General features: G+C 45.2%; 7 protein-coding genes and 2 long non-coding RNA genes across 19 annotated transcripts; 6 read left to right on the top strand and 3 right to left on the bottom strand.

Annotated features, from left to right (window-relative positions):
• Positions 1–2009: 2009 nt before the first annotated feature.
• ZCCHC8 (zinc finger CCHC-type containing 8) lies at positions 2010–21544 on the top strand. The gene is made up of 14 exons (XM_080650079.1): positions 2010–2351; positions 3607–3649; positions 5835–5909; positions 7541–7646; positions 8966–9043; positions 12146–12249; positions 12366–12431; positions 12998–13058; positions 13514–13656; positions 14071–14213; positions 16225–16346; positions 17309–17395; positions 17657–17768; positions 18982–21544. The coding sequence occupies exons 1-14, from the start codon at positions 2153–2155 to the stop codon at positions 19761–19763; spliced, it is 2121 nt and encodes a 706-aa protein (XP_080506205.1). The 5' UTR covers positions 2010–2152; the 3' UTR covers positions 19764–21544.
• Positions 21545–34877: 13333 nt separating this feature from the next.
• Positions 34878–134277, top strand: CLIP1 (CAP-Gly domain containing linker protein 1). 10 transcript variants are annotated; one of them, XM_080650674.1, is made up of 25 exons: positions 34878–34997; positions 59346–59540; positions 61484–62055; positions 65436–65560; positions 66066–66288; positions 70087–70284; positions 70892–70995; positions 72498–72558; positions 76887–76991; positions 80973–81917; positions 83465–83581; positions 85890–85947; positions 86923–87006; positions 87907–88063; positions 89163–89328; positions 89427–89642; positions 96224–96340; positions 98830–98936; positions 103234–103354; positions 114169–114221; positions 120705–120822; positions 120899–121049; positions 121604–121653; positions 124199–124323; positions 132651–134277. In XM_080650674.1, the coding sequence occupies exons 2-25, from the start codon at positions 59456–59458 to the stop codon at positions 132874–132876; spliced, it is 4284 nt and encodes a 1427-aa protein (XP_080506800.1). In that variant the 5' UTR covers positions 34878–34997; positions 59346–59455; the 3' UTR covers positions 132877–134277. The 10 variants fall into 10 exon arrangements, with proteins under 10 accessions (XP_080506800.1, XP_080506802.1, XP_080506803.1 ...); XM_080650675.1 differs by lacking the exon at positions 34878–34997 and adding an exon at positions 49386–49642; XM_080650672.1 differs by lacking the exons at positions 34878–34997; positions 76887–76991 and adding exons at positions 49386–49642; positions 92653–94905 and having other exon boundaries at positions 132651–134263.
• A 2308-nt stretch (positions 134278–136585) lies between these two features.
• Positions 136586–156524, top strand: VPS33A (VPS33A core subunit of CORVET and HOPS complexes). The gene is made up of 13 exons (XM_080650223.1): positions 136586–136779; positions 138785–138850; positions 139570–139697; positions 140583–140769; positions 144168–144284; positions 145666–145840; positions 146588–146781; positions 147875–148001; positions 148821–148888; positions 149785–149922; positions 150475–150612; positions 153914–154082; positions 154695–156524. The coding sequence occupies exons 1-13, from the start codon at positions 136678–136680 to the stop codon at positions 154874–154876; spliced, it is 1791 nt and encodes a 596-aa protein (XP_080506349.1). The 5' UTR covers positions 136586–136677; the 3' UTR covers positions 154877–156524.
• Positions 156525–159368: 2844 nt separating this feature from the next.
• Positions 159369–159503, top strand: LOC308238403 (uncharacterized protein; the record flags this gene model as incomplete). Its single annotated transcript, XM_080650222.1, has 1 exon — positions 159369–159503. One exon carries the CDS (start codon positions 159369–159371, stop codon positions 159501–159503), a length of 135 nt encoding a protein of 44 aa, XP_080506348.1.
• On the top strand, positions 159472–171506 carry DIABLO (diablo IAP-binding mitochondrial protein). The gene is made up of 6 exons (XM_080650221.1): positions 159472–159898; positions 160802–160928; positions 166137–166268; positions 166901–167011; positions 167164–167260; positions 170741–171506. Exons 1-6 carry the CDS (start codon positions 159849–159851, stop codon positions 170932–170934), a joined length of 711 nt encoding a protein of 236 aa, XP_080506347.1. The 5' UTR covers positions 159472–159848; the 3' UTR covers positions 170935–171506.
• Positions 165405–169425, bottom strand: LOC308238404. The gene is made up of 3 exons (XR_013959556.1): positions 168015–169425; positions 167205–167304; positions 165405–165546 (listed from the first exon to the last, which is right to left on the bottom strand). It is a non-coding gene; the product is annotated as an uncharacterized lncRNA (long non-coding RNA).
• Positions 171507–171745: 239 nt separating the features above from the next.
• On the bottom strand, positions 171746–174935 carry B3GNT4 (UDP-GlcNAc:betaGal beta-1,3-N-acetylglucosaminyltransferase 4). Its single transcript, XM_080650220.1, has 2 exons — positions 174838–174935; positions 171746–174266 (listed from the first exon to the last, which is right to left on the bottom strand). The coding sequence occupies exon 2, from the start codon at positions 172951–172953 to the stop codon at positions 171892–171894; it is 1062 nt and encodes a 353-aa protein (XP_080506346.1). The 5' UTR covers positions 172954–174266; positions 174838–174935; the 3' UTR covers positions 171746–171891.
• Positions 174936–175281: 346 nt separating this feature from the next.
• LRRC43 (leucine rich repeat containing 43) lies at positions 175282–189492 on the bottom strand. Of its 2 annotated transcripts, XM_080650311.1 has the most exons (13): positions 189388–189492; positions 188064–188324; positions 186920–187030; positions 183599–183738; positions 181544–181782; positions 180817–181004; positions 180321–180562; positions 178230–178371; positions 177915–178073; positions 177644–177832; positions 177237–177264; positions 177063–177107; positions 175282–175505 (listed from the first exon to the last, which is right to left on the bottom strand). In XM_080650311.1, exons 1-13 carry the CDS (start codon positions 189478–189480, stop codon positions 175402–175404), a joined length of 1941 nt encoding a protein of 646 aa, XP_080506437.1. In that variant the 5' UTR covers positions 189481–189492; the 3' UTR covers positions 175282–175401. The 2 variants fall into 2 exon arrangements, with proteins under 2 accessions (XP_080506437.1, XP_080506438.1); XM_080650312.1 differs by lacking the exons at positions 186920–187030; positions 188064–188324; positions 189388–189492 and adding an exon at positions 184118–184184.
• LOC308238443 lies at positions 182654–184661 on the top strand. The gene is made up of 3 exons (XR_013959559.1): positions 182654–182825; positions 182953–183085; positions 183580–184661. It is a non-coding gene; the product is annotated as an uncharacterized lncRNA (long non-coding RNA).
• Positions 189493–209245: the final 19753 nt, after the last annotated feature.

Here is a 209245-nt window from a genome sequence, read left to right as displayed (position 1 = left end):
TCTACAGTTTTAGGAGCTTGCCCTTTAATGAATGACATGGTCCATCTTGCACTCATCTAGTGCAACGTTTTAAAAATTGGTAGCCAAGTTTAAACAAATGAAATTATTATATCTAAACCAGTAGGTAATATTTTTAGTTTTTACCTATTTTCATACTTAAGTGTTTTAAATCCAGTGTGTATTTTCTTAACATCCTAATTGGGACCAGCCATATTCAACTACAGATCTAGAGGGAGGTAGATTGGTAATTATAAGTTGTATAATTAAATATTAAGAAGCAATTATTGGAGTCCAGGGTTGGGAGACCAGTTAACTGCTTCACACAGTTGGAAATAAGTTTATATCGGAGGCATACTCCATAGATTTGATTTTATTAAACCTTTTACTACCCCTTTTTTTCTGTGTTACTGAGCTTTTACATTTCAAGGCCTGTGCTCCATGATGGCTTTACCCTTGTAAGCAACAGGATATGGTTGCTGTCCAGGAGATACTTGATAGGGAACCAGAGCAGTAAAACAACCACACTGAGGCTCAATATATGATGAGCAGTGTGAGAGCAATTGGGTATGAGGCTAACTTGGAAGGTAGGGTAGGATTTCATAGCTGTGTATAGGTCTTGAGGAAAACAGCAAATTCAAATGAGGTTTTATTGGGTGAATTTTAAGTTTAGAAAACTTAAATACCATTTAAGAAGTAGTTGGTGGGAGGAAATGGAAATAAGTTGTTTTCTATATCATCCACGGTTAAGTGTTTCATAGGCCAAAAGATTTAGTTATATATTTAAGTGTAATTTTAAAAGTTTTATTTTAGAGGAAGAGGGATAGAGAAAGATGGATGGGAGGAACAGTGATTGGCTGCCCCCTACTGGGATGGAGCCAGAAACCCAGCATGTGCCCTGACCCATGTTCTAATTGGGAATCCAACCTGTGATCTCTTGGTTCATGGGTTGATGCTCAACTGCTGAGCCACACCTGCTGCGAAAACACTTCTTACTGATTTTTAGAGAGCAAAAAGAGAAACATTGATTTGTTGTCCCATTTATTTATGCATTCATTGGTTGCTGCTTATATATGCCTTGACTATAGGTCTTGAATTGAGACATCTTTTACTTTTAAGTGGGTATAATTAACAATAACAATGAGGGGTTCTGTGGTCTCCTGGGAGATGGTGCCCTGAGGGATTTGGAAAAAATAAATTACCCTGACATTCCAAAGGTACATTATCCAAAAAGACAAGACAGGCTCTGTTAAAGATTGACCTTTGTCAAGAAATGATACCAGCCCAGGACATGACTACCTGCCATGAATTCCCTTTGGGAAGTTTTAATTTCAGCCCTGGCTGGTTTGGCTCAGTGGAAGGTTCTTTAATTTCAGATCATTCTATGTAGTTTAGGTCTCACAAGCCTCCCCTGAGCTTATCAGGTTTAGTATGTGATCCCCTTTTTGAGTACAACACATCTAAAATAGTTTAGCTAGTTTATTTTATCCTCACCTGAGGATATGTTTGATTTTAGAGAGGAAGGTAGACAGAAAGACATCGATGTGAGAAATACTGATCAGTTGCTTCCCATCGACACCCTGACCAGGGATAGACCCCACAACTTAGGTATGTGCCCTGAACCAGGCTCCAACCAACTTAACCATCTGGCCAGGACTATCTAGCTAGTTTTTCATGAAAAAGTAAAACAAGCCCAATAAGTTGAAGTAACTATCCAAGATTACAAAGGTAGTCCGTGGCAAAACGAGTTTCATAGTTGTTTGGCATGCACACCAGAATGTGTTCCGACTTTTCAGCCTTAGATGCGTAACAAGGACAACCCATATTGTTTCAACACATTCTGATTTACTCTAGCTTTGTTAACGTTTAATAAGGAGCAATCCCAGTATGCAATGCAAACAATGAGTTAACAGTTAGAAACTACGTGTCCCAGCATGCCATGCTCTCCAGCAACCTCGGAAGTGGGTATGAGGGACGCCATTGCATTTTGGTAGTTGCAGTCTCTTGGGACTGGCCCGCCCCTTGTGCAGCTTCCGGGGCCTACGTTTAAAGAAAACCCTACTGGGTGGCTTAGCGCCCTAGAGAGAGGTGCCGCCCTACGACCTTTGCCCCCGGCCCGGGTGTCCAGCTCCTCGAATCTTTTCCACAGCCCAAAATGGCGGCAGAGGTGGATTTTGGGGATTTAGAGCTTTTCGAGGCGTTTGACCACCCAGAGGAGTCGCTCCCAAAGCCCGTTCATACGCGCTTCAAGGACGGCGACGGCGACGAGGAGGACGAGAACGGGGTTGGCGACGCGGGGCCGCGGGAACGGCTCCGGCAGTGCGAGGAAACCATCGAGCAGCTCCGCGCCGAGAATATCCTTCCCGCCCGCTGGGCCCCGCCCGGGCGCGTGGTGGGTACCGTGCCCCCCTGGGCGCGGGCAGAAATTCCGCGGGGGCCGGAACTCGGGTAAATTTGTCTCGCCCCCCACGGCGGGCTGAGAAGCGGGGGTTCGGGTTGCGTAAGCTGCCCCGGGGGCCTCGGCGCCGACCTCTCGGCGACCCGCATCCGGACTCGTTTCTCCAGTCACCCAGGCTGGGGCCGGTTTTTAGGATCATTTCAGATTCGTGCAACTGTTCGTTTGTAGACTTTTTGGAGTCATCCGCTTTCGGTTTTTTTGCAGCCCAGTTAAAGTTACTGCGGTCCTGTTACAGTTGTGTATTGGGAGATATCGGGTAATTAGACTTTGGCGTAGACCTGATTTATTTTTCATTAATTTATTTGTGTGTGTGTGTGCCTGTGCAGAGCTAGTGGTCCCAAGATGTAGAGTTTGGGGGCCTTGAGGAGTCGAGGGGTGCAAAGCGACATGGTTAATGGCTTGAGTAAGATTGGGGACTCGTTTTAAAGTTCCACTTTGAAATAGCTTCCGAAGTGAAGGTGCATTGCAAACCTTTAGGGAAAACGCGCCAAATGTTTTCATTTGGCTTTATTTACCATGATGACAGCCTTTCTAGCAAGATTTGTTAGTATGTTTATTTACAACCTTAGGGGTTTTTTTTAAGAAACTATATATATATATAGATAATTTTGGTTCGGTTGCTTTTTTTTTTTTCCTTTTAGAATTTTAAAGATCCCTAAAAGCGGTTGATAAATTACCTGTTAAGGTTTCAAAGTCTGATTTTTTTTTCATGATGCCTTTTCCTTAAATATGTTACTATGAAAAATTTCAAAATACACAAGTCGTTAACAGTTTGTTACGCCGCATTTACTTTTTCGCATATCAGGATGCTTTTGCCTTGGAACATTTTCTTGTGTGACTGTTTAGCTTTGGAGGGGACACTTGTTTGAATAACGTTTTTGGTCCAGCCAGTTAGTCTCTTCTGAACCACGGGGCCTGGTGTCTTTGAAATGTCTATGTTGGAAGGAATGAAAACTGTATTTGAATTTTTAGGTCCAAATGCCTAACCCTGCAACAAAACAGAAGCTCAGTGAGTGTGTCTGTCATCTTCAAAATAGTTGCGTGTCTTTTAACCGTATAACATTCTGTTTCCAAAAGTGAGAGTTAGTTGTTGGATTTTATGACCTTTATGAATGTTTAATGAGGGCTTATACTCCTTAACACGTAATAACATCAAGAACTTAAAAGAAAATTGAACATTCTGACTCGACCAAGGTATGAGATTTTGAAATTACACCATAGTAGTCTTTTTTATCCTGATGTTAATATCTAATCATAGTTTCTCTATAAAAAGGGTATTTAGGATTTTTGTATCATTTTTATTTGTTCAGCCTACTTAAAAGAAATCAGAGTAATGATCTTTTTTTTTTTTTTTTTAACTTACGGGGTAACACTTTGAAATTCTCATAACTGCATTAAACTGACTTACTGGGTGAAAATATTTGTGAAACAATTCAGAAAATTTTGACTTAACGTTCAGAACAGGCACATTGTCAACCCAGCTGTCTATTCAACAAATATTTCTGGGAAATTAGAATTAAAATTACAGTATTAATCTAAAATATTAGTGAAAGTACAAATATTTTCAAGCTTTCAGAATTTTGGGCTGGCTGATGCGTGGTACCTGCTGGAGTAACTAACTGGCTTCCCTGGTGACTAGAAGTTTAAAATTTTAGAATTTAGATGCCTTTCAGAATAACTTCCCCGTGCCCTACCTTTATTTGTCTATGCAAGCACACTTTATGGATTTAAACTAATTTTTGGTTATTAACTATTGACTGTAACTACGATTCCTCAAAAATCATAAATTTTTATATATTAAAATATACTTTAGATAAGCACATTTTCCAATAGAGTTGATTATTTAAACATTAAGCATTTTAAAGTGGATTATAATCAGCCGTGTTCAAATGACTATGTTGTCGTGGGTTATGCCAATTTATAAAAAGCATTAAAATAATGAAAAAGGAATTTATTTTTAGAATTAGTGCCCTCCATAGTGTCTGATAAAGCATTCTACAGAAAACCAAGGAAGAAAAAGAAATAAAATTATTTAGGGAAAATTTGTACCCCAAGTCTCTTGGTTTGGAACCATTGTGATCAGAAGTTTCTCTGTTTACCCAATTAACATTGCATTTGTTTGTTTTTTACTTTATATTATGAGAAATTTAAAGATCGTGAAAAGAATAATTAATACCCATTTTTGATCACTTACATTCCCAGTGACTATTTTGCCATATTTTTTTCTAATCCCATGTATCTTTTTTTAAAAAAATACTTTTTCGTGCATTACCACACCACCATCATCATACCTCATAGTTGTCATGACGTCCTTGATAACATTCCCATCCCAGTACCTACTCACATTTCCCCAACTGAATGTCTTTATAGCTGATTGTTCAAGCTGGCCTCCAACCCAAGACAGTTACATGGGGTTTTGAAAACAGGATGTATCTTTTATAAACTGAAGTTTGCTCAAGTTGCAACAACTTTATATTTTAAATTTATTTCTCTACTTGATGAGAACAATTCCAAATACAGACGGATGTATTTCATACACTGTCCAGGTAGAGAAATATGAGGCAGGTGAGGAGGAATCGGAGATTCAGCTGGTCCCAGGTTCCCGACGGGATATATTGCAGTTTTCCAGGTTGCTTTTTTTGTTGTTTTGTTTTCCAGTATTTGAAAGTGAAATCCAGAACAGTATGCTTTTTACATCTCAACTTTAGAATCTTGGACTTGAGATGTTTAGTGCAATGTGCTTTGCCCTCCAAAAATAACCTATCCATTTATTTATAAAGTGTGTATTTTTCCTATATAGTTCTAAGGCAGTGGTCGGCAAACTGCAGTTCTGTTGACTAATGAGTTTGCCTACCACTGACCTAGACTCTGGATTCCAATAATTACAGGCTGTTGTTGTTCCTTGTGATTAAGCCCCTATCCAGTGGTCGGCAAACTCATTAGTCATCAGAGCGGAAAACTGCAGCTCACGAGCCACAGTTTGCCGACCACTGTTCTAAGGCAAATTCACTCTGATTCTTTTAGAAATACATTCTTGTAACCTGCTGGTTTACCCATTCTTTCCCTCCCCTCCGCCCCTCCCCAATTTACAAAGAAACAGCCATCAGGTAAAGAAACTTTTACTTTGAAAACTGAAAGGTTAACTGTGGTTTTTAATTTTTTGTGATATATTTTAAAGACATGTTATGTAAGGGATACCTCTGTGTGAAATTGTTAAAGTAGGTAAAGTGGTAAAACAGATTTTTCCTGAGAAAACTGTGTTCCTGGTCTTATACGTATTATCTTTGGTACTTGAGAATTATATAGGTCATGTGTTTATATGTATGTATGCAAGTTTTGCTTTAACTCCTCTAAGAATATGTTTTAACTTCTGTTTTAGTGGAATATTGGTGAACAACACTAAGTTAGATGGACCTTTATTACAGATTCTATTTATGAACAATGTTATTTCAAAGTAAGTCATTTTCCCTTTTCTAAATATAATGAATTCATGTGCTTATGAAACAATGTCTTCTATAAGAATGCTGTTTTCATTTGTACTTCCTTATTCTTTTACTTAAAATTTATGGAATCCTGATGAAGAGCAAGAACATTAGAGTCATGTAAACTTGAATTTGAATCTGGTTTCTTTCTTTCTACATATCTGAACCTGGGCAGATCACTGGCCCTCTCTGCATACCAGTTTCCTCACTGGAAAACAGGATATTAATAGTGATATCCTAGGTAGCTAAGTGAGCACCTGTAAGAATCCAGTAGCCTCTAATTAAAAAAAAACACACTACCACCGCTACAATAATGTTAGCCATTTATCTTCCCACGTCAGGTAACAGTCTTCCCTGTTGGCTATCTTCAAAGCTTCCCCACATTATATATATATTTATTTAATATATTTTTATTGATTTCAGAAGGGAAGGGAGAGAGAAAAGAAACATCAATGATGAGAATCACTGATCGGCTGGTTCATAGATCGATGCTCAGCTACTGAACCACACCGACCAGGCATGATATATTTTTTAATATCAAAACTAGCCCTTGGCAGAAGGTCTTTCAGCATGCTTGAGTCTAGTATGACTGCATTCCTGTAGTGCTTGCTGGTGCACTGAATGGTTTGAGGCCCTTCCTCAAAGATTGGTTCTAGACATTTCAGACAGTTGCGTGCCCCCTCCCATGTCACTTAATCACATTCTCTTATGTGCTGGGTAAAGTGAAGAAGGTCAAGAGAACCATACATCAAGTGGTGCCTGTGGGGCAGGTCTGTTACCTTCTTTGTCTCAGCAGAAGAGGAACCTGAGGGTCTGAGGGGAGGGGAAGCTGGATGGTGAGTGTAGCAGCAGCCAGATGTCGGCACAGTTGGGCTCTAACACCGTTGTCACCTTCAGATTAGAATCAGCATCTACTCTAGCTTGCGGCAGTCTAACTTACGCACCACCCACCTGCAAAAATCTTAGAATGTCAGAGCCAGAGAGGCTTGACAGATCCTCGAATCTGAAGAGGAAGTTGGCTGCCCAACCGCAGCCTAAGCTGGGCTCCTTCGGGACCTCCTGCATGAGACTGAAGAAGTTTGATAAATGTGGTTCTTGAACTGGAATGCAGAGAAAGTAGACCTCAGTAGTTTTTCTGGCATTGCATTTTTGTTTTGTTTTTCAAGTTTAATATTTATGCATTGTATTTCCTTATGTGTGCATAGAGAATCTCTGGGAGGAGGATGTGGAAGAACCGAATGCATAGGTTGACTGTGGCAGAAATAGATGGCTGACAGGGTGGGAAGGAGGCTTTTCATTGTGTAACCCTTTTACTTCTTTTGGATATGGAACTACTTGCATGTATTATGTATGTAGAAGTTAAATACATGAAACTTATTTCAAAGTCCATTTATTCTTAGCACAGATAAGCCAAGCACTGTGTTGGGTTATCATAATTGTTTTGTTAATTTGGCACCAACTATAGATCCTGAGTGTTACCGAGTCAATGATTTGATAAACCTGAAACACAAAGTAACAAAAATGACACATGGCATAATCTTGACTTCAGTCTGTTCCTTGTTTTACTCTGTCTGAGTTCTGACCATTTTGTGCTCTTATGCAGGCAATATCATCAAGAAATAGAGGAATTTGTATCAAATTTAGTAAAAAGATTTGAGGAACAGCAGAAAAATGATGTGGAAAAGACTTCCTTTAATCTTTTGCCCCAGGTATTTCAAACTTAAGAGACTTTAAGATTAGTAGGTTATGCTTTTCACTGCTAATTATTCTGCCACCAGGATCCTCTTAAATCAAAACCAAAATGGTTAAGATTGTTCCCCTCCGGTCTTCCACCTGGCTTCTTTCTCTGTGGGCCGCCCGGCAGCCAGGGGCTTTCTTTTGGATCCTGGATCCTTTTCTTTTGGGAGTCAGATTCAGACCTGACTGTATGAAAAGTTGAAGGCTTCTCTTTCGTTTTCTAACTTGGACATGGGGATTTGTGTAGAAAACTAAGTTTAGGCTCCTCCAAAATCTGTATTTCTTATGTTTATAAAATGCAGATTCTTTTTCCCTAAAGCCAACATGTGTTGTCCTTTCTCCCCCCCCCACACACACCTGTTAAAATAAATAGCATGCCCAAATAAATTTGAGACATTTTACTATGTGTGAATATTAGAGCATGAATTTATGTTTAAAAGATCAGAATTATGTTTACTGGGACTTTTTAAAATTAGAAATTAAGATAAATAGTCTCTCAAATAAGGATCTTTAGCTGTCTATCCTGTGAAGTTAGAGAACAGAGTGTTCTGATTAATTAAATTTTAAAATCACCTTTAGTTTTCACCTATATACAATTTTTTAAATATATATTTTTATTGTTTCAGAGAAGAAGGGAGAGGGAGAGCGAGATAGAAACATCAATGATAGGAGAATCATTGATCAGCTGCCTCCTTCACCCCCGCTACTGGGGATCGAGCCCACAATCCAGGCGTGTGCCCTGACCGGGAATTGAACCGTGAGCTCCTAGTTCACTCAACCACTGAGCCACACCAACCGGGCTATATACAGTTTTTGAAGATTCAAGAAATGGGAAATACAGTTAACAATAAGAAAACACTAAATTAATGTTTTGATTCAAGGTACACTTTAGAATTTTTTGGTGGCTTGCGGTCAGTGAAGGTGATAGTAGTATTGACTAGTAATATAAAATATTTTAATCTTTCTGGTTATCTGATTTCAGGATAAACGAAAATCTGCCTTATCAGTTCAAATGTTGAAAGTTCCATAATATTTAAGTCATAGTGTATGTTAATGCTTCAGAAGACAGTTTGTATAATTTTTTAAATTTTCCTACTTGTGAAATTTTTCATGAGCATTCCTACCTAGCTTTACTTAACTCACCCTAATTATGACAACAGTGAATTCAAATTTTTATATACTACAACGGTATGTATTAGAAAATAAAGTGGGTGTGTCCAAATTGCTAATATTTGAGTTTTGAAGTTGAAACTTGGTTACCGTTTGTAATGTGTGTTTTTCTTTGTGTCAGCCATCCAGTGTTATGCTAGAAGAGGACCATAAAGTAGAAGAATCCTGTACCATTAAAAACAACAAGGAAGCTTTTAGTGTAAGTTTGGACATTTTAGCTTTAAAATTCTGCAGATACATGTTTTCTATCCTCTGTCAGGTGGGCAGCATTTAAATGATAACGTGGATAGTCGCATGTCATCAAATGATCACGCATTCTTTCATTAAATGTTATAAACAACCATGTGGACTTCAACCTTTAAATACTATAGTTTGCTTTTTAATGACTATTTTATTGTGACCTGGGGGCACAGTAAACATTGCCTGGAGGACTTGATTCATCCTTTCCAACCTCTGTTTATTTTCAAGAACTTGGAGGAAGGTATAGAAAACATGCTGTTGAACTTACAAATGGTTGAAGCTGAGAAGGGTACATAGTTAATATCATAGGCCTTTTTAGTACCTGTGCAGAATTGAACAATGTCAATGCGATGCACTGGTGTGATTTTTTTTTTTTTTTTTTGCAACTTACAATTTTTTTAAGATGATGATGTAATCCTGGGTTCTCTGAGAGTAAGACTAGTTTTCATGTTTATGAAGTACTGTGCCCCATTGATCAACCACAGCTTTAAAAACATGGGGCTGCTGGGATGATGAAGAGCCCACACATCTCATTGAAAAGATTTACAAGGGAGGTCACATCTCTGCAAATGCAGTGAAGGCTGTTATTTGCAAAGGTGTCATTTTAGATCATCCTATGCAGTGCCAAGTGGCAGAACTCGGCCCAGTGATTGGATTGAGAACAAAGGCACATTTCAACTCAGCGTTTAGTACGTAGGAATTTCTACCAGGCCTGTGAAAAACAAAGTGGTTTGTCTCGTTTTTTAAAAAAGCAAATTCCATGGTACTGGAGTCAAAGACTGAGATGCTGTCGGGCACTTCAAAGAAAGATTTCTGAATTTGAACCAGATTACTTTTCATTTCTCTTCTAAACTGAGATTTTGGGATTTAGTGGCACCTGCCTGAAAAATGGGAATTGTACACATTTGTTAATTTGATTCTTTATTTTATTTTTAATATATTTTTGTTGATTTCAGAGAGAAAGAGAGAGGGAGAGAGAGATAGAAACATCAATGATGACAATCATTGATGGTCTGCCTCTTGCACGCCCCCTACTAGGGATCTAGCCCACAATCTGGATATGTGCCCTGACTGGGAATTGAACCATGACCTCCTGGTTCACAGGTTGACGCTCAACCACTGAGCCATGCCGGCTGTGCTAATTTTGTTCTTTAATAAATACTAATAAATATTTACTAAATGCTCCTTTGAACTATGGACTGTTGTAGGTTTCAGGGACATAGTAATAAGATTTTTAAAAAGGCAAAGTCCTTGCCCTCCTTGAATTATATTATAGTGGGGAAAGCAGTGCTCTGAAGGAAAATAAAGCAGGCTAAGGAGTTAGTATCTGAGGGGTATTTGGTTTATATCGTGAGTACTTAGTGACAACCTCTCTGAACCAAGATGTGAGTAATTTGAGGGAGTGAGCCTTACTGCAGTTTGAGAGAGGAGAGTTCCAGGCAGGAGAAGGAAGTGGAAAGCCCCAGGGCAGAAGCAAGCATACATTGCCCTCTATACATAGCCAGTCCTGTCTATTCTAAGCTCATATAGATGGTCCTCCTAAGGATGCTGTCATTCATCTCATTTTACAGATGAGGAAACAGATATGGGAACTAAGTAACTTGCCAGTAGCCCCTTAGCTAGGAAGTGGTGAAGTCAGGCTTCTAACCCATGCCTCTGGCTCCACAGCAGATGATCTGGATCCTTACATTGCCTTCCAGGCCACGGTGAGGACTTCAAATTTTACTCTGAGTGAGATGAGAAGCCGTTGGAGGGTTTTAAGTAGAAATGGGATGTGATATAACTTGAATTTTTAAAAGAACTGGCTCTTAGTGGAAAAGTCTGTAGCTGGTTGCATATGGAAGCTGGAAACCAGTTAGGATGTTAATGCACTCATCACAGGTGAGATGAAATGACAGCTTAGACCAAGATGATGATGGTGGCGATAAGAAGTGGTTTCTAACCTGGAGATGCTTTGAAAGTAGAACTGATCAAATATTTTGATGAACTGGATGTAGAATATGAGAAAGATGGTAGTCGTAATGACTCCAGCTTTTGTCCTCAGCAACTGGAAGAACGTTGCTGCCTTTTCTGTGATGGGAAAGGCTGGAGGGAGGAGCAGGTATAGAGAGGATAGGGTTCTAGTGCGGTTTTAAGTAGGTGAGTTTGAGAAGCCTCTTACATGTCCAGTAAGAGCTGTCAAGTTGGCACTGGCATATACAAGGTTGGAGTCTAGGAGCAGTCAGACGACATTGGGGGTTACCAGCATTTAAATTATATTTCATACCACGGGTCTGGAATCACATAGAGGGGGACTAAGGGCTGAGCCTTACAGAATGTGGAGAGATGGTTTATAGGAGAATGTTCTTATTCTTAGAAGGCCCATACTAAATTATGTAGGGGTGAAGTATGAAAATTGGAAACTAGGAAGTTATTGTACTCATCTGAGGCGAGATAAAATAATGGCTTACACTGTGATGATAGAGGTGGTGTCTTATTTTGTTTAAACAGCTCAATGAAAAGTAAATCTGAAAAAAAAAGTGTGTGTGTGTGTCTGTGTGTGTGTATGAGAGAGAGAGAGAAGATGTGCATACTAAAATGTCAATTAACAATTGTTAAATCTAGATGGAGGGTACATGGGTGTTCATTATACTGTTTCTTCAACTTTTCTGTATGAGATTTTTCCCAAAAAATGGAGGGAAAAGAAAAGACTGGGAGGAAAGGAAATGGAATCAATAAATATAGACAACTTTTCTGAGGGTCTTGTTGTAAGGGAAACAGAGAAATGGGGAATTGGAAGGAAAAGTGAGAGTTGTGGGCAAGTTTTTATTTTTTAAGTCTGGAGAGGGTACAGCTGATAGTAATGACCCAAAGAGGAAATGCTCAATAATCGTGGAGGCATAGGGAAATATAATCATGTAGCTTTCACTTACACATCAAAAGCTGGCTCCTTTAACTAGGGAGTTGATTATTTCTAATAACTTCTTCCAAAATTGTTAAAACAATTAATCATAGTTTTACATTATTCAATGTCTTCTTTTTCCTGCTTCAATAGCAATATTTTTTGACTTGTTTTCTGCAGGTTGTAGGAAGTGTCCTGTATTTTACTAATTTTTGCCTTGATAAATTGGGGCAACCGCTACTAAATGAAAACCCTCAGCTTACCGAAGGATGGGAAATACCCAAGTATCCTACATAGTGAATGAAGATCTTTTATTCATCTTGCCATTAAGTTCACCTTTTAAAAGTTTTACCAAATTTTGCAGACAATGATAACCATTCCTTAATAGAATTCACTAAAGGTACCAGCAAGTCTTCAGCCACATTGTTTCTCTAGAAGGGCAAGAAATACAAGTAAAGGCCAAAAGGTTTGTGTGGGGAGTTGTTTTTGTTTTGTTTTCTGCTTTTTAAAAAAAAAAAAATCATAAGCTCCTTTAACTTGAAAAGTTAATATTCTTTATTGCTGGCTTACTGTAAATAAATTACAGATTAAACTATAATTTTAATATAGAGACCTGTATTAAATGTTTAAATTGACCTTCTGTTGATTGGAATTCATTGGTTCATGCCTAGTGTGTCTGGGTGGGTGGAAAGGTTTAAATTGTTGCTGTCGCTGTGATTGCTGCCTTAAAACCATCTGCCCCTTTCCATGTGGCCTAAAGGAATGTGATCTGTTTGCCTCGGTGCTTTTGGTACGAACCATTGGCAAAACTCAGAGGTAACAGATCAATGGGGAGCATCCAGTTGTTGGTTAAAGTGCTGTTGTTTAAATCACCAAGTACGGGAGCTGAAAGTGTACCCATTGCAGATTTTAGTAATCTGTGATCAGTGCACTTTCTAATCTCTGGTACACTTGGCTGTCATCTAGGATTTTATTGATTTGCTTGTATAGTTTCACTTACATTGTGGAAATCTTTGTTTTTTGACCAAATAGGCCAAGGCCTCACTGTTTCAATTGTGGTTCCGAAGAACATCAAATGAAAGATTGCTCAATGGTAAAGTTTTTACCCATAAAAAAAAATATCTTTGAACCAGAGCTTTCTAGTGTTTTCAACATATTTATGGCATTGTGTGATATGAAGAAACTTCCTCTGTTAATTTCCTGTGGTCTTTGAATTTGAAAAACTTAACTTCTAAGGCATTAGATTGTTTTAAAACTTGATTACAGTGCTCTGTATTGAAATGAATGGAAGGTTATGAGTTAATTTTTAGACTATATTTTTAAAACTTGATTTTATGTTTTGGTAATACTGAAGTAATAAAACATTAAAGTGACTGCTTCTCTTTCTGGCTTATTTTTCTAAAATATCCAGCCTCTTTTATATTTGTTCCTTATACATTAAAAACTGAAATAATCTGCTTGACCTAAGCAAAGTGCTCATATTTATTTAATTTCTGAAATATTTCTCAAGTGCTTGATACCATTCTTTTCAAATGCGTTACAATTCAGCCTCGCAATGCTGCTCGAATAAGCGAAAAGAGAAAAGAGTACTTGGATGCCTGTGGTGAAGCAAACAATCAGAACTTTCAGCAGCGGTACCATGCAGATGAAGTCGAAGAAAGGTTTGGAAGATTCAAGCCAGGAGTTATTAGGTACCTGTTGTCAGTTTCCCATAGAATGCCATTTCTATTTCCCCAGTATTTGAGACATTGTGTATTTAGGGTAATTATCATGATGTAAGTTTTCTGTAGCAAGGCTCTAGATAATATACATCAAGTCATCTGATAATGTTCATTGAAATCTTAACTACAGGGTGTCTCCCCAAAATGTATACATACACTTTGAATAATTACAAAGGTGGTGTTTATTAAAATACATTTCATTTTCAAAATATAATAGAATCTACAGACGTTATGTGTATACATATTTTGGGGACACCTTGTATATATTTGATAGGCACCATGCCACATCCTGTGTAATGTAAGAATTATTTTAAAACATTGGAATAGTGTGTGTTTTCATCCAAACAAGAAAGTATTTCGTCTTCCTTTTTTCTTTATACTTAGTGAGGAACTTCAGGATGCACTTGGTGTGACAGATAAGAGCCTGCCACCTTTTATATATCGAATGCGCCAGCTAGGATACCCACCAGGATGGCTCAAAGAGGCTGAACTGGAGAATTCAGGGCTTGCACTCTATGATGGAAAAGGTAATATCAGGTTAGATAAGTCAACTTCGGTGTCATCTATTTTTTTTTAATTAAGGGATCAATAAAATGTGATAGGAATGGCTGTCTTCTTTAGTGTGTGCTGAGTTAACAACAACAAAAAATAACATGATGGCATTTTCTTTGTTTTGCAAAGAAGGAACTAAAACCTCACTGAGAATTATCAGATGGTTATCTAGACCTGTTCAATGACTGTCTAGGCCAGAGTACCAACTCTCCAGCTAGTGCCCCTAAGTTCTTGCCTTTCTCAGAATGGTAACAGATATACCCACCAATGCCAGGAGATCTATAAAAGTTAGAATATATAGGGCCTCTTATAATCTAGAATTCCTCTCTTAGATATCTACTCTAAAAATATTCACACTTGTGCATAGGGGACATGGGTGTGTATATATTTTTGCATTGAACATGATAGTAAAAAATTAAAAACAACATGAAGGCCCTACAGGAGAATGGCCAAATAAACCCTGGTAGATCTGGGCTGTGGAATCCCTACAATATTTAGAGTGGAATAAACCTGTATGAGCTGACATGGCAAAATCTCTGTGCAATGCCAAAGTGGAAAGCAAGTTTCTAGATTACTTACACGCTGCGACGTCATTGATTTCATGTTGTGAAAAGAAAGAAATCCACGTGGAAGAAACAACTCTATGTTTTCTCTAAGGATTTATTTATGTAAAATATTTTTAAAAGATCTTGACCAAGAACCATCTAGATTTTAGGGTTTAGCCCCATAGATGCCTTCCCCGACCACCTCATTCAGCACTGTCCTCCAGTTTTTCTCACCGTGCCCTGTGTGTGTTCTTCAGACCCTGTCACTGTTTATATTTATTTCTGTTTTACTTGAGTGGTATATATTTTCCCAACTAGATGGTAAGGCTTACAATTGCTAGAACCATATCCATTGTATTCAGTATATCCCCAACATGTGGCACAGTGCCTGCCTGGCACATGGTAGCTAGTAAATAAATCTTTTTTTTATAAAATGAGAATGTCTGAACCGATATACAGCAAACATAACAGTGCTTATCCATAACTGAGACAGGAAAAAGGATGGGATACAGATTTCAGTTTTATCTCTAATGCTCTAAATATTTTTAAATGAAAATGTTTCTATATATTAGGCAATTAAAAATAAAAATATTTTTAGAAAATTTACCACGCCTCCCCCTTCTCAAATAATACCAAAGAGGTATTTAGCACAGTCCTTTTAATAAATCTTCAGGTCATGCTAATATTCAAACTCTTTTCTTTTTTAGCTTATTTGTTTGGATAGGGATTCTTTGGACAAAAGGTTGTGGATAATTCAGTCTGTTAAATCTCTTTATTTTTATTTTTTTAAATATATATTATTGACTTTTAGAAAGAGAGGAAGGGAGAGAGATAGAGAAATAGAAACATCAATGACTGAGAAACATCATCGATCAGCTGCCTCCTGCATGCCCCACACAGGGGATCAAGCCCGCATCCTGGCATGTGGCCAGACCAGGAATCGAACCAGTGGCCTCTTGGTTCGACGCTCAGCCTCTGAGCTACACCAGGCTATTTTTTATTTTTTAAAATCCTCACCTGAGGATATTTTTTTATTGATATTAGAGAGAGAGAGGAAAGGAAATGGAGGGGAAAACAGAAACATCAAGAGGCCAGACCAGACCAGGGATCAACCCTGAAACCCAGGCCTGTGCCCTGACGAGGGAAATTGAACCAGCAACCTCTTGGTACACAGGACAACTGAGCCACTCCAGCCAGGTGCAACGTATACTTTTAAGCAACCCATAGAAGAACCAGATTTGCCAAGATATTAAATATTTTATCAAAGTAACGTGCACGTTGTTGAACAGTTCTGACCTAGTTGTTCAGACATACAGTGATTAAAGTCCTTCTCAGAATAATGCTCTTGCCATGAAGGTAAGCACCCTCCAGGTCTGCTTTTGGTCTGGAGAGAGATTTACATTGGCATCTAGCAATATTAACCCTTTTGATGGTCTAATAGATGCTGCTGATGGGGAAACAGAATCTGGAGAAGTACAACACAATCAAAATGTCACTTATGATCTCTCAAAATTGGTAAACTATCCAGGTTTTAATATATCTACTCCCAAAGGAATTCCAGATGTAAGTATATTGTTTCTTTATTCTTGTGAGCTGTGTAATTGTTCAAAATGTTAGCTTTATTTAGCAATTACTGTTACATAAAGAAGTAAATGTGTTTAACTTTTTAATTTTCTTTATGTTGACCAGAATCTTAAGTGAAATCTTACATACCTTAAAAAAAACAGATGTGTGGGTTTTTTTCAAAGTAAAATTTTTCATCTTATATGAGAATGATTTCTACACTTACTCTTTTCCAACTCTTATGTTTCAAAATTCAACAATTAACTCTTGTGATGGTGATGGTAGCAGCAGTACTTTAATTTAAAAAATGCATGGGCTAGATTAAGGGCTGAATTGCCTGGCACAAGCCATCAGAGCCTCTGAAAGTAGATCCAAGACCCGGCCCACATGGGAATCCCCTTGGGGTCTCGTAGGAAATGCACATTCTGAGTCCCTCCGCTAGACCTAATGGACTCAGTCCCTGGAATCTACAGGTTTGACTAGAGCCCAGAGTGATTCTTAGTAACAGTCACTGTTGAATGTGCTATTGGTGAGGAGAGAGAAACGTGGGACCTTAAAGATGAGTAATCAGTTTTGAAAGGGAAAGAACAGAATATAGGAAATAGCACAAGTAAATGTGTCAGGAGGAATGAGCAGTCGGGAGAGGGTGGAGCCTGCCAGGCCGGATAAGAGCCCTTGTTGGTACTGCTTATAACTTCTACCTGTAGTAAGCAGGACATTTTGGGGCCAATTGGTTTTGTCAAGTAGCTCTTAGTATTTAGTCCTGACTGTTCTGTAGGCAGAGTTGAGGTTTTTTTCCTTCATTGCACCATTATTTTCAGTAATTCCCCAAAAAAGGAAAAGTCACATATGAAGCAGAAATGTAATTGGATACCTCCACTTTACCTCCTTTGAACAAAAATCTCAAAGCATGGCGTTTTTCTAGGTACACGCTTATTTCTTCCTTCTCTTCTCATCGTTAGGAATGGAGGATGTTTGGTTCTATACCAATGCAGGCCTGTCAGCAGAAGGACGTGTTTGCCAGTTACCTTACTTCAAACTTCCAGGCGGTAAAGAGACTTTCAGAGTCTTCTATAAAAACGTATTGCATGTGTCTGTGGGATTCTGTAATGCATTAGCATCTTATTGCCTTGCTTGCTTTGATTAAGAGCTCTTGCTGTTTTCTGGTGAATCAAAAGGAAAAGGTAGCTGCATTCGCCAGTTACATGGACTTGGTACCAGACTGGTTTTCTGCATCATGTTTAAGTGAAGGGATGGGTGGAGTTTCATTCTTTGTCTGCCCGCTGTAACTGGTTTGGTTCCTTCGTTAGCCGAGTGTGAGGTCTGGCTCCAAAAGGTCTTCGTCTCGGTCCAGCCCTTGTAGTCCAAAGAAGCAGAAGGGGAGCAGCTCAGGCTCCCCCGCGGACATGGAGCTCGATTCGGGTAGGTTTCACCTCATCTTGTGATTTTATTGAGAAGGTAGAACAAATTCGTATGCTCCTGAGTTCCATAAGAAAGAAGAAGCTCTTTATGAGCACCAACTAAATAGTAAATCTTCTATTTTGTTCTTGGAGATCCGAGCATCACCACTGTCAGTAGTAAAAGCAGGGTTGGAAGACATACTTGGTCTGAGGGATGCATGGGCCAGCATGCTGGGCTCCTGCATTAGGCAGACCTAGGTCTCTCATCACCCCACCCCAGCAGTCCTGCATCTGGCCTGGCCCCTTGGATGGAGCAGTGCTCGGAGACCAGCGGCGGTAACTTGGTCCAAGGAAGTAGGCAGAGCCGAGCCAAGCTTCCCCAGTTATTCTTCCCAACTGTGTTGTGTGGTTTTTTTGTTTTGTTTCTGATTTTTATTGAATTAATTGAAGTGACGAACAGAACGGCCTGAAATAACGTAGTGACTATGACAGTCTGCGGGAAAGGGTGGACCCCGGAGAGCCAAGGACCTGGGTGCGGCAGAAGGAAAGGAGGACTCTCAGATGACCAGCAGGGTTCAGTTTTGGAGTCTTTAACCAGATACTACTTGTGCTGCCATTAGCGAGAATAGCCAATAGGAGAAGAGTCCAGATTTTAGAAAAAGATCCTTTGTTTTGCACCGGTTGGATCTGCTGTGTGTGGGGAACAGCCAGCTGGTGATGACCAGCGACCAGTTAGCTATATGAACCCACCAGTCAGGCAAATAGAGACACAGAATTAGGAATAAGCTCGAGGGTGGTCCTGCCTTGTCTGCCCACCTTTGTCTCCCCTGCCTTCCACACACTCAGCAGTCCAGCCAGCCTACATTTCCAGCCAAGTGTTCTGCATTCTCCCGCGAATTCCATCTTCAGCTGCAGGAGACAACCTAGAAATTACTCTGTATCTCCATGCTGTTGTTCATAGTGTCTAGCTCTAAAACGATGTAACAGCATGAAAACATTTGCAAGGGGTTGGTTAACGTTTCTGGCTGGAACGTCCCGTAGCTTCTCCTGCAGGTGTCCCTGTTTCAGGTGGCTTGAGGATGGGGTAAAGGTCATGTATGAGTAGCCACAGGGTTTTCCCCTCAAGCCAGTTATTTTTGGCCATTGAATCTCTGACTATCCCTGAGTTCAAGTAATACATGTTACTACAGCCCAGTGCTCTGACAACTGAAAGTTTCTTACCTTTCTCATTGCAGATGCGGAGGCCCTGCATGGATCTCCGAGTGGGAATGCTACTCAGTTTCAGCCACCATTGCCCCCTGACACTCCTCCACTACCACGGGGAACTTCGCCCACCTTCATTCCTCCGCTCCCCAAGGGCACCCCACCACTGACTCCCAGTGACTCACCACAGACCAGGACAGCACCTGCGCCTACGGAGGAGGACACACTGACTCTGGAAGAACTCGAAGAGCAGCAGAGGCGGATATGGGCGGCCCTGGAGCAGGCTGAGAGCATAAACAGCGATTCTGACATTCCCGTTGACACACCTTTAACTGGAAATTCGGTTGCCTCTTCCCCTTGTCCAAATGAGCTAGAGCCTCCTGTCCCAGAGGGAAAACCATCTGAAAAGCAGGTGCCAGATGAGCCTGAGCCTGAGCAGCAGGACACGTGTGCAAAGAAATCGGAAGTTGAACATCCAGAGAGTCCAGAGTCCGAGGCGACATTGCTTTGTCGGCAGGACAAGGAAGGGTCTGCCCAGGGAGGCTCCGAAGGTGCGCCTCTCGATAGCGGCAGTGTGGTATCGAACTGTGACATCAGGAACGGAGGCAGCCAGAAGCTCCTGTCCCTGGACACCAGTCCTTCAACAGCCACTAAAACTCACAGTCCTATCCCTGACATGAGCAAGTTCGCGACTGGAATAACGCCATTCGAATTTGAGAATATGGCAGAATCGACTGGAATGTACCTCAGGATAAGAAACTTGTTAAAGAACTCACCCCGAAACCAGCAGAAAAACAAGAAGAGTTCTGAGTAACTGCTTGACACAGCACCAAGACCTAGTTCATGATGTACACCTTTGTGTCCTGTCACTAGTACTAAGTGGACAGATGAGCCGTCTTCCTATTTGTCACTCCCATGTTTAAAAATCTGTCTGAGGCTTATTTGTGGCTTAAAGTCAAGCCTGTTTTAATGAATGGAAAGATCGGGCTCACTGGTTTACTGTATTTTATTCTCGCTACTAAAAACATGGGGGGAAATGTAAGTATAGAGGTTTAGAGGTAGTTTGTTAAGGTTTATACTATTTTTGGGTTGTGAGTGTCTGTCCAGAGTGATGGTTTTTATCGTCTTTTTGTACATTGTTTTCCCTTTCTACATTTTGCTAATTATCTTGTATATAAGTTTAATAGATCACTTTTTTAAAGAAAAAATTCTAACCATTTTAAATTCACATTTCAACTTCGACAACCAAATGAGAAAAATCAGGGATGAGCAGCTTTATCCCACTTGGGGTATTTTTGTAAGTGATTTACATACATCAATTTTAATGACCCTTTTATTTTTTTGTAACTTCATTCTTCATATAAGCTTGCGATACAGGTCTGATTGATCATCTTTGTGTACAAAGGTTTAATAAATTAGTTTTCATATACATAATCTAAGACTTTGAATACAAAAAAGTGATTCACAGTTAAATTAGTAAGTAAAACCCTGTAAATTTGGAAGTAAATTATGTGGTTGCAAAAATTAGTAGAACTATAAATGGAAGAAAAAGCAAAGGATACAAGAAATCGGCAAATTTGGGTGTTTTCAGTGGATTTTATCCTTAAATATAGAGGCAGCAGAATCTTAATCATTTTGAAAATAATGGAGGGCAGCTAGCCTTTGTACCAAAAAAAAAAATTCTGGACTTGAACCCCAGGATAATTAATAGTTAAAAATAGAAAGTAGAGCCCTAGTCGGTTTGGCTAAGTGGATAGATTGTCAGCCTGCGGACTGAAGGGTCCCGGGTTCGATTCCGGTCAAGGGTACATGCCCAGGTTGCGGGCTCGATCCCCAGTGGGGGCGTGCAGGAGGCAGCCAATCAGTGATTCATCATTGATGTTTCTATCTCTCCTCCCTTCTTCTCTGAAATCAATAAAGAAATATATATATTTTTTAAATCGAAACTAGACATAAAAAATTGCTTTTAATTAGGTCTATAAGAGCTGAAACAATGGGTGTCCCCCCCCCCTTTTTTTAATTTATTGATTTTAGAGAGAGAAATATCAAATTGTTGTTTCAGTTATTTACACAGTCATTGATTGCTTCTTGTATGTCCCCTAACCGGGGTCCAAGCTTGCAACCTTGGCATATAGAGACAACACTCTAATCAACTGAGCTACCCCGCCAGGGTCTGAATCTTTTTCTTAGGAGGTTTTTGTCTTTATGTGCAATGCTATTACATCTTTATAGTCAAATTCATGAAAATAAACATTTAAGTGATCTTGAACGATTAGTCTCAGGTAGTACAGGGTGGAGCAAAAGTAGATTTAGAGTTGTTTATATGAAAAATAATCCAATAATTAATAAATAATAATACAAGAATAAACTCACATGTAATGTAAACCTACTTATACCTCACCTGGTATTATCCTGCTCTTAGGCCAGCAGAGGGAGCAAAATAGAACCATTCTGGATTTAGTTTTCATTTTAAGAACTTCAGTCATCCAGTTGTTCTATAAACAGTAAATGAAGGGAAATTATATATGAAAGGGGAAAATTTATTTTCAAGGCCCTCACAGAACATGCTAGAAATTGAATAAAATGTTAAATACTTCGGGCTTTTTTCTCTGAGTTGAAGTACATAAAAGTAACCTCTTTTATGATCTTTCTTAGTATTTCTATCGGATAAGTATATTGTCACCACATTGTGTATGTAACATAAGGGAACTTCAGGGGCATAGAGGTAAAGGACTCGTCAACATCCAAGCAGCGGTGATTGAGAGGCCAGTCTTCAACCAGAGATTTGCCTGTTCCCTAAAGCAGCAGTCGCCAACCTTTCGGACCTCACGGACCAGCAGTGGTCCATGGACCACCGGTTGGTGACCACTGCCCTAAATCACAGAAGTGGTTGTTTAAATGTCCCTTTAAAAAAAAAAAAGTTTTGCCCGGCCGTCATGGCTCTGCTTGAGCGTCAACCTGTGAACCAGGAGGTCATGGTTTGATTCCCAGTCAGGGCATATGCCCAGGTTGTGGGCTCTGTCCCCAGTAGGGGGCGTGCAGGAGGCAGCCAATCAATGATTCTCATCACTGATGTTTCTAGCTCTCCTGCTCTCTTTCTCTATGAAATCAATAAAAATATATTTTTTTAAAAGTTTTGATTTTAGCACTAACCCGTTTGGTTCAGTGGATAGAGTGTCGACCTGCAGACTGAAGGGTCCCAGGTTCAATTCCAGTCAAGGGCATGTACCTTGGTTGCAGGCACACCTCCAGTGGGGGGTTGGCAGGAGGCGGCTGATAGATGTTTCCCTCTCATCGATGTTTCTAACTCTCTTCCCTCTCCCTTCCTCTCTGTAAAAAATCAATAAAATATATATATTTTTTAAAAAGTTTTGATTTTAGAAGGAAGGGAGAGAGAAACATCGATCAGCTGCCTCCCGCACCCCCCCACCAAGGATCAAGCCAGGGCATATGTCCTGACTGGCAACTGAGCTACACCAACCAGAGCTGAATGTCCCTTTAAGTATTGTATTAGCAGAATCTTCTTTGAACACCAGAGATATCTAACAGTTATCTTCTTAGCATATGCCACAGATGAAATGTTAAGGTATGTTTGTGATTTACACCATTTACGCAATCACCGTATTAGGTATGTTTTGTTAACTTCATTTTTTTACAGGAAATGCCTAAGACACACAGCTGGTAAATAACCTAGTGAATCTAAGTCTAGATCGCTCTGATCCCCACATCCATGCTCTTACAACCATTGTCCTGCCTCCTTGTTAAAAGCCCTGGTTTCTCCAAAAACGGCCTCTAATTCTTGATTTACTCAATTACGTATTGAAGCAGTGATAGAATCTGCTTTTTTTTTTTCAAAATACTTCTCTTGATTTCAGAGAAGAAGGGAGAGGGTGAGAGAGAAACAACGATGAAAGAGAATCATTGCCTCCTGCATGCCCCCTACTGAGGATCGAGCCCAAAACCCAGGCACCTGCCCTTGGCTAGAATTGAACCTGGGACCCTTCAGTCCGAAGGCCGACACTCTTATCCACTGAGCCAAACCAGCCAGGGCTAGAATCTGCTTTAAGGAGTTTATACACTAGAGGGAGAAAATGATGAATGGTTCCTTCTTAGTTCTGAGATTAAGTGGCCATGTGAGGAGGTAAGGTACCGGGTTATTTGGGGTGGTGGGAGAAGCCCCTAGGGAGGACTGGCTTCAAATTCACAGGGCCATGGGTTTAAGTTCATCTGGGAGGTATTTGAAGACTCCTGGAAAGGGAGAGCCTTTGAGCTAATCCGTAAAGGGTACGTAAGAGGATTCCCTTAGACAATGAGCATCAAAATGTACAGGAAATCACCTGATTAAAACAAGCAGATACTTGCTGGGCCTGGAGTGGGTTGGTTGAGTGTCATACTGTGCACGGAAAGGTTGCTGGTTCGACTCCTGGTCAGGCCATATACCTGGGTTTCGAGTTTAGTCGCATATGGAAATGTTTCTCTCACATAGATGTTTCTTCCCCTCTCCCTTTCTCTCTGTAAAATCAATTTTTAAAAATCATTAAAAACAAAAACGAGCAGACACTCAAGAATTGTAGGATGGTAGAAAAAAAGACTTTAAAAGGTTGTTTATTCATTGATGTAAGAACTCTTGATGCTTTACTATGGGGTTTGAATTTTATTAGGGAAAATGATCTAAAGATTTATCAGTGCAGTGACCTAGTTGAAAACATCCAAGAGACGTTTTAGGAAGAGAAATCCTGAAGCACAATTCAGAATAAATGGGAGAGAGGAGACATTTTACAGAAGGGAGCCCAGAAAAATGGGAAGTAGTTGCCTTCCGAAGATGCCCCATTTTTAAAACTTACTCTCTTGGCTGTATTTGAGTAAATGAAGAATGTTGGCTGGAGGAACAAGGTATTGTTTGGACTTGTCCATGCTGTGACAGGGCTCCAGGTGTGGTAGGTGAGGTCATAACCAAACACTTGTACTTCAGGATGGACTTGGCTGAGGGGTGCGGACCAGTTTCTAATCTTTGCCTTGGGGTGAAAGGAATGTGAGTTGTAACACAGGTTGCTAAAACAAAGCCAGCTCTTTGTCACCTCCTTGCACAGGTAAGTAGAAAGCCTTGCTAAAATACCAAATGACGAATTTCTTTTTTCAAAAGATTGCATTTAAGTGGTCAAAGATTCAGTCTACTTTCTACCAACAAGAAGTTTCCTCCTAGTTGGTTCTGTTCTTCAGGTTCTCTGCTGGAATCATTTTTCCCTTCTGTCTCCTACTGTGTAGATTATCATTACAAGGCAAAACAAACAAGGGTGTTGTAACAATTGTGAATACCCAAGTAGCTAGTAAGGCATGACTCTGTTCCCAAGAACCCATGTCCACACAAGCTGTGTTTAGAATTCTTTTTTCCTTCAGTATTTGTTTGAAATGGTATAAATTCACTTTTAAATGTTTAGGATTAAATTATTTTGTTAAAGTATTTATCGTTTTCAATTACAGAACCATGACTATATTCTTAATAAATCAGAAGTCTATGAACAAGCATGCTTTGTAAGTCTCCAGCAATCTAGCTAGAATATTGGGATATCAAAAGTGACAGCTGTCCAAAAAACAGGATTTGTTTTGTTTTTTTTTGTCTTCAAAAGAAATAATTGCATTGGGGTAGGGGCAGAGAATGAGGCTATAAGATTAAATTAGAGTGAAAGTCCTTCCTTACAGTGTTGCAGAGCGAGTCTTTGTGATTCACACTTGGATTTGAATCTGTGGGTTTTATAATTTATAAAACAGCCTTTCTGTAAAATTCACATCCCATACCCTTCCATTAGCTGGTGTTAAATGTCTAGGCTTTAGGTCCCACTTTTAGTGCATTTTCCTTTGCAATTAAGTTATACCCTTTTATAAACATTTAAAGAGTAAATTAAGATGCTTTATTTTTCTTTGTTTAAGATGCTTACTTTTTAATTATAAACGGAAGGAGTAACAAAGCCATGCATTTGAAGGAGAATAATCCATAGAGAGGACACCCAAATTGTTACCAGTCAAATTTATTTTCTCAGCAGGCCCTTTTCTAAACCCAAAATGTTTATTTCTTCCTTAAAATGGAAATTCTTGATGTTGCTGAATATAAATGTAATATATATTTGTTTCATAAATGTAAACAAACTTAAGTAAAAGTCCTTTATATATATAATCACAAGTTTCAGTTCCATTGCTCGTTGTTCACAGTTTGGTATAACTTTTTCTGAGCAAATACTAAGAATTTTTTTTAGTATTTTGTATATATAAGTCTTATAAGTATGTGTTTTAATAAAAGTGAGATTATGCTACACTTTCCTTGTCAGTATTTGAAACCTATTATTCTTTTTTTAATATATTTTTTATTAATTTTAGAGAGGAAGAGACAGAAACAGCAATGATAAGAGAGAATCATTTGCTCAGCTACCTCCTGCAGGCCCCCCACTGGGGATTGAGCCTGCAACCTGGACATGTGCCCTAACTGGGAATCAAACCATAACCTGCTGGTTCATAGGTTGATGCTCAACCACAGCCAGACTAGCCAGGCTGAAATCTTTTTTTTTTTTTTTTTTATTGATTTCAGAGAGGAAGGAAGAGAGAGAGAGATAGAAACATCAATGATGAGGGAGAATCATTGATCAGCCCCCACCGCCACTGGGGTTGGAGCCCACAACCTGGGCATGTGCCCTGACCAGGAATCAAACCATAACCTCCTAGGTCATAGATAGATGCTCACTCAACCACTGAGCCACGTTGGCTGGACGAATCTATTATTTTTAATGGCTGCATAGTAGCATACAATATTTTATTCAATACTAGAGGCCCAGTGCATGAAATTCATTCATGGGTAGGATCCCTAGGCCTGGCCGGCAATCAGGGCTGATCTGTGGGGCAACCGGTGGTGCGATCGGGGCACCCGCTCACACCCACCTTGGCCTGGCACCGCCCACTCACCTGCTCCACTATCCCACCGCAGTCCTGTTCTCATCGGGGCCCATTGGGCCGGCAGCACCTCCACTGCTGCCCACTGCCAGCACAACGTCACCCATGGCCGCCATGTTCTGTACCACCTCCTGGTGGTCAGTGTATATGTAACTCCTGGTTGGTCAAACTGAAGCCCGTGGGTGCAATTTGCATATTAGCCTTTTATTATATAGGATTATTTACAATATTTTGTTAACAATGCTGCAGTGAACATTTTATTTTACTTATTTTTAAATACATTTTTATTGATTTCAGAGAGGACGGGAGAGGGAGAGAGAGAAACATCAATGATTGCTGCATCGAACATTTTAAAAGGTAAATGTTTGAATATTTGTGCAAATGTATATAGGATGCATTACTATATTATCAGATTGAATATGTGTTTATTGGCAATTGTTATTTCTTCTGTGACTTAAGTACACTGTAAAATTATGTTTTTGATTTGTCATGTATATTTTTACTTATTTATGATGCTTTTTGAGGTACAGATGTGTCAAATTGTTAGGAGTCAAATCTTTTAATCTTTTCCTTTATCATTGGCCATTTTAGTGTGATGATCTATTTTGCAAAATCATTTTTGTTTTGCAAATTCACCATCTGATTATCCAATAATGTGGTTATTGATTAAAGCTGGTATTGAAAAATTATTTCTGTGCTCGCTTGAGCAGCACATATACTAAAATTGGAACAATACAGAGAAGATTAGCATGGCCCCTGCGCAAGGATGACACGCAAATTGGTGAAGCATTATAAAAAAAAGAAAGAAAAATTACTTCCCTCCCCATGATTTAAATGTACTTAGTAAGACTATCCCCTTACAACTAAGTTTCTTTTCATGTAGATGATTTTACTAATTCCCGTCCAAATTTGCTTCACTATGCCCCAATTTCACTATATCTTAGGTTTTCTTTCTGAATCTTTTATTAGATTTTTTAAAGTATGGAATAATTTTTTTAAACTGTAGAAAGAATGACTAGGACAAAAATGCCAAAAATATTTTATAACCTAAGCAAAAGAAAGAACAGGTCATGTAGAAAAAAAAAGTTATGCCCACTCGGTGTGGCTCAGTGGTTGAGCATCAACATATGAACCAGTAGATCATGGTTCAATTCCTAGTCAGGGCACATGCTCAGGTAGCACATTTGAGCCCTAGTAGGGGGTGTGCAGGAGGCAGCCAATCAATGATTCTCTCTCATCATTGATGTTTCCAACTATCTCTCCCTCTCCCTCCTCTCTGGAATCAATAAATATTTTTTTAAAAGTTATAGTACTAATCTTTTTATTATACCTGTTGTAATTGGAAAGTCTGACATATCACAAATTCTAGAAGTACATTTTCTTTTTCTTTTTTAAAAATACTTTATTGATTTTTTTACAGAGAGGAAGGGAGAGGGATAGAGAGTTGGAAACATCGATGAGAGAGAAACATTGATCAGCTGTCTCCTGCACACCCCCCACTGAGGATGTGCCTGCAACCAAGGTACATGCCCTTGACTTGAACCAAACCTGGGACCCTTCAGTTTGCAGGCCGACGCTCTATCCACTGAGCCAAACCAGCCAGGGCATAGAAGTGCATTTTCTAAGCAAAATTAACTATTAATCTGACTACATGTGGAATTTTTGTAATACAAGGACTCACTGAAAATGCAACTGGTAGATCCTGACTCAGCTTCCTATGGTTCTAGACAGGCAAGATTGCTTTTCTGGAGGGGTGCCATCATACCAGGGTGAATTGTTCATGTTTTTAGTCGTGGAGGCCAGTTCGTTAGTCATAATTGGCGAATGAAACTGGACTAGGATAGGTTGTGGGATTGGACCCAGGGCAAATTTCTCACGGGCTTCAAACAAATGTCCTTCTGTTCTTACCATACTCTCTCCATGCCTATCCTGACTTTTGACTCTCTGAACCAATCACAGGTCTGCTTTTTGTATTGGTCCAATTTAAAGTTTTTATAGACTAGTATACAGAAGAATATAGCGGCCCTTCTCTATGAAGGTGGTTGAGAGCTAATATGGTTGCATGATTCAGGAAATCAAAGATCAGGACAGGACCTGTCAGCGTAGTTCAGTGGTTGAGCATTGACCTATGAACCAGGAGGTTCAGGGCACATGCCTGGGTTGTGGGCTCGATCCCCAGTGTGTGGGGTGTGCAGGAGGCATCCAATCAATGACTCTGTCATCACTGATGTTTCTCTCTCTCTCTTCATCTCTAAAATCAATAAAAATATATATTTTTTAAAAAGATCAGGACAGACATAGCAGGCATGTAGTAGGAACAGAATGTATTGCCTACATTTATATTTAAAAGAAATGGTTGTTTTTCTAAATTCTGCCCCAAAGGTCTATGGACTCATAGTTAAGAATCTCACATTACAAAAAAACAAAACAAAACAAAACAAAAACAAAAAAACACACAACACGAAAATGAAAAAAAAAAAAAAAAAGAATCTCACATTACAGGTTCCTCTGACAGTCCTCTGATTAGAGCACCAGAGCAGAGATATCTCAGGCCTGCCTTGGGGCATTTGCTCTGTTTTCTTGCTTGAACCACTTTCCCCTAGAAATCCATTTACCCTTACCTCCCGCAGGTCTGTGCTTAAATTTCAACTTCTTAGTGACACTACCTTGACCACCTGATTTAAAAGTCTGCACACACACACACACATGCCATCCAATCACTCCCAATCTCCCTTGATCTACACTTTACCATAGTACTTTCTACTATCACATAATTACTTTGTTTATTGTTTATTGTCTGCCTTCCCCCACTAGAATTTAAGTTCCACAAGAGCAGCGATCACTATCCACCGATAATATTGCAAGTCAGGAAGACCAGCTCAGATTCAGCGGTGGGGAAAGAAATTCCTCCTCTTTGGATGAACTACAACATATTGTGGCTTTTTTTCTTTTAAGTTTATTATGTATGTTTCGAGCGATGTATTGTTAAGTCTCCGGTTCTTTACCTGAGCATTTTCATGCATCAATCACTTACTGCAATCTGTGTAGTCTAGCAAGTATGATTTAAAATTGGTTTGAAACTCACCTATTTTGGAAATATTTGAGATAAAAAATAGGCAACTTCCAGAATAGGAAAAAAAAAATAAGTGGAATAAAAGAGTGTTTAAAATCAGAAACTGCTGGGATAACTATGTCAAACAGTAATATTAACAAACCAACCTAATTTTAGTGCACTAAATTTTTAAAACACTCTACTCTTATCCATCTGGCCTATAATAACAGATTGCTATTCCAAGGAATTGTTTGTCTTATGATTGGCCCAAAGTACCACATTCAAGTTCAAAGTCGTATATGTTTTTGTCTCACATGATTGTTGATAACTAATAGACATCAGTTTGATAAAACTCAAAGTTGAGCCCTGGCCAGTTTTGCTCAGTGGATGGCGTGTCGGCCCTCGGACTGAAAGATCCAGGGTTCAATTCCAGTCAAGGGCATGTACCTCAGTTGCAGGCTCAGTCCCCAGCCCTGGTCAGGGCACCTACGGGAGGCAATCAATGATGTGTCTCTCTCACATTGATGCTTCTCTCTCTCTGTTTTTCCCTCTTCCTCCCATTCTCTCTCTCTTAAAAAAAAAAAAAAATCAATGGAAAAAAAGCCTCAGGTGAGGATTAACACAAAAAAAATTAAAAGTTGACACAAATCGAATCTTATCCATATGAATAAAGCAATAGACACAGTTGACCTCCTCTACCTTGGAGCAGGACTCAGAACTATGTGGTATCTCCCAAAAGCAAATTCAAGTTCACAAAGAGCATTAACCAGTAAGGTACATTTTCTGAAGAATCTGGAGTAAAACACAGGCAACATATAGTAAAATAATACAAATGCTCAGTAACCGTTTCTATTTTATTTTTTAATATATTTTTATTGATTTCATAGAGGAAGGGAGAAGGAGAGAGAGATGGAAACATCAATGATGAGAAAGAATCATTGATTGGCTACCTTCTGTACGCCCCATACTGGGGATCAAGCCCGCAACCCTGGCATGTGCCCTTGACCGGAATCGAACCTGGGACTCCTCAGTCCGCAGGCTGACACTATCCACTGAGCCAAACCAGCTAGGGCCGTTTCTATTTTCTTCATAAAGTTCCTTTTTTAACCAGTCTGTTAGCCCTCAAATATTTATTTTATTGTTCTAAGTAGTTCTATTTTGCTTCTTATCAAATATTTGCCCCCAGATAAATAGCTCTCTTCCTTGGAGAGGAATCCTGTTCCTTTAATTGTTCCGTTCTGCCACCTTGGCCGGTTGTCTTTTGTCTTTATGCTCATTGTCTCTAACCTCAGGTTAACAACATGGCTGCTTCAACTCCAGCCCTCATATCTGTGTCTGTGTCCATTTAGCAGGGAAGGAAAAGCCTTCCCAGAGTGCCTCTAAGCCACCTTTCCTAGGTAAGGTCTGAGTAAGTGAGCAGAAGTTATTGGCACATTGCTATGTCAGGTATAATTTGGGTTTAAGTAAAAGGGGGGCAAGGATCTTGAGTAGACAATCAGCAGTGTCAGACACAGCAGAGCTTTCTGTGGTTCCGTGGCCCAGTGATTGTTTGCTTGGCGTCTGCTCCTAACATACGCTCTTTCTTGGTTCATTCAGGACTCAGTGCTTCCTCCTGCTGACTCAGCCTTTCCTCTACTCACTGGCACAGCAGGCACCCCTGAGTCTCTACCACATGCTGCTACTGTAGGTCCCAGAGCAGCCACACCAAGCTCTCAACTGCTTTCATGACACCCAGTGTCCAAGGCCTAGAAACGCAAACTGGATCTTCCTTATGATAACCTCTCCCCACCCCTCACTCACCCCTGTCGTCTTCTTAACACTGTTGGCGTGGAGCCGTCGTCCTGCCTAAGGGATGTCTTCCAGACTCTTGAATGTGGAAAGGCTCTTGTTCTGGGAACCACCCTCTTCCCTGCCCCAGATCCCAACCGGTGGCTCTGCCTTCCTTACTTGCCTCTCTTCCTTTTACCCCATCAACGCCCAGGCCTGGAAGTATAACACCTCTTATTTCTTTTATGCCGTATCCTCTTTTTTCCCATCTCTAATCTCCTGGTTAAGTCCTTTATATTTCTATCTATCTATCTATCTATCTATCTATCTATCTATCTATCTATCTTATTGATTTCCGAGAAAGGAAGGGAGAAGGAGAGAGAGATAGAAACATTAGTGATGACAGAATCATCAATAGGCTGCCTCCTGCATGCCCCACACTGGGGATCAAGCCCACAACCTGGGCATGTGCCCTGACCAGGAATTGAACTGTGACCTCCTGGTTCATAGGTCAACCCTCAACCACTGAGCCAGGCCAGTCGGGTGAGTTTTCATGTTAGACAGGAGACTATTCTGTACATCATAGCAGAAACTACGGCCTTCCAGGCCCTTGGTAGGACACATGGGAACTAAAGGAACTTCCTTTTTTTAAGGTATAATTTTTTTATTCATTCACACTGGACAGCTATTGCTGTGTTGGTGGTTGTCATTTTTTAAAAAATATATTTTTATTGATTTCAAAGAGGAAGGGAGAGAAAGAGAGAGAATTAGAAACATCAATGAATGAGAGAGAATCATTGATCGGCTGCCTCCTACATGCCCTCCTACTGGGAATTGAGCCTGCAACCTGGGCATGTGCCCTTGACCAGAATCGAACCCAGGACCCTTCAGTCCGCAGGCCAATGCCTTATCCACTGAGCCAAACTGGCCAGAGGTAAAGGAACTTTTAATAACCCTTTCTCTCTTGACAATGCTGGAATACAAAGCCCTTTTTTTTCTCTGCAGAATTGTTTTGGGTTGCACAACATTGAAAAAGCAACTCATGTATGCATAAAAATGGTTAAAATGGCACATTGTATGTTATGTATTTTTTACCACAATTTAGAAACATTAATAATGTAACATACCCCAAATCATTGAATTGTACACTTTAATGGGTACATTATAGGGTATGTGAATTACATCTCAATAAAGCTGTTACAAAGATCCTGTTTTGAATGTCAAAACCTGAATTCCTTCTTTTTCTTTGTTGATCTTGGGTAACAACTCAACTTCACTTTCGCTCCCATCTTCCAGTCACAGCAAATGGATTGTTTAGGGCAGTTGTCGGCAAACCACGGCTCGCAAGCCACATGCGGCTCTTTGGCCCCTTGAGTGTGGCTCTTCCACAAAATACCACATGCGGGTGCGCATGTACAGTGCGATTGAAACTTCGTGGCCCATGCGCAGAAGTCGGTTTTCGGCCTGGGCGAGTCTATTTTGAAGAAGTGGCATTAGAAGAAGTGGGGGTGTCAGTCGCATGTGGCTCGTGAGACGCGGTTTGCCGGCCACTGGTTTAGGGTCAAAGTCAGGTATGGAAAGACAAGAGAAGAAAAGAGCACTAATTTTGGCTTAAAATAAATACTTCCATTAAATATATCTATATATATAAAAGCCTAAGCGAATGAATGAGTTGACTGGTTGCAATGATGTGCACTGACCACCAGGGGGCAGGCACTCAATATAAGAGTTGCCCCCTGGTGGTCAATGTGCTCCCACAGCAGGGGTGCAGCTCAGCTGACCCAAGGGTGCCAGAAGTGGGGCTCATGGCTGGCGAGCACAGCTGTGGCCGCAAGAGCTTCTCCCGCCTCCGGGGCAGCGTCACTGAGCGGAGGCAGGAGCAAGGCCGGGATGAGCGGGAGCAGCGCAGCGTGGGCTCCTCCCTGGCTGCCTGCCGCTGTGAGCACTACTGCATCCCTTGGGGGATGTCAGACTGCGGGTTTCAGATTTGCAAGAGAGAGCAGACCAGGCTGAGGGACCCCACTGGTGCACGAATCCGTGCACCGGGCCTCTAGTACAGCAGTCGCCAACCTTTCGGACCTCAGGGACAACCAGTGGTCCATGGACCACCAGTTGGCAACTGCTGCTCCAAAAGTTTCCTTAAACCAGAGGTTGCCAACCTTTTGGACCTCACAGACCACTACCAGTGGTCCGTGGACCACCGATTGGCAACTGCTGCTCTATATATACTATGTGTGTGTATATATATTGGGGATGACCAGGCCGGCAGAGGAGGGCAGGCCGGCATATGCTCTGGGGAAGGAACAGGGCCCCATTTATTAAAATATATATATATATATATATTCTCCTTTGCTTATTAAAAAAATAACCAGCATTTTATATATTATGCACATTGTATGACTCCTTGCTTTAAAAATATATGTATATTTTGTTGTTAATATATTTTTATGATTTCAGAGAGGAAGGGAGAGGGAGAGAGAGAGAAACATCAATAATGAGAGAATCTTTGATTGGCTGCCTCCTGCACGCCCCACACTGGAGATCAAGCCTGCAACCTGGGCATGTGCCCTGATGGAAATTGAACTGTGACCTCCTGGTTCATAAGTCAACGTTCAACCACTGAGCCATGCTGGCTGGGCCCATCTGCCTCTCTTACCCTCAGAACCCCCCTTCCCCTGGCCTGGCCTGGGCTGCCTCTGGAAGATGGTTATTCAGGGGTGTGTGTGTCTGGGGGGAGGTGTGTTGGTCTGTGGGTGCTGTCCAGTGGGTGACTAGTCACCCACTCCTTCAGGTTCTGAGGCTCAGATTTCATCTGCCCACCGCCCTCTTTCCCGGTCCAGCTCTGCAGGCACCTGTTTAGCAGAATGAGCAGAGCAGAAGAGAAATAAACAGAAGTGGTTATAGCTGCACCCGCCATTAGTTAGCAGTGGTCCTTGCCTCAGTGGCATCTATGATTATTACACGGGTTGCCTATTAGAGCTGAAAAGTGTTTAGATGGGCGGGGGTGGGGGGAGGTGTGCCTTTCAGATGAGGAATATGGATACTGGATTTCAGGGGTTGCCACCACCACTTGGACCTCGGAGCTTGCAAACCAGGGTGGTGTTGAATCAGGAAATAGCGGTTTGGGGGATTTAAAAGGTGAATGGAGGGGAGGGGCCCCAGATCAATTTACTAGGTTCAGAATTTCGTGCCTTTCCTCTGTAGTTCCCTCCCCCTGCTCTGTGCAGCAGCACCGTGCTTTGAATAAAGGTCAGCAAAGGGGTCACCCTCCTGATTATTCTCTTCCATGCAGCAGGAGGAGGAAGTCGGGCTCCCTTATCCGCCACTAAGTCGCCGCACAATCCTGACAGCTGCAATTCCCTCCCAGGGGCTGCAAAGCTCCTGGGGTTGCCATGGTCCATGGGAGTGAAATGCTGGCCGCCCTCTGCTGCACCAGCCCGGAGCGGGCTGTCGCTGTCACCCCTCCAGTCTCTCTCAAAAGCTTTTCAAAGAGATCCCTGGGAGGAGGAGGGTTGGGAGGAGGGGACAGGACATTAACCAGGGCTTCAGTCCAAGCGGCAGGGGCGAATCAAAGAGGCCTTTCTCAAACTAACGGAGGACGTGCTGGGCTCGTTTCAAGGGATTTTCAGCCCTCGGTCTTTTCTGGCGCTTCGCGGGCTTCCCTTGTAGCGGGCAGCGCCTTTCAGCCTTTCCCCCGGGAGTCCTCACCCTGATCTTTCCCCGGAGGGAGATAGGATGCTCCCTACTCGGAGCAGGCTGCGCGCACCTTCTCGATTCTTTCAAGGAATTTCTCGCCCTGGGGGTGGGGGGTCGGGGGGAGGAAGATGGAGGGGAGGCCGAGCCGCAAATTAACCGGCTGGGGTCCAGGCTGGATGGGGCGTGGGGTGTGACTCGCACATTCTGGGACTGAAATGCGGAACTGAAATGCCGAGTAGCCCGAGCGCAGGCCCCTCGGGGTCTTCGCGCCTTCCTCCTGACCCGGGGCCGCGGGCGCGGGGTCCGGGTTCGGGTCCCCGGGTCGCGGCGGGTGCAGACAAAGCGGCGGGGTACGCGGGGCCGGGGCGCGGGGCGGCCGAGGGCGGGGCGCGCGGGGGAGGAGCCGCCCCGGCGTCTTGTGCAGGCGGCGCGCGCCCGCCCGGCCCCGCGGCGGCGCGTCACGCTCTCCCCGCCCCGCCCCGCCCCGCGCCGACAAGCCGGGAGGCGGGAGGCGGTGGCGGCGGCTGCTGCTGCTGCGGCGGCTGCTGAGGTGCAGGTGGCGGCGACTGGCGGCGAGAGAGGCGGCGGCCGGCGGTGAGTGGGGCCCTGTTCGTCCCCCGCCCCTCCTTCCCTCGCCCCGCCGGCGGTGCGGGGCCCGGGCCGGGCCGTCCCGCGTTTGTGAGGGGCCCAGGTCCGCGCGCCGAGCCGCCCCCGGGGGGCCCGGGAGCTCCGAGGGTGGGGATGGCCCTGGAGGCCCGCGGTCCCTGGGGTGCTTCCCGGGAGAGCCGGGACCGAGGCCGGCCCTGTGGCGCCTAGTCCGCCTTCCTTCCTCCGCCGCCTCAAGATGGAGCTGGGACTCCGTGCCCTGCGCCGCCCCGGGCGACCCTCTCTCCTGCGCTCGGCCCTGGGGGGTCAGGGCCAGGCCGGACCTGTTGCCCCCGGGCGCCGCCGCCGGGTCGCCCGAGCCTTCCTCAGCCCTTGGCCCAGGTGCCCGCGAGCCGGGTCGGAGGGCACCGTGGCCCTGGCCTCCGGGGCGGGCGCCGGCCGGCGGGATAGCCCGGCCTGCCTGGCGGTGGCTTTTGCCCCCGTCACCCCGTCACACACCACCCCCAAGCGGGACTGTGATTCTTGGAGAAGGTGGACGAGAAGAGGGGGTACGGGTTTCTGAAATCGCACCGCTGCTCCGTCACCCGACCCTTCTGCCTGGGCAGCGGATTGGCCCGGAAGACAGATGACACTTGTTTAGAGGTTATTTTAAAAGCGGAGCCTTCCATTCCCCCTCCCGGGCTTCAGACATCGGATTTGAATTTGGGGATAAATCCTGAACTCGGCTGTTTCTCCACTTCGTGTGGCTTTTCCATCTGGCAGGGGGGGCCGAGCGCCACTCCCTCATCCCTTCACGGCCCCACCTCTGGGGCATGGAGAAATTACACGTTAAATCTGCAGTCCTTTGAGATGTCTGTTTTTAGCAAAACTTGGGCACCAATTACCATATTTAAAAAAGGAGGGTGGAAAAAATTATGCAATTTTATGTTTTTGGATTCAGCAGCCTTGCCTTCCCGTTTTAGGTTAGGACAGTGTCTGGACAGTGAGAGGTCAGTAAGGGGTCCTGTTGCTGCTGCTGTGACAGGTTATGATTCTGGTTGGTGGTACCCTTTTATTATAATTATTTCTGTTACTTATAGTGTCCACAAGTCCAGACACCAAAGTCTTTGACTTTGGCTTTTAAAATTTTTTTTCAATTACAGTTGACATTCAGGATCATAGTGTTTGACTTTGGCTTTAATGATAACCTATTGCAAGAATCCTCAGGTATATTGCTCCCAGCCTTGGGGCATTTTACCCTCTGAAAATAATAATTACGTTTATTGAGGGCTTGTTGGGGTTAGGCTCTGGGCAAGTCTTTTGTATGTTTTATCTCAATCAACCTAACCCAATGAGGGTGCTCTCTATCACCATCCCCATTTTAAAGAGGAGGCTTAGAAAGGTTAATTACCTTGACCGGGTGCACACAGCTAATAAGTAGCTAATAAGTGGTGGTGTCGGGATTTGAGCTCAGGTGTTCCGACTCAGGGTGCTTAATAATTAAATTAGTAGAGTGAATCTCTAGCAAGGAGCCAGTCTATCCTTAAGCAACTCAAAGAAGCGGGTGATTGCTTGGCTGAGGGCTGGTGCTGAATTTTTCAGGTTCAGAGAAAAAAGTGCATCTTAGGTTTCCCACTAGAACTGGTTCAAAGGAGTAAAAAAAAAACCCACAAGACTAAAACTGGGTGGAAACCTGCAGGTATTCCATCTGAAGATAAAGATCACAACCTTCTCCGCTTTTTTGACAATTGCTTAAGTTCCTACCTGTGCCTAAGCACAACATCAGCCGATCTGGTTTCTGTTCTTTATAAGTTTAGAATTTGGTGCCCTTATTTATAGTTAAAAATGTTTATTTTTTACCCAATGTCTGATATTGAGTCTGTTGCATCCCGTGTGACCCATAAGTGCATGTGAACTTAACTTCAGTCATGTTTGACTCTTGCTTTTTAAGTGTTGTCTCTGTTGGTATTCTAAGCTTAATGGATGGAGTGTAAGAGATGAATTGGTCCTCTTATACTCCATACAAAGATAGACATCTTTGAATTCATCACATGTTGGCTGCCTGAAGTTCTTCATTTGCAGATATAGTTCTGGTCTTGTGTGTGTGTGTGTGTGTGTGTGTGTGTGTATGTATGTATGTATGTATATGTGTGTGGTCCTTGCCCTGTATAAGGTCCTTGCCTCCATATATATTTCACTTCATAGTATCCTCTGCAGGATTCTGAGGAGTCCCATGCGTTCAGTAAATATTTGTTATTTAGTTAATTGAAAATATGAAATCTATAAGTTTCAGGACTGGTTTTATAGAAGTCAAAGCTAAAGAGAAGAAAACATTCCCAGAAGGTGGTATTGTAAAATCACAGAAAAATGGCTTAATATCTATTAATATTAAAAGAAAATCTTATCTGTGCAGTGTCAGCTAAAGTTCACTTCGTAACTTCACTGCATATAGTGTCCCATTTTATCCAAATTACCGGCTTCTTTAACCCTTCCTTGTACAAGAGAGATGGGAGGTAGAGTATCTTTTCTCTATGATGAAAGAATGGATAGTTGTAAGCCTGTTGTTCTCCTTGACAGAATTTTTGAAGTGTTGTGATATTCTCCCCAAAGGCAGCTAGAGGGGCTAAGGTTTACCTGTCTGTGTGCTGTAATTCATCTCTTCCTCAACAGATTTTTATTGAGCACATAATGTGTGCCAGATGCCATTCTGGGAACTGGTGATACAGCAGTGAATAAAACAGACAGAAATCCCTGTTCTCTTTGAACTCCCCCTTCAAGTAGGGGAGGCAGACAATAACCATATTAGTAAAATTTACAGTGGTGATACATGGTAAGAAAAAAAAACAGGGAGGGGGAATATTAAGTTTTGGGGAGAAAAATTAGGGTAACAGAAGTTTTAGATAGGGTGGTCTGAGGAGACCTTGTTGCGAATGTGACTTTTGAGTAGAAATCTGTAGGAAGTGAGGAATATAGATCCAAGAGGGAAGAGCATACTAAGAAGAGGGAACAGCAAGTGCAAAGGTTCTGAGGTGGAGGCTTGGGATGGGGCAGATAATGTATCATATTGGTTGTAGTTCTGAATATGTATTTATTAATATAGTGAAAGGTACAGAACCATGCCATGAGTTTGATGAAGAAAGAGTTAAAGATAGGAAAACTGAGGCTCAAAGAATTTTACTAATTTACTAAAAGGCCATATAACCAGTGAATACAGAGCTAGAAATCGAACTCGAGTTTATGTTATGCTAAGCAATGCACAGAATATGTTGGCAGTGGAATCCTCAGATCTTCAGTACTTGATGTTCAGACTTGCTTTGGGTGTATACTTTCTTCTATTTGTGTGCAGGATCTTTGTTCAACCCTGGGAGGCCTTGTCACTGATATTTGCACTTATAGCTTTTTCCTGGAATTGTGCTCCTGGCTACCAAGTCTTCCTTTTTCAGTCTCAAAAGTTTCTTGGTTAAAAATTTATGTTTAATATAAACCTTCATGTTGGTCTCCTAAATCTTTTTTTTTTTTTTAATATATTTTTATTGATTTCAGAGAGGAAGGGAGAGGGAGAGAGAGATAGAAACATCAGTGATGAGAGAGAATCATTGATTGGCTGCCTCCTGCACGCCCCACACTGGGGATCGAGCCTGCAACCTGGGCATGTGCCCTTGACCAGAAATGAACCAGGACCCTTCAGTCCACAGGCCAAACTGGCTAGGGAGGTCTCCTAAATTGGAAAGCAGTGACAGGATCACCCTGGATATGAATTTTTTTTAAAAAGATTTTTATTTAGGGAGGCTTTAAGTTATTATAGCATCTTATATATATTTTAATATGTGTAGTGTATGTTTCCCATGTAGATAGAACTCAAAGAATCCATATGCTTTAAATCAGCATTTGAGCTACAATGCACTTTTAAGGGAAACCATATTGACTGATGGTACTACACAAGAATTTCAAGAGTGACCTCTTCAGATTCCAATCAGGGCAACAGAAGAGGCCCTTCTTTTCTTTTGATAGGTTTGGCAGACTTAACCAACCTTGAATTTGGCTAGGACATCTGGGTTAATATCCTGGCCCTGGCACTAAGTACCAAGGAATCTTGGCCATAATTAGTAAAGAACTTTTTTTTTTTTTCAATCTCCATCTGGCAGTTCCAGAAGGACAGATTCCACTCACACTAACTCAATGGGTGGGTCCGTCTTTTGACTCTGTTATTGTGGTTCAGCAACAAAATCTTGCAAGTTTTCTTTGCAGAATATTAGGAAAGAGGAAGTAGTCCTGTTACAGGATCCCTGCTGGGAACCTTCTCTGGTATGTCTTTCCCTGGGGAAACAAACGCATTCTCATCCACCTCTTCTCAGGAATTTGAATGAGATTACAGAGAGACATTTTTCGGCCCTAATGTTTTATAGAAGCAGAAGGTCTAATCTACTTTTGACTTGAATTAAGGAGTTTTGATATTTGTATTCTCCTTCGCTTACTTACGTCTTAAGTATAGCTTGGATTAGATCCCAGTTTTAACTCTGCCCATTTTTTACACTTAAAATTGCCAAGCCCTTGATTTACTGTGCCTCCTCCGAAGTTAAGGGCCTAAGAACCAGATGTTCAGGGTGCATACCACCCGGAATCCGGGGTTTGGTGTATAAAGGACATATAAAAGGAAGACAACTTTAATGTTTGTTTTCTGATTCTACAAATCCTTAGTCAAGTAGTGCACTGAAATATTGGGCATATCTTTTTTCTCTCTCAGAAATAGGTATTAGGGATCTTTCCTAAGTATCTTGTAATCAAATCTTTTGACCTTCTGCATTCTCTCTAACTGATTTCCTCCATAGGATGAATGATTTCTTGTTTTGTTTTTGTTAATTCTTCCCCAAAGTTATTTTTCCCCATTGATTTCTATGAGAAAGGGGGAAGGGAGGGAGAGATGGGGGGTGGGGATTGGGGGGAGAGAGAGACAGAGAGATATCAGGGCTGGGAATTGAACCTGCAACTTACATATGTACCCTTGACCTGGAATCGAACTCTCAACCCTTTGATGCTTGGGCAGCCATTCTAACCACTTAGCAACACCGTCCAGGGCACCTCCACAGAATGATTTCTTATTAGAGATATTATGTTCTAATACCTAAGGCAGTAAGGAACCTATTTCGATTTTTTTCCAGACTATAGAATAAATAAACTTTGCAGGCAATGTAATTTTTTTTTTTTTTTACAGCCTCAGTGAAAGAAAACTTTTATCACCAAGTCTCATACATGGGTGTATCACATGAAGCCATATTGATAATTTTTGTTGTAAGGCACATGTGGCTTGCTTAGGTATTCCATTGAGAATCCAGTATCAGAGTCAAATTTAGATTTTAGTTTTCTAGTGAAGTTATTATTTTTCTTAGAGGTTCTCAGGTTTATTTTTTTCCTTATATTTTACAATTCAAGTGACCCTTACATTTTCATAACATATATAAGTTATAATATGTGGGTTCAATGCATAAGGCATAAACCACACCACAAAAAGCACAGAAAAAAGCAAATTATTCATAATTCTACTGTCTAGAGAAAATCATTATTTTTAAATATATTTTATTGATTTTTTTACAGATAGGAAGGGTGAGGGATAGAGAGTTAGAAACATCGATGAGAGAGAAACATCGATCTTCTGCCTCCTGCACACCTCCCACTGGGGATGTGCCCACAACCCAGGTACATGCCCCTGACCAGAATCAAACCTGGGACCCTTCAGTCTGTAGGCCGATGCTCTATCCACTGAGCCAAACCGGTTAGGGCAAGAGAATCATTTTAGTATTTTACAATATGTCCTCCCAAATGGTAAGATTTCGTTCTTTTTTATGACCTGGTAGTATTCCATTGCAGAATTTCCTTCCTTTTTAAGGCTGAATAATAATACTCCCTTGTGTGTATATACCATATTTTGCCAGTCCATTCATCTGTCAGTGCTTCCATGTTTTAGCTATTGTGAATAATGTTATTATGAACATGGGTGTACAAATATCACTTTGAGATACTGCTTTCAATTCTTTTGGGCATATACCCAGAAGTGGAATTATTGGATCATATGGTAATTCTTTTTAATTTTTTTGAGAAACTGCCATGCTGTTTTCCACAGTGACTGTATCATTTTATTTATTTTTATTTTTATTTTTTTAATATATATTTTATTGATTTGTTACAGAGAGGAAGGGAGAGAAATAGAGAGTTAGAAACATCCATGAGAGAGAAACATCGATCAGCTGCCTTCTGCACACCTCCTACTGGGGATGTGCCCGCAACCAAGGTACATGCCCTTGACCAGAATCGAACCTGGGACCCTTTAGTTCAAAGGCCGATGCTTTATCCACTGAGCCAAACCAGCTAGGGCTATCAGTTTTCTTTTAATTCATATATTCACCAGGCATATATTGAGTACCTACTGTAGGGAAGCACTAGCTCTGATGTTTGGGGATACAAAGTTGAGTAAAACAGGCACTCGTTCTGCTCTTGGGGAACCCAGGGCTATTAATGCAAGTGAGGTTAAGGGCAAGAATTCAGTCCTTTGCGCGACAGAAAGCCCAGCTCTGTTACTGGGTGGAAGACCCTGTGTAAACTCCTCAACCTTTTGGAGCTCAGTTTTCTGATCTATAAATTGGGGATGATGGCTACTTCCTATACTCTTGGTGATGATTAAATGAATTTATGTAAAACGGAGTACATGTTAGAACTCTTCTTTTTCCTTCCCTTTAATCCCTGTATTTTCCTGACTTCCCATTACTAAAGGAATGAACACTTTAATTTTTCTTCTTTTATTTAAGTTAGAATGGGGAGAAAACCCACTTCTACTACCATGGAAATGAAAACTATTCTTTCTGCCATGGTTTAGAAAGTTAATTTGAGTAGTAGTGCCTTGCCGCACTGAAGGGCATATTTTATTATTATTTTTTAATAATATTTTTTATTAATTTCAGAGAGGAAGGGAGAGGGAGAGAGAGAGAGAAACATCAATTATGAGAGGGGATCATTGACTGGCTGCCTCCTGCACGTCTCCTACTGGGGATCAAGCCCAAAATCTGGGCATGTGCTCTTGACCAGAATTGAAACCGGGACCCTTCAGTCCACAGGCTGACTCTCTATCCACTGAGCCAAACCGGCTAGGGCGAGGGCATATTTTAAACGAACAGTTGTCACTAAAGAACTTGTAATTTATGAGAAGTTAAATATTCAGCATGGAAAAACAACTCATGCTCCTCATGTCAGAACTTGTGCCTTGCCAGATTTCAGGCCCTTCAGTATGTTTGTCAATTTTATTTTCCACAGCTTAATGACAGAGGTGTGTATGTGGGGGGTGTCTTTCTAAGGTAGAACCTGCTGTGTGTCTGTGTAGATTACCAAACAGCTAAAAAATAACCAACAATGAAGTTGGGTGTTAAGATCCAAATGAAAACAATTTCTTTTTGTTGTTGTTTTTTTGTTAATCCTTACCTGAGGATATTTTTTCCATCGATTTTTAGAGAGAGTGGAAGGAAGGGGGAGAAAAGAGAAAGAGAAACATCGATCGATTGCCTTCTGCATGTGCCCCAAATCAAGTCTGCAACCAAGGTACCTGCCCTTGACCGGGATCGAACCCGGGACCCTTCAGTCCCAGGGCTGACACTCAGACTGGCTAGGGCCAAATGAAACCGATTTCTAGTTTCCATTTACAGTGTGTAGGGTGGTTGTGTAGAAAACTATCGTAGGGACTTGTGAGTAAATTTAGTAGAGTGTTATCTTCTCTTAAAATAGCCAAGTATCCTTCAGTAGGTATTGTGAAAATAGAAATGTGGGTATTTTTTTCTGTTGGCTCTAAAGGCCAATAATCCTCGGGTGCAGGGGCCTCAATAAACGTACATCACTCAGAGGGGAAAATAGTACATCCCTGAGGGAGGGGGTGGGGATGGGGCCAGTAGCAACTCTTAAATTTGCTCATTTGCAAAGTGAAAATAAAAATGTTTTATCAAGAGAAAAGAACCAACACGGAAGTAATTGGTTCTTGTGTGAGTTTTCTTTGTGCCCTTTCTTGCTCAGAACAAACAGTTGGTATGTGTTGCTTTTAGTGTGGGCAGATCAGAAACTTTTACTCATCAGCATACTTTATGTAGGTCAGGAGTCTTGCATTTGGAGGTTGGGGTTTAAGTCCTAGGCCGTTTCAAGTAACTGGGACCCTAACAAGTGATTGCACTGTACATCTATATCTATTTAATCGAACCTGCGACCCTTCAATACGTGGACTGGCTAGGGTATGATTTCACTTTTTAGAAGTGTTTTCCTCAGTGGTAAAATGAGGAAGTTGAACTAGATTGCCAAGGTCTCTTCTGAGTCTAAAATTCCATGATGCTATATTAAGCACATTTGCTCCTTTTTACACATTAGTATAATTGACTGCTAGCGACCTATTAAGTTCTTCTGGGAGATACTAACCAGGCTTAGTCACTTCAGTCCCTTTTAAGATCCATCTTAAGCTGGTGGTAGTAGAGTTACAAAGCCAACTAGGTTTTGTAGAAACTTGTGTAAATGAGCAAAATAGCTCCAATTATTCAGCTTTTTATGGCTCCTCCCTATCCCTTTTTCAGTTCTTTTGCAGATGGAAGAACTTTAGGGGGATGCTTATATATATATTTTTAATTCTTATTTTTTTAAAAATATATATTTCATTGATTTCAAAGAGGAAGGGAGAGGAAAGAGAGATAGAAATATCAATGATGAGAGAGAATCACTGATCGGCCACCTCCTGCACGCCCCCCACTGGGGATCGGGCCTGCAACTCGGGCACGTGCCCCTGACCAGGAATCGAACCTGGGACCCTTTAGTCTGTTCTATCCACTGAGCCAAACCAGCCAGGGCTGGTTTGCTTGTTTTTTGCATAGATCTAAGTAGCAGGAATAGAAAATAACTCTTCACTCAGACTGGGCTGTATGAAGATGTTCCTGGTTGCAGGCAGTTTGCACCATGGCACAGAGTTCCAAAAACTTGTTTAATGCTCCAGCTCGCTTTGCCTCGACGGGGTTTCTGCCCCCTCCTCCTCCTTTTTAAAAGTGCTGTGGACTTTGAAACTCTGGGTATAGCTTGCATTCTATACTATGTCATACACACTCTAAATTTTAAAAATGTAATTTTCAAGCACCAAAGTAATTTTTCAAAGGGTTAGGTCTTATCTATTTATACCCTGTTCTGACTTCATTCAGCAAACATCCTAAACTTGAGTCTTTATTTACTTACAATTTTTATTTCTGATCCTGGGCAGCATGGCTCAGTGGTTGAGTGTCAATCTATGAACCAGGAGGTCACTGTTCAATTCCTGGTCAGGGCACATGCCCTGGTTGTGGGCTCAATCCCCAGTGTGGGTGTGCAGGAGGCAGCCAATCAATGATTCTCTCTCATGATTGATGTTTCTCTCTCTCCCTCTCCCTTCCTCTCTGAAATAAAAAAAAATATATATATATATTTTAAAAATTTTAACTTCTGACTTTGATAGAAAGATGTGGTAAAGCTTTCTCAGTATCTTATTGTATGATATTCTCAAACCAGCCCTTAAGGTTGGTAGGCCGATTTCATAAATTGCTTTGTAAGTTAGAAATTGGAAATACCACTTCTTGTAAACACCATCTGAATTTAAGGAGCCAATTAATTTTCTGCCCTTACTGGCTTGTGTCAGTCCTTTCGTGTCTGAAATGGGCTTTTACACATTGTTCTTTGTGAACAGCGACTGCACTCTTTGCTTATCTTTCATCTTTTGTACTTTATCCTTGCTGGAGAACGCAGTTGGTGTTTTTTTTTTGTTGTTTTTTTAAAATATATTTTATTGATTTTTTACAGAGAGGAAGGGAAAGGGAGAGAGAGTTAGAAACATCAATGAGAGAGAAACATCGATCAGCTGCCTCCTGCACACCTCCTACTGGGGATGTGCCCGCAACCAAGTTACATGCCCTTGTCCGGAATCGAACCCGGGACCTTTCAGTCCGCAGGCTGACGCTCTATCCACTGAGCCAAACCGGTTTTGGCTGCAGTTGGTGTTTTTTAATTGTTCAGTTGATTTTAAAGCTGTTTGAGTGTGGCCTACTTAAGAACGTGTATCCTATATGGTGGAGGCAGTAAGTACTGACATATGTAGATAAATATTGGTGGAAATAGATCTTAGTGGTGCTTGAGAACAATGAGGTGATAGTAGGCTAAGGAAGAGCCAGGGTTCTGCTTCCTGGGGTCTCCCTGACATTTTCGGGAGGGCGTTTCAGTGAGTGCTTTTCTTAGGAGTCCAGAGTGATGACAGCAGTAGGGCCTGGATGGATGTGAGCGAACGCTTGGCAGGTTCCCAGGGGTGGAAACCTTTGAGGAAATATCGGTGTTTATGAATATTCTTGACAATGGAATTAAAAAAGGATAGTTTGCACGGCTTTAATATTCAATAAACCCTGGTTCAGTAATGCACCTTTTGAAAGGCACACAGATCTGAAATTAATAAGGGATGGCCCCTTGTAAGGGAGGACCGTGAGGGCCATGTTTTTGAAGAACAGACACATGGCTCTTTGGAGTTAGTGTAAGTTAATCCTGTAAAACAAGGGAATAAACTTGATGGAGAGATGTGGAACTGAATGCAAGTATTGACAAGTGGTACCATAGTTCAGTTGGTTTGGTATCTTTTTACATTTTACCTGTTTCTCTCAGGTCTTCTTTTCCCTTCCTTGAACTGATTTTATTATTTTGTGTCATGCTTTATAATGGCTGGTGAAATGTGTCCATTTAGCAGTACAACAATATAAGTTATTGCCAATCTTGTGGATTAGCTGTAAGTTTATCAAAGGCCGTGCAGAATAACTTGAAGGAACAATGAGGAAGGCCTCAGGCAACTTTCACTCCTCCGGAGGTTATGTTTCTTTAGCCAGGTGGTCCTTGGAGAATGGTGGGGCTTTTCAAGCTACACTAAAGATGCTGCCTTGCCCTAGCCGGTTTGGCTCAGTGGATAGAGCGTCGGCCTGCGGACTGAAGTGTCCGGGTTTGATTCCTTGTCAAGGGTACATGCCTGGGTGTGGGCTCGGTCAGACGTGCAGGAGGCAGCCAATCAATGATTCCCTCTCATCATTGATGTTTCTATCTCTCTCTCTCTCCTTTTCCCTTCCTCTCTGAAATCAATTAAAAAAAACCACCGCCAACAAAAAAAAAACCCCACCATTATTTCCAGATGCTCTGGCCTCCTGAGCATATTTGCTCCACCCTTTTAGGCATACCCCTTGGAAGGACAGTCAGCTCTCTGGAAGATGGACTCTCTTTCTGTCTCTTTCCACTCGGAAAATTGCTCTCGTTCACTTTCTGTGTACTAGTATGTTTATTTCTGTCGGGTTATACCTTTCCCCCCGGCTCATCTTTTCATTATTCCTCAGTCTTGGAATGCACTGCTGGAGATGGTGGGATAAAGACATTTGGAATTTGCCCTTCTATCGTCATAATCAGCAGCCTTACCTCCCATGTGTAAGATTTTTAAAATATATATATTTTTATTGATTTCAGAGAGGAAGGGAGAGGGAGAGAGAGATGAGTGAGAATCATTGATCAGCTGCCTCCTGCATGCTCCCCGCTGGGGATGGAGCCCACAACCAGGGCATGTGCCCTGAACCACCTTGTTCATAGTTGATGCTCAACCACCACTGAGCCATGCCGGCCAGGCCCATGTGTAAGATTTTAATGTTACCCTTTAAACCAGGGATGGGGAATGTCCGGCCCATGTGCTGTATAAGGCCCTCAAAATCATTCGGTCTGGCCCTGCCAAGGCATTAGGGGTGAGTTAACTATATGTTTGACCAAATATAGCAGGCTAATTTTTAAGTTGATAATTTTATATGCCCCTCGAAGGATGTTATAAATATCCAACTGGCTCTCGGCAAGAAAAAGGCTCCCCACTCCTGCTTTAAACCAACCACTTGCTGCTGAAAACAAATGGCTCCAGCCCCGTGCTCCCCCCTCCTCCGTCTTGCTCTTCTCTCTAGTTTATCTCCCTTGTTACAACACTCATTTGGAGCAATGGTCCTTCTGTGGCCCATGCCCTAACCTGTGCTTGGTGACATCACACACGTTTCCTCTATGTTCAGGGGCAAGCTTCTGAGGCCAGAACGATGATGCATGATGACCTTAGGTGGCTGCATGTCGCTCTTGTCACCTTGACCAACCACTCATGTGCTTGACAGATACTCTGTCCCGGAGGTGCTTCCCGCTCCATCCCCCATGGAGTGTTCTGTCTCTATTCAGACTGTTTTCCCGGATGTTAAAACGCTGGCACAGTGCTCTTTCTTCCCTGGTCTTGCATTTTATAGTCAAAGGCAATTCACCAAAGGTTTTGTTTTTGTTTTGTTTTGTTTTGTTTTGTTTTGTTTTGTTTTTGGGGGGGGGGCAGTATCTGATTAGTAAGAAACGAATAACTTTAAAAAAATCAAAACAAAAACACACGAATAGCTGATACCAAAGTCATATCCTTTACCTGTCTCTCCTGCAGTTTTCCCTCCAGTCCCCAAGCCTGTCTTTCCACATGCTCTTATCACGTGGATTGGTTTCCTGCAGTTGGAAAGACAGCAAAAGCTACGCTGCTTCAGTGGAACTGTGCTCTCCCTCCCTTCTTTGTGCTTGAAATGCTGCCACCTGCTCTGTTGTCCTTACGTCTGCCAGTCTCTCTCAGGTTCCTTTCTCGTATCTTGAGACACACTTATTAAATTTTCATCTGTAACTCCATCTCCGCACTTTGCTTTGAATTTTGTGTGGGCGTATTTTCAAACTCCTGGCATTGAGCTGTCAGTTTTCCTGGGCCTTGTGCTTCTTCAGACGTATCCCACCAAATAGCCCTCTTACTGTAAAAGCTGTCTTTCCCTTTTTTCTCTTTAGAGCAGTGAAATGACTCACCGTTTTATATGCAAGGCTTTTTGTGCTCTTTTCCTCACTTGTGTGTTGTAATGGTGTAGGGAAGACACATGTTGCCTACCCAGGGGGCTTAGGGGTATCTGATGGGTAAGTTTATCATCAATGCCAACCCGAGAGCTACTTTCTATGCTGCCTTAAACATGTATTCTAGACCTGCACTGCCCAGTGCAGTTAGCCACCAGCCAGCCACGTGTGGCTGTGGAGCATGTGAAAAGGTGAGATGTGCTCCAAGTATAAAGTACACAAGGGATTTCAATGACCTAGTATGAGAAAAAGAATGTGAAGGAGCTCATGAATAATTTTCATATTGATTACATTTTGAAGTGATATTTTGGATATATTGGATTAAATTAAATGTTATTCATTTCAGCTGTTTCTTTCTAATGTTGTAAAGCATGGTTAGTAGCAAATTCAAAATTACACATTTGCCTCGCGTTATATTTCCATTAGACCGCGCTCTTCTATGAGAGTATAAGTAGTGTCAGGAAAGGTAATGATATAATTTGAGACTCACAGCTCTTGCATACCACTCACTGGAGGTAGTAATTGAGCAGTTTGCCTATAGCTGCATTGGCCTACTTTCAAAAGGAGACTCCAGGGTTTGGAAATCCTCTTAATGCTGTCACGTTCATCAAATGCTTAGAGGGTGAGTTCCAGTTACTTGATGCTCTAGTTTGAAATAGCAGTGGTGCATCATTTGACAGGTTCTTGTTCTGATACTGAGTCAGTTCAGAACTTTTTAGAACTCTTGGTGTGTACCAGATACTTTCCTAGGTCCTTTGGATGCAAAGAGAAATCTCATCCCCGACCACGAGGGACTTAGTCACAGCATGGTATGCAAACAAGACGGGAGTGAGTATGATTCATTGTTCAATAATAGAAGACTGCACAGTGGCTAGGGGAGTCCAGAGGAGGAGATGGTGGGGCAGGAAGTGTGTCAGGAAAGACCCTGTGAGGAGATGCCGCTACTTGTATGTTCTTTTAGAGTCCATTCCTGAGGAAGTAAATAAAGGATATGGGCTTTGGGTGTAGAAAAGTCCATTCGCCGACCTGGCATAATGGTGCACTTCCCATCTCTGCACAGTAAGCTCAGTTCAGCTAGGATATGAGATGTGTTTAAATTGGTCCCCTTGCAGGCCTTTTAGCTATCAATTAGGTTTTGATAGTCTTCTGTGAAGTTAAAACCTTTCGTGTTGTACTTAGAAATCAATTGAAGAAAGCATGTAAATGCTCTTCAGGTTTGTTTCCTTCAGTCTTTTCTGTATATGCAGAAATATGCATGTGAATGAAACTGAAAGGAGGGAAAAATCGAATAACTTCGCCTTTTTCTGGTGGAAACGCAAGTCAGTTTGGAAAGCTCCCAGAATGTTTTGTAATGTTTTCAGTGGCTGAAGCAGACGCGCTCAGGTTTCATTGCTGCGTCTCCGTGTGTTGGGGGTGGGGGACAGCAAGTGACACAGCATACAACAGACACTTACATAACCATGACTTCAGGGGACAGGAGCAGGCTGTGAATGAGCCTCCCAAACTCAGGAATATGATATCAGAACACAGCCTTTGAATTTCTCTCTCGCTTGGCTTGAAAATCAGCTTCAGAAACCTCTTTCTCTCAAACTAGACTTCCGTTACTCTCAGAACTTCTTTCCCTTTCCCTCCGGCTATCAAGCTCATGGACATATAGCATGCTAGAATTAGAAGGGGGTTCAGACGCCTCAGAGTGCAGTTGTTTACAGGTAAGTCTCTTAGCCTGCCTGTTGGCAGGATTTCCTCGGGGTCCCTCCACTGTAGCAACAGCCCTGTTCCTGGAGGCCCAGTGTGAAACTCCTTCCTGGCAGATTAAGTTCATTGCCAATTCTTGGACTCTCCCTTGCCTCCCAACAGAATTTCCGGATGTAGTAAATAAAGGAGTCTGTTTGTTTTGCTGATGGGACAAAGTGGACTCTGAGGGGACTGAGTGGAGATGTGATTTGCCCCGGATCAAGCAGTGGAGAGTGCCAGGTGATGTGGAAGCTGATCTTATCAGATTCCGTTCGTTCTGCACGGATGGCAGAGGATTCTGCTTACCGGCTGCCGCATTTATCGCCTCCCTTTCACTTTTGAATCCTTGCCCTTCCACTTGAGTTTTGATTTGAAATCCAAAACAGTGGAACCACAAAAGGATGGAGCTGGAAATGGATCTTATCTGATCAATATCCTCAGGTTGTAGATGAGAATATCGAGGTCCGGGAAGGGGTTGTGTACTTGTTTGAGGTCATCCAGCTGGTACAGAATCCTGGTGTTCATTTCCTAGTCTAACTTTCTCTCTTATACATTTGTGTGTGTGTTTTTTTTTTTTTTTTTTAATATATTTTATTGATTTTTTACAGAGAGGAAGGGAGAGGGATAGAGAGTTAGAAACATCGATGAGAGAGGGACATCGATCAGCTGCCTCCTGCACACCTCCCACTGGGGATGTGCCCGCAACCAAGGTACATGCCCTTGACCGGAATCGAACCCGGGACCCTTCAGTCCGCAGGCCGACGCTCTATCCACTGAGCCAAACCAGTTAGGGCCATTTGTGTGTTTTTTAAGCGACACATTTTTTTAAACGGTTAGAGTAAAAAACAAATAAAAAACAAAACCTTAAGAATTATGGGGAATACCATTCCTTTTTTTTTTTGGACCATAATTTACATGATGCTTGTTTTGGGGAACTGCTTGTTTTGAAGAACCTCTTATTTCTGTAAATTGCTTAAGCGTTTTTTAGGTGATGAGGGGTTGAGAAGGCAGCGTGGTTTGGATTTTACTAAATTACCTTTTACAATAAAATTTTTGTGTGAAAGAGGTTAACATAGAAGTAGAAAGAACAGTGCCATCACCTAACTTGAATAGTGACCACTCATCACTAGGCTTCTTATGTAAGTTTAATTGGCTGGGTGCTTTTACTTATTACTCATGTAATTACGCTTTTTTTTTTTTTTGCTATGAAGCATTTCTAGCTTAGGTGCTTATCCCAAAAGTTTCTTGGAGCAATTTACTTAGCCGAGATGATTGCAAAACTCTGAGCAAAGTTTTTATTACCTTTTTTTGCCACCGTATTAGGTAAGATAAGCTAGCTGCTGTGACAAACCCCACTAATTTTAGTGACTTACAGGTGCAAGTTTATTTTCCGTTTCAGAAAAGTCCATTTTTCCTGATGCGGGAATGGGGAGATGGGATTCAGGGATTCAGGCTGCTTCCACGTTATGACCCCACCGTCTTCAGTCCACGCTTTTGACGTTGCCCAGCTCGTCTTCATCAGGCCAGCAGCGAAAGGGCCGAGAGCCCGGGGCACTGCACGCGGGAAGGTTTTGTGCTGGGCCTAGAAGTGACGCGCATTTCACACGCTCCTCTCGTTTTCATTGGCTAGAATTTAGTCACGTGGCCACACTGAGCCGCACAGTGAGCTGGGAAATGTGGCCTTTTACTCTAGGGAGGAACAGTGGCTTGGTGAACAGCTTACCTACTGCGCAGGGGTATCCACGCCTCATACTGGCCTTGTGCCGCATTTATGTTCCTACGTAGAAAGCGGCCCAGGAGAGCCCTGGCCGGTGTGGCTCAGTGGGTGGGGCATCTCCCTGCGCCCAGGTCAGGGCACATGCCCAGGTTGCGGGGTCGACCCCGGGTAAGGGGGGTGCAGGAGGCAGCCTATGGACGTTTCACTTTCACTGTGATGTTTGTCTCTTTCCCCTCTTTTCTCTTTAAAAATCAATAAAAATAAAAAAATAGAAAAATATTGAGAAAGAAAAAAAAGAAGAAAGAAAATAAAGAAAGCAGTCCAGTAGAGTCTGCTTCCTAAGTCCCTGGTTGAAGAAACCATTTTATTGTGGCTCAAAAATCATTACTTCTTTTTTTTTCTGCTTACGAAGTTATACCTATTTATTAGATAAAATTTGAGAAACCCCAAAAAAAAACACAAAGACGATATAAAAACTAACAGTAATCCCAGCACCTGGTGATAATTATTATTATTATTTATTTATTTATTTTTAAATAAATCTTTATTCAGATTATTACAACTGTTTCTCCTTTTCCCCCCCCATAGCTCCCCTCCACCCGGTTCCCACCCTACCTTCTGCCCTTACCTCCCCCCCACTGTCCTCATCCATGGGTGAATGATTTTTGTCCAGTCTCTTCCTGAACCCCCCCATACTCCTTTCCCCGTGAGAATTATCAGTCCACTCCCTTTCTATGCCCCTGATTCTATTATATTCACCAGATTATTCTGTTCCTCAGGTTTTTAATTCACTTGATTTTTAGGTTCACTTGTTGATAGATATGTATTTGTTATTCATAATTTTTATCTTTACTTTTTTCTTCTTCCTCTTCTTTAAGAATACCTTTCAGCATTTCATATAATACTGGTTTGGCGGTGATGAACTCCTTTAGCTTTTTCTTATCTGTGAAGCTCTTTATCTGACCTTTAATTCTGAATGATAGCTTTGCTGGGTAGAGTAATCTTGGTTGTAGGTTCTTGCTATTCATCACTTTGAAAATTTCTTGCCACTCCTGTCTGACCTGCATAGTTTCTGTTGAGAAATCAGCTGACAATCGTATGGGTGCTCCCTTGTAGGTAATTAACTGTTTTTCTCTTGTTGCTTTTAATATTCTCTTTGTCTTTTGCCCTTGGCATTTTAATTATGATGTGTCTTGGTGTGGTCCTCTTTGGATTCCTTTTGTTTGGGGTTCTGTGCGCTTCCTGGACTTGTAAGTCTATTTCTTTCACCAGGTGGGGGAAGTTTTCAGTCATTATTTCTTCAAATAGGTTTTCAGTATCTTGCTCTCTCTCTTCTTCTGGCACCCCCATAATTCTGATGTTGGTACACTTGAAGTTGTCCCAGAGTCTTCTTACACTATCTTCAACTTTTTGGATTTTTTTTTTTCTTTTTGCTTTTTCGGTTGAGTGTTTTTCGCTTCTTTGTATTTCAATTCTTTGACTTGATTCTTGTGTTCCTCTAGTCTGTTGTTGGGTCTCTGTATAATATTTTTTATTTCAGTCAGTGTATGTTTAATTTCTAGTTGGTCCTTTTTCATATCTTCGAGGGTCTCGTTATATTTATCGGCCTTTTCTAGGATATTCTTGAAAAGCCTTGTAACCGTGGTTTTGAATTCTATATCCAGTCGTTTGTTTTCCTCCATTTCTTTCGTTTGCCGCATTTCGTTTGCCGATCTGTTTCTTTGATGCCGCATTTTCACTGCTTCCCTGAGTTGGTAGGGTAGATTTGTGTGCTAGGTTTCCTATATGGCCCAGTGGGTCTGCCTCCCCATTTAACCTGAGGTGGACACTCTTGGTGCACCCCTTTGTGGACTGTGTGTAAATCCTTGTTGTAGTTAAGTCTTGATTGTTGTTGGTATCACTGGGAGGAATTGACCTCCAGGCCAGTTGGCTGTAAGGATCAGCTGTGTCTATGCTGGGAGAAGTTCGGTGCTGGAGACAGCCTTATAGGATTAGACTTGCCAAATTGCAATAGCCTCTGTGCTCAGCTTGGATGGGGTGGAGTCTCAGGGCGGAGCAGACAGTCTTGGCTTCCAGTCAGCCTTGCCCTTGCGCGCGTGCTTCCAGACCTCTGCCTTCCCTGGCTCCCGAGTCTCCGCCTGAGAGTCCAGATTCCCCCCCGTAAGAGCGTGGGTCCCCAGGGGCTCGCCTGGAACTGGGGTTCAGTGCAGTCAGAACTGGGGTTCAGTGCAGTCAGGAGCTTCCGACTCCCTTCTGCTAGGGAAAGCCTGTGGCAACCTCCGCAGCCTTTGTGCACACTGGCGCGCGCGCCTCCAGACCCCTGCCCGCCAGGGCTCCCCCGGGGCTCCGAGTCTCCGGGTGCCTTTCTCTCTACCTGACAGTCCAGACTCCCCCTGTATGAGCCTGGGTCCACAGGGTTTCTCCCGGGACTGGGGTTCAGTGCAGTCAGAACTGGGGTTCAGTGCGGTCGGGGGCTTCCTTCCCCCTTCTGCCAGAGAAAGTCAGCCAGGCTCTCAGCCTCCCTTCCTCTCTGGGCGCACAAAGACCCTTTGCCGTACCTCCAATTCTCTGTGAGCTTTTCTCTTTCCTTCTAGTTGTAGAATTTCCACTCAGCCAGCTTTCCTGTGGTTCTGGATGGTGTCCGTTCTGTCTTTTAGTTGTAGTTTTGAAATTGTTGTGCGAGGCAGCAGTTTAGGTGCTTACCTATGCCGCCATCTTGGTTTCTCCGATAATTATTATTCATCCTCTATTATATTTCCTTCTGATTTCAGAATTTTCATTACTTAGAAATATTAATAAAATTTCACCAATTCTTATTTTATGCTGGCTTGCAAATGCCACAACGAGGGAGGAGGGGAAAACAACAATAATAACATCTGGCGATTTTGCCTTTTCTCAGCAAAGATGGACTAGTGCAGAGCCATGGTGAGGTTTGCACTTTTGCATTTTTGAAATGAACTTCTTGCTTACACATCATAATCCTCACCCTTAGCAAACAGTAAACATTGAGGCTGGTAAAATTTGTGGTATATTAGAATGGCAAGGCAGGGATAATACTTTAACTTTCTGACTACTTCCTACTCAGTTTTCAGACGTCTTAAACATAGCTTAATTTTCAAGGAGAGAATGCTAAGAAAAGGTGTTTCAAACTGAACCCAAATGAAAACTTGCAAACATGAAAGATATAAAAACACATTCCTGGCAGCGAGCTGAGTTCTTAGGTGGATGCGCTTTTCTCTGCTTACCTGCATTGCTTTCCAGGCCAGCAGTGGGGAAAATGCTGCTGATCTGAGATGGGAGGACCATTTGTTGGGAGAGAAGGTACATTTCTTGAGTCATCAGCTCTAGATTCAGGGATACAGGGCCTTCTGGTTTTTCCTTAAAGTGCTGTGGTTGCAGCCTAGACCAGCATCAGAATTCCTGTTTGTGAGGTCAGCACCATGACCTCACAGCCAGGGTTGCTCAAAATGTTTGCCCAGCTTCTGGCAGGATATGAGCTGAGGCCTGGCCTGATTCTTCAGACACCATGAGGTACTGCTTTGTCCCATATTGCCGGATTTGTGTTGACTTTTCTGTGACTTCGTGTAGATAAAAAGCAAAGACATTGATATTAGGCCCTCCATAGTTTACTGAAAAAGATTGCATAATGAAAATCACTGTTTTAAAACATCCTCTGGCAGGACATTTAAAAACAGAAAACTCACCAGTAGCGCAGAGGTATTTTACTGTGTGAATGAGTATATGGTTAACCATTTGCTGTGGCAATGGCATTGCTATTGCCAATAATCATGGCTATATTTGCTATGAAACTTGCTATCAGTTTTCCTGTTCCCTGCAAATAAAAGTAACATTTTTTATTCAGTGCAAATACATCTATAGCACCAGGCAAGTAAACATTTGAAGTGATGAGACTTGGTTATCAGTGGTAACAATTATTTGTGACCCAGATACCTAAATTCACATGCATCACAATTGAGTTACCCCCTTTTGCTTTTAATATATATTGCTTTGCTCTTTGTACCAGTTTTAGTTGGAGTTGGAAGAAAAGGTGTTGGTTTATACAAATACCCAGAAACCTAGTCTCTGAGGATTAATACATATAATTTTCTTAAGGATTGTACAAACACTTGATAAATTATCTACTCCCACCCTTTAAGTAGATATTGGACCCCGGGGTGCTTGGATACTTCCAAATTTGATTCTGTGAGTTTAAGTTGGGAGATTATATGCCCCCCCCCCATTTTTTTGTTTTGTTACCTCTTTTTCTCCCTGCATGTCAATATAAAAGATACTCAACATCCCATTTTTTGAGCATCGTCCTGTCTTCCTATCCCGCCCCCCCTCTGTAACAGTCACATGTCCAAATTTTTTTAAACCTATAAGATCTATAGTCTTAAAGTATTTACTCTCTTTGAGACGAGGAGCCCTTTATGGATTCATTAGGTGTGTTCCCTTTCAAATGCATCTCTAACTGGGTTGTCTATAACAAAGCTCTTTAGAAATGAGCCATCCTGTCCACAGAGGTTGTAGAAACGAAATTGCTGGTTTAATAGTAACGCCTAGTTACGGGGACAGTATGTAACTGCTTCAGATCAGTTTTCATTATTAAAAGCAATTCTGTGCTTTTAGCATTTATTCTTATACAGGAAGAATGGAGCTGAATCTTTCACTTTTGAATTTCTATTCCCTTGGCAAGATCTCTTTCATGGAAGGGTATAATTTCATAAGCAGGAAAAAAAATTTAATGATTTTTTAAGCCACAATAAAATGGTTTCAACCAGGGTTATTGACGGTGTGTGAACGGTAGTGAGTGGTAGCAAAGGGGGCTGATCCCAGAGGCATCTTGAACGGACACCGTTCGTCTCCTGGGTCAGCTGGAACGGGGACCTCTCTGTGTGCTTTGCATCAAGTGTTAGGTGGCCCTGGCTTCACCTCCAAACTTGGGGTTCATTCCTCAAGTCACGGGGTTTCCCCCCTCCCCCTCCTTCAGGGTCCTGCTAACTAACCCATTGTGTTTTTGTTTTGTTTTCTTTTACTACAAGTGAATTTATTCCTTATCTGGATATTATTAATATTCTTACCTTTATGAGGCATATTTGAAGTGATTGCTTATTAAAAGGAATAAGTGCAGTAAGCATATGTATTATGTCTTGAGAAGGCTATGGTCTTGAACTATATCCCCAACCTCTGAAAATTTGTTTAGAACAGAAGACAGATTTTTTATGTGCTTTCCTGAAAGTTCAAATAATGTGTAGTGAGAGAGGTTGTATCTGAGAGGAAAGCAGGGTGCTTGGATTCTTGGAAACAATAATAGCTAACATTCGTAGTGTTTACTATGTTCTAGCATTGTTCTGATCACTTGAAATCTAACATGCTCACATGTGTACCAAACTTTGACTTCTAGAGGGTAGGACACTTTTTTTTGGGTGGGGGTGGGGGGGCATGGGAGAACAGTCCTGCTTTCTGGAATCTTAAGTTTGAGTAAAGTACATTCTTAAGATATATAAAAAGTATATTTCTTTTTTTGGAACTACCAAAGAGGATGGGTCTTCTAAGGTTATTTGCTTCCCTGAAATAAATTACCTTGCCCTTTTAAATTTGTTATTTAGATCAGATCTCAGAGTTAAATCACAAACTAGGATATTATATCTAGTTCAAGATTTTTGCTTATGTCAGGCCTGGCTTTTTTTGTCTCTTAAAATAAACCTGTACGTTACACAGAAATAAACAACACTGTTCGACTAGTGTTGATGTTTAGCAGCAAAGCTTCCCTGTTTTTAGGTGGAACTGTAAACCTTTTCATGAGAAGGAAGCGAGTCAGAGGGGCTGTGCAGCTGAGCCATCTGTGTCCTGGAACCCCTTTCCCTCACCGGTAGTCAGTGCTTGGGAGTAGATTGCTCTTCCTGTTTCTCCCTTTTGAGAATGTGCAAGCAAAATAGTTGCTATTTTTGACTGTTTAAAAGTGAGTCGAGTTCTAGAGATAAGCATTTTATAAGTGGTTCTTGGCTTGAAAAAATCTTAGAATTGTGGCATCAGTGGTGTAAATACAGGATTCTGGGGTGGTGTTTATATTATACTAGAGGCCCAGTGCAGATTTGTGCACCAGTGGGGTCCCTCGGCCTCGCCTGCGGGGATCGGGCCGAAACTGGTCTCTGGGTCCAGGGTGTGGGTGAAGCAAATTTGGGGCTGACAGTGCCCCAGCAGCAGCCTAACCCATGGCCGATTCTGCAAGGAATCGGGCTCCCTCATCTACTGGTCAGAGCATCTGCCCCCTGGTGGTCATTGCGTGTCATAGCTACCAGGTGAACAGTCGGTCGGATGGTCGCTTAGGTTTTTATATATATAGACTAGAGGCCCGGTGTATGGATTTGTGCACCGGTGGGGTCCCTCGGCCTGGCCTGTGCCCTCTCGCAATCCAGGACCCCTCAGGGGATGTCGGACTGCTGGTTTCAGCCCCATCCCCGCAGGCCATGGCAAGGGACCTCCGTGCACTGGGCCTCTAGTATGCATATAAGATCTTTGGTTAATCTCTTCCCGCCCTCTCCCTTCCCCCTTCCCTCTGAGATTCATTAGCTGTTCCATGTTTCCATGCCTGTGCGTTGAGTGTCTGCCCCTGGTGGTCAGTGTGCATCATAGCTACCAGTTGAACGGTCACTTAGGCCAGTGGTCGGCAAACCATGGCTCGCGAGCCACATGCGGCTCTTTGGCCCCTTGAGTGTGGCTCTTCCACAAAATACCACATGCGGGCATGCACGTTCAGTGTGATTGAAACTTCGTGGCCCATGTGCCGAAGTCGGTTTTCGGCCTGGGCGAGTCTATTGTGAAGAAATGGTTCTAACGCGAACTACACTCAAGGGGCCAAAGAGCCGCATGTGGCTCGCGAGCCGAGGTTTGCCGACCACTGGCTTAGGCCTTTATATATATAGATATTGCCATCTTATAGTTTGGAAAGCAAGATTATAATATAATGTGACTGACTTATATGTGTGCTTTGTGAATTCTTGGTGCTTTACACATGTAGGTTGTTTTAGTAATGCTGGTACTAGTATTTTTAATTGTGTATGGTCTCTTGTAAGGACTATAAAAATCACACTCAAGTTCACATCTGCTTCTTAGCCAAATGAAAGAAAAATAGTATGTGTTAATCTGAGGCGCACCTTCATTTAAGAAAGGATAAGAATAGTAGCTAATGCACAGTGTCATAAGGCTCAAATGGGATAATACACATAAAAATTATTTCTAAATTATAATATTCTATGTGTTATGGGATAATAATACACATAAAAATTATTTCTAAATTATAATGTTGTGTGTATTATGGTCCTCACATGTTGAGAAGGATGGGGAAGAAGGGTATTTGTCTTATTTTAGGTCCAAAACTCTTGATTCAGTGAGCATAGGCATAAAAAATTCAATTATGTTCAGTTTGTTAGTGGGGCGGGAACACTCCTTTTTTTTTTTTTAAATCCTCACCTAAGGATATTTTTCCATTGATTTTTTTTTTAGAGAGAGTGGAAGCAAGAGGGTAAGACAGAGAGAAATATCAATGTGAGTGAAACACATCAATTGGTTGCCTCCTGCATGAGCCCTGACCAGGGCCAAGGCCAGGGAGGAGCCTGCAACCGAGGTACGTGCCCTTCAGTCTGCAGGCCGACACTCTATCCACTGAGCCAAACTGGTTAGGGCACAACCACCTTTTTTCTTTTCCCTTTTGCATGTGTAATATATTGCTGCCGTTAGCTCCTTACCTTCAGAATAGTAAATTGCTTTAAATTCATCGCATTAGCATTTTGTGTTTTCAGTATCTAGAATTTTCTAGGTTCCTAGGTTCAGTGTAGTGATGGTTTATTATCATAGATAAGAAAAAGTTGAGGCTGTGATAGCTGCTTTAATAATAACTGTTGTAGCTGCCTTTTTTCTCCTATAGATTCTAAGCTCTTTTTGTGTTTTTCTCTTTGCAGATTTAACCCAGAGACCGACTTCCCTCTAGAAGCACCCACAGCTGTATCCATGGTCGGGGAAAGGTAGTGGCAGCAGGCACGGGAAGCGCCGCTCCGCCGCACTGAGGACAATGAGTGTGCTCAAACCAAGCGGGCTCAAGGTCCCCACCAAGATCCTTAAGCCTGGCAGCACAGCCTTGAAGACACCCACTGCTGGTAATGCCTTACGTTTTCCTCCAGAGCAAAGAAATTATAGCCCCACATGAAGGCTTCAGTGTGAAGATTTTAAAAAGGCAATCTTATAACACTTCACATTCTTGAAAAATATTTGAAAATGTTTTGATGAACAGAATAGCATCTTATGGCTAAAAGTCTGAATCAGTGAAGAGTTTCCCTTGTTGTAGGTTATCTTTACTTGATTTAGTGTCAGGTGATAAAAGAGTAGTCAAATGAAGTACCTTGGGTGTTAGATCCTTACAAATCGAAACTCTGCGGACTCCCTTAGTATAGTGTAAAGAGATATTCATCATCTGCTCTACGCCGGCCAGGCCCCGCCCGTCCCCATCTTTGCACAACTGACTCCTATTCATCAAGTCTTGGGCCAGATGTCACCTTCTCCAGGAGGCCCTCCCTGACTGCTCTGCCCAAAGGTGCTGTCTCCTCCACAGCACCTAAGCTCCCTGAAACGAGCTGTTGTGTATCTTTATTTACTGCCTGTCTCCTCATCTCTAGACTGAGCCCTATGAGGGCATGATTGTGTTGTCTTGCTCTGTCCCCCCGTGAAGAACCATGCCTAGGACTTGTCCCAGAGTGGCAGGAGCTCAAAAAAACCAGTTGCAGCATGAATAAATACATTTTCTCATTTAATCCTCAAGATAGATATTTAAAAAATCCTCAAGATAGATATTACTTCCCCCTTACCGACGAAGAAATTGAGCTCAGAGGGGTTGTGTGACATCTTAAGATCACAATGGGCCTAGGAAATGGTAGAGTGATGAAGAATGTGGGCTTTCTTTGCCAATTCACACTAAATACTGGTTAAATGCTTGCTGGGTGAGTGTATGAATGCGTTTTCAGTGTAAATATCACATTTCTGGCAAAATGTAACTTCTGTCTTTACCACAGAGTAGAGATTGCACAAGGTCGTCTTGCCTTAATGGGGCCAGATGCTGTCTCTCTTGCCTTGCTGTGACCGCCATCTCCGCCAGCAAAGAAATGGGTCACTCTGGTTGTCTTGGAGTAATGATGATAGGGACCACAGCAAAAAACCCCTCCTTCGCCCAAGCGAATGCCAGTTTCTAGTCAAATGGTCCTAGTCTTGTCAGCTGTCGTTGGCTACTCAATGTGGGAACGAAGCCCACCTCAGTGGCTCTGAGTGGGTATTTGTTCATGACGTTCAGGTTTGGGGGTGGAGGAAAGAATGAAATCAGACCTGCATTATGAACTTTGGAAAAGGACTACTTAAAAAAATTTTTTTTTGCCCTAGCTGGTTTGGCTCAATGGATAGAGCGTCGGCCTGCAGACTGAAGTGTTCTGGGTTCGATTCCGGTCAAGGGCACATGCCGGGGTTGCGGGCTCGATCCCCAGTGGCGGATGTGCAAGAGGCAGCCAATCAATGATTCCCTATCATCATTGATGTTTCTATCTCTCTCCCTCTCTCCCTTCCTCTCTGAAATCAATAAAAATATATATTTAAAAAAATTTTTTTTAAATTGACTTCAGAGAGGAAGGAAGAGGGAGAGAGAGATAGACATCAATGATGAGAGAGAACCATTAATCAGCTGCCTCTTGCACTCGCCCTACTGGGGATCGAGCCCGAAACCCAGGCATGTGCCTTGACCGGGAATCAAACCATGGCCTCCTTTTCATAGGTCGATGCTCAACTATTGCGCCACACCGGCTGGGCAAGGACTACATTTTTTTTTCTTTCTTGTTTTAACTTCATCCGATCTTAATTGCAAGTAAGGATTAAATCTCATCAGCTCACTGAGTTTCAACAGCATTGACCATGGTAGTGATGGAGCCAGTAATTTTTGCCTCCTTGCTAAAAAAGAAGGAAAGGAAGGAAAACAGGGCACTTTGACTTTCTCTAGTGTATTTCCCTTTAGGTCTGCTTGAATGTGAAACCGGTCTCTTCTGATCCTTTCATGTGTTTCCAGTTGCAGCTCCAGTAGAAAAAGCAATATCCAGTGAAAAAGCATCAGGCGCCCCTTCCTCTGAGACACAAGAGGAATTTGTGGACGACTTCCGAGTTGGGGAGCGAGTTTGGGTCAACGGAAATAAGCCTGGATTTATACAGTTTCTGGGTGAAACTCAGTTCGCACCAGGCCAGTGGGCCGGAATTGTTCTAGATGAACCCATAGGCAAGAATGATGGCTCGGTGGCAGGAGTCCGGTATTTCCAGTGTGAACCTTTAAAAGGCATATTCACCCGGCCTTCCAAGTTGACGAGGAAGGTGCAGGCTGAAGATGAAGCCAGTGGCCTGCAGACAGCTCAGGCTTCCAGAACGACCTCGCCTCTGTCCACTTCTGCAGCCAGCATGACAGCCTCCTCCCCAGCCACCCCCTCACATATTCCTCAGAAGTCGTCCCAGCCAACAGCAAAGGAACCTTCTGCTACACCTCCGATCAGCAACCTCACAAAAACTGCCAGTGAATCCATCTCCAACCTTTCAGAGGCTGGCTCGGTCAAGAAAGGAGAGAGAGAACTCAAAATTGGAGACAGAGTACTGGTGAGTCCAGAAACCTGCCAAAGTCGTCGTGTTGAACTGAGATGTAATCACTGATGAGTGGTTAGAAATACAGGCTCAGAGTCTGCTCTGGAGGAATGACCACTCACTAACAGAGAAATGAATCAGCTTTTCTAGTGGTTCAGTTTATGTGTAAACATGCTGCAAATTAGAACCTCGCCATGTAGTTTGAAAAGAGTTGTGAGTATAAATTTGCAGTAATCCTAGTTTTATCTCCCAGTTTAGCCAAAAGAATGAGTTTATAACTTATAAATAACTAGAGGCCCAGTGCACGAAATTTGTGCACAGGAGGGGGGCGTCCCTCAGCCTGGCCTGCACCCTCTCCAATCTGGAACCCCTCGGGGGATGTCTGACTGCCGGTTTAGGCTAACTGCCTCTGCCTGACAGCCTGATCGCCCCTACCTGGCCCCCCTGCTGGCCTGATGGCCCCTACCTTGCCCCCCTGCCGGCCTGATCGCCCTTAACTTGTCCCCCTGCCAGCTTGATCGCCCCTAACTTGCCCCCCTGCTGGCCTGATTGCCCCTACCTTGCCCCCCTGCCGGCCTGATCGCCCCTAACTTGTCCCCCTGCCGGCTTGATCACCCCTAACTTGCCCCCCTGCTGGCCTGATCACTCCTAACCGCCTCTGCCTCAGCCCCGGCCTAAGCTGCAGTCTGGCCTCCCTCTGCGGGAGGCGACCTGGCAGATCAGGGGAAGGTGCTGCCCCCATTACCTGCTGCTGTTGCCACTGCTGGCCTGAGCCTGGGCCCTTCGCAGCCATGCCTCGGCCCTTCACAGCTGTTGTGGCTTTGTCCGGAAGGACATCCGGAAGGTCATCCGGAAAACATCTGCTCTAATTAGCATGTTACCCTTTTATTAGTATAGATAAGGTAATTTTACTTGACAAAATAGGCTCAGAAGTGGACTTAGATGTCTTTATAAGTTTTAAAAACATTTTTTTTCTTGCTTTAATGATGCACAAGAAGTTCTATTTCTCCACCAACTAAAGTTAAAAAAAAAATTAATTCAAGTCCTAGTCAAATAGAGTTCATAAGAGAATATCTGCTATACATCATCTGCTCTTGTCACATTACCTTTTTAAGGGGGTTTACTTACCATCATATGTTATAGATGGGGAGGCTCAAAAAGATGTCATTAAGAAGCCACCTTACAAAATCTTGTTGCTCACAAAATTCCTGTGAAACAAGCCCTATTACCACTCATTGGACTTTTTATAGCTTTATAAACCCAAGCCAGTGAGATTAAATGGCTTGTTTGGGATTTGATAATGAATAGATTGGAGAGTTCAAGAAGGATTCACTGTTTCCTATTTCCTGTTTGCAGACCCACTCATTAGCCCTGCAGAATTGATCCCTGCTCTTCTCACAAGAGTTTACGAGAAGGGTGTTTGCTTCCCGGTCAAGGCACATGCCTGGGTTGTGGGTTTGATCCCCAGTAAGGGGTGTGCAGGAGACAGCTGGTCAATGATTCTCTCATCAGTGATATTTCTCTCTCTCTCTCCCTTCTCTCTGAAATCAATAAAACAACAACAACAACAACAACAACACACACACACACACACACACACATATATATATAAAAGGAATTTTAGGTTTGGTGGGGGAAAAAGTATAAGAAAACTGCCAATTCTAGGAAGTAAACAAACATGTTGGCATGGCATCCCCCCCAAGGTAAATGTATATGGTATTACTGCATCTAGAGAAGTGTTGCCAGTCTGTTTTGGGGTGATTTTTTTAATAAAGCTTCAGATTTGAATGAAGCCCATGGTTTGCTTGGAGATTTTATTGCCCACAGCCTGTTAGATGCCTCTTGGAAAAACAGTCATCATGACAGTGACTTAGACTCACCCCCAAAGAATTCAGCAGATTAGCTGAGGAGATTGCATCATCGTTAGCTAATGTGCTGAGTTCTTCTCGCATGATGTTGGTTCGCCCTGCTCTGGATGCTGTGGTGTAGGAGTGGGAAGGAAACTGAGGCCAGTTTTGCAGAGGTGATTGCTTGTAGATTCCCCGAATGCCATAAGAGTGTTAGAAGGTCAGATGTGCCAAATCTAGTGCTGGGGTCTCGTTGGCATGAGCAAGCTAGCTGCTAACATATGGTAGACTCCTACGCTATCTGTTAAAACAGTTTTTTAAATACATGTTTTTATTGATTTTTAAAAAATATATATTTTATTGATTTTTTACAAAGAGGAAGGGAGAGGGAGAGAGAGTTAGAAACATCGATGAGAGAGAAACATCAATCAGCTGCCTCCTGCACACCCCCTACAGGGGATGTGCCCGCAACCAAGCTACATGCCCTTGACCAGAATCAAACCTGGGACCCTTGAGTCCGCAGGCCAACCATCCACTGAGCCAAACCGGCCAGGACTGATTTTTTTTTTTTAGAGAGGATGAGAAAGGGATAGAGAGAAATGTCGATAAGAGAGAAACAACCATCAGCTGTCTCCTGCACACCCCCTACTGGGGATCAGGTCTGCAATCGGGCATGTGACTTGACCGGGAATTAAACTGTGGTCTCTTGGTTGTTCATATGTCAATGCTCAACCACTGAGCCACACCAGCCGGGCAAAATGTTTCTAAACTTTTATAAAAAAGGATTAAACAGAGTTGGAGGAAAATATGTGTCATCCCAAACTCATAAAAAAGTTATATTCAGAGAAAAAGGTAGAAATAAATGCCTTTAGTATTAAAAAGCAAAAAATAAACAGTATATGTCTTAAGAAATTAGGAAGGAGCCCTGTCCGTTGTTTCTCAGTGGTTAGAGCATCGGCCCGTGCACCGAAGGGTCAAGGATTTGATTCCTGGTTAAAGGCAGATGCCTGGGGTGCGTGCGGGAGGCAACCAATTGATGTGTCGCTCTCACATCCATGTTTCTCTCTCTCTCCTCTCTCCTTCCCTTTCACTCTCTTTAAAAATCAGTGGAAAGCCCTAACTGGTTTGGCTCAGTGGATAGAGCGTCGGTCGGCCTGTGGACTGAAAGGTCTCAGGTTCGATTCTGGTCAAAGGCATGTACCTTGGTTGCGGGCACATCCCCAGTGGGAGGTGTGCAGGAGGCATCTGATCGATGTTTCTCTCTCATTGATGTTTCTAACTCTCTATCCCTCTCCCTTCCTCTCTGTAGAAAATCAATAAAATAATTAAAAAAAATAAATGGATAAATATCCTTGGGTAAGAATTAACCAAAAAAAGAAGAAGAAGAAATTAGGAAGGAAAGAACAATAAACCAAAAGGAAGTGGAGAAGGGAAGGCAGCCTGCTGATAGAAATAAGGGTGCGCAGTGCGCCGTCATTGGTGGGAACTGGAGAAGATGAAGTGTTGGTATGATGCTCAGCTCCTCATTTTAACGCTCTCTTCTTCCAGGTCGGTGGCACTAAAGCTGGTGTAGTCCGGTTTCTCGGGGAGACGGATTTTGCCAAGGGGGAGTGGTGTGGTGTGGAGTTAGATGAGCCTCTCGGGAAGAATGACGGGGCTGTTGCTGGCACAAGGTTTGTTTGGAATTGGGCACCATCTTGTCTCACTCTTGCACGCAAAGGTGCCCGAGCAGATCTCGCCCGTTGTGTCTAATAACATGGGAATGGGTGTCTTGAAGAGCTGCCAGCGTTAGACACTGGTTGGGTTTCCTTCTCCCTTCGTCTGGCAAGGTTTTATGAAGCGGATCACTGTATTGCTGAACTCCTCTCTGTGTGTTTATCTGACGGTAGAAATATTCATTCCCTGTGTTACTTTAGTACCAATGAGCAATTCTGCCTCTCGCATCACATTATTATTTATGAGTGTGTTTTCTAAAACATTGCTGAGGTTATTTAGCAGCCTTCATCCGTGTGAACGCTGCCTGCTGTGCGCCCCCCCGCGCCCCCCCCCCCATCCACCTCAGCTGATCGGTAGAATTGACAGCAAACCAGTCACGACTTAGGAGTTAGGAGCGCTTTCTCGTTACAGTTTCTCTTAATGAAGTTTTTTGGTTACTGTCCTTATTATTGTTCTCTCAAGGTATTTTCAGTGTCAACCCAAATATGGCCTGTTTGCTCCCGTCCACAAAGTGACCAAGATCGGCTTCCCTTCCACCACGCCAGCCAAAGCCAAGGCCGCCGCGGTGAGGCGAGTGATGGCCACCACGCCTGCCAGCCTGAAGCGCAGCCCATCGGCGTCCTCTCTCAGCTCCCTGAGCTCGGTGGCCTCCTCCGTGAGCAGCAAGCCCAGTCGCACAGGATTAGTAAGCCTCCCCCTCCTCACTGCACGTGTCTGCCTCCCAGCGCTCGCAGCCAGTGCACCCGCTCTGCTTCTAGAAATACTAAGTCGCCCCTCGCCCTTGTGCTGAACGTTAGTCGTAGCTCGTGAATGTCCTTGCCAGAGTCACAGAATAAAACTCTAGCAAGAAAACACGTCTTAAAATAGTTTTTAACAACCCCTTTCCGATTCCTAAGGCTTCACGATGGAGCAGTTCTGGGTGAATCTAGCCACTACCCATCGATGAGATAGATGACTGCTTTTCTCAGAAATTACTTTGGGCACAAGAAAGACTGGATAACTGGGGTGGGAGGGGGGATCCTTTTCCTTAAGGACGTAGGTCTCTTTCTTATTTTAGACAGTTTTAGGAACTGAAGTATTTTGAGCAAAGCCATGTTCTTGGAATTTTGACATGAATACAGTCTAACCCTCTGAAAGCAGATAATGTGGGTAGTGTTCCCGACCTGGGCCAGAGGACACAGAAGGGAACTTGTAGAACTTGAAAGGATGCTCGGAAGAGCTATGTTTTGTTTAGTCTTCTCTCTCTATGTCCTCCTCCCACCTCCTCCCCTCTCCCCTCCCCCTTTCCCCATTTAGATCACTAAACACAGAGTCATCAGAATTAAAATAAAATAGCAGCGTCTCATTCTGGTTGATAACGCGCGCTTCATCAGGGTCAAAGCAATGCCTTTTTGGCGTCAACCCCTGCCATGACGCTTACCTACTTGAAGAGAGGCAAATGCCGTTGAAGTTTGCAACGGCAGTGCTGTCCTCTGGGCTGAGTTGGGATCTCTGCATAATGATGGTGAACTACGGACAGGATGCTAAGTGGTGTGATCTCGGTCTGCCTTCTTTCGGGTGATATCAGGCAGGGGAAGGCAAGGCAGAGGGATCTGCCCTGAGTGGGGTTGTGCTGCTCTGCCCGCCAGCCCAGGTGCACTTCTTCCTCATCAGTTCAGCAAAAACCCGCTTGGACTATTTCGTTTTGCATCTGAAGAGTTACAAATGGACTTTATGGAAAAGGTTGCCAGGAGCAACGAAGTGGAGGTGAAAAACCTCAGTGCCCACAACACCTTGTTCCAGGGGTCCGCAAACTCCAACGTGGATGTCTCGTCGGCTTTGTCAATCCTGGACGATTCCACAGAGGTGTCAGGTCTGGGTTAGGAATTCTTTCTTGAGTCATTTCTATGACGTTGTAATCATGAGTCCGTTTCCTTGGAAAATAGCCGAGCTCTCCTCGCTCCCCCCAGCCTCCCCTCTCAGACCAATTCTGACAGTTCATTCAGGGAAGGACGTCAACAAAAGAAAAAGGAGTCTTCTTGCCTTGCAAAACAGCTTACTTTAAAAAATACTTTTATACAGGGTAGCTATGGTTTCTAAGTCAAAAATCACGATAGAAGAATATGCCAAGAATATAGAAAATTTGAAATGTGACTTCCTAGAAATGTATCTCAGCAACATAATCCTACTCATATATATAAAAAAGTCCAAAGACTTTCCTGCAAAATGACCTGTTGTTGGGCACAGAGATTCCCAGGCTTCCTGGGTTCACAGTCGCTTTAGTGTCTCAGTTATTTTTTTCATGGTGGACCTAGGTCAAGAGAAGTAGCTGAAAGTTCTGTTTATTAAGTAATTAGGTTTAAATAACTTAATATTTATGTCTCAGGAGTTGGTAGCTGTTTAAAAAATGATACCTATTAACTAAAAGGACAACTATTTTAAATTCATTCTTGAATAACCATAACTCATCACTACCAGGTTGTATGCTACTGTTGGGCACCTATCAAATCTTGGAATCTCCCTGAGCACCATCGCCCTCGTTTTCGGTGCCACACAGACTTTTGTTGGCATAGTCCTTGCTTTCTGTCATGGCAGTAGCCCAAACCCAGCTTGGGAAAGACATGACGTCATCTAAAGGAATATGTATGACCACCTGAGGCGTGAAGAAATAAAATGATGTCACTGTGGTCAAGCGGCTAAATTACTAAAATCGCATCGGCTGAGGCATGAGGAAACAATTCATTCATTAGACTAGGAACTTAAACTTCTTAGGAAAGAATGTTCACGTGTCCAGACCACCTGATGCCCATTAGCCAGACCACGGAACGTCCGGAAGATGACCATCTCAGACCCATCCAGAGGCTAAGGATTCAGGACGGATCCTTCTCAAGAATGTGCACTAAGAACTCTTAGATTTTTATTTCTTCAGAGGGTATTTTCTACCTGTGTTTCCAGTTTGTAAACCCTAAAACCCTTGAATAAATCTTTAGTGTTTATTTCTAGCCACAGCCTGTTGAAACAGAATTGCCTCAAGCTGTAGTTTGCATGGTGTCCAACAGGTGTCGCTGTTTCCCTTGAAATTCACTGCCGTTTGCTGCAGTCCCCTGGGGCATCTCTGTGCAGGAACCTCAGATTTGGTGTCTCCAGGAAGAAATGTTGGTATGGGAGCGTATAATTTAGCCACACATGTAATGAAACGGGAAAGTCAAGGTCAAATGGTAAAAGAGAGAACAGGAATTCCCCCTTTCCCAGTATGTGTAATTCAAGCAATTTCACTAAATAGAAGCCACAAAGGACTACTCGGGTTTGATTGGATCCTTGCCTCTCCTAGTCATCAAATTGCCTCACTGGGAGGGGATGGCAGATCCCTGTCCTCAGACTGATTAAGAGAAGAGCATTCAAGCCACAGGTGAGGCCCCAACTGCAGAAGGTGAAGTCAGGGCTGCCGTGGCCCGCAACCTAGCGGTTGCTGAGGGAACAGCCCTGCACACACACTCGCCAAGCGCCCGGCAGTGAGTGAGGCCCTTTCTCGACCACCGGCCTCGAAAGCTGGGCTTGGAAGAATAGGACTCGACTTGCCCAATTATCTGTTAACATGTAGTAGGAGGTTCTTTGCTCTGTGCTTTTATGTGACGTTAGCCTCAGGATGGAGGATTCGGGCACGTGAAACAGGTAACCCTGCTGATCCACTCCTTTCCACGTCACTCCCCCCCCACTTCTCATTGTCCTCCCCTTCCCTCTCCATGCCCCCTTTTTCTCACCCTCTTTCCCTCCCCTACTTCTCTTGGTCCATAAATCTCTTTCTCCTTCTTTTCGTCTCATGTTTTTTTCTTTCTCCTCTTATGTGTGTCCTTGCACGCGCACTCACCCACTCCAGATCAGTGCTCCTCTTCATCTTGTCCTTGTAAATCTCTCTGGGGATGGGCATTCAGCTCCTCAAGGCTACATTGCTGGGCGAGGTCGCCTCTGCCTTTCACTCTGAAACAGATGAAGAAAGTCCTGGCACTGGTCCAACTATTTAATCAATTGAAGGAAGGTTCGTGATGCAGAAGGGGATCTATTGGTCTCAACTTCAAGTCTGACGATCAAAAGATTGCCCCAAATGCCGTAACAAGAAGACAGCTATAAGTGAAGCTTAGGTCGGAACGGAGTGGAGAGAAACGTGTTAAATGGGTTCTGTGGAATTTTTCTAGATTCCTGTAAGGCCCTGCCGGCTGAGCTCAGGGTACCTTTGACTTGAGCCACTCATTCTTCTAGACATCTTCCTGATTGGTCCACGGCCTCTTTGCGTTGATGTGTTCTTTGTGGAATTTACAGACAGGAGGCCTCGCATGCTGTCTTGCTTTCTTGATGAAGAGCCTTTCCGAGTCATTGGCAAGCCTGAGAGCTGGGGCAGCGCGTTCGCTTTGCTGAGGAGGCACCCGCCCTGCATGCATCGCTCCTGCCCGCGTCCCGCGTCCCTCGTGGCGTCATCACCCTTCACTTCTTTCACTTTCCTTTGCAGTTGACCGAAACCTCCTCCCGGTACGCCAGGAAGATCTCCGGCACCACCGCCCTCCAGGAGGCCCTGAAAGAGAAGCAGCAGCACATTGAGCAGCTGCTGGCCGAACGGGATCTAGAGAGGGCGGAGGTGGCCAAGGCCACGAGCCACGTGGGGGAAATAGAGCAGGAGCTAGCCCTGGCCCGGGACGGACACGACCAGGTGAAGTCTGGCGCTGGCCTTGTGGTGATGGTGACAGGTTCTAAGCTGATCGCGTTGCAGAGATGGTGGCCGGCTCTAAGTTGAGGGAGGAGGCCGAACTACCTTCCTGGTGCCGGGAGCTAGTCTTGGGTGTAGTCCTGGGAGCACTAGAAATGTCTTTGCTGGGCTTGTTTGAAAGCTGTGAACCGGAGTCCCAGTTTGCATCATCATAAAGACGGAGTTTTGTTCTTCTTGAGTGCACCTTAGCCTCTTGGTCTTTACGTCCAGGTCTTTTGGCCTGTGTGTGCTAGGTGAGCTGGCTTAATTGGACTTCACCTGTGATTGCAACTTGTGTTTTGTAGATGATCCTCTGCATGAGTTTTAGCTTCCATAAATGGGAATTATTGTAACATTGCCCTCTGCTGCCATCATGGTGTGGTTTCCATCCTCGTCCTCCGGGAATGCGGCTGACAATAACCTATTAAAAATCATAGAATGCGTTCTAACGTTAAAGGTTTTGGAGGAACGCCAGCCCACAATGGTGCCACTTAGCCGTAGCTCTTTGGAGGTGTCCCTGGGCCTGTCTGGGTCAGAGAGAGGCCGCTCACTGACATCTTTGCCTCCCCAGCACGTCCTGGAGCTGGAGGCCAAGATGGACCAGCTGCGAGCCATGGTGGAAGCTGCCGACAGGGAGAAAGTGGAACTGCTCAACCAACTCGAAGAGGAAAAAAGGTGAACCTAAACTGTCCCATGGGGCACGTGTGGCCTTTTCCTTTTAAACTTCCTTCCCATTAGCAACCATGTTGGTGTCAACCCGTAGAACCAAAGGAATGGCCGTGTTCAGTGGAAATAGAAGTCTTCATTCTGTGAGAGGAGGGTTTGCTTTGATTTGACTTCCTGTGAGTCGTTTGTAATCATCCAGACATGGCCTGATTAACTGAACAATCATTTGAGGAGCACCTACTGTGTGCCAAGCATCCTCTTGAGGGCAGCCTTAGTTGTGTGGTGGCGTTCACTGAGACCCAGCCCCCTGTGGAGTCATTCCTGGGGAGGGGTGCTGGGCCCAGCTCCCTAGAATTTATCCAGGTAGCTGATGAAATCCTATCATGTCTGATGGGTGATACAAGGTCCCTGTCCTCGAGAAACTCAGTACCTTATTAGGAAAAGAAGGCTCTCACGTGAGGAAGTTAGGGAATTTTCCAGGTCAGGACGAAATCAGGTGCTAAACTGAGAGAGAAAGCAACCTTGGGTGTGATAGAAGGGTTTTGAAGCCGTTAAAAAACAATCTCTCTACAAAAAACATCTTCCTGGAAACCATGTGAACATCTCTGGTTATGGGATGTTAGTCCTCGGCTGTCGCACTTAATGCCACCTTCTGCCGTTTCTGACAGCGACTTCCTAGTCGCTAGTGATCAGGATGGTCATAGACACTGCGTGGTGAGGGGACAATCAGGGGAGGTGGAACGCAGCCTCTGACCAGGGAAACCACTTTCTCACTGGACAGAGAAACACTGTACATAGGACATGCTCCTCGCCTCCTGAGTACGGGTGCAAGTAAAGGAGCGACGGTGACAGGTCCTTCTGGGCTGTTGGCTCCGTTGTGAAACCTGCCCTGGCTCTGCTGACTGCGGGGCAGGAGAACTGTCCTCCCAGCCCTGCAGTAGCTTGAGGGCATCCGACCTTTTCCCGAGAGGCAGACCTTGTCTTGATCACATCCATTCTGGTGCTTGTGACCAAGGGAACCGGTTGATTTTTCTCAGCTCTCACCCCTGCCTTCTGGAACGCATACCTGGATAAAACTCTGGAGCTTCCCGAGGAAGAGTAGAGCTCTCGGGTGCATACACCAGAGGCCTAAAGATGCATGGATTTTCTATGCTTCTGAGGCATTTCTTTCCACGGCCCTGTGCTAAGTTTACCAGGGTGTGAGTGTAGAGATGGAAGGGGACTATCCAGACAATTAGGTTCCCAGTGTTGTCATTTTTGTTGAGTGTAAGAGCGGAAGGAGGTGAAGATGACTTTGTTTTGTTTTTAATTTTGTGTTCACGGTTTAAGCATTCCATGGCGATTGATACCTGGTTTGCAAGCAAAGGGAGCTCTTGCATGCATTGGCCTCCCCGGAGTTCCACTGGAGGTAGTAACGACGTTTACGGTGTCAGACATCCCACCCTCTGTGAAGGCGCACACTTGTTCCTCGGTTATTTTCTTAAGTGCTTTGTTTCCGTCTCGTTCCACAGGAAGGTGGAGGATCTTCAGTTCCGGGTGGAGGAAGAATCAATTACTAAAGGCGACCTTGAGGTAAAACCCCTCCAGCTGTCTAAAGTGTTTATGGGTCCCCATGTTCAGAAATGTGGACGAAATCATTGTGCCAGCTGATGTGGCCAGAACAGGCAGCAGAGGGATGGCAGGAACCCCGCCTCTGGCCAGCTGGGCTGTGGGCGTGGCTGCCAGAGGTGATGGGGCAGCCTCTGAGCCTGGGACTGAGCCATCCCACCTCCTGTGGCCCAGTGAAGTTTTCACTACTCTTTCCTTGTGCTTTGAAATTAAAAACCTCGAATTGGAGTTAATCGAGTCATACATCTGGCAGTGTGTCCCAAGTGAGACTCTCCATGTCTCTCTGATGACCAGAAACGGCATTCCTTGGGAGAAGCATTTTTTGCTTCATCATAATAGTCCGAAACAGAGCCTTGCTTCTTCAACTGAGCAGGACAAACCTTTTATAACCCCGTAAAAGGGATAAATATATGTTTTAGTAGTTGAGCTTTTTACTAAAGTAATTACCAGAAAAAAACAAGAGCAATTTGTATTTTAGCTTCTTTTACTTCCATGGCATATTTTAAATTAATAGGGATTTTCCTTTACAATCAAGTTTCTCATCTCGTAACAATTATTCATATTAGTTTTTTCAAATTTAGACACCAGAGTTCAATGGTCTTGATGCTTTTCAAACCACTGCTAGATATATGACAAGTATAAATTATTAAAATTTTCAAATTCTGCAGATTTTTGGTACTTTAATCTGTAATATTTTAGTAAAAACGGCACGTTTCTGTGCAGCTCTCAAAATATACATTTATGCTACCATTACAATTTTAGAGTCTGTTGACTGCCCACACCATGTTTACATTTCAAGGGACTTCCAAATAGGATCTCTGATTTCCTTGGAAATAAATGTATCCTTATAGTTAACAAAAAGTAAGGAAAACATTTTCTGAGTTTTAGTTTTATAAAGCCCAGGATTTAATGGATTATTAGTAATAAGTCTTCATTCATTTCATATATTGTACAATTACATTTCTTTAGTTTACTTTTGTGTTATTCTCATCCACTTAAAAACACCTGAAGTTTCATTAGAAGTTTCATATCATCATCCAATTCATTTGAAATATAGCCTATGGTGTTTGGGAGAAGGACAAATGAAAATATTTACATCAGCACTAGGCTAGTATATAATCTGTCTGATAAACTTACTTGAAATTAATCAAAGTTATTTTGAAACCCTAACATTGAAACTTTAGTTGAATCTCTCTTTTGTTGTTGTTTAATTTTTTATTTTTTTACTGATAGCAAAAGAGCCAGATTTCTGAAGATCCTGAGAATGTAAGAGGGCCCTTAACTGTGTGGATATTTTCCTTGTTAACACAGATTGATTACAGATTAAAATGCTTATTGATATACTCAAATACTAACTGCATAATCTGACCTTGAGACATTGACCTTAATATTTCTGTGCATGTGGCTTTCAAAGCAGTTACATGTGTATCCTGAAGAAATTGTATGTAATCACTAAGTTCTATAAATCCATTTGTTTAATGCATAGGCGTGCATTTACTTTATAAGAAATTTTGTCAAAAACGGGCAAAATTAATTTTGTCTGGGGGCCTGGCCTTCACTTAATTCATAATGTCTTCTAATTTTAATAGAATTATTCCAAAAGAGATGAAGCATAAAACATATTAGGTGAAGGAGTTATAGAAATTCTGGGGGAAGTTTTCCCAAATTGTCTAATTTTATTCCCAGGAGAGGTAAAAGGGAATTGTGAATTCCAGACTGATTGCCTTGGGTGTGAGCTCCCCCTGCTGGCCAGCGCCTGTCCTTGCAGCTGACTAGAAATACAAACTTGGTGTTCGTCGCTGTATTTTCCCTAGTGTTTGAACCTAGAGGCCAGAATTCTGCAGTGAAGAGACTGAGAGTTTTTAAGTTATTATTTTTGAAGTGAGGTTTTTAGGGTAGCAGTGCTACTAGGCATGTAGGTGTTTTTCTTTTCCTTCCTCCTTCTGCTTAAGATTAAACACCCAATTCAAATCTTACCAAAGTGACCTCGAAAGCCTGGCTGCCTGGTGCCCCTTGCCAGCTCTAATGCCAACTGAAAGAAGCCTAAAAACTTCTCACGGTGATTTACCACCACAAGAGAACAAAATGAAGGCAAAGACTGCTTCCTCCCACCGCCTCCTGGCAGGTAGAATATACAACTCAAGACTGAAGCTTTACGACAGCCTCCGTTCTGAAGGTTCCCTTTTTGTGAAGCTACTTCAGTGATCTGGGTCTCCTCTCTCCTTCCCACACGGGCTCCCGCTGCGCCCAGTGTCCGTCTGCATGGGGTCTCCCTCCCGCCTCTCTGTGCGCTTCTTGCAGAGCCGCTGCTTGCCCTCTCCGCCTGTCCCAGGACTGCCCTCTGGGACACGTGTCTTCTTCTGAGAAAGGAGTCAGTTAACAAGGAGGGTTGTCCCGTTGGGTGTAACGTTTTGACTGCATACCATGGCGTGGATGTGGATCACTAGTCCCCATGCTGATGGCTGGTCAGAGACCGTGGTACAGTCCCAGGTCATTGGTGTGCACCCTGCCAGCAGGGAGGTCTCGCTGCAGTCACCCGGAAGGGGGAGAGGAGCACACTCAGTGGATAGGGGCTTTTTATCTTGAAGTGGTGACCTTTCACCCCCAGGACACTGAACTCAGTGTCCAGGGGAGAAAAAAGGTTTTGTTGCCTTTTGCTATTTGGATTTCAGTGCTTGAGGCTGTGACCACAGTTATGCAGTCCTGGATCAGATTCTTTTCTTGCCAGAAGCAGTAAATAGAACAACTTCTGTCTGAGGCACTCCAGAGGAAGGGGACTCTCCAGACAATTAGGTTCCCAGTGTTGTTATTTTTGTTGAGCGTAAGAGCGGAAGGAGGTGAAGATGACTTTGTTTTGTTTTTAATTTTGTGTTCACGGTTTAAGCATTCCGTGGTGATTGATACCTGGTTTGCAAGCAGCGGGAGCTCTTGCATGCATTGGCCTCCCAGAGTTCCACTGGAGGTAGTAACGACGTTTACAGTGTCAAACATCCCACCCTCCAGTAAGCTCTGCACCACTTTTTGCTTCTTTATTTGGCGTTTGTTGTCATTTTCTCATTTCCCATAATGGTTCAGACTGATAGATCTGACTGGTTGGGACCACAAAATAGTTAAGTTACTACGGTAACTAGAAGCTTCTGGGAACCGCTCTATCCGTGGGTTATGCTGGACCTCGTGGTAGAGAGGTGAGCGGGAAAGAGGTGCATTCAGACTGACATCAGGATTATTTGATGAAGATTCCGTTGTACTTAAACCTGCTAGAAAGAGGTCACCTCCGACTTCTCCATCGGTCCGTATGAGTGAGGGAGGCTGGAGAAGCTCAGCGGTTTTGAAACATGGTAGGATCTCACCAGCTCTTGCATGGAGTTCAAACTCACGCTTTTGTGTTGAGTCACCATTTCTTACCTCTGAGATAAGAACTACATCTAGGGATCAAGATAAAGAGTCCAGTTTTGGCCAAACTTTTCAACTTTTCTCCTGCTCTGAGCTTCAGGGATGGAAGCTATGGAGCATAACTGTTACTGGAATTTTCTTTTTGTAAATCTGATTTCTTTTTTTTTTTTTTTTTCTTTCCCCTGGTGACAGCCTTCAGAAAAGCCAGTGCTGGAAAGAAATTAGAGCTTTAATGGCTCTTTCCTGTCCGATATGAGAATGTTGCTGAGAATCTCACCAGAGGCCACTGGTGTGATTTCCTTAGCTCTCGTTTCTAGATTCCCTCTGTGAGGTGTCATGCTTGACCCTTGTTCATATCAAATTTGTGCCACAGTGCAAGGTTCTGCTCTAGGGATTTGCTGACCATTCATAAGGTTCGCTACATTACAAAATTCTCCGTATTTAGTCATAATGGTCATCGCAAGGGTCAATCTTTTTAAAGTCACCAAGTCAGTTACATATTCGTTAATGCCAAATAGCCGTCGTGGGGAGGAGGGACGAATGGTAGTTTAGAGGAATATTAACTGTTCTAATTTGTGCTGATAAACCTCACTTATCAATATAACTTGTATTTGGCTGCATGCATCTGACATTTTCATCCTGCCTCACGTGTTTTCCATTTTTCCTTTCTCAATAGCCTAGCCCATGTCCCCCGCCCACCTCATCCTTCCGTTGGTAGTTTTCATCCTCACCCCCAACCTCCTCATCTCACTTCCACCCTCTTCCCGCCTCCATCTCCCGTCTTGTTCATCCTCTGGCGGAAGGTACTGGTGGCTCAGCCTGCATGCCGCTGTCCCCTCTTGTGCTGGCATGTCATGGTGGCACTGTTGTGTTCTCTTCCTCTTCCTTTTTACTAACAGACGCAGACCAAACTGGAGCATGCCCGCATTAAGGAGCTTGAACAGAGCCTGCTCTTTGAAAAGACCAAAGCTGACAAGCTTCAGAGGGAGTTAGAAGACACTAGGGTAATGGTTTTCACTATTTAATGAAGCAGACCCGTGTATGTGGATGCTGGACACTCGGGTGACACGCCTTGCTGATGGCCTAAGCCTTGACCCAGTGGTTCGACCTGAGTTTGGTCTTGATACTGTTCGTGAGCTTGGACGGACGGGTAGGCACAGGAGTCTTATGTCAGATCTTTGGTCAGAGGTAAAAAGACTCATGCCTTCGTTTCACTCAGCCAAAACCAAGATCAGAAACTCCACAACTGTATGTATACATTTGTATACATGGCTGCATTTGCGGTTCTTTGTATTCCTACCCCGAAATTCATTCCTCCAGTTCGCCATAAGCAGTCAATTATCCTCTTATTGTCCTATTCCTAGTCACTGGGTTTTCTAAATACTTTTTTGTTATTGTTTTTTTTTTTTTTTTACTTTAGCTCTCTTTTCCTGCCTCCTTCCCTGGCCTCTTGGGGGAAGGGAACGGAAACATTGATTCTTTTAAGTGTGAGTTAAGGACTTTTACCCCACTTACCTTCTGTTTTTTGTTTTTTTCTTGATATTTGCTTTCTCTTTGCATTTCCCTCCTTTCTGTCACCTCGGTGGTTAAAATGCCAGCTGTCAGGAAGGAAAGGTGTGTTGGGAAACAGAATGGCTTCTTACCACTCAGAGCCCCCTTGGAGCCATTGCGTTTGTCATGTTTTTGCTTATATATTTATTTACACACCTACACGGTGCTTACTTCATGCCAGGCACTATGCTGAGTACTTTACAAGTATTAACTCAGTCTCACCACAACCCAGGTAATAATTGTCCCCATTTTACAGATGAGGACACTGAGGCACAGAGAGATTAAGTAATTTGCCTAAGGTCACACAGCTAATAGTAAGGTGGAGCCAAGATTTGTATCTAAGCCATTTGGCCCCAGAGTCTGTGCCCTTAACCACAGAGTCTGACTATTATGGGAATAGTTTTGTGATGAAACATTTAAGAAATAACATGAGTTATTTATATAGAAGAAAATGTGTGTCTGTGTGTGCGCGCGTATCATGAATTTGACTGTCAATGGCTAAATTGCCCAGATCTTTAATTTTAAAATTTCAAAAATTACTCTATCTCTGATCAACTATTGGTTATAAAACCTGATTTTTTTCTTTTGAATCATTAGTATTTTTAGAAATGTCCCTTGTTGACAAATCATCGACTGATCTAAAAATCTACATAATTGAGTGATTTTTCTTCTCTAAATCATGTTTTTACTTTTTTAAGAAGAAAGAAAATGTTCTCAGTCAGCCTCAACACTACAGCTACCTCCTGTGTATGGGGTGAGAGAAATACCCTGGTAGTTGATTTCTCCATTGCTCAAGAGCCAAAGACTTGGCCTGGGAAGTAGAAGAGACTGATGATAAGGCTGAGCTCCTTGGTGGGGCTGGCTGTCGAAGGAAGGATAGTTTTTTACTCCCAAACTCCTCTCCCAAACTGCTTTGTCAGCTAACACCGGCAAACACCTTTGATGCTTTTTTTTGTGGCTGTGGATAAGAAGACATCCATTCACCGCATGGATTATTCACACATTTCTGATGCAAGCTGTCATTTCTCTTTTTATCTAAGTTAAAAAATTTTTTTTAAATTGACTTAAGTGAAAGACAGAGACAGAGACAGCGACAGAGAGAGAGAGAGAGAGAGGAAGGAAGAAGAATGAGAAACATCAATTTGTTGTTCCACTTATTGATGCATTCATTGGTTGATTCTTTTATGTTCCCTGACCCGGAGATCGAACCCGCAACTTGGTGTATCGGGACGTTGCTCTAACCAACTGAGCTACTCGGTCAGGGCTCAAACTGTCATTTTTCTGTAACAAGTCGTGTCTTCTGTTGATCCTCACTTTCGGTTTGTCAAGTGTGAAATCAACCAGTGCCCCATATACGTTTCATATCACCTATGCTCCTTTTAGGAAGTGCTTTGGATTCCTAAAAGCCAACAAGCCCAGCTCGTAAACAGTGTGCTCAGGGCCATAGAGATCTTAGCAAGAATAAGAAATGACACCTGACTTTTCTGGCCTCAAATTAACAGGAGAGGCAGACCCATAGGTAGTTTTGCCTGAGGGCAGACTTTGGGGAATTAAAAAAAACCCACAATAGACGTGCTATGAAAATGCTACATAAAGTACAACCACACTATTTATTATTTTCACTTATTTTCTTTACTTGGCATTTCCTCAGTTTGACTGTTTTGTTCTGCCTACTTAAGAACTATTACCCTATTGGATTCATTTGTCATAGACCCTGTAGCCTTGTAGACAGTGGGGCCTGTCAATATTTTGTACCTCACTTTGTGATAGCAAACTCTGGAACTACCCTACTGCACTCCCCAGAAAAAAACGTTATTGAATTAACATCTTGACTCTGAATGGGCTGTGGCCCCAAAACACAGCAAGTATACATAGCTCTGAAGTATTTAATGACTCAATTATGCAGTTTTGGAGACCCGAGTACTTTCTTTTCCTATCTCTCCATGGGCATTTTAGTCTTTATTGACATCACAGCCTGTACGTGGGCAGGGGAGAGAGAGTCAGCGCAGCCATTCCTTTCTGTCCCGGTCCAGGCAGTGAGGGGGAGGAGTTTGATCCAGGAAGCTGGGGACTCGCTGGTGTGTTTGATCATTCACGCTCCCTCCTATCTCCCAGGTTAGCCAAATACCTTTTATTCGTGAGGCTACCGCTTCCCATACATTTTGTAGACTAATCTGACTGCCTAACAGGCGGCAGAGGGAAATAACGTCCTAAGAAAGAAAGGCCACAGGTTATGTAAGTGTTTTTCTTAGTCCTGGGATGTGTGTTTAAAAGAAGCAGGTTCCTGGGTCCCTCCCTGAGCCGAAATAGAATCAAAATATGTGGGAGTGACTGGGCACCTGCACTGTAGACACGTGTCCAGGTGGCTCACGTGCACACTGGGGTCTGAGAACCACTGGGTTAAGGGAACGAGGTATGCGCCTCAGAATGTGACAGAATTAAACAGTCCAAGAGGGGTGCTATGTAGGATTCTTTTATATGTTTGCAGGTAAGTCGTCATTCTTTCTTTACCATTTTTTTTAAAAAAGGTTAGTAAATTAATTCGTCATCCAGTTGAGGCTTTTATTCTACAGTTTCTGTGCTGTTCGTTGAAACATTGGATAGGTAATTTTACACCTCTGATACCCGTGCTGTTCAATAGGAGTATAATATGAGCCACATATGTGTGTGTCTATATATATATACTGAATCTTTCTGGTACTCACATTAACATACTTGTTAAAAAAGATAACAGGTGAAATTAATAATATATTTTATTTAAACTAATATTCAAAACATCATTTCATCGTGAAGTCAATATAAAATCATTAACAAGATATTTTATGTCTTTTTTCTCCAAGTCTTCAAAATCTGATGCATATTTTATGCTGACAGCCATGTCACCTCAGATGAGCCCATTTCAAGTGCTCTGTAGCCATAGGTGGCTCATGGCTCCTCACTGGACAGCACCATCCTTTAAAATCATCTCCTTCAGATCAATAAGCATTGATACATCCTGAGTGAAGTGGAGAGAAAAAACAGGCAAAATAAGGAGGATTTTTCCTACCAGCCTGCAGATATGTTTGAGAACTTTGAAAGTTACTGTTTCTGTTACCTTCTTATCAATTTCATACTGGTCATCGTGTACTTCCTCGCTTTAAGCTTCTTTGGAGGAAAAGGAAGTGTTTTTGGAGTTAAACTCAATATCAGCTTTAGATTCCTTTAGCGTGTCAAGATGGTGGAAGTTTGACAAAGATTATAGTTTTGAATTGGCGCTACCAGAACTGGGCTTAAACCACGATCATAGTTAGAGACAGACTATCATGTAGGCATTGGGCGGGGGTCGTTTGTTGCCTTGAGATGGGGTAGGTTTATTTAAGATCTTCCAAGTTAAAGAAAATCGTCAATGGTTTGTTATTTAAATGGTCTCTTTTTCTTTGGACTGCTGTTACTAGGTGGCTACAGTGTCAGAAAAGTCTCGTATAATGGAGCTAGAGAAAGACCTAGCGTTGAGAGTACAGGAAGTAGCCGAGCTGCGAAGAAGGCTCGAGTCCAATAAACCTGCCGGGGATGTTGACACGTCACTCTCCCTTTTGCAAGAGATAAGCTCTTTGCAGGAGAAGTTAGAAGCCGCCCATGCTGACCACCAAAGAGAAATCGCCTCCCTGAAGGAGCGTTTTGGAGCCCAGGAGGAAACGCATCAGAAGGAGGTGAAGGCTCTGCAGGCTGCCGCAGAGAAGCTCTCCAAGGAGAACGAGTCGCTGAAAAGCAAGCTTGACCACGCCAACAAGGAGAACTCGGACGTGATCGCCCTGTGGAAGTCCAAGCTGGAGACTGCCATCGCGTCCCACCAGCAGGCCATGGAGGAGCTGAAGGCTTCCTTCAGCAAGGGGGTGGGGACAGAGACGGCCGAGGTGGCCACGTTGAAAACGCAGATAGAGAAAATGAGGCTAGATTACCAGCACGAAATAGAAAGCTTGCAGAATCAACAAGACTCCGATCGGTCTGCTCACACTCAAGAGATAGAAGCCGTCAGGGCAAAGCTGATGGAGGTCATTAAGGAGAAAGAGAACAGCCTGGAAGCCATCCAGTCGAAACTGGACAAGGCCGAAGACCAGCATCTGGTAGAAATGGAAGACGCCCTGAACAAGCTGCAGGAAGCCGAGATAAAGGTAAAGGAGCTAGAGGTGCTGCAGGCCCAGTGCAGTGAGCAAACCAAGGTTATCGATAGTTTTACGTCACAGCTCACGGCTGCCGAGGAAAAGCTGCTGGATCTGGACGCCCTTCGGAAAGCCAGTTCCGAAGGTAAATTGGAGATCGAGAAACTTAGACAGCAGTTTGAGGCAGCTGAGCAACAGATTAAACACTTAGAGGTTGAAAGGAATGCTGCAAGTGACAAGGTTTGTATTGACATCCTTCATCTTTTTCTTTTCCATTTGCTTATTTTTTCATTGTATGGTTTTGTGTGTTTTGTTTTGTTTTTGCGTTGAAGTTAACCCGTCTTCCAAATTCTTGATTTAAGTAAGACACATTGCTTGGTGCTAACCAGTTTCCCATTTGAATGTAGTATGTTTTGATAGTGTTGAGTCTGGTTTCATCTGAGGAAATTGGAGAAGATAATGGCTCAGTTATGTGAATTTGTCCTGGTTTCCAGGGTGTTTCTTTACCTCCATGCTTTTCGGTGATCTCCCATTCAAGCTTAGTTTCAGTCTAGAATCTCTTTAAAATAGAGAACTCCCTAATTGGACGGCGCTAAGGTAAATGAATGAATGAATTCGATGGAGACTTACATGATCATCTCCTTTCCCAGCGCCATAGTTGCCTTGTCTGTGAGGTCATATATGAAAACAAAACGTGAGCTCCGAGCGGTACTTGGCTGTAACATATGAACATGCCATGATGAGTAACGCTCACGGCAGAATTTGGGTTGAGAGCCTGGAGCCCTTCGCAAGTGCCTCTTAGGTCTCATTGGAGAGTTTCTGTGCCACAAGCAGAACACTGTCTATTCCTCCTTTGGGGGGAAAGACTGGATGAGGGTGCCTTTGGTCAAAGCACAGGAAGTTAGGTGAAACATCTGCCAGCCTCATTTCCGACAGCGAGCCTGTTCAACGATGTCGTCTTCACTTGTTGGCTTGTTCCAGTAGCTAATGCCCTTCCCAGCCCTCCTGCCTCTCCGTGAGGCGCCGGCACTGATGCCGAGTGTCCTGAGCTTTTTGCAGGAGAAGCAGCTCTATCGGCAAAGAAGGAAGGGTTGTGAGGGTTAAGTGGGGAGGGGAGGACAAAAGGCAAAAATTGCTAAGTAACCTTCGTTGAAGACAATAAACTATTTCCAGGAAATTTTTCTCAAATCTCACTCGATTCCAAAATTCCAGTCAAAATACAAAAGTCAGTTAGTGGGGAATATGCAGCTAATGGTTGGTGCACTTTTTAAAAAAAAATCAGGATTTAATGAAAGCCCATTTCTGATGACTGTGGTCTAGTGCATTTTTATAATTCATTTTTTATGTTAGATGCTGGAATACTTTAGGTATATAAAAAATACAGAAAGTGATAACCCAGACCACATGTACCCATCTTTTCTGTCTTAAGGCTTTTAAAGTCCAGGAAATGAAATTGCTCAACTAACTCATTCAGAAAGTAAGCATCCGTACTTTCTGCTTTAAATCATGTTGATATTCCAAATATAGGCATAAAAGAAAACCCACTCTATTTTGATTACCTTAAAATAGCCATTAGATATTCATATCTAGGACTGACTGTGAAAAGTCATTTGTTTCTTAGAGTAAAAAAACAAAACAGAACGGTTTCTTACCCCCACCTTTATCCCTTTCAGTTGTGTTTGGTTGTGTTTGTTTCTCATAAATGTTTTGTTTCATTTTTTTTTTGTTTCTCATTATTATTTCGTTTTTGTTCATTTGCTTCTGCACCACGTGACTGTGTATGGTAGGCTAGTAGCATTTCCAAAGAGCTGCAGGGGAAAGAGCTCACACTCAGCAAACTTGAGGAGCACGTGAGTGAAGTCAGTCACGTGAAAGAGGCTTTGGAGAAAGAACTTCAGATGTTGGTAAGTACCTGCTGGGAGTCTGAGTCTCTGGCCAGTCGAATTGTTCCTGTTCACAAAAATCTCCATAAAGAAAAAGCATTGTACCTAGTTCTTTCTCTTTCAAAGTATTGATTTAAATTGAGTGTATTAGTAATTGGCTGCTAAATACCTTGAGGGGAATCTGATCACACCCAAACTAGCGATAAAGGTAGGTATTACAGTGAGTCGTCCCCCCTTATCCGGGGGAGATACATTCCAAGACCCCTGTGGATGCCTGAAACTGCGAGGGTACCGAACCTTGTATGTACTGTGTTTTCTCCTGTGCCATACAGATCTTTGATAAAGTTTAATTTATCAGTTAGGCACAGTAAGGGATTAACAACAATACCTACTAATAAAATAGAACAGTGATAACATTATACTGTAATAAACGTCATGTGGTCACGCATTTCAGGGGCCCCTTGCTGAAGTCCTCGTACAGGCTCAGTGCTTTCTGGCACAAAACGTTGCCATTAATTGAGACGTGTTTTCTGCTTGTCCACCCATAAATTTTTTAAAAAATGTTTTTATTGATTTCAGAGAGGAAGGGAGAGGGAGAGAGAGAGAGGAACATCAATGATGAGAGAGAATCATTGATCAGCTGCCTCCTGCACGCTCCCTACTGGGAATCAAGCCCACAACCCGGGCATCTGCCCTGACCAGGAATCCAACTGTGACTTCCTGGTTCGTAGGTTTACATTCTGCCACTGAGCCACGTCGGCTGGGCCACCCACAAATTTCATGCCTTTCCCATCAAGCACTTGTCATGCACCGTGGCCCTAACTTTTGGAGTTTGAGGCGCAACAGCAAGTCTAACAGGAATTCCTTTTCCTTCACAACTTCACAGACAGAAGAGTCTCACCTCAGCATACAATTTTTTTTTCTTTCCTTAATAAGTTGAGGACTTTCACCTTTTCACTTGCAGGGGTGGGGAACGTCCAGCCCGTGGGCCATATATGGCCCTAGAAATCATTTGGTCTGGCCCTGCCAAGGCATTAGGAAGGAGTTAATTAAATGTTTGACCAAATATCGCAGGCTAGTTTTTAAGGTGGTAATTTTGTATGGCACGTGAATGGTGTTATAAATAACCCCAAGGCCCTGGGCAGAAATAAGGTTCCCCACCACGAAAAGGAAGCACTTGATGCTGATCTTTGCCTATCTGAATCGCCAGCACCACTGCTCGAAAGGCTGCTATCCAGTAAAATAAGGTGACTTGCAATAAGCACTGCGATATCTCGACAGTCGATTCGATAACCAGGATGGCTACCTAGGGACTAAGGGGCAGCCGGAGTATCGAGCATAGAGACGCCAGACAAAGGGATGAGGCACATCTAGGCAGGACAGGGTGGGATGGCACAAGATTTCATCACGCTACTCAGAACAGCACACCATTTAAAACGTTTGAACTATTTATCAAATTGTTTATTTCTGGATTCCACATTTAATATGTTCAGACCTTAGCTGGCGGTGGAACTGAAACCATGGAAAGTGAAACCTCGAATAAGGGGACCTTCTGTTCCTTCAAAAATAATCTGTCCTTTGCTCTGGTGATGTGTTGCTTTGGCGTGCTATTGAGTGCTTAGTTTTATTAGACACAGGGACCTTCCTAGTTATGCACCCAGCACCTTTGGTTTCATGTATGATGAGGCCGTGCACTGTGCCTTCTCCATTTGCCTGGTGACAGCCAGCCATCCTGGACCCCTGGACCCTCTGTTAGCAAGGCAGGTCCTAATTCCGCAGATTCACACAACTCTCACAACTCAGCTTATTCACATCAGGAGCTTCCTTTTTCTTTCCTATATCCTCCTCGGTCCCTAATCCCAAGTGGTATGATATTTTTTTTCTTAGCTTTTCTCAACTGTTCTTCCTACCTTGCCTCTTGCGTCAAAAACATGAGCTTAATCAAGGTTGATCACCATAAGCAGTGCCAGTGATACCCACACATCGGTGGGAAAGGAAAGTCGTAGGCTTATGGAGGGACTAGGTAAGGGAAGCATGTACCACACTATACACACACATGCATATACTTAAATATGTGTGCACACACATGCATATCCAGATGCATGTGTGTGCCCAGGCATGCACACATGCACATGCAAACCTCATTCACTCGTGCTTATACATGCACAGCACGCATACGGTAGTAATTGATTCCTCCATGTTTTAAGTGTAAGTTAGTTTTAATGAAACAAAACCAGCCACAAAAATTAGGTAGCGTAGTTATAAGTGAAACATTTAGTTTTCATCATTTGAAATCTCTATTCTGAATACCCAATTCTTTTTTCTTTAGAAAGAAAAGTTTGCTGGTGCTTCAGAGGAGGCGGTCTCTGTCCAGAGGAGTATGCAAGGTATGTGTTTCTTTTTTCTTTATTAAATATATTTTTGTTGCTTTCGGAGAGGGAGGGAAAGGGAGAGAGAGATAGAGACATCAATAATGGGAGAGAATCATTGATTGGCTGCCTCCTGCACACCCCACACTGGGAATCGAGCCCACAACCCGGGCATGTGCCCTGACCGGGAATTGAACCATGACCTCCTGGTTCATAGGTCAACGCTCAACCACTGAGCCATTGCTGGCTGGGCTGCAAAGTATGTGTTTCTAGTGTATGAGTAGGTTGGGTTAGAGAGTAGATTGCGTTAGAGAATGTCCTGTTCTTACAGTGGAGCTGGCCCCTGCAGTACACAAAGTCCATGCTGCCCACAGTCCGACTGCACCATCCTCCAGGCCCCTGCAGTGCCCAGTAATACTGCATCCCATTGGCTCCCTAAAGCCTCAGATGCCCAGTAATTTTTTTTCTTCTTTTATTTTTATTGTGATAGAGGAAGGAAGGGAGGGAGGGAGAGAGAGAGAGAGAAACACCTATGGGTTGCCTCCCGCACACCCCCCACCGGGGTTCATCAAACCCACAGCCTGTGTATGTGCCCTGACCAGGAATTAAACCCTCCACCTCTTGGTATACGGGATGATGTTCCAACCAATGGAGCCACACCAGCCAGGGCATTATTTTCTTCTTTTGACTTAAAGTTTGTTTCATATTAAAGTGTAAGTGTACTTAAGGAAAGTATTATCTTGCCTAAGCTTTCGTCCCTGGTAGCTCTGTTGAGTTTTAAGTGGAAGGATGCCTCATGCCTGCCTAATCTACAGATCTGCGGAGGCAAAAGAGATGCATGCTTATATTCTTGAGGTTCATTATACAGTGTTTGATTTGCCATGGGACTTTCTAGTATTCCTGTGACTTCAAATCTCACGCATATGATTTGCCAAACTCTAGATGGCTTGTTAAATATGAAATATATTAAACTTTTCACTTTATCCTAAATAGAAACTGTAAATAAATTACACCAAAAAGAGGAGCAGTTTAATGCGCTATCTTCTGAATTGGAGAAGTTGAGAGAAAATCTAACAGGTAAGAAGATGTCTCTGGTTACTAAACATTAAGTATAGTAGGCTTCCTAGGATTTGAGATAATTGCAGTATATTAGAATAACATATCTATTCAGGCTTAATGCCTTCACTCATTATGGTGATGTAATGGGACAAAATACTTGCTGAGGTCCTTCAGCAAACCCTCTCGGCCCTGTTTTCAAACGAGCCAGTGTCCAACCACATCGCTCTGCTCCCACGGCTCTCCTTGACCCAAGCCAGCCACCTTGCATCTGAGCTACTCCAAGAGTCGGCCTCCTGCCCGCTTCTGCCCTTGTTCCCTTCTGTTTGTTCTCAGCACAGCAGCCAGAGCAATCCTTCAGCATCCAGGCAGCCCCCAGCTCCTGCCACTGCTCTGCTCAGGATCGCCCACTGGCTCACATCTCACTCAGGACCAAAGGCTGTGGTCCTTACCACTGCAGGCTCTGCTTTCTCTCTACTTCACCTTGTACTGGTTTTCTCTTTGTCCTTCCCACCCCACCACATGGCCTCCGTGGTGACACCTGCCTGTCAAGCACGTTCTTGCCTCAGGGCCTTTGCACTCGCTCTCCCCTCTGCCTGCAGCCCTTCGCTTTACTTCCTTCAGGTTTTTACTGAACCGTCACCATCTTAAAGAGGCCCTATCAGAGATTTAACCCCCCACCCCAACTTCTTTCTTACTCCTTTCTCTACTTGTATTTTCTTCTTCTTAGCACTCAGCACTATCTATTATAGTATTTCCTTTCTTTGTTGATCTTGTTTATTGCTTGTCTTCTTTGCTAGAATATAATTTTCACAGGGATTGCTATATGCAAATATCCTCAGAGCCAGGCTTGGTGTACAGGATACAGGCAGTCAATTTTTGTTCATTATAACAGTGCTATTTTTTCCTATGTCTATTCAGGCATGGAGGCAAAATTTAGAGAGAAAGATGAAAGAGAAGAGCAGTTGATAAAGGCAAAAGAAAAACTGGAAAACGACATTGCAGAAATAATGAAAATGTCAGGAGATAATTCTTCTCAGTTGACAAAAATGAATGACGAGTTACGTCAGAAAGAAAGGTACGTATGAGTGCTAATAAGAGTGCCTGCTCTAGGTTAGACTCTGAGGCAGGGCCTCTCGGTGGGAGGGTAGCTCAGATCTTCAGGGTGGTTATGTTTTCTTTTCCGTCTCTTCTTTCTCTTATTACCTCAGTGTATACTTGAGTCTACTGCTTAACCTCTTAGGCAGTGGTCGGCAAACTGCGGCTCACGAGCCACATGCGGCTCTTTGGCCCCTTGAGTGTGGCTCTTCCACAAAATACCACGGCCTGGGCGAGTCTGTTTTGAAGAGTGGCGTTAGAAGAAGCTTAAGTTTAAAAAATTTGGCTCTCAAAAGAAATTTCAATTGTTGTGCTGTTGATACTTGGCTCTGTGGACTAAGGAGTTTGCCGACCACTGCTCTAAGGAATACAATATTGTAGACCTTCCCTTGACTTGTTAGGAAAAGGTATTAGTTTATCAAGGGCAGTAACATCTTTTACAGGCAGTTAAAAATATTTTAAAAATATGTTTTTATTGATATGAGAGAGAGAGCTAGGAAGAGGGAGAGAGAGAGAGAAACATCCATGATGAGAGAGAATCATTAATTGGCTGCCTCCTGCACGCCCTCCCCCTCCCCCTTGTCCCCCCCTCCGCCCCGGGATGGAATCTGTAACCTGGGCATATGCCCTGACCAGGAATCGAACCATGACCTCCTGGTTCAAGGTCGATGCTCAACCACTGAGCCACACCAGCTGGTTATTGTCATTTTCATGTTTTATGTTCTCAAGCATCACTAGAATGAGTTTTTTAAAATCTAGTCTGCTAAAATTTTGACACTTTGTAAATGCTCATTATGTTTACTTTTCACTCATTTTCCCCTGTAGATCTATGGACATAAAATAATCCCAACAATTATAGTAGATGCTACTCTAAATAATGTATCTATAGCTATGACAGTTGTTAAAATTAGTCTTCAGGACAAATCAAGTTTTTTGGTTGTTGCTTATTTCAGATGTTACTACTCATAATATTTGTAATCATTAATACAATTATGATTAATAGTATCTTTCTAGTGGAACTCTAGAACTGAAAGCAATCTTTTGAAAAATCTGACACGGTGTATTGAAACTTCTCCTAGAAATGTGGAAGAATTACAGCTAAAACTTACAAAGGCCAATGAAAATGTGAGCTGTCTGCAGAAAAGTATTGGGGATGTAACTCTCAAAGCTGAACAGAGCCAGCAAGAAGCAACTAAAAAGCATGAGGAAGAAAAGAAAGACTTGCTGAAAAAGCTGCGGGACCTGGTAAGGATTGAACTCATGGGACTGTTTGCTGGCGAGGAAGGTGAGGGGCAGCTCAGTTGTGGTGAGGTGACTCATTCCTTCTCTCGGGGCTCCCACAGGAAAAGAAGATGGAAACGAGCCACAACCAGTGTCAAGATCTGAAAGCCAGGTATGAGGAAGCCAGTTCTGAGACCAAGGCGAAGCACGAGGAGGCCCTGCAGAAGCTGCAGACGCTGCTGCGGGGCACAGAGGAGAGGCTGGCGGCCACCCAGGAGCAGAACAGGGACTTGATGCAGGAAGTGGTGGAACTGAAAAAACAAGCCGAGGATGCTAGAGTAAGTGGCAGAGGGAATTACGTTGCATTTGTTTGCTTGGGTTCTGCTTCAGGCTGGAAGGGCACTTAGCAAGTGGCAGCTAAGGAGAGGACCTTGACAAATGTTCGCCTTGCCAGTGCATGGCCTCATGGTGAATCACATTTCCTGCCAGCCGCTGTCCTTGTCCGGGGTAGGCCATAGCTGCAGGTCTCTCCCCTGAACATACCATGTGGCCATCGTCCCCTCTGCTGTCACAAAGCGTCCGATGTGGCCTGAGATCTGCCTGCCTTCTTGGAATAGACTCTTTGTTGTGGGAAAGCTTGTTCCTCTAATCTTGGCCATCTGGCAGCCACCTTGCGCTCGGGGCTAGGAGAGACCTGTTGCAGAAAAGCCAGAGGCAGAGGCCAGGTGCGGAGGTGAGCAGGGAATGGAGCCTGGTTGGAGGAACAGCTCCCAGAGGAGAACGTGGAGGGTAGGACGCTGGAGAGCACTTTTGCATGCTCCCCAGGAAGGCACAGTGAGCTTATTGACAAGGAAGCTGGATTCAGGGTCCGCAAGGAAACAGCCGTTATTAAATAGAGTAGAATTTGATGTATTGCATTTTGTTTTGTGGTTAGGATTGTATCTGTGCCCTAGTAGATTTTTTTTTGACTCTAGTAACTTAATGTTCAACCTTTCTACTAGTTTTTTTTTTAAAATATTATTTTTATTGATTTTAGAGAAGGGCGAGGAAGAGAGCAATAGAAACATCAATGATGAGAGAGAATCATTGATCAGCTGCTTCCTGCATGCCCCCTACTGGGGATCAAGCCTGCAACTCAGGCATGTGCCCTTGACCGAAATCGAACCTGGGACCCTTCAGTCCGCAGGCCGATGCTCAATCCACTGAGCCAAACTAGCTAGGGCTTTCTACTAGTTTTTAACTTTTTCTTACTGCTCTTTAACTTACTGAAAGAAAAGTAAATACTTGTCTTTATTTTGAATGTTCCAGAGAAATGTTTATAGAGGAGAAGTTTGCTAGAAAGAAAATCTACAAAGAGCATCTGTAGGTCTTGAAACAGATCCCATTTAAAACTTGTAAATTAAGTGGATCGTGACACAATGTATGTCGTGTATAAGATGTCTAAGTTTTCTCCCTCCTGCATGCTGGCCACCAGGGCTTTCTCTTCTCCCTGTAACACACCTAAAGTTTTATGAGCCATTCACTTAACACTGGGTGTAAGTTCCAGATCTTCTGTCTTTGTGGTTCCCTTGATCTGGACAGACTCCAGTTTTTTCGTGGTTCCCTTAAAAATGTTGCAGCCTGACCCGACCACAGCATTCTAGTAGTTTGTGTAAAGTCTCATTAATCTTGTTTGCTGGCTGAGTTTTTGTTCGTTTGTTTGTTTACAAGGGTCATTTGGTTCACATGCCGGGATTGCTCCCCCTCCAAAGTGTCTGGATAATCGGTTTCTGTGGCTTTCGGTGTTTGTCAACAACACTGGCTCACAGGCTCTTTTTGAGAATCTGATGAAATCTTAAGATGTCTTTCCTGGGAAAGTTTATATATATACCCAGCAAGCTTTATGTGACATTCCAAGAGGTGCGTGGAGCCCATGAGGCCTCTGCTTCCCAAGTTGTAAGAGCCCTGGATCTATAGCTGTGCTGTCCAGGACAGGAGCCGCTAGCCATGTGTGGCCATTCAAATTAAATTAGTCAAATATATATATAAATAATTGCATTTATTGGGTTGACGTTGGTTCATAAGATTAAATAGGTTTCAAATGCACATTCTGTGATCATTGATCTGTATCTTGCATTGTGTGCCCACCACCCAAAGTCTCATCACCTTCCGCCACCATACGTTTGGCCCCTTTACCCTTTACTGCTCCCCGCCCCTCTTCCCTCCGGGGCCACCATACCATTGTGGGTGTCAGTTTTATGTCCCATATACGACTGAAATCCCATGGTTCATAGCTTTTTCTTTCTGACTCCTTTTGCTTTGCATGATAAGTCAGATTTTAATAAGATCGCTGTTTAGTCACACTCACCGTGCTCCAGTGCTCACACATGTGGCTAGTGGCTAGCATACAGGATGGTGCAGATGGAGAACATTTACACCATTGCTGAAAGTTCTGGACAGCGCTGGCATAGACACTGTGGTCAATTTATGTATTCTGTAAACCGATGCATTTGTTTAAAAACCCACTTATTTTCATTGCCAGAGCTTAGCGAATTATTCTGTATTTTTAGTGTTGTATGTAATATTGGGACTAGATCCGTGTCAGGCCAAGCGACTCTCCTTTAGTAAGTAAGGGCCTGCCGTGAGTTTGAAAGCAACAGATTTTTTCCCCCTTGCCCTTACCCCGCCACCCCCCCCACACACTTTTATTTTTTGAAAATATGCTCACTTTTTATAGTTTGTTGGATTGTAATTTTAAAGATTCTTTTGTGCATCCTTTCTACATAGACATTGTTGGATAATTAGAATGGCAGGGAAGAATCTTATGCCCCGATGTCAAAAATCACACGACTATTTTTTCTTTTTAATTTATATGTTTTTATTTATTTCAGAGAGGAAGGGAGAGGGAGAGATAGAAACATCAGTAATGAGAGAGAATCATCGGTTGGCTGCCTCCTGCATGCCTCACACTGGGGACTGAGCCCGCAACCTGGGCTTGTGCCCTGACCGGGACTCAAACTGTGACCTCCTGGTTCGTAGATTGAAATCAACCACAGAGCCCTGCCGGCTGGGCCACGCTACTGTTTTTACCCTTAAGAGGCTGTCAAGAATAATCTCAAAAATTCTCTGAAAGATAAAAGAAACTAATAGCTGTCTCAGCCCTTTGTGGAGCTAATCACACTCTGTAGTATCTTACTATGGGCTCTGTTCTTTGGGACTCTTTCCCTCGTTATTCAGATAGTTTTCGTGACATTTATTATAAAAAAATTTTTTAACTTTTATGATTTAGGCTGCATTAAGTTATCTGGGCTTGCATGTGTCTGCTTGATTTCACCTTATTTCCATTCTTCCCACCTTTTGTTTCTGTAGTCGCTAACTTGTTTGTTAACGTCAGCCCAAAGAGAAACTGAGCTAATGTCAGAAGAACTGAGGGGTCTGAGGTCAGAGAAGCAGCTTCTGGCGCAGGAGGGCAATGCTTTAAGGTCAGAGAAAGGTGCGCTCTTGTCCAAGCTTGTAGAGGCAGAGGCCAGAGTGACGTTCCTCCAGGAAGACCAGCGGAAGCTGCGGTCGATAAACGAAGCCCTTCGTTTAGAAAAGGAGAAACTCTTAGAAGAAAAGCGGCATCAGCAGGAGCAGCTCCGGAGTGACGCCCTGGCTGTCGAGAGAGAGAAACTGCTTCAAGAAGTCAGCGCCGCACAGGAGGAGATCCTGAAGATGCGCACGGAGAACGACTCTCTGCAGGCTTCCAGAGCCACCTTGCAGGCTCTTGTGGAGGAGCTCCAGTTCAGCAAAGAGAGTCTGACTGCCGAGTGCCAGAAGGATCGGGAAGAAAAAGACCACCTGGAGGACCGCGTCAGGAAGCTCGTGAGCGAGAACCTTGCTGTGGCCAAAGATAAAGATGAGATCATTCAGAAGCTGCAGAGCTCTTACGAGGAGCTGGTCAGAGACCAGAAGGCCCTGGTGCAGGAGGTGAAAGATCTCACGGCGGAGAAAAAGTCAGCGTTAGAGACGCAGTCGGGCCTTGAAAACGTGTGCGTGGCCCTGAAGGTCGAAATGGATGAGCTCCTGCAGAGCAGCAGGGACCTGCAGCTGGAGAAGGGCGCGCTGCTTCAGGACCAGGACAAGCTGAGCACCAGCCTGGCCGCTGCGCTCCAGGTCAAGCAGCTGCTCAGCGCTGAAGCCAGCGGGCTCCGTGCGCAGCTGGACGCCACCAGCAAAGGGTTGAGGAAGGCCGAGCTGGAGACCATGCAGCTTCAGGCCACAAACACCAGCCTCACGAAGCTCCTGGAGGAGATTAAGACCAGCCGGGAGATCACGGACTCCGAGTGCATCCAGCTCCTGCACGAGAAGGAGATCCTGGCCACGTCTGAGAGGAGGCTCCTGGCCGAGAAGGAAGAACTTCTGCGTGAACACAGGCTCGTCGCTGAGAAACTCAGCCAGCGCTCAGGAGAGGCCGTCCGCGTCGAGGCGAGCCTGAACGAGAAGATCTCGTACCTGACTTCGGAGAAGGAGATGGTTTGTCAGAAAGCGTCTAAGTTCAAAAAGCAGCTGGACAGCCTCCTGAAGGAAAAGTCTGTGCTGCAAATGCAGAATGGAGATTTACTTGCAGAAAGAGAGAATTCCATCAACAGCATAGGAGAGCTTAAAAGGAAGTACGAGCAAGAGTCTGCAAACAGGAGGCTCGTCATGCAAGAGAAGATGAAGCTCCTGGGCAACCTCGATGCTCTGAAGAAAGAGCTTCAGGAGAGAAAAAAGGAAAACCAAGAACTGGCCACCGCCAAGTGCGAGCTCTCGCTGATGCTGAAAGAGGCCCAGAGCGCCAAGGAGCACCTGGAAAAAGAGCACACCCGCGTCCAGCAGGCCACGGAGAGCCTGACTGCTCAGCTGGAAACGTGCTGCTCCGAGAAGGACCTGCTGCTGAGGGAAGGGCTGAGCCTGCAGGAGGAGTGCCAGAAGCTGAAGGAGGAGGTGCGCGCGGTGCAGCAGTCCTTGCTCCTGGAGCAGGAGGCCCGGGCCAAGGAGAGCGAGTCAGCCTCCTACGAGAACAGCAAGCTCCTTGGGCGGGCAGCGCGCCTGGAGCAGGAGCTGGAAGAGCTGAGAGCATCCACCAAGGAGCTCCAGGCCGAAAACGTGGGGCTCGTCCAAGAGAAGAGCACCTCCGAGCAGAAGGTGGCGGAGATCCTAAAGGAAAAGGAGCTCCTGACTGCAGAGACGGCGCGGCTCGCTGCCAACATCGAGACGCTGCGGAGCGACTTCGCCTCCTTGTCCAAGTCCAAGCTGGAGTTGCAGGAGCTGCACAGCTGCCTCAGCAAGATCCTGGACGACCTGCGGCTGAGCCACGAGGCGGCCCTGGCCGATCGGGCCCAGGCGCTGCAGGACAACAACAGCCTGCTGGCCGAGAAGCGGGAAGTGGCGCTGAAGCGGGACGAGCTCCTGAAGGAGAAGGAGACGTTGGCCGAAAGCTACTTCATCCTCCAGAAAGAGATCAGCCAGCTGGCCAAAACCCACAGCCACATTTCCGCCAACCTCCTCGAATCTCAGAACGAGAATCGTATCTTGAGGAAAGACAAGAGCAAGCTCACCCTTAAAATTAGAGAGCTCGAGACTCTTCACTCGTTCACGGTAACGTGGGAGGCCCCAGCACTGAGCACCTGGACTATAACACTGCACTAACTCCGTAGTGGCCAGGGCGTTTGTGTCCGTTTCCCTGCAAGGCAGTCCACCCCATTTTCTCCATTGTTTGTATGTCTCCATCTATTTGTTGCCACCCGAAAGGGCACTTCTTTACTAAATGTCTAATTGCAGTAGTCTCTCTCCATTAGAAACAGTTGTAAACTGTGAATACCAAGGATGTATTTTTTAACTTGAGGGGAAAATTTTCATGAAAAAGTCAAATGGGGTTCTTTTTTAAAAAAATATGTTTTTATTGATTTCAGAGAAGAAGGGAGAGGGAGAGATAGAAATATCAGTGATGAGAGAGAATCATTGATCCGCTGCCTCCTGCATACCCCACACTGGGGATCGAGCCCACAATCCAGGCATGTGCCCTGACCGGGAATCGAACCATGACCTCCTGGTTCATAGGTTGATGCTCACCCACTGAGCCACACCAGCTGGGCTCAAATATGGTTAAGGCTTATGAACAATGGTAAAATGGTCACATTGTTGAAATATATAGTATCTTCTACTTGGCTTTTTACTGTTTCATTGTGTCCGTCCATTTGGAGTTGGAAGGGTCCAGTGGAACCTCCGTGGCTGGTAACAGGGAAGGCATAACACTGAATTCCCCTACGTGTCATTGGACCACTTGTAGTTGCAAGCAACTGCCTAAAAAAGTTTTCATTTATTTTATGATTTTTTTTTTTTTACAGATTACCAGCTAAGGGTTTATTTCCCTATTCATCTTACCTTTTTTATTCACAGCCATGTTTATATTCTTGACCCACCACTTCTCATAGATGTTCCCATTCAGTGCGACTCCTTAAGCACTTGACCCTTACATTCTAATTACGCAAATAATTTTTATTTTTACTTGAAAAATTCCCCACCTCAATTCTGAGTGGTTTCAAAAGCCCCCCAATTTGAACTAGCAAGGATAGTATTTTAAGCTTCGAACGGGTACGTGTGATTAAACGTAAGGGTATCGCTCTTGATCGTCACTGCACGTTTCTCTCACGCCTAAGCCAGGATGGCGAGTGTGACTGGCAGTGTCGCTTGGGAGGCGCAGGTTCAGAGGGGTCTGGAACTGTGCACATGGCCCGTGATAATCGGTTTACTGAGAAGTGGCCTGGGAAGGGAGCAAAGCCTCTCATGTCTCGGTCAGCGTGTGCTGACCTCAGGCTGGCCAGACCCTGTGTGACCCCTGTGCAGCGCAGCCCGGCGTTGACCTCGCGGGGCTGGCGAGCGTGGCCCATGCCTCACGGTGCTTTCTTGTATTTAGGCTGCTCAAACAGCAGAAGACGCCATGCAGATCATGGAACAGATGACCAAAGAGAAGACGGAAACTCTGGCCTCCTTGGAGGATACCAAGCAAACCAATGAAAAACTCCAGAATGAAGTAATCAGATTTAAATGGCTTTTTGTACAAAGGACAGCTTATCGACTTCATGGGATGTTTGATCACTAACTCAGGATTGTTTATTTTTTTGAAGTGTGGCCTCATGCAGGTTTGATCTTCGTTAGTGGAGTCGAATGTACACCAGAACCACGATAATATTAAATAAAGTGTATTACTTCATTGCTTACCTAGTAAGATCCACCTTTTAAAAACAAGGGGGAAACTCTAACAGCGTGGCTTTCTATGGTAACTGTTGGATAGAACCACTGAGAGGAGGCACCGATAACATGCTCTAGCTTTTATATCTTTTCTCTTAGGTCACATACACTTTTTTTTTTTTTTCCAACTCTCTCCCAACTGTGAGCCACTAAATTTCATTCCTCAGCTCTGAGTTTGACGTGGGCCTTTTCTTGGCCTAATTCAGTACTGGTTCGCAGTTGTGTCATCTCGAATTAGTCACTTCTGGGTCTTGGATACATTTGTGGTGTCGAGATCATTTCGATTCTGTCCAAAAGTAGCATTCTCATTCATATACCCTCCTCTGATTTCCTCCTTCCACCCTCCCAACTCATATCAATCCTTTCTGTCTTTGGAAAGATGTTACCTAAATCCTAAAACAGGGTGATTTGCCGGAATAATTTACATAAAATTCTATAGAACTTTGGGTGCTTTTATTTTTTATTATATATATATATTTTTTAAAAATATGTTTTATTGATATTTCACAGAGAGGAAGGGAGAGGGATAGAGAGCTAGAAACATCGATGAGAGAGAAACATCGATCAGCTGCCTCCTGCACACCTCCCACTGGGGATGTGCCCGCAACCAAGGTACATGCCCTTGACCGGAATCGAACCTGGGACCTTTCAGTCCGCAGGCCGACGCTCTATCCACTGAGCCAAACCGGTTTCGGCTTTTTTATTATCTTTTAAAATATATTTTTATTGATTTCAGAGAGGAAGAAAGAGTTAGAAACATCAATGGTGAGAGAGAATCATTGACTGGCTGCCTCCTGCATATCCGCTACTGGGGATCGAGCCTGCAACCCGGACATATGCCCTTGACTGGAATCGAACCCAGGACCCTTCAGTCCACAGGCTGACGCTCTATGCACTGAGCCAGACCAGCTAGGGCCTCTGGGTGCTTTTAAACGTGACAAGCAGATAAGACATTAAGTAAAGCACGATAAAGACTAGGCCTTCTCATTATGGAAGATCCAGGATGTGAATCTGTGAAAGACATGAGCATTTTGAGATAATTATAGGGTCAATAAAACTCGACACAGTAGGGAGTATATTTATAGAATTGACAGTCTTCGGAGAAGACTTTAAGCTAAAAATATAAAAACATTTTTAAAATAATTGATGATCATCAACATTAGAAGCTAAAGTAAATGAGGAGGTTTTAGGGACTGGTCCTCACCTCTGAGGCTAGAATCGGGTGCCTCAATAGCATACGCCCAGGTGTCTTGGTTGCAGCCAGAATACAAGGCTGTATGACTCATTTTCTGAACCCACGGTGATATTTTGTTTTTCTTGTTCTGTGACACTGGAATGTTAGCGGGCACGAACAGGAAGGTGGTGTGTAAAAATTAGCAAGACACTTTTTAGGACTCCTGACTGGTGACATGTGGCATAGCAAAAGTCTCTCTGGCCATGGGAGATAAGTGTACAAATCCCAGAAAGCCAGCCGGCGCCCGGAGCACACCCTGTGTGATGGGTGATCCCCTAAAGGGCTCCCCATCCTTGGTGGGGGTTCCCCACCTAGAACTGCAGCCCCTGCCAGAGCCTGTGGTTGGTCACATCCCCACTCATCCCTGTCCCACGTCTGGATTCCCGCCAGGGGCCAGGCAAGCCCTACTCCCAGCTATGTCCCCCACGGGCAGGTGACGGGGCTGAGGGTGTGTGAGGGCCTTTCAGTATCACTACGTGGCTTTGTCCTCCTCCGATTGAAGTTCCAGTGGCTAACTCTTTTATCCCCGTCTACACATGTTTTGTTTCAAGTAACTTTTTAAATGAGGACTGTGTAAAATTGGTGTTGAAAAATACCATAGCCTCAGTCACTAATCTTAAGGAGAGAGGTTTGTTTTCATTACAAAGAAGAACACTTACTGAGGTCAAGCCTTTGCAATTTCTTTTTTTTTTTTTTTTTTTTTTTTTTTTAAGGATGGTTCATACTTGAATAGCAAGTTCAATGATAAATGTCAGGAGTTGTACACAAGGTGAAATGAAACTTTCGTTTTACTTATGAAGCAGTTTAGTCTGACATTTTGACCAGGTGCACAGGAATCCAACTAGTTATAAAGGGGGGGTTTACAGTTTATAACACTTGGTCATACGCAATCTCTTCACCAGGGTGATTTTTTTTTTAATAAGTGACTGAGTTCACTATTTTTTTAATGCCCATTTTCATGAATAATTTGTCATTATTCAGTCATGTCATTGGAAAACGAGATAATTTCACTGAGCTTTTTTCTCTTGGTCTTTAAGTTGGATACACTTAAAGAAAACAACTTGAAAAATGTGGAAGAGCTGAACAAGTCGAAAGAACTTCTGACTGTTGAGAATCAGAAAATGGAAGAATTCAGGAAAGAAATGTAAGTTTATCTCCTGTGAGAGATGTTGTGGAACTTACTAAAGGCACAAACATGAAAACAATGCTAATTATTTAAAAACAAAACAAAACAAAAAAAACTTGACAAGTACATGGAGTAAAAATAGTCACCCTCCTGCCCCCTAGGTGTTATTGTACCTGAGAAGTAGCCCCTATAACACACTGTCGTAAGTCAGAAATACAGGTGTGGTAAAGATCAAAATGAAATGTGTGCTGGCTGGTGGCCCGAACCCCGACCCAGCCCCCCACTGCCAGCATCCCACCTCTGAGCTCTCTGGGCCGTCCTAGGAAACGGAGGGGCAGGGCCAGAGTGGGCCTCGCCAAGAGAGCTTAGGAGTCGAATATGATCCCTCCTCCCAGCTATACGACTTCGAGTCTCTGGTCACGGTCACTCCACTGGTTGGTGTCGAAGTATTCAAGGTCCTTGCTCCGTCGTTCTGTCCTGCCCCCTCCCCCACAGCGTGGGGTGGTTTCACCTCTCCTAAGAGGTAAATGGTTTTTGTGCCCCCTTCCTTGAATGAGTCCCTCACGCACTGAAAGCTCAGCCTCATGCCAGTGGAAGCAGAGGACCAGGAGCAGAAGACGGTGCTGTTGCCCCTCTGACCTCGGCCTGTCTTCCTTCCTGGAGCCGCACTCCCCTGATCCCTGACGGCCGTGGCCCAGGCGAGGGGCCAGGCCACAAGGCAGACAGAGCCTAGGCTGCTTTTTTTTTTTTAAATCCTCAACCAACAACAAGTTTTCACAGATCTTTTTTTTAATTTCTTTATTGATTAAGGTATCACATATTTGTCCTCATCCCCCCATTCCCATCCCAAACCCCTCCCCACGCATGCCCCCACCCCCCTGTTGTCCGTGACCACTGGTTAGGCTTATATGCATGCATACAAGTCCTTTGGTTGATCTCTCCCCCTGACCCCCACCCTCCCCTACCTTCCCTCGGAGGTTTGACAGTCTGATCGATGCTTCCCTGTCTCCGGGTCTGTTTTTGTTCATCCGTTTATGTTGTTCATTATTTCCCCTAGTTGAGCGAGATCATGTGATACTAGAAATACACTTACAAGAACCGAAAATGAGACAAGCAATAATGGTTATGCTGAGAGGCAAATGAATCAGTCTGTAGTGAGTTTCTTTCTGGGCCAGCAGTTCTTTTGAGTCCCAATTTCAATGTTAAACAGTTCCTTATGTGTACATGTCAGCAATGATATTTCAGTTCTGGATGGTGGACAAATGGTGGTAATGCAGGTCCCACCCTCTCTGGTTTGGTCCTGGGCAACCTGCAGCGACGCACAGCTGCTGACTGCTAGTATGGCAAGGCGTCGTCAGCGTCTTCCATCTCTGGACTGTTTCCCTTCTGTCTTCATGGCTGGAGCAGTCCTGTCAATTCCTCTCTGTTGCAGGAATCCACATGGTCTTGGAGTTGTTTTCTGAAAATATACCAACATATTCTCGACCAAAAGTTAATAAAGGAATCCTTTCTATAAATTTGACTTGGGATCCTTTTTCATTTTTTGCCCAAATCATTGATCTTTTTAGAGAGAGAGGAAGGGAGAGAGAGAGAGAGAGAAACAAACATCGATTGGGTGCCTCCCACAAGTGCCCCAGCTGGGGCTGGGACCTGCAATGCAGGAATCAAACCCAAAACCTTTTGGTGATGCTCTAACCACCTGAGCCATTGGGCCAAGGCTAGGCTGCTTTGATCCTTAATTTCTTCCTGGCCCGCCTCTATGAAGTGCATGTGCCCACTGCGCTCAAAAGAAAAAAAGGTGTTTCTATTTTCAAATCAGGTCCATGTCGCCAGTTTATATATATATTTTATTGATTTCAGAGAGGAAGGAAGAGGGGGAGAGAGAGAGAAGCACAAGTGATGAGAGAGAACCATGGATCGGCTGCCTCCTGCACACTCCCAGCTGGGGATTGAGTCCGCAACCCAGGAATGTGCCCTGAGCAGGAATCGAACCGTGACCTCCTGGTTCATAGGTTGACGCTCAGCCACTGATCGATGCTGGCCGGGCCACCAGTTTTAAGTCCAGTTTTCTCAATTCTACAACTTACTGCTGCCTTTACGATTTGGGGCAGGTCTTTTCCGTTCCCTGAGCCTCCGTTTTCCATCTTTAAAATACAAATAATACCATGAGCCTCCTTAAGGGTTTGAGGATTCCATGAGAAAATATGTAAAAAAGCATTTTTGTTGATTTTAAAACATCGACCAAAGACTTAGGACATTTTGATATTTCTTAGACCCCTTTTTAAAATTTTCCTTGCTGTGGGCTCCTAAAAGACACCAAGGATTGAAAAACCTTTAAAAGATGGAAATCTTTCCTAGAGAAAGAATAGGATCACAAATGTCTCTCACAGGCCACACAAACGCCGAGACCAGACACCCCCTGAGGAGGGCAGTGCTCACCTGGGAGTGAAAGGTTTGGCTTATGATGATTTCATCCTGAGTAAAACTTCTGTTTGGTCAGGAATTCATTAGACAGAAGATGGACTTCGGCTGTCCTATGTGCGTGTATGTTTTGATCCATGGCTAACATCAAGCCTCCCAGGTTTTGAAGTATGTATGTTTCTTAATATATTTTTATTGATTTCGGAGAGTGAAGGAGAGAAATAGATAGAAACATCAGTGATGAGAAAGAATCATTGATTGGCTGCCTCCTGCATGCCCCCTACGGGGGATCGAGCCCACAACCGGGCATGTGCCCTTGACTAGAATCGAACCTGAGACCCTTCAGTCCACAGGCCGACACTCTATCCACTGAGCCAAATCGGCTAGGGCAAGCCTCCTAGGTTTTGAATGACTAATTACTTGAGGCTAAAATTCCCTCTGTCTCAGTTTTTCTTCACTTGCTAAATAAATATCTCTGTAAAACACCAAATTTAATGTGCTAATAAGAGAATTGCTTTGCGGATTTATTCCCCTAAGTCTTCACGAGGCTAGCCCAGCGTGCATATTATAGGTGGATGGAGAACTAAAAATCTAGAAAACGGAGATGCCAAGCACTGCCACCCATTAGACAATTGAAGTTAAAAATAGATGTGTTCATGCGTCAGCGGATGGATTCATACCCAGATGACTGGACTCAGAATTCAGCCATGTATGGCAGCTTGCTAAAGGGGTGTAGCCAGCACAGACTCAAGATGCATAATTGTATCAAAACCTGCGATGGCATAAAACTACAATGTAGTGATCAAATAAAATATTTGGAATGTCCATGTATGGAGGTTAACAACTTGAGAGGTATATTTTGGATTAATTTTAATCTTGGAAAGATGCTTAGTAAATAGAGTTAGCCAGCTCAAGTTTTTTGTGTTGTTGTTTTTTAAAATAGATTTTTACTGATTTCAGAGAGGAAGGGAAAGGGAAAGAGAGACAGAAACATTAATGATGAGAGAGAATCACTGATCGGCTGCCTCCTGCATGCCCCCTACTGGGGACTGAGCCCACAACTGGCCATGTGCCCTGACCGGGAATCAAACCCCTACCGCCTGGTTCATAGGTCGATGCTCAACCACTGAGTCACACCAGCCAGGCCCTGCTCATGTTTTATATGCTGATATTCACAAGATAGGTTAGCAGGCTATTTTTTAAAATTTATTTCCTTTGATTACAGATTAGCATTACAGAAAGAATATAGTCCAAATAAAAACACCTGCTACGTAACTAGAACACTACATTTCCTTTGGGATTGCACCTCTAGTTGGCCAAAAAAATATACTGAGATTCAGGCCAGCACTTGGTTCTGACAGATACCGACAAATGAGACCATTAGATTTTTATTTCTGCCAGCAAAAAAAAAAAAACCCCAACAATAATAATAAAAAAAAAAGATTACAGACTTAATGCAGTTAGGACAGAGTACCTTGGCGGCAAAGTAAATCCCTTTGTCAACATAAGTAGGCTTTAGTATGATTTTCTAATGGATATAGTCCTGAAGACAAGAGGGGTACTGACCATTTCTCTTGTCATTTATTTGATAGTGACGTTGCGTTTTGTATGGGGAGTGTTTAGAAGTAAGGTGAATGTGGGTGGTGAAAGGCTGGATGTAGAATTTATTAGGTTTTTTAAAAAAATATAATACCCGTGGGTGGCAATCCTCCTCCTGAGAGGTTAGAGCCATTTAGCCCCTCCTGCATGGAGATAACACTGCCTCCTGTTATTATAGATACTATCGGGCACGTGACCCAGATACATTTTCCTCAGTGCTGGGAAGCTGGTCGGCTCCCACAGTTTCCGTGCCTGTCTTGTTTCTATGGTAACCCTGCGCCCACTGTCCTTGCAGAGAAACCCTGAAGCAGGCAGCCGCTCAGAAGTCCCAGCAGCTTTCAGCACTGAAAGCGGAGAACGTGAAACTTGCCGAGGAGCTGGGGAGAAGCAGGGACGAAGTCACGAGTCATCAGAAGGTCAGTGGGCCTCGGGTGGGCGTCCCTGCCTCGGCCACACCGACGGGTGCTGCTGCTGGCAGGGCGCTGCTTAGAGGCAACCCCAGATGAGCTCCATGTGGCTGGGTCCTTCCCACTGGGATGTCACGCTGCCTGTGTTACGTGTCTCCTTGTTTCCAAGTGTGCTGTGCTGTAGGGCTTAGGGTAGGAGTCACTGACAGGTCCTGAAACACAACACCACCAACACTGGGAACTGGCCAGCAACTAGAAATTAAGATCATTATTAGCTGCTCTTACAGCAATGCATTTACATGGACAGGACAGTATCTTCTTCCTACTACACTTTTAAAATGATTTTCTCTAAGATTTTGTTTTTTTCTTTCATCACAATTGGTTTTAAGGGAACAGATTCCAAGAATATGGTTTTGGTGTGAGGCTTGGCAGCTGTTTCTAAATAGAACTCTGCTTCACTTTAAATTTTAAGACATTGGACAGACATTTCCTACTGGAACCACGTGTACGTGTGCACTCCTGTGCATTGGTGTGCAGGATGTGCGTTACACCCAGAATGAACACTGGCCACAGCCCGTTTGCTCCTGTGTTTAAGTCCCCCAGGTTTCTGGCAAGTTTATTAGACACTGAAACCGGCCTGACTTTAAAGAACGTCATCTTCTGCTCTTTATTCTTTAGCAGCCAGATCCAAGTGCTCGGTTGTTAGTCACACCTCATGTCAGAGCCGAAGCTCAAAGTGGCATCGTGGAGGGAACGTCACTGTGTAGTAATTCTGGCTCTGCCCGTCAAGGGGAAAAATTTTCCCAGCATGCTTTTCAAACATTCATCCTCACGGGGTGGAGTAGTTTGGGGTAAGTGTGTAGCGTATCTGGGGACATGGTGCAGTCTGTGGCGAAAGCACTCTTTGGAGAGTTGAGCTCAGACTTTTGAAGTCTCCATTATAGCCTTCCACAGAAGGGATGCCACATCTCTCCAGCCTCGCGGAGGACCACGGTGCTGTTGGCGATGGTCTCTCTCCTCTGCTGAGTCCTACCGTGTGACAGGCACAAATAAGTGACAGCTGTCATCTCACTCATCTGCACAGTGATTCTAGGAGTGGCATTGTCATGAACCCATTCGTAAAAGGGGAAACGGGAACACAGAGAAGGTGGTAACTTGCTCAGCCTCGTTCAGCTAATGGTGTCAGGCCATCTGCCGTCTTCTGACTTGGGCCAGTCCGGAATCGGAGTGGGCTGCCTTACGTAGGGTGGTGTGCTCCTGCGGTCGGTGCACGAGCAGCTGGAGTTCCTGAGAGGTAGAAACCCCGGAGAGGTTTTCCTCCCTGTGCAGCCCCAGCGTCGGAAGCACCGGGTAGCTCTGAGGTCGGTGTGTCTGTGCAGATCGGCCAGGGAGGGCCCTCAGCTCAGGGCCGCGTCTGTTCCCATCTCCTTCATCTTGTTCTGTTGAACTTGTCTCGGGGGGAGAGCGGGTTCTGTAAGTGGGAGGAACACCCAGAGATCATCCTCTCATCTCATGTCCTGACCTTCGCTGGGCCGTTGATTACATTTCTGTTTCTGTCACCCAGACCCAGAGAGGACTCTGTAGGGGCTGCCACGGTGCCTGGGGAGGTTTTCAGGGCTCCTCTCCATCCCCCAGCTCTTGCTCTTCCGCATGTTGGGGCCTGAGCTACCTTCCTTTAGAGAAGGTTTTTGTGACGCCCTAACCGGTTTGACTCAGTGGATAGAGCATCAGCCTGCGGACTGAAGGGTCCCAGGTTCGATTCCGGTCAAGAATGTGTACCTTGATTGTGGGCACGTCCCCAGTGGGGAGTGTGCAGGAGGCAGCTGATCGATGTTTCTCTCTCATCGATGTTTCTAACTCTCTATCCCTCTCCCTTCCTCTCTGTAAAAAATCAATAAAATATATTTTTTTAAAAAAGAAAAGGTTTTGTGGCTAAACATTTGAAAATCAGTGACGTTGAAGGGTGTTAGGAAATAGCACCTGCAAAGGAGCAGCTAAGAAAATGACTTCCCTGTAAGGACTGAGGTTGCTATGCCCTTTGCCGTTTTCTAGGTTTTCCTCAGGAGAGACCAGGGGTGTGAATAAAGCATCATAGGCTTTGATGCTCAAGGTTGTTAATGACATTGATTACCAAGAAGGAGTACAGATACTCTTCCCTTGATATAGATCTACAGTTTTACATAGAGACGTGTCCATATTTCAGAAGAGTGGTGAGAAGCACCCATTTAAAATGCCTTTGAAGAAATCTTAGTCTAAAGAAGGCTGGTGCATCCGCTGGCTTATTCCTCTGATCGTATGACTTCTGGGAACTAGAGCACTTATGTGAAGTTACAAAGTTTCACTCTTACATTTCCAAACTATTGATCAACTATGTTCAGAAATATACTACAGAGCCAGTGTTTGGCAGAAACCCTATTTAAAAAAAAAAAAAAAAAAGACTTTTCAATGTAGTACTAATAAAAATATTTAGTGTTTCATTCTAAAAATTAATACAGTGAAGACTAGATTGACACGGGGTAGGATCTGAATTGTTCTGGCTCCCTTACTTAGCGGCCCCAAAACTCCCTGCACATCACGTGAGCGGACTACTGTGCATATTTCACAGAATCGTCGCAGCACACCTCTCAGACAGTGGGTTACTTTGTAGTCGAGGAAGCGGAGGCTCCAAAGTGCGGTCTCTTGCGAAGGATATAAATTTACTGCTGTAACCATTCTGTAGTGTACAATTCAGGGGCATGTCGTGCATTCACAGTGTTGTGCTGGTCCGGAACAGCTTCATCACCTCCGAAGGAGACCCTGCCCCCATTTAAGCAGTCACTCCCCATTCCTCTTCCAGCCCCTGGCAACACTAATCTCTTCTCCCTCCCCACTTGGTGAATTTTGTCTCTGTGGATTTGATGATGATGGTTATGATGATGATTTTTAATCCTCACCCAAGGATAGTTTTTCCATTGATTTCTAGATCAACTGGAAGGGGGAGAGAAGGGGAAAGAGAGAGAGAAACATCCATGTGAGAGAGACACATCGATAGTTGCCTCCCACTCACGCCCTGACCGGGCCTGGGGAACCCACAACCAAGGTATGTGCCCTTGACCAGGAATTGAACCTGGGGCCCTTCTGTCTAAGGGCCGACGCCCTAACTACTGAGCCAAATCTGCCAGGGCTTATTGTTCTTGATACTTCCTATAAATGGCATCGTACGGCATGTGTCTGTTTGTGTCTGGCTTCTCGGCATCGTGCTCTCAAGGTTCATGCAGGGTGTAGCAGGTGTCAGTGCTTCGTTCCTTTTCACGGCTGAACAGCCTTTTGTTGGGTGGACGCACCACATTTTGTCTGTCCATGTGCTTCAGGTGTTTTATGTCTCCTTTCTCCATTCAGCTTGTCACCTGTCCCTCCTGATGTCTGCATTCTGCCTATAGTTGCTACCACTAGTTTTCCATTAAGATCCCCCGTGGGTTGAGAAATCTCCTTTCCTTAAAAGCAGTTCTAAATCTTGCTGTGCGGTTTCACACTTACAACCCCAATTCTTCCTTTGTTTCCAACTTTAAAAAAGAGTGTTCTGTTTTCTGCCTCTGTCTCCCACCTCCCAGCTCCCTCCCAGCCCCCTGCACGCCGCTCTTTGCATCATCGCTTACCGAGTGGTGGCACCGACCTTGCCTTCCTTCCCACTCTGAGCACTTGGCACCGCCACCTGCATTCTCGACGCTCCTCTCGTAACTTCTTCTGCTCCATCCGCTCTTTTTTCTCTGCATCTCCTGCCGTACCCGGTCACCTCCCTTCACGGCTCTGCTGTGACATCCCTTCTCCCTCCCCACGTGGTGAACCTCTCCTCGTTGTCAGAAGCCCACCCTAAAGTTCGTCGCCTCTCAGCTCAGAGCTCTCGGCTCCGTCTTTGTGTTCATGTCACAGTTGCCACTGTTGTCTTACGTGGAGCACTCAGAGCTCCATGTTGTGGTCGTTTTCACTCTTCTCTCCCACACGGGCCACGGGACAGCGGGTGTCGTGGAACACGGCAGGAATGGGATGAAATGAGTGTGTGTGTTTAGCCAGGGCTTCACGTCCTGTCCTGTCTTACAGGAGGTGTAGAGGCTTTGAGATGCCCTTGGACTTCCTCACACGTCCAGTCCAAAGCCTTGTTGCAGAGAGTTGTGCTGGCTTAAAAGAAAACATACAAAAATACCACAGAAAACATTTTTATTGATTTCAGGAGGAAGGGAGAGGGGGAGAGAGAGAAACATCAGTGATGAGAGAGAATCATTAATCAGCTGCCTCCTGCACGCCCCTACTGGGAATAGAGTGTGCAACCGGGCTTGTGCCATGACTGGGAATTGAACTGTGACCTCCTGGTTCACAGGTCGACACTCAAGCACTGAGCCACACTGGCCAGGCAAAAGCCTGATCTTTAACTGAGTGGGACACTTGCTGTGTGTGGACGGTGAAGGCACATGTTGTGGATTCCGGCGGCTAACGTGGTCTCGGGAGGAATGGAGAGAATTCAGAGCATTCTTTCTTTTCATGGGGAATACTAAAAATAACCACCTTACTGTGAGTTCTGTTCCGATAGTCATCTTAGGCAGTCACTTCTGAAATGTCTGATTTATCATCCCTTTGTGAGGATTGCAGATGCACTCGGCTGTCACTATGGGAACCGTGCTGATTTCCTCTGCTTATTTGCAGAATGAGGTTACAGTTTGCCTGTGGCAATTTGATAGGATTAGAGACTCAACACCAGTGTTTCGTCCACAGTTCTTGGTTATAGTGCGTGGTGCATACAAAAAACATTACACGGGGTTATCATCTAAACTGAGTCATGACTGGGCTCTGGCCAGGCAGCTCAGTTGGTTAGAGCATCATCCCAATACGCCGAGGTTGCAGGTTCAAACCCCAGTCAGGGCACATACAAGAATCAACCAATGAATGCATCAATAAGATTGATGTTTCTGTCTCTCTTCCCCTCCCTCCCCCCTCCCTCTCTCTAAAACTAATAAGAATTTAAAAATAAGTAAATAAGTTGATGCATTAATGATTGCCTGCCTCTTAAACAAACCTGAATTACCAAACATGAATGCTTGGGAAGGGAATGCTATTTTTAGCTCGCCATGTTTTATTTTGGAGAAATGGTGATCATCAACCATCACAATTTTCATGTGGGCCCAGGGACTTCTGGGCAAGTGGGGCTGAGTGAAGCTGGACCACAGAATCTCTGTCTCTCTTTTTTTGTAAAATATAATTTTTAAATGAATTTTTATTGATTTCAGAGAGAAGGGAGAAGGAGAGCTAGAAACATCAATGATGAGAGGGAATCATTGACTGGCTGCCTCCTGCACACCCCCTACTGGGGATTGAGCTCGAAACCCAGGCAAGTGCCCTGATCAGGAATGGAACCCTGACTTCCTGGTTCATGGGTCAACGCTCAACTACTGAGCCACACTGGCCAGGATCTTCACTCTTCTTTACACCGGAGGGTTCCCTCTGTCTTTCTTTCTCTTTTATGACTTGACTCTTTGGAAACCTTTGTATTTTATAGGCCAGACACGAAGGCTTGAGATAGTGCAAGCATAAAACAAGGCCCACGGAGAGTAAATGACCTGTTCCTAGCCCTCCCTGAGTTGGTGACATTCAGCCTCTGTTGTTTCAGGAAAGGAACCAGAATGTTCATAATGATGTTTTCACTCATCTGTTAACATTTATTGAATGTCTAAGGTTTATGCCCCTTTACTGTTCAGATGTTGTTTAATACTTTCTTTTGTTTTGTTAATCCTCACCCAAGGATATTTTTTTCTTTTTTAATTTATTTTTTTTTATTTACTTATTTTTTTTAAAAAAATAAATCTTTATTGTTCAGATTATTACAGGTGTTCCTCTTTCCCCCCCCATAGCTCCCCTCCACCTGATTCCCCACCCCACCCCATGCCCTTACCCCCCGCCACTGTCCTCATCCATAGGTGTAAGATTTTTGTTCAATCTCTTCCCGCACCCCTCACACCCCCTTCCCCCTGAGAATTGTCAGTCCATTCCCTTTCTATGTCCCTGATTCTATTATATTCACCAGTCCATTCTGTTCTTCAGATTTTTTATTCACTTGATTTTTAGATTCACTTGTTGGTAGGTATGTATTTGATGTCGTTTTGTTATTCATAATTTTTATCTTTACCTTTTTCTTCTTCTTCCTCTTAAAGAATACCCTTCAGCATTTCATGTAATCCTGGTTTGGTGGTGATGAATTCCTTTAGCTTTTTCTTGTCTGTGAAGCTCTTTATCTGACCTTCAACTCTGAATGATAGCTTTGCTGGGTAGAGTAATCTTGGTTGTAGGTTCTTGCTGTTCATCACTTTGAATATTTCTTGCCACTCCCTTCTGGCCTGCATAGTTTCTGCCGAGAAATCAGCTGACAGTCGTATGGGTGCTCCCTTGTAGGTAACTAACCATTTTTCTCTTGCTGCTTTCAAGATTCTCTCTTTGTCTTTTGCCCTTGGCATTTTAATTATGATGTGCCTTGGTGTGGTCCGCTTTGGATTCCTCTTGTATGGGGTTCTGTGAGCTTCCTGAACTTGTAAGTCTATTTTTTTCACCAGGTAGGGAAAGTTTTCTGTCATTATTTCTTCTAATAGGTTTTCAATATTTTGCTCTCTCTCTTCTTCTGGCACCCCAAAAATTCAGATGTTGGTATACTTAAAGTTGTCCCAGAGGCTCCTTACACTATCTTCATATTTTTGGATTTTTTCTTTTTGTTTTTCTGGTTGGGTGTTTTTTGTTTCCTCATATTTCAGATCTTTGGTTTGATTCTTGGGGTATGTTGATCTACAGTTGAGTTTCTGTATATTCTTTATTTCAGACAGTGTATGCTTAATTTCTGACTGGTCCTTTTCCATTTTTTTGGCATTCTCATTAAGATCCTTAAAGGTCTCACTAAGTTCCTCAGCGGTTTTTAGAAGATTCTTGAGTAACCTTATAAATGTGGTTCTGAACTCTATGTCGTCCAGTAGTTTGCTTTCCTCCATTTCTTTCATTCGTGACATGTTTCTTTGTCTCCGCATTTTGTTGCTTCCCTGTGTTGATGGAGTGGCTTTGTGTGGTAGGTGACCTATAGGGGCCAGTAGCTCAGCCTCCCCAATCACCTGAGGTGGACGCCTTTGGTACACCCCTTTGTGGGCTGAGTGCAAAGTCTTGGTGTAGTTAAGCCTTGATTGCTGTTGGTACACTGGGAGGAATTGACCTCCAGGCCAATTGGCTGTGAGGACCCGCTGTGTCTATAATGGAAGAACTGCTGCGCTGGAGACACGCTTATGGTGCAGGACTTGTTTCAGTGGGGCTTTGGTGCTCACTGAGTCTGCCTCTTGAATGTGTCACTTATGGATGTGAGGAGTTGAAATCTGGTGTCTCACACTGACCACTAGGTACACTGGCTTCTGGATCTCCAATGGGGTGCAGGTCAGCTACTGTCTGAGGCCACCCAGCAGGTGCTACAGCGAGAACTACAGTTTTCTCCTCTTTGCTTGGGGTTTGGAGGTTTTGGAGCTGTCTGACCCGGGCTGCAAGTTTGCTAGGTTAAGCTGCGATAGGGCAGGTCATTCATATGCTAAAGCCGCTGCTTGGAGCTTGGGTGGGTTTGTAGATTGTGCGGGGCGGGGGTCTCAGGGTGTGACTAGGCTAGGGCGTGGTAAACAGTAATGGCTGTCAGTCAGCCGGCTCTGTGTCTCCGACCGTGTCCCCGCGTCCCGTGCCCCAGCACAGTAAACAATTATTCCTGTGTGCAGCCCTGCAAGCAAGCCACCTTCACTTTCCGACCCCACGGCAGACAGTCCAGCTTCTCCCCGTAGGTGTTTGGGTCCCCCGCGTCTCCCCAGAAACTGGAGTTTGGAGTAATTGGAAGCTTGTCTCCCTTTGGGTTGAAAAAAGCAGCGCTCCCAGACGCCCTTCGCCAGCCCGATTTGGGCGCCTCCGTACCTTAGCTTTTCAGTGCTTGTGCACGTCTCAATGCTGTTTGCTCTTTCCTTCTAGTTGTAGAACTTCCACTCAGCCAGCTTTCCCATGGTTCTGGGTGATAGATGTTTTGTCTTTTAGTTGTAGTTTTGAAATTGTTGTGCGAGGCAGCAGTTTAGGTGTTTACCTATGCCGCCATCTTGGATCCTCTCCAAGGATATTTTTTTCCATCAATTTTCTTTTTTTTTATTTTTTAATAAATCTTTATTCAGATTATTACAATTGTTTCTCCTTTTTCCCCCCATAGCTCCCCTCCACCCGGTTCCCACCCCACCTTCTGCCCTTACTTCCCCCCACTGTCCTCATCCATAGGTGTATGATTTTTGTCCAGTCTCTTCCTGAACCCCCCATACCCTTTTCCCCCTGAGAATTATCAGTCCACTCCCTTTCTATGCCCCTGATTCTATTCTATTCACCAGATTATTCTGTTCCTCAGGTTTTTTTTTTTTCGTTTTTTTTAATTTTTTTTAAATAAATCTTTATTCAGATTATTACAATTATTTCTCCTTTTTCCCCCCATAGCTCCCCTCCACCCATTTCCCACCCCACCTTCTGCCCTTACCTCCCCCCCACTGTCCTCATCCATAGGTGTATGATTTTTGTCCATTCTCTTCATGAACCCCCCATACCCCTTTCCCCCTGAGAATTATCAGTCCACTCCCTTTCTATGCCCCTGATTCTATTATATTCACCAGATTATTCTGTTCCTCAGGTTTTTAATTCACTTGATTTTTAGGTTTGCTTGTTGATAGATATGTATTTGTTGTTCATAATTTTTCTCTTTACTTTTTTCTTCTTCCTCTTCTTTAAGAATACCTTTCAGCATTTCATATAATACTGGTTTGGTGGTGATGAACTCCTTCAGCTTTTTCTTATCTGTGAAGCTCTTTATCTGCCCTTCAATTCTGAATGATAGCTTTGCTGGGTAGAATAATCTTGGTTGTAGGTTCTTGCTATTCATCACATTGAAAATTTCTTGCCACTCCCGTCTGGCCTGCATAGTTTCTGTTGAGAAGTCAGCTGACAGTCGTATGGGTGCTCCCTTGTAGGTAATTAACTGTTTTTCTCTTGCTGCTTTTAATATTCTCTCTTTGTCTTTTGCTCTTGGCATTTTAATTATGATGTGTCTTGGTGTGGTCCTCTTTGGGTTCCTTTTGTTTGGGGTTCTGTGCGCTTCCTGGACTTGTAAGTCTATTTCTTTCACCAGGTGGGGGAAGTTTTCTGTCATTATTTCTTCCAATAGGTTTTCAGTATCTTGCTCTCTCTCTTCTTCTGGCACCCCCATAATTCTGATGTTGGTATGCTTGAAGTTGTCCCAGAGTCTTCTTACACTATCTTCAACTTTTTGGATTTTTTTTTTTTCTTTTTGCTTCTTCGGTTGAGTGTTTTTCGCTTCTTTGTATTTCAATTCTTTGACTTGATTCTTGTGTTCCTCTAGTCTGTTTTTGGGTCTCTGTATAATATTTTTTATTTCAGTCAGTGTATGTTTAATTTCTAGTTGGTCCTTTTTCATATCTTCGAGGGTCTCGTTATATTTATCGGCCTCTTCTAGGATATTCTTGAAAAGCCTTGTAACTGTGGTTTTGAATTCTATATCCAGTCGTTTGTTTTCCTCCATTTCTTTCGTTTGTGATCTGTTTCTTTGATGCCACATTTTCACTGCTTCCCTGAGTTGGTAGGGTAGATTTGTGTGTTAGGTTTCCTATATGGCCCAGTGGGTCTGCCTCCCCAGTTAACCTGAGGTGGACACTCTTGGTGCACCCCTTTGTGGACTGTGTGTACAGCCTTGTTGTAGTTAAGTCTTGATTGTTGTTGGTATCACTGGGAGGAATTGACCTCCAGGCCAGTTGGCTATAAGGATCAGCTGTGTCTACGCTGGGAGAAGTTCGGTGCTGGAGACAGCCTTATAGGATTAGACTTGCCAAATTGCAATAGCCTCTGTGCTCAGCTTGGATGGGGTGGAGTCTCAGGGCGGAGCAGACAGTCTTGGCTTCCCGTCAGCCTTGCCCTTGCACGCATGCGCGCGCCTTCAGACCTCTGCCTTCCCCGGCTCCCGAGTCTCCGCCCGAGAGTCCAGATTCCCCCCACAAGAGCTTGGGTCCCCAGGGGCTCGCCTGGAACTAGGGTTCAGTGCAGTCAGAACTGGGGTTCAGTGTGGTCGGGGGCTTCCTTCCCCCTTCCGCCAGAGAAAGTCAGCCAGGCTCTCAGCCGCCCTTCCTCTCTGCGCGCACAAAGACCCTTTGCCGTACCTCCAATTCTCTGGGAGCTTTTCTCTTTCCTTCTAGTTGTAGATTTTTCACTCAGCCAGCTTTCCTGTGGTTCTGGATGGTGTCCGTTCTGTCTTTTAGTTGTAGTTTCGAAATTGTTGTGCGAGGCAGCAGCCTAGGTGCTTACCTATGCTGCCATCTTGGTTTCTCCCATCAATTTTCTTTGAGTGAGTGGAAGAGAAGGAGGGAGGGAGAGAGAGGGAGAAACATTGATGAGAGAGAGACACTCGATCGGTTGCCTGTCGCATGCACTCCAGTCCGGGCAGGGATCCTGCAACCCAGGTTTGTGCCCTTGACCAGGAATCGAACCCTCGAACTCTTGGTCTGTGGGCGGCCGACACTCTAACCACTGAACAAAACCAGCTGTTGATTAATAGTTTTAATTCTCGAGTCTGTGAGGAAAGGGAGTCAGTCCGGTCATACATGGTTTGTAAACAAATAGCTGTACATCCTGTGATATGGTGCCAACTGCTCTCACTGCCCTGGGCCTGGGAATGGAACCCGGGGCTTGAGAACTAGGCCTCTCTGCGGGCTCACTGGGAACTGACCTTCCATGTATGTGCTTTTTTCCAGGTGGAAGAGGAGAGATCTGTGCTCAATAATCAGTTGTTAGAAATGAAAAAGAGGTAGGTCTTCCTTTTCTGTTTATCGTTGGCATGTGTGTGAGTGTGCGAGTTTAATAAGGAAAACGTTAGAAGGTGATGTGTACAGTGACGTATAGAAAGTGTGCGGCCTTCTCATTCAGAAAATTGCATCGCGATAGCTCAGTACTCACCACGGACAAATGATGAAAAGTCACTTGCCAAAGTCTCGGTCTTCATTCCTAAAACAAAGAACAGCTGCATTTTAAGTCACGTTCGGTTGCATTTATTTGGAAGTGTTCTAAAAGCAGATTGTCTCATGTGATACTGCTGTTCCCTCCTAGTTTCAGTAACTGAAAATGCTATCATTTTACAGGGAGTGATTGATCTGCCTATAAACACTGATTTCCATGATATAAACATTTTAATTTTTCAATGTTAACGGGTAACATAATTGTAAACGTTTCTATTTATTTTCAGAAAAAAGAGCTTTGTCATTTTTTTTCATGATAATTAAATAGTATTCAAGTGAAAGCCTTCCAGTCCTTTGGAGTAAGGATACACAGGCCCACACACAGAAACAGTCATTTAGAAGCTTAGTGCTTTTATACATCCTGGCAGACTGTCTGCTCTTTTAAAATGTGCAGTTTGTGTCTAGAGAAATTAAAAAAAAAAAAAATGAAATAAAGTAGAAAAACAAGAATTCCCCACGCTCTTGCAAAGTATTCTCCTACTTGTCAGGGCCGAGGGGCTCCCCTGCCAGGCAGCTGCACACGTGTGTTATTTAAACCTCGGTGCCCCTCCTGCCAGCTCGGCAACCCTGCTGAGGAATTGAGGGCTGCACTTGGCCCACAGGATGTCTGAGTTCCATAAGCTACATCCTAAAGGATATTAGGCCTTGGTCCAGGGGTGCCGTTCCTCCTTCCCTTCTCTAATTAGGTTCATTCTTTGTTAAAGTTTCACACCAGAATGCATGTGTTTCGGCACCGCCACGCCCCTGGCCCAGCCCGGTGTTCTCCAGGTGACCAGGCTGGCCTGCCTTAACCCAGCTCCTGGCACAGCCCCACCCATGTGGGCCTCAGGTGTTGATTTTTTTATCCATAAGGCTTTGTTTCTTTAAAAAGAACTTCGTGGGGGAGATCTGTAATACTCTCAATAATAAAGATAAATTTAGAAAAACAAGCAGCAGCAGCTCATGTCTGCAGTTATCCAGGACATGTGAAAAAGTTCATAGGGCTCTTCCTGTGACATTCTGGCCAGCGGACAAATAAAAACGGGCTGACGTAAGCCCTGGCATGTCCCCTTGCATTGACGTAGAAAGTCTGTAATCTCAAAACAACCCACTGAAGTATATGGTGAGGCATGCATTTAAAAATGATGAAACCTCAACAGTAAAGATAAACTAAAAAAAAAAAAAAAAAAGGATGAAGTGCCAGCCCAAAGCGTCAGGCACCTTGGCCAAGAACTTAGATGCAGGTGTAAGACACAGATCCTCAGATTTTTATGCTGGTTCTTGTCTCACTATACAGTTATTCCTTTTTAAAGGAAAGATGCTGTGCTTTGTTCATCCTTACCACATGCCTTTCAAAATGTGATTGGGACCCTAGCTGGTTTGGCTCAGTGGATAGAGCATCGGCCTGTGGACTGAAGGGTCCTGGGTTCGGTTCTGGTCGTGGGCACGTGCCTGGGCCACAGGCTTGGTCCCCAGTAGGGGGCGTGCAGAAGGCAGCCAATCAATGATTCTCTCTCATTGATGTTTCTGTCTCCCTCTCCCTTCCTCTCTGAAATCAATAAAAAATATATATATATTTTTTAAAAATGTGATTGGGCGTTGACTTTTTTCATGGCTTCAAAAGGTGGAACATCCCTGTCTTCATATTTCACCATCTCTGCTCCTGTTTTCGGTGCTGGATATATTTAGGAGGATGTCTCTTAAAAATTACTTGTTACCAGTAAATACAGATAAAAATGATAATTTTTCTGGGAGTGAAAAAAATTTTAAATCTATGTTTTCATATTTACAACTATTTTTAAAAAATATATTTTGTATTGATTTCAGTGAGGAAGAGAAAGGGGGAGAGAGAAACATCAATGATGAGAGAGAATCATTGATCAGCTGCCTCCTGCATGCCCCCTACTGGGGATCTAGCCCACAACCCAGGCATGTGCCCTGACCAGAAATTGAACTGTGACCGCCTGGTTCATAGGTAGAGGCTCAACTACTGAGCCACACCAGCCAGGCTACACCATTTTTTTTTTTTTTTTTGGTCAAATTGTTTATTAACCCTCATGGAAAGTTATGTCTGTTTCAGAAATTTGAAAGCAAGTATATGTTTGAGCTAATTGGGCCCCTAAACACCTTCTAAAGTCAGTTTGATAAAGAATTTGTATATGGGTCAATGTGTATCATAGTTAAGTAAATTTAGCATGGAGTACTAAAAAGAATTTGGTCTGCTCTTTAAAAGTCTGGAAAGTACTTAAATCATAAAGTTATTTCAGATGTAGTTGTTGAAACAAGAATTGAGATCTTAGTCGGCAGTTTAATTTGGAAGTGACCATTGAATAGACATAATCAAGAAAGCATAGACTTGCCTTCATTACAATGAAGTCATTGTATTGAAGTGCAGTACTTACTCCTGACTGTAGGATGAAGCTCCTTTTCATGAAAAAATTAGTAACAAAAAGGGGACATCTGTAATACTTTCAACAATAAAGATAAATTTTTTAAAAAAGAAAGTAGTAACATCCTTCTGTATTGCTACAGTTTATTGGTATCTAAACATTGAATTGCAAGCAATATGTAGTCAAGATTTTCCTCTTAAGAATGTAATCATTGCCCAGCCAACATGGCTCAGTGGATGAACGTCAACCTATAAACCAGGAGGTCATGGTTCAATTCTCAGTCAGGGAACATGCCCAGGTTGTGGGCTTGATCCCCAGTCAGGGGGCGGGGGGGTGGGGGTGTAGGAGGCAACTGATCAATGATTCTCATCATTGATGTTTCTCCCTCTCCCCTTCCTCTCTGAAATCAATTAAAAAAATATAAATATTTTTAAAAAATGTAATCATTTCTTCAGAAAACTGGTTTCCACGTTAGGCAGACCTCCTTCAAATCGGGTTCCAAGATGTCTGAGAGATACGGCAGAGCCGACCTTGATTTGCCATATCTGACCGAGTGGAGAGGTGGGTCTTCTGACCCCTGAGGTCTGCAAGCAGATTAGAGAACTTGTTTGGCTTCTAGGCTTTTCCATGTCAAAGAAGGGACTTGAGAGCCAAAATCTTCGACGTGGATTTGTTGGAGTCAGAATCAATTCTGTTAGTGTAAATGCCAGATTGCCGTCAGGGCTGGAAACTGGTAGACAGTTCCCTTGACACATTCTGCCGAGTCCCGTGCTGCTCACTGTGGGTGGCTGACTGTCTGACTGTCTCCGAGCTTTCGCTGCTTACCAATGCTCACTTCACTCCTCTCTTTTCCCTTCCTACTCTTGCTTCCTTTGCTATATCTGTGTGTCTTTCATGGTAAGACTGAAGAAAGTCTATCCACATTATAATAAATAAATTTCATATATTTTTAGTAAACCAAATTGTTGTATATATATTTTTGGCTGCCTTTGTCCCTCTGTGTCTTGCTTTCGTTTTGTAAAATATTCTCAGCAGTATACGCACACACACTCACACACACATTATCTTTTTTTTTTTTTTAAGCAAAGAATTGCAGTGCAAACTTCTCCTGACTGATTTGCATTTATCTTCATGTTTCTAATATTTGGTTCTTGTTATCTTGCATTTTTAAAGCTTGCCCAGTTACACTTTAAGGTATTGGCTTTACTGCTAGAATTTATTTCTTGTGCAAGTAGTAAGGAAAGAATCTGGCTAGTATGTTTCCTTGGAGGAAAGATTTCGGGCCCCTCCGGCCCTTCCTTCATATTCTGCTTATCTTCCCTATTTGACATTTTGAGTAACACCAAGTCAGTCCAGTCAGCATGGCTTCGGGGAACACGGGCCCGCCCGCCGGTGTGATTTGTGACGCAGAGGTTAGTGATGTTGGCTAAATGGTTTAACTCGGCCTCTCTTGGTCTGCACAGATTGGGGCTTAGAAATAAATAGTGAAGGAAGCCAGCAGTGAGGACCTGCCCCAAAGATGAGCTGCTAACAGCTGTTTGTCCTGCCATTTGTCACAAGGTCCCTTCCTCAACCACGCATCTTTTGATAACTGTACAAGGAACGAGCGTTCAGCTTGCCCTCTCCTAAAGCGGCCTTGCTCAGAGGCTGTGTGTATGTGAGGATGAGCAGATAAAGATGCTGTGCCTTCCTCCTCCCGCCAGCTGGTGGTCCCCAACACCAAGAATCGGTGACATCTTTGCTAACTAGAGTTCCTATGATGGAAGAATCCAAATCTGTTCAGTAATCCCCAAATCCTTATTTTTTCCCCCAGTAAAAACATTTCAAATAATGTTCAGATTTGAATTGGTTTTCTAACAAGTGATGCTCTGGAAATAGGTGTTACTATAGAGCAAACCACCAGTTTGCTAGAGGCTTAAGGAGCCTGAGCTTTACGGAATCTTTGGATCGCATCAGATACTTACTTTCCAGGGGGAAGAAGGGTTCATATGTTCCTTCCATTAAAATCGTTGTTTTGTTTTAACCCGAGCAAGAGCCTATTTCCTAGCAAGGTGCCACTCAGTATTTCAGCGTCACTGCTGCTCACCCCATTTCAGTGTACAGATAGTGCTTGGACATTGAATTCAGGAATGTTTGTAAGTCTCAAATTCTTTTCTTACTACTTACCATTCCGGAGTATGAGTGTCAGCCACACAATGAGATAAATACACTTAATATTTTTATCTTTGTGTAGAATCTACCATAAATCATGAGAATTCTGTAATTCGTGTGCCGGATATCTTGGGTCTCACTAACCAGACATGTACATTCTTCCATTTCTAACCTGGGCCTCAGTTTTCGATCCTTCCCGTTGGCTTTGCAGCAGACCGAACCAGGACATGCTCCACGCTCACCCAGTTACTTCCAGCGGAACGGGGAGTGACTTGGCTTGTTGCCCAAGTTACGAGTTCTCACTGAGGATTAGCTCCAGGAGTGACGTGTCCAAGTTGTATGGCCTGAGGGCTAGCTAGGAAAAATTCTCTCCAGTTTTGTCTTTTTCCAAACTAGTATTGTGATACAAGGTCTTTTTCCTCTTGTTTCACACTGCATACAATTAAAAAAAATTTTTTTTTTTAATTTTTAAAATTAGAGGTTCGCAGAAGAGTTGCCAGGGTAGTTCTGAGTGCTCCCATGTGCCCCTCCCCACCCCCCCACCCCCGGGTCCATCATCCATCCCCTGGTACATTGACCAAAACCTAGAAAGTGACACTGCACACACTCTCCGCTAGACTCCTGACCTTACTCAGATCCCCCCAGCTTTTCCACGAACATCCTTTTTCTCCTCCCGGGTCCAGCCTACAAATCACACTGCATTCACTTGTCACTAGGGATTTAGTTTCTCCCAATCTGTGACCGTGCTCAGTCTGACCTCCTCCCTCGTGACTATGACCGTGGCATTCTCGAATGCATGTAATTTCTCAACAAAAATCTAAATGTGCACACACACAAACATAGTAGCCGGCCCTTCCGGGTTGTGTCTATTGTGTCTTGCCCCCTCCCTCCTGGTCTTCCCTTCATCTTTCCCTTTCTTTTCCCACACCCTCCACGACAGGTGTTTCCCTTTCATCCCAGGCCTGGTCCCCCCTTCCACTGACGACCACAGCCGAGTCAGGCTGAGGACAGAAAGCAGTGCTGGCCCTCCTTCCTCCCAACATCTCCACACGTGCATTCTGTCTCCGGAGCTCCGTTTTAACATGTCTGCTCTGGCCTTTATGTAATTACCTGTCATTTCTACGAGCAATTTAATGTCCTCTTCAGGTTCCACGGAGGAAGAGTGAGACTCCTTCAGCCTGAATAGCAGTGGTACTATTTGCTACCGTTTGGCCCATTAGATCTCAAAAACTCATTCCTGGAACTTGCTAAAAGTTACTGAAATTAGTGAGAACCAATTGATACTTCCAGCATAAAACTGCTCTGCATGACATTGTATAATCGCTTTGCATGTGTGTATTTTAGTTGTTGGTATTGCTTGGTAGTAGTTTATTCAAGAAGTAGTAGAATTCAGCTGGGGTTCGATATTTAGAAGAATTCTTTGGGGGTGCAACAGTCTCTTATTATTATCATTATTATTATTATTATTATTATTATTATTATTTATAATCGTAAGTCTTCCAAAGTTACTGTTTCTTTAAATTCAAATGGCTACAATGATAGACAGATTCAAGCATGTCTGTGCATAGTGAACTTTTTCTCCCCTCACAGTAAGTAAAATTTGGAAGCATAAAAGCCTTCTCCCTCTAAAAGCCCCCTGTGATGCACTTTTTTCTTTACATTAACTCAGGTTAATTGTGTGTTTGTTCGAGGACAGGCCTACACTGATCACTCTCTCGGTTGATTTCTGGAATTTTTAACTCTTTGGTCTTTTAGAGAATCCAAGTTAATAAAAGACGCAGATGAAGAAAAAGCCTCCTTACAGAAGTCCATCAGCATTACTAGTGCCTTACTCACAGAAAAGGATGCCGAGCTAGAGAAGCTGAGGAACGAGGTAGAGTACCTTCCAGGGTGAACGTTCACGCCGCCCCATTCTGTTCCCACGCCTAAGCTGCGCCGCTGTGTTGCAGGTCACGGTGCTCAGGGGAGAAAACGCCTCTGCCAAGTCCTTGCATTCAGTTGTCCAGTCTCTTGAGTCTGATAAGGTGAAGCTTGAGCTCAAGGTAAAGAACTTGGAGCTTCAACTCAAAGAAAACAAGAGGCAGCTCAGCAGCTCCTCGGGTAAGATGACGACTGTAGCGCCTCTCCCCCACCCCACTGCTCTCTGCAAAGGAGCCGTTTCTGGTCAAGAGGCGCTGCTCCCTGACGTGGCCCTTTCATCCTTGGCTCTCCCACCTGTAATCAGACGAGGGCTTGGCACCACCCAGGTCCCATGCGAAGGAGCGTGCCTGGTATCCCCATTGCCGGGCCTTCCCCCCTGGTCTTGAGTGTGGGTAGAAGCGTAAGCTGGTAGATGCTGGCTGCCATCCCAGTACAGCCGTGGGTTCTGAAGGTACACAGTGAGGGTGCAGAGATGGTCCCTCGCTCCTCTAAATTCAGGTGGACGTGACGGCCATTCTCGCCAGCAGTGAGCCTGAGGGCTAGCTAGGAGAGAACACTGGAGGGGTGGGGCCAGCGCCTGGGCAGGTCCCTCAGGGGCCCGGCGGTGGGACAGGAACTCATGAGTGTGTACTGAGAGGCACATCTGGGAATTCCACAGAGAATGATTTTCAATGCAATTACAAGGAAAAAAGGTTGTGGTTTTTTAAACATCCCCCTCCATTTTTTTATAAAAGGTAATACTGATACTCAGGCAGAAGAGGACGAAAGAGCCCAGGAAAGTCAGGTAATACTCCTTCCTTTGGTTTGCTTACTTGCTATTTTAAAAATCATTTAATCTTTTGAGCAGGTAGTGCATTCATATGATCTAAACATTAAGCAATATTAAAAACATGTTCAGCAACTCATCTCCCTCCAAACCTTTCTCTCTAGTCATTTCCCAGCTCTCCAATCAGGTAACCACTGTTGTTGGTGTCTTTTAAAAAAGCCTTTTTCAGAGATTTAAAAAAATGTAACTATAAGCCAAGACTAATACAGTCTTTTTCCTTTCCCTTGTAACGTGCATATTACATAAACTGATCTGTGCTTCCGTTTTTGGCAGAACCTGGCCCCAAAAAGCCAAGCCTCGCCCTAAGCAATACCTATTCTTCCAGCTGGCCCAAGGGAGCCAGCCTCAATGTGTCAGAGTGACTTCCTCAGGCACCTCTCCCTTGAGTCAGCAGCCCTTTTCACCTCTGGTTCCCAGGCTATGTATGCTCATTTAAGGGTCCTTTCCTGTAAGGCAGTCTTATAGAGGCCGGGGCTTCCCCATGGCCCGGGTCCATTTGATTTTAATGGACTAGCCTGGAATACCCAGCCATGACCTAATAGCCTAACCTAGTCCCAAAGGGCTGACCCTAGTTCCGAAGAGCCAGCCTAGCCCAAGACCTCAACCTCGTCCTGAATAGCCAAAGACAGTCCCAGAGGGCGGAGCCTCGCGCCAAAGACAGTCCCGAAGGGAGGAGTCTAGCCCTGAAGAGCTGAGCCCAGACTAGAACAGCTGTAGCCAGTCCCGGAGAGCAGAACCTCACCCCCAAGAGCCTAGCCCCGCCCTAAGCGATACCCCCTCTTCCGGCAGGCCCAAGGGAGCCAGCCTCAGTGTGTCAGAGTGACTCCCACAGGCACCTCCCCCTGGAGAGTCAGCTGCCCTTTCCACCTCTGTACTTCCCTTTTATAGCTGTCTAGTGTTCCATTATGTGGATGTAACTTAATGGAATTGGTTCTCTGCCCGTTGACATGCCATTTGGGAGGTTTCTGATCTTCTAAGTGTATTGTAAACAATGCTGAAATGAATTGTCTTGGACATCTGTCATTTTTGTAGATATACTAGCATTTCTTTGGGGTATACTTCTAGAAGTAGAATTGCTCTGTCAAAAAGTTCCTTGCTTATCTCTACCTTACAGAGACAGGGTTCTCGGAAAATGTTTCCTAAATCCAAAATTAACAAAACAGCCTTAATTTTAAATGTGGGATTATATGGAAACAAAGTATTCTCTATTTGGAAATATAATGGGACAGACAATAAGCATCCATCTTCAGTTTTAATAATATATCTTGGGGTATATTTATCCTGCCCAAAAATCATAGGTACAAAGCCATCTTTCATTTTTAAATAAAAGCTCAGGGAGTTTTGATTTGTCTGACATCTCCTTAAGAGACATGAAGGGATTCAGCAAACTACTAACTTACCCAGTTAGCACTGTCTGCTTAGTGTGTATGCGTAATAAACATCCACTTAATTAACTGTTTTCTCTTTCTCCCCCTTTCCTTTCTGCTTCCATTTGTTTCATCTGCTGCTGCCAACACTTTCTTCCAACCAGCAAATGGTTTGTTTTATGTTTCCTAATTTGCGAACGTGTATATGTGTGTGTGTGTCTGTGTGTGTGTGTCTGTGTGTGTGTGTGTGTATGTTTTCCCACTGTACTAAATCCATGTTGTGCCATTTTCTTCTTCCCAAAACGGAGCTCCTACTATTATAAAGTCTTAGAAAATGCTGTTTTAGGAGTGAGGATAGATTCAGTGGGTCTGCCTCCACTGTTGGCAGGGATGTTCTGCAGAGAACCACAAAGCTACTGATTGCCAGCTTTGTTTCATCACATGCCCCAGCAAGAGAAAGAGGACAACGAGTTCTTTAAAGATTGAATTACCTGTGTATACACTCATACACATTTTTAAATTATAAAGTGAGATTTTTTTTCATCAGCTATTTAGAAATATGAGAACCTTTTATTATTTGTAGGAGAGGGAAGAAACTTTGTTTTTCGAGGAAAGTGCCCTTGGTTTGAAAGCACATGTTAGGACAAGGGTGTTTCCTCCTGCTGGTCATCTCGTTGCTCCACTGACCAGTGAATCCTGGCACGGTTGCTCTTCCCCATTGGGGTACCTGAGCTCCACTCTGTACCTGAGCATGTGCCTAAGGGTCTCCTCGGTGGAAATGGAGCTGAGCCTTCCCTTTAAAACTTCTCCCTTTTTCTCTGAAGTCTCACTTACCATTGCATCACAACCCATCAGTGAATGTGTGAGGGGGATGTCCCTGTACTTTTTCAAAAGACGATAAGTTGTGGAGTGGTTCTACAGTGTCATGAGACAACTCTCTTGTTATGCTTTTTGTAAAGTGTTGTTGTGTATGTTTGTGTATCAGTATATAAGGTATAGGTTCAGTAACAGCCACCACTGGCCCCTCTGTGACGTCCAGCACACTCGCAGCTGTAGCATGAGTCTACATCTGTGACTTCTTGATAGGCAGTCCACTGGACACATTTCAGACATTTTGTACATGTTTCTTTTTTTAGATTGACTTCCTAAATTCAGTCATAGTGGACCTTCAGAGGAAGAATCAAGACCTCAAGCTGAAGGTGGAAATGATGTCAGAAGCGGCCCTTAATGGGAATGGTGATGACCTAAACAATTATGACAGGTATTTCATATGAGACAATACTGTTCAGTTCCATCTAAATAAACTGCTTTTAAAGTTAGGTTCTTCAGTGGGTTGGAGAGACAGTTACCTTTGGCTGATTGGCCATAAATCCATCCCCATCATTCTGGCAAGACAGTGATACATACACACTATAAATGGCTTTGATGTAAACATTTTATTTATTTACTTTAAAAATTTTTTAAATATATTTTTAGTGATTTTTAGAGAAAGAGGAAGGGAGAGAGATACATAGAAACACAGAGAAAAAAATAACATGGGCGATTAAATATGGCGGTGGAGTAAGTAGATGCTGCAAGGACACGCTCCTAGCACCAAACTGGAATTACAACTAAAATACAGAAAAACTTCCTGAATAATCAATGGAAGACTCACTTGAGAGAGCCCTGATAACTGAGGACGGAAAGTGGAGATAGCATAGAGACTGGCAGGAGGGGCTGAGGCACAAAAGGGCTGGCTGGGCTCCCATAGAGAGTGACTGAAGTTCCTGAAAGATAGTCAGCTGTTGGGGGTTGCCACTGAGAAATCTGGGATCTAATCCACAACCTGGGCCCCAGAGAGCACCAGAACTGAAAAAGGTACACACATCTGGCTGTGAAAAGCAGTGGGGTTGCTGTGTGACAGGGAGAGATGGCTGGAAATTCAGGCACCCTCTTAAAGGGCCAATACACAAAATTCCCTCGGAAGCTACTCACCTTGTGCTCCGGCAGAGAGAGGGCAGAATGAACTGGAGCTATATGAGCAGAAGCCAGGATCAGGGGCTCTGGGGTTAGAGCTCAGAAGGCAGACACCTGGTTTCCTGTCCTGAGTCATTCCCTCATGCTGTGAAGGTTATCTTTCTCATGCAGACATTTTCTATACAGTCGGCTTTGCCTGGGGCAGTGGTTGGCAAACTGCGGCTTGCGAGCCGCGGTTAGCCGCTCTGTTGACTAATGAGTTTGCCGACCACTGACCTAGACTCTTCGATTCCAATAATTACAGGCTGTTGTTATTCCTTGTGATTAAGCCTCTATCCCAGTGGTTGGCAAAATCATTAGTCAACAGAGCAGCAAACTGTGGCTCGCGAGCCACAGTTTGCTGACCACTGGCCTGGGGTGGTAAACACCTTGCCCCACATTGCAGAGTTTCTGAGGCCCAATAAGAGACTGAGAATAACAATTAGCCTCCAGGCAGAAGCAGTTGCCCCACACTGTTGAAAAAAACTCGCATCACACCTGAGGATGATTGCCTAAGGGCAATTCAAGACAGAATCCTATCAGTTTGTAAGCAGAGGTGGTCTCTGGAGGCTTTGAGTCTTTGCCTGATCTAATTAGACAGAAACGGCATTTGACACTGTCCTGAACTAGATATTGAGAGGCATAGAAGATCTACCTAATACATAGTCACAAATCCAAACAGGCAGCCAAAATGAGGAGTCAAAGAAACAACCCCCAAATGAAAGAACAAGAGAATTCTCAAGAAGACATCAATGAAATGGAGATAAGAAATTTATCTGATATAGAGTTCAGAATAATGATGGTAAAAATGCTCAACAGCATGAGAAAAGGTGTAGTAATTATAAAACAAAAATAAAGAATGATATAGCACAAACAAAGAACACATTGGAAGGAATACACAGAAGATTAGGGGAAGCTGAGGATCTAATCAGCGAATTAGAAGACAAGGTAGAGGCCCTAGCTGGTTTGGCTCAGTGGATAGAGTGTCGGCCTGCAGACTGAAGGGTCCTAGGTTCGATTCTGGCCAGGGGCACATGACCAAGTTGTGGACTCAATCCTCAGTAGGGGGTGTGCAGGAGGCAGCCAATCTGATTCTCTTTCATCATTGATGTTTCTATCTCTCCATCTCCCTTACTCTCTGAAATCAATAAAGAAATATATTTTAAAAAAAGACAAGGTAGAAAAAAATCACTCAATCAGAGAACCAAAAAGAAAAAAAACAATTAAAAAATAAGAGGACAGCTTAAAGCTGTGAGACAATATGAGACGTAACAATATTCAAATAGCAGGTGTACCAGAAGAGGTAGAAAGGGAGAGAGGGATAGAGAATGTGTTTGAAGAAATAATGGTAGAAAACTGCCCTAACCGGTTTGGCTCAGTGGATAGAGCATCGGCCTGCAGACTCAAGGGTCCCAGGTTCGATTCCGGTCAAGGGAATGTGCTTTGGTTGCGGGCACATCCCCAGTAGGGGGTGTGCAGGAGGCAGCTGATGATGTTTCTCTCTCATCGCTGTTTCTAACTCTCTCTCCCTCTCCCTTCTTCTCTGTAAAAAATCAATAAAATATATTAAAAAAAGAAAAGAAAGAATGGCAGAAAACTTCCCTAACCTGGTAAAGGAAAAAGTATACAGGTTCAGGAGGCACAGAGAACCCCAAGCAAGAAGAACCTAAACAGGCTCACACCCAGACACATCATAATTAAAATGCCAAAAATTGAAAAAAAAAGAGAGAAACTTTTTAAAAAATATTTTTTTATTGATTTCACAGAGGAAGGAAGAGGGAGAGAGAAACAGAAACATCCATGATGAGAGAGAATCATGGATCGGCTGCCTCCTGCAAGTCCCCCACTGGGGATCGAACCCTCAACCCGGGCATGTGCCCTTGACTGGAATCAAATCTGGGACCTTTCAGTTTTCAGGCCAACCCTCTATTCACTGAGCCAAACTGGCTAGGGCCAAAGAGAGACTCTTAAAGGCAGCAAGAGAAAAGCAAACTGTTTCCTACAAAGGAGCTCCCATAAGGCTAACACCTGATTAATCATCAGACATTCTACAAGATAGAAGGGAACAGCATGAAGTACTCAAGGTAATGGAAAGCAATGATCTGAAACCAAGATTACGATATCCAGCAAGTCTATCATTCAAAATAGACGGTCAACTAAAGAGCTTCCCAGACAAAAAAATAAAGAAAGGCTAAAGGAGTACATTACCACCAAGCCAGCATTACAAGAAATGTGAAAGGGACTGCTGTAATGATAAGAAGAAATAGAGAGAGAAACCTAGGCATACAGAATTAAAATGGCAACAAATAAGTACCTATCAATAATAACGTTAAATATAAATGGATTGAATGCTCCAATCAAAAGGAATAGGGTAGCTGAATGGAAACAAAAACATGACCTAACTATATGCTGTCTACAAGAGGCCCACCTCAGAACAAAAGACACACACAGGATGAGAGTGAAGGGATGGAAAAAATTTTTCCATGCAAATGAAAAAGAAAAAAAGCTGGAGTAGCAATACTCATATCTGACAAAATAGACTTAAATGAAGACCATCACAAGAGACAACAAAGGTCACTACATAATACTAAAGGGATTGATCCAACAAGAAAATACAACCCTGGTAAACATATACATATGCACCCAATATAGGAACATCTAAATATATTTTTAAAAACTTCTAGAGGCCTTTAAGGGAGAGATCAATAACAATACAGTCATAGTAGGAGACTTATCACCCTGCTGACTTCACTGGATAGATCTTCCAGACCCAAAATTAACAAGTAAACAGTGACTCTAAAGGACACACTGAGCCCTAACTGGTTTGGCTCAGTGGATAGAGCGTCAGCCTGTAGACTGAAAGGTCACAGGTTCAATTCCGGTCAAGGGCACGTACCTTGTTTGCAGGCACATCCCCAATAGGAGATGTACAGGAGGCAGTTGATCGATGTTTCTCTCTCATCGATGTTTCTAACTATCTCTTTCTCTTCCTCTCTTTAAAAAATCAATAAAATAGATTTTTAAAAAGTAAAAAAATAAAGGACACGCTGAATCAGATGGGTTTAACTGACATTTATAGAACATTTCACCCCAAAGCTGCAGAATATACATTCTTCTCAAGTGCACATGGGTCATTCACAAAGATAGACCACATGTTAGGACACAAAACAAGTCTCTACAAGTTCAAGAACATTGAAATCATATCAATCATCTTCTCAGATCACAGTGGAATGAAATTAGACATCAACTACAGTAAAAACATTCAAACACATGGAGGCTAAATATCATGTTATTAAACAATGAATGGATTACCCACAAGATCAAGGAAAAATAAAACACTTCCTGGAAACAAATGAAAATGAACACACAACAACCCCAAATCTCTGGGACCCAGCAAAAGCAGTCCTGAGAGGAAAGTTCATAGCACTACAGGCCTACCTCAAAAAAACAAGAAAAATTAATAAATTATTTAACCCTACAACTTAAAGAACTAGAAAGAGAACAAGAAAAGCCCAGAGTAAGTAGAAGGGAGGAAATAATAAAGATTAGAGCAGAAATAAATGACAGAGGGACTAAACAACATTACAAAAAAAAAAAAAAATCAATGAAGCAAAGAGCTGGTTCTTTGAAAGGATAAACAAAATTGATGAACTATTAGTCAGACTCATCAAGAAACAGAGAGGAGCCAAATAAAATCAGAAATGAAAGCAGAGAGCCGAAACTGGCTTGGCTCAGTGGATAGAGCATCAGCCTGCGGACTGAAGGGTCCCAGGTTTGATTCCGGTCAAGGGCATGTACCTTAGTTGGCGGGCACGTCCCCAGTAGGGGGTGTGTAGGAGGCAGCTGATCGATGTTTCTCTCTCATCGATGTTTCTAACTCTCTATCCCTCTCCCTTCCTCTCTGTAAAAAATCAATAAAATAATATATTAAAAAAAAAAAAGCAGTAACTACTGACACCACAGGAAACAAAGGATTGTAAGAAAATACTGTGAACAACTATATGCCAGCAAGCTGGAAAATGTGGATGAAATGGACATATCCCTAGAAAAATACAATCTCCCAAAACAGAGTCAGGAAGAATCAGAAAACCTGAATAGGCCAATAACAACTGATGAAATAGAAGCAGTAATCAAAAAACACACAGCAAACAAAAGGCCAAGTCCAGACGGCTTCACAGGTGAGTTTTAAAAACATTCAGAGAAGAACTAACACCTGTTCTCCTCAAACTATTACAAAAAATCTAAGAAGGAACACTTCCAAGCTCTTTTTATGAAGCCAGCATTATCCTAATTCCAAAAGCAGATAAAGACACTACAAAGAAAGAATTACAAGCCAATATCCCTGATGAACATAGATGCTAAAATCCTCAACAAAATATTAGCAAATCGGATCCAGCAATTTATTAAAAAGATCATACACCATGACCAAGTGGTATTTATTCCAGGGATGCAAGGCTAGAACAATATTCACGAATCAATAAACGTGATGCATCACATAAACAAATTGAAAGACAAAAATCACATGATCTTATCAATAGACGCAGAAAAAGCATTTGACAAAATCCAAAACCCATTTTTGATAAAAATTCTCAGCAAAATGGGAATAGAAGGAGCATATCTCAACATTATAAAGGCCATATATGACAAACCTACAGTGGACATCACACTCAATGGGCAAAAACTAAAACCATTTTCCCTAAGAACAGGAACAAGACAGGGATGTCCGCTTTCACCACTCTTATTCAACATAGTACTGGAAGTCTAGCCACAGCAATCAGACAAGAAGAAATAAAAGGCATTCCAATTGGAATGGAGGAAGTAAAACTCTCACTATTCACAGATGACATGATAACCATATATAGAAAACCCTAAAGACTCCACCAAAAAATTACTAGATTTAATAAATGAATTTGGCAATGTAGAAGGATACAAAATCAACCCCCCAAAATCGATGGCTATTTTATACACCAATAATAAATTATCAGAGAAACTAAACACACAATCCCATTTACCATTGCAACAAAAAATTTAAGATACTTAGGAATAAACTTAACCAAGGAGGCAAAAGACCTGTACTCGGAAAACTACAAGACATTGAAGAAAGAGAAGATATAAACAAGTGGAAGAATATAACGTGTTCACCGATTGGTAGAATCAACATCATTAAAATGTCCATACTACCCAAGGCAATCTATAGATTCACTGCAATCCCTATTAAAATATCAACAGCATATTTCTCAGATCTAGAACGAACTTTCCAAAAATTCATATGGAATCAAAAAAGACCCCAAATAGCTGCAGCAATCTTAAGAAAAACAAAGTTGGAGGAATCACAATACCAGATATCAGGTTATACTAACAAGCCGCCTAATCAAAGCAGCCTAGTACTGGCACAAGAACAGGTGTATAGATCAATGGAACAGAACAGAAATCGACCTATGCCATTTTGCTCAATATTTGACAAAGGAGGCAAGAGCATACAATGGAGTCAAGACAGTCTCTTCAATAAATGGTGCTGGAAAAATTGGACAGATAGATGCAAAAAATGAAACTAGACCACCAACTTACACCATACACAAAAATAAACTCAAAATGGATAAAAGACTTAAATGTAAGTCGGGAAAACATACAAATCCTAAAAGAAACCATAGGCAGCAAAATCTCAACTTCTCTTGTAGCAATATGTTTACGGATACATGTCCTAGGGCAGTGGTCGGCAAACTGCAGCTCGCGAGCCACATGCGGCTCTTTGGCCCCTTGAGTGTGGCTCTTCCACAAAATACCACAGCCTGGGCGAGTCTATTTTGAAGTGGCATTAGAAGAAGTTTAAGTTTAAAAAATATGGTTCTCAAAAGAAATTTCAATCGCTGTACTGTTGATATTTGGTTCTGTTGACTAATGAGTTTGCCGACCTCTGCCCTAGGGCAAAGGAAACTAAGGAGAAAATAAACAAATGGGACTACATCAAAATAAAAAGCTTCTGCAAAGCAAAAGTAATCAACAAAACAAGAAAGCCCACTGTATGGGAGAACATATTTGGCAATGATACATCTGATAAAGGGTTTATATCCAAATCATATAAGGAACTCATACAAACAATCCAATTAAAAAATGGGCAAAGGACCTAAATAGATGCTTCTCCAAAGAGGACATACAGATGGCCAAGAGACATATGAAAAGATGGTCAAAGTCACTGATCATCAGAGAGATGCAAATTAAAATGACAATGAGGTGTCACCTCACACCTGTCAGAATGGCTGCCATCAACAGATCAACAAATGACAAGTGCTGGCAAAGATGTGGAGAAAAGGGATCCCTAGTACACTGCTGGTGGGAATGCAGACTGGTGTGTAACCGTTATGGAAAACAGTACGGTGTTTCCTCAAAAAATTAATATGGAACTTCCATTTGACCCAGTGATCCCACTTCTAGGAATATATCCTAAGAAACCCAAAAACACCAATCAGAAAGAATGTATGCACTCCTGTGTTCATAGCAGCATAATTTACAATAACTATGTTCTGGAAACAGCCCAAGTGCCCATCAGTAGATGAGTAGATAAAAAAGCTGTGGTACATTTATACCATGAAATACTATGCAACAGTAAAAAAGAATCTCTTACCCTTTGAGACAGCGTGGAGGGACCTGGAGAGCATCATGCTAAGTGAAATAAGTCATTCAGAGAAAGACAAGAATTACTTGATCTCATATGTGGACTCTAACTAACAAAATAAACTGATGAACAGAGTGGATCCAGAGACATGGAAGCATGGAACAGAGTGCAGAATCTCGGAGGGAAGGCGGGAATGGGAAGGTGGGAGGAGGGGGTAGAGTGAGTGGGAGGTAATCAACCAATAACCTTGTATGCATATATGCATGGCCCATGGACACAGACAATGGGGTGGTGAGGGGCGAGGGTGGGGATGGCCTGAAGAGGTCAATGGGGAGAAAAGCGGACATATGTAATATTTTCAACAATAAAGAATTATTAAAGAAAAAAGGAAAAGAAACATTGATGAAAGAAACATTATCAGTTGTCTGCCTCCTGCCCGCCCCCTACTGGGGATGGAGCTGGAAACCTAGGCATGTGCCCTGATCCGGAATTGAACCAGTGGCCTTCTGGTTCATGGGGGTTGACCCTCAACCACGGAGCCACACCAACAGGGCTGATGTGAACATTTTATTTTATTTTTTTAAATATATTTTTATTGGTTTCAGAGAGAAAGGGAGAGGGGAAACGAGAGAGAAAAACATCAATGATGAGAATCATTGATTGGCTCCCTCCTGCACACTCCACACTGGGGAGTGAGCCCACAACCAGGGCATATGTCCTAACTGGGAATTGAACCATGACCTCCTGGTTCCTAGGTCGACACTCAACCACTGAGCCACACCTGCCAGCCTGATGTGAACATTTTAAATGGGGATTGATTGCAGTAGTTACACTTGAGGTTCACAGACTTGGCCGTAACTCTTGCTTGTTTTTTATCCTTTACAAGTGGTAGAGATGAGTTGCTGTTTTTCATTATTAAGTCTATTGGGGTGACATTGGTTAATATGAGAGTTTCTGATCATGCACATGAACCTTTGCAGTGACGACCAGGAGAAACAGTCCAAGAAGAAACCTCGCCTCTTCTGTGACATATGTGACTGCTTCGATCTCCATGACACGGAGGACTGTCCCACCCAGGCGCAAATGTCGGAGGACCCCCCCCACTCCACACACCATGGCAGTCGGAGCGAGGAGCGCCCGTACTGTGAGATCTGTGAGATGTTTGGGCACTGGGCAACCAACTGCAATGATGATGAGACCTTCTGACGAAGCCTCACATCCAGGACTGGGCTTTCTCGGATGCACCAGCATCTGGGCAACCGAACACCAGCATTATGTGTGCAGACTTCCTGACAACTCACGATATTTTTGACCCCCACCAACAAATCTAAGGAAATATTTTGATCTTCAACAAATCGCCCTTTTAGTTTCCCCGTATATGTTAGAATAATACATGCTTAGGAGGTGAGTTTTCACCTCTTATTTTTGTCGTCTTGATTTTTAAGTTTCAACAGGATGTTGCACCAGAGGTCGTTACATATATTGTCCCGAGGGAAACCTCCAAGAACAATCCCTACCCTCCAGTACCTTATTTAAGTAACTTTAAATTATGCCATTACTTCTCATATTTGCACTAAAATCTTCCCAGGCTGCGTTTTTGTATAGTGAGATGTTTTGGTTACGCTTTGACACTGGAATGAGTTGAAAAAAATGTGCCATTTTGCATTTTCATCTACTCATATAGAGCATTTTATTTTTAGTCGAAGAAATATCTGAGATCTTTGCACTACCTGATGTCAGTAGTGCCTTTACTTCAGGCTTGGTAACACTTAGCTGTGATGATAAATCATGAAACAGGTAAAGCCAGGGGGAAGCCCCCAAACTGCTGTGGGACATTTTATCATCGATATGCTGCACCCACTTACTCTACTGTGGCGTTTTGTTTGTTGGTTTTGCATAATTTCAGCTATATATTATATGTATATATTTTTAAAAAATCTTTATTTTGGGAAAAAGAATACACAATTGTGTCTTTCTTTTCAGATTTTTACCTTTATAAAAAAGAAAACACTTAGAATGTTTATCAGGACATAATGGGCTAGGCCAGAAATAGCATCACACAGCTTTGGAGCTATTTTTTATTTTTGTTTTCATTTTGTTTCTTTATCAGATATAAATAAATACAGTATTTTTCCTTCTCTAGCAGATATCCCCAGCAGTCAATTAATTAGATAATAAGCTGCTATACAATACTTACATTAACCAATCCACAATCTTTACAAGTTGTATTTACTGTCTTTTTAGATGAATGTATGATGAGAAATTCAATATTAATAATTTTGGATTTTCTTATCACAAAAAATTAAATGAAGGACCTCAGCCACCAGAAGTTTATCAACCAGTTTTATTAAACTATTTATCTTGATTTGAATTGAATGTCTTCTGGAAGATGTAAAAAGTAATAAATGTATCTCCATGCTACATGTATAATAAGAACTTCTATAATTGTATATATGCCTTTGATGTATTTTCCCCTCAAGATTATTAACTGTGTTTGACAAGTGAAAAATCTGTAATCAATTGAAATTTCTGGTTATAAACATAATGAGAATTGTTTCACAAACAATATGTAAAGCAGTATTAAAATTTGAGCAAAAAAATGTTCTGTACCTACTTTATTTTTTTTTAGTTAAAGAATACCATTCTTTTTAAAAATAATTCTTTATTGTTGAAAGTATTACATATGTCCCCCTTCCTCCCCTATTGACCCCCTCCAATTCGCCCCCACCTCCACCCCTCACCTCCCCTTTGTCTGTGTCCATGGGCTATGCATATAATGTCCTTAGTTGATTACCTCCCACTCACTCATCCTCCCCCTCTCTCCCCGCTCTCCTCCCCACCTTCCCTGCGAGATTCTGCACTCTGTTCCATGCTTCCCTGTCTCTGGATCCACTCCATTCATCAGTTTATTTTGTTAGATTCCACATATGAGTGAGATCAGGTGATTCTTGTCTTTCTCTGAACGACTTATTTCACTTAGCATGATGCTCTCCAGGTCCCTCTATGCTGTCTCAAAGGGTAAGAGATTCTTCTTTTTTACTGCTGCATAGTATTTCATGGCATAATTGTACCACAGCTCATCTACTGATGAGCACTTGGGCTGTTTCCAGATCTCAGCTATTGTAAATTGTGCTGCTATTAGCATAGGGGTGCATACATTCTTTCTGATTGGTGTTTTTGGATTTCTTAGGATATATTCCTAGAAGTGGGATCACTGGGTCAAATGGAAGTTACATATTTAATTTTTTGAGGAAACACGATACTGTTTTCCATAATAGTTACACACCAGTCTGCATTCCCACCAGCAGTGTACTAGGGATCCCTTTTCTCCACATCCTCACCAGCACTTGTCATTTGTGGATTTGGTGGTGGTAGCCATTCTGACAGGTGTGAGGTGATACCTCATTGTTATTTTAATTTGCATCTCTGATGATCAGTGACTTGGAGCATTTTTTCATATGTCTCTTGGCCATCTGTATATCCACTTTGATGAAGTGTCTATTTTAAATATATGTAATAAAAGCGTAATATGATAATTCACTAGACAGCTGAACAACCTTCTGGACATCATTTTGGATGTCCTTCCAGATGTCTTTCTGGACTAAGCTGCGGCAGCGGGGGCTGAGACAGAGGCGGTTAGGGGCGATTAGGCAGCCAGGCGAGCAGTTAGGGGCGATGAGGCAGGCAGGCGAGTGGTTAGGGGCGATGATGCAGGCAGGCAGAAGCGGTTAGGGGCGATGAGGCAGGCAGGCAGGCGAGCAGTTAAGAGCCAACGATCCTGGATTGTGAGAGGGTGCAGGCTGGGCTGAGGGACTCCCCATCCTGTGCACTAAGTTTGTGCATTGGGTCTCTAGTGTGTATCTTATCTATTTGATTTCAGAGGGAGAGGGAGAGAGAAACTTCAATGATGAAAGAGAATCATTGATTGGCTGCCTCCTGTATGCCCCCTACTGGTGATCGAGCCCACAACCTGGCATGTGCCCTTGAGGGGAATCGAACCAAGGACTCTTCAGTCCACAGGCCAATGCTCTATCCACTGAGCCAAACAGCTAGGGCTTTATCTACTTTAATGATTATTCTTTTTGCCCAGTGGTACTGATATTTTCAGTTTCTTTTATCATAATGGTTTTTCTTCAAATGAGCAAGCACTATAGATCCAAATAGCAATTTCTACTGCAGTCTTGCTGATAAACAGCTTTAAGAACTTGGTATATTCTTTTTTTAAAATATGTTTTTATTGATTTGAGAGAAAAACATCTGAGGAAGAAACATCTATCGGTTGCCTCCCATATGCACCCAACGGTGACTGAACCTGCTACCTGGGCATGTGCCCTTGACCAAGAATTGAACCGGTGATCCTTGGGTGCGCAGGGTCGAGAGGGCCGGCGCTCTAACCACTGAGCAACCGGCCAGGGCCTAATAAGCTTTTGTATGTGAATGATTTCCACAACTGATAAGGTAATATGCGAATTTTACTGATGAAGGAAGTGCTGGGACCTGGATTCTACATCGGATAGTATTTCCTAAGAAAAGTATACTAAGAAGAGCCAAACAGACAAATCCCTCAGGTTCCTTCGGACTCTGGCCATTTTTCTAAATTTTAGCCCACAAACCAAAAGAGCAAAGAGAAAGACCTTTTAATCGCTCTAATTGAAAATATTCTCATTCACGTTTAGCTTCATATTACCATTTTACAGCGAGTATGCTCGCTGCAAGATGAAAGTGGCGATTTTTAAAACTTAAACGGAGCGAGCAGGATCCAGTCTCCGCCTTTAAACTCAATTGTCAGCGCCCAGCGACTACAACACAGTGTTAGTGGAGGAAGCAGGCGGCGCTAGGGCCTGGAGGAGCCGCTGGCGCCGGCCAGGCCAGTTCGGGTTTCCAGGTTTGCGTGCGAACGCCAGCGTGGTCACGTGGACGCGCTGCCACGTGACTCCGCCTATGGACTTCAGGAGAGACTGAGGGGGCGCGTTTGGATGAGGCAAGAAAGGGGGGTGGTGGGGCAAGATGGCGGCGCACCTGTCCTATGGGCGAGTGAACCTGAACGTGCTGCGCGAGGCGGTGCGTCGGGAGCTGCGCGAATTCCTGGACAAGTGCGCAGGAAGCAAGGTGAGGGGCGGGAGGTGGCCACGGCGCCCTGAAGCCCCGTCCGGCCTGGCCTCATCCGGTCCGACCGCTCGGGCTCCCACTGGCTGAGGTAGCTGGAGCTTCCCCGGAGGCGAGCAGGCGGTGGGCCCCGGGGCTGACGGCCCGGACTCCGCGTGGCGTCGCGATGTTTTGTGGTAGCAGAGTCAGCCACCGTGTTGTCTCAGTGCCTGCGGACCAGCTTATGTGCGGTGCTCTGCAGACACCGGGGCGGGTGGGTGATGATGCCTTGCATTACAAGGATCATAGGTGTCGTAACAAATCGTACTTTGGAAAAGTCTCTGAAGCACCAGCACCGTATCACCTGCTGCTCGTGCGGAGCAGGAGAGAAGTTGTTACTTGAGGTTTCCCTGGACCTTCCTGTTAGGCGTTTCCTACTAGTACCCGGTTAGCAATGGAATCCGAAACTGTAGATCAGGGACTTTTAAGTGATGCTATGACCTCTCCCCCTAGAATCTATCAGCTCTTCCCTCCCCCACAAATAACTGGCAGTGAAACTCTGACCACAAAAGGAGAACTGCGGAAACTCAGGAACCCGTCTTAGAAAGAAGAGAAAGCCAAGAAGTAGAGTGGGTGCTAGCAGCCATTGAGAGGAGAAAACAGGCTAAGTCCTAGATCCCCAGTTCAAGCTCAAGAAATGATGCTCAAATCTGAAGAAGGTCATGGATTGGATCACTGTCAATACTCTGGATGTAATATTGGATTATAGTTTTTGCAAAATGTTACCATTGGGAAACGGGGTAAAGTATAGAAGGGATACCTCTGGAGTACTTCTTACAACCCAGTGTTACCTACAGTTATCTCAATAAAAGTGTCAGTTAAAAGGAAAAGCAATTATCCTGGAGTTTAGCAGTAGAAATGCTCCAGGGGCCCAGAGCAATGCCCTGTGGGGTCGTTAAGCCCTAAGTTTGAGTTCTGACTCCCTTATATTATTCCTACAAGGGGCTAGACCCTCGTGGCACTGGTGGCCCCCCTCGGCGGCCTTGCTCCTGCCCCCTCGTTGGGGAAGGTCGTTCCACCATCCGATCTAATTACCATATTAGCTCTTTATTATATAGGATGCAAGGTCACTATGTGGCCTTGAACATGTTACTTAAATTTTCTGAGCCTTTTAAACTGTCGTCTTCTGTCAAAGTAAGATTTGTAATACATCAGAGGTTTTAATTTTTTTTAAATGTATTTTATTGCTTTTTTACAGAGAGGAAAGGAGAGGGATAGAGAGTTAGAAACTTCGATCAGCTGCCTCCTGCACACCTCCTGCTGGGGATGTGCCCGCAACCAAGGTACATGCCTTTGACCGGAATCAAACCTGGGACCTTTCAGTCCGCAGGCCGACGCTCTATCCACTGAGCCAAACCGGTTAGGTCCAGAGGTTTTAATTTTTATGTAATTGGATTATGATACTTATATATAAAATACTAGGTTGAACTATTGCCATTGGCAGTTTTCATACCGTTTAATCCAGTAATACCATGACACAGGTACACAGCACACTACAGCTCCTTTCTGTTGAGGATAGTGATGAAGTCTTAATTTTCCTGTGACCACCACTACCCTTGCCCTTGCTGTTTTTCTTTAGACCTGCAGGGTATGAATGTGGTCAGAGTCTATTAAAATTTTTAATTCAGAGCCCTAGCCAGTTTGGCTCAGTGGATAGAGCATTGGCCTGTGGACGGAAGGGTCCCGCGTTCGGTCCCGGGTTTGATTCCGGTCACGGGCATATGCCTGGGTTGTGGGCTAGATCCCCAGTAGGGAGTGTGCAGGAGACAGCCCATCAACGATTCTCATCATTGATGTTTCTGTTTCTTCCTCTCCCTTCCTCTCTCAAATCATTAAAAATATATTTTTTAAAATTTTAATTCAAAGTTTGAAGCAGAGAGTCCTATTATGTATGACTGCTATTTTCTGTTGATATTGTTGACATTCCTGATAGTAACCATAATAAGAGAATGTTTCTCCCCTCTTCTAGGCAATAGTTTGGGATGAGTACCTCACAGGACCATTTGGCCTGATTGCACAGTATTCACTACTGAAGGTAAATTAGCTATTCTGGTTTTGTTGAGGGATTAATAATTATGCATTTTCGCAGTAAGAATGGAATTTTACATTTTCTCCTGAACAATTGGCTTATAAAGCTGTCTGGTCTTTGGAAACACGGATACTAATTCTTGGCTAACATTTTGATCCTTTGGCCTGTGATGCTACACTGATTCTAATTCTAGGGAAATTACTGACATTGTATTATATGCCCATTACCTGGTGTCTTTGATAGGTAATCATGTGAGAGTTCTTTGAATTCAGATACAATAGCAGTGACTTTGTCCTGAAAACTTAGTGCTTTATACATCTGGCTTTTGGGAATATAAGTTTGGATAATTAAGTACTAAGAGCATTTGGCTAGGACAATGGTTGGCAAACTGCAGCTTGCGAGCCACATGCGGCTCGCGAGCCGCGGTTTGCCACTCTGTTGACTAATGAGTTTGCCGACCACTTCGTAAGGCATTATGCTTACCCAGAAGTTTTGACTTCGGGTTAAAGACATTAGTACATTGTTAAAATGTTTTTTAAGTGTTTTTCCCTAAGGCAGTGGTCGGCAAACTCAGTCAACAGAGCGACAAACCGCGGCTCGCGAGCCGCATGTGGCTCATGAGCCGCAGTTTGCCTACCACTGGGCTAGGAGGGTAGGATGTCTGAATCTGGACATGACAGGTAAAGACAGGTTTTTTTGTTAACCTTTTGTGTATGTTTCCGTAGGAACATGAAGTGGAAAAAATGTTCACCCTTAAAGGAAGTCGTTTGCCGGCAGCTGATGTCAAGAATATTATTTTTTTTGTCAGACCCAGGCTAGAATTGATGGATATAATTGCTGAAAATGTGCTCAGGTATTTCTCAGAGCTTGTGTTTGATCCAAAAGAGGTTGGCCCTCCAGATGGTTTTAATGTACTGAGCTCCTCATTGCAACCCCACTCTCTTGCCAGTGCATTGGAAGGTGGTCTTTTGAAAACTGGGGCAGGCATGAAAGGATGGGGGGATGGGACACTTGTGAAGTTGTTCAGTTTTGGGGGCGGGGTGTCATTGCATAACCCCATTCTTTTATAGGACAGCTAAATATTTGGACCTGTATTAGTATAAGGGACCCTAATTAAAAAGAAAAAAGAAAAACCTCTAATGGTTGTTTTTCAGTATACTGAATATAGTGTTCTTGAATCTCATAAGCAGAATAAGTAAGAGCTGATTAAAGTTTAATACAGCATCGCTATATAGAGGAAGTTGTCCCAGCCCAGTCTGCACTCATACAATTGATTGGTGTGGCCCCTAAAACCTTAAAAGCAAATGGGCTATTTTGGGAAGTTCACTGTGAAGGAGAGTGCAGGGGGGAGTCAAGAATGATCTTTCGTTTTAATGTAAGACTCTGTATTTGCATTGGTTTGGTTTAAAGAGCCATTTGTTTTCAGGAAGACACACATATCCTGTTTCAATAAACCTGAAAGCTTTAGTGCCCCATAAATAGTTTAAGAGGATGCTAGAAAATGCATTACAAAGTTGTGGCAATGAATCAGTGTTGCTTTCCTTTCAGGGAGGAAAATATAGAGAGAGTAACTGTAACAATTTGGGTCTGAAAGTCAATATTGGTATATTTATCTAGCCAACATTTATTTAGTGCCTGCTGTGTACCAGACGTAGGACCAGGCTCTGAGAATAATATAAATAAAATAGTTTGTGACCTTAAAGGGCTCATAAACTAACAAACGTTACTTTTTTTGCAGTGAAGACAGACGTGGCCCAGCAAGAGATTTCCACATTCTGTTTGTGCCACGACGTAGCTTATTATGTGAACAGCGGCTGAAGGATCTGGGTGTTTTGGGCTCCTTTATTCACAGGGAGGAGTATAGCTTGGATCTCATTCCCTTTGACGGAGATCTCTTATCCATGGAATCAGAGGGAGCCTTCAAAGTAAGTCTGGTATTTTCTTTCTTAGTGTCAGACTTAAACTTTTGCCAAATTTACAAGTATGACAGTATCCAGGCTATTGTTTTAACTTGCATTTCCTTGGTTACTGGAAGCTGAGCTTTTCCATAGGTATATTAATGTTTAAGATTTTTCTTTTTAGCAAATTGCGTGTTCATTTTTCTTTGCCCATTTTTTTCTTTTTGAAGAATTCTTTTTTTTTTTTTAAAATATATTTTATTGATTTTCTACAGAGAGGAAGAGAGAGGGATAGAGAGCCAGAAACATCAATGAGAGAGAGCCATTGATCAGCTGCCTCCTGCATGCCCCCCACCGGGGATGTGCTCGCAACCAAGGCACATGCCCCCGACCGGAATCGAACCTGGGACCCTTCAGTCTGCAGGCCGATGCTCTATCCACTGAGCCAAACCGGTTAGGGCTGAAGAATTCTTTATGTATTTTGGGTACTTATCATTGTGGGTTATAAAAGCTGCTAGTATCTTCTCCCAGTCTGTGGCTTGGGTTTTAATGTTAATTATAATACCTTTATACCAGGTAGACATTTCCAATGATAAAGTAGTTACATTTTTTAAAAATGTTTTTATTGATTTTAGAGAGAGAGGAAGTGAGAGGAAGAGAAAGAGAGAGAAAGAAACATCCATGTGAGAGAGAGACATTAATGGGTTGCCTCCTGTACACACCCTGACCTGGGATCGAACCCACAACCTGGCACATGCCCTGACCGCTAATCGAACCCGCAACCTTACAGTGCATCTGATGACGCTCAACCAACTGAGCCACACCAGCCAGAGCTGAACTCTTTTTTCCTCCAAATTTCAAACATAGAGAAAAATTGAAAGAATTATAGAGGGAGTGCCCACATACCCATCACCTAGATTCTGGAATTAACATTTTGCCGTATTTGCTTTGTCACATATCTATAACGGTACGCTCATAATTAATTCGCACGTGTAATTAACGTGAATTGGCAGCAGCTAGGAAACGTGTCCTGGCATGACAAAACCTGTCCAGAGGCGAGAGCGCCTGTTTATGTAATCAGGGATTTGCAAAGAAGGGCAGAATTATTTACTGCTGAGAACTGTGAGCCCTGGGCTTGGTGTGTTCACCTAAGGATTCAGTTTAGAGAACAAGCATTTTGCCTGGATGGTAAAGCTAAGAGCTCTACCTCATGTTAAATTCAACCCTGATTTCTGATGGAGTTGCATTTTACTTATGTGATTTTTAAAAATATGCTTTTATTGATTTTTAGGGAGAGAGGAAGGGAGAGGGATAGAGAGAAACATCGATGAGAGAGAAACATTATCCATCAGCTGCCTCCTGCATGCCCCCTATTGGGGATCGAGCCCACAAGCCGGACATGTTCCCTGACCGGGAATCAAACTGGTGACCTCTTGGTTCATGAGTTAATGCTTAACCACTGAGCCACACTGGCTGGGCTATTTATGTGACTGTTAAACTGCAAGCATAATTTAGCATTTCTCAGCATAAGGAGGCACTCTAGAGCTTTCCATGCTTGCAGGATATGATGATCATCTCCATCATTCTGTACAAAATGTGGGGATTCCAGTTCTGCCCGGTTTAATGCTCAGTAACAGTGCTGAATCTATTGTGATCTTAAGTTGTTTGTATATGTAAAAATCAGTGTATGTAATATCTACTTTGTAAAAACTAATTTAAAAAATAACTTTGCAAGGTCAAAAATGTGTATTTAAATGTTAATGGGTGTTAGCATTTGGCTCTCCCAAAACATGCTCATGGATTGAAATGCCACGGGGAATTTCGCACATGCAGAATAGAGTTGGGGTGTCAATACCAACAATCTCCCCACTGCCAGTAATATTAGAGCAAAAAATTCTATACCTGTTGTTAACTCTTATATCTTATTCAAAACATAGAATTATTTTTAAATGCCTTGATAGTAATACAACTTTTAAGCTAAAAAAATATATGAATGTTCTTTTAAGATATGTTCCCTGGTATTTTTTTTCTTGAATTTTCACCTTACCTCTGCTCCAATTGGGAGTTTTTAGTAATTTGGACAGAAAGCCTGTCTTTACACATTCTTTTTTTTTTTTTTTTAATATATATTTTTATTGATTTCAGAGAGGAAGGGAGAGAGAAATAGAAACATCAGTGATGAGAGAGAATCATTGACCGGCTGTCTCCTGCACGCCCCCCACCAGGGACCGAGCCCACAACCCGGGCATGTGCCCTTGGCTGGAATCAAACCCAGGACCCTTCAGTCCACAGGCCAACACTCTATCCACTGAGCCAAACCAGCTAGGGCTTTACACATTCTTGATTTTGGCCTGTCATATTCAGTGAAATGGTGAGATGCACGAGACTTGGAAGAACCTTCCACTGTCTCTTCCTTAACCCCTCGCCATCCCTGTCCCCTCCCTCCTGGCTTTGGAGACTAGAGGTACATTGGTGGTGGTGCAGCGAACCACTGGATGATGGTTGTAAAAAATCCAAATAATTTATAATAAAAGTTAAACCTTAAACGTTTCAGTTAAACCTTAAACGTTTAAGTTAAACCTTAAACGTTTATATTTAGCACGTTTCAGGTGCTAAATATAAAGCTGTCTTTATAAGCATTTTTCTCATTTAGTCCTTATGCTATGGTGAATGTGCTCCACTATACAAAGGAATAAATCGAGGCACAGAGAGGTTATCTAGTTGTTGTAGGGACCAGCTGGGAAGTGACAGTGGGGATCAGGTCAAGGCACCCTGAGTCCAAAACCTGGGTGCTTCCTTCCAGTGTCAGAACTGATCGCTTCTGTTTCTCACTTGTCAGCAAAAAAATATTAAAAAATAAGTATATTTTTGTATATTTTACAAAATGCACTTTGTATGTTTTATAAAGTGAAATATATTTTCTGAGAATGATATCATACTTTAAAGATGGTTCGACCATTCCTTCTCCTCTCTCACAATGTTTACGGCCGTCATTTGTTGACGGTACATGTGAAAACCTGCCACATGTTTGTAAAACTGCCAAGTATTCTGTTGTGTGGTCATCTGGGACTTTGGGGGTCAAAGAATGCGCACATTTGTGAGTATTAGCATGTGGCCCTCCCAAAATATCCTACCAAAGTTTATATTCACCATGGCGAATGGAAGAACCCGTGTAAACCTTTATTAATCAGTAATTTATTCAAGAGCTGATAAACTAAGAGCTGGCATGCCTGGTGAACCCTTTTCTTCCCGAAGGTTCTGCCCCCGGAGAATGCTTCCACAGCTGTACCTGAGAGCTGAGCTATTGGTCCTGTGACCTAGAGTGCCACTGCAGCTTTGTAAAAGGGACTTGGGTCCCATCTTCTGCTTCCCCGGCAAAGTGGAATCCCAGTGGCCTGACGGTGACCTTCCATTTATCCCCACAGGAGTGCTACCTGGAGAGCGACCAGACCAGCCTCTACCACGCGGCCAAGGGGCTGATGACCCTGCAGGCTCTGTACGGGACCATCCCCCAGATCTTCGGGAAAGGAGAGTGCGCCCGGGTGAGAAACGACCGTGTTTCTGGTGGTGAAGGAAGGGGCCCCTTGCACCCAAGAAGGGGGAAGGAGTGGGAAGCCATTAATAAACAAATCCTGCTAATCCTTTTTATTTGGGAACTTGCCAACTTGCTAAAACTTACTCATAACCCCCAAAGTGATAGTCAGTGTTTTGTGGACATGCCCGAAACAGCAAATAATTTGAGTTGCCCAGTGCGCATGTTGGCAGCTGAGGTTGAACAGAGTGCTGCTCTGCCCTCTTGTTTCAGCTCCTATTGTAAACAGTGTCTTTTCTGCCACCAAATGGGCCCACACACTGCTTAATGCCACATTTTTTGCATCTTTGTGCTTCTTATTGGTGGTTTGCTGTTAAAACGGTCCTCACACATAGTGAAAGGGTGTCTAGAGTCCCTGAGCTTAGAAAGGCTGTGACAAGCCTCCTGAGAAAAGACGTTAGGCTAGCTTCGTTCAGGTGTGAGTGATGGTGCCGTTGGGCTGTGAGCTCACTGTCAGTGAATGAACAATATATCTTTTTTAAAAATATATACATATTCTTATTGATTTCAGAGAGGGAGAAAGAGATAGAAACATCAATGATGAAAGAGAATCATTAATCGGCTGCCTCCTGCAGGCCCCACACTGGGGATCGAGCCCACAACCCTGGCATATGCCCTGGCTGGGAATCGAACCATGACCTTCTGGTTCATAGTCGATGCTCAACCACTGAGACATGCTGGTTGAGCTCAACAATATATCTTTTTTTTTTTTTTAATACATTTTATTGATTTTTTACAGAGAGGAAGGGAGACGGATAGAGAGTTAGAAACATCGATCAGCTGCCTCCTGCACACCTCCCACTGGGGATGTGCCCGCAACCAAGGTACATGCCCTTTACCGGAATCGAACCTGGGACCTTTCAGTCCGCAGGCCAACGCTCTATCCACTGAACCAAACCAGCCAGGGCTCAACAATATATCTTAAACAAAGTGTCTTTAAACAGCAACACATTAAACAAGGTTACATGTTGACCAGTTAACGGAAATGTGACCAGAGCCCGCAGGAACCTCACCCCCTGTTTCCGCCAGGAGCTGTGGCTCAGTACTCGCTGATTCCTATTCACATAACTTTATAGAACACAACCACCAGGAATAACACAGATAGACTGTCCCTGATTTTGTGCCCCATTGAGAAATACAGGTTGCCATTGGCCACAGTGTGAGCGTTGGGATGGGTGGCCAGTGGCAAATGCTGCTAATTTCTTATCTATCTCACCATTCCACAGTTTTTCTCTTTTTTTACTTTTTTGATTGTCTTTCTGTTTTTAGCCAAATTTTAAAATCGGCTCATTCCCAGGAGAGTCCCACCTGATCCAATATTTTATTTCCAGCAAGTGGCCAATATGATGATCAGGATGAAGAGAGAGTTCACAGGAAGCCAGAATTCCGTATTTCCTGTTTTTGATAATCTCTTACTGCTCGATCGAAATGTGGACTTGTTAACGCCCCTTGCCACTCAGCTGACGTATGAAGGACTCATCGATGAAATTTATGGCATTCAGAACAGTAAGTAAAGTGCCATCTATTTTTACTAATAGGTCATTTGGCCAAGATAACAGTCATTTTTTTGAAGGTGCTTTCTTTGCATATAACTCAGAGAATATTTGATAATACAAAAATACTGCTTTTGACTTTTAGACACTAGAGGTAAACTGTCCAAGCTAACGGGCTGGCCAGTGTGTAGTGTGAGGACTGTGCTTGTGCCCTGTGAGCAGAGGCCTGGGGTTAAATCCAGGCAGCACTGCAGCCGTGTGAGAGGCTGTGGGAGAGGTGGCTTGGGGTGGGTTTGGAAAGTGGGAGTGTGGAGCGTGGTGCTGGTGGGGGCAGGCAGCATCATCAAAGCGGGAAATGACAGGTGACCAGCTTGCTAAAGCAGAGAATGTAGCTGGGAACGTCACTCTAGGGAAAAGGCTGATATGGGCGTTTGAGAACACAAGGGAAGACGGAAGGCCTGCAAGAGTTTAGGCTTGACAGAATCTTAGGTCAGAGGTCACCAACGTGTTTGTTTTTGGCCCACATGCTGTTTCTGTCAGCATTTAAAACTGGAGAAAATCTTGATAATAATCCTGACTGATTTACTTACGATCCAAGTCTACTTTGATCATGGGAAAGATAAAACCTCAGTGCTGTGCACCATTTTTCAGTCAAGGCGGCTTACGTGTCCTTTTGGGAAAATTCTGCTCTGTGCCTGGGCATGTGCGTGGTTCTCCCAGGAAGTGCACACAGGCGCTTGTTCCTGTCCGTGCTGTCCAGGTTACGTGAAGTTACCTCCAGAGAAATTCGCGCCCAAGAAACAGGGTGATGGCGGTAAGGATCTTCCCACGGAAGCCAAGAAGCTTCAGCTGAACTCTGCGGAGGAGCTGTACGCGGAGATCCGCGACAAGAACTTCAACGCCGTGGGCTCCGTGCTTAGCAAGAAAGCCAAGGTGATCTCGGCTGCGTTTGAGGTGAGCTGGTGTGGTTGTCACCTGCCACTCTTGTCACAGGCCAGACCGCCCTTTTAAACTTCTCCCCTAGGAGAAAGGTATCCTGTTAACTTTTTCCCCCTTTTGGGGAGGGGCAGGCAGTGTTGGCAGTTTACAAGCTTTTGCCATAAACACTTGTTTTCCCTCCTTTTTTATTATTTCCTACCCCACTTAAGAGGAAGCCAGCTGTACTATAAATAAAAGATCCTCTGTAATAGAACTTGCAATTTGGGGTGAAAACTCCTAAGGTTGACCAACATGCTGGTGGCAGAGGCCCCTGAAGACATGGTGGGTGATAATGAGAGCGAAATCCCCAGCGGCGGGAGCTTTCAAATTGGCAGCTTCATTATCAGCTTCCTGCCGGCTCCTGCCTGGTCCCTGCTGCGTCATTCTGGATTCAGGTTGATTTTGAACCATGAGAATCAATGCGATGTAGACTGAGTACTTGGGCATTAGAGACATGAATTTGGAGAACTTTTGAAAGCTAATTTTCCACTGAGTATGTATTTCCAGATTTCATCTTTCTTAGGAATTACATCCATTTAATTTGATTTTCATGTTTCTGAAGTTACTTTTGGTTTAAATGACTACTCAATTTTACAAAACAAAAATATTTTCTCATCACTAAGTGAGGTTCACTTTGTTCAAGGACATCATTCAAAATTAAGGCTCAGTAAGAAGGATGGCTCTTTCCTTCCCGTTATAGAAGGAGCTTGCTGTTTATGTTCCCCTCTTAACATAGTGCTTTCCTTTAGTGTTTTACTGCAAAATGTCTGTGGTTTACCCAATACTGTCCCCCCACATATGCTCAGATGCCCACAAAATACTGTTCCCAGAATGGTCTGGCACCTGGGAAGAGAAAACCACAGACATTTGCTCGGGACAGAAGCACCAACGCAGTGAACAGGCACCGTGAACGTCACCTTTTCTGGTTTTCCATGTGATGTTGGAGCTGGGTTTGGCCTGATTCATTTTTATCCCATTCTTTTTGCCACATTAAACTAAACTAAACAAAACAAAGAACAGAGCTCTCGACAGTGAGTATCTTCCTTTCTCGTGGTTCTGCCCATTTCAGGAGAGGCACAACGCCAAGACGGTGGGGGAGATCAAGCAGTTCGTCTCCCAGCTGCCCCACATGCAGGCCGCCAGAGGCTCGCTGGCGAACCACACCTCGATCGCAGAGCTGATCAAAGATGTCACTAGTGAGTATCCAGGGATGAGGTTCGCCTGGGCTGCCTCGCAGACCTACCCAGTGTCTGCCACGTGGCCATGGGCACCTCTGTGATTCTCTGTGTTAATTAAGCGCACACATGTTCACAGTTAAAAGTGTGCCATTCGTGGTGAGCACATTTCTTTTGATTATTAAAATAATATAATCATATGGTAAACTTTTTTGGGATAACAATTAGAGGGAGCAAAAGTTTTCCATAGTTTGCCACCATAATATGAGGCAGTTAGTTTTTTTACTCTAGTTTTTTTTTCTATTATTAAGTATTATTTAATTAGAACAATGGGATGTTTCTGTTTCTGTTTTTCCCTTGAAAACTTTCCACAGAATTGGTATATAGCATACAGGGAGTGTTTTGAAAGAGCTCAGAGGATGTATATTAAACCAAAGACAAGCTTATTCTTTAAAACTCAGGCTGTAAAAGCTGCCTAGGAGATTGGTCGGTGCCCTGTACTATGAAGTACACTTTATAGAAGTCAGGTGAAACTGGGTTGAATCTGATGATGCAATACCCTGGGGAAATTAGCTTTCACTGAAACTGAGACAACATTTTTGAGTTTTGAGGATAGCAAAGGGGTTCGGGGTCCACTCTATGTAGATGGAACTTAGCCATGCAGGGTCGTAGGGTTTCCATGCTTTTAGAAGGTTTTTGCCAGGAGCTGTTTCAGCCTGTGGCCTGCCTGCTTTTTGCATGTCTTGTTTCTTAATCATGCTCTGTTCATAAAAGCACTTCACTTAGATAAATGGAAATTTATTTAATTTCTAAGTTGCAAATCTCCTAATTACATTTTAGCTTCTGAAGACTTCTTTGATAAGTTGACAGTGGAGCAGGAGTTTATGTCTGGAATAGACACCGATAAGGTTCGTGAACAATTTAAACTGTCTAACAAATAATAAATACTGTATCAAACATAAGTCCATAGCTAGAAAAGCAATGGCTTTTACTCCAATGTCTCGCTTAAGTTTTTTTTTTTTTAAATATATTTTATTGATGTTTCACAGAGAGGAAGGGAGAGGGATAGAGAGTTAGAAACATCGACGAGAGAGAAACATCGATCAGCTGCCTCCTGCACACCTCCCACTGGGGATGTGCCCGCAACCAAGGTACATGCCCCTGACCGGAATCGAACCCGGGACCCTTCAGTCCACAGGCCGACGCTCTATCCACTGAGCCAAACCGGTTAGGGCGCTTAAGTATTTTTAAGAACAAATGCAAAATGTGAAAATACAGATTTTATCAGTAACAGGTATTTACCGTCACTCTGTGGAGAGCACTTCCTATGATGCACGGAGAGGTGAGACCCAGCCCCCGAAATCAGAGCTTTAAGGGCTGTTATAGGCAAATTGAGATACTTGCTTTCAGTGAGAATTGGTCATATATTTCTTTACATGGTCACCTCTATTAGTAAATTTAAAATGGTTCATTTGATGAAAATTTCCATCTTCTAAAAACATTTCTATTACTGATAAATTGCCACTTTACTGGGATAGACTAGGTCACACATCCCTCTCAGGACATTGTCCATAGAGACAGATGAGCCCAGACGGGCATCTGGATTGTTGAACATGTCCTCACCGGCCTTATGCTCCTGGTGTGTGCCAGGGGCTGGAGGGGGCTTAGGGAATGGGAGGTTGGAGATGGGGGGCGTTCTCCCACACATCTCCTTTATTTGATTTTTAAAAATAATAGTATGTATCAAGGTCTTGAGGTCCCCAAACCAGGTGATGGTATAGGTCTGTCTGTACTTTGTTTCCAGGTCAATGGTTACATTGAGGACTGTATTGCCCAGAAGCATTCGCTGATCAAGGTGTTAAGACTTGTTTGCCTCCAGTCAGTGTGCAATAGTGGACTCAAACAAAAGGTTCTGGATTATTACAAAAGAGAAATTCTCCAGGTCAGTGTGTGTGTGTGTGTATTTAGTATATTGGTTTCAGAGAGGAAGGGAGAGGGAGAGAGAGATAGAAACATCAGTGATGAGAGAATCATTGATTGGTTGCCTCCTGCACTCCCCACACTGGGGATAGAGCTTGCAACCCAGGCATGTGCCCTGACTGGGAATCAGACTGTGACCTCCTGGTTCATAGGTTCACACTCAAACACTGAGCCACGCGAGCCGGGCTAGGTCAGTATATTTTTAAATTACTAATTTGCCAAGGGAGAAAACAAAACAAAAACAAAGACTTCCAAAATCTGCTCATTTCAATTGGGCCCATAAATTTTGACTCTGAATACATTAAATCCCTCTGAAACAAATGAGCTGGATTAATTGTGATGGACAGGCAGTTTTAGGGCGGGTCCTTTCCCCGTGCCACGGTCAGTCATAACCTGGACCTCAGTGGCGTGCCCTGGAGAACAGAACAAGTCGGTTTATCAGAGGTGCTCTTTTATGAAAGTCGCAAAAGCCTTTTCCTGATCTGACATCCACGCCGAATGACTTGTCTTGCAGACGTATGGCTACGAGCACATTTTGACCTTACACAACCTGGAGAAGGCTGGCCTACTGAAACCGCAGATCGGGGGCAGGAACAATTACCCGACAATCCGGAAAACCCTACGCCTCTGGATGGATGACGTCAATGAACAAGTAAGGCACCCTTCTCACGCCAGCTCAGTCAGTAACTGGTTAACAGTCTCTGGTGACAACAGTGTTCTAATGTGAAAAAGTAATGCATTTGTGTATTATATCTGTCAGAATCCCAGCAGGAAATGGGACACTCTCACACTGGGTAGTTTGAGGAGAGTGTCATAAAGATGGGGAGGGGGGGGGGCGGGTGAGAGGCAGTGCAGTGGGCAGCCCTTACCAGGCGAGGCCTGAGGGCAAGGAGAGCGAGCTGTTCCAGAAACCTGTGCCAGTCGTGGACAGAAGAGCTAACTGGAGCGGCCGTCTGACAAGACAAGGCTGACAGGCCTCTGGTTGAGGAGCACAGCCAGCCTCCACCTGAGTCACAGAGAGGAAGCCAGGGTGGAAAAACCCTGACCTCACTGCAGCCCACTCTCCTGTGCTTATCTGGCGCCTCCCATTGGCCCAACCCAAACAGAGGACTTGGAGTGCGCTGTTGCAGAGCCTGCAGTCTGCCTCCTGGGCTCAGAGCCAAGAAGGGCAGAGAGGATCTGGGAAGAATCCAGCGTGTGCGGTGAAAAGTCAGCTTGTGCAAAAGTAAGGCAGACAGTGAAGTTAGGTTCCTTCCACATCTAACCCCAGTTTCCCCTCAAAAGCAGCTGTTGTAACCCTAACCCGCTTTTTAACCCTTCCAGAAAGATTCTATGACTATACAGACACTTTCACATAAATGGTGCATATTCTGTACCATTGATCTCCAAAGCAGGTGCACTTTGTTTTACATGTATGGTTGATTCCACTCTTCCTAAACTTCTTTCTCTTACATTCTCTCTTGGTTTTTCATTAGGCTGCCTCTTGCAACAAAGACTAATAATTAGATTGTCTCCTCTGTCAGAAGCAAAATTGGATTGTTTTTCCCCATTTGCAATATAGAGACTTAATTTCTGTGTTGTACAATGTAAATGATACTTCAATTTGGCTCGCTTCACCGTTCTGACCTGCTGCTCCCACCCCACGCATCATGTCCACTGTCTCTTGATGGTCATCCTGTGTTCTGCCTCTTTATTTAGTTTTCTGTTTTTGCTTCCATTTTCATTAGAATCAATGCTATAGGGTTTACATTTAAATAAAGGTTTATTTCTATAACATAACAATTACAATAGTTACAATAACTTGCAATAATTAGAAATAAGTGTTTCTTGATGTCTATGAGAGGCAAAAAGTACCCTAATAAAATAGTATCTGTAAATTCATAACAAAACTAAATCAAAATCCACCCCTTACCACATCCTAACATATTTCACTAGAATTAAATACAGTATGTCTTTTATCACATGAAACAGACATTAAAAATACAGTAACCATTTGTGAAGAGAAGTGGCAAACAGCGTTTCTCAGGAGAGCCTAAACAGGATATTCATCACTGCAGAATGATTTATAAGCTAATCAGCATCAAGGCAAAATAATAACTGAATTTCTCTGAGATCCTGTGATGATAGAATTTTGTGTTCGGTGAGTCACATAATGAGAAGAGGGAATCAAATAGGAAAAGAAACTCCTGATGGGCTACAGCTTCATGGTTTGAGTCCAGAGGAGAAACCCTGGGAAAACAAACACAAACGAGGTACAAGCCAACTTTCCAGCTCCTGTATTGACACAAACTCCTTCACTAAGAAAAGGAACACAATGGCAGCATGGGAATGGGAAGTTGGTTGTTAAATTTCTAGAGGCTGCAGCCATCGTTTTCGGGACAAGAACCATTTCTGATGGCAGAGGTAAGAACAGAGATAAACCCACACTTAAAATCTGCAGTTACTATTGAAGCAGAGAGTTATGGTCAAAGTGAACTCCCATTCTAATAGAAAGGTAGAACAACCCCCAAAGTCCAGTGTGGCATTCTTTTTTTTTTTTTTTTTTTTTTTTTTTTTTTTTTTTTTTAAATATATTTTATTGATATTTTACAGAGAGGAAGGGAGAGGGATAGAGAGCTAGAAACATCGATGAGAGAGAAACATCGATCAGCTGCCTCCTGCACACCCCCCACTGGAGATGTGCCCGCAACCAAGGTACGTGCCCTTGACCAGAATCGAACCTGGGACCCCTCAGTCCGCAGGCCGACGCTCTATCCACTGAGCCAAACCGGTTTCGGCCAGTGTGGCATTCTTAAATAAGGCCCTATGTTCTAAAGATATTCCTTTGCTTACCATGGAGAAAGAAAAAAACATAATTTTATAATTTAGTCAGAAAAAGTCATACAAGATATATGCCTTATGTCCACGGGTTTCTGAAATCATATGCTTTTTAAAAATCTTAACCTTAGTCAAATTTACCTGCACAATATACTAGTATTTACTATTAAACCACCAAATTGCCACAATAATTGCTCTCAAAAGATACGTATTTTTTAATATATATTTTTTTATTTCAGAGAAGAAGGGAAAGGGAGATAGAAATATAAATGATGAGAAAGAATCATTGATTGGCTGCCTCCTGCACACCCCCTACTGGGGATCCAGCCCACAGCCCTGCAACCTGGGCATGTGCCCTGACTGGGAATAGAACTGTGACCTCCTGGTTCATAGGCTGACGCTCAACCCCTGAGCCACACCAGCCGTGCCTGTCCTGTTTTTTTAAAGTTCTTTGTACTTCTTATGAGGTGGTTCTACAGATATGCCATCTTTATAATTTAACAGGTTTCTAGTAATTCAGGTTGTTCCCAGTCTTTTCCTGGTACAGATGGTGTTGCTGTTACTGTTGGTGCTTTGGTCTGGTCTCCCCTGGTGTGCCAGCCCCTCTGCAGGATAAATGCCTAAAAGTAGAATTTCTGGGTTCAAAGATTATGCACATTGTTACCCAGCTAGAGTGCCAAGTTACCCTCCAAAAAGTTTCTTGCCAAACGAAGTAACAATTTTCATCTCCGGTCCCTAGAGATACTCTGTATGGCTTTTCAAGATGTGAGTCAAAAGTCAGCTTCCGGCTGCTAAGATGTGGGGGGTTAATTGTGGCTTTGCCTTCAAAGACAAATCAGATAATTTTGGGTCAGGGGTCCTCAAACTTTTTAAACAGGGGCCAGTTCACTGTCCCTCAGACCGTTGGAGGGCCGGACTATAGTTTAAAAAAAAAACTACGAACAAATTCCTATGCACACTGCGGGCCCGGGACGAGTCGGCTGCTAAGCAGGACAGGCAGCGGCACCCGGCAGGCCGGATAAATGTCCTCGGCGGGCCGTTTGAGGACCCCTGTTTTGGGTTATCCGAAAGGCCCCAGTTAGGTGGCTCTGAGTCTCTATACCCACAGGCTCTTTTTCCCTTTAATTTTGCCACAGAATCCCACGGACATATCCTACGTGTACAGTGGCTACGCCCCTCTCAGTGTGCGGCTGGCCCAGCTGCTTTCCCGGCCTGGCTGGCGGAGTATTGAGGAAGTTCTGCGCATCCTCCCAGGGCCCCACTTTGAAGAACGGCAGCCATTGCCCACGGGACTGCAAAAGAAACGTGAGTCTACAGCCCGGATCTACAGGTCGTTATGTGCTGTTAGTGTGGTTTTCATGTATTATGCAGTTGCTTTGTAGAATATATTTGTAAAGTCCTTGGGAGTCAGAGTCCAATATACTTCTTTTGTTAGTTGCTAATGTATATTGTAAGCAGGGAACCCATTATTCCCTTGGGGGTAGCAGCTTTCAGCTCTGGAGTTGAGGATCTCAGTAGTTAGAAAAAACATTTGAGAGCAAAATTATGTGTCTGAGTTTCAAATGAACTGTCAGACCAAGACACATTTGACTTTTTTTTCCTTATGAACGATGCAGTTTTGTTTTTTAAATACGTTTTTATTGTTTTTTAGAGTGAGGAAGGGAGAGGGAGAGAGAAACATCAATGAGAGAGAAACGTCAACATTGATTGGCTGCCTCCTGCACGCCCCCTACTGTGGCTCGAGCCCACAACCAACCAGGGCATGTGCCCTGACCGGGAATGGAACCGGTAGCCTCTTGGTGCATGGTCTGACGCTCAACCGCTGAGCCCCACCAGCTGGGCAGTACGCACTTTTTAAGAGGTGGGAAGAGAAGCTCCAATAACATACAACTTAATTCTGAAATGTTTCAATTTTAGGTCAACCGGGGGAAAACCGAGTCACCCTGATATTTTTCCTCGGGGGTGTTACCTTTGCCGAAGTCGCTGCCCTGCGCTTTCTCTCCCAGTTGGAAGATGGAGGCACAGAATATGTCATTGCCACCACTAAACTAATGAACGGGGCCACGTGGATAGAGTCTCTGATGGAAAAGCCTGTGTAGGGCGCTCAGAGCGGATTGAACTAGCAAACTGCAGAATAAACTTCCCCTTTGAGGAAGTTGCTGGAAGGAAGTACAGCCCCACAGAGGAATAACAAACCCAGGAATACAAAACTGATTTTGGGGTCAGCCTCTTGAATTACGCTGTTTTCTCTCTTCTGCTTCTCTTTTGTGTTCCTAACTTTTTGAAGAAAGAAGACAACCTAGATAAAGACATACCAGTTTTTTGTGGTCTCAGCTCAGTATCTTCATTAGAGACCTGTGGACGTATATTAAGGAGGTGGGGATGGATAATCTACACAGCTGCACAGATGGGACCAAGCAGGTAAAAATGACAATAAAAGTAGAAAGTGTTGTTAAGTGGTTAGAGTGTCAGTCTGTGCATCAAATGATTGAGGGTTGGATTCCCGGTCAAGGGCACATACCTGGGTTGTAGGTTTGATCCCCAGCCTCGGTTGGGGCTCATGTGATAAACAGTATGTCTCTCTCCTCTTTCCCTCTCTCTCCCTCTCTCCTTCCCTTCCTCCCTCCCACTCTAAAAATCAGTGGAAAAACTATCGTCAGATGAGGATTAACAACAACAAAAAATTAAAAGATTTGCTTGTCCTGGGTTTAATTTAATTGGCATTCAGTACGTGGAAATGGTCTTAATGAAATCGATTCCTGTGTTAGAAATCCTTTCTCAGATCCTTGTTATCCCAGGGAGATTAGTTTATACCTTCGAGCCCCAGCAGTGGTCAGCCTGGGCTGCCTTAGAGAGTGAAATGCACCTTTGTCCCTCAGTGTTTTTGCCTCCTGGGATTCAAGTCCAGTCGAGTCTCCTTGGCTGGGGTCTTTGTCCTATGAACAGATACTCAGTTGTGTCTCATGTGTCTGCATTCACTCGTGGCTCTCGACTTGCCTGCTCAGAGCATACTTAGGTCAGCTCCTACAAATGCATTCCGCAGAAGACTTAAAAACATCAATTGCTTCATTTGTATGCAAATAGAAAGTGGTGGATAATTATATATTACACGCTTTTGTGTCAGTTCATTTAATACTTAAAGCAGTCTTTGTCTCAAAGGAGTGTGGCCTTACTGAGAAAAGGGTATGTGAATGGTACATTTATTCCTGGAGTGGGGAGATTGTTTACATTACGTCTGGACTTTTGTCTAATTGGGCAGATAATTCTGCTACACCAGGAGTCTGCATAGATAAAGAAGTCTACATAGGCACTGTTGTGCGTTTTACTATACACTTTTGAATTTTTGCCAACAGAGAAATAAGTATTTGAACTGTAGTTAACTGTGGAGCAAGAGTGTAATGGTTAAAAGGAGGCAGATTAGCATGGCTGGTATGGCTCAGTGGTTGAGCATCGACCTATGAAACAGAGGTCACAGTTCGATTCCTGGTTGGGACACATGCCTGGGTTGCGGGCTCAATCTCCAGTGGGGGGCGTGCAGGAGGCAGCCAATTGATGATTTTCACTGATGTTTCTATCTCTCCCTCTCTCTCTCCCTCTTCCCTGAAATCAATAAAAATATGTTTAAAAGGAAAAAAAAAGGCAGATTAAAAACAGCACATTGAATTCTTGGAGAGAACTGGGAAGATCCCATGCGAGTCCCAGTCCATTTTAGCTCTGCCCTCCCTGGAAATGGATTACGATTGATCATGATGTGCCTGTTTGTCTGTTGTTCTCAGTTGCATGTTCAAGACCTGCCTGTCACCAGGAGGAAGTGTTTGTAGTCAGCAGAGCTGAATTCAAGAAGAAATGCTTTAAATAGCAGAGTGAACTGTCTGCAGACAGGAAGGGGGGTTGTGATAGAGATGGCAGGTGTAGAAATGTGGCATCTCCGACCATGAATCGTGAACAGACCGTGGATTAGACCCAGGCCTGATGTATTACATTGCCATGGGGTTTAATGATGGCATGCTACAGAAAAAGGATGCCTTTTTGTCAAACAGTTGAAGAAAACGACAATAATGTAAAATTTCTCAGATTCTTGTATTTCTAAATGAATGCATATGAACTGCAAGCCACACGTTTCTTAGTTTCAGTTCATCCGTGTGCAGAGCTGGCACGGCCATGGCATTCTCAGTCCTACGTTGAGTGCCACATGTGCCGTGCCAGCTGGCCAAGGGTGAAAACCTGAGGTGGGGCGGTGAAGGGTTTAGAAAAGACAGACAAGAGAATAAAAGCTGCGTCTCGGTGGGATGCTGCTTCTCTGATGGAGAGACAGCCTGCAAGCCGTGTCTTTATAGCCAGATTCCACGTGGTAAAGTAAGGGTGTGGTCAAGATGTTAACAATGTTCTAATCTACTCAATTACATGCACCTGAACTCTATCAAGCCCACATTACTCAGCCACGTGGGACCACAGCTATAATTGTACTGGGCAGGCTTTGCCCTCCAAGCTGGGACTTGCATGTGGCTTTGCCACGAGAGGACTGTGCCTTCTCATTAGTCCGAGGCTTGAACCTGTCCAAACATAGTAGCGGCTCTCCATACTCAAATTGGATGGTGACTAGAGGCTAGAACATATAGCTGCCTCGAGACGTCATCTGAAGGGTGTGAGCTGTCGAGGACCAGACTCGGGTGTTTTAATAGCCTCTCTTCTGTTACTTTGGTGTGGGATGAAGGTATAATCTTAGTTATACTTTCTTCCCTGGGACTACACAGGGCACAGAGCCCTTCAGATGACCAATTCTCTCGGGGAGCAATTACTGCTTGCTGACTTCCTGAGCACTTGGTAATAGTCTGCTCTGGTTTTTAGCTGAGCTGCGGCCAGGGCAATGATTTGATAATAAGAGATCCTGATCAAATTAAAGAGCCATTTGCTTCTGGCTGGTGATGTTGACAAAAGGGTTGGTGTGTGCACTGCCTGCTTTTTTTTTTTTTTTTTTTAAGGTCAAAGAAACGGTAACTACAAACTAGTACAAAAAGCAAAATAACCAGCAGCAGCGTCAAGTTTATTTTCTTTCACTCTTAACATCAGGAGACGGGTCCGCTCTGTATGTGCTGCATTCGGAACTGGCTTTTGTAGCCTCTCCGTTGGAGGACTTTAAATTGGAAGTGGGCACCTTGGGAAGGTGCCTATACGATGAGTCTCTAACCTGCTCAGCTCTGTGACTTGGAACCAAGCACTCAGCTCTTGGCTCTCAGTGCCTGGTTCTCACACACATGCATGCTCACAGTGGCATGTTTTTTTAAGACAGTTTTGCTCAGTTGGCTGTCATAGTGAAAGTCGTTTGTACGGTAATTCTTTGACTCTGAGAATAGGATGGGATTGCTCTCCATGTGAGTGTTAGAAAAGGATTTGGAGTATATCCCACCCACAGTGTTCAGAAAGGCAGACAAGAAGGGGCATGAAATACTCCCTGGTGTACCGCTGGCTTGGCCCATCTAAGTCAGGAGCTTTGCAGGCACCTAGGAGCGCTGTGGGCAGTGGTGGTGACAGGCAGAGAGGGTGGGCAGGGTTACCATTGCCCCGCCTGGCCTGGGATCGCGCGTGTGCGCAGCTCCCTGGGAGCTCAGGGACCACATGGAGATTGTGATTGGTCTCTAGACCACACCTAGTTGGTGAGTGCAGCTGCTGCCTGAGAATCCCGCATCTCTGCCGGGATCGCTGGAGTGCACACAAGCTACCTTCGGACACCAGATTGGAGAGAGAGCTCTGAGCTGCCGAGGCGGAGTCCTGAAAACTTGGCTAAGTGAGTGAAATGAGGAGAGGGAAGCTAGTGGGGCGCTGAGGGGAGTTCCTGGGCAGGGCAGCAGTGGAGGTAAAGAGCTGGTTTGTGATGGTCACCATCTGATTCCATCTGTGGTGGAAGAGCAGCGGGGCTGGAGCAGATGGACAGGAGCACGATGGGGAAGGAGATAAGCCCAGAATCAAACCGAGAGCCACCTCTTGGCACTCCTGCAATCCTGGCCAGCCAGAGGGCTAGCATGCCGGACCACAAAGCAAAGATCCTCAGATCTGCTACTGACAAGCGTTGGGGCCAGGGGATTGCAGAGGGGCTGCAGTGAGGGCCTGCTGCCTTTCCCACCCCAGGTGGTCTCTTTCCCTCCCGAGCAGCAGATGGCTTGAGCTGCAGCCTGAGCGGTGGGAAAAGAAAGCTTGACTCCATCAGCCCATTAGCAGCACTCGAAACATTAAAAATGCAGGAGCTGGATGGGAGGAGCGGCTGGGGAGGGAGACTAAAGGCGGCGGAGCTGGGAACAGCTAGGCTGCTTTGCCGTCCAAGCCCAGATCCAGACGGGGAGCCCAAGAACGAGGGGGAACTTTTGGTTTAAAAGAGTGAGCATCCGATGGTGGTGAGGGCCAAAATCGGCGCTTTGGGCTTCCTTAGCCTTAGAGAGGCGTTTACTCTTCGGAGGGCGGGACCTCACCCAGCCACCTGCGTCCAAGGCGCCTTGTGTCCGATGGAGGCTGGCCGCGGGCGGAATCGTCTCTCTGCGTACTCAGGGTCTCCCGGCTGCCCGTGCCCTGCAGGTCTTCGGCCACCGGCGCAGAGCGATGCCGGCCTTGTCCACCATCCACGTGCTGCAGCTGCTGCGGGAGCTGCTGGCCTTCGTGCTCCTCAGCTACACGGTGCTCCTGGGCGCGCTGCTGCTGGCCGGCTGGACCACCTACTTCCTGGTGCTGAAGTGACAGCGCCTCCGCGCGGCTCCCCGCCCCTCCCGGCCTCCTCACTCCCGGGCCGGGGTCCAGCCACCGGTCACCACGGCCGGCTTCGCCCCGCCCACCCCGCGCCCTCAGGCCAGGGCCCGGCCCACTCCGCGCGGAAGCTCCGGCGGTTGGGTACCGGGCGCGGCCGTTATAGCCGTTTCCCTAATCCCCGCCCCCTTCTTTCCCGCCTACCCAATCACGACTGCTCCCTCGGGCTGGGCGTGGTCATGGGGCCAGGCCCTCTGGAGTGGAGGCCGCGCCCCGCCCTCCCCGCTCACGAAGTTTCGTCACTTCCGGCGTGTGCGTCTGGCGTCCGCTGGCCGTGGGATGGCGGCTCTGAGGGGTTGGCTGTCGCGGAGTGTATCCTCCTTCTTCAGGTACCGCCGCGGAGTAGGTGTAGGTGGGCGGGACGCCAGACGAAGAGGCGACGCGGAGAGCGCTCGGCGCGGCCGCTGCCCCGGCCTTGCTGGCATGCCCTTCCCTTATCGGCCCGCCCCTCTCTCTGGTCCGAGGGCGTCCCGCCTCGGCGGGGCGGGTTCTTCCCTCACTGGCGGCTTTTCCGTTATCCCACCTGTGGAACGCGAGCCCCCCGGCCTCCCACTGTCTTTCTGGGGCGGCTTGGCCTGCCCGCGAGTTCTCGCTGCTCTCGAAGCCCGGGCAGGCGGCGGAAGTGTTCCCTGCGGACAGAAGGGGCAGGGGAGTCGGTCAGCACCCTCGCAGCACCTGCGGCCCAGGTGTGGTCGGCGGGGACTATCAGACACCTTGCGGGAGGCCCTGTGCCAGACTCTGCCCGCGGGAGCTTGTTTGAGTGTGAGGTTTTAAAAAGCTTAAGCGGCCACACCTGGCACCTGTCGAATCCAGCGCCGCCTTTCGGCTCGCATTCCCGCCCTGCGGGGGTTCGCGGAGCTGGGCAGCGAGGGGAGGGAGGACTTCAGCCAGTCCCGGCTTCCCAGTCCAGCACGCCCCGCCGCTGGGAAGGCCGACCCCACACCTGCCCGTAGGTTCCTGCGAAGCCGCAGTTGGAGTTCCCACCCCCTGTGAATGGTCGCGGGGACTTATACAGATTGGTGGGTGTGACCTCTGGCCCAGCTCGTGTGCCTCGGTGGTTAAGCATTGACCTATGAACCAGGAAGTCACAGATTCCTGGTCAGGGCTCATGCCTGGGTTGCTGCACATACCATCGATGATTCTCTCTCATCATTGATGTTTCTATCCGTCTCCCTCTCCCTTCCTCTCTGAAATAAAAACATTTAAAAAATAAATGTGGCCTCTGTGTCTAGATACAGACGGAGTGTTCCTGTCGTGGCCAGCTTCAGGAGGCGCTGTTTCTCGGAGTTGGTAAGACCATGGCACAAAACCGTGGCCGTGGGAGTCGGTGTGACCCTGTGTGCAGTTCCCATTGCGCAGGTAAGGCACGATGTGTCATTCGGCAGCATGTCCTCACACAGGAAGCTCTCATAGTTATAATCTACCCAGTGCTTGCTAGCGAGCGCTCTCTCTCTCTCTCTCTCTCTCTCTCTCTCTCTCTCTCTCTCTCTCTCTCTCACACACACACACACACACACACACACGATGGTGTACTCTCCACTGTGCCAGCGTCTTTTCAGAGCTGACCAAACATTAATATTCCCATTTTGGTTGCCTCTTTTTGTAGGAACGTTATCTGAAGTTATCAAATTGTATAAGGAGGGAAGAGAGAATTAAGTATATTACAGTCTATCACTGAAATAGTCTTTCGTTTAACAAAAATGTCTTGAGCGTTTTTTGTGTACCGTACACCGAACAAAACAGAGTTCCTGCTCTCTTAGAGCTTACATACTAGAGAGAAGAAAGGGGAGAAAATGAACAGATATAAAATGCCAGGTGGCCCTGGCTGGTGTGGCTCGGTTGTGTGTCATAGGTTTGATTCCTAGTCAGGGCACATTCTATTTTATTTTTCTCTCAACCCTTCTTTTTTTCTCTTTCTCTCTCAAAGCAATAATAATAATAATAATAAACCCATCTTTTTTTAAAAAGCCAGGTGGTGAGTTCTGTGCAGAAAACAAATAGGGTGAGCGAATAGGAAGTGCTGGACAGAGCTGTTACGTTTTAGATACGGTGGTCTGGGAAGTCCACTCTGATGACGTGGTAGTTAAGTGGAGATCAGAATGATTTGTGAGAGTGAGCCATATAATATTTTGGGGAAGACTTTCCAGGCAGAAGGAACTCAAGTGCAAAGGTAGAAGCATAATACCCTCAAGGTCCATACATGTTGTTGCAAATGGCAGGATTTTATTCTTTTATATTGCTGAATAATATTCCATTGTGTGTGTGTTTGTACATACACATACATACCACATCTTTTATCCATCTATCACTGGACACCTAGGTTGCTTCTGTATCTCGGGTATTGTAAATGAACATAGAATGCATATCTTTTTTTTTTTTTTTTAATATATATTTTATTGATTTTTTTACAGAGAGGAAGGGAGAGGGATAGAGAGTTAGAAACATTGATGAGAGAGAAACATCGATCAGCTGCCTCCTGCACACCCCCCACTGGGGACATGCCTGCAACCAAGGTACATGCCCTTGACCGGAATTGAACCTGGGACCTTTCAGTCCGCAGGCCGACGCTCTACCACTGAGCCAAACCGGTTTCGGCTGCATATCTTTTTTTAAAAATATATTTTTATTGCTTTCAGAGAGGAAGGGAATGGGAGAGATAGAAACATCAACGATGAGAGAATCATTGATTGGCTGCTTCCTGCACGCACCCCACTGGGGATCGAGTTTGCAACCTAGGCTCTATCCACTGAGCCAACCCAGCCAGGGCTGTATCTTTTCTAATTAGTGATTTCGTTTTCAGATAAATACCCAGAAGTAGAATTGCTGGATCGTATGGCAGTTTTATTTTTAATTTTTTAGGGAGACACCGTATTATTTTCCATAGTGACTCCACTAATGTACAATCCCACCAACAGTGCATGAGGGTTCCCTTTTCTCCACATCCTGGTCAGCACTTGTTGATTTGTTGATAATAGCTGACAGCCATTCTGACAGGTGTGAGGTGATCATTCATTGTGGTTTTAATTTGCATTTCTGTGATGATTAGTGATGTTGAACATCTTTTCATGTGTGTTGGCCATCTTGGGAAAAATATCTGTTCAGGTCCTGACATGTTTTAATTTTTCTTTGGGGGTGGGGGGACACGTTGTATGAGTTCTTTATATATTTTAAACGTTAACCCTTTATGAAATGTATCATTTGCGAATATCTTCTCCCATTCAGCAGGTTATCTTTTCACTTTGTTGATGGTTTCCTTTGCAAGACTTTTTGATATATTGCCATTTGTTTATTTTCTCTTTTGTTACCCTGGCTTGAGGAGATATTTTCAAAAATATATTGCTAAGAGCAATGGTCAAAGAGTTTATTGCCTGTGTTTTTCCTTTTAGGAGTTTAATAGTTTCAGGTCTAACATTTAAGGTTTTTATCTATTTTGAGTTTGTTTTTGTATATGGTGTAAGAAAGCAATCTATTTTTATTTGTCCAGTTTTGCCAACACCAGTTACTGAAATGATTGTCTTTACCCCCACTGTATATCCTTGCTGCCTTTGTCATAGATTGACCATATAATGAGGTTTTATTTCTGGACTCTCTATTCCATTGTTGTTTTTTTTGTTTTTTTAATATATTTTATTGATATTTTACAGAGAGGAAGGGAGAGGGAGAGAGAGCTAGAAACATCGATGAGAGAGAAACATCGATCAGCTGCCTCCTGCACACCTCCCACTGGGGATGTGCCCGCAACCAAGGTACATGCCTTTGACCAGAATCGAACCCGGGACCCTTCAGTCCACAGGCCGACGCTCTATCCACTGAGCCAAACCGGTTTCAGCCCATTGTTCTTTTTTATGCCAGTACCATACTGTGTGATTATTGTTGCTTTATGGTATAGTTTGGTATCAGGGAGCATGATAGCTCCCACTTTCTCAAGATTTCTTTGGTTATTTGGTGTGGGGTTTTTTTGTTTTTGTTTTTGTGGTTCCATATAAATTTTAGGAATAGGTGGTCTAATTTGAGAAGAATGCCATTGGTATTTTAATAGGGATTGCATTGAATCTGTATGTCACTTTTAGTAGTGAGGACATTATAATGATGTTAATCCTTCCATTTATTTGTATCTTGTTCAGTGCATGACAGTTTACAGAGTATAGGACTTTCACCTCTTTGGTTAAATTTATTCCTAGGTATCTTATATTTCTCATGCAATTTTGAATGAACTGTTTTCTTAATTTCTCCTTCTGATCATTTATTATTGGTGTATAGAAACAATAGATTTCAGTATATGGATTCCGTATCCTGAAACTTTACTGGAGTCATTTATTCTAATAATTTTTTTGGCCCTAACTAGTTTGGCTCAGTGGATAGAGCATCGGCCTGCGGACTGAAGGGTCCCAGGTTCAATTCCGGTCAAGGGCATGTACCTTGGTTGCGGGCACATCCCCAGTAGGGGGTGCGCAGGAGGCAGCTGATCGATGTTTCTCTCTCATCGATGTTTCTAATTCTCTATCCCTCTCCCTTCCTCTCTGTAAAAATCAATAAAATATATTAAAAAAATAATTTTTTGGTAGGAGGCTTTAGGGTTTTTTATATATAGTATTATGTCGCCTGACATAATTTTTAAAGGTGCATGTGAAACTAGGAAGACCAAGAGGAGTCTAGGCACGAGATGATAGTGCACTTGGTCTAGGTGGGCAGCAGTGGAGGTGGGAGAATAGGGCTTGCTGATGGGTTAGATGTGGAGTATATAACCTAGATGCTTTTAAAAGGCCTAAGCAAAGAAAGAATGGAGTGCCATAGGTTTTTGGAGGAAGAAATAAAGAATTGATGGTCTGAGATATTTAGTAGACATCTAGGTGGAACTGTTAAGCAGACAGTTGATATGAAAGGTGGTACCTTGTTTTTAACAATCACTGGTTATAATCTCAGGAAGAACTAAATAGGAAACCAGCAAATTCCACTTTAGCAAGATATTCCTGATACTTAAATGTGTGTTTATCCTCTAAGATTAATTCCATTTATTACAAGTATTTTCAGCATCCTCTGAGGCTCACTGATGAGCCCTCACCGTTTTGTGCCTCCACTTTAACTTTTGTCGCTGCACACTGATGAATCTTTAACCCTCAAACCTTTACTTGAACAGCGGCCATTTTCAGTCACAATTAGGACATTTTTGGGTTTGTCTTTCTCAGTTTGTGTACTAGTCTGAAGCCCCATTTACCTCAGTCAGGGTCACATAAGAGGAACCTCTAGTTGTTCTCCTGCAGGAATAGCGTTTTTGTTCTTCAGCACCTGCGGCAGCTCTGCATTGTGTTAGACTCAAATCCAAGGGACTCCCGTGCCCTCCCGCCCCAGTTCCTGAACACCCCCTACACGCATGTATTATTTTCCTCCTTGTGTCTTCTACCCAGATGCCTCACCACTGATCCTAGTTATCTTCAGGCCCAAATCCACCTCTCCTTAAAGCCAGTCCTCGTCCAACAATCTTCTTTTCTGACCACTTAATGTTGTCTATTTTTATATTTTATGATAGTCCATCAGCAGAGCCCATGGGAAGATTTAGTGTGAGGTCTGGATGTCTGTCTTTTTGGTGAAATTGTATAACTACTCTGAGCTTCCATTTCCTCTTCTATTAGAAGTGATACTTTCTGGACTGTTGTGAGGAACTGGTGAAAGTGCACTGTAAAACAGGGCATTATGAAGACGTTAAGTTATCAGACTAGATCAAAATTAGCTTCTCATAAGCACAGATACTGTCATTCCTTCCTTTCTAGCCCCTCGGTATACGGTACATAATGAATACTTATTTGAATGAAATACAGATAAGGTAAATAAATTCTTGATTTGCTCCTGTATCAAAGATATTTATTGATTACTGCTTTCAACAGGCAACACTATGTATTTACACTCTTTAGCAAGAACAAGACACTAGGTGATGGAGGGGGTTGGTTTCCTTGTTAGCTGTAGAACAATCAGGGCTCTGCTGAGGAAGAAAAAGGCAGAGTCAGGTGGTTATATTGGCTTTTTTAACATAATAGCTGAGGTCAGAGTGCTCATTCTGCTCAAAGTTGCCCATTTACTTTCTCCTCCGCTTAATCCTCAACTCTGTGAAGCCTTTTGTAGCTGTTCTCACTCAACACAGAAGTGATTGCTCCCATGGTCTTGATTGCATTCCTTTTTTTTTCAAGTTCTCTATAAGCTCCAGCCCTTCCCCTCCTTATCTGAAATCTTTGAGGGCAAAGAATGTATCTCTATTTTTATATCCCAAGCATCTAGCACTGTGGTAATGAATGAATCATACCTTCATGAGATTTGTTGGTTATAATTACTAGCCTTTTATGTAAAGAAAACTGTGCTGTTTGCAGCAGCGACTAAAGAATAAAAGTAGGTAGAAAGCATGCTCTGGAATTACTTCTACTTATTGTCTTCAATAGCCAAAATAAAGCTTAAGAAGGAGTTGACACAAGTAGCACAGTGCAGGTGCAGTCTGAGAATTACGTTTCCACCTGGCTGTCTGGGACACCTTCTCAGCTTGTGCTTTGGAAGTTGAGTGAAAATGTTTGTGTCTTTCAGAAATCAGAGCCTCATTCTCTCAGTAACGACGCACTAATGAGGAGGGCTGTGTCTCTGGTAACAGATAGCACCTCCACCTTTCTCTCTCAGACCACGTATGCGCTGATTGAAGCCATCACAGAGTATACCAAGGTAAGCCTCGCTCATCTAGACCAGTGGGTAGCAACCTGGCTCACAGACCAAGCCAGTCTGGTGCCTGCTTTTGTGAGTTAACAGTTGCAACAGGCTATAGGGCCCACAAAGCCTAAAATATTTACTCTTGCCCTGATCTAAAGCACTGGTTTTTAAAAGAAAAACCTTAAATATAGCAGCGCAGTTTGTAAGACAGGGGAACCAAGATGATTTGGTGCAGTTAGGGGTGAAAGGGCCCAAAGTCTACCACCAGCAGCACCAGGGGCCTTTCTGTGAGGGCAGTTTGGAAACCACTGTTGTGAGCTAATAGAGTATATGGGTAATCACAATCATTGAAAATTCTCGTATCTATTTTCTAGCAGTTTTCTGAGCCTTCTCAGTCTCCCTCTGCATTGTGCTCTCTTTCTATGTCTGAGTTACTCACAAGCTCTTAAAAACACAAAAGTTGATAAGTGGAGCTCCCGCCCTGGAATAATACCCACCCCTACTTCCCACACCATGCGTGTCTGGGAGGCCGAGGACTGAAGGCCGGTTTGCTGTAATGGGACTTCATCATCTGCAGGTGTGGATCTCACTAATCCTACTTCATATGCCTCACTTATTTCACTCAGACTTGTTTTTTCTATTTGTAGGCTGTTTATACCTTAGTTTCTCTGTACCGACAATATACAAGTTTACTCGGGAAAATGAATTCACAGGAGGAAGATGAAGTGTGGCAGGTGATCATAGGAGCCAGAGTTGAGGTAAGTAAGGAGTCAGGCATTTCTGTATGCCAGCTCCTGCCTCCTTGTGGTGTCTAACCAGTCACTGTTCTCTAAGTCTACCATTTTGAATAAGTCCTTTTAAATGTGCTTCACCTCTTCCTGTTGTCTGAAGCACTTTGTTTGATTTACAGATGACTTCAAAGCAGCAAGAGTACCTGAGGCTGGAGAGTACCTGGATGACCGCAGTTAGTCTTTCAGAGATGGCGGCGGAAGCTGCGTATCACACCGGTAGGTTCCAGTGTTCACTGGGGAGGTGCCGTTGGAGTTCTCTTCTGGAGGTAAAATGAGAGATTTGGATTAGATGGCCTAAAGCCCACTGTGGCTCTGACTTGGTGAGAAAAGGTCCCCATTCTGTTTGCACAATGGAGAAGATTAACACCCCTGGAGACCAAGCCAGTAGAAGCTAGGTTGTCAATATCTAGAAAATAAAATGGTAAAACTAGTGCCAACTGGAAAATTTGCCTTCAAATAGTTTTTAAACATTTATTTTATAATCCAGATAATTTATGAATAACTAATGTTTGTCTATTTCAGACTTTGTGGTAAGCATTTTATAGATACTTTTAAACACCCACAGTTCCCTTAAAGTAGAACCTATTGTTATCATTCCCACCTTACAGGTGAAGAAACTGGGGGCTAGTAACTCAACCAGGGTGCTGTGGCACAAGCAGCCATACTAGGGTTTAGGCCCAACCAGTGTGGCTCAGTGTTTGAGCATTGACCTATGAACCAGAAGGTCACAGTTCAATTCCCATTCTCTTTCTCCCTCTCTAAAATCAATAAAAGCATATATTTTTTAAAAAAGTATTTTGAGGGAAACCTGACTGGTCCATGGTCCCAAAAAGGTAGCTCACAAATTATAGCCCAGGACCAGCTCTTATTAAGATACGGGTATGTTAAAATATGTCTTTTTCTATTTCAGGATATCAGACTTGGGTCTCTATTGCCAAATTTTTAAAAGGTACAAAAAAGACTTCTTAACTAAAACCTGAGGAATCAGATTCTGAAGACAGGTCTGGCGTGGTGGTGGCAGTGGAGGTGGATACTGGCTGAGGCACTGCCGCGGGACTCCCAGACCACTCACCCAGGCAGGCTTAAATCTAGCAGAGGAAACAGGAGAGGAAGTAAGCATTATCTGAAAAAAACAGGCATTTCCCAGAACTGATCGAAAGGGCTCACAAAGGCTCTAAACAGATTCAGAATGTAAAAGTTCTAAAAAGTATAAGAAAAAAATAGATGTACTTACAAAGGAAGTATAATCAGACATCAGTCTTATCAGCAACCCCAGATGTGAGGTGACAAATGGAATAACCTGGAATTTTATATCCTATCCAGCCAAATATCATTAAAATGTGAACATAAAGATATTTTCAGGCATATAAAGACTCAAAGTTTACCAAACACGTTTTCTGGAAAAACTATGAAGAAAAATTATAAGCAACTGAAATACAAGAATAATGAATAAAATTTAGTAAAACATGTCAGAAGTTCTGAGTATTGAACAAATTTTTAAAAAATGAATCAATCTGGGGAAGTGAAAGCATGCTAAGCCTTCTTACCTTTTTGGGGAAGAAGAGGGACATTGGCTTAACATTAGACACGGCTAAATACTGCAAAGAGAATGGGGGGAAGGGACACAGAAAAGCAGGGCAGTTGAGGAGAAATGAAACCTATTAGAAAAGGCAAAGAAAAACAGGAACGGCAAACATCAGTAATCACAATAAGAACAGATTAAATTTACTGTTATTAAATGATCCTCTTAGATTATGTTAGAAAGAATTTTGGCTACAACTGTTTACAGAGGCACCTAAGACAAAATGGCATAGGAAAGTTGAAAGAGTGTTACCCAAAAACGCTGGCAGAGCAACGTCGGAAAAAGGATTTAGGACAAAGCATTAAAAGGGACAGAACAATTCGTAGAGAAGATAGCAATCATGAGGTACCTGGTATTGAGCTTTGTACGTACCTCAGACTCGCTGGTCAAGACCAAAACAGTTAAAGCTAAAAGGGTTGAACAGAATGATTTTTCAAAGCTTAACCAAATATATATACTGAAAAGAAAATTTTTACTCTCCACACACATTCTTTTTAAACAAATAGAACGTGTACAAAAACTGATTTTGTGCCAGGTGACAAAGACTCAGCAAATTCCTTGACTCTCCTTCCCCACCAAAACTCAAAATGGAAAATTAAAAATATTTAGAACTGTGATGATAAATGCAGTATATAGCAGACCCGGGACTTGTAAACTAATTGGCTTTAAAGAGAAATTGACATGTGTGTCATAAATACAAAGAACAGCAGCATGAATAACGTAATGTTCACTGTATGAGAAGTACTAAGTTACTTAGAACTTAGAAAAAGAACAAAATAAATCCACATAGTGTAAGAATAAAAGAAAACGTATAAGAAACTTGAAATAGTCAAGAAGGTAAAATTTGGTTCCTTGAAAAGGATTTAAAAATAAGATTTGGCACGTGTGGCTTTTTAGAGAGCAAAAGCAACATCTGAAAGAGCTATTATTGTTTTGAAGGTTTTTTACATTGTATGAGGATCCCAAATTGGCCCAAGAAGTAAAGAATCCAAAAAAAGACCAATCACCATACAGGTTGAAATATGAACCAGATATGTGTATTAAAAGATTCTGTGCCCCCAAAGTAGAAACTAAGCCCAGGCTGTTTTGTGGAGAGTTTTATCTACTCTTCTAGAAACATAATTCCTGTTACAGAAAGCGTACCAGTCATAGAAGATGATGAAAAACCTATTATAATGTATAAAGCCAGCACAGGCCTGATCTAAGATGACTAGACCAGCACCAAAACAAAAATATAGTTCAGTGTCACAAATACAGATGTAAATCAAGCATAGCCATTCACCCTCACAATACAGTGATAATCCAGCATTGGAAAAAACTGCCAACATAATTCACTACTTGAGGTCATGTACAGTAAAGGTTTTTAAAAAGCCACCCATGTAATCCTATCAATGTATGCCCCCAAAGCCTTCAATAAAATGTGGTACCCATTTGATTTCTATCTACAATTATTAATAGAGAGAATTTTCTTAAATGATAAAGGCTGATCCTACTTAACAGTGAAATATGAAAAGCATTTCCATCAAGGTCAGAAATGAGAGGTGGATGCCTGCTATAACCACTACCTTTCAGCATTGTACCAAAGGTTTTCATTAATGCAGTAAGATAGAAAACCATCCAAATGTTCAATAAATAATGGGTAAATATGCCTATCTCGTGATGAACTACACTAGCAACAGGTAAAAGAAATGATAGAGCTCAAAAACGTTTCTAAACAAAATTGCAAAAGACATTCAATAAATACCTTTTGTGCTATTATATAAACTTATAGTAATATTTTCCTAAGCATTCCATATGTATATGGCCAATTTTATTAGTGGTCTCTTAATTTATCAAAAAGAAATCAGTATTTGTGTATTTAAATTAACAAAGCATCTATTTTAAGAGCTATGTAGCTATAAAGATTGTGGGGATTGCATGTAATAATTATGATAGCTGCTCATAGCTGGAGAAATATGCTAGGACTTGGACAATAAAAAGTAAAATGCACACCTGAATGTGGAATTAGAGTTCTCTGCAGACAGAAGGCTGACAGGGAGGACAGGGGCTCAGATGACAACCACTCGCACCTGCCCTGTTGGCCTGCTCAGCTTAATTGTCCCATCTCTTGGCAGGAGCAGATCAGGCCTCTATAACCGCCAGGAATCACATTCAGCTGGTGAAGTCGCAGGTGCAGGAAGTGCGCCAGCTCTCCCAGAAAGCAGAAACCAAGTTGGCAGAAGCACAGACAGAAGAACTCCGTCAGAAAACACAGGAGGGGGATGACAGGGCTGAGCCGGAGCAGGAGGCCTACCTGCGTGAGGATTGAGGGCCTGAGCCACTGCCCACTTCTGCCCACTCAGCCTGGGGTCAGCACAGCTTTCTCTGCACGGAGAGGAGGCGCAGGTCCTGCCCTGGCCCATCAGGCCAGAGGCATTTGTGAGCTGTGAGTGCCTGACCCCTGACCTCAGGCTCGTACTGGACCTGGTTCTTAGTCCGGGGCACTGCAACCTGTTTACCGTTGCACCCCACTCAGCACAGCTGCCCTCTCACCCACCCACCGATTGTTACACTTCCTGCCCAGAGCATCTCACTAACCTGGCCAGACAGAGTCCTTTTCTGTCATGCCCACAAGTTCAGTAGCTGTTTTAACCTCATTTCCAAACTTACTCAAAAGGAGTTAGTATTTGCTCCCTCCATAGGGATGTGAGTTTTGGGGGGTGGGGAGCCTGTCCTCTTTGTAAGATTTCTTTTTAAGTGTTTCTAATGCCTTCTCTGACCTGGCCCCCTGGCCCAGTAAGGACAGCCCAGGCCAAGCAGCCAAAAGTCCATTCATTATTCTTAAGGGACTGAATGCAGAGTGTTACCTGGTACTTTCAACAGGACTTACTCCAACACCTGCTTCCTGTGTCCTTCTTTCCTTCGAGTTTCTCTATTGTATCTGAAGGAGAATAATTTTTTTGCATTTAAAAATGAAAATGTGTGTATCTTCTGGGGTCCTCTGCAGCCTCCCACTTTCACCCTCCTCCCCCCGACTGGCAGAATGCTAAGCGGCTCCAGAAGCTCCCCTTTTTCCCCCCTCCCCCATTTGCTGTGCTTGGGGAACCATTCAACACGTGTCGGTCCAAATTAGTCAGGTTTCAGTGTTTTTAATCAAAGTTAGAAAAGTTTGAGAGGGGGTTACAAAAACAAAGTCAGCATTTCCTGTAGACCATCATGGGTCAAGTTTCAAGTTTCTCAATTTCTATGATAGGAAAATCTACACTCAATCCATTCGGCCCACCCCTCAGAGCTGGGACAAGGGGCCAGCAGCGCACTTGAGCCCCTCTTCTGTCACCAGTGCCCACATGGTCCACATCTCCAGGGGGCTGAGCCGGTGCACCAGGAGGAGCCCTCTGAACAGGCAGGGGTCCAGGGGGTCCAGGGGCTGCCGTATTCCAAATGTCTTGAAGCCAGCATGGTGCATGGGGCTCACCCCCAGCTTCCTCAGGCACATACCCACAAAGACGTCATCGATGGGGAAGAGTTCAGCCTCTTCCACGGCTGCTCGGAGGTGCTGCACGGTGGCTCTGGACATGACATACCCTCCACCCCCGGCATAGGGCGGGTAATGGCGGGCCCTGTACATGGAGGGTGGGATGAAGTACTTGACCTTGGTGTTCCTGTTAGGCAGAGCCTGGCGGATGACATCTCCCACCAAGAGGTCCTGGGCTGGGTCCCAGCCGTCCAGGAACTCCAGGACATTGGGCACATGGACAAAGACATCGTCATCTCCCTTTAGCATGAAGTGGGCCTGGGGACAGGCAGCCGCCACCCAGCGCTGCAGGTGCAGCTCCTTGAGGGTCAGGTTGAAGAAGTCCTCAGTGAAGTCCCACTGGAGGATATCATCAAACTCCCGACTCTCATAGGCCAGCAGCTGGGCAGGGGGTGCCGGTCCTGCCACCCCTAGGAGGAACACCAGCTTCAGCTGCCGGCCCCGAGCCCAGTCTCCCACCCGGCCCCACGTGCTGCGGATGGCCGCACGCCGCTCCACATGGCCAGGCTGCGACTTGATGGCCAGGAGCAGAAAGACGTCCTCGGCACAGCCTGAAGGTTCCAGCAAAATGGAGAAATTGCGGCAGTGGCGATAGGTCAAGAAGAGACGGTGACGGCTAGGCAGGGACAGGGAGGCATTAGCCACAGTGTGGTTGGGTGGACAGTGGCTACGGCGGGGCCCCGGGGGAGCCCAGAAGGGCTGGCGGGCTGTGGGGACCCCTGCCGGCTTGGCCTCCTTCTTCAGGAAGAGCAGGCAGCTGAGCAGCAGCACAGCAAGGCTGTACAGGACCAGCCAGCCCAGCCTGCGGAACATGGCAGGGCCTGCAAGGAAAGAGCCTGTGAGCGGGCTCAGCCCGTCCCGGGACCAGCCTCAGCCTCCACCTTCGCCTCCCTGGTCCCAAGAGCAAGTTACCCAAAACCCTCTGGCCTTTGGGGCTGCTTTTATTTAATCTTTTAAGTGGGTCTTCCAGCTCTTCCCGAGTCCCTCTCCCCCAGGACAGACAGTTCACCTGCTATGCCAGCCCTTGCCTGCCTTCTGTCAGCAGAGGGCTCTTAGGCCAACTTTCCCCCCAAATGACTTGCAGCCACTTTAGAACAGGCACCATGCGCATTTTCAGCGTTTGCCAGGAAACTCCAGTACCTTGTATGCTTTAGTGACACGCCAGAGCTAGTTTAGCTTCGGGTTAAATTTGTTCTAAGGACCAAACAGGACAATCTGGGCTCTTACGTCTAAATCAAACCATTTCCAAGAGCCTGCTCTGTAGGTGGCAGGCCCTGTGTTGGGTGTCTCAGCCCCAGCAGAGCAGCAGATGGAGCCACCACTGAGCACCCCCTTCAATCTGCTGAGATGGCCTGGGTTCTTGGGGTTTTAGGGACAAAACCCACGCACAGGAAGAACATGGAAGCAAGTAGGAAGCTGGAGACTGGAGCCAGGCTCGTAGCACTTCCAGATCTGGTTGTCTCCGGTTCCCGGCAATGCAAACAGGCCAAGAAACGCTAACCAACAGAGGCACGTGCCCAAGGTCCAGAGTAGCAAAGCCAGGCCTCAAAGCCCTCCACTTTGCCACTCTTGCCACCTTGTCCTGGTCCGACAGGCCTCTCGGTCTACCCACGTCAGCCTCTGCCTATTGTCCCTGCCGCTGCCACCCCACAGAAGCATCTCTTCCAGCTGCTAGGGATGCGGTGACAGGCAAGACAGGCAGGGTGTGAGCCCTCACAAAGACCCTGAAAACAAGTATGAACTTCAGACAGTGCCGGGACATGACAGCAGTGTCACGGGAGCCAGGGACCGGGAAGGCTGTTGAAACCACGGAGTTTAGAAAGCCCACCTTGATAAAGGACATTTGAGCAAGAACTGGATGGAGTAAGGGACCAAACCCCATAGAGATGTGGAGAGCGCGCACCGGGCAGAGGGACAGTTAAGCGTGGAGCCCCTGAAGCAGGCGTGCAGTGGCTGGATATGGAGCAGGCAGGAGCGGGCAGAGGTGAGGGAGGTGGCTGAGGCAGCCGAAGCGTAAGGGCTGCGTGAGGGCGCCGGCGTTACTGCGGGCACCTGGAGGTCCACTGGAGGACTCAGCAGAGGCAGTAAAAGGGTTTACATGGTGTGAAATTCACTGCAGCTGCCGCCTAGATAATGGATCCGGGAAGAGCGAGTGGAAACAGGAGACCAGATGAAAACTCATTAATGGGGACCCAGGACGCAGTCGAGGCTAGGGTGGGTGTAGCTATGGAACGGGAGGGCAGGATGGGTTTCGGGTGGAAAAATGGGTTTCAGGTGTGGCAGGCTGTGAGTCACGGGCCCCCGGGTGGGTAGTGATGCCAATTACGAAGCAGCTGCAAAGCAAGTAAGCGGCTTGGTTTTGTCGTGCGAGTCTCAGTAGCCAGGGCTGGACTGCACGAGGGACCTATGGCCCTTCTGCCCACCCCTCTCCACTGTGCCCAAACCCTCGGTGGCCTCCACTGCCTGAGCAACAAGTCCGCACCGCAGTGACCGGCAGCTTCGGCTCCGTCTCCCCCGCCCTCCCGCCCGCACACCTGGGAATCCCTCGCCAGGGCTGCCGGCTAAGAGGCTCCCCGCTCCCCACCGTAAACTCCCCAGCCTGATTCGTAACCCGCACCCGCTCAGCGAGTGCGCCACCCCCTCTAAGTGGGTGCTGAGCCCCAAGGGTTTGTAATTGTTTCTGGGATGACAGCTAACCTGACATGCCACGACGAGACAAAGCCAAAGCTGGTTCATTCCTTCCACGCGAGTCTCCACAGGGCTGTTGTGGGGCCGCGGGACCGCCAAGCACGGACCAGGAGCCCGCGGTGGACACCCCTCCGGGGCTGAGCGGACAAGCAGCGGCGCCCCTCTGCGCACGAGGCACCCTTCCCCGCAGCGGGGCTCCAGGCGCCCCGGGCGGGCACGACCCGCCCCTCGCGGACCTACCTGAGCCGCGTGGCCGGTCAGGCGCAGGCGAGGAGTTAAGCGAGCAGCTCGCGCAGTGGAGCGGGGACCCGGAGCATCAGCCGCACGCACCTCGCTCAGCTCGGGCGGTGGGCGGGGCCCGGCCGCGGCCTCTTTTGTGCCGACCACGCCCACCAGTGGGGGGCGCTTCTGGGCGGGTCCCCTCCCACCTGGGTCTCCGGAGCCCAGGCGCCCCTGTGGGCAGGAGAGGCCGGCCGGCCCGGGAGAAGCCGCCCCGCTCCCGCAGCGCCCGGCTCCCCGACGCGCGGCCAGACAGACACGGGGCTGCGGTCGTCAGAACCACCTTTAATGCGGCTACACGACGAGGGTCCGCAGCGCCTCCTCGGCCGAGCGGCACTGGTTCACCTGGATCTGCACCTCCACCGTCAGGGGCTCGGGGTGGTAGTCGTTCTCGTACCCTGAGAAAAAGACCAGCACGAGGGTCCGCAGACGCGAGCGGGCTGGTTCTTGGCCGCCCTGGCCGGCTCCTCACGGGCCCCCAACGCAAACCCGTCCTCGGCGCGTCCCCAGGGAGCCCGTCTCGGACTCCGAATAACGAATACAAGGAAGTCAGGCTTCACTAGGGGACCACCGCTTCCCTTCAAAAGACACTGACAAGGCTGTGGTTATTCAGACGCGAGTATTTGGTAGATATTTTCTTTTAAAAAGTGAATGAAGTAAACCTGGCGCTTCAGGGTAGATATTTTCTTTTAAAAAGTGAATAAAGCCCTAACCGGTTTGGCTCAGTGGATAGAGCATCGGCCTGCGGACTGAAGGGTCCCAGGTTCGATTCTGGTCAAGGGCATGTACCTTGGTTGCGGGCACATCCCCAGTGGGGAGTGTGCAGGAGGCAGCTGATCGATGTTTCTAACTCTCTATCCCTCTCCCTTCCTCTCTGTAAAAAATCAGTAAAATATATTTTTTTTAAAAAGTGAATGAAGTAAACCTGGCGCTTCAGGGACAACAACTGAAAGCATTTTGATAAATAAAGTTGTAACACTTGAGCTTTCAAATAGAAACCAGGACTTTGGAACATCGTATCTGCCACCATGAACTTAGGTTTTCCAACACTCAAGACTGCTCTCCTGATCCGGGTGGTGACAGTAAAGAATGGGCTGTTTTTGAAATTGTGTGAAATGTGTCCACACTTGGTAGATCTGCATAACTCAGTGAACCAGTTTTTACAAAAACCCAGTCTGGTGTTGGGGACTGTGCATGGGCAAGAGCCGTGCAAAATGCAGGGGCGCCCTCAGGATTTTACTGCAGTGGATTATGAAGACGTCCTTCCTCGACTCCGCTTTCACCTTGAACTAACCCTCACAAACCTACGAGCGGGCAGTTGATGTAATATCGGAGAAGGATATCTGCAATCAGCAGAAAGCCTGCATGCACTCCGCCTTTCCAGGTCCGTGTCCACGTGAGGCTGGACTTCCTCACACACCTCCCACCCCCCAAGGACCTCAGGGGCAGCCTTGGGATGCACTGTCCTCAGCTAAGCCAGGTGTTAAAGAGATTTGCAAAAATGTAAACAAAAATAATTTCAGGATCAACTTAACCCCACAGCTCTATCACCACTCACAAGTCAATACTGGTATGGTCCTGAAGCCCAGCAGTATAAATCCTCTTGTGCTTTTTCTACCCCCCCCCCCAATGATGTATTTTATTGTTTCTTTGTTCTTTTTTAAAGTTGTTTTGTGACCCTATGTCCTTTGCCTTTTCATATGCATTTTAGAGTCAGGTTGCTGATTTTTTTTTTTTTAAATCCCTCTAGGATTATGACTGAAATGGCATTGACTCCTCTATAGATCAATTTGAGAAAATCCGACATCTTAATAATATTCAATCTCCTAATCCATGGACAAGTGCACTTACTTACCTTATACTTTTTTCAGGTGAATTTTTTCACTGAGAAAATTCATCCACCAGGTGAGGACACATGAGAAGGCCCTGGCTGTTCACCAGGAAGAGGTCCTTACCTGACAAGGCTGGCATCTTGTTCTTGGACTTCCCTGGCTCCGCAGCTGCGAGAAATAAACGTCTGTTGTTTATGAGCTACCCAGGCTGCGGTGCCCTGTTATTGCAGCCCCAACGGGTGAAGACGGGTCCTCAGTAAACACCCCCTGCCCTCGGTCACCGTCATTGGCTCTCACCTTTTTTAGCTTTCTTATTCTTTGAATCCTGAGGGAAGAACCACCAAATAAGATGCTCAGAGTGGGGGATGCTGGGAAAGGGGTGGATGCAGATTCCAGGTCGTCCTGTGGGCGGCTCCCCGCTGCCAGGCCTCTCCTGGTCCCGGAGGCAGGGCAGGGTCTCCCAGGGAGGAGGGGGCCCCACCTGCCCCCTTGCCTTGCTCCTTGCAACTGAGAAGGGTCCCCTGCCCCCCGAACTCACTGGCCGTCCTACGCCTTCTGGGGCCTTGCCAATGCTGGGGCTTCTTGAGGGAGTTTGGGACCTCCTCCTCCAGCCTGCCACCCCAACCCTCCCACGACCTGGCCCCACGGCCCTTGCTGGCCCAGCACCATTTCTGGGGGGAGGGTGTGGCAGGGGCCTACGGTACCCTGAGAAATGTCAGCCTGTCGGATTCCAAGGTGCGGATCACCCCAAACTTGCACAGTGTGGACACGAGTGGCTCCCCCGCCAGCAGGGGCTCCAGGACCACCAAGCCGCTGCCCAGCACCCGCAGGATGGGTGGGTCCTGGCGAAGCTCCTTAGAAAGACCCCTCTTCTTCCTGGGCCCCTTCTGTTCCTGGGAGGAGAGGCTGGGAGGGTGGCAGGGCCCAGCAGGGATGTGCCCAGTGCCCATGGCCACTGCCCAGAGCCAGCGGTACCTTCTTCTCCTTCTCCCCTTTGGCGGCCTTGTCTTTCCCATCTTTCCCCTTCTTGTCTTTCTCCTCTTTCTCCTTCTTCTTCTCCTTCTCTTTCTCCCCTTTTCCCTTGGCAGGCGAGGGAATGTCGACGGGAGGCGGCACCGTGGGCCAGGAGAGGATCTAGGGGACAGCAAGGCGGCCTTGCTGACCACAGGCCAAGCTGGGGCCGGCTGGGGTCTTTCCGGAAAGGGGCCGAGACCACGCAACAGGGGAGCTGGACGCAGACCCCGGAGAGGAAATGCACAGGGAGGGGCGCCGGTCCTCCGGGGGCACCACCTTCTCCTCCACGACGGTCACGGTGGTCCCCGCCAGCAGGAAGGCCTTGAGCGGCACCAGGTCCCGGAGCGTGTGCTGCATCTCATAGCTGCAGGGGATGACGTCAGCCCAGGGCTTGCGGACGGTGCTGAAGAGGACTGTCCTGGGGGAGGGGGGGGCAGCGCCCAGGCATCATCAGGGGCCAGAGGACTGTCCTGGGGGGGGGGGCGGGGACAAGGCTGCTGGGCGCCGCAAGATGGCGTGGGGCAGGGCTGACCCCACCGGCAGGCGGGGGGCCACGGCACAGTGAGGAAGTGGGGCAGCACGCTGCGTGGGGGTGACTGTGCACTGGACAGTGGACGGAAGGCAACCAGGAATGAATCAGAACCTTTAAAAACTTCAGCAAAGCCCCGGCCGGCCGGCGTGGCTCCGTGGTTGAGCATCGACCTATGAACCAGGAGATGACGGTTCGATTCCCAGTCAGGGCACATGCTTGGGCTGCAGGCTTGATCCCCAGTGTGGGGCGAGCAGGAGGCAGCCGATCAATGGTTCTCTCTCATCACTGATGTTTCTCTCTCCCTTCCTCTCTCTGAAATCAATAAAACATATACACATATATATAGACACACATACACATATATAAATATAAAAGATAAAGTCATGGACTGAGATACAGTAGAAGTCCAATGAAGCAATTCAGCCCAGAGCTTGCAAACGAGTGAGGTAACTGCAAAGACAAATGTTAAAAGGGAAATGTAGAAATGGAGGAAACGTGGCAATAAGTGATCTTAAAAATTAGTGCTACCGACAGACAGACTGACAATGTCAACTGTACTTCCAGGTGAAGCAACTTTCATCAGCACCTGGACTTAGAAGTGCATGCCCCCAACACCTCCGCGCGGAAATACCGCATACGAACACGGCAAGGACAACACTCACCCCCCCTGGAAAAAGCAGCCCCTCCCCACGTGCCAGTCCGCTGTGGGTACCCCTTGCTGAAAACTTGTCACAGTTCCCCTTCCCGGAGCAACTTCCTTTCCATCTGCCTTTCCAGTCCCACCTTCACCCTTGCTCCTGGCTGTCCTCGGGGCAGGGGTACTTCCGCCCCTACTTCCCTGGGAGCCGCCTACACCCAGCGTGTGGGGTGCCGACTCCACCATTTCCCCTCGAGAAGGGCCAGCGCCCCGGGCAGACCCACAGTCACGCCCGTTCAGGTCACTCGGTAGCTCAGGTGATGATGGGGTCCTCAAACTACGGCCCGCGGGCCACATGCGGCCCGCCGAGGACATTTATCCGGCCCGCCGGGTGCCGCTGCCTGTCCTGCTTAGCAGCCGACTCCTCCCAGCCCCCAGTGCACACAGGAATTTGTTCATAGTTTTTTTTTAAACTATAGTCCGGCCCTCCAACGGTCTGAGGGACAGTGAACTGGCCCCCTGTTTAAAAAGTTTGAGGACCCCTGATGGTGGAGTTATTTGTGGCTCTTGTTTTTACTAATCTTTCAAAAAATTAAAACAGGGACTGTGGAGTCGGCTGGGACCAAGTCAGCCCCTGGCCCTGGCCCGGGGTCGTCCCTGTCTCCGGTCACCAGCGGGGACACCAGCCCCCCCCCCGCCCCCTCAACAAGCCTGCGTGCGTCCTTTAATTACAAAATGGTTGAGAGCTTCACACTAAATGAGAACCGACTCTGCGTCCTCATAAGATTCTTCATCCTCAAAAAAAGATCCTTTAGCCAAAGACAAGCTGCGCCCGAAGCCCAGGGCGGGCGCTGGACTTTGGGGCGAAGAGCCTGGCGCGGGGCTGGGAGGTCCCAGCCGGTGTCGGAGGCGGGTCAGCCCCGGACCAGCTGCAGCGTTAACGGGAAGGGTCCGCCCTGAACCAGTGGGGGCCGCACAGTCTCCCCGTGGACGCGGGAAATTCAAGCTTCTGCGCCGAGGGCGGGAGGCTCCGACCCAGGAGAGGCGAACCCTGAATGCACACCTTACACCTTGGAGGGGCCCGGCCGGAGCTCTCGGCTGTCACTCGGGGGGCGGGGGGGGGGGGGGGAAGGGGAGGGGGAGGTCCGGCTGGCCGCGCCCCCGGCGCCCGGCCGGCTGCGGGCCAGGCCGTCCTTACCCTGGGGACGGGCAGAGCCGGAGATCCATTCTCGGCCGCAACTGGGCCAACTCCTCCGCGGAGCCCAAGGACCGGGGCAGGGACGGCGACCCGGGCGAGACCGCGGACTCCAGCTCCACCGACTGCGACTGCGACGCGGACGAGTGCGCGGACTCGGCGGAGTCTTCCGCCTCCTCGGGGGCGGTGGGGGTGGCGGGCGCTTCTTCGGGGACCTCCTCTTCGCTGGGCGTGGGCTTGACGATCTGCGGGAAGACGGGGCGCAGCAGGCGTGGGTCGGGCGCCCGCTGCGGGGTGGGCGCGCTGGGCGGGACTGAAGGGAGCGCAGTGCGGACGCCGGTTAAGGGGGCCCGTCTGTGCCACGTGAGCCGCATCCCCTCGCAGTCCGCAGCGGACGCTGCCCGGGGCTGGGAGGCGAGGGCTGGGGAGGGGGCGGGAGCATCGCCTAGAGGAGAAATTGGGGTGCCCCCCCCATTCTCAGGACCAGCCCTGGGCGCACCTCAGCCAGCACCCCTCCATATTCGCTCCCTTCGCCTTCCTCGTCCTCCACGAAGTCGTAGGTCACGTAGTAGCTGTAGGTGATAAAGGGTCCGTGGGGCCCCGGGTCCGGGTCCAAGACCGAGGAGTCCAGAACCCCTCGGATATTTCCAATCGTCACCACGAACTGTGCCTCGCGTGCCAAGAAATCTGCGGGGGAACGGGCAGGAGTGAGGGGCGCGGCGGTGGAAGCGGGCAGACAGCGGGCTGAGCGCTGGGGCTTGCGGACTGGGGCTGCGTCCCGGCTCGGCCAAGGGACTGGGCACGTCTCCTGCTGAGACGCCCCTTAGGCCTGCTTTCCGGGCCTGTGCGATGGCACCACAGCAGCCGCTGGCCCGCAGGCAGGGTGCTCCCAGGTGGGAAGGCGTTGCCTGGGCAGGAGGTGCCCTCTTGCCATCAGCGTGTGTCACCTTGACCTCGAGAAGGCTCTGGTGCAGCTGTGGCTAGGGCCACCAGGGGGTGATCTCAAGCCACCACGGAAGGGAAGCCGCTGATCAGAGTGTTTCCCATTTGCCTAGGAAGGGGGGGGCACCCAGGAGGCCCCAGCCTCCCTCCCTGTCCCCAAATCCCAATCACCAGTCAAGTCTGGGAGAGACGTCTGACAAAGGTGAGCTGCACCAGCCAGGGTCTGGGTCAACCAGGGCGCTTGGGGTCAGACACCCAGCAGGGCCGGTGGGCCACTCCCTCACCCCCTTTGTAGCGGAGCCCCTGGAACTGGTGCTTCTCGCTGGAAGACACGGTGATGTCGTCCAGCACGCAGAGCCAGGCCAGGCTGTCGATGGTGAAGCCGCGGTAGTAGGGCACCAGGGCCAGCGGGTTGCCCTGCAGCACCAGCAGCCGCAGGCGCTGCAGGGTGCTGAGGCTGGCCACCATGCCCTGCAGGTCTGTCAGGTCGTTGAAGCCCAGGTCCAGAGACACCAGGTTGGGCCTGGAAGGTGAGCAGAGGGGTGGGGACAGGTCTGCTGTCCAGCCTCCCTCAGCATCCCACGCCCAGGACAGTCAGGAGGCCTGAGCCTGCCCGTGAAGACCGACATGCCTTGGGCAGCCCTCGACCTAAGTTAGCCACCCCCCCCCCCCCACACACACACAGGGAAGCCCTCCTGGCTCGGCAGCCCCTCTCTCCGTGGTCCTGCCATCCTCACAGGTCAGAGATGGGCTAGTCACTTCCTGCCTCTGCCTGACTCCTATGGACACACATCCTCTCTTCTAGGTTAATCATCTCAGTATCTCCCATGGAACCATATGGTGCTGTGCATCTAGAAGGTTCTCTCTCTTTGTTGTTAATCCTCACTTGAGGATATTTTTCCATTGATTTTTAGAGAGAATGGAAGGGAGGGGGAGAGACAGAGAGAGAGAAATATCAATGTGAGAGAGACACATCGATTGGTGGCCTCCTGTATGTGACCCAACCAGGGCCGGGGATCGAGCCTGCACCCGAGGTATGTGCCCTTGACCGAAAATGAACCCGAGGCCTGACACTCTATCCACTGAGACCAGCCAGGGTACCTCGAAGGTTCTTGACAAAGACTGACCAGCTGTCAGGAAAGGTGGAGGGAAGCCACTTGGGAGGAGCGATGGGTGGGGAAGAGGGTCAGGTCACATGGGGATCTGGGGAGGGGGCGCTGGAGGAGATGTGTGGGGCCTGGAAGCTGGAGGTCGCTTTCCAAAGCCAGACTGGCAACTAATCACAGGAAGCCCTGTGGTTCGCCTCTTGGGGCCGCGGGTGAGGGCGGAGGCTGGGCCGAGGGCCAGGCCGGCACGGTGGTTTCCTCACCGCCAGGCAGACTAGAAAGCAAACTGATTTCAGCTCTGAGAACAGAGGGAGATGAACACAGGGAGACACCTCCTCAGCCCCATCTCCCACGATCATCTGCCGCCTCCCTCCTTTTATGGCCCATCCTGCCACGGTGGGAAACACCCTGACTTCACCCCCAGCAGCCTTTTCAACAGAACCAGCGGAGCGTCAGCAAGGTCGAGTCACACCTTCCCTTTCATTTCATAACAGTGAGAGAGGGAGGGTTAGAGGATTTTCTGAAATCTACACTCAGCATGAAGCAGGTTACCCAGGCTATGATAAGTCTTATTTTCCACGTAACAGGTGGGAACACTTGGTGCTCTGTCCGTGGTACAAATCTAAAGCCCAAGTGCACGTCTCTTTCCTGGGCCGCGTCCCTGACGTCTGCGGCCAGTGGAAGAAACGATCGGAATCGTGGCCTCTGACCTCATCGCCGGTGGGTGCAGGGTTTTCAGTTTCCCACTCTTCACCCACCAAGGACACAAAGTCAAACCAAGAGCTCTCAGCTCAGGATGATTTTGTCCCCGCTGACCTTTGGCACCATCTGGACATGTCGGCTGTCACAGTGGTGCGGGGCGGCCGCTACTGGCATCCACGGGGTAGAGGCCAGGGATGCTGCTCAGCTTCCTGCAGAGCCCAGGACAGCCCCACACAAAGAATTTTCCAGCCCAAATGTCCACAGTGCCCAGGTCCCGGGAGCCGGCTCTAAAACATGGCACCCAAGCAAAGGCCTGACCTCCTGCCACCACCTCTCGGGGTCCTTTCCTGGCCTTCTGTGTTGTTGTTCTTTTGGTGTGTGTGTGTTTTAAATTGAGTCAGAGAAAGAAGTTTTATGTCTGGGGCCAGGAGCCAACCAGGAGTTATTACAGAAAAGACGCTGGGTCCCTTTCAGCGTCCAAATCTAATGCTTTATCCCTTTTCCGCTTCCAGTCTGGGGCTCCCGAGTTACCAGTGTTGGGAGGTGATGTACATGCTTTGCAGGGGGCCCAGAAGCTTGTTGTGGCCCAAACCCAAGTGCTGGAGGCCTGGCGGAGGGCGAGCGCACAGACACTTCATGCTGGTGATGTTGTTGCCATAGAGCTCCAGCACCTGCAGGGGCGGAAAGGGCACCTGTGAGCCCAGCACCACCCGTCCACCCCGTCCTTCCGCCCCAGCACCACCCGTCCACCCGTTCTTCTGCCCGGAGCATCACCCGTCCGCCCCGTCCTTCCGCCCCGAGCACCACCCGTCCACCCCGTCCTTCTGCCCCGAGCACCACCCGTCCACCCCGTCCTTCCGCCCCGAGCACCACCCGTCCACCCCGTCCTTCCGCCCCGAGCACCACCCGTCCACCCCGTCCTTCCGCCCCGAGCACCACCCGTCCACCCGTCCTTCCGCCCCAGCACCACCCGTCCACCCGTCCTTCCAGTCCCAGAACTCCGCAGAGGAAGCACCAATCCGTCATGCCACGTCTCCCTTTCCACCTGACCCGCTTATGAAAGCCCGGGAAGAAAATATTCAGGCAGCAGGCATGGGGAAGTTTCTTTTTCTTTTGTGAAGGGAACTTTAAATTTGGAATGGGAGGTGATATTGGAGAGCGTGGGAGGGGACATGCACAGCACTTGGCCACGTGTCTCTGTGTAAACCTCCCCCCATTCTTTTGACATTGTTTCGAAAGTGCTGACTCTAATATGGATCTTACAGATAAACAGCATGTTTGTATAAGAATTCTAGGAACTAACTTCAAAAGAAGCCGACTCTGACCTTCAGGCATTCCAGCTCAGGGAGATTTGCTGGCCTTCCACCTTAGAGCCAAGATGACGCACATCAGACCACCCTTTGACCAGTGTGGAGATCCTATCAGAATGGCCCGTGCAGGTCTGCGCGTAAAGAACTTTTCGCCACCCCCTCCCTTGACCTCTCTGTTCTGCTTTCCCTCTCTCCTTATAAAAACCCCTGCCTGCACCGAGATGTTGAAATGGGTATCTTCTCAGGCTGCTGGTTCTTGAATAAACCTACTTTTCTTCCATCAGCCAGTGTCTCTTTTTTAAAAATTATTGGCCCTAGCCGGTTTGGCTCAGTGGGTAGAGCGTCAGCCTGCGGACCAAAGGGTCCCGGTCAAGGGCACATACCTTGGCTGCAGGCTCCTTCCCAGCCCAGGCCCTGGTCAGGGCTTGTGCAGGAGGCAGCCAATCGATGTCTCTCTCCCACATCGATGTTTCTCTCTGTCTGTTCCTCTCTCTAAAAAGGCAATGGAAAAATATCCTTGGATGAGGATAAAAAAATAAATGATTGATTGATTTTAGAGAGAGGAAGGGGGAGAGAGAGAAGCATCAATTTATTGTTCCACTTATTGATGCATTCATTGGTTGCTTCTTGTATGTGCCCTGACCGAGGATCGAACCCGCAACCTTGGGTTTATCAGGAAGACACTCTAACCAGCTAAGCTACCCGGCCAGGACCCCGTCTCTTTATTACTGGATTTTGAGCAGCAAGCAGCCCAACCGGTTCAGTATCATCTGGGAAAGGCAGAGGCGCCCTGGGTGGAAAACAGCAGTGAGTTCTTGTATTTCGCCTCTAAGGTCTCGCCTGGTGTTTTCTTGAGCATGGCCCTGAGCTATAGTTCTCAGTCCCTTTTGATTTAAAATTGAGACCATTTTTGCCCAACCAGTGTGGCTCAGTTGGTTGAGTGTCATGCCATACACCAAGAGGCCACAGGTTCGATTCCCAGTTAGGGCACATGCCTGGGTTGTGGGCTTGATCCCCAGTAGGGGGCATGCTGGAGGCAGCTGATCAATGATTCTATCTCATCATTGATGTTTCTATCTCTCTCTCCTTCTCCTTTCCTCTCTCTGAAATCAGCAAAAACATATTTAAAATAATAATTTTTTAAAAAAATTGAGATGATTTTTGAAGGAATTAAGAAATACAAATTGGTAGTAACAAAATAGTCACCGCATAAGGAATATAGTTAATAATATTGTAATAACTAAGTATGCTGCCAGGGGGACCACTTTGTAAGGTATATGATTGACTAACCACTATGTTGTACACCTGAAACTAATACAAAATATGGAAGGTAAACTGTAATTGAAAAGTAACATTTAAATTAAAATAAGATCAAATTGAGACCATTTTGATATGCTGAGCTTAAGACTCATGGTAAAGCCTAGCCTCCCTTTCTTTTTAAACTATTTTTTATTGTGGTAAAATATATTTAACGTAATTTGCCATTTTAACCATAAAATTCAGTGGTATTAAGTACGTTCACATTGTTGTACAACCATCATTACTATCTATTTCCAAATGTTTTCATCACCCCAAACAGAAACTCTGTTCCCATTAAACCACAACTCCCCATTGCCCCCATCCCTGCTGGCCCTGATGACCAACCTCTCAAGTACTTTCTGTCTATGGATTCGTCTCTTCTACATCATGGAGGTAGGATCATCTAACGTGTGGCCTTTTGTGTCTCGCCTTTGTCATTCAGCATAATGCTTACGTTTCCTCCGTGGTGTAGCCAGGGCCACTCCTTCTTATGACTGAACGATATTCCAGTGGAGGGAGAGGCCTCACTGTGCTTACCCACCCACCTGCTGACACACCGGGGTTGTCGCCACCCTTTGGCTCTCATGAATGACGCTGCTAAGAACATTGGCGAACAAGAATCTGAGCCCTAGCCAGTTTGGCTCAGTGGATAGAGCGTTGGCCCAGGGACGGAAGGGTCCTGGGTTTGATTCTACTCAAGGGCATGTACCTTGGTTGCAGGTTCCCCAGCCCTGGTCTGGTACGTACAGGAGGCAACCAATCGAAGTTTCTCTCTGTCTCTTCCTCTCCTTTTCACTCTCTCTAAAAATCAATGGAAAAATATCCTGGAGTGAGGATTAACAACAACCACAAAAGAGGAGGAGGAGGAGGAGAAGGAAGTAGGAGGGAGAAGGAGGAGGAGAAGGAGGGGAAGGGGGAGAGGGAGGGGAAGGGGGAGAGGAAGAGAGAGGGGGAGGAGGAAGGGGGAGGAGGAAGAGGAAGGAGAAGAAGAATCATCTGAGTCCCTGCCTTCAAATCTTTCAGCCCATCCCTAGGAAGGGAATTGCTGGGTCTATGGAAATTACACTGTTTGAGGAATCTTCACCACCTCTGAAAAGCCTGGGGCTTCACACAGCCACGGTGCCAAGACTTTTGTGTATGGGGCAGGGGCAGGGTGGGGCAGGGGCAGGGGAGGGCAGGGGAGGGCAGGGGAGGGAAGGGGAGGGCAGGGCAGGGGCTTGAAATGGAGCCCAGGCTCCTTTACCTTGAGAGTTGGTGGCAGATTGGCGGCATCGATCTCCTTGATCTGATTGGCACTCAGTACCAACTCTTCAAGCTTTGGGAATTTCAGGAGGTCTTTATCCACCAGGCTCACCTGGGAAGGAAGGGAAGGAAGCTGAGAGCTCAGCTGGCGCAGAAACCTGTGGATGTGAGGATGGCCCCACTAAACCAGCTGCAGTCCCCTCCCAGCACCCACCCTTCTGCTCCTGGGAGCCTCTCCTGCCTCGTCTGCCAGGATGCAGGCGTGTCGGGCGTTGCGGGGACCTCTCACCTCTTCCACCCTCACCCCTCCTCTGACTGTGGGTGCCTACAGTGTCCAGCTCAGTGTCCTGTGTCCCCTGTTGGACGGTGAGCTCTGAGGGCAGGAAGTCCATCCTTGCTGTGCACCCTGGAGCCACGGTGAACCCTGAGGTCCTTAGCGATCACCGGTGTTCCCACAGAGGGTCAGAGCTGCCGCGCCTGCCCACATCCTCAGACACTAGGGGACCTTCCTGGCTGGGCCTCTTCTCTGGGGTGACTGACCATGCCAGCTTGCCTAGCAGCGAGGGGTTCCAGGGACATGAAAATTTCTGCGTTGACACTGGGCCAGTCCCAGGCAAACAGGTTGCTCTCCCTCCTCATCCCCCAAGCACTGTCGTTCAGTTTCTCTAGGGAAGGAGGAGCAAACTGGGAGTCCTGGGCTGTGTTGCCATGCAAGCTTTGGGCTCTGTTATCGATATAAGCAGAGAAGGCTTTTTAGAGACAGGAAGTACTATAGTACTGTGCCCCTCCCCTGACCCTGGGCCCCACAACTGAAGTGAAGTAAAACCAATATAAACACTTGGAAGGTTTCTACTAGGACCCAGAAGGGTGGACTGCAGGGTGCTCTGGAAATCAGCTAAGACCCACAGTGGACTTCACCCGGGGTGAAGGAAGAAGGCATATAACACGGAACAGGCGAGCAGCTGGCTCTGCTGGGTGGGCCAGCCGGTGAGATTATTTAGAAGGTGGGCAGAGTGATCCCCCTTCCCCTCGTCCTCCCCCTTCACACCCGGTTTTATCACTAAGTGCTGGAAGGTGGTGGTCTCCTAACGTCACCTCTGTCCCCTCTGTATGCCGGCATGCAGGTGCCAGCTGCCAGCACTCACCTGCTTGTCCACCACCTGGAGGGACCTGAAATAGGAGTACAGGAAGTCCTCTTTGAGCATCTGGGGACTCCGGATGGCCAGCTGCCTCAGGAAGCGGTCCTCGGCACTGGAGCCCTCCAGCAGAGCCCAGGGCGACTGGGGGCTGCAGACCAGGCTCAGGAGGTCCTCCACCGTCTCCTCCGCAGGGCCCCCAGCATCCTCCTCTCTGGGGACCAGCTCCCGCCATGTCCGCCATGTTCGAGGGAGAAATCGAGACTTATTCTGCAGCGGTGGGGAGGGAGGATTTCTCTAGTTATGACTCAGTCCTCTCAAGGATCCGAAACTCGCGGAATTGAACAGATTGTAAAACAGGACAATCAGGGATTAAGAGTTTAGAAGTTTAGACAATGTGTAATGGATACTTCTGACTGATTATCAGCCAAGGGACAGACAAGGGAAACTAAAAAAATAATAAACAGCCCCATTCCCGCCTTTAGGAGTTGCTCTTGAGCGGGCCCCTGGAAGATGCAGGTGGGAGAGATTAAACATTTAAGGAAAGGTTTCTGTCTGTCCTGGAAGTCAGGAGGTGCCACAGGCCACCTGTGAGAAGTAATGGCTAATGAAGGAAAGGTGGCGAGGCTGACGGTAAATCCAGAACATTTAGGTGCCATAAGTAGAGGATGAACGAATTCGCCCCAGTTTGCCTTCTCCACTCCTCCCCGCAGGAGACGCTATGAAACCCTAAAGCTCAGTACAAGGCCAGGCACACAGTAGGTGCTCAATGTTTGTGGAAAAAATACCGACTCCCCGTTGGCGCTGACCAGTGTGTGGGGCCCGACTTCCCACCGCGGCCGCCCCACCGGAACCCTCCTGGACTCAGGGGCCTCCCTGCACATCCGAGGCGCCCGCCTCCCGGTCCTGCGCCTCCTCCGGCCCCTCCTCCCCGCCAGGGCGTCCAGGGACCACGTGGCCCCTCTGCTCACAGCGGGGTCCCAACTGCTGGCGTTGCTCTCAGGACAAGCTCTCACCTCGAAAGCAGCATGGGATCTTTAGGGGAGAGAGCGGCCCTGCCCACATCGGCCTGCCGTGCTCAGTTCGGGGGGTCCCTGCCCTTCACCCTGGGTCGGCTCCCACAGGCCTAGGTGGGGGCCTATTCGGCCCGCCCTTCAGTGCCCCATCCCCACCGCCCATCTCAGCCCCGTTCCCACCCCAGGGCAGGCAGCGCCCTAAACGCCCAGATCCCAGCCCCCTCTGCCCTACCCGGCCGGGCTCTCACTCCCTGGGTCCTGACCGGTCTGTCTCTTCCGACCCCAGGTCCCCCCGCCGCCCCTGCCTGCGCCCGCACCCAGCTGCCTGCGCCACACGGAAACTCCTGCAGACACAACTGCCGCAGGTGCTCCCGGACCGCAGCGCTCACGGTCCCGCCACGCTCCTCCATAGCCGCGTGGACCCCGCGCCCTGCCGGTTGCTAAGCAACCGCCGGGACGCGCACGTGCTCCAGGCGGCGGGGCGCCGCGGCGGCGCAGGCGCTCTGGGATCCCAGGACTCGCCCAGGGAGACCCCGACTCAGCCCCTGGCGACCTGGGTTTTCCCTCCCGAACTCGCCGGTGCTCACGGCTGTAAACCAGGAAAAACAGTGCAGGCCCCGCCGCCGCCGGGGGTAGTGACTGCTGCGGCTCCCAGCACGTGCCCAGCGCTGCCCTTACGCTACGGTTTCTCCTCCAGAGAAAAGTGCTCATTATTATCCCCACTTGAGAGATCTGGAAACGAGAAATTAGCCCAAGATCAATCTCAAGACTGTAATCAGGGGATTCCAATATGAATCTCCTTAACTCCTGACTCAGGGGTTTTAATCACTGCCTACATACGTAACCGGTTCAGCATCCAGACCCCATTTTAGACTGACCCAATCCCACTTACCTCTCCATCCTCAAGCATGGAGCCCACTGCCCGTCACACAGGAGGGGCTCCTGGGCACTGCTTTGTGAAATCTGTGGGATAAGATGACTCTAGTTCCTATAATGTGGAAATGCAACATCGTTATGGAGATATAATTGACATACCCTAGAACTCGCTGCTTTAAAGTGTGCAATTCTGTGGGTTTTAGTGTATTCACAGCGCAACTGTCCCTGTAACCAGGGGTCCTCCAACTTTTTAAACAGGGGGCCAGTTCACTGTCCCTCAGACCGTTGGAGGGCCGGACTATAGTTTAAAAAAAAACAACTATGAACAAATTCCTATGCGCACTGCGGGCCCGGGACCAGTCGGCTGCTGAGCAGGACAGGCAGCGGCACCCGGCGGGCCAGATAAATGTCCTCGGCGGGCCGCATGTGGCCCGCAGGCCGTAGTTTGAGGATGTCTGGAACTTTCAACATTTCCCTCACCCCAAAAGGACATCCCATACAGATTAGGCAACTGATCTCCATGCCCCCATCTACCCAGCCCCCGGCAACCACAATATGCTTTCTGTCCCCGTGGATTTGCTCCTAAATGCTTCACGTAGTGGGATACTGTGCCATGAGCAGGCAGAACACATTTTGTTTAACCTTTCATCAACTGATAGACCTTTGAGGTGTCTTCACTTTCTGGCGCTGACGAATAATGCTGCTATGAACATTCATGTCCAGCTTTTCGTGGGAATGTATGTTTTCATTTTTCTCAGAATGAATTCCTCTAGGAATGCAATTGATGAGTCGTGTGGTATGGATTTGTGATTGGTAAATATTTTCTCCTCTTCTAGGCCTGTCTTTTCTTTCTCTCAACGGTGTCTCTGAAAGAGCAAAAATGTTTAATGTTGAGAAAGTCCCATTTCCTGTGTGATCCTTCCCAAAACACCTGCTGGAGAACACCTTTGCTATTGTTAGAAAAATTCTCCCAAGCCAGGAAAATAAATAATAAAACACATATCCATGAGTCTGCTGCAGTATAAACCCATCAAAGAGATGAATCAAGATGAACTCCCAGGATTTTGATGAAGCAACTGGTTGGTTTCACTTTTTTCTCGCTTCTCAATCCACCACCATACGGCTTCTACCCCCAACAGTGTGTTCAAACTTCCCAGTGACCTCACGTTCCCCGCGTAGAGACTCTCCTCAGCCTTGATCTTAACTGACCTCTCCGTAGTTTATGGTGGGGCAGATCACTTTCTCCTTCTTGAAAACCGCTTTCATCTTGTTCCATGACAACATGCTTCTCTTTCTCTCGAGAGCACCTTCTCCGTATTCAGGGCTAAGTCACCTTCTTCTCCCTGTTCTGCTGATGGAGGTGCACCCCTGGGCTCCATACCTGACTTAAATCTTTTTTCTTAAGATTTTAAAATATATTTTTATTGACTTCAGAGAGGAAGGGAGAGAGAGAAACCTCAATGATGGGAGAGAATCACTGATCGGCTGCCTCCTACACGCCCCACACTGGGGATCCAGCCCACAACTTCTCATCGAACCATGACCTCCTGGTTCATAGATCAATACTCAACCACTGAGCCATGTCGGGCGGGCATTTAAAAAAGATTTTTAAAATATATATATATATTTTTTTAGAGAGAGAGAGAGGAAGGGAGAGAGAGAAACATTGATGTGAGCAAAATATTGATCGGCTGCCTCCTGCAATGCCCCCCACCTAGGATCAAGCAGGCAACCCAGGCATGTGCCCAACCTGCAACCCTTCACTGCATGGAATGATGCCCAACCAACTGAGCCACACCAGCCAGGGCAATTATTGGCTCTTGGTTGCTGCTGTTGAAAATGGGGTACACTTAGCCCTAACCAGTTTGGCTCAGTGGATAGAGCGTTGGCCTGTGAACTGAAGGGTCCCAGGTTCGATTCTGGTCGAGGGCATGTACCTTGGTTGCGGGCACATCCCCAGTAGGGGGTGTGCAGGAGGCAGCTGATCGATGTTTCTCTCTCATCAATGTTTCTGGCTCTCTATCCCTCTCTGTGAAAAATCAATAAATTAAAAAAAAAGAAAATGGGGTACACTTAGCAGCTTAAAACAACAAAGTTACTGCCTCACAGTTTCTGTGGGTCAGAAGTCCAGATGGTGTAACTGGGTTCCCTGCTCAGCATCTTATCAGGCTAAATTGAAGTTATCAGTTGAGGCTGCGGTTCTCAGCTACAGCCCAGGGTCCTCTTCCACACTCACTAGTCATTGGCCAAGTTCATTTTCTTCTCATGCTTTCCACTTGGCTCCCTCCATCTTCAAGCCAGCAATGGCAGTTGACTCTTTCTTATGCTTTGAGTCTGTCTGGCTTTCTCTTCTGACTTCCTCTTTGTTTTTAAGGGCTCCTATGACTACATTGGACCCACTTGGTAATCACCTAGCTTAAGATCAACTGATTAGTAACTGTAATTACATCTGCAGAGTCCTTTCTGCCATGTAATGTAACATAATTATGAGAGTAAATACCAGAGGGTGGAAGTCATGGGGCAAAATTCTGCTTACCATGGACTTGGATAGAGGATTTTTAATAAATTCGTGGGGTGAAAACCATACTGTGGCAGTTTGTGAAGTGAGGTAAACATTAGCATAGATTGCTCTGCCAACAAGCTTGGATAAGAGGAGGAAAGAAATCAGTAGCAGCTGGAAGGAGACTTGGGATTAAGGTGAAAGGGGGTTTGTAGCTGTCTCTTTGTTGTGCATCTTCAGTTCTATGGACTGCCCTGGCCTGACCTTTGTTCTGTGCTCTGGACTCCAATCCAGCTGCTGACTAGACATTGAATAGATTCCCACTGGGCATCTCAAACTTGACTCATTCCAAATAGAACTCTTGGTTTCTCCTCTCTAGTCTTCTTTTCCCTCACTGCACATCAACCACCTGATTACTTTATCAAAATTCTCAGAGTCATCCTTGATTCCTGTCTTCGATTCCTCTCCACATTACTCCATTGGATAATTCTGTAGACTCCATCTCCATCCGCTCTATCCTGGTCCAAGCTGCCCTCATCTCTCACCTGCACGGCTGCCGACCCTCCTAATTGGTCTCTCTGCTTCCACATTGGATTCCCGCAAATCCATTCTCCACTCAGCAGCCTATCTTTCTTCTCACTTCTTAAAGTAAGCCAGACCCTGTATTTCCCTACCTACAGCCAATCAATGGTGCATCACACTTGGAATGAAACCCAAGTTCTTTATCCTCATAAGACCCTTGTGACTTGAACTCTGCCCCCCTTCCCACCACCACCCTCTTCTCTCACTTTGCTCCAGCTGCCACGAGCTGCTTCCTGTCCTTAGTCACAGCAAGCTCATTTCTGCCCGAGGACTTGCATGCGAGGGCTCCTTCTGTCAGCACTGCTTCCTCAGGTCTTCCCACAACAGGTCCTTCTCATCTTTCAGGTTTCGGCTCAGAGAGACTTTTCCTGGTCACCTGTCACTCTCTATCCCAACACCTTGATTTTTATAGTTCTTATGACCTGATATTTTCTTGTTTATTAACATTTTGTGCCTTGCCCATGAGAATGCCAACTCCGTGAGGGCAGGGACCTTGTTGAACTTCTTTGCCACCATCACTAAGACCCTAGAAGAGTGCCTGGTCGAAGGTGGCACTCAAGCCATGCATAAGTGATTTCAACAAATGACTCCCGAGCACGGATTCTGGTTCCTGGTCCCGCACTTGCAAAGTCCAGTGATGTTCAGGAACACACCGAGGTGAGATACAGCCTTTGACATACTACAGTCACAGTGGTTATCAGGGCTGTACTGCACGCTAGCAGGGGCATGCTTCAGAAATTTACAAAGATAATGCACTTTGCAAGCATGCTCCCTCTCCACCCACACGCACTCTGCTGTGACCCTCCCCAGAAATTCCCTGTGGGGCGCTGACCAGCATCTCCTGCAACATCATGTTTCTTGGTGGTTGTGCCTGTCAACCCTGGGCTTCAAAATTTCTTCTGGTCAGATCTACCCGCTCTTTCCAAGAAGACATGGCAAAGATGCGTGTGCCTTCCTGTGTGCGCCTGCCCTGAGTCAGGCATCTGCCCACCTTGAGGGTAACCTCAGCATTTCCTTCCAGCCCTGCTTTCACTCAGCCTTGGGCGGCAAAATTTTGAAAGTGTTTTCTGAAGAAAAGCTGAGCAATAATCTTGCCATGGGCGGAACATTGATCGTCCTTCCTCACAGCGGGCCCTTTATATACCACCTGGAGGCCATGGTGAACACATCTGGCTCAAGCAGCTGTTGCTGAAGCAGGCTCCGCTCCCTCTCACCATGGCCTCCCACACAGGTACCATGAGATGGACAGAAAGACTCCGGAGGGGCTTAGCCCCGTGGTGGCTGGAGCATGGGTGGGGAGAGAAGCTGGGTGGGCAGGGGGCGCCTGGCCCGGGGGCTTCATGGCAACATTCTCTCCTCAGGACCCACCAGGGGTGCCCTGCTCCTGCTCTGCTGTATGGGAACCTTGCTGTCCGTCCACACGGCTCCCATCTCTGAAAGTGACCTGAAGGGAATCATCATAGAATTAAAGGCCTCATCTGAGAGACTTTTGAAAAACTGCGTAAGTGCCCTCGAGATTTCTTTTCTAAGCCATTTCTTAAAACACCTTTCCTTGCGCCCAGAAGTAGGGGCTCTTTTCAGACCTGAAGCCAGGGCTGTGGCTACGTGGGAAGGGATGGGGACAACAAGACAGGTTACGGTGGGATTTTTATGCGGGTGGGGGTCAGGGGCAGAGATGAGCTCAGACAGCCCCAAACCCAACTATTTCTTAGAGAGAATCATCGATCGGCTGCCTCCTGCACACCCCGCACTACAGGATCTGCTTTAATAGGCTTGGTCACCCCTACCATGTTTGGTTCACAATATTGTAAAATGAAGTTTCCTGTCTGCAGCATATCCTTTGATGTGGCCCATCTTGTCTACCGGTTCAGGAGCTGGTGACCACCAATCTAAGCTGTGACAATGTCCCTGTGAACGAAGGACGTTGAGAGCTTCTGTGGGTCACCGGGAGCTCTCTTCCCGCAGAGCAGGGCAGCTAACACGTTAGGTGTCCGCCTGTCTGCCCTTCATTGTTTGATTAGGACCCAGTCTGCCTCTAGCTGAGGCTCTGCAGAGCCAACCCCTTCGGGGGGAACGTATGAGGCTGAAAAATGTCAGCAGTCCCTCATTTTCTCAGGGTTGCGATCAAGACAGAACCTCTTAGGCAGCTTTGATTAAACGAACAAGCGAAAACCCAAACGTGGAAACATTTGGTGACACTGGCCTTGCCCCTTTCTTCCACCCTCGCATTCAAACCGCAGCCTTGGCTTGTCTAGACCCAGGGGCAGAGGCTATCGGCGAGGTGATGGGCAGTTCAGGCTGATGGGTGCTCTTAGCTCAAGTTCAACCCAGATGCTTAGTCCTTAGGCAGAGGGATGGGGGAGAGTGTGGTCTGGAGCCTGGGTGTGTTTGGAAAATCTCTCCCTGGCGTCTTGCAGGCCTTTCTGCCAAGCATAGCCTCCTCCAGGAGCAGGGGCTGCATCGGCTGTAACACGAGCCGCCAAGAGCAAGCAGCCACATGGACACCCAGAAGTCTCATTTCCCACCCCTCAGAGTCCCAGGGCAGCCGAGAGACAATTCCAGAAGGCTGTGGGGGCCTCAGCCAGACGGGGAGAGGAGCCCAGATGGAGCAGTGACTTAGCACAGCCATCCTGACAGCCGGGCCGCCTGGCGCGGGTGGGAATCTGGGTCTGCCACCTGATCTTGGGCCAGCTCCACCGACCAGCCGAGCTTTGGTTTCTTCTGGGACAGTGATGACCTCAGCCTCCCAGGGTTGTGGCACTGATGAGAGGAGATGTTGGGGGTGACGGTGGGGGGGCCCTCACCCATACCAGCCACAGAGGAAGCAACTAGAAATTACCTGTTGGGATTTCTAGCAAACCTAATGCTCATCTTCGCTCCCCCTTGTTAGAAACAGACGGGCCTGCCGAAGTCCACGCCTCACCTGCTGCGGCCTTTCGCCTCTGACTGCCGACCACCACACTACATCAACAGCTCAGCCGTCCTGCCTTATTTCACGGCCATCAAACATCATCCATGTCTATGCGAAAACAAAACGGACATCGATGACATCATACAACAGCTCGAAAAACCCCAATTTCCACGTGGACCAGAAACGGAAGTTTCGGTGCCTGGCGACAGCTTTGAATGTAAAAAGTTCACCTGGGCTATTTTACAGGAGTTTTCTACGTGCGTGAAATCATTGTAGTCACTGAAACAGGTGCTCGACGGCCATCCGGTGGAGCCTATTCCTCTTGAAATGGTGAAAACGTGTGAAGCCTTCAGAAAAGATGAGTGACTGCTAATTTACTTGTAACTCTACCACGAGTTACAAGTAAATTACTCCAATGAATGACCTCAGTGAACCCCCAGATGACCAGTCCTGGGGGAAGTGAGATATGAACGTGTGAATGAACTTGAAACAGATTTCGAACTGTCATTGTTATCCGTCTTGGTATTTATAGAATGTTTTTTTTCTGCAGACTTAAGTTTTATTTATTACTCTCCTTATATGTGCCCTTGCAAGGGCAGGAGCTGGCACCTGTGTTAACTTATTGATATTTATTGTATTGAGAGTTGTTACCGCTCCTTGGAGGAGCCCTTGGCACCTATTTAATAAATTATTTTGAACTTTTCTCATAACTCTGTTCTGCATGTTGTGAAGGGGGTTAAAATTAGTGACTGGGAGTCCAGGCCGGGTGGTGTGTGGCCGAGGGAGCATGAGACATGCTGTAGAAATAGATACTACTTCTACCATTTCGGCTCACTGAACAGGCTCTGTAGCAAATTATAATAATTTTAGCAACCACAACCATTTATTGGGCATTTTCGTTATGCCAGGTCATGTAAGTACCATTATTGTCCTCTTTTTATAGGTGGAGAAACCAAAGTCAAAAATCATTTAGTTACTTGCTCGAGGCCACAAGGCTGCTATGTGGTGGGCCCCGGATTCAAGCTCTCTTCGGCACGCTGCCCACCCGCCGTCCCTCCCTGGGGGGCCTGGGCCTCCGGGGCACTTAGTGCCATGGCTGGCACAGAGCAAGCACTGGGGTGTCTAAGCGTGGCTCCCACCACCTTCCCAACCCTCTGGTCCTGTGAAGGCCTGTTCCTTCCTTCCATCAGTGACTTCTCCACAGCCAGGGCCAGCGAGGTGATCATTTGATTGAAAGTTGAGCTCAAAGCTCTTAACGGGTTCTTAGAAGGCATCTGGACTCTGGTTCTCAAAGCCGTGGGTCTCTGGCCAACAGCAGCAGCGTCGCCTGGCAACATGTTAGAAATGCAAATCCGTGGGCCCCACCCCAGACCTACTGAGTCGGGCAGTTTGGGGTGCAGCCAGCAATCTGTTCTTTAGTGAAACCTCCAGGTGATTCACATACACACGCGAGCCTGAGAATTGCTGGCCTTGAGTCCATCAACACTTTCATCTTTATCTTTTTTTGAGGGAAACTGAGGCCCAAACAGATAGTAGGATTTGCCCAAGTCTTCATATAAGGGGGATGAGGTTAGCACTCTGAGATAGGCAGTTCAGCCTTGAACTTCTCTACTCTAAGTTCCACACCAGCCTTTTAAGCTCCCAAATAGCCTGACCTCCAATGACAATGATTTGGTCAGTCCTTCCACAAACACCCGCTGTGGTGGACAGCTATCATTCTTTTTGACTGTCCACTTATTTATGCATTCGTTGGTTGCTTCTTATAAGTGCCCTGACTGGGGATCGAATCTACAACTTTGGCATATCAGGATGCTGCTCTAACCAACTAACCTACCCAGTCAGGGCCTTGGCATGATTTATTATTGATTAGGTGCCAGAGTCTGTGGACTTGTAGACAATTGATGAGATGCAAATGATTCCTACCAAGTGGAGAAGATAACCCCAGAGGTGATGGTTTACCAACTGTAGAACATCAACCAGTGGAACAGCAACCTGAGCATTTTATCCCAGCATCCATTTCTTCAGGTGACGGAGAGACAGATGAGAGAGATGTTAGTTCCTTGTACAGTCCTTTGAATCCATCGATCCCTTCCTTGATGAGGTGAAGGAAACCTTTGTCTTTGTATGAGAATGAAGGGTTAATGGTTTGAGACTTAGTTTTGATAGAAAGTAGAGCCAGCCTCCTGCTACGAAAGCCGAAAAGGCGAGAGATGCTGCCTTCCTTGTAGCAAGGTCGTGGGCATGTGAAGGAAAATGTCTCTCCACTCACAGGACAGGTGTGGGGCTTCCACCCTCAGCCAGTCCCCAGCTCGCTGTGGACACCAACCAGGCGTTACACCTTGATTCACCATGGCTACCCGAGCTGGTGCAGACCCCCCAGGATGAGGTCTCGGCCCCACAAGACTGCCCCCCCACCACTTCAGACACCAACCACAGGTCCCCAGGTGACCCACTCTTGCTAGAATGGCTCACAGAAGTCAGGGAACCATCTACTCACGCCCATGGTTTCTTACAAATTATGTGATGACAATTCAGACAGATGCACAGCTGGGTGAAGATGTGCAGAGGGTGAGGTCTGGAAGGGTCCTGAGCACCACGCTTCTGCCCCGGGGCGCTGATTGCACCCCCCTCCTGGCGCATGGATGCAGTCACCAACCCCCATAATTCAGAGATTTTTTTTTTTTATGGAGGTTACATCCCTCAGGCATGATTGATTATTAACTCAATCTCCAGTCCCTCTCCCTCTGAGGAGGAGGAGATGGAGGGCAGGAGTGTGGGGTGGCAAGCTTCTAATCCTGGCTTGGTCTTGAGGGTGAACCAGCACCCTGAAAATATCCGGGAGCCCCCGCAAGAGTCATTCCATTAAAACCAGAGACACTCCTATCACTCCGGGAATCATCCACGGCTTTCAGGAGCTCTGCGTGAGGAACTGGGGCAGAGACCAAATACATCTTTCTCATTCTGTCCCAGCATGGGACCATGGCAATGCCATCAGACTGTGGCCCAGAGGCTGGTGACACGGAGCAGCAAGCTCAGCAAGTTCAGTGTTGCAGGGAGAGACGGCCATTGCCCCCGGGGGCAGCAGAGGCCAAGCTCTTAGTGGCTGCCAACCCCCCACCCTGCCAGGACCGGGACCCTCGCATCCTTTCATAGACCCGGGCTCTGCCCCAATTAGCCAGAGTGGTCCCAGCTGCACAGCTGACAGCTGGCCCAGGATCCCCTGCTGATCTGGCAGCAGGCTGCCAAAAGTCCACGGTTCTGCAGATGACTCAGTGACTGCTGGGGGGCTGCGCCACGGTTCTGACTAAAACCACCTCGCAGCTCTTGCAGGGAGAGGAAGCCTTTTGAAGCTTTTGATTTCTCCTCTTGTGTTTCCAGCAAATCCACCTACAGCTTCTCTGATGAAGAGGTTTATCTGCTAACCAATCCCCTTCCTTCCTTTGGGGACAGCATCGGGCATCCCAAACACCAGTCTGTCCGCCCTCAGAAGGCCCCACGCTGGTTTGGATGCTCTGTTGTCACGGTCTTGACATTCTTAATGATTCTGAACAAGGGGCCCGACACTTTCATTTTGTACGAGACCCACACATTGTGTCGCTGGTCCTGCTGGGGCATCTGAGTGAAGCGCTGATTCCTGGCTTTCACACCGAATGGGTCTGGGCTGGCCCTGGAATCAGTATTTTTAACAGCTTTTTTGACATATAATGTACATGTCTCAAAGCTCCCCCATTTAGAGTGTCCAATTCGATGTCTTTTAAAAAATATTTTTATTGATATCACAGAGGAAGGGAAAGGGAGAGAGAGACAGAAACATCAACGATGAGAGAGAATCATTGATCGGCTGCCTCCTGCATGCCCCCCACTGGGGATTGGGCTTGCAACCCGGGCATGTGCCCTGACCGGGAATTGAACCAGGCACCTCCTGGTTCATAGGTTGACACTCAACCACTGAGCCACGCCGGTTGGGCTTGACTTGATGTCTTTTTTAGTATAGTCACGAAGTCGTGCAACTGTCATCACTAACTTGGGGACATTTTCATCACCCCCAAAAGAAACCAGCACCCATTAGCAGTAACCCCCACTTCCCACCCCTCGGGCTCTAAGACCACTGATCTGCTTTCTGTCTCTGTGGACCTGCTGCGTCCTGTCCACGGAATCACACACTACGTGGCCCTCTGTGTCTGGCGTCTCTCACTCAGCATCATGGCCTCAAGGACCACCCACGTGGTAGCAGGTGTGGTGCTCCATTTCTTCCTTTTGATGGTTGAGTGAGATGGGATTAGTGAGGCCTGACGCAGGTGGCCCACCAGCTGGTGACACTGCCTCGATGCCTACTTTCCCCATTTCTCAGAAACAAGAAGTATTTGGAGGGGAGATGAGGGAAGAGATTAGGGCCTGACTTACTTCTTTAAATCAAAACCACCTAGGAAGGTAGGGGACAGTGGGGGTAAAGGGGAGAGATCAACCAAAGGACTTATATGCATGCATATAAGCCTAATCAATGGACACAGACAACAGGGGGGTGGGGGCATGAATGGGAGGTGGGGGGTAATGGGGGAATAGGACACATATGTAATACCTTAATCAATAAAGAAATTTAAAAAAATAAATCAAAACCACCTACCACAGTATAATAGAAAAGAAAAACAAAACAATTCATTCTCACCTTTCCTGAAAGTGGCAACATGGGGCAGAGATACCCACAGGTGACCAGGGTGGCAAATCCTAAGTTACCTGGAAGGTCACCAGTGAGGACTCCTGAATAATTAGAATTCCTCTGGGTGATCATCTGCCAAAATCAAGAAAGAGGCAAAAAGATAAGCAGATGTTGGCATTTTGTGGCAAATTTAGTGTCTCCTCCACCAAATGATTCCCATGGCATATCTTGTGATTAAAACAATCCCAAGTGATGACCCAAGTGAGAGAGAGAGAGAGAAGGAGGAGGGAGAGGGATGTTTTAATATAAAATGAGAAATCAAATAGCCAATAAATGTGAAACTATGCTCAACGTCACTCATAACAAAGAAAGGCAAATATGCAGAAGATCGTGTTTTCTGCCCATCCAATCAGTGATGAGGCTTGAGGGTGAGGTTGTGATGAGAAAAGCCCATTCTATTCCTCCCCCCCCCCCACACACACACGTAACCCTCTCCTGGGATTCTATTGTAATGAGACTTTCTAAGGAGATGATCAGATGCTTGGACAGGACACACACACCTCATATTCAAAACAGCGCTAATGATAACAATAAAAAACAAACAAGGAAACTAGAGCGGAACCAACCTGTGTGAATCCAAGTCTTCCCAGAAGTAGGCCCCAGGATGGGATTCTCCATGCAAAGGAGTTATTAGCAGACAAGTCTGAGGAAGCAGGTTGGGCTGGGCGAGCAGGCCAACCCAGGCAGGTCTGCTCCCTGCTGAAGGAGACGGGGAAGGAAGGAAGGAAGGAGGGCTGGTGGCAGCTTCTGAGACCCCAGGGCTTTCCCAAGAGAGTTGGGACATACACAGCGTCATTGGCTGGGAGAGGAGGTGGGAGGCAAGGCCCTGAGTGGATTTCAGAGCACAGCATTTGTGCTCAGTCCATTATACTTCCCGAAGGAGGAGGTCTGAGAGGCACAGTTTCATGGCTGCTATATAACCCAAATGCCCAAAAATAAGGGAATGGCTAAAACAAAACGAAACAAACAAAAAAACTATGGTATCTCTATAAGATGGCATTATGTGGCCATTCAAAATCATTTTCTCAAGGGATACTTAATGGTATGGCAAAAAGCAGGATACAAATGTATTTACGAAGATCTCTATTAAGTTTAAAAAATGTGTGTGTATGTGTGAGTGTATGTAACATATATGGCCAGAAAGCAAGACTGGAAAAGAAGTACCTTTGAGGATAGGGGTAATTTTCTTTATATTTGTATCATGTTCAAAATTTTCTAAAATCAGTATATATTATTTTAGAAATCAGTAAAATAAACACAACTTCAAATTTTAAATGTTTTTATTGTTTTTTTGTTTTGTTTTGTTTTGTTTTGTTTTGTTTTGTTTTTAGAGAGAGAGAAGAAGAGAGAGGGATAGAGAGTTAGAAACATCGATGAGAAAGAAACATCATCGACAGGCTGCCTCCCGCATGCTCCCTCACCGGGGACCAAGCCTGCAACTCGGGAATCAAACCAGTGGCCTCTTGGTTCCTGGCGTGATGCTCAACCGCTGAGCTACACTGGCCAGACACAACTTCAAATTTTAAAAGAAATTGCAGCCAGGGAAAAGAGGATGAAATTCGGAGAGGTCTGAAGGGTTTTACAAGTGGTAAAGGTCAAATTCTTGGGTCACCTCACGGCTGCTCACTGTTGCAGTGGTTTTGTAACATTGTTTCTTTCCCCCTTCCTTCCTTCCTTCCTTCCTTCCTTCCTTCCTTCCTTCCTTCCTTCCTTCCTTCCTTCCTTCCTCCCTCCCTCCCTCCCTCCCTTCCTTCCATATATACTTTTTATTGATTTCCAAGAGGAAGGGAGAGAAAGATAGAAACATCAATGATGAGAGAATTTGATCTGCTGCTTCCTGCACGTCCCACACTGGGAATCGAACCATGACCTCCTGATTCATAGGTTGATGCTCAACCACTGAGCCACCCAGGCCAGGCAAAGGATGCTTGTTTCTTCTCACTGATCTCTGAAAGTACACTAGGGTCCACTGTTCACAGCTGTTCATATTCCTGGCTAAATGGCACAACCAAAGTAGCCTATCAGGGCAGATTGTTCCTTGCACAGTAACCGATTTCTCAGTGTAACCGTGCAATATTGTTACTTCCCCCTTTCTCTATAACTGTAGTACTCTATAATGAGAAGAGATATTTAGAATGACAATTGTAAGGCTCCTTGCAATCCCAGCTTTAGTCATTTACTTATTCAAACACATTCTTCCCCAACAACATTGGTGCTAAGAACAGATATTCTTGGATTTCGGTTGCTGGTCCTCACCTTTATGTGATGTAACCTCATCTCTATTCTGGGCATCTCGTATCAGTAGAATCAGATGTGCCTTTTGTGTCTGGCTTCTCTCACTCATCATGTTTTCAAGGTTCATCCGCATTGTAGCAGGTGCCAGTGCTCATTCCTTTTCATGGCTGAGTAATTTATGCACCTATAAATCACTTATTGCTTATCCATTCATCAGTTCAAGGACATGTAGGTTGTTCCACGTTTAGCTGTTTTTTTCATTGGGTTATTTTTCATTTTATTGTTGAGTTGTAGGAGTTACATTTTCTGGATACTAAGCCCTTCATACACAATTTGCAATTTTTTTCCCCATTCTGTGGGTTGCCTTTTCACTTTCTTGATAGTGCCCTTTGACACAAAAAATGTTTATTTTTTGATGAAGTGTAACATCTATTTTTCCTCTGTTAATCCTCACACGAGGATAATTTTTCCATTGATTTTTAGAGAGTGGAAGGGAGGCAGGGAGGGGGAGAGATAGAGAGATCAATTGGTTGCCTCCTGGGATCAGACCTACAACCCAGGTACATGCTCTTGACCAGGAATCAAACCCATGACCCTTCGGTGTATGGGCCAACACTCTAACCACTGAATACATGGGCCAGAGCTCTATTTTCCCTTTGGTTGTTTGTGCTTTCGATCTCATGTCTAAGAGACAGTTGCCCAGTCCCAAGGTCATGAAGATTTACACTATTTTTTTTCTAAGTCCCAACATCATTTGCTGAAAAGGCGATTCTTTCTCCACAAAGCTCTTGGCATGCTTGTAGAAAATCTCTTGTCAATAGATTTATAGGTTTATTCTGGACTCTCAATGGAATAGAAATCCATCCCTTGACACATCTATCTTAATGCCAGTATCACCCTGTCTCGATTACCAGAGGTTTGTAGTAAGTTTTGAAATCAGGAAGTGTGAGCCCTCCAACTTCGAACTGCTTTTTCAAGGTTGTTTTGGCCCTTCTGGGTCCCCCGCGTTTCCACATAAATTTTAGGATCAGCTTGTTCATTTCTGCAAAAAAGGTATTTGTAATTTTGATAGGAATTTCACTAACTCTGGAGATCTCTTTAGGGAGGATTGGGCAATACTTTCTTCCAATCCATGAACACTGGATGTCTTGCTTCCTTTAATGTCATTCCACATTTTTTTAAATTGAGAAGTTCACATAACATAACATTAACCATCTTAAAGTGTATAATTCAGTGGCATTTAAGTATGATCACAATGTCGTGTAACCACCACCTCTTAAGTTAAAAAACATTGTCATTGTCCCAAAAGGAGACACCATACCCATTAAGCAGTCACTCCTACTCTCCCTCCCCCGGCCCCTGGCAACATTCATCTGCTTTCTGTCTCTATGGACTCACCCATTCTGGATATTTCATATCAATGGGATCCTACACCATGTTGTCTTCTGTGTCTGGCTTCTCTCACTCTGCATCATGTTTTTGAGGTTCATCCATGTTATAGCAGGCGTCAGTCCTTTATTCATTTTTGTGGCTGAATAATATTCCTCAAGAGTGTTTTATAGTTTCCAGTATAGAAGTCCTACACTTCCTTGATTAAATGTATTCCTCTGTTTTACTCTCTTTGATGCTATTGTGCATGAATTTGTTTATTGCTAGGTCCATAAAGCAGCAGATATTTGTATACTGATCTTGTGTCCTGTGACCTTGCTGAACTCATTTAATAGCTCTAATAGTTGTGTGTGTGTGTGTGTGTGTGTGTGTGTGTGTGTCCTTGGGTTTCCTCTATATGGCATCATATGTACATATAGACCGTTTTTCCTTCTTCCTGTCCAATCAACCTGCAGTATTGAACAGAAGCAGGGCCACAGACATCCTTGTCTTGATCCTGTCTTAGACAGGAAGCATTCAGTCCTCCACCATTAAACACGTCAGCTGTGGGGTTTTCATAGATGCCTGTGTCAGAATGAGGAAGTCCCTTCTACTCCTAGTTAGTTGAGTGTTATTACAAAAGGTAAGCCTTAGTTGTAAAATAAAGATAATAATTTCTACCATCCACAGATCTTTTAAGGATAAAAACGGGATTACAGGGGCTAGGCTCCCCAGTCCGACACGCCCATGTCTACAGCTCAGATTCACACTGGGTGCTGGTGACACCCGGCAAGTTATGTAAGCCTCATCAACTTCCTTATCTTTGAAGTGGGTTGATAACAGCACCTGTTTCGTAGGGTTGCTGAGTCAGCCCGGGCAGTGAGTGGTAGATGTGATTTAAATCACGAGCTAACTGAGTGAGTGCCGAGGACACAGACGCTTTGTGCTTTGGTAGATGACTGATAAAACGAGATGTGGTCCCTGTCCTTAGGAAGGGGTGATCACGTGAATGCAGTACTGACAACTGCCAAGCAGAAGGTGGCATGTGACATGAGTGACAGAGATGGAGCAATGGAAGTAGTCCAAAGTGGGGTGGGCCAGAGCAGGCTGCAGAGAGGAGGAAGCACAAGGCCTTCCAGGGGGAGGAGCTCTTAGCAGAGGCAGAGGGAAGAAGTGTGGGCATGGCTACGTAACAACAAGGAGTCCATTTTGCCTGGCACCTGGGCCACGCCATGGGGAGTGATGGGAGATGAGGTTGCCACACTAAGGACTGGGGCTTCATTCTGCCAGGGTAGTAGGTCAGGAAGTACTGGGAGGAGATGCAGACGAGATTAAGAGTTTAGATTGTTTGAAAAAGGGATAGGTGTTAGGAAGCTGACAGCTCTTTCCTGGCCATATAGCCCAGAATCCAGGAAGGTTCTGTTAGGACAAACTCAACGCTGACCTGTACAGCTGTGTCCTCGACATGGAATGGGACTACAGTCAATGACATTTCAGAGGAAGAATTTACAACATGGGATTTGATGAATGAAAAAGGAGCGGTAAGTGACTAGAAACCCACACTTCTAGTCATGTTGTTCATGTTGACTAATGTCACCCCAATAAATTTAAATAAAAATTAAAAAGGGGGGGCAGGCAGGATGCTGCCAGGAAAGGAGAATCAGAAGGACTCCAGGATATTAAAAAGGAGAATGGTCTTGGCTGTGGTGTTAATAAAATCTGAGGCCGAAACCGGTTTGGCTCAATGGATAGAGCGTCGGCCTGCGGGCCGAAGGGTCCCAGGTTCGATTCCGGTCAGGGGCATGTACCTTGGTTGCGGGCACATCCTCAGTGGGAGGTGTGCAGGAGGCAGCTGATCGATGTTTCTCTCTCATCGATGTTTCTAGCTCTCTATCCCTCTCCCTTCCTCTCTGTGAAATATCAATAAAATATATTTTAAAAATATAAAAAAAATAAAAATAAATAAAATCTGAGAAATTTGGACCTAGCCAGTATGGCTCAGTGGCTAGAGCGTTGGCCTGCGGACTGAAGGGTCCTGGTTCGATTCTGATCAAGGGCTCAATCCCCAGTAGGGGGCATGCAAGAGGCAGGTGATCAATGAATCTCTCTCATCGTTGATGTTTCTCTCTCTCCCTCTCCCTTCCTCTCTGAAATCAATAAAAACATATTTTTAAAAATAACTGAGAAATTTGGAAGAAGGTATGACTTGTTGGGAATGGGGAAGAAGGCAGGGAAGAGAGGTGACGAATAGCTAAGTAGCTAACATGATAGGTTCGGGGCCATTTCATCCTTACAGCAACCCAGTGGGGGAAGTGTATCGTTAGCCACATTTTACAGATGAAGACTTTCTGGTCCAGACAGGTTGTTGCTGCCCCAAAGCAGCCAGGAGCCAGATAGTGGAGTTTGGTTTTTGTCTAAATGCAACAGGAAGTCCCTGGAAGTTAAAGCAGGGGAAGAACACAGTGCATCTTAAGTGACTTTAAAAAGCTGACTCTAGCTCTGTGGCGACAATGGACAGCAGCGAAGGGTGGAACCTAGAGGATGGTGCTGTCAACGGACCAGGCGATGAGACGACGGCGTATGGATTACTGTGATGGCAGTGCAGTGGGAGGAGCGCTGGACCTGTGATTGTTTTGGAGGCAACACTGACTAACGGCAGAAAGTGAAGAAAAGAAGAAGTGAGGGTGATGTGTGAATTTGTATCTTGAGCAGTGGGGAATCAAGATGCAGGTTTGGGGATGTCTCAGTTTGGGCAGGCGAGATTGAAAGTCAATGAAAGGCTGGTTAGAAGTAAAGAGACTCGGAAGAAACTTGAGTGGACAGGAATGAGTCAAATGGAAGAGAAGAAGAGATAACTTTTCAAGGGACAGAAGTGATAATGCAGGAAAAAGCCCCAGTGGGAAGATGGGGACCCACCGGCTGCGTGCATGGTGACTTAGATTTGTGACCCTTTCTGCCCGTGGAAAGTGCTCTCCTGTGGGCTTTTCCCCTTTGCCTGGCTCACCCTGCTTGTCCTGCTCAGGTGTCACCTACCATGGGGACATTCCTGATCCCCTTCCAGGCCTGGTTCCTGCCCTGCCTCACGCTCCCCATGCTTACCCCATCACTCACAGGTTTTGTTGGGTCTCCAATACAGTCCCTGTCGGGTTCCCTGAGCTGAGTGCAGATTCCACTTTCAGCTCACACTCCTTGATCAAAGACTGGAGGAAAGAGCGAAAAATTGGGTAAACTCGTGGCGGGTGTTGTGGGCGGAGGTACAGTATGGGTCATTCAGTTACACCGATGGGTGGGCTGGGGACTCAGGAGACACCGGCGGGTTGGAGTCTGGGCTTCAGAGGCAGGTGAGGGGCAGGTGGGAAAGACTGTAATCCCTGTCACCCAGGCTCCACGGCCCCCACAAACCTGTAATGGAAACAACGAGCCCTGCTGGGTCACTTCCCCCAGGAGCGAAAATCAGTCAGACTAGATGAAGAGATTAGGTTGTTCGCCGTACCATACCCATTGAGGCAGGAAAGTAGACGCTTATCTTAGAAAGCTTTTTCCCTTTTTTAAAAAAGGGTTTTCTAGCTAATAATTCGGTGAAACAGAAAAATCTGATCAATCAGAACTCCCCATTCCCCAGGTTTCTCATGAACTGTGACTTTGTAGCTTTTCACAGGAGCCTTTCCGTGACCAACATGGCAGGCGTATATGCAACGCTGGAAATGGCACTAAGAACACATTTACTGTTCACAGGAGAAAGCCACACCGTCTCTGGGGTTTGCTTCAAAATAATGGGGCGGGGGTGGGTGGGGTGCATATACGACAGGATTGGCCCTCAGTGGATCACTGTGAAAACAGATGAATGGGCCCGCGGTTCATTGCACTGTTCTACTTCTGTGGATGCTGGAGATGGTCTGAAATAAAAAGATAAAAAAGCGCACTTACTGAAATTTAGGACAAGTGCAATCACACCACCCCAGAGGCTCAATTTAGATGCTGACATGCCTAAAAGAGCTACTGGAGAAGGTAAGTTCTGTTCTGTAGAATTGAGTCCACATCCGAGGTGAGGTGCCTTTAAATGCCACTTAAGAGAGTTCTTATCCTATCTAAACCTAACTATGAAATTACAGCCTCAATTATGAAACTCGACTTTTTATATTCAGTATGTAGTCGTACGAGTCAATCTCGAAACCTTGTTCCACACCTCGTCAGTGTGACATCTCACACCCTATTCACCCCTTCTGTCCCTGACTTCTGACCTGGCCGCACCCCCTGCATCTGATGCGGAGGAGACATGAATAGTCTTGGACTTTTCCAAGCTCACATTGACTGTAAGATAGATTGTGAAGCAGAATGGGGTGAACGTTATGATGTGAACTGGTTGCAAAATGATGGTGCCATGGACTTGGGTTAGGGTTAGGGCAGTGGGGATAGAAAAGTGGGTAATGACCTTGAAACAAACTTAAAAGACAAACTTGATAGGGCTTGGTGTTGGGGGAGGGGAAGGAGAGAGGGGGGCATCAAAGATAGTGCTGGGATTTGGAGCATGGAGAGCCCATTGACAAGATAAAAAGTGACCCTTCAGCCTTCTCACTCTGACCCATGTCACCTTGACTGTTGCTTCCTCTATGAAATGGGAATAACCAGACCATCAACTTGAGAAGCGTCCACAGGTATGGATGTCCCTGCGGTGGCTCCCCGCCTGAGAGAGGGACGGGAATCACTTGTGCATTAGCCACACTCCCTCTAGACACTCTCTGCGCCTCCCTTCCCAGCCCATCCGAACTCTATTTCTCCAAATTATGCCCAAGCATCTTCCTTACTTAACACGGAGCTGGGCTCAAAAACTTAAAAAGATCCAGACAGACACCGGCTGCTTAGCTCATTGGAAGTCGAGCTCCCTGTGGCTGGAAGGAGTCCACGTGCCACTCACCTCTCTCCAGGGTCCCGACCCTCAAAGCCCCACATCTTGTTTTGTGTCATGAACTTCTTTTCCTTGGGGGA

Source organism: Plecotus auritus (genome assembly GCF_963455305.1).
Source record: "Plecotus auritus genome assembly, chromosome: 13".
Classification (NCBI taxonomy): domain Eukaryota; kingdom Metazoa; phylum Chordata; class Mammalia; order Chiroptera; family Vespertilionidae; genus Plecotus; species Plecotus auritus.
Note: the sequence above shows the minus strand (reverse complement) of the source record. Positions and strands in the feature narration are given on the sequence as shown.

What these genes read in the sequence shown, in the direction of transcription:
- ZCCHC8 (XM_080650079.1), top strand. Translation starts at nt 2,153, where the DNA reads ATGGCGGCAGAGGTGGATTTTGGGGATTTAGAGCTTTTCGAGGCGTTT. An exon ending in CCTTTAATCTTTTGCCCCAG is followed by an intron (nt 7,647 to 8,965) that starts GTATTTCAAACT and finishes TCTTTGTGTCAG; the next exon opens with CCATCCAGTGTTATGCTAGA. An exon ending in TGCACTCTATGATGGAAAAG is followed by an intron (nt 14,214 to 16,224) that starts GTAATATCAGGT and finishes ATGGTCTAATAG; the next exon opens with ATGCTGCTGATGGGGAAACA.
- CLIP1 (XM_080650672.1), top strand. Translation starts at nt 59,456, where the DNA reads ATGAGTGTGCTCAAACCAAGCGGGCTCAAGGTCCCCACCAAGATCCTT. An exon ending in CTTGAAGACACCCACTGCTG is followed by an intron (nt 59,541 to 61,483) that starts GTAATGCCTTAC and finishes ATGTGTTTCCAG; the next exon opens with TTGCAGCTCCAGTAGAAAAA. An exon ending in GGGGCTGTTGCTGGCACAAG is followed by an intron (nt 65,561 to 66,065) that starts GTTTGTTTGGAA and finishes TGTTCTCTCAAG; the next exon opens with GTATTTTCAGTGTCAACCCA.
- VPS33A (XM_080650223.1), top strand. Translation starts at nt 136,678, where the DNA reads ATGGCGGCGCACCTGTCCTATGGGCGAGTGAACCTGAACGTGCTGCGC. An exon ending in GGAAAGGAGAGTGCGCCCGG is followed by an intron (nt 144,285 to 145,665) that starts GTGAGAAACGAC and finishes TTTTATTTCCAG; the next exon opens with CAAGTGGCCAATATGATGAT. An exon ending in AATTTATGGCATTCAGAACA is followed by an intron (nt 145,841 to 146,587) that starts GTAAGTAAAGTG and finishes CGTGCTGTCCAG; the next exon opens with GTTACGTGAAGTTACCTCCA.
- DIABLO (XM_080650221.1), top strand. Translation starts at nt 159,849, where the DNA reads ATGGCGGCTCTGAGGGGTTGGCTGTCGCGGAGTGTATCCTCCTTCTTC. An exon ending in GTGCAGTTCCCATTGCGCAG is followed by an intron (nt 160,929 to 166,136) that starts GTAAGGCACGAT and finishes TGTGTCTTTCAG; the next exon opens with AAATCAGAGCCTCATTCTCT. An exon ending in CCATCACAGAGTATACCAAG is followed by an intron (nt 166,269 to 166,900) that starts GTAAGCCTCGCT and finishes TTCTATTTGTAG; the next exon opens with GCTGTTTATACCTTAGTTTC.
- B3GNT4 (XM_080650220.1), bottom strand. Translation starts at nt 172,953, where the DNA reads ATGTTCCGCAGGCTGGGCTGGCTGGTCCTGTACAGCCTTGCTGTGCTG.
- LRRC43 (XM_080650311.1), bottom strand. Translation starts at nt 189,480, where the DNA reads ATGGAGGAGCGTGGCGGGACCGTGAGCGCTGCGGTCCGGGAGCACCTG. An exon ending in TGACCGTCGTGGAGGAGAAG is followed by an intron (nt 178,074 to 178,229) that starts GTGGTGCCCCCG and finishes GCTGTCCCCTAG; the next exon opens with ATCCTCTCCTGGCCCACGGT. An exon ending in AAGGGGAGAAGGAGAAGAAG is followed by an intron (nt 177,833 to 177,914) that starts GTACCGCTGGCT and finishes CTCTCCTCCCAG; the next exon opens with GAACAGAAGGGGCCCAGGAA.